Below are 262,500 nucleotides of genomic sequence, written 5' to 3' on the forward strand. Positions count from 1 at the left end.
CGAAGACGTCAGAGTCTGGCGATCTGCAGACAATGCAGAGCCACTCGCCCTCCGGGGTAGTCTTAAATCATGTGAAACCATTCCTCGCACAACTCGCACCGAACCATGTCGTCCAAACACTCGGGCCTTGAATAATGACAAAATAAATTAGTGTCACAAGTTTGTCTCCTATTGAATCTAGTGGTGTTCGACTATCGCGGAAAAGGTTCAAAACCGACCTCTCTCCAGACATCAAATTAACTCTTGGGCATTTTCCCTTGGTCAAAAGAAACATCCGACGGGATGCCAGTTCGTATACATTAACGATACGCATGTTTTGAATGAAAAACATACTTTAGTACGCACTGGAACGTAAAGTATCATCCATTTTTACTAGAACGTTGAGGACGATGTTTTCACTCAGTTTTGTTGGGGGTCCAAATCCGCGGAGGGGGTCCATATCCGCTAGCGGATTTGGACCGGGGGGGTCCGTATCCGCTAGCGGATTTGGACCGGGGGGTCCAAATCTAGGGGGGTCCAAATCCGCTGGGACACCGGGATTAAGCTGATGTTTAGGAAAAACACTATGTCACGGTAGAAATAGTTCATTTAATAGGATGAATCGGTAAATTCTAATTTTTTCTTTTTGTTATAACAGGTAAAATAACTTCCAGCCGTAACATCTCCATCTTTCCCCAGAATGCCAAATATTTCCTGGTAAAGGATTTGTTGAATTTCTTGATTTCTTGCAAGGTGGTACAATGCCCACAGAGTGGTGTAACTTGTCTAAAAAGGGAAAAATAATTCAGGGTGAGATAGAAAACCAAAAGAGCCCCAAAGATGTATCCAAATTTTGACAGGGGTGCTCCATTTCACTTACAACTAGGAGAGTACCCTTCATTTTTACCTGGTCATTTTTCCTTTATCACTTCCCTAATAAATATTCAAACCCCTGCCAACAGAACAGACGAGGTTTAGGTACGGAGTTTCAGCATCTTTTTGCCGGGATTTAACAAATGATGGCCATCCATCTCTGTTTTCTACACCTCCATGCCTGCCCTCCTTGCTCCAGATTGAATATCTCGTCCAAAATGGGCATCATTTTCCTGTTAATTCATCTATTTTTAGTTCAAGCACTTTGCATGTAATTATAAAAGTGTGCTTGTTTCAAGCAGCTAATTCATGGGAATTACACTCGCTCGATGCGCGTGTAAGTGTGCAGTTCACTTTAACGGCTCGGTTGTCGAGTTGAAGATTTCTTGCGTTGCTTACTTGATTTCCAGCTCACACTCACAGAGTTCAAAATAAAAGTCTGGTCACAGTTAATAGATTAATTGCTAACTCGTTATAACAGAAGCATATCGGTTTTATGCTTCTGTTTGTAAAGATAGCTTAAGCTATCTTTACAAACAGAAGCATGGTTGTGATGATCATTTTCTGTTGAGTTTAGTGATTACCCTGGCATAGCTCAGCAGACCAAACTCTCTCCTCACCTGTCGAAAAACATATTTCCTGATTCATGTTTGGGTTTTGTCACTGGCCATTATGTAACTATTTACAGTGGTTGGATTCAGTTTGTCAAAACATGCGGAATGATAAACCAACTTACTGTGTCAACACCTCCTGCAAACAGAGTAAAGGTGTTGGCATAAATTTCTTCCGGGGTCAAGTCCTCACGTGTTAGCAGGTAAGTTAACAATGAAACAGCTATGGAAAAATAAATAACAAACAGTTTTTAGTTCATTACTCTGTGCACTAACTCTGTACCTTATTTGTTGGTCCTAAAACCAGAGAACTGATACACTTTTGTTGACCTAACTGAATACAATTTAAGTCAAAGTAATTTTTTTGGGGAAGGGAACACTTGGAAAGACCCTTCTTTATCCCATGTTGTCGTAGACATGTAATGTTGCTCTTGTGACTTGTAGAAATGGGTTGGGAAGGGATCTACATTGTGGTGTGCTAAGAGCCTTTTAAAACACCACAGCATTTAGTGGAATCTGATGATTTAATCCATAGAAGTCAGGGAGACAGTGTGGTTAGGGAACTAGGCTTACAATCTGTTGGTCCCAGCTTCAAGCCCTCTGCCCTACTACCAGTAACCACCAATTTAATCTCCTGATTTTTCTCCCCGTTTTCATTTCATTGCAAATATAATGAAACAGGTATCATTCCTTAGGCAGAATCTTGCCCATCCAGATTTTACCTTCAGATTCTTGAGAATCATCTGATCCTTTATGAGCCATTTCTTCAAGATCTTTCATTTTCCTATCAATATATCCACGTGTAATTTCAAATGCAGTGTCCGATGCACGCTCAAGCTTGACAAAGTTTGGGGTTTTCATGTATTGAAATAAATTTTTCTCCACAATTCCAAAAACAAAGGCATGGAGGCTTTGAAAAATATCATGCATTGATCCAATGAACCTCAAGGCTTCCTCACTTGGTGGATCATTGTATAACCCAACTCTAGCATCAAAAGCCAATGTGCCCACACCTTAATTAAAACATATAAAACATAAAATGATGAAATTAGACAAAAAAAAAACAAAGACAAAAAGTTGAGAAAAATACAACCAACCTTGAATAGAAGACACTTATTTCTTAGGGAGTGAAATAAACTTGACTTGCCCCTCTCCCTGTTTCCCACATTCTCTTATGTGGGAGAGACTTGGCAGGCTGTTTGAGATGCCAAGAGATAAGCTCTGTAAACTTCAAAACTTTAAAGTTCAGCTGTTGCGTAGCAACGCTTTGTTTCTGTGCCGGCATGAAGATACGAGTTCGTTACGCTTATTTAGTGATGAGAGGTCGGAAAAAGAAAAATTCCTTATAATTTACCGATCCGACCTCTCATCACTAAATAAGCGTAACGAACTCGTATCTTCATGCCGGCACAGAAACAAAGCGTTGCTACGCAACAGCTGAACTTTAAAGTTTTTAAGTTTACCGCGTATTATGCAAATTTTCCTAGTATATAAACGATTGTCACATGAATATTCTTTCATTAAACCCCTGAAGAGTGAAGCGATTCACGAAACAGGCTTGTCGGGAAATGTAGTTACGTCCTTTTTTCCTCTCATAATATTTATATATATATATATATATATATATATATACACAGTTAGTTATATATATATATATATATATATATATATATATATATAGGAAGTTTGCGAGTCGATTTTCGCGTGGAACAGTGCTCAATACGTTGAAGTAGAGCAGAATAAATATTATGGGAGGAAAAAAGGACGTAACTACGTTTCCCGACAAGCCTGTTTCGTGAATCGCTTCACTCTTCAGGGGTTTAATGAAAGAATATTCATGTGACTATCGTTTATATACTAGGAAAATTTGCATAATACGCGGTAAACTTAAAAACTTTAAAGTTCAGCTGTTGCGTAGCAACGCTTTGTTTCTGTGCCGGCATGAAGATACGAGTTCGTTACGCTTATTTAGTGATGAGAGGTCGGGTCGGTAAATTATAATTTACCGACCCGACCTCTCATCACTAAATAAGCGTAACGAACTCGTATCTTCATGCCGGCATAGAAACAAAGCGTTGCTACGCAACAGCTGAACTTTAAAGTTTTTAAGTTTACCGCGTATTATGCAAATTTTCCTAGTATATAAACGATAGTCACATGAATATTCTTTCATTAAACCCCTGAAGAGTGAAGCGATTCACGAAACAGGCTTGTCGGGAAACGTAGTTACGTCCTTTTTTCCTCCCATAATATTTATATATATATATATATATATATATGGTTTATGGCCAGATCTCCTTTAGTTTCGGGAATAAATTCATAACTGTGATTGTACTTTTATGGGACTGAATGCATCAGTGTTGGTTTATGTATTTAATAAACCTTTAAATCGTGACAATCAGCTTTCCCCAATACAAATCTCACATCACTACTGAACACCCGTCGTCGCAAAAATTCACTCAAAACAAGAATCTAGTAGTTGTCTTTTTTAATTTTCCGCCCAATATAATTAGACATGTACGAACTTGAATCGGTCTCAGTAGATAAGAATATTCCACTGAAACAGCCCTGATTACACATATGAACCATACTAGTATCCTTAACGTGAACAACGATGAGGAAATCCGTCGAGTGCCTATCGATTTCTGCAAATGTTTTTTTGATGTAACTGATTCAGTAATTTCAACTTAAAAGCTGTTAACACACGACGCAAGGTCCTCAAATATAGGACTAATATACCCTAGTTTCAGACGTTTCTACCTTGAAGAAGGAAGATTGAGGAAACCATATCTGACAAGGTATATGCCAAAGGGTTAGTTACCCACAGTCCTAGAATAACTGCTCTCCTTTAGTTCCCTTGCTGACGACACACCTTCCTTTACGCTTGTGTGTCAACCATACACGTTTTTGCAGGCGAGGCTAACTTTTCTTCAAGTTCTTACTTGATTTATATTTATATTTATTAATCCAATCCTTAGGATGCTCCTTTCAGTGTAAAAACTGTTTGAAAAAAAAATAATGATCACTTAGAGAGAAAAAAAGTCTTTGAAATCTCTTAAGCCACACTGAATTAGTGAACTGAATAGTCTTGAAAATGTTAGAATGCACATGACACGATGTTTACCAGGCAGTAGGTTCGTATAAACGGAGTTTGCTTTTTTCCTTCCAAACTGGAATCTAGTTTTGTGTCCACAATCATGTCAGTAAGACCATGTGCCGTTTACAAACCATTTGTAATACTACAGCTATCCGCAACAAGCAATCCAGCGATATAAACACTGGGGCTTGTATCGCGGAACGTATTTGTTCCCAACTAATCGACTCTAGTTGCACTCAGGGTCATAATTAATGGGCGACACTATACTTGCTGTCTAAGGGGTTAAAGGAGTTTCAATTTATCAATATTATTTTCACGACGTTCTATTGCTAAATTCATACAGTGGAAACTTTACAAAGTGGACACCTAAACCACGCGGTAATATTTCAGCAACTATAGCTGACTGCTGATCAGTAATACAGTACATTGGAGTTCACTTCGTAAACGCGTAGTAAATTCATCAAAATCTACTTCGGACGATACTTCCTTCATATTACGAGTCCTCAATAAACTTAATGGCATTTTGCGTTACATTATTTTCAGAATATGATAATTTTGATAAATGGTCACCAATTGTCACCACTATGGGGCCAACGCAATTTAATTAAATCATTTGACAAATGAATAAATACATAAATAATATAAATTTAGGGAGATAGTTCAATTATACTTTATATTAAAAAAGAATTAAAACTCCAACAGATAATGGAGAAAGAATCTTCTCAAAAACACCAACACTGGTATAAATATTTTGAGAAACGTTCCTCGCGTGGGTATGAGAAAAGTAATGTCTGGTGTTCCAATCTAAATTCTGGCTAATGTCAGATAACCTTTAACTTAGTAGAGGCCAGAAGATGTTGTCAATGCTTTAATCTTAAATAACTTTCAACATAGTAGGATAAACTTTACAAATGTTGCATGTGAGGTTTAAACAAATAGCAATGTCTGCTGGATAGCCATTTGTTCAGAGGGATTTTGTTCCCTATCCAGTAGACCTTGATGTTCATCCTGTATCCATCACATGCAAATGCATTATGAACGATACAAGAATTACATACTAGAAATAAGCTCCTTTAAATTTTACCAATGCTTTGTCATTTCAGGAAGCGACACTTTTGTTGCGAGACATCCTCTATACCACTTCCAAATATAGTTACAATTTGTCTGTGAACTCTAGAAACCAATGAAAAATAGGTAAGGAATTTAAATTTAAAAAAATTTCTCCATTTTTTGGTGCACTGTTCTTTTTTTCCTACAGCCACAAAGTTGAATAGGCCTTGTGCATTTCGACCATTGAATGCCTAAATTCATTCAAGCTGGACTCAAGAGTACATGTAGCTTTGGAGAGTCTAGTTCACTTCAAGTAATGCTATGCAAAACAAAAAAAACCTGTTATGAGTTACACTGTTGGATACCTGAGTGATAGAGATGCCTGCCTGAGCACTTCACCATCTACATTCCATACACCAACTGGTTGCTCCTTTGGATTCCTCCTTCCTCTATAGCTACCACCATGCAAGAGACTATCCGTACCACTCACAGGGACACCACTCTTGTCACAAGCATGAATATGACATTCTTTGACACGGTGTGTTTCAATGAAGCCAAATGCAAACTGCAAAGAGAGTGGGTAAATAACAAAAGGGATGAAGACCAATGTGATGAATTAAACAGTATTTCAATAGAAATTTTAAATTTTTGTTGTAATTTTAATCAGAGCAAATGGATAAAAAGCGGGACTACTGTGTTTGAAGTGCGAGTAAAGGAATGCCTCTTCTGGTGTCCCTACTTTTCTTTTCTTTTTCCTCTTTCTCTGTTTTATGATCCCCATTTAAAGGATTGATTTTTACCGTTTTTCCTTAACCAATCTTCATTCTCGCAAGGAAAGTTACCTCATTTATTAAGCAGCAGATGCTATTAAGCCCATCACATATAATCATCATAACAAACAAACCTGGTCTTTGTAATTGAAGTTTCGCTGAATATGTGATTTCAATTGAAGTCTTGAGCAGTCTTTAATAATAACAAGGTCTGTAAAACCATCTCCCAAGTGACAGCAGGGTGACGGCCCCTCTGGGGATATCTCACACAGATTGGGAAGAGTGTAAAAGTTCACCCCATAAACACGAGAGTGAAATGACTTCCATTCTGTTCATAAAATAAGATAAATTGAGAAAATAAGCCAGAAAAATACAACTTTCCTTTCTTGAAAATGGAACCTACCTGCTAGCCCATCTTGGATCTGGTCATGTTTTTACTGATGTTATTTGCTACAGAGCCATTGCTACTGTCTTTTCAATGCTTTCCCAGCTTAGAGTCACTGAAGCTCAAGTTCTAATGGCTGGATCATTTCATTATTGCAAAATATTAAGTGAGTTAAATAACAGAAGGTTGCCAAAACTAGTCAGTTCTTTAGCTATGATGATTCATTACAATTCATTTCCTCATCATTTTAAATTCATCTGATATAGTATCATGTTTATTACATTTTCTCTCCTTTCATTTCTCTATTTTTCTATTTCATTTCCACATTATATTTGCAGAGAAAAATGATGAAAGACAGATGGTAAACCAGTATAACAACTACAAACCTATCATTTAAGTGAGCTAAAATTATTCATTTTGACCCTCACATAACACACTGGGACAATATTTGGCTCAATTCACATGTGTTGTACATACATGTATGAAACTTGAACAGGGGCCATGAATTACATGAAGTCTTTATCTCAGTAAGTACCTTGATTTTGCTCACTTTGCCAATCTTGATCATCTTCCTTACTACAAACCTCACACCTACACACGTACAAGTTAAAACACCTTGATAAATAATTTGATCACCAAAATTTAAAATTGCTTTTACAAGTAGTAGAAGCAGGTTTTCCTTTCATCCCTTCTATACAAGATATATCCTAGGAAACACAGTATAGCAAATGTGATGTCATTGTGAAAGAGATCTACACTAGTATAAGAGTAGGTTATTTTACTCCATGACTTACCCTATTCTACAGCGAGTGTTATCTCTTGGATGGTGTTCAGGATAAGGACTTAGAAGATACTTCACCTCAACATCATATGATCTACAAATTAATATATTCAAGATAACAGCTAGCTAACTTTTGAAAGTTTTACATATTGGGATAATCCCCTAAAATCAAAACCAAGATCGAAGAAAACTAGCCTACTCTGGCTTAAAATACAATAACAACTGAACAACAAACCCATTAAGGCCAGCTGATGATATTTGATAAAAGCACAAACAAAATAAAACAAAATTATATTGAAGATACGAAAATAAAAGATACATTTAGAGAAAAGCATTCAGCATAATAAAATATTGTTCTAAAATTGAAGTTTAATTAGTTCACCTGAGTTTCCAGAGCCTCCTCACAGCTCCCCATTTGTATCGTTTGGGACCCATCCAACGATGTTGCTCACTAGTTTTTAACACATCTCCGAGGAAGCCATAAGCCAGTGAAAATGTGAACCTGATGTGTTTGTTTTCACTCCACAGAGAACATATATCCAGTGATATTGTGTGACCTGAAGCAAATACATATAATATAAAGATGAATACCATTATTACATCTGCGCAGTTGTATATATTAAAACCAGTTTCCAAGGGATCTGTAAGATACTAGAGCAAAGCTCCTCTCATAAAGAGACTAAAAGGAAAAACTGATGAACATTAAGAAGTTTTTATATGGATTGGTGCCCAACAATCAACACAGTAATGGTGCTTGAATTTGATCTATTTTGCTCTCAAAATAGAATTCAAGGGAAACACGGACACATCTAGAAAGTTAATGGAGGGTGTGTGCATCTACACTACATATAGACATTGTAGTATGCAGGGTGTTGTAAAACATATTTGTGACAGTTTTTTGGCCTCTGTTTTATTTACTATCTTTCTCTTGCTTTCCACCATGTTTTTATACCAATCGATATCATCCAAAAAAATCATGAAATTAATTTTGCCGCTTGTCCTGAAAAGAGATTTCAGGTCAAAGAGTGAGTATTTTTTAACACAAATATGGGCTCAAATCAATTTCATGAGTGTTTTAACCTCAATTTTGTTCTATGTATAAAAGAGCAAAACCTATAATAAAAGCTATTTGTGGAGTAATTACCTAAAATTATATGTATAGCAGACGTGACAGGATCATTAGATCCCTGTGCTGAATAAACCACCACCTCTGTTGAACCTAAAAAAAGTAATTGAATGTATATTCCTTCATGATACTTGAAATCACAAAATTTTTTGTTTGACTGTTTAGATTATCATGCATAATTAGTATAAATAAAGTGTGTTCCCTGGAATAATAGAGTTCATTTTACATCCTTGCTTTAAAACAAAAGGAAAGCAAAATTAAGAGTATTAAATCGTTTATTGCTTCAAGTTGGTATGAGTGTCTTGAATTTAAACCTCATTTTCTGATCAATTTAGTTTCAGTTAGAGGAACAATAAAAGCCTTAAAGTAGGATGATAGTCTTGCTTTAAACTTGATCCTCACTTCAAAAAACTTTCAAGATTTGAGGATCAAGCCTTGAAGCCTCAGTTTTAAGTTTAGATTTTAAACAAGTTCTTTTCCAGAATCTTAAAGTGCAGATTTTTGGAAGAAAAATACTTCTTTTCTTTGTATAGACACTACATACTATAATCTCAATTACAGTATACCGCAAAAAAAAAAAAAAGAAAAAAAAAAAGAATATGTCCTGTGGCCAATCTTCAAACAATAGAAGCCTCTTTAATCACAGATGTTGCATTGAATTAGTAGTACCTGCAGGAATGATTCCAATTCGCATGCTGAGTGGCAGAGCACTGAACTTCTCAGGTAAGGTTCCATCAACCAGATCAATTCCAACATTTCCATGTGACTTCTCTAATAATCCATTAACAACTTCATGCACAATACCATCTCCTCCAACACAAACAACCCTGAAAATTTTTACATTCAACACTTAGTGCTGTAATTGTTTCTTATCACTGAGTATTGACAATAATAATGGTTGAGATGTCAGTTTAGGCAACATTCCCAAAATACATCTTCCAGTGATAACTGTTAAGGTGGCTGGATACAGTTTTGCTATTTTCTAACATATTTTCATCATTGGGTTAAATTAAGTTTATATCTTAAACATTACACTGAACAATAAATCAAGTCTAGTGGAGTTTACAATATTATTATTCATCACTGCTATGGTTTTGCTGAAACCTTAACCAAGCATTATTCTAATTATTTTTTTTAAGAAGAATGACTTTAATTCAACTGGTTAAACTCTAGTAAAAAATGTTATTATTTCCTTTAAAATCAAGGGATTTTACTTTAATACATTATCATTTAGCTTAGAATTTAAAGTAACTTCTTTTGGGCCCTGTAAATTATAATTTACATTGGAAATATATTTCCTTACCCATCATATGTGGAAAGCTCTGCAGTTTGGAAGAACTCCCAAGCATGTCCTGCCCACTGTGTCACTAAATAAGTTTTAAATCCAACTTATTAGAGATTATTTTAAAGCTGTTTATATCTGATTCAAATTTTATCCCTGTTGATCAAACTTCAAGATAATTAATTTGATAATGATAAAATTAAAGTTAAAGTCAAACCATGTAATGCTTGCACATGAACAAATCATGGTGAGCTCTGCAGAAACATTTTACAAAATGCATCTGAATCTATTTGCTTATCTCACTGCTACAGATTGTACTGTAAATGACTGTCAGTCAGTCAGTAAGTCAATCAGTCAGTCAGTCAGTAAGTCAATCTGTCAGTCAGTCAGTAAGTCAATCAGTCAGTCAGTCAGTCAGTAAGTCAATCAGTCAGTCAGTCAGTAAGTCAATCAGTCAGCCAGTCAGTCAGTCAGTCAGTCAGTAAGTCAATCAGTCAGCCAGTCAGTCAGTCAGTAAGTCAATCAGTCAGCCAGTCAGTCAGTCAGTAAGTCAATCAGTCAGTAAGTCAATCAGTCAGTCAGTCAGTAAGTCAGTCAGTAAGTCAATCAGTCAGTAAGTCAGTCATTAAGTCAATCAGTCAGTAAGTCAGTCAGTAAGTCAATCAGTCAGTAAGTCAGTCAGTAAGTCAATCAGTCAGTAAGTCAGTCAGTAAGTCAATCAGTCAGTCAGTCAGTCAGTAAGTCAATCAGTCAGCCAGTCAGTCAGTCAGTAAGTCAATCAGTCAGTAAGTCAATCAGTCAGTAAGTCAATCAGTCAGTCAGTCAATCAGTCAGTCAGTCAGTAAGTCAGTCAGTAAGTCAATCAGTCAGTAAGTCAGTCAGCAAGTCAATCAGTCAGTCAGTCAGTCAGTAAGTCAATCAGTCAGTCAGTCAGTCAGTCAGTCAGTAAGTCAATCAGTCAGTAAGTCAGTCAGTAAGTCAATCAGTCAGTCAGTCAGTCAGTCAGAAAGTGAGAGAGTAAGTGAGTAAGTAAGTAAACTCTTTGTTTATGTCAGAATGGTATCTGTGGTTTTGCCACATTTGGGCACCAGGATCTTTACAATCAACACACATTTAATTTAATAATTTGATAGCTTTGGTATTAATATTTATATTACCAAACCCTACATATCCAGGCTTGGAGCTACCTTGGTGAACTTGTTAAACACAACAGATATTGTCTCAACCATTAAACTACATGCCTAACTAACTTTGCTTTTCTTTTTAAATTCAGGACTTGAATAAAAAAAGAAAAAATTGATATATGTTTTAGAAAGTAAAGTGTTAAATTGTTAGTAATACATACTTTGTTATATGTGACTAATAAATTAAGGTGTTTTTAATTATCAATTTACACACAATTTGGCAGGGTTTATTATAACTGTCACATACAATACACGTGGACAAAACACATGCAACTAGTAACACACTTTTTCGAATTTGCACTAAAATTATGAGCAACTACTACAAATAACTTACTCATGAGATCTGCCCTGATGCCAGCCTTCTCAAATAAAGGTGCAACCTTTTTTAAGTACACAAGCCTTGCTTCACCTTTTTTACTTCTAGGATTTATTACTACTTTCAGCTTACGAGGTCTGCTAGGAATACCTAAACAGGAAAAAAAAAAAAAAGAAAAAAGAAAAAAAAGAAACTATGATTTATAAATGTTGTCTGAAATTTTGCGTGGAAGATCACAGAATCGTACGAATTCTTAAAGACGTGTATTGTAGTTAGCCTCTACAAATTTGTACTATACATTTGTGATAGTACGTATAAAAATAAAAAATTTAAATTAAAAATCCAAGATATAGCAATACTACAAAGAGTTGTTTAATATCGTTATAAGCCCTTGGCAAATTGTGAATTACAAGTAAGGTGGAGAAGACTGGAAACATTTTTGGTCACAGACTATGCTAAGTCAGAGACTTTGTTATGTCTGTAGCATACTTATCTTTATTAAATTGGATCAATGAATAATGCAACTCACGAGTTTTAATTGGCTTAGCCATCATGAGTTATCTGTAACTAATTCTGAGAATTAGATGCTGTCATCTAATGTCCTAGTGACTAATTTGTTTCATAAATTATTCCTTATTTTTGATCAACTACAATTTTTAAACATTCTACTTAAAGCTGTTTATAGGTATAAGGTTCATGAAAATTCTTCTTTTTTGTAGCTCCTTTTCTCAGCCCTGCCCCTAAGTTTTTTTTCAGCATTCCCTTTACAGAGCTAAACTAAAAGAAACCCTACCTAATTAACCATGTTAAAACTTACTCTTTAGAGTGTCGTTAATCTTAACAACCCACATGTCACAGACATTTTGGTCCTCACTCTCAAATGTTATCCTTGCTTCACACAGCTTCCTGTTTTCAGCTTTTTGGAAGGTAAAAATAGTAAATCCAACAAGTTCACCATCCCTGCTTTCATTCCTGGGTATGCGTCGTTTTGCTATCCATGCACCAATGATATCTGACAGTTTCACAGATCTTGTGGAAAGGTTGTAATTGCGTGTGCTGGAGGCTGTTTACATCAACAAGAGTTCATGTCAATATAAAAAAATATTCAATTTCTTATGCAAAATTTATAATATGTTAAATATTAAGATTAATTTGCACACATACACATATGTAAAAGTTTGCCTTGAGGGCTTGTCAATGTATCAGATTTTGGATCTTGAGGGAAAGCACCCTTGTTGAAATATATTTTGAGTCCCCTCTCCTCCAAGAAGCATCCTCACTTAAGCAACATTTCCAAACAGCCATCAGTGAGAATACTTTACTTGTTTGCTGCAGTTACATTTCAATTTCTTGTGGAAATTTTTTCCTGGGCTGACTGCAAATTTCTTTTATGTTGGGAAAAATAAAAAAATTCAGTTCAGCCATGTTATAATAATATTACTATTCAGTGTCTTTGGTGAAGGAAAAAAATGAGGAGAAAAATTCACCATTACTATACTATCGTTATCTAAGGTGCATAAAGGCAACATGATATAGAAGACCAACCACTCATATCTTAAAACAGATGGAAGCAACTTTCAAGCCTTTCAGATGAGCAGAACCGTAAAAAGGCTCGTATAAGAGCAATACTTAAAATGATCATATTCATATAAGGAATTAATGCAAAAAACACTCGTGCAATTTTCATTACATAAACTGTACATGTGAAACGACTTCCTAACTTTAAAGGTATCTCACACAATTAAAAGGTGTTTAATTGCATAAGGCTAGAAAACTTTCTCTTTCATGAGATGTTTTCTCTCTAAACATTTACTTTCGACGTGAAACTGCTGTTTCAGTTTCTGCCACTTTGTTCTGTCATTGTTACGCTTCACTCAATTGCATACTTAAAATTTAGCTTGAGGTATACACGATCGAGATAAATACAGAGCCGATTAGTTTAACGATTACTAGAACGTATAAAAACATATGAGGAAAGTGATATATACATTTAATTTATGAAACTGGATCGAACATTAACTTGGTGTTGACATGTCCTAATGGAATCAATTGATGTCAAACGGTTCACCAAAGCTTTTAAGTTCAATCGGAGAACGATTTTACTTGCAAAAAAGTCTCAAAAATAGACGAACGACGCTTCCGATATAAGCCAATGCTTTTGGCATGCTTAGTAAATACCTGAACTCAACTCGCCTTGTAAGGTCCACACGATTTCATTTTCATCAAGATAGACATCATACAGCTTCCCTTGTACCTTAAAAACGGCCTTCAATCCGCGTTCAGACTCGCTTATTTCGTTCATTTCTTCGCTGAGAGAACATGAGGCATTTCCACTTAAATAACTCAGGTGTTACAATTCCTTTTGTGCCTGGAAACTGTTGGAAAAGCCCGCGGCCCGGCCAGATGTTTACACAGCTTGTACTCGTAGATTACAAACATGGCGGTCTAACATGATCCCACTGTATTGTGGGATTACTCTTTTTTTATCAAGGGCACGGAGGGTAATGTTCAGGGGGGGGGGATTTTCTTTTTTCTTTATCTTTTTTTTTTTTCCACAATTGAGCCAAAAGATTTCTCAAAACTTATTTAAATGAAAAATCATTTTAATTAACTTGAAGAAAGCTGGATAAAAAAATCAACGTGAACACGGTAAAACTTTTACTACAGAGATGGAATCGATGAAATCTCTTTATCAGAGCTCCCCCCGCCCTGACAGGGAATCGAGCACAAGCAAGAGAGGATCTTAATTTGGAACAAAACAAACAGATGACGTATTGTGAAAGAGGTGAGATATCTGGAAATATGCTTCGTTCTGCGTTCCGTGGAAAGCAAGCCACTGATTCAACTAAGAATGAAAATCGAGGAAAAACTTCTCATGGAAGATCGCACTCCTTCTTTCACCGCGATGGAGGTCACGAAGATGCTAAAAATACGAATGGTGATCATGAAAATTTAAATGCACTTGTCGCAGAAACAGTTGGTTGCAGTACGCATGGTGAAGTGCTAACCACAGATTTCAGCCACGAGTTTCTCGAATCCCCCCACAGTAGCAGCTCCGATAAGGAAAGCCTGGATGAAGAAGATGGCTCGGCGAAACCTACGTTACACGAGATTCATGGAGGGAAGGGGAATTGCGATCAAAAGGTTACTCCGAATAGAGGGGAATTTTCAAGCTCCGAAAGAGAGATTTACGAAACCCAGCTGGCTCAACTTCAAGAACAGCTTGTTAACACCATGATTGATTATCAGGACATGAGTAAGTGAAAGATCACGGATTGAGGTTGATAGATCACTTAAACGTTAGAAATCTTAGAGAGAAAGACCCATGCAAAAGATGGGAATAAGGACGGGGGAAGGCGAGAGGGAGGGGGGGGGAGGTGTCGCATAGTTAACAAGGGGGTTTGTAGCCACAGAAGCTATTATGCACCCTTTGAACAACCAAGGCGTGGGATTTCTTGGTCCAATTTTTCAGTCTCTTTTATTGAGGATAATATGGTAGCTATGATCAATAATTTCCATGAGTTCCTTATGCTCACCACTTTCCACTTACAAAAAGAGATTTGCTTCTTGATGTGGAACAATTGTTATCATAACAAACATTTTTTGAATTGTGACATTTTTGTTTGGTATTTTTAATACAAAATCTGTCCATCAGCATCCCATGAAATTCTGATGGTTTCATTATGAGGTATTGACTATAACAACTTTTTGAAGCTTTATTGACTTAAATAATCGCATACTGTATAAATAGGGTCAATTGAAAAGTTAATGCCACTCTTTGTTTAATATAAGGTGTGCAACTGGAGAAACTGAAAGCTGTGGATGTTCAGAAACTTCAGAAGGAAATCCAAGAAGAAAGAGCTAAAAATAATGAACTAAGGGAGAAACTTAAACAGAAACAGAAATCATCCAGTTCAAAACTACATAGGTAAGATATTTGGAAGTTCATTTGATGCATATTGAACTTACACAAGAGACAGGAATAATCTTAGTTCCTGGTATCCAAGAAGTTCATGATGAAACAGTGCACCTCAAGATACAAGTATAGAGTGATAGAAATTTTGGGATGTCATCTGTTTTCAGTTTAGGGAACTAAGCCTTTATGAGAGCTTTATAATTTAATAATTATGGAGCAATTTCAAGGTATTTCTTTAATGTTTATTTATGTTTGGAAATGATCATGCAACTTGTGTTAAAATCCTTAATTCATTATCAGTCTGCCGATGTGTGGAATTATTTTTGAAAGAGTCGTTAATATACAGCTAAATCAAATTTACATTTTTTTTAAAAGGTATTTTTATTTCTTTTAGAAGAGATGTGTAGCATAACTGCAATATAAGCAAAAAAAGTTTTTTATTGACTGACAAAACATTTTGAAGTTAATTGATTGAAAAGTGCATCATATATAACTTGAACCTGCTTTTCTCTACTCATCTCTTTAGGTTCATGAGATATCTGAGAAAAGCTATATATGTAGAAAAGCAAAGTTGAGAGTTACTGTCAGTAGCATAATATTTTATTGTTTTAATTGTAACAACAAATTTCACTTGTAAGGAAAAATGCAAGTAGAATAGATCCCAGATCAAAAAGTGGTCATCAGGGAACTGACCCAGAAAGAGACCAAGGTGATGACTGGGTGTATCTAGGAGGAGAGGATGAGTCACATACCCTATCACATGTCACAAATGGCAGTCAAGGAACTCACCCAGAAGAAAATCAGGAATCATGTGAAGTGCTTGACAGCAGCCATGCAAGAGATCAGTTAGAGGAACAAGCAGCTGTTGAATCTGGTAAGGAGACCAAGCTCATGTCAGAAGAATCACTCAATGCTTTTGAAGAGTTTTTTTTAATTGTGTGAGTGTGTGCCAAAACTTTATATTGTATAAAATCTTAGATTTAAAGTGACTTACACATATTCATAAATATGAATAAAGAATCACTCATGCTTTTGAAGGGTATTTTTAATTGTGTGAGTGTGTGCCAAAACTTTATATTGTATAAAATCATAGATTTCAAGTGACTTACACATTTCGTAAATCATCTCTTCTTTTTTAAAGTTGATGGAGATGGTCAAAAAGTGCAACGATTTAAGACAAAACTGGAAATTTGGAAAGCAAAAGTCATTGACATTGTGAGTTGAAAGTGTATTATAATTTTGTCATGTATTTTTACATCAGCCTTGATAGTGGGTGAGGCATACTTAATGCATCTTCTTTCCTTCACACTGCTGATGACCCATACTTTGTTATCTTCTTAACTTTCTCTGCAGCCCTTATTCTTTCTTTCTAATTTCACTAGTTTGTGTTTGTGGAAGTTGCAGTGGCTTATAATTATTTAGTGACCAGTTTCAAGCCCTGTCAGACTCACCATGTTTTTCTGAGCAAGACATTGCCCCCTTACAGTACCTCTCTCTGCCCAGGGTACGAACAGAATTCTAAAGCAATTGCTTTAGGCCCTCTCTGTGATGGACTGACATCTTTTCTTCTTATGAAGGGGATCAAGTTGCAATTCCCCTAAACATTCAATTTACTCTCACTATTTTTTCTGATAATTAGTTGGGAGACAGACTGTGGGATTTCGTTAATGATGAACCTGAAGACACCGATGAGGAGGATGGTGAGGGTGATCCCTTGGCCATCAAAACGTAAGTTGCCCATAGATATGAGTTAATTGGTTGTTATTAAGTCCATACCCCATACATAAGAGTGACTAGCATCTAATTTCTCTGAACAGTATCACCCCTGAGTAACACATTAAGGTCATGAGATTAAAGGAAATGATTGCAAACTCTAGGAACTTTTAATTGATAGACAAATTCTCCTTGTAAGTACCATAGGAAAAGTATAGAGAACAGTAAGGAGAACTTGCATACTGATGTTATGGTTAAAAGAGTCAATCTTGTTTAGAGTGCTGTTGCAGAATTGATGATCGATTAGGGAACATTTTTTGTGTGACCCACATTATCCCTGACTCTCCAAGTTTTTTTTCTTTTCTAGGCTCAAGGAAAACATCAACAGATTCAGTAAGTATCCACTATTTATTAAGAGTGTTTGTTATTTGCCTTTACTGGAGTTACATACTTTTGATTTAACCCTTAAAATGCAAAGAATTCATTTGTTAATATTTATTAAACAATTCTCTCCGGAAATGACCAGCTATCTAGTATATTCCCTTAAAAGTTACATGAAGGCAGGAAAATTACTTGAAATATATTTTTTCCGCAAAGGTACTGGAATTAAACCTATAACAGGTTTTATCAAGTCTGTTGGGAAGGTGCTCACATGGTCAAATCCCACAGCATCTTTTTTGATATTTGTGGTAAGTATAGTTTTTGATTCCATCTAATGTCTTGAACAAGCTATGCATGAAATTCTGTACATGATATTATATGTTTGAGAAGTTTTGTTTTGTTTCATGTTACAGGTATACATGTATTCTGTTTGGTACGGATACCTTCTTTCTTTAATCCTTTTTACCATGATCTGGAAGCTATTTATGAATTATCTCCATGCCAAGTGAGTTTCACTTACAAAGTACATTTTCTGTATCAGTATTTACTTTGTACTTAAGTATTACATGTACATTGTGATGAAATCAGTTTTATTTTTACCAACTTCCCAGAAAATTGTGTGATGAATTGGATATGATGTTTTGCAATCTTTGTTGTCTTTCCACCAATTTTATTTTACTGACCTGTCAATGGTTATATTTTCAGAGGCATTGCCAGATATTTGGGATTCACAGATGAATCAAAAGAAGAGGTATATTTTTAATGGGATTGTGATATACAGTAGCTGACAGTGGTTAGGTCTAAATTTTCAGTTTTTCAGTGTAAAATGCAAAAGAGCTGTGGGTGATTTTGTGAAGTATGACTGAGGTTAAATGCAGAAATATTAGGAATAGCTGGCTAAAGTTTCTCTTAATTTAGAGTTAGTGACTATTTTTGCTTTTAGTGCTCAGTCGTGTTTAACTACTGACAATCACCTTAAATATTAATTTAGCAAACAAAATATTCTGATGGAGGAAGAGCAAGGTGGTTTAAAAGCCAATTTATTGGGCTGAATCTCATTTTTATTTTTTGTGAACCTGATTAATTGTCAGGCAGGTGCATCAGAAGATCACAGTTGGTCAGACAAATTTCAGCTGGTTTTGCAAGTGGCAAGGAAAGTACAAGTGAGTTTTACAATGGTTGCACTGATGGCTACTGACTTTTCATAACTGTATCTCCTCACCTTTTTTGCTTTGAGAGTTTACTTTTATATGCTAATGAAGTGACAGATTCTGTTGAAATTGGAACTCTAAACTTATTGGCTTTATGTCAGTGCATTTTAAACACTGAGGTGGTGAATGAGGTAGAGGAGGGTAATTAATTCAAGAAGTCTACCCTTGTAATGAAGTGAATGCAAGTTCACCTAAAAAATACTAACTGTATGGAAATTGGCGAACATTTTATAACAATTTAAAATTGAGAGTCAAAGGCAATCCAGGATTATAATCATTTCATTCACAATTAGTGCTCTTTGATTGATCAAGTAATCTGGCATCAAAAACTAAACAGTTGTTGCTTGGTTACTATGACTTTTCTTCCTTGTAAGCCACCTCAGAGTTTTCTACCCATGAGCCCCTTCTGATGCTCACTTTGTTCTGACTGGCTGTTGTGAAATGGGCTCAGTTCTGTATGTGGTTAGTTTCACTCTTGTTTCCTTCCAATCAGCATTTTTTAATTTTAAAAAGGTTCTACCTCTTCATCTTCACCCCCCTATCTTTTCCCATCATGCCTTTCACCTCCAACTGGTCAGCTCTGACACAGTGTTGAACATTACATGAAGTTTAAAGATTGATAAGTCTATTTGTCTCTCTTAGAACACACTCGGAAAAATGGCAAACTCTCTGGAAAAAATAAAGAAGTGAGTTATAATAAGTGTTGTTGCTACATCTGGTGATTTGTGAGTCCATTTCATATATAACTTTGTTATTGCCAATCTTTGATGACTGCATGACTTTTAAGCTCAGTTGCAAATTGACCTAGGATACCCAAATTTGTTGGGCTCATCAAAACTTGCTAGATACAGGTCTCATTTTCAAATAGCAGTAAAATTGACAGAGAACCAGCAGTGAGATGTGTGGTATTAATTTTTTTTGTAGCTTATTAACTTGGCAACATCCTTTGGCAACAAGGAAGCTCTTTACAGTACTCAATATCGCATTTGTGGCGTCTTTAGGGCTCAGGGGACCTACTTTGTTCACGTTGTTAGGTAACACGCTGTTTCGTAAATTTTGCTAACACCTTAGTTCATAGCTGCATACTTTCTCAGGTCTTTTTTCAGAATGATTTTCTTTCGATTTGCTGTAAAATCAAAACCAAAGTAATCACATAGACCAATCATTGGAAAGGAACTTCCACAATTTAGCTAAGGATAGCTCAAACAAAAGGACTTATTTTTATAGGCATTGTGAGAAGAAATTGTCTTGCATGACTTGTCCAGGGCTTGAACACAGCCAGTTTTGTCAACAGTAAGAAATGCAGGCATTTAGTACTTTTCACTTGTGATAAATTCATGAATTTGTTTCTATTGACTAAATTGATATTTTTTTAGGGTTGTCTTTTGGAGTAAAGCTGTTTATAGTGAATCCCATATATCATCGATTTCCAAAGGTAACATTTCGCTCTTTTCGTCGTTTCATCATCGACAATATACATACCTTAAACCTTTATACAGTTACATCAATAGATATATATTCGCCTTAAACCTTTATACAGTTACATCAATACATATATTCTCCTTAAACCTTTATACAGTTACATCAATACACATATTCACCTTAAACCTTTTTACAGTTACATCAATACATATATTCACCTTAAACCTTTATACAGTTACATCAATAGATATATTCACCTTAAACCTTTATACAGTTACATCAATACATATATTCACCTTAAACCTTTATACAGTTACATCAATACATATATTCACCTTAAACCTTTATAAGTTACATCAATACATATATTCACCTTAAACCTTTATACAGTTACATCAATACATATATTCACCTTAAACCTTTATACAGTTACATCAATACATATATTCTCCTTAAACCTTTATACAGTTACATCAATACATATATTCACCTTAAACCTTTATACAGTTACATCAATACATATATTCTCCTTAAACCTTTATACAGTTACATCAATACATATATTCACCTTAAACCTTTATACAGTTACATCAATACATATATTCACCTTCAACCTTTATACAGTTACATCAATACATATATTCACCTTAAACCTTTATACAGTTACATCAATACATATATTCACCTTAAACCTTTATACAGTTACATCAATACATATATTCACCTTAAACCTTTATACAGTTACATCAATACATATATTCACCTTAAACCTTTATACAGTTACATCAATACATATATTCACCTTAAACCTTTATACAGTTACATCAATACATATATTCACCTTAAACCTTTATACAGTTACATCAATACATATATTCACCTTAAACCTTTATACAGTTACATCAATAGATATATTCACCTTAAACCTTTATACAGTTACATCAATACATATATTCACCTTAAACCTTTATACAGTTACATCAATACATATATTCACCTTAAACCTTTATACAGTTACATCAATACATATATTCACCTTAAACCTTTATACAGTTACATCAATACATATATTCTCCTTAAACCTTTATACAGTTACATCAATACATATATTCACCTTAAACCTTTATACAGTTACATCAATACATATATTCTCCTTAAACCTTTATACAGTTACATCAATACACATATTCACCTTAAACCTTTATACAGTTACATCAATACATATATTCACCTTCAACCTTTATACAGTTACATCAATACATATATTCACCTTAAACTTTTATACAGTTACATCAATACATATATTCACCTTAAACCTTTATACAGTTACATCAATACATATATTCACCTTCAACCTTTATACAGTTACATCAATACATATATTCACCTTAAACCTTTATACAGTTACATCAATACATATATTCACCTTAAACCTTTATACAGTTACATCAATACATATATTCACCTTAAACTTTTATACAGTTACATCAATACATATATTCACCTTAAACCTTTATACAGTTACATCAATACATATATTCACCTTCAACCTTTATACAGTTACATCAATACATATATTCACCTTAAACCTTTATACAGTTACATCAATACATATATTCACCTTAAACCTTTATACAGTTACATCAATACATATATTCACCTTAAACCTTTATACAGTTACATCAATACATATATTCACCTTCAACCTTTATACAGTTACATCAATACATATATTCACCTTAAACCTTTCTACAGTTACATCAATACACATATTCACCTTCAACCTTTATACAGTAACATCAATACATATATTCACCTTCAACCTTTATACAGTTACATCAATACATATATTCACCTTCAACCTTCATACAGTTACATCAATACATATATTCACCTTAAACCTTTATACAGTTACATCAATACATATATTCACCTTCAACCTTTATACAGTTACATCAATACATATATTCACCTTAAACCTTTATACAGTTACATCAATACATATATTCACCTTCAACCTTTATACAGTTACATCAATACATATATTCACCTTAAACCTTTATACAGTTACATCAATACATATATTCACCTTAAACCTTTTTACAGTTACATCAATACACATATTCACCTTAAACCTTTATACAGTTACATCAATACATATATTCACCTTAAACCTTTATACAGTTACATCAATACATATATTCACCTTAAACCTTTATACAGTTACATCAATACACATATTCACCTTAAACCTTTATACAGTTACATCAATACATATATTCACCTTAAACCTTTTTACAGTTACATCAATACACATATTCACCTTAAACCTTTATACAGTTACATCAATACATATATTCACCTTAAACCTTTATACAGTTACATCAATACATATATTCACCTTAAACCTTTTTACAGTTACATCAATACACATATTCACCTTAAACCTTTATACAGTTACATCAATACATATATTCACCTTAAACCTTTATACAGTTACATCAATACATATATTCACCTTAAACCTTTATACAGTTACATCAATACACATATTCACCTTAAACCTTTATACAGTTACATCAATACATATATTCACCTTAAACCTTTTTACAGTTACATCAATACACATATTCACCTTAAACCTTTATACAGTTACATCAATACATATATTCACCTTAAACCTTTATACAGTTACATCAATACATATATTCACCTTAAACCTTTATACAGTTACATCAATACATATATTCTCCTTAAACCTTTATACAGTTACATCAATACATATATTCTCCATACTGTTCTCCACACATATCCTGAGGTGCTAAATATTAGGAGAATTTGTGTAACAATCAAGAGCTTCTTTATTTGGTGATCATTTCCTTTATCCTCGTAACCTTAATTTGTGATTCAGGGGCGATGTAGTGAGGAGAAATTTGATGCTAGTCACTCTTGGGGGTCCTTAAATTGAAGCAATAAGCTGATGGTAAGACTCACTTGCAAGCCATTTCTGTAACTCTGTGACTTGATATTTTGGAAACAGGTTAAGAGGCGATATGATGGTACTGCCAAGTTATGGGAAGAACTACCAACTGAGGCAGACCTGGTTGCGTCGCGATATTCAGTGGATGGAAATCAGGAGGTACTTATGATCAGTTTGATCTTTATGCATGTTACTCGTAGTCAACCCATTTTTTTTTTTTTGGTAATCTGAAAGGCTGGTGTAAGTTCAGTTCGTCTTCCGGTATATATATGTGCCACAAGAGATCCTAGATGGGATTGGCGGGATCCCGCCTAAAGCCCGGCTGCCTTTTTACCTGGGTATACTAGAAAAATGCGTTATCGGCCAAGCTTGAGCTCGGAATTCCTGGTTTTTGGCTGACTTATTTTTAGCATTTTTATGGACCAAAACCCTCTGGTATTTTGTGTTCAAGACTGAACATAGCGGAAAATCTCAGCCCGTTTTGCCCGCCTGGAAGCCAAGAAGAATGATGCTTTCCTGTTGTTAAGTCGCAGAGGCATCCACCTAACATGTCACCTTAAGTAATAGATCTAACTTGCTCAGATCTTAGGGCGCTCTACGTCGGCGACTTCTTCGTCATCGCCAAGTAGCAGTTCATCGCACCACCAAATAGGTCCTCATTCAAATCCAGTGGCCGAGAAATTTAGATTGCCATCAAGTGAAATCGTTTTGCCAGGTGAGGATCTTGTTTTTTGCTTTGTGCTATCAATTAGCTTAAAACTGGTCTTAAAATTTTTTATAAACGATTGTAAAGCAGTCCTTAAAAAAACAAAACGCGCTACCGTGTGGTGCGATCAAGAATACAAAGATTGGTCCTCCCCCCTTTTCAAAGTTGTTCCTGCAATTTTAGCCCAATGCTTTGTAACGGTAGCATCTTGAATTAGGGTGTAGGGGTAATCGAACTCATGATCAGGAGTTCATACAGGCACCATTTTAGCCCAGAGTGCCAGACCCCTGGCAAACCTTTTCCCAGCGTATGTCAAACCTCCCCGCAGGTGGAGAAACGTGCGTCCTTCAACGCCAATAACGAGGACGTGGTTGTAAACTACGTACTGCCATGCACAAATGAGATGAAGGGCTCAAGCCTTAGACTGAACTTCGACATAGGAGTTACCAGTTACGAAAATTGCGGTTCAGAGAATTTCTTTTGACAATTGCTCATGAATTTTTTTCTTTCTGCGTTTTTCTAGGTTGGGAAGAAGGTAAAAGATGTGCTTTGCTTGATAAAGACAAACCGTTCTCAAGTGTTAAACATGGAAAATTGTTTCTGACTCAAAGGTAAACAAATAAAAAAAATAGCTTGTGGATTGCCATGTCTTGTTGTATCATTATTATACAAGATTTACTGATGTGTTTCTAAACCCTTTCTCGTTACAGTTATTTATGCTTTGAGAAGACCAGATCATCAAGTGGAAAGCATATCGTTATTAAGCTGGATACTATCATCAGTTTAAGTAAAGTATGTGGGAGGTGGAGCAAGAAACAAATTTAATTATTAATTAACTGATCAGCAACTCATCCAATTAACTAATCAACGGGTGACTGTGAAATATAGGAAAGTGTTCGCTTGTAGATCACGTGGCTCCATGGTATGCTCACCTTTAAGGTGGGCGACCTTGTGTGCATCTAAATTCGACCCCTCCCCCCCCCCCCCCTTTTTCCGGCAAGGAAAATGCTAATGAAACGACCAGGTGCGCCTCCAAAGGCCTGCGAGATGCTGACTTCCTCCCTCCCCTCCCATGAAAAAACCCCTCCGACGCTCCCTGCGAATTCTGCGCAATACTCTTTGAAGACCAGTATCTGTTTAACCGCAGTTAATGTCGCTGACCGGCCGATGTAATGCCTAAGTAACTACAATAAATTTCTGATATTTCACTGTATGGCCTTTTACATGCACATCTGTGTATGGTTTACCCTCAGTCATGATATCATGTCACCTTCAATATGTTGTTGTTGTTATTCAGGCAAAGCCAATAGCAATTATGCCTGGAACAGGAATGGCCCTAGAAGTTAACGTTAGAGGTCTTGATAAAGTAAGTGGATATAAAGAAGAACTTTGCCTTATTAAATTTTATCAGTTTCAAGCTTTAAAGATTTTATTCAAAACTGGCCTAAATGCTTTTGAGTAGAATTTCCCTCCTGGCTACGTCAACGTGTACCGTCTATTTACCTCAGCTGAGTCGATTATGTTGGGACTGCTTTTTCACGTTCTTCATTCTTTTATCAAAGCGGCAAAGGTTTTATAACATTAGAGAGCGTAAGGAAAACTGCACCGTACATTTGCTAATTAATCTCAAGAAGACTGAAAACATCTTTTGTTATTTAATACCAGTATTTTTTTACTGATGGAAGCTGTTTTGATTTCTAGCCTTATATTTTCGGTGGAATCATTGGAAGAGATGATGTATTTGAAAGTATAAGAGCCACAGGAAGGACAGGAAATTTTCCCTGGGTGTAAATGGCGCCATCAACACTTTGACATGAAATCGAGAATAGATATGGCCCAGACTCTTGCATACGGCAGGTTCTTCTTCAGTTTCAAAAATTGGTGGGAAAAAATCTATCAATGGAGAAATACGAATATATATACAGTGTTAAAAGGAAATACTAAGTTTTACATGGTGACAATGATAAGATGAGCTTACAACAACTGATGCAAATATTGGGAATTATGTAGGTATCATTTAGCCATCAGGAGCACATGGCTTTGTATAAACTAAGGGAAAACTTTTTATCCACAAGTCTTTCTGAAAAGTAACATTGCTAACTATTTTGGTATCAGCGATCGAATCTTCTCTGTCATGAAGAAGTGTTATTGAATTATTGCATACCAAAATATGTACAATGGAAAATAAATTATGGTCAAATTTTTCTTGGTTCTAGCAAAAGAATGCTCAGTTTTGTAATGTATCGATATCTCTGTTTTTAACATAATTTTATAACGATTAAGATATTTTCTGAGTTCTTAGAGGGTTTACTAGACTATTACTGCGTACAATGATTAAATAGATGGTCAGTTTATATAACCGTTTGTGAACATTTTTAGAAGAACTGAGTATATTTCCAAAAGCTATTCAATAAAGCTAAGAATTTTGGGCTACGACTGCTTATATTCTATTACTTATTTGAGTAAATTTCAGCTTTTTCTTCCAGAAACCCCTAATATTTGGGCTGGTGGTGGTGTTCTCCATAACAAGTCCTTTACTGGCTCAGGATGTCATCTCGGAATATTCATATTTGTAAATTTTCTTTTTTTTTTTCTAATGCACCCTGGCTGACACGCCATATTCATCCCGCAAGCCGTATCCCGCAAAAGGGTTCTTCAGTTAACAACCGACAGCTGAGGGTCACTTGTCAGTGGCACGAGCGCTACCATACCATCAGTTCCCTTTTTTCTCCTTTTCCTTTTTTATTTATCTGTGCTTTCTGTTCACTGTCCTTGGTGCAGCTCTAAAGAAAAGAAGACGCTTGATGTCACACGTACCCACCTGAGACTTGTTCGTTAATTCGAGTCCGATGCGTCCCTACACCCGATAGTCACATTAAGATGATGTATATTCGTTCAAATGGAACTCAATAATTGTGAAAGAACGTACTATAAGTACACTCCATAGTCCAGGTTAGAGTCCGTGGTTCTAGTCATGATGTTCAAAGTTATAGCACATGCTTTCCACGGCTTCCAAAAATGACCAATCATCTTGCGCCTCACAATCATTTCTTGTATCTCCCCTCCCTGAGGACAGTACGCCATTGAATTGATCACCCGCCAATACGCCAAACCAGTGAAAATACTACATCAATTCATCGCAGGATTTCCTTCCAAGGATCTGAATATGTGGACTGTGAAAGCACTTAGAACAAATAGCCATGGAATATTGTCACGTAATTTGTTACCTTTGCAACGAAAATCTCTGTCAACTGGCAATGGAGAGCGAGTTATGGCGATTAGAAGAGAAGACATAAATGTATGGGAGAGACGAGCACCCATAGCACCTTCGCATGTCGCAGAACTTGCACATAAAGGAATCAAGGTTCTTGTACAGCCTTCGACAAGACGAGCATACACGATGGATGAATACGAGCGAGCAGGAGCAGTCATAACAGAAGATTTAAGTCCTGCCTCGCTGATTATCGGCGTGAAAGCTGTCCCCATTGATCTGTTAATTCCAGACAAGACTTACGCTTTCTTCTCTCATACGATCAAGGCCCAAGAGGCGAATATGCCACTACTCGATGCAATGCTTGAAAAGGTAAGAATATTTTCGTTTTCTAAGCTGTAATTGAAGTCTTATAGGGATTTATCACAGTTTTGATGAAATCTAATTGAGTTTGATTCGAACATGACTCGACCAAGCGTAACTTTCGATCGCCTACGTTTGTAACCCACGGATCAAATTCATCGTGATTTTAATGGAGCTGTACACACACAGTCATCGCAAAATCAAATTGAGAAATTTGCTTTTCAAATTTGTAAATTATTTGTCTTCTTAGATCGATCAATTGTTTTACCACCTTTGAAAGAGAGTCGTTTGTTGCTCTTCGCTTTCGCGCCACGTGTATAATGATTTTCACACCTCGCAGTTTTGTTGCATTTTTGTATGAAAATTTTCTCGATTGTCTGGATTAATCCCTTCTTTCTGGCAGAACATCCGAATAGTTGATTACGAAAAAATGGTGGATAGCAAAGGACAAAGAGTGTGTGCTTTTGGCAAGTTCGCCGGTGTTGGAGGTTTGTGTTTTGGTTGCCGACATAGTAAACGAACGTGGGGGCGTGTTCGGGGGCTTGGTCATATTTCAAGGTGGCTACAGTAAGGCAGTGTGGACAATCAATATCAAGTTGTTAAGTTTGGGGGATTCATTATCTTGGATTATTCTAGATGTGTTACAATATTATAGATGAAGCTCATTTTTTGTCAAAAATGTGTTGACACTGAAGTCAATTCTATTGTTTACTTACTAGTTTCTTGTGGGTTAAACTCTTAGAAGGTAAATCTCCAATGTCTTATAGGGCTGAAGCAAGGAAGGGTACTTTTGATTCTGTGTGATGTAAACTCGACTGGCAAAAAGGAATTTGCTCATCAGATAATGGGTTTACTGAGATGCTTTAGCAGAAAGCACAGTATGAGCATTTAATAAAACAGCTCTTTATTTTTTCTACCCATAGGTATGATAAATATTCTTCATGGTCTTGGGTTGAGGCTTCTTGCCCTTGGACATCACACACCTTTCATGGTAAGTAACATATTATTAGATTTACAATATTAAGCTTAAATTGTTTTACATAATTATGATGCTCTCTCTCTCTGTATAACATTGTAAATTCTACCACAATTTGTACTTGCATGGTGCTCAAATGTGTGTCATGCAAGTGATGTGAAAGGCAGTCAAGTGGGACTTCAACCAACCTTCTGTTACAGTAACCAAGTTGTAGCTTTTAAAATGTAAAGAAAAGGAAAAAATTTTAAAAAAACTTTAAGACAAAAAGAAGAGTCATAGCTTCACTCTTTAATCTCACGTCTAAGTGAAGGAAATGACATGGACCTAAGAGACTATTATTGGTGAGATAAGCTCTTCAAATGATTATAATATAGTTGTTGTGACTGATGTTGAGAAAAATCTGGAGCAAGTCTTCAGCAAAGAGGCAGCATCACTCCATAATATGCATATATATGGTCTCAAGACATTAGCTAATTAACACCCTACAACTTCAAATTGATGATATCAAAATTTTATATAATTTTTTTCTCAGTATTTAGGGGCAACTCATAACTACAAGAACAGCAGGGCAGCAAAACTTGCCATTTATGAACTTGGTGAGGACATAAAAGCTGGTAAATTACCAGCTCACTTTGGACCTTTGTCATTTGTGTTTACTGGCTCAGGAAATGTGTCTCAGGTATTCTGAACAAACTATATACTATTTTAAATCAAAAAAGTATTTCAAATATATTTTTAAAATCTGATTTGAGTTTGATTTTGATTAATGAACAAATAAACAAATAAAGGACTCCACTCATCAAGAGGCACATCTCTCCAATAAAAAAATCCACCACTTGTAAAGTTGCAATTCTTCATCTGGGTTTTATAGAATTGAAAAATCTCAGTTTTACAATATCTTTGATTTGATATCCTGAGGTACTTTACCTTTTACTTGAATTCGCCGTTTAGTAACAATGCATACATTTAAGAATTTGTTCCTCCCATGTAACTAGATCACCCTTTCCCCCACCCTCAAAGTTTTAGTTTTGCCTGGGCTATACTGTGGGACTCATTCACCCTTCCTACAATTTATTCTTTATTTGTTGATTATCCACAGGGTGCTCAAGAAATGTTTCAGGAACTTCCACATATTTATGTTGAGCCACATGAGCTGAGAAAAGCTATACAAAGCACAGGTGAGGTTACAGCATTTTGGTACAATAGAAGTTGAGTAGGGAACCTTGGGGTTATTATAAGAGCTTATGTTTACCCCTCTAAGAATAAGCCACACCATCCCGTTTGTGTGGTTGAAAGAGGCAAAAAAGACCACCAATGTAATGCATACACTCTGACGTGGAATAGAAAATTAATTTGAACAGTCTCCTGGCTGCTACTAAACATATTCCAATGTAATGGTGTTTTAATGTGACCATTAATTGTATTTTACGCTAATTTCGTGTAGCTGTTAGTAACAACTTAAATATTTTAGACCATTGACCCATTTTAACACCTTAACATCAGTTTGCATGTTCTCTAAACTTTTCACTATATGTTTTCCATGGTACTTACAAAGAGAATTTGCCTATCATTTTTTCAATATCACTCTTGAGGGTGAAAGGGTTTAGATATTTCAGTCTTTTAATATCAAATAATTCACACCTTGTTAATGTATATGCATGTAATAATCATTGTGATCCACTGCCAGACCACAGGAAGTTGATTGGAACAGTTGTAAGCCGTGAAGATTACCTTGTACCCAAGGCTGGTGGAGTGTTTGATGCAGAGGAATATGATGCTCATCCAGATAGATACAGATCAACATTTGCGGAAAAGGTTATTTGTTTAATATCTAGTTGTGACTTAAAATTGTTAGGAACAGAGAAGAACACAACAAACTCTCGTGTAAGGTCAACACTTTGCAGATGATTTTTCCAAAAACAAATGATCAACTTAAGTTGTATTTTTTAACTACAGTTTCAAAAGTACAGTTAACTTGACTGTATATGCTGAGAAATATGAGCCCAGTGCTATTGAAAAATAAACAAAAATAATACATAGAGGTATTAATTCAAATACTAGGCTTTGGTCTTTACAGAAAGTAACAGTCTTGGGTCAGGGTATTGAACCTACCTTTCAAAATTAGTGAATGATCAGCCGAGGTTGCATTTCTAAGAATGTCCCTCACCTGAGTGGAAAAATTATGGCACCTTGCAGCTGGTCAGCATCAGTGCCATTCTTAACTTTTTTACAGGTTCATTCATTCTTTTCATATGTAGGTTGCTCCTTACATGTCTGTCCTGGTGAATGGAACCTACTGGGCCCCCAGTGTGCCACGCCTTCTGACCTACGATGATGCTAGAAATATTCTTAAGACAATGCAGAGGTCAAGTGCATATGATGGCTGTCCAAGTCTGCCACATAGATTGTTGGCAATCTGTGATATCTCGGCTGACAATGAAGTGAGCTTGTAAATTAATTTGGCAGGTTCTTAATATTATAATTTTGTTTTACTGTTTTCATGTCTTTTAATACACTGTTACCATTTTTCCAGGGTTCCCTGGAATTCATGACAGAATGTACAACAATTGAGTATCCATTCCACTTGTACAATATCAAGACAGGAAACTCACAGATTGGGTAAATGATTCAAATAAATATAAAGTATATAAATCATAAATGAACAATGACTTAAAATATGAGTAATTAATAAACAGATAAAATACTAACAGTTATTAACAAACACTGCATTTAATAGTATGTTTGAGGTAAAAGCTAATTTGTTCTTTGGCCAAAAAGTCTTGGGGCCAAATTGCGTTTTACCAGATTAACTAATTGTGTGCAATTTCCTCTTATGCTGTATCTCTGTATAGAATGGCTGGAGATGGAGTTCTTATTTGCTCAATTGATAATCTTCCTGCTCAGTTGCCAAGAGAGGCCACTGATTATTTTGGTAAACTGCTGCTCCCATGGCTACAAGAAATGGTAACATACTTCTCTTTATTTTCTTTTCTGTCATACTTTTGCCCCATCAGTCAACTCAACAGAATTCCTTTTTAATGTATGAAAATATAAAAGGGTTTTTTTGTTTTTCAGATTGATTCTAATGCTACTGACTCCTTTGAAGAGCAGCATCACTTGTCTGACACAGTTAGAAATGTGAGTGTTTTAGACTAAGTACCTTTTAGCTGCCCTAGTCAAATGCAATTGTAGGTTTGGTGCCCTAGTCAAATGCAATTGTAGGTTTGGTGGACTTATTCTATTTTGCAAAATGAATCAAATGAAACTAGGCATGATATAACAAAACCAAAGGAATAATGCAGTTATATTTTATATTAAGGCAAAGATAACTTTCACAAGGATTTTGAGTAATCGTCAATTGATAAGAGGGATTTTTATTTATCACATTACTATTTTGCTAAATTGACTATTATCACCTTATGGTGACAACATGACCTCTTTCATGTCACAAAAATACATTTAAACATCACAAATTAGTATATCACCAAAGAGTTTGGCCTCCTCTTATTTCTTACATGGTATTAAAATATATACTTCACAAAATAGTAATTTTAGGAGAGATACTATTTTGTTAAATGGACTGCTAGTCGATTTTGCAAAATACTGACTCTTCTTAAATTTATGCTTTGCAGAATGAAAATCCTTCTTGTTAATTAACAATTACTCCAAAATCCTTGTGAAAGTTATCTCTACCTTATTACAAAGTATGTCTGCATTCTTCCTTCTATTAGTTTTGTTATATATTGCTTAGCTGGTTTTGTTTTTTTTTTGCTAAGTAGTATAAGCTGGACGGTGTGGTTAGGGAAGCTAAAACATGGGTAGATCACACTGCAGCTGTGGTTACTGGCAGCTTCCATGCTTGTGGACAAAAAGCTTGGATTTTCTTCATGCCAACTGAAGCCAGTGGCCACCAGTTTTTAACATTTTAATATTACTACAAAACCTAGCACTATGCTATTAAAATTCAATATCTGACATATTTTTAGGAAGAATTACATGCTATGAAATGTATGAGGAGACAAAAGCAGAGAATCGATGTTTGTTAGAAGTGAAAGAATATCAGTAATCAATGCTGTTTAATAGCTAAGTATTAAAATTATCTTTTCCACTGGCATTCCCAGGCAATCATCACTTCTAATGGATTGCTAACAGAAAACTACAAATACATAGCAGGTTTAAGGAAAAGGTAAACCCTGAAATTCAATCTACTGCAGAGTGAAATTTTGGTTAACACACCTCAGATGCTTTGGGTATATACCACTGGCATTACGATAATAATTTACAGCTGTTGCTGTTAAGTAATTGATATTATTCCTGACCAGTTGAATATATTTGATCACTTAAAATGGAAACTTGAAATCAGACTAGAAATGGTGAGCTGTCCAGTACTTTGCCTATATTTTTTTATCTCCAAGGTAACAATATGGTAATGTTTGTTTATAAATGTTTCATTAATTCTATTCCTTTGGTAATTATAGAATTAACTAAAATGTTTTAACAACCATGCGGTATGACACTAAGGAATCTTCTTGACCAGTCTTACTGCATCATTTATCTCAGCCAAGAAGAAGCAAAAGCCAGAGCATTAGGACCAAATGTTTCTGTGCCAATCAAGCAGAGAGTATTGTTGCTTGGCTCTGGGTTCACTGTGGCTCCATGCATTGAATATCTTACGAGAGATAAAAGCCTTGCAATCACAGTTGGTGAGTTCTTCTGTGATTGTCACAACACTGCACTGTAATAGTGATATTGCTTAGTGAAAAGTAATTCTTTTTCAGCCACTGTTTTATTTCCTATTGCTTATTCCAGATTTATATAACATCTATATACCAAACCCAAAAGATTTTTCAGTTGATGTTCTCCCTTACATGCACTTCCCTCTAGAAATTTCATTCAACATACATTTAAATTTTCATTTTCACCCCTTATACTCCCTTTGCCCCTCATGCAACTGTACTTCCTTTGCTCCACCCCTCCCATTGACATTCTCAGTGGGTAGTAATACCAGAAATAGCTCTTTCTGTCTTTTCTAAACTTTTGAACTCATAATCAGTAGATGTAATCATTAATTTTTTTTCTTGCTACCTATTTAAGTTTCCTTGGGTTCTTCAGGATGACAATAAAAATGACAATGAACAATTAGATTTAAAGATACTTATTTGATGGAAAGAGACAGGGTCAGGATATTGATCAATGTATAAACTAAGGGAGAAACTTATGAAAATCCTAAAATGATCTCACTGGCCAAAAGCTATGCATTTTATTTTATCACTCAAGCATTTAATTTAATTTTTTCCCTCACATAGTTCTGATATATATGTTACAATCTTTAGCATCAGACAAAATAAGTGAAGCAGAAGCAGTAGCAGCTATGTACAGAAACACCACTCCAACACTCCTTGATGTCACACAATCAGAGGAAAAGTTAAACAAATTGATCCAGCAACATGATGTTGTGATCAGGTGAGGATATGGCTATGTTGAATTTTCCATTGAATGAGGGGGGGGGGGGGGGGGGGGAATTCCTTTATTAGCATCTCACAGGCATTTGCCAGGTCACCATTCATCACTTTTTTTTCACAAAGCAGAGAATTACTGGCACCCGAGGACCAACCCTATAAGTTCAATAAATTAATTTAGCTCTCTTAATAAATATCCATTCATTCCCAGACCCCAGCAGGTATTGACCTGTAAAGGGGAATGTGACAGTAGTAATTAACCTTTACATGTCCAGTTTTGATAGAACTTGGCATCTCTTAACTATCCTTTCACACTGAATTTATTACTTTTTATTCAGATTTCACTTTCTTCATTTCTTTTTTCATTATAGAGTGCTTGAAATATTTTGACATGTACTTTAATTAATATGTGACTTTATCTTTAATATTTAATTGACTATATTGTATCCTTTTAATTTCAGTTTGCTTCCCTACTCTCTACATCATGTTGTAGCCAAGAGTTGCATCACACACAAAACGAATCTATTAACTGCCAGCTATGTACTGCCACCGATTGCAGAGCTACATCAAAGGTATTAGAGATATCTGTACACAAAATTTTATCAATTACTATAGGATCATAATATCTTTATAATTAGAAAGAACTTGCTTGCAGTTTGTTTAATTATTTTATATTTCACAACATCAGTCGGTGGATAAGAACTTTTTCTTTAAGATTGTTGGCTAAGGCTCGTGTTGCTCAAGCCTGCTTACTCTTACAGCATGTGTGCCAATTCATTTGGATCTAATGACATGGAAACATTTTTTTTTTCGCGTTGAGAATTGCCTTAATGTATTACCAGATATCAAGTAGCGGTATTCACAAGCGGCGATCTGAGCATGCTCGTTCACACTCTTCTTCATAATTTATTCTCTTTTGTTGGCCTTTTTCAGCGCAGTAGATGCTGGTATAGCTATCGTGAACGAGTTGGGTCTGGACCCTGGTATCGATCACTTGTTAGCTATGGAATGCTTTGATGATTCTAAAGCTGAGGGAGCTGTGGTCAGTAATAAACCAAGCTAAAAATATCAATCCCATTACTTATCACTAGATTAGTTCTTTGATGTACACGTGTAAGAATCTTGACGAGTTCTGGAGATTGATGAATATCGCATGCTTGCCTTCTTGCCATTATGAAGGTAAAACGAGAGAAGCAGAGAAGCGAAAGGAGAATTGCTCCTCCCCAAGGTGGGATGCTAATCCATTGTGGGTTACCCCCTTCCCCCTTCGAGCATTTGTCAGGCTTCCTTGGTTGTCCACTGTCATTCATTTGTACTCCTGTCTTTCCAAGAACGTAAAACAACGACCTAACCGACCTCACCCGACTTCTTGACCAGAATTCCAGTGTGTTAACCATTTGGCTATCGCATCGTCAACTATGGCAAGGTGTCGCCAATATTCTTTTCTGTAAGCAGAGCAAAAACATATTTAGTACGACGATTTCACGAACAACCCTTTGTCTTGTCCCATATACAGATCAAGTATTACCGCTCATTCTGTGGTGGCCTTCCAGCACCAGAACATGCTGACAACCCACTTAGATACAAGTTCAGGTAAATTATTACATTGTCTATCCAGAAATGCTTGATTAAGCTTTCACTTTTGCGATACATACTTTAGAATCAGCCTTTCCAACCAGGATTTGCACCCCTTGACCTTCCAATAACCGGTCGGAGCTATAAAGAATTTTTCCGAGATATTGAGGTTCGTATGTGTCCTGCGTCATGCATACAACATATGCCCGTACTGTCGTGTGTCTTGAAAGAGTAAGGAAGGTACCGTCAGATTCTTAGTTCGGCCGTCGAGTAAAGAACGGTGTAAAATTCATTTTTCCTGACAGTCGCATACAGTGCGTTTGTTGTTCGTAGAAATTAATTATCCTCGGCCATTGGGAGAAAAAGTTTTGTTTACACGAGGTTTTACTCGACAAACGTTCTACCACAATGTGTGCAATTTGATGAGCCACGCTACTCGCTACTTTTTCCCTGATGGGTGGTGCGAAAAGTGACTAGGCTAACATTGTGCAATAGCTACCAAAATACGATAATAACATTAGCTTATCTTTTTATTAAGTTTTAAACGACTGCGTGACAGCTGATTCGGGCTCTGCCCTCATCAGCTATCACTTAATAGAAATCTTGAGCTCACAATCTAACTGTTAACATTGCTTCTGATAGAACACAACTCATTTTGCGTCGTGAAAAAGTTCCTTGCAACAGATTCGGTCAACGATCTTTAAGAAGACATAAAACTCCTAGTAAAAATGCAGTAGAATGAAGTAGTTTTACAGGTAGTCTTACATTTGTGGTTGCAATTCTTTTAATTTAGTTGGAGTCCACGAGCTGGTCTGCTGAGTGTAATGAATAGTGCTAAATATCTGTGGTATGGAAAGGTAATACTGATTTTAATGTTTTCAATTTAATAACCTTTTATCCCGATCGGCAAGTTTGTGTCGTTACACCGCCTTTAGGCAGGCAAGTTTCCTTGGAAAATGTATTCTAGAAGAGATTTTTTCGTTTGTTTTCCGATCGTTATAAGTTACTCGTTACAACGAACTTAGATTCGGGTAACGGTCGACAGAATCCGAAGGACAATGTAAAACGTAAGTACCTATGACGACAGTTGCGTCGAAGAGAGCAAAAGTTCATGGAGCAGGCGCTGGCTAGTCTGTGATCAGGCCCTCATAATTAGCGCTTCGGGACGAGCGTTTCTTTGCCCGCGGGAAAGTACGACGCCTTGAACAACGTGAGCCGACATTGTTAGTACCAGACCCCCGCAAACCTCTCCCTGACTCGTGTTAAATCTTCCCGTGGGTGGAGAAACGCGCGTCTAGTAGAGCTAACACTAATTAATTATTGAATGAATAAATAATGACAGATTGCATTGCAATAACTTTTTCGAAGTAATGACGATTAAAAGTCGCAGTGCTGGAAGAATTTGTTTTCCTCTTATATGCTTTGTTGTTTTATTTGTGTTGAAGTGTGTTGAAGTTCAAGCAGGAGGGGCTCTTATAGAAGAAATAAAACCAACAGACATATTTCCTGGCTACAGACTGGAGTGTTATCCCAACAGAGACTCAACTAAATATGGAAAACTGTATGACATTACCACAGCCAACACAATACTCAGAGGAACACTGCGCTATGAGGTACAGAATAATGCTGGTGTAGTATGACGATAGTCTAAGGGCGAACGCTAATTGGTCAATGGGTGTAGACAGATTTTAGCAGAAGTTCGGCATATTTTATTGATATTCGCTGGTTTGATTGTCTCAGTCGTCGTAGGCAGCTGAGATATTTCAAGTAAGCGATATACTGATTTGTCACGAATGATACGAGCCTTTCGTTTTGTTAGCTTTGCCCGACAGACGGAGCCCATGCTGGTTGAAACAGCTGTGTATGCCTGCTAACTTGGAGGCTCGCTTTTTCGTCATTTCTATTCTTTTTGAGAGGATTGTCGGAAGGAATAGGAGTTTTGTTGGAGGATTTTTGAAGGCCCAGTTTCACTACCAGTGTCGCCTCGGAGCGCATTGTGTGAGCGTAAATACCACTTTTTAACTTTATCATCATTTTGTCGTCACAACTATACCACACAAGTGTAAAGTAGTGTTATTATGGGTGTGGTATGTTTCGAATATGTTGAAGCCAAATTGCAGAATTTCCATCTAAGTGATAACTAGACAGAGGAGACGCGAGGTTAAACGTTTTTTGTATGGCTTCTGTTCTCAGACAAATGCAAATCGAATTTAACAACACTTCCCTGAGATGATTTCTGCGATCTGCTCTTGTTTCATAGGGATATTCCACCGCTTGTTTAGCTTTGTATCAGCTTGGAATGTACAGTACGATAGAGCGGACAGACCTTGCTCTGGCTCATGAACTACCCTGGGTAAGAAATTAGATTTTGTTTGGATATTTTACCCCTAGCTTTCACATGTCAGTGTAATAGTTTCCAATAAATTGAGGTTAATGTTTTGAGGACAAATATTTACCCAAAAGACTGGCCTTAGTGTCTAAGTAGTTAAAAAAAAGACAGACGTCTTGTGGCAATTTCCTCGCCTCGTTTTTATTGTACCTGCTTCGTAACACTTGGAATGTTTATCGACGTATTCACTTTCATAGTCTTAATTTGTTCCAGTCATCTATTAATAAATGAGAATCGTATGCTACCGTAGATGATCAGTGGGACAATGACCCTGACCTCGACATTCTGTAAGAGAAGACAGACCCCGACAAAGTGGCACACGTTGTCTTTTAGGTACCAGTTGGGCGCCACCTTTGTTGAACTACGAAGCCTCAGGTTGGAAGCGAGGCAAACATAGTAGCCTTAATAGATTCCTTTTTGAAGTGTATATATAATAACCTACCCCTTACTATTCGTGTGGTTTGTTACATCTACAGAAACAAGTCCTGGCCAAACTTGTGGGTAAACCAGACGCAAGTGACTCTGAGCTTTATTCTGTTGTCTTCGAAAAAGTTGGCAAGGATCCTGCTCGTATGCAGGCGATCAAAGAGTAAGTGCACATTTTTAGTTTAATGCTTTTTAAAGACGCCCTTCTGTTTCGTCTGCGATAGTCTAAGGATAATCTGGTTTTTCGTGGCGTGGAAATTTTCTCTGTTATTTCACATTGCGCTTGGATAGCCAACCTTTCTTTCAATCTTCGTAATAAAAGGCGAAGCAGAGCCACTTAAATTCGCAAATTTGATAGGCAAATGACACCTTCATACAGAGACCACGCAGATAGGCAATAAGTACAAAGTTAATCATTCATTGAGTTAGATTGTCTTCACTAGTTAATTAGTTCATAGGTTAGATAGAAAATATATATATGAAATTCTCCCAAATTGCTTCCCTTTTTTCGTAATTGAGAATATGATATTATCCTTGCATTATCTTAACATGTCAAACTTGTATTAATCGTTTGATGTTGGTGCTGTTGCTATAGTCTTGGTCTTCTGTCTGAGGAACCTATTCTTCAACAAAAGTCACCATTGGACACCCTCTGTTTGTACTTAACAGATAAACTGGCTTATAGTGAGTTTTCCCAGTTTACTATTTTCACATCCAGTTTATGATTTATGATTCGTTTCGTTACTAAGTGAAATTAAGATTTATATTTAGAAAAGAAAAACGAATTTTTTTACAGAAGAGGGAGAGAGAGACATGGTGTTACTTCAACATGACATAGGTGTGGAACTGCCGGATAAAACACAGGTATGGCAATGACTTCTAGATTTACCACGTCGTCTTTATTTTGGTTCCTTGTAAAAGTAGTTAAAAATAATTGGAGGGAGTGAGACGGCAATCCTGAGAGCAAGATGGGACACAGGTTCTTCTACGTCTTGTCTGCGTGTGCAGCCAGTCATAGAGCAGAAGTGTTTTTTTTAACTCCAAACTTATTCTGATCATGCGTTTGATTATGAGCGATTATCAATGGATCTTCTCATCATCGACAGCAAAACCGTCGAATTGACATGATTTGTTATGGTGATCCGAATGGTCACTCAGCCATGGCGCGAACTGTTGGGCTTCCTGTGGCGATCGCTACAAAGATGGTGTTGGACGGTGAGTGACTTAATTTTCCCAGTGGCAGCAGAGAGCTCTAGGAGTGAATAAAAGAATGAGTAAATATAAACTTATAAAACTGACAATTAACATACAGAAGTGCCATTAGCCACGCGAGTACTTTAAGAGCTACTCAGGTCAGTAAATCAAATATAAGTTATAAAAGCAATAAATATGATCCAAAACCCTCAAATTCTAGGGGGCAAATCAGTTGAATATTTGCAGGCTCGGTAGAGAAGTTGAACTTGGGACCTGTGAGAACAAATCCAGTTTGAAGCCTTCCCTCCCCTTCTACATACCCATTCACTACCTTCAAATGACCACCCTTTTGCCGTTGGAAGTAAGAGTTGAGGCGTAACTGAACTATCCTACTCTTAACGATTTTACTCTGTACAAAAATGATTCTTAAATCATTTTTCGTAAATTTTCTTAGATATGCGATATCTTTCTGTGTTTCCTTTCAGGGGACTTAAAAGCCACTGGCGTTGTTCTTCCTCTCAGCCGGGAAATTTACAAACCACTACTTAAACGACTCAAAGCAGAGGGAATTCATAGCGAAATGACCACAACAGTATTGTAAGATGATATTTTATCACCAGACATCTTAATTGATTTGTTTATCGGCCTTGGTAAAGCCTGGGTTCTCAAACATTTTTTTTGTCTTGGTTTTGTTACGAGCTTTCAGTTTTTGTTGTATTATTGCACATAATACAAGGTGTTGGGTCTTCTAACCCTATATGGTGGATCTACGCATTTATTTCAGAATTTTTTTCTTCGTAAGATAAATAAATACTCGACAAACTTCGGACGGAAATTTTGGCCTGAGGAGATTCTATTTCAAGGAGAGTAAATTCTTTGGGACTGAATTTTTGCTGAAAATGCTGGATATTTATGTTACGAGGTCTAATAGTACACTGTGTATGGCAAACTTAAATTGTGCAATATACATATCATGAGAGTGGAGACTTAAATTGCTCGGCGAAGGAAAGTTACTTGAAGCCAATCATTTTTCTGAAAGTAAATGGGGAAAATGGTTTATGTTATTTACAAGGATTTCTTTTTTTGAAAATGCCATTCTTAGGAATTTTTGTTTATTTTAAGGACGTTAAATTATTCATTACCCATATTTATTCTGTTGAAGTGCAATTGCATCTTATATATTTCTGGTGTATTTTATTTACTGATACTTTCTGGCGTGTAGTTTTTAAACCTTTTTGAGCATAAAATGTTGACAAAGGACTTGTAAATGTATTTTCTAAACCTAAGAGAAGTAGTTAGATAAAAACTTAACACATGTTGAACTGAGTGAGTTACTCTAAAGTTGTGAAAACTTTTCTACGACAAAAACAATACAAGTTGATGCAGAAGAGAAGAATATTAGTGCAGTGTTTAAAATTCCTACTTTTATTACATGAAAATTTAAAAATTTACATTTTAGATGTATTCTGAAACACACGTCCTAAAAGTAATATAAGTGCTGTACTCATCTAACTGAAATATTTGTATTGTGTTGCCTCTGAACGCCCACGTGTGCAGGACACAATGAATTTGGTGTAATCAAAATAAAATAAAATTTGATAATTATGTGTATATTTATTAACGAAAGGAAAACACATTAATTAGAGAGGCTTTAGCTCATAAATCACTCTACTCCTAGGAAAACACCTTGGAAATTCTAAGAGAGGTCACATTCCCGGAATATCTCTTTTACAGGTTTCATTCTCTGAGGAGGTTCGTAAGGGGTATCCCATATATGTTTCATGCCTTACGGAATTCCTCTAAAATTTTGTTTAGATTACTTTACTGCTAAGAGATCCTAGAATCAGGCGTGAGTTTTTGCTCCCGTGCGAAGGTTTTAGTGAGCTCTCTGTTATCGAAGCGTCTCGATGGGTTTAACCGTCAGCCGTCGAACGTCCTAAACTTCAACCGTCAACCCTCTTAAAAGACGTTTTTTGACTGTCAACTGTCAGAAAGAAGCTTAGTGTTTACCCTCAAACGGTTTCGAGATCTCTTAGAAGTAATTATTTTAGCTGCTCACGAACACCTCTGATCGTGAACGAACTTCAGACTGGTAAGCCAGTCACCAGTTTTCTGATTGCACAGATCAAGGAGGGCATTGCTGTTTAGTAACTTGGTAGTAAACTGACATACTGATAAATTCGCCCTCAAATGTGGTGGAGTTGTTGATTGGTAAAGTTGTAGACAACTGGCTTTATACAAAACACGTGCAAAAGTTTCGATTGTAGCGGAGCGCATTGACGGAGGAAGACGGACAGAAAAGGGAGAAGAGAAAACGAAAGAAAAAGAAGCTGGAAGGAGTGACATTAAGATTTTGCTCCTGATGATATTTGCTCCGACCGTATTGGAACGAGACATTTCCATGCACAGACCTCAGTGAGGCCAGCGGTGTCGGAAGACCTTTTATGATACAATCTAGAGACCAGCCGTGTAAAGAACCCTCGCCAGGTTTTGTTTGACGAACAAAAGTCACTCGAAGGAAAGCCGTTTATTATTATTGAACACGATTGGCTAGTCGGGCATTACATTTTTGCAACTCCTATTTACCAATTGTGCGTTAATTACGTTTCTTCATTAGCAATTGCTCTGCGATACAAGCCTAAAACATTTTGCCACATGTATGGAGATAAGGAGATCCAAACCGTGGAATCGCTTATCGTTGCTGTGTCCCAGATACATTAAGGTCTGCCTCTCTGATTGACCACAATCGTTTGCATCCACATTTCATTCTTGAAGATTTTAAAAAAGAAAAAAAACCACACTCAAACAGTCACACTGAACAAATTAGTTAACATTTCTTAGTTTTTGTTTGCTGAGAAGAGATCTAGGGCGTATCAGCTATGGCATGTGTCAACGCTTTTGTCTCATTTAACAGCTCAGATGTAAGTAAAACGGTTTGAGTCCTGATGAAGACGAAAAATAATATTAGTTGCTAGATTATCATAATACATCACTTTGCACCGTGTTCACCCGCACACTTCAGATCCATTTTATGAAAAGTGACCTCGGGAAAACTGATTTAAAACAGCGTTTGCTTTTGATAACCAGTCATGACATACAAGTTTGTAACCTATCCATGCTGAGTTAAATCTGTTTTGCTGCTTCCACTAAACACCTCTGGATCTTGCTGTCTGTTTTTTTTTTTTTTTCTTCTCTGCTCTAGAGTCTGCTTTTCCTTGAGGTATCGCATGATTTCACTTCAACCAAGGTATAGTGCTTATACGCAAATAAAAAGCATCAAACATGCTTTAGCTTAAGGATCTTAAGGAGCCTTAGTTCAAGGATTTGTAAGATAACGTAGTAAGTTAAAGTTGCCAACTAGACAAACCTTTTCAATATTTTTGAGTATTTCCTTTTTTCTCTTTTTGAATAATGATAATATTTCCTCTGCTTGTATCAAATGAGTCGAATGATGACGAGCTCTAAATCAATTTGTATGAGCCGGTAACCATCAAGATTTTGGCTCCGTATACACACAGCCTCTGCAGGGTCAGGAAAAGCTGCTGTCAATGGAGCAGTCACCAAAAGCTGCGCCCTCACAGCTGCATGTCCCATCAGAATCAAAGTTAATAAAGCACTTTTCAAAAATTTGCTTTGAGAACTATCAAAACGGAAGAAAATGAAGCTACGAATACAATTTACTTTTCAAAAGAGTTGAACTTTCTGAACATGCTGAGAGGTTAATTTTTGAGCCAAAACCTATAAAATTCACACTTTTGCTGACTAGTGAACTTAAGCAGACACAATATAATTTCCCACACTTCAAAATGCAAGTGTCGGTGGTCAGTTTGATTGAAAAGGTCATACAACAGAAACAGCTGCAAGTGACCAATAATTATCAAGTCTTGCGACTGTGCGATTTTCATCCCCAAACCACAAATCTCATCTTGTGAAGATATTATTTCGTTTTCTGGGCTAGAGGCGTTATTTTAGCAAAATTTCACTGCAGGGTTTCCACGTGGTATTATTAAGAATCCTGCCGATCTGTTTGCAAACATGGCGGAAGGCTGCATAGCACTTATTTAGTGTTCTCAGTTGGGGTTAAATTAGCTAGAGCCCATATGGGAAAATTCGTTTGATCTTCAATTAGTTTTTAACTAAATTACCTTAAAGAGCCGCTGAGCTCTTAGTTTCACTGTAATTTAGATGCACTTTGCTCCTTGAGGCTAAAACTTCCGTTCTATCATACTGACTATTCCTTTTTTTGCGAACTACTTAACCTTGTTTTTAACAATGCATACAAAAGAACACAAAGCTGAAGACAAAAACTGGGTCGTGGGAACTAAATATAACTTCTTTTGTGGCGTCTAGGAGCCTTTAGAACAATGTGAAACTAGTTCAAATGATTGTAGATTAAGTTACGCAATAATGTGTGCTAAATTTTAATAGCTCATACCTGAGTTAACCTATCAGATTTTCCATTATTCTTTGGAATAGTATTTGATCACGTAAATTTAACCTTCCACTTTTTTCATTGTTGATAATATGACCCCAGTTTTCACTTTGTCATTCATATCCTTTCTTGTTTATACCGTTTATTTTCCTGATTTTACTTGTTGAGTAATTCTTCTGAAGAACTTATCTGTTTGATGCTATTTTCACTGAAAAAAAAACTGACTCATAGGAAAGTATTTGTGACGCTCTGTTAAACAGCGTTAAGGACAAAGGCATAGTAAACGTTGTCAAATTAATTAAAACTTCTGCAGCTGTGTTCAATGAATAACAAACTAAAGGCACATGTTGGTAACCTTAATGTACGACTGACCCAAGCCGCCATCTATTCATGTATAATTATAAACTGGACATAAACAAAAAGAAGCCTTTACTAGTCATTGCGAAATTTTTCCCTTTTTTTCATTTGAAAACAAGGGTGATGCAATAACACAGGTAGACACAGATTACTTAACTTGGTTCATTTAAAAAAGAGTTAAAGGAAATTGGGAACTTGTGAGTGATTTGAAATAAAGTTGTGTTCAAAATGTGCTGATTGGTGAAAAAGGATGTCCTACGGGGTTTTATTAACAATACATTACATTAGGTAGTTATTAAAGGTAGTATAAATCGACTTGAAATATGAAAACCGTCTCTCTTTAGTTTTAGTAGCGCAATTGCGCAACATTTCGGACGCTAAAGCAAAACTCTTCTACTTCTCATTCTACATCAGCAAGTCATTTTTGAATTACCTAAATCTTGTTTACTTCAAGTGATATATCACTTGACATTCCTTGTATTGGAAAATAAAATAAACATTGCACTTTGCGGTAGAAATTTAATATCTTCAGACAAGAAAATTGGGGAAGTGAAATCAACTCTGAAAGCGCCAGTTTTTTAACTGATCACTTCAGCTGATAGTTCAGCAGGAAGCAATGATTGATTGGCTATTTGGCTCATTGTTTCCATTTCAATTTCTGTGCTGGTTCTTTAATGGCGATTGCTGAAAGACTTAAAGGGTCAGAATGGTCCTATTTTGAATTACGTCTGGCGGAATGAAAACGAAGCCTTAAATCTGTGGGATGATCGCTTATTACGACTTTGTGACTATGATGTAAAGGGGAACATTGACCGTGGGAAAAGTTACTGTTTGACCAACAAAATTAGGGTTTTTACGCTTCACCGGGATCAGAAGCAAAACAATCGAAACATCTTGATAAGAAAGATAAGAATGAAAAAGAAAATCTCTTGATGAAGTCTTTACGGAGTTGTAATGCACGCACGTTCAGTGATCGCGCTTATTTATCCATTACATTACATGTAGACTGGTTACGAACAACTTAAACGAGCGCTTTTGAAGGCATTGTTTATTCACCGGATATGCGTAACACTTATTTATAATACATCTTGCTCGAAAATTATTTCAAAACGGTACAATGAGGAGATGGGAGGTCTTTTAGTGATATGATAAACATGTAAACGCTGTATTGGCAATATCTGGCACGATCTTAATTGTTTACTCAGCTTTTCGCTGCACCAAGTACTTCTATATAAATATTTTAATAACTTTGCACAAAAAGTTGACGATTTCAGCTGGTCAATTGGTACGTGGTAAACAAGAAGAATCAGTTTTTTACTTAAAAGTAAAATTGCAGGTGTAAAGAATCTTGACCGTGCATATTAACAGTAATAGCGTTTTGTGTAAATTGGTTTTTTGATTTTCAATTAATTTTTCGAAATGCTTATAGGAATTCTTATTTCTTCTTAGTTTTTTCTAGAATGTAATTTTAATCAGTTTGCAGATCTCATTTCGCGCGCAATTTTGTCATTTTTCCAAAGCGTTTGCATGAAAGGAAGCTTTGCCCAAGGCTACCAAGTCAATTAGGATCGCTATCTCTTTATCATCATCACTGAGATCTTCTATCTGTTGAAAAGATGAAACAATTATTAATCTCTAGATAACACATTACCCTTATCATCTACATAACACCCTTTCTTCGCGGAGCGCGTTTAAAAATTGACCTTGATTTATCATTTGTGCTCCGCGCTAGACGCACACAGACAGACTTGGGAAAAATCACGAAAAGCAAGCTCTTAGGTCGTGAGCATCGATCCGGTTGATCAGATCTGCGCGCAAATTAACTGCTCTAGACACTTAATATATTTACTTTTCTTTTGTTTTCGTCCAACCTGCTTAATTAAACAAAACAGCGTTTGTTTTCCTTACTCAGGAACACGTGTAATTACAGGATACCTAACGATTTCAAGGTATAGTGTCTTTGAAAAGTTTGTCGCACTTCTTTCAAAGTCGAAAATAATGCTTCACATTCTGTAACTCCAAGGCCATTTAAATCTGTCGTTGATATCCTATTAACAGTCTATTGGATAATATAAACAATAATATCACTTCCGAATTTAGTCTAAACTCCCTCAATTAATCTTCTTAGTGAGAAAGAGTCATTTTTATTGCTGGTCGTTTTACATAATAATATGTCTGCGGAAACAATAGATTGCCTCCAGTGTTTATTTTCATTTATTGAACCTCAAGCAATAGCTCTTAAGAAAAGGCGCATTGTTTTGTTCAGGTTTTCCATCGGTGCCGTCATTGTGTTGTGAGGCCGAGTGTTAAGTAATTATTAAAAACGGCAGTGTCAACATTACCATTCATATTGTAAACATGTAAACATTGCTGGGCTAGATCAAATCGACTGCAGTATTGATTTAAGATGTTATGGTTAGCCAACTTGTTTATAAACATGAAACATTGAAAGCCACGTTGAAATCGTGGCTGGAGGCGTTTTTTCCTCTGTGTTCTCGCCGCCCCATATCGATCACATCGATCACATCTAACAGACACTTGAAAGGCCACCTTTGACACTTGTAAAACACGATAATGGCTAGCCATACTAGATAATCGGAGCGCTTCAATCAAACTCAAGTGCTCCCCATTTTTGGTAAAGTGTTTATTTTTTATACAAATCATCACCTAGAGAACTAAACTGTTATAAAGCTAAACACATTGATCACCACATCGACATTTTGCGGAAGAAAAAAGGCGCAGTGAACGTTGTGATTTATAAACTTCTTATGGTTATTGAATGAGTCCGATGAAAAGTAAAACCCAGCACAAGTGGGTGATAACATGTTTATACAGATGACTGACACAAAATACTATGTACATAATGGGACGGCAAAAGATCTTAGTTTTGCGTTAAGGTTCTGTTCGATTTCGTAATGCTGATATAAAAGTGTTCTTCATTCTATCACTTGTTACTTAAATTGCTCATACCAAAGACGTTGTTAAGAAAATTTTTAAGCCCTATGAAATTGCTCTACTCAAATGGACCATTAAAAAAAACCCATTTGTTCTAGAAAGTGATGCTTTGTTCTGGAGTTGATGCTGACCTGGCTTCTTTTCTTCCAAATTTCGATAAATCTCTTTAACAGTACGTCCGAAAAACCTCTTAATCAAGAAAAATTATGTGATTGTGAGCGGAATTACGTTTGCCAGTTCAACATTCTTGTGATAAATGTAGCGAAACTTGTGTCTTTGCATAATCTGTGAAATATTTACAATCGCGTAAGCAAGTCTGATTTTCTACCAGAAAGCTACTCTATAGTCTAGTACTTGAACTCCAACAGTACTTAAGATGTATTCTAAATGTTTGCTAACTTTGTGGAAATCAATAAACTGAATGTTCTAAGAACTTAGTTCTTTAGTCACAGAATTTCACTAAGCGTAATTAATGCCTATTCCATTCTCTGACTGCGAAACAGGAGACATATACAAGTAAGGGTGAAACGAGGATGATTGGAAATGCGGGTTGTAGTTTCTGAATGCCGGGTTATCCTGCCAACTGAAGAGTCCATAAGGCGGGGGAGGTGTCGAAAAACCATGGTACTGATTCATTGGAAAGTGCGCGGTTTCTGCCGCCTCACGCGAGTAGTAGTCATACCTTGACGTTGGCAGCAATGGGCTTCTGTTTGGGGTGACTCCAAACGGGTGCGGGAACGGCTCTTTAGGAGGGTGCGGCTTGGTGAGCTCCAGACTATGAGAAGGCTTGTGATGATAAGGAAATAAGGTGGCAGAAAGAGGTAATCCAAGCATACTGCGATCTGTTCCACATCCCAAGGCATGACTGCATCTTGGTCTTCGAGGCTTTCTTGGTCGTCGAAAATTTCCTTTGGAAAACTCTGGTAGATCTTTCGGGTGGATCATCCAGTAATGCCCCTTTCCGTTTTCGGCTCTGCTCGCCTTCACAAAGCAGTCATTACTGGACAGATTATGTCTCACGCTATTTCTCCAGCCTGGTCCTTTCTCTTTGTCGAAGTGTGGAAAGGTTTTGGCGATGAAATTGTAGATTGAGCTAAGGGTCATACGCTTAGAAGGGACACTTAAGATTCCTTGAGCTATGACGGCCACAAACGTCTCAGTCAGATTTCGGCAATCTTTTGTCTCTGGTTCTTCGTTCTCATCTTCGTCTATGCTGTTTCTCATGGATTTGTCACTGTCTTTAGCCTTTTCTTGCAAATGATCAAGTTTATGGTCTTTGGACATGGTTTTGTTTAGCACTTTTGTCTGCGCTTCAAATTGTGACCGCGGCATTTGACCGAATTCTCTTTCTCCTTCGTTGAGGGTAAATCTAAACGCACTGGTATCAAAACCGTTACCTCCTTGCCTGTTTGTGTGGACGGTGAACATTCTAAAACTTTGAGAAGCTTTTAACGAACGCCTCGTGAAACTCAAAGGCTCATCGAGAGTGCAACTCGTGTGACTGTTGTCAACAAATAGTGAGCTATCTATATGCCGATGGCTATGTAGTTTGACCTTCTTTCTTATTAGGTTGTGCCGCATTGATAGTCTTAGCAGGGGGTTCGGAAACACCAAGCGGACAGATGCGTCGCTAATTTGTGTATGAAATAGCCGCCTTAAATATAGCTTTCTACCTCGCGGCGATAAAACTAGTCGATTAGTTTTCCCTCCAATTTTTTGAATCCTAAGCGCTGTGTTTTGTGCCACATCACTGGGTTGTGCTCCTGAGGAAGTTAATTGGCAGCCCGCTGATCCGTGCTAATTCAAGCTTTGATTTAAACAAGCGAGGAGTTATAAGAACTGTTTATGATGCACCGGCAGCTGGGTTCTACGTCACCAGCGTTTAACCACGCATGATCGATCAGTCAATTCCGCTCGCCAAGAAAAGGCGTAGTTAAGAAAAGGAAATTAGGATAGATAAGAATGTTTATGATTTGATCAATCATGTAAATACCTGAAAACAGTTTATGTCATTTCGTATTAACCAGATAGGAATTACACATCCGGGATTATGGCCGAATGTGTGGGTGGGCGGCTGGAGTGGGGCTAGTTCCATTTTACCGCAATTGTTTTGGGGCTTTTGCCAATTTTTTTTCAACGTTCATTATTCCCGCCTTTATTTTGTTATCTCCTCTAAATGTGCTGAAGGCATAATTAAAACGGACAGATTTTGATGATTGAGTAATTTCTCAATCTCATTTTCGATGGAGATGGCTTTTTTTTATCATACGCCTACGTTTTATTTCAAATTTTTAATTCTGTGTATCCTGTATTTAGTCAGTTCTCCTGTGAGAAGCGGGGGTGGACTGTATTCTCCTGAGCTGCCTGGGGCATTCTGCCTTGCCACTGTTAGGAGATTTTTAAAGTGAATCATTGTTTTACTGATTTCTGTCTCGTTCATGTCTTAATGCATCCAAAAGACGAGACTAATCCTTAATAGTGCGAGGCATACAGAGTTAATTTCTCTTCTCTGTGATTATGTCTCAACTACAGTGTTTAAACACTTAACGCAATAATAATTACTGTTAATGGTTTTTAAATTCACTTGCCATGATATACTTCATTTGGCATCCTATAAATAACTTGTTGAAAAGTTCCCACGAGAATTTCAACTACGCCGTGAAGTATATCAACTTGTAAACAAACTCTGCGTCATTTAGCAATTACTAATTGAGGTGTTTAAGCAAGTGAAAATTGTACTGAACAACTCTAACCTTGGAATACTGACAGTTAACCTTGAAATAGTCCCTTGGAATATTTACAAGCAATTATTTTAATAGTTCTCCCAATAATGCTAAAAGTCTCGAAATTAAATCGAGTTTTTCGCGGAAATGAATGAAGTATGACGTGTCTGAAATTATCTCAATTGCGGATAATCAAAACAAACTATGCAAAGATAGAACCTCAAAGTAATGATATAACCTAAGTTTCCTGACTTGACAAACGACTTAAATAGGGGGATAAAATGAAACATGACATAAAGCTTCGTGTGCAGGATCAAAAATTTTGATAATGCAAGGAAAAGCCGAGTGATTGCTTGATGGTTGCCAAGTTAAACGACAATAACAAACTCCTGTGAAAGTAAACATTACGATTGGTCAATCATTCATCCATATCCCTCATTTGGTATTTAATTTTTTATCGTTGAACTTGAATGTTACGGGCCACACTCCTTGGTTGGGAAGGACTGGGGTACTTGACGTGAGCCTCTTTTAACGAATTCCGTGATAACGAACGCAATTTCCCGGTGTTAGTGAGGCAATGTATGCGAAAGGATATATTCTTGTGTACTATTTTTAGTTAATGATTTTAGACTCGTTAGATAAATACCAACCACAAGTACATATGATCATTAGTATTTGTACAGGTCTTCATTAAATATAACTAAGGAACACAACTGAAAACAGATTTAACATCAAAGTTGACATAGGAACGAGGTGATATCTGGACTATGGGCAATTTGTTTCTCTGGCGATTATGAGCTCGAGTTTAAGGTGAGAGGAGATTGGGACGCGAAGAGATTGGGGTAAGACAGGAATGAGATGGAGTGTTTCGTTTTCCGCGGTTTCGACCAAACTAAAGCTTACCCGCACAAACGTTAATTATGTGTTTGCTAAGCCTCCGTGAATACTCGCTGGACGAGATATTTCTATCCCAACTCTAGGTACTTAGGAATCAGAGGAAACAACTCTGACTCATACGCTTTCTTACTAAAAGAAGACTACGAAAAATCCCTTTTCGGCAAAGTCCATCGCGCGAGTCAAAAGAAATCAGTAGAAATATAAATTGATGTGAGTGTACCGCATGGAACTCTGGGAGTAAAGCGCACGAAAATAAGCCTCACTCCCAGAGTTCCGCGCGGCGCGGTAACATCAATTTTAGAATTGTTTTTTACTCGCGGCCTAAAAAGAGGGACTGCTCTTAAACTAACGGAAAAGTCGGAAACAATAAGTTAATAATTTATCAAACATATTTAATGATTTAATAATACATATGAAAACATCTATGAAAACGCTCCATCTTTTTGTTAATGGTATCAATCATCACAGTGCAACAAGGAAATTTAATTTTCAATTGCACTCAATTTCGATTACAAAGAGGAAGTTTCTTTAAAACAAAAACTACGTGACACTGATAGTAATGAAAAAAATAGTAGCATTGGCGGTAGCTCCAGAATTAATAAATTAAGAAATGTCGATTTCCAAATTAGACTGGCTGTCTAACAGACTCAAGACTCACGTGGCATGGGGTCTGGACGCGACCCGAGCCGTACCCAGGTTTAACTTTAGTGCGACAGGAGTACCTTTGCATTACTTGTCACTCTCTTCTTTATAGTCTTAAAATGTCCCATGTTTTTACTCATTATTACCTCATTTAACACAAAAGCAGAAGGAGAGGGCAAGTCGGTGTGAAAACCAGAGATGTTATTCTCTCCTCAATCAATGGTATTTTTCAGGGGTTTACAGTTTTTACTTTTTTGTTTTTTTTTTGGTTTTTTGTTTTTCCTTTTTTTACATTCTTTTTGCCGAAGAAGCTCATTCACATGAATAAAAAAAATTCAAGTCTGTCCTGAAGCCAAGTGATCCACTCAGCTGGAGCTCATGAATAGCATGAAGTGACTAGGAATATCACAACCCCGCCAGATGGGATGCCAATCTATCGCAAGCTTCTCGTTTTATCAGAGTTCCCTGACAATTCGCTTTTCTCGGTGACAATTTACGTTCCTGGGTGGAGAGGGGTACCGTGAAAGTTAAGTCTTTTTCTCAAGAATACAACAGATCAACCCGGTCAGGTCTCGGACCCGTACCCAGTCTCTACCCAGAGTCCAGTGCACCGACCATTTAGCTGCCGCGTCTTCCACACCATGTAAGGTAAATAAATGAAAACCTTTTTTATTGTACTGCAGCAGTCTTACTTCACTCTCTCCCTCTGACCAACTGCCTAATATGGAACAGTATATGGAGGCAGCTAGTTAAGTAAACCTTTAACAAGTTCGTCACAGTTGGCTACAAGGTGATGCAAACCAGGCTCGTATATATATAAAAAAAAAAGGACTTACAGGTGTAAAACCTTTTGTCAAAGGAAGAGGTTTTTTGATCATTGCTCAACCTCTCTCTGCTCGATTATGCGTAAGAAGCTGAAGCTAGGAGATAATTAGATTGAAAAGAAGTTAACCAATTTCATAATAAAGGTCATAGAGTGAATAGAAAAGTCACTAGGTTATCTTTTTGTTGGACTTCGAAACAAAAGTTCCGATATTGCCAAAAGAAGCTATCTCCATCCCAGTTCCTCTTTCTTTTTTTCTCAAAAAGTTTCCTAGTATATTTATCTCAAAACTTCGTCCAAGAACAGCTTCCCTTTAGTTTGTCGTCATCATAACAATGCCTTATGTCGGTGCTTGTATTAGACTCATCAGGCTCTAAGGAAGTTTGCCAGCATCAATCAAATTTATTTCAAACGGTTTTATTGAAAAGCTCTTTACGATATTGCAATTACATGTCATTCTGCTGTCTAAAGAGCGATGTCACAGTTTCTTTTTTCCTTTGAATTTCAAAGGAAACATATGGCTGCTCTAGACACATCTCTGCTTTATGAGAGCTGTTGAGTGTAGCCTTTTATTGCCCGGAAATCATTTGTCAAAGGTAAAATCATAATTACTGATATAAAATAACACAGTATCTTCTCATTATCAAATAATTATTCAATTTTTTCGATGTAACATTCAGGGAAGTGTTCGAGGTTTGACGTTACTTTTTAAGAATCTCAACTGTTTCTACGGAACTATTGCTGATCACCTTTTTTACTTTTTGTTTTGTACCGTCTGTTTGAGTCAAACTGCGTATCCCATGCATTTGCAAAACACGCTTGAACAATTTCACACAAATGTTGAAATTTAAAGTTCCTTGATTGTTACGATCACTTTTCTATCCGAGTCATTGTATGATTTCGCTAGCAGTTATGCAGTATTCGAATCTGGAACGATACAGAACTACAAAAAAGTCTTCAAGTGCAACAGGTGGATAACAAACAAGTCAAGGCAGTGAAGAGGATTTCAAGGTATGTTCTGTGTTTTTACAACAGCATAAATTATAACAGAGACTAGTCAAGTTCCTTTCAAAAGGCTCTCTTTTTAACAGTGATAATTTACGATCTACGATCTAAATTCGGTTAACATTTTCCTTACCAATATCGTTACTTATGCAGCTTAGTTCATTAGGCGGTATTTGAAATATGTCAAAGAGCCTTTCATTGTGGTTTTGAAACGGCCTTCAACCATTGCGATAACTGCTAATATTTATGATGTAAGCTCCAGCCATTACGGTTAAAAAATGTCGCAATCTTCTAAGCCAAAATTTGTTTTCACCGCGAAGCAGATACATAACACAATTTTGATACGATTACATGAGAGTTTTGTTTCTTGAATATCCGTTTGCGGGTTTTCATATCGGTTCCGGTGACCGGCAGAAATCCCTGAAAACTTCCGTTGCCGATGGTTTTATGGTTTCAATTTCCGATAAATAACGTTACTGACACTGATGCTAAAGATAATTCCTGTTTTAAAAAGAGGCTCCGTTAAATGACCTGAAGTGTGGCAAGTTAATGAGCAAACTGTCGTGAGTATAAATGCCGCTCACCGGTTGATTCACGTCGAAGGCAGTTGCCTAGAAAGCCATTATTCTATTAGCAAGGCAAACAACTCCCTTCGATCTACTTAAGTTCTACAGAAAATTTTTATTGTCACTTAAGAAAAAGGAGTACACAAACATGTACTTCCTTAGGCTTTTTACCGCACCTTTTATCTTTTCCGTTAATGTAACAGTTGCTACTAATACGGTGAAAAGATGTTCACCATTTTCGTGTTGGATTCAGTGATTTCAAGCCTAGTTCAGTTTTCCAAAGTTTCCATTCTTATTTAGTATGTTGTTATTAGCCTCAGAAAAGCAATAATTAATAAAGAACTCTGGCCATAACCACTGTAAGTAAAACATACCGTCCAAGCCAAAACAAAACTCCTTCTTCTTTTGTGGTTTATACCGTGCGGTTCTTCTCCTTTTGTGTTTTAGTTTCATTTGTTTTTAAGACTCGCGCAAGCCTCTTTAAAGTTGCGTTTTGTCTCTTGTTTCAGTAAGAATGGAAAGCTTTGACCTCCAACTGCGAGAATATCACTGCCAAATTACCGCGTGTTTGAAAACGGCACCTGCTTCGGCATCTCGTCTCTACAAAGTGTAAAAGAAACCAAGTCGTGCTAGGTTTGTCATTTCATTAGTTCGTTAGTATCTAAGGACGCTATACTAACAGTAAATCAAGGGTCAAAACAAGCTTGTTTGCTCGGCTTTTATTAGCTTTTCGCTTCCAAAATAACGCTCACGCGAGAAAACAAGAGAGCAAAAACTCGCACTGTCCAAAAATTGCTTTGGCCTGCAAAAGCACAAAGCAACTTCCCGCTCATGCCAAGAAGTTTAATTTACGACTGTTTAAGCCAAAATGAGAAGTGATTTAGATCAAGTACTGCGTTTTGCCTTTTAACTAAGTTAACGATTTCGTTTAAGCATAAACGACGCGGCCATCATGTCTGATCTCCTAAATATTATAGGCAAACACATGGTTGCTTTGTGAAACATCTAATTCACACATTTGTGTTCTCATGCTGGTGTCTTGACGAAACTTCCCGCTTATGAAGAAAATGTTATACACCAAAAAAATAATAATAATCGGCTGGGATCTGAACATAGACTCCTTGAAAATTCAGTGAATATTCTAGAATATCCAGCCGTTTGAAACAAAATGACTGAGTTGTAAAATAAAGCTTTACCAAGTCTTCTTTTGTATGGAAACAATGCATCAACATACGTGCTTTTGTCAAAAAAAATAATCCTTTTTCAGATTGACTTTTGCATCCCTGGCCCTTTTTGATGATTTCCGTCTTTATATTTTTCGGCAACAGTTTTTGGTTGACATACATATTTAACACTGAAAAAGAAAGCTTGTAATTTATCTTTGACACCTAAGCTATTGATACTCCTGACATGCTTTAACGAAGACACATTTGGCACAGCGCGACCCTGCATAAAAAAGCATGTTTGTATTTTAAAATTTCCTCAACTTCAAAACACCATCGTATTTTTCTTTATTTTTTAAATTCTTTTTAAATCTCTTTCTTTGAATATGCGATTTTTTTTCATCAGACGCATAAATCAATAGAACAGGTACTGGTTAAACTTTCCATGTTTTCCTTTTTTCACAAAACACATGATCGCAAGCATAGATTCTATTGCTTGTAACTTTAAGCGTATTCTATTCTTTGATAAAGCTTCTTTTTCACAATTGTCGACACACATGTTGAGGGTATCGTGGGAGGCAAATAGAAAACTAAACCTCTTTAATTTTTAAACTTGGTACATCAGTTTTTCTTCGTCTTAAAGAGAAAGAGAAAAGAACCTTAAATCACCTTGTAAAATTAACATGTATTTTATTCTTCTTGCGGTTTCTTTCAAAAACAAAAAGAATTCTTTAGACCAATTGTTCGATGCTAAATAGGCTCATCTTTGCGGGTATTTGTTATTTTAACGCTTATTTCTTTTCAATGGCAAAGTCTTCAAGGCAACGCGGAGATATGTTTCACATCTAATTACTAACAAGTCACTGAAAATTGTTTTCCTTGCAGTAAAAAGAACCAATATATCACTTAAAATCGTGAAATACTCGATTTGTCTAATACAGCTTCATTCTGCTCGAGAGTTTACAATATTTCTGTTTTCTCGAAAATATTTCTCGGCAAGAAAGTCAATTAGGCTTTTGACTTTTGTGGGCATATCTTTGTTTTGAATCAGTGTGCAATTAGAGACAAGAATAGCCTTCAAAATTTAGTTTTTGGATTACAGTGGCGCGCTTCTGCAAATCACTTTTAATTCTTTTTTTGTCGATTTATCTTCGACGCTTAAAATATCCATGACTCTCCCGAATTCAGACTTAAAAGATGGAACCAGAGTAGTTTGTGAATACAAAATATTAACATTTATAGGGAATTCCTTAAAAAAAAGATGGTCTATTGTGCTAACTTTGATACAAAAATCTACCGCGACATTTGTTCTAAAGAAAAGGAATAACCCGATTTTTTTTATTGAACAATTACGATTTAATTACTAACGTTGACAAGCTTAAGGTTGCTAACCTACTATAGAACGTTCAGGGGAAACTCTGGCAAACTATAGACGCTTTATGTTGCTTGGTAAAGAAAACAATAGAGGCTGTGAGTAAACTAAACTCCCCTATCGCTCTAAATATAACGAACGAAATCAAGGCGTGGACGATAACGGTAAAATTGCTCTTTCAATACAAAAAGAAACGCAACTTACACAAGTAATTACATTTAATTTGGATGCAGGTTTTGCCCCGACGAGTTATGAATCCAGACGCTTTTCGAAAAAAAACAAAAAAAAAACAGCGGAGACAACAACTGGAGAACAGCTTTGAGAAAAGTATGTACCAAGAGATTTTTAGTAATTTGTGTAAAGCGAATATATATGTAAACAAATTGGAAAGTTTGAGGTCTATATTTAGCAGAATTTCTTCTCGATGATTCGTCTTGTGATTCTGAAAGCGTGTATAACATCATTTATTTTTATCGTGATAAACTTGATAAATTTTCAAACTCATTTTCGAAGTATAGCTTTTTGACGTCATAATATTATAACCTTTTCGCGATTTTTCCTGAACCCCACATAGAGCAGCTAATGAACCTAATTACACAAGACTTTACCCCGCAGCTGAAGAAAGAACTAAATTCAAAAGTGTTTTTGAGAAACACTTTCTTTTATATTTTTAGCAGTATCGGTTCGTCTTTAATGTTTAGCCTCTGTGTATTCCGCATGAGATTGGCTAGTAAAGAATCTGTGGTGTTGTATTAATTAAACCCAGTCTATGTGTTCCCCAGTAAACGTGTAAACTTTGCTTCTTCAACAAAGTATTTCTCTAACTTAAGCATCACCTGCCGTATTGAAGTGATAAAAGTTTCCCTATCTAATTGGCATGTCCTCGAAAGAAGCAATATTTGAATTGAGCACCATTAGGTACATTTTGCACAAGATAACTGATGTCTTTCTTGTGGGATGTTTTATCAAAACGGGCAGATATTGATTCATCTTTCATGGTGGTTCTTAGGGGCATTTTGGTAGTGTCAACAATGGCAATTATATAAAGAAATACATATGCTTCCTAGAGTACACATGACTTGCTTTGACTTGATCGCTTTCATACCGCAACAAACGGCTTTTATGAACCATATATCAAAATTGTTGCAAAACAAATTAAAAATTTAGACTATTGACTCAGTTGCTATATGTCTCCAAAACACTCGGGCTGACACACTGGCAATAATTTTTTATTACTTTTCATCGCGCCTTGAGAAAATCTTTAGCGCTTTGCCTTGAATTTGTAAATTGAAGCTATGATTTGCTCGTATTGTTCGCTTAATGACAAATGTAGGCTTGCAGTGAGTCGCGGCAGTGTTGTTTACGTAATTTTCATTGACACGTCACTGTAGGCATAGGCACCTGCGTGGCCGGAAAATTTGCAACCCCCCAGGAGGCGTCATACAATATCATGCCTCAATACACTCGACATATAAAGACTTACTCTACAGCTGTAATCAGTCACTTTCACACGCATTTCGTACCGTCAACACCTACTTATCGCCGGTGCGCGCGTTGACTTGAAAAGCTTGCGTAGACTTAGAGAAGCAGAACTCGCGCCCTCATGGAAAATATTTCTAGTTTGAGCAAGTATCTTCTACAGCCAGGTAGGATGTCACGCTTTAATTATCATGATTTTAAGACGTTCCATGAGAGGGATTTGAGTGACATGTACTCTGAAAAACTGCAAACTGACAAGAAAGACGAGAGTCCTCATGAATTTTTGGGAACAAGAATCACTGAAGTTCAAGAGCAAGAACAAGAAAATGAGGATAAAGAGCTTACAGAGGACGTCCGAGATACAACGACGCCTAAACATGACAGTGACGATGAAATAAAGAATGACCGCGGGAAATCAACGGATGAGGACAAAACCAAAGGCTCCAAAGAAGACGAACGTAACTCAGAGACGTTTGTTGCTGTCATCGCACAAGCAATTCTCAGCGTCCCCACAAAGCGAATGACTCTGAGTTCTATCTACAATTTTATCGCACGGAACTATCCGCATTTTGACAAAGAGAAGGGACCAGGCTGGAGAAATAGTGTGAGACATAATCTGTCCAGTAATGACTGCTTTGTAAAGGCTAGCAGAGCCGAAAACGGAAAGGGGCATTACTGGATGATCCACCCGAAAGATCTACCAGAGTTTGCTAAAGGGAATTTCAGACGACGCAGGAAACCTCGCCGTCCCAAGTGTAGCCATCCTCTCATGTTTAGAGAAACTCCATTCCTTTATCATTCATTTTCACCAAGCTTCTCGACATTCCCCTACACGGCGCATTTGAGATCAGCTCCTGGTGAAGTTCCCACTGAATTACCTGTACCTTTACCATACAGCTCTACGGAGCGCACATTATCGCCTGCTTTCCGTCCAAGACTTGGCCTTTTGCCGGGGTATGATGATGGCAGGGCTTTAGGCACCGGATCCCATGCGTTCACCTACTCGACATCTGCGCTGAGATTAGCCGAAGCATCGACCGCCAGGAGCTTTCCAACAGCCAGTGGATTGACAAACTTCCATGGCTGTTTTCATTATCCGTGTGCGTGTCATCGTTAAATGAACACAGCATAAAAATCTGGATTTATGGCGAACATTTTCCCTCCGGTTCGCATAATTTTCAAGAAAAGCGTTAACTTGTACATATTGCCACTTTCTCTGATGTCGCCAGAATGGCAATTATTCTAACGATAATCATAAAATTTATTAGATTAGAATTTATCTACACCGCATACAAATTATTCAGTCGACTGTTGAATTCAGATATTCTTGAGTCGAGGGAAAAGTTACTAGATCGCGCAAGTCCTATTTATTTCATAGCTTTTTATTGAACACATTTTATTGAAACACTATAGCCTGGCAAGTTTAAGAATTTGACTTAAAGATAAACTTAATTTAAACTGAAGTAGCTAACAAGATGAGACTCTGAGTGCTTTTCGCGTTTTAATGGTTCAAGGAATACTTCCGCTAATCTGTTGAAGTTTGTAAATACATTTGTGAAATTAGTGTTTGATCGGATCCGTTTATGTACAAAGAGGACCTTAGCTTATCACGACCAATAAAAATTCTAAATGAAACTGCAGTTTAATATTTACTTGCTTAAAAGAGAATATTACAAGAACAATGCTTTTTTTACCGTTAATACATACAATAGAAAAAAAAGAAATTAGATTTGCGGTGAGTCAAAAACGAACAGTGTGGCAGTCGGGTTCCGGCTGGTTAAGTTAGAGGGATCCGGACCACGAGAGAAATAACGTTTGTCATTCCTTAATTAAACTGTTTAAAACCTTGTCTTCTCAAAAGATTTTGAGTATCACTGGTGTTCCCCGATACTCAAGTTGAAGCTGAGAAATCTTTGAATCAACACTTCCAGAATGAGATGAATTTACAGAAACATTATAAAATCTGAATGTTTGAGTTTCCCACGCAAATACAAGTCAGTTTGGTACATAATTATCACTACGTAATTTCCGCCTTGGCTTTTCTCTTTTTTCTCTCTCAATACAAAGACCTAACATTGTGGTTGTGTTCGTAAAACAGCTGTAAACATCGGAAGGAAGACTTTTTCACCATTCTTAGCACTCAAAGAAACAAATAAGAGAAGTAAACGGAATTGATTTGCAAATGAAAAACTTAAAATTTTATAATTTGAATGTCAATGTAAAATTGAAATCGGTTTTGTATACTTGACAAGTCTTCGGGGATTTTTGGAAGTGAAATATTCAGTCTTTTAGGGTTTGATTTAAATCTCAATAGAATCAATATTTTTCTCTCATTTTGTTTGTTTAGGATGAATTTTGTGCTAATGCTAAATCTTTGTACACTCTGTTCATATGCAGTTCTTAACTTCGCGGTATAAAATGGTTTATCGGTAGTTGGCTTAGCCGAAACTTCAAATCTTAGTAGGCAATGATTTCTTTTTGACATATTTTAACCAAAACAATGTTATTTAGAACTTCCAATTAGTAGTTTAGATTACTTAATTTCCTTTAGTAAGCGGCGTCGCCGGCACAGTTTAAAGATTTGTTTTTCCTACTCAAACAAACATACAAATGAAAATCTTTCGCCTTTGCTTTCTGTAAGATAAGATAGAAGATAATGCACCGCACAGGAAATTCTTATGAATCAAAAATAAATCTTTTGAATTTCTGTTCCTGGAGACAGATCGTTGCGTTAAGTTGCTATAAACTTACGTAGTCCTGCCCCCAGGAGATAAAAATTGAAAAGATTAGCACCACAGTGGTCTTGGTTTTTTCTTTCATGAAGAAGCATGTTCATTAACTTACTTTTAATAAACCAGATGTCTCCTATTTCAACAAGCACCGAAATGAACACTTACTTTTTCATGTTACAAACGCCATATTATAGAATTCCTCAGTCAAGTTACCATAACTGAAGGGCTGATACGAATATAAAGTTTGATAATACAAATAACTTCGGTAAATAAAGGACGCAGAGATATCATTACAATAAAATACTTGGTTTACGTATTTGAATTATAAACCAAGTACTGCAAACAAGTCTAAACTAACCCATACTACCGGTGTTCAACTCTGCTGAGCTGAGCAGCACTTATCGTTTCATCAGTGAAAAGGGTATGAATTGATTAAGCCTGATAGCATGCAATAAGTTGGTGTAAAGACACAAATTATCAGGTACGGTATTATCATAGCAGGCTTTGACGTTATTGAAAAGCCTGACAAAGACAAAGAGCTGACTTTAAGATGAGCAATTCTAGTCAGCAAATGCAAACAAGCGATGCCTTTGTCTGTAGTATTGTCATTGTTCGTTGAAAATAGTTATTCAACAGAGATGACAATTATAAAAGTACTAGGAATTGCCTGCGGCGGACACACCTCCGTGCTTCTATAACCAGCATAACTTTGAAAATTTTAAAATAACACCATTTCGTATCACGATCTCGTCAGAAATCTTACACATAAAATAATGAAGCAATTTTGATTCTTTAGAGAGACTACAAGGGAGAGGTACTGGTCACGTTTCGGCTTCTTGTAATGCGTGCATTGCCTTCACTGATAAGGCTCTTTACCCTTTCAGACCCCATGCATGGGTTATTGTTGAACACTCTTTCTCTTTGTATAATTTAAATACGTTTATACCTGCTACAAAGACACTGCATATTGTTAGACGTTTATTTAGGAATATAGCTATGTGGTGGGCAGGGGTAGTTAACGTATATACATGTCAAAAAAACAACCGTTTTGTGGTTTGATTGAATTCTTTTGTTAACATCATGAACGATATTCCATGAAAGGAACTTGAGGCGGAAAAGGGCTGGAGCTAACGGAGTTCAGTCCAAGCTAAATTCTGTGAACAAAGCAAGGCCCTGTGGATAACATCCTGATGCGCAGATTAAGTTGAGAACCCAAGAGTTTATTTCTTATTTGCGCCTGGTTTTGCCGTCTCCCTGCGAGTAGCACAGAAGGGTTCCATTTCACAAAGATTTAATCAAATAGGAGGATACAATCGATAAAGGAACATCGCAGACACTCGGCAGGTAACATGATTTCATATCTCTACGAGTTGTTCTTTTTTTTTCAAAAAGAGATTTCGAGTTAAGTATATAACTCACGCAAAAAATTTTAATATTTTCTTGCTTGATAAATTCACTTTAGCCTTTGTATATTGCACCTTTCCTTTACTTAAATATTTCTAGAGTTACTTTTTTATGGCTTGTTTGGATGAAATTCGTGTCCAATCCTTGTTTAAATGTGAATAGGTTTGTTAGAGATCAGTAATTTTTCTCTTGAAGTATCATTGCCATCTTAAAGTAATTAGTTTCCGTTACTTATTTCTTGGACATTCCATTACGATGCTTATGCCATGTTATGCTAAAGCTTTGGTATCAAGGCAGACTTGTCTTGCCCTGTTTCCGCTTATAAACTGGTGACTGTGGCTCATCATTATCTGATGCCTCGCTGTGCTGTTGTCCTAAGACAGAGAGAACCATGAAGGTTACAACGTGGACCTCGTGGGTTGAAACTTAATCCTTAAACAGTTGAGCTTACATAAACATATATATTATTATCTGGGTAAAGCGAACCGACGCTGTTATGTGCAATAGTGGGATCTCCACACTTTGTAAGTCCGCTTAATAAATTCGATAGTGGGCATTCTGGCATTGCTCTCCTAAAAACGATTGTCATTACCTCGCTATAATTTGGAAGACCAACTCAGGTCTTTATCGTTACTTATCTTTACTTGCGTATATTTAAAGATCTAAGCTCATTCATTAGATAAATATAAAGAAAAATTCAACGAGAACTATAAACACGCAGTCTCTGACGGTAAGTCTGTGAAAAATATTTATGTGAATGAACGCCTCTTTTTGCGGCGTAATTGATGTATGACTACCACAGTAAATGAGATTAGATACAGGTTGAAAAATAAATCTAAAATCGTAACAAACAATATCCAAATTGAAAGCTTCTACATCATGAAGAATAAATTAGGGCACGTTGTATACTTTTGATTTGAATACATTAGTCCACAGAACAGGCGTAATTTGTTTGAAAGAAAAAAAATTATGCTCCCCCTTGGCGTCACCCGCACTTACCTCCGTCCGCTTGGAAAACGCGAAAGATTACGGCTATGAATACATTGATATGAGATACTCATGTGCTTTAACTTTTAATGTGCAAATGTCCTAAAACAAACAATATTGGAACTGCTACAAATTGACATAGATTGGTTGATAGGTAGTTGTGGGTCAGTCAGTCAATATATGAATCTTTCATGGACTTTCACTCATTGCTCAGTATCACGAATACTTAATGAAAGGTTCCTTCACTGTTTCGCAAACAGCAACGTTAGAAATTTGGAGAAAGTCAATGGGATGTTCTATGTTTGACTCTTTGCAGCTTAGCTTGGTTCATATCACATATTGCAATAACATTAGTACAATTTTGTCAATTCAGTTCAGTTCTAAACTTTACGTTGTCTAGTCAGTGTCGCTACTATAAGGGAAATTTCATATTTTTCGATAAACTGATTAATACTGAATCATCTCAAGAGTGCCCCGTTCAGCTTTGAAATCAGATGGAAACTCTTGTAACATATGACGTACTGTTCGCATCCTACAAACTAACTCTTGGATTTATGGGGCTTCGAGTCTCTTTGTCAGTCAACGACACCAAAACATCGCTTCCTTTGGCAAATTTTCGTTTAGCAATTTAATTCGTAAACTTTAACAGAGTTCCTGCCTTCTTTTGACAGTGAGCCACGAGTTACGTAAACCTTTCAGTTGAACATGACACTTTCGCAAACTTCCATGCTATTAGACTGTGTTCTTGCTCATTCCATACTAACACTTTTCAAATTGTTGTCGTAACTTTGTCATTGAGACTTGTCAACGATTAGACCACTTGTCGTTTCAGTACGATAGAAATTTGAAAGGCTTGCCACTCAAACTTAGTGGCGAAATTTTTATACCTGAAAGTGGCTGTGATTCAAAGGTAACGAAGTCGGTATGAAATCTTTATGGAAAGTGAACGGGTAAGTGTCAACACCGACCTGCAGGCCAGCATGTCCGCAGACTTAAATTAGTTGCTACTTTATCAAAATAACTGTGTACTCATCACTCACGTTTCTTAGACCTTCTTAATGAGAGCTTTACGATGTTCAATATACTCCCCGTGGTAACTGAAATTACGAGAAGACAAAACTTCATGAATAAAAACAATAATTCTCGCTTCAATTTATTTACACTTCATTCAAGCAAGCAGATATTTGAGACTCAGGGAAACACTTTTTAGATATCTTGCTAAGGGGCACAAAATTGTAGCTACTCTTGCGAAAGAATGGTGCTTTCCAACAGTGAAGATAATTTAAATTTAGAGTCAGAAAGTTCAAAGAGTGATCAACAGGAAACCAGATTGGAAACTTAGATTTTCGGGTGGTGCCGTGTATCTCAAGACAAGTAAACTAATCTCATGGTCTACTTCATGTATAGGAATTTAAAATCGTGTAATTATTCCAGAATCTGTTTAGAAATCCTAACCACTGGAAAATCGGGTTAATATGTATAGGTGATTGATCTTGGCAACTATGTCAGTTTAAGCGAGTAAAACTATTATTGATAACCATGACAGCGTGGAGAAACGGTCTAAATTCGCCGCTGTCTAAAATGACAGCTTCCTTTGAAAGACAATAAGAGTTGATATATGACTGGTTGATATGTGGGGGATAGTTACCTGTTGTGCTCAAACAAAACTCTCAAAGAATTCTTTGTCTCTTTCTCACGCAAATCAGCCCCTCGCCCGCCTCTGTGGTAAACAAGGTCGATTTGAACACAGCAGGAATAAACACTCCTGTTCAAAAATATCAACAGGCATTTGCTTATCAAATCTTTCGATAAATTTAATTTTTGAAGTTCAAGGAGATTACGGTTATTAGATATATTTTTGTCATGATGCGCAGGGGTGGTAATAATGTTTAATAATCGACTCTCTACGAGGTCCTGCCTACTTCGGAACAACTCGCGACCAACGGAGCTTGTACCCGTTTCCGGATTAACCGGCTTGACTCCATGTGCCCTTTTGTTGCCTTTCCGTTTTCTTTCTCTACTATGCTGAACACGCACGATTTTGACTTCACTGCCAAAGTGTTTTTTTGTTTTGGTTCCTGTTGAACCGCAGCCTAACTTTGCAGAGCAGAATTGAACCTTTAGGAAACCCTACTTTTCACGCTATTTTCAGGTTGCAAATTTGGGTCTCTGGTGGAAAACAAACAAACAAACAAACAAAATACAGGCAAAAAGGTAAGGGTTATGGAGACCAGTTGCATGCATGTTTGATCATTTTCAAACTGGGCTACCTTTTTCAAGATGCTTCAAATCGTAACGCTCCTCTTTTTAGCAAGTAGACCAATGGCAACTCCAGTGGAATGAAATAGAAAGAAAATTTTTTAGCCCTGTTGTCCATTTAAAAGAGATGTTCTCCTCGATTCGAGCCGTACAATGAAAAAGTTTCAGGTTCAAGACACTAGTTAAGGAAACCTTTTTTCCAACATTTCTACTGTATGGCGTTTTATGATAGCTAAACTAAGTTGATGTTCATGAAGTGCTTTTCAAAGAGGTCTCTCTATCCTTCGTCTGTTTTCTGTTCATGAGCTAGTCGTAAAAGCTCGTATTTTTTATTAAAGTGGATTTCAATGGGTTTGTGAGTTGGCATTTAGTAGCAATTCGCCATAACAGCTGTATATGATTAGTTCTGTAACATGTGCATGTGAAGTTCACATGCAGTATCTATTTTTCAGTGAGGCCAAATTATGATTGACTAGCGCTTGTCACTTGTGAAACAAGCATAAAGCTGGGGCTTGCCAACAAGTTCTCTGTCCTCTGCAACACATTTGATGACGCATGCGCATCTAACTTCACAATCGGAACTGGCTGCCATTGGAAATCTCATATTGGGATTTCTTTTGTTCCACGCTTCTGACAAATACAGCGGAATATCTTAGGGCCAATAGCATGCAAGAATGCTGGTAGCAGCTCTCTCGAAAGGAATCAAAGTGCTCTGTGAGCAAACTCGTGAATTGACATATGATTTTTTAGATTATGTTTAATGTTATCTGGTTTAGGGAATTTTGTGGTTGATTGTCATATCTAGAGTACGAGCAGTACTTCAGTGTTCGCTAATGTAGCATAGAAACAAAGTAACGTTGGGATAAGAAGGCATTACAATTGAAATGATCATGCTATTACATTTGACAAGGGTGGATGATGTCATGTGTTTTAAACGTCTATCATTTTTGTTTCTGGTTCAAAAGAAAAGGTTGGAAGTAAATGTGGGTGAAAAGTGAAATTTACTGTCTTTCATTGTAAATATTAGAAAATAAAGGCAATATTGTCTAATGAAAACATTAACGATTCCCTCTTTAACAAATGAGAAAAAAGGGGACGAGTTTTGAGTGATATAACTAAGCCAAGCCTGCCACCGTCATCTTGGATCTCCGCCTGGGTAGATTTAAGTCACGTGCTAGGCAACGTATCATCAATAACAAGATAGAATTTCATTTCAGGCCTATTTATCAATTTTGTGGTATGTAACTTTCGCATTTTAGTACGTTGTATGTATGTTGAATCTTCAAATTGTCTTGAAACTTAAGAGAAAATTGTTCTTTAAAAATTCACTGAAAATCGGTAGCTAAAAAATTGTTTGTTTAGGTGTTATTTGATTTTCGTGTTAACTTGTAATTTCGTCAGTCGTCGGCATCTTCTGTTGCTTCACACAGGAAAAATACACGCGACGAAGCGTAATGATCAATTTTGTCCTCAATCTCACAGAAAAAGCTTTTGAACATCTGTAAACTCCGAGCGCTTCGCAGTAAGTGATATTTTCAATGAATCTTCGGATTGTTTTCAAGTTCAAGGACTATAAATTAAATTATGAAAAACGAAGGTTGTTCTGTTATTTCAGTGTGAATCCTTGCATGCCTGCTAGTCGCTGGCGCCGCTTGTTGAAACTAAAACGAAAAAAAAAACTCTTTTAAGATTATCATTGGCTTCTTTTTCACCCCACCACTATTCTTAGCAACAAAGGTCGCCATTTCGTCTGTTTATTGCTCGCCAAAAACTATCAAATGCACTCAAAAGCCTAAAATCTAAAAAAAGTTTACAGGAATCGACCAATCGAGCGAATGCCATTCCCCACATCGTATCTATAACTCGCTCTTGCGCATGCGCGCAATTCACGAGTTAAAAAGGATACCTTCAAAGACTGGTAACGGTATAGAATGAGCAAGAACACAGTCTAATAGCATGAAAGTTTGCGAAAGTGTCATGTTCAACTGAAAGGTTTACGTAACTCGTGGCTCACTGTCAAAAGAAGGGCTTTCTTACAAATAAAGAAAAACCGTCCGTAAAGATAATTTAGCTTTCTAAGAAACTTTGAAGTATAACTTGAGAGAATGATCATAACTATTTAATCAATTAACTAGGGTAGTTCACACTAGGAATACCAACGTCTTGGAAACCTGATAGAGGAAGGGAATACCTGATTCAAATAGAGTACTCAATAGAGTTGAGAAAGTTTTACTAATTGCATAATCATTGAAAGTGAAAGAGCAAAGTGAATAAGCCAAAGACCTCGTTAAAATACTAATTGTTTAACCGTTCCTTCAATCCCAGCTGAAGAGTAAAGGACTGCAAAAAATCCTGCATCTGCTAATTTACACAAAATCTGAAGTAATCTTTGCGACCTCCTTGGCAATCAATATTAATCAAAACTTTTTCGTCAAATAGAAGTATGTCTCGTGTTTTGTTCTCACTACGTACAACTTCCGTTCATTTAATACTTCTTTTACTGCTTCAATGTTCTTTCTCAACTTTTTACTGCAATTTGTTGAATGCTTTCAAAGCACTTTTATCAGAAACACGTTAAATCAAAATGGGGATGTTTCCACTTTAAATAAGATATTCTTATCATGCTCTTATTTACAACGATTTTGATGACTTCTTTCAGAGTAAATAACGCCTCTCAGTGCTTCACTGCGCAGTCGCAGCAAGTTCAAGTTGTCCTCCGGTCACTGACAGTCGATGGTAGTTTGTTCCCATTCCGCACTCTGTTATCAACTTCTGGGCCTGGAAACAGTAAAGAAAAGAGAAGAAAAGTGTTAATGTGAAAGCAGAGGCCGTCTTAAGGATCCACCAACTAGCCTGTGGAATTCAACAGGAAACGCTTGAGTAATGAGACGGGTATTTGTTTTTGGAAGGAGTGCTTCTCCTTCGCAGTCAGCCTCAGACCACAAAAAATAGCAATTCTGGCCGATTTCTCAGTCGGTTGCCATAATTACTCATAATACTTGCGTCTATTGGTCAGCTTGTGTGAGTTATACAAGTTGTTGGTACCCTAAATGAACAATTTTTAAGTGTGTGCTAAAGGTATTTGAGAATTGTATCGTTTTGCTCTACCCCAATTCATGATTGAAAAATTGCGCCACCCTCTCGACCAATCAGATGTAAAACTAAAAGCAATTGAAAGTTTGTGTTAAAAGTTATGCTAGCCCGCGCTTCAGACAGTCTGTTTGTCTTTCTTTGATTCTAGTTTAATCACACTCTTTCGAAAAGATTGATTAATGATTGTCACCTGGGAGTCCCTCAATAAGCGGGACACTTCTTTCTAAACTTTCTATTTACTGGGAGCCCTCCTATTACTATCTACATCTTACCGCTGCCTAACTTCATCCTCCCTCACCCCAGTCTCCATTACGCTGTCCCCGTTCATTCCATTGGAATCGTAATGATCATCTCCAGAGTCAGCGTCGCCGTTCAGTGCTACGATTGGTCCGTCTTCTGGAGGCTCTAGCTTCACTTGTACTTGGGACTGAGACAATTGGCTACTGTAAAAAAATAAAATCAATCACTCAATCAAAAAAAGTAAAAAGATTTAGGAGAAAATTCGACATGAACTCCTCGTGCATTCCTTACTCCATAAGCACAACTAATGCATCTAATTTCTCAAAGCAATCGAATAGAATTGGATAAAATCAAGAAATTAATCTATAAAAGACATCTTAATAGGTTTGAAAGCCCACAAATGCTAACGTCCTGGTTTTATCAGCAAGGAGAGATTTTTCAGAATAATTGTTCTTAATCCCCGGCTTGACTATCGTTTATTAGCCTTTTAAAATCATTTGGAATTTCTCATTTACAATCCTGGCAGTAAAGGTCAACTAATAACCCCTTTGCAAGCAAATAGAAGATGACATGAGCGGCAGATTAAAGATGGGAAGTTTAAATTTTGCCAATTCAACACTTCTTCCCGGAAATCCCTACCTTTACCGATTTGAGGTCAACACAGCAAGCATTAACAGAAATACAACCATATCCTGGTTCTTACTTGATGTCTTTAGAGCAAAACTCTACGAGTTTTGTGATGCCACCGACCACGCCCTCCACTTCCTCTCCATCCCTTATATCCGCGCGTTTCTGAGGAGGCATTTCATCACCGGTGTCTGAATCCGATCCTCTTTTACGACTATCTTCTTGACTGGAGCCTTCATCCTCGCTGGCATTATTGGAACCAGATGGACCCACGGGAAGCAAGTTGACTTGTGTGGGGAGTCCCCCTAGGGCACCCTGTTGCATCATCCGGTCTCGCTCCTGTTTCATCATTCTGCTGTTGTGGGAAATGTTCAGTAAAATTGTTCAAGATTGTCATTAATAATCCGTTATTTTCTTTTCTATCCTCAACCATTCTTCATCGCGAGTTTATTCTTACAACTATCTTTATGGATCGCAAAATATTTTTTAAGCTTTCAGAATGAAATTTTGAGGGTAAAATTACCTTCAGAGTTGTTAAGTAGTTCCCTTAAAGTCAAGTACTCAAAAAGATAAATGTTATATAGTTGTTTATGACACACTGCGTTGTATGCCAAACAAAAATGTAGCTTTCTTTATAACATAAATAACAAAATCAACTACAATTTGCAGTCGTTTTGCAAGTTAAATTTAGCTGAAAACCTCATCTCATCTTCAGAAATGTGGACGACTTCAGAGTCTTTAGGGTAGTCAGAAACAACTCCGTGTGATATGTTAGTGAATTAGATGGATATATTGCCCTATGTTCATCGCTATTTATATCAAATCAATATAAAAAATACACTTACGAGGTGCTATGAATGACTTTGGACTGTGGCCGCCGTTTCATGTATTCATCTTCATCCACAATCCACACGGCTCCTTTTACGTTCTCTCTTCTCATGAAGCATTTGTGAAGGGACAAGTTATGACGGACTGCGTTCTGTTGATGTATCACGTGTCAGTTTGAGTAAGAAAACACGCCAATTTGCACAATTTTTAGCCTGCAGCTGGTATCAAATATCCCCATACAGTTTTCATAGAGTGTGAAGCATTGCAATAGAGAGTGAAAGTCACACCCCAAAATGTGGTTGTCAAAATGATGCAGCATTTTACGTTAACAAAGTATATTTCTGAAGCTTCGACGACTGAAAGAATTATTGAAGGCAGCAAGTCTACAGGAATTAAGGCATCGCCAGGTTTGGGAGGCAGCGGGGCTGAAAGGGGGCGACCGAGAAACTTTCGTCAAATATGTTGAGATCTTTCTCGCCAACGGACATGAATATTTTTGCACATTCTACTGAAATTAAGTAAAGGTTACAGCCTTCGTCAGGTTCTTGTGACAAGTCAAGTTTTTCCTTTTTTAAAGAAAACGTAAAAAAAAGGGTTTGAAGGTGAAACCTACCTTCCATGTAGCAGCGTTCCTCCGGAAGTAAGCAAACTTGTGAATGAACCAGGAGTAGATTTCATTCAATGTAAGTTGCTGTTCGGGAGCGTCTAAAATGGCCTATGGTAAGCAAAGTGAAGCGGTCAATATCTTAATTCTTCTTACAGCAGGGAACACTTTATTTATACAACTGTTACATGTAACTGCCAATATATGAAAGTAAATTTCCTCCATGTATATCGGTAATTTTTATTGGCTTCTCTTAAGGATTTGGTGTCAAATCCAAACAATAACGCACGACTGAACAGGATAATTCACAAATTCTCATTACCTGTCTGATTTGCTAAGCATTGAATTGAAGGGAAAATTTTTGTAATTATAGGCCCTTAATTAGACATTCGTAGCTGAAATAAATTCACAAAACAATCTAGGCATACCACTAGAGTCCAAAATTCACTTCATGAGAATTTGGGTTTAGTATTTTTTGTCTTAAATGTTGCTACTTATAGTTATCTCGTTGTGGCAATAGCTACAATTTACCTGTCTTATCAATGACGCATACGTGAACGGGGGTCTTACATCTGCCTTCTGATAGAAATCCGCTGATCGCTGAATATCTAGGAAACAAAAAGGTCAGCATACATTTCACGAACTCATGGACCATTGACGGTAGATTATGAGATTTTCAACCCTTTTTCTTAACAAAACAACTGTTTCCCTCGCTCTTTTACGACATGGAATATCAAAAGCCAGTTCGGCGCTAGGAAATTCGTTGACAAAGAATGACAGAACCCAGAAGTTACACAGAGCTTTCCTGACGACCAATGATTAGCAAACGGAGACTTTGCAAACGAACTTACCCAAGGCTATTCCGTCAGGATCTCCAGTTCTTTTCTTCATGCGAATTTGTTTATCTTCCAGCATGTGAATAGTTGGTGTCTGTACAACAGTGAGGTCACTTGGACTGGTCATTTCATGCACTGCTGCCATGTTGGGTGGCGGGCTCAGAGGATGACTTCCCATCGTTGGTGGGCTTTCCGGTGACATAGGAATCTCCTGTCTACCCTGAAGGGTAGGAGAATGCTCCGCCGGCGGAGTATCTTCTAGGGACGTCATGTGAGGATGCTGAGGAGGGGGTGGGTGAGTGACATGAAGCAGAGTTTGAGCTTGGGAGTGAGGCACTTGTTGGTGACTCTCTTCTTCCAGATCTGAGTTTGTGTTTGGAGTGTGTTGGGTGACCTATAATGGCATACGCATTTACTCAGTAAAGGGCTCGGCTGACGAGAGTCCGAGAGTGTATATGACCTCCTACACGCTTCTATCTGGTATGAAAGAGTGTGTTTATTTGCACAGATACATCACCCTGGCATTCTTCACATGACGCTAGTTAAAACTCCCATATATGTTTCAAATATTTTACCCTAGCTAATAAATCAGGACCTGCCACGAATTTCGAAAAACTGACGCTCGAGCTTCATTGCTCAGTTTTCGTCGGAGCAAAGTGTCCAAAGATTTATGCTCATTTGACCTTACCAACCTGAGTCAACTAAGTGTTTGAGTTGCTTGTTGACAGTGTACCAAAGTAACACTTTCAGTTTCTTTAGATTCTAAAAATAATACTTTCAGTATTTAGAATGACTATAAAAGGTTTCTAATAACAGTAACCGCTCTCTAAGGTCACTTCGTGTTTTGTCTTGCCTTGCAAACTTGACAGAAATTGAAGAAAATAAAGGAATTAAAGAAGAAGAAGAACAAAAAGAAGAACAACAACATCAACAAAAAGAAGAAGAACAACAACAACAACAAGAACGAAGAGAAGAAGAAGAAAAAGAAGAAGAAGAAGAAGAAAAAGAAGAAGAAAAAGAAGAAGGAAAAGAAGAAGAAGAAGAAAAAGAAGGAGAAGAAGAAGAAAAAGAAGAAAAAGGAAAAGAAGAACAAAAAGAAGAAGAAAAGAAGAATGAAAAGAAGAACGAAAGGAAGAAGAAGAAAAAGAAGAACAACAACAACAAGAGGATGAAGAACAAGAAGAAGAAGAAGAAAAAGAACAAAAAGAAGAATAAAAAGAAGAACAACAACAAAAAGAAAAGAACAAGAACAAGAAGAAGAAGAAGAAGAAGAAGAACGAAAAGAAGAAGAAGAAGAAGAAAAAAAAGAAGAAGAAGAAAAAGAAGATTTAAGAAATAACAAATGAATGTCTCTATCTCTTCAAGTCAAAACAATCTCTCTCAACCTTTGTTCATTGAGCCACCACGTATTAGGAAAACCATAAGCTAAATCTTTCGCAATCTAACTTTGCGGAATGACGTTAAGCCCTTTTTTAGTTTTGCTCCAAAGAAAAATAGAGCTAATAGTTGTACCTTGGGAGTATGTAAATGGTTCATCATCGCTGACAACCTCTCACGTTCTTTGTTCATCTGCAATAAACATTTGAAACTGCAGCTAAGTTTGCAATTGCCAGGCCAGACTACTGGGCAGTTGAAAAGCGTTTTTTAAAGGTAATAATAGGTCACATTCCTAACTTAGCTACCTACGTTTATATAAAGCAAGCGAAAAAAAGTCTCAGTGAATACAATCAGGTGCACTGCTTTAAATTTGATTTAAAAAAACACTAAATAACTGTGAACTGTTTGACCGTTAGTTTGATGTATGGCAGCATCATTGTTTGTTTAACAAGGTACAATTAATTTAACTTTGAACAAAGAGAATGCTGTTCATTTTCATTTTTTTGGCTTCCTAATGCTTAATCCTTAAATCACAAGTGACTGATGACGTAATTATCATTAGAGTGGTGTTGAATACCTGAAATTCCAGATGCATCACAACTTGCATCTGTACCCGAGCCTGAGCTGTGCTCCTTTCATCTAAGGCGTGGTCAGCATTAAGGTGACTGCAATTCATAAAAAAAAAACCTTCCGCGTCACTTTTTCTAACAAATGTTTCCTTTTTAATTGATTTTATTCGAATCACCAGATGGAATCAATATGTTATCATCTCTTGTGTATAAAAAATTGAAAAAAAATCATACTTTTTACCAACATGAAGATACATTTAAAAGATCATAAATAAATTAATTCAACAACAGATAGATAAGGCACATGTAAGATATTATTAACATGCAATGAAACCATCAGAAATATTAGACTTACTGCAAAAACTGTTGGAAATTCTCACAAAAAGCTTCACAACCTGGCCACTGGCAGATGTTGCGATTAAACAGTGGATGGTGCTGAGCTGTTAAATGAAACAATCAATACATTTATTTAAATGAAACTTTTCTGTATAAGAAAATAGCCCTTAAGTTGAACTGACCAATTCAAAGCTAAAAAAAGTGGCAGCAAATTGTATGTACAATGTATGACATCAAGTCTCCAGTTCCTGAATAGTAAAGCAGTAGATTACACTCTCTATCAGTTTATCAGGGTAATAACCCACTTGGGATGTTGGGAGAACAGTAAAAAGTTTGTTTTACAGTAACTTTATAAATCAGTTCACATGTTTTAAGTGAACTCAAAAGTTTTTTGAAGTCTTCTACTGGTTGTTGAATAAGACTAATATTCCTTTTCACTTTGAACGTTAACCATAACACTATCACGTAATGAGTCATATTTGATTATTTCAACTTTATTACTTATGATTTATTTGTAAACATAGTTTACCTGGTTGGGTTTCACCAATAAATGAGTTGGCACTTGCCCTGCATTGGGTAAAAGAGAAAGCAGATAAGTATCATTGGCCTTGCAGTAAGAGCCTTTAAAATATAATACTGTAATCTTTCTCTATGAAAGATAGTTAGTCTAATGGTATCATACATTTTTATGCATGCTAATAGCTTTTCTTTCTTTCTACCATGAAGTTTGAAATTAAAATTTTAGTGAGCAGTATGAAGGCAATTCTATAAAATTGTGATAATGAAATATTATAATCTCTAACTGCAATGTTATAATTGTACAGTACACATTGTCTTTCACTCAAAGGTCACTGATACTTACCATTAGTAACCTTTTAAATCCTGATACCAGTGTGTATATTCTCCACACTGTTCTCTACATGTTTTTGATGATAATGAAAAGGAGAATTTGCTCAACACTCAATAACTTCTCATGCAAATGATCATTTCCTCCCTTCTCATGACCTAACTGTTTGATTCAATGGCAAAAATGTGAGGAGAAATTAGACTATGGTAACCCTTAGGGGTTAAAGGGATGATTGTGAAATATTATAAAATATAAACTCACACAGATCCATCTGATGGTTGGGGTCGTCCACCTGTAGCAGGAGAAAGAAGTTACATAATTCTCAAGTATTCATTCACAATTCACTGCAAAGGGAGAGGGAAAGGGGTTGATCGGAATAGTGCCTGACAAATTGTGTTAAGGGAATGCTACACACTGAGGTCCATACTGCATCTATTACTCTTACCCTTGGGTCAATCAACCCATATCCTTTGCACTGAAAATGTACACACTACACAATACAGCATACATGTACATTAAATGTAGAATGTCAAAACTCTAACAGATAAAACCTCCAGTTGTAGTATAGATCATACAAAAGAAAAAAAGTTTCTAAAATTACACTTGATCTTGACCCTCTGAGTATTACTCAGTCATTCAACTGTAATAGATCCTCTTAATTTTACAAATGACAGAATTTCCTCATCCTTTTCTATAGGGTACCTGAAATCAGCTCAAGAAACCCTTCTTTAATCATACATGTACAACATGTTTGAAGAAGCATATGCACTTTCTTACCAACAGGACCACTCAAGAAAATATTTTTCTATAAGCTTTCTGTCAATACAATTTCGTGGGATGTGTTTGACATATAATACATATTACTACAACAATTAATTATTTGCACTAAATTCTAGATTGGTGTAATTGGGTTTTAGTGCTCTATTAAGTATAAGCAGATACTAAATTTCAAGAACAGAAATGGTAACTTACCAAAGTTTGACAAATGGGGATCTCCTAGACCTTTCCATTTCCCATCAAAATAGGGGCGGAGTTCCTGCTCAAGAATTGCCTAAAAAATGAAGGAGTTGTGTCCAATGAGTCATATAAACACCAAATTTTGGGTGACAAGTTAGATATTTCTGATATAAGTTGTCACCAGGTATAAGCCTATAACTGTACAATTTGTATTCTATAATGGCCTTGTTAACCATCAAGTTCACTTTAGCTCAGTGCTAGCACATTGCAGTATAAAATGCAAAGTTTTAGGTTCATCTCCTTGTGGAGATTCAAATTTATTCTTTTCCCCACACTTGCAAAAAAAAATTACACTCTCCTTTAACCCTTTCCACCCTAACGTCAGTATGCATATTCTCCATACTGTTCTTTATACATTTCTTGAAGGCGCTGATAAGGAGAATATGTTTTACAATCAGAAGCTTTTCAACTTGGTGATCTTGCATTCTCGTGACCTTAATGTTTGAATCAAGGCTGATACTATAAGGAGAAATTAGAAACTAGTCACTCTTAGGGGTCAGAGGGTTATGTAAGGAATTTATTCCATCCAAAATGCCAAACCACCTAAAGCTTTGTTTCTTCTCTCTGTGTGAAATATTAACTCTGAAAAAAAGCATTGTTGAAATTGGTTCTTTCTAAATGTAAACCTGATTTGTTACATGTAATTGGAAAAGTTCAAGATGATAATTTTGATCTAGCACTGGAATCTTAGTCTGTTCAAATCAAAAACCACAATTTTTAAAAATAAGCAAACTACAATTTAAATGAACATATAGAAGTAAATAAATCTGTAGATTTACCTGAATCTAATGAAATAAGTATTGTGATACCATGTTTACCTGATGTTGTTGCATATGCTGAGGCTGAACAGGTCTAAGCAGTAAAGGTGGTGGATGTGCCATGACTGTAACAGGTCTTGGTGGAGTCTGTTGATGAGGAAAATGAAAATGTCCATCAACATATCCTGGTTGACAGCCACAGTGAGCGTGATCCATGAATGGAGCCTGCTGGGGATGGCAATTGGCTGGTGAGTACACATGATGGGTATGTGGTCCAGGGGGACAGCTTGAGCAGTAGTGTACTCCTCCATGCTTGGGTGTGGCTTTGGTGTCTTGGGTTGGGGAACTGGATGCATCAATCATGACATTTGCTACAGCTGGCGTTACATGCTGGTAGACCATTCCTGGGACATGTACTTCACGGCTACAGCAGCAGTTTTGAGAAGAGCATGTAATGTGTTTGCTTTGTTGCGTGAGTTTGTGAGAAGTATGTGTTCCACATGCACAGTTGGATGTGCTGCAGGGTTCATGAGCTCCTTTACCATTAACATCCACATTTATAGTTTTTGTTGGACTTTTTACTGGTGATGATACTCTCACCTGTGAACCAAAAAAAATCTTAGCTGAAAATTTTTCTGCTCTCTTATGCTAAAAAGGAAAAATGACATAGCTTTGAATATTTTCAGTCAGAATTTACTGGACAAAGAATAGAGAAATATTGAGATTTGACAGTGACAAACATATCAATAGCAATCTTTACCAAAGCCAAAAGCTAAGGTAAAATAAGTCATTGATCCACAAGACCCTGACAAAACACCACAATTAGCAATTACCAAGTGAAATAGCAATTTTTGCCATGTCAATAAATAACTCAAATTTTCACATTTTTTTTTGGGTTTGAGATTGACTCTGTGACAAACTACCTTTTTCCACAAGAAAAAAATCAGCTGGGATGTAACCAAGCATAAACAGAATACCATTTATATCTTTAAAGGTAAGCAAAAATATTCTTTGCGGGGTGGTTATCTGCACACTGTAAAATCTTGGCAAATATAAAAGGAAAAAAAATCATTGAATGATGATGGACACTTATTGAACTTTGAGGAGATAATATATGACAGAGGGAATAAGGAAGTCATTGTAGGTAGGAAAACAAGAGATTCACAACTGGGGAGTTTATTCATCTCATTTGATAAAATTACTGCCTGTTTGCCTGGAGTAAAAGACTATTAATTTATTTGATATGAGCTTCATTTCAGTCAAAGTGTAACCAGCGTGAGCAGTTCTTTGAGACTCTCACTCTAGACTCGCGAGAGTTCGCGTGAGTCGTGTAATTTGACACTAGCGACAGGGGTAGGGACAGTGGCTTAGAACCTACAGCTTAAAAATCACGCACAAGGGCAGAAAAGAAATCGTACACTGTTTCAAAAATATGCCACACTCTTTGGAGTCATAAATGATTCCGTTCTTTGACAACGAAGCCTTTTTTTTATATTAACCTTGCCTTTTTAACAGGACAATCTTAAGAATTGTTCCGGTACGTACATGTGTTCACTGAAACGATTAATATCATGCCCTACACGTTTCAGGTTTATCATGTGAAATCTTACGCTCAATCGTATTATGTCGTTGAATGAAAGCTAGCAGTGAGTTTATTACGAAAAATATCTTACACTGACTCCCCTGGACGTGCTGGACGCAACAACAGTGCCGTCGTTTTCGTTTGATTTTGCTGCCATGGTTCAGTGAACCTTTAGAACACGGAAGGTGGATATTAATTAGAGTCCGCTTACTCTTTGATGCTTTGAAACGCAGACGAACTTCGCGGCTGTTAAAAAAAGCAGAAAGACAAGTTAACATATTTTCTAGCCTACGCGTGGTCAACATTTTTCTCAAACAAACCCGAAATTAGAATCAAATCTCAAGTAAAGTTTATCCATGAAGTATTCAGGCAGTCGAAAAGCGCGCGGCGACCCAAGCCGGAAATTTAATGCAGATTTCAATTTTATTACGGCTCCTGAAAAACTTGTCGAACTTTTCGCCATTGAGTATGATTCTAACTCCCAATAACGATAAGTTTTTCTTTACAACAAAAGCAGTCGAGTCCTCGAACTTGAGGAAAAGAAAACCGCGCTGATCGATTCATATGCCATATGGGCAAGATTTGAATAAATTTATTTGAGTCAATAACGAGAACAGTTCCGTGAATAGGAAAATATCTTTGGTAAAGTACAGAAAACTAGCGAAAGAGTTCAACAGAGATTTAAGGATAGTCTCCATGATTGATGTAACTTACGTTATCTGAGAAAATGTTCACCAAAACCTTACTATTCTCGAGTCGCCACGCCATAAACAACAACAAAAGAGTCCTTCGTGTAAACAACAATAAAAATGGCAATTTCACTTGCGATTGCGAGATATCAAACACCAGGAAATCGCTTAAAAGGTCTTCTAAATTCCATTTGAACATTTGCTGTTTTTGTCGAGATTCCAGTGCATTGTGATTTTTCTGAAATTAGAAATCTAACTAAGATAAACATTCAGTAGCTTGTTGATGGTGAGAAGCAAGCACGCGCTTACCTTTGTAATGCCGCGGCGACAGAAATATCAATGAATGAACGAAGTCACATCAGTTGTCTGACTGCCTGCAAGCACTCCAAGGTAACAAGGCCTTTTCCTTCAATTTTAAGTAAAATTAGATGAAATTCTCTCAGTGAGATCGCGTTAAATTACGGCGTAGTATATTGTTAATTTTAGCCTGCTAAACAATTCTGTCGCGTTTGTTGTTGATGAATTTACTTTTAGCCCAAACAAAGCCTCGCTTTGCAGCGTGACGTCACGTAATTGGCACCCGTAAATAAAAACAAAAATAAACAGAGAAATGGAAAACAATAGGACTCCCACGCTGGAAATCTACTTTTAGCCATCTAAACAATCCAGTTCTTTGTGAGAAGATGTAACTAGACTTGACTTAAAATAACCGCTGGTAACTAAATGATCGCAAACAGATTCTAAAAAATATGTTAAAATTAGCATTTGGTTTTGCATGTTAATCTTGTCAAATGAAAAAGGTGTTTTTGTTTCTAACCTGTAATGTTTTCGCTTGTATAGTTTCGATCGAGAAGCATTTTCTCCTAAGTCACCACGCAGACAACACACGACCTTGGGCAAAGAAATCGCTGTCAAGAAGGACAAGATATCTCATTTGAAACGATTGTGATTGGCTGGTTTTAAGACACTGACTGAAAGGCTCTAGTTTTAGCAAACATAGAGATTATTGTTTTTCCAGATTATCAAAACCTTCCAGCTGAATTTGCCATCAGCTCTAGCTATTTTGACATATGAAACAACACGTGTTCGCGATATAAAAGAATTCCCTTTGAATCCCCCGAGAAAAATCAACAGTTACAAAAGACGATAAAATTTTCTGGCGGCGCAAACATATGTACTGTAATAATTCGGAAGTGGCGCTGGACTATGTTACATGCGATCTAAATCAAATCTCGTAGCATATCGCGTCTTGTTTATCCAAGCTTGTCTGGCCAGTTTCTATAAGAAAGAGATGAATGCGCTACTATATTTATCAGATAGCTTTTGTTTTCTATAGTTTGTTTGTTATTCTCGACTACAGAATGCAAATTACACCGAAGGGCTGAGGCGTATTACTTTCTTTAGGCTCTCGGATGCAACTCGCTAACAACAATTTATGGAAATATTTTTGGCTGCTTCAATAGGTCAGAAATTTTTTTGCCACTTTCTGGTTAAAAATTTCGTTAAAAGGAAAACTGCAGTGTTAGAGTCATTACAGACACAAAAATCGAACAGACAAATAATTCACCGTGACCTTGAAGACAGATAGTATCACAATTGTTTTCTTCCCACACACAAACAAAGTAACACAGCATGTGGCATTTTGAAATCTTTAGACAATTTCCATAATTGTACGCCGACTAAATGTATTAAAGCTGTGTCCTGTCGCTTTCCCATTGTATGGGTACTTCTCTTTTTAAAATCGACCATCGTTCCCCCAAGAAGCTCCGTTTCGCACAATACGATAATCAATCAATTTCAACCACATATTTTTTAAGCCACCTCTCTTCGAGGGGACATGAATTATTTGTAATTTCTTTCAAGCGTTGTCAGTGTCTGTTGTTTATTTTTGGCTAGCCGACGCCCTGTGTTCCTGCCACGTTTGGCCTGAATTACATAACAAAATGTAACGAGGCGGCAAGACCCTTTTCATAAGACGGTAAAAATCCATTGAAACATGTACTTCCGGGTTTAAAATGCTTAGGACTTTTTGCACACAAAACAGGAACTTTAAATTCAAGATGTATAGCATTTTTCTTCCTACCATTATAAAGCGTGGTCGTTTCTTTCAGGGAGTTGTGACTAAAATTAATTTGTACATGGTAATATTTAGATCGGAAATAAAAAAATATTACAAGGTGGCGAAGTGTCACGCAGCTATTGGCCCAGAGAGTAGAATTAATGAACAAAATATATATTGCGTGCATAGCCAGCTAGATGTTGTTATATTCTAAGTATTGTTATGTTTTTAAGTGGGTTCAATGGCGCCGGAGGTCTAAATCAACCCTATTTTGTTATTTTCGATCACCACGTGTCAAGAATGGACTGAACACTTTGACTATTATTTTTATCCAATCAGAAAAAATAAACCACCTTTGGCTTCTTTGTTTATGATTCGTTTTCGCAATGGTTTGCTAACAAATATAACTGCGCGTGCGCCTCTATGTTACCTTGGATTGGTGACGACTGTCAATTATGAATTAAGTGGTTTTTTTTTGGTATGTCACGCGACAAGCTGCCAGGGTAATAAAACATTAGAAAATGAACAGGGTTGGGTAAGCATCGAGAAATCACCAAACTCGTCATTGCATATTTCTCCCACACCAAATAGACGCCAGAAATGATATTTCCGTGGAATATGAAGAATTCAATAAGATAGAAGTGGTTTAAATTTTTTTTGCTCAATTAATGAAACCGAAAAGTAGTTTCCCCCAAAAATTCTTGTATTACCCATTAAAAATTATTTAGTAGGTAAGTGTGTCTGAGTTGATCAGACATTTGATCACCTTTTAGAACTTAATGGTTTCGGTCAGGTGTCACATTTATTACGATGGTTGTGAAAAGCACGTGACTTTTACACAAGGAACAGTTCCGTTTTTTGTTGAATGCACCGAATTCGCGAAAACACACCAGAGGTCATTTGGATATTATGACTCAGAACACAAATAAAACTCCTATTTTAAATACGTTATGCTTCTCTGAATTGCAGCAAAAGTCAATAAAATGCCTTCCACCTGGATGCTTCACATTGCGAAGACATCCAAAGATTTTAATCTGATATTTTCCGCTTTCGCGTGTAGTGCAGTATACATTGCTCTACCCAATATACGTGGGTAGGACAGTATGCACTGCCCTACCCACTATGTTCATGAAAGAGTGAGTGAGTGAGTGAGTGACTGTTCGCAACACACAGGTCCGCAGCGCGTGCATAATTCATATTGTTGTAACGAGGACATGAAATAATCAGGCGTTTATTTACTTCTTTCAGTTAATGGTTTGAAAAGAAATATGGATCATTTATGTTAGAGTAATTGTTCTGCTACAGCCATATCTTCATTCTTTTCCTCGCCTTTCCCTGAATCCATCATGCTTTGAAGAAGTTCTTCCCAGTTTTCTTTCGATGCTTCTGTGGGGATAAAAAAGTGAGAATGATCATTAAAATATGTAAGTAACTCCTGAGTAACCCTCAGTAAAATACAACGTGGAACTATACACTTAGCTATTTGCTTCAGTTTAAAACACTACACCAGCTACTTCGCAGGCATGGAGTACGGTTTTCTGTAGCGTGCACGGAAAAGTTTGTCTCCGTTTACAAAAATTCTTATAGATAATAATTGAAATGTTGAAGTCCAGAATTATAATAAGGCAGAACTTTCCTTATCTATTCAGCTTTAACTAAATCACAGGGGTTTTCTCTGAACTTTGCTGCTACGTATCCATGACTTGTTGAGGGCGTGGTGCGAGTTTTCAGAACCAATCACAAAAAAAAATGAACCCAAAAAAAAAAAAAAAATGCAATCCCGGTTTGTTTTCGGTAGCCAAATGAAAATTAATAATACAGAATTGAAATCCTCAGTTGTCAAGTTTGGATTAACACTTCTCCTTTCGAGCAACTATAAACCTCTTTGCTATTATTAAAGAGAATTTGCGTCAAATTAATTTGGATAACACACTCTATCTGTTGCTGAATAATGAACTTGAAACGTATGATTCTTTTACATTAAATCATTAATTTAAGTTAGATTACACCCTACTTAAAAGCTTTTTCCCCCCTGATTTAATTCTCGTTTTAAATGATGATATCATTTTTATCTTACCGCTAATAAATTTCAACAGGCAGCCATATTCATGGATCACGTCTTTTTGCACTGAAGCTAATCTCAGGACCAACTGCTTTGGCCTGGCTCGAATTCCAAGTTTTTGGAGAAAGTCACAATCATCCTTGGTTAGTGGTTTGCCGAATAGTAACAGCTTTGAGTCACTTGTCAAAATCTGTTCAAACTGATGAAGGACATTATAAAGTTGGAGTCTGCAGTGGAAGCACGTTGCTATGACGGCAGCTCATCCCATTTCAGTCTATCGTCAGGTACTTCCCTCCCCTCCCCTTCCCTCCCCTCCCCTTCCCTCTCCGAAAATCGTCAATTTTTTCCTCAAATGAGACCTTCACTGTCAAGAAACGTTGTTAAAATATCCACACTTAAAAAAATCATCATTAGAGATAAAATTTGTTGGTATAGAAGTGATAAGGTATTTCGTAGCAGGAAAAATCCAGATAGATTCGGTTATTCTGAACCTGTAATTTTGTGTCACAGCTGCCACTATCATCTGCAAGACCCCGCGTCAGTTGAGTGGAAGAGTTGAGTGTCTTACTGAGTTGATTTTAATCACTCGGATAGTATGACGCAGATAGTATGGCACGTTATTTTAAGAGTTAGTAATGGAATGTAGGGCGTTATCAGAACTTACCCAATTTAAATACGTAAATATCTGTATTTTCAGCTGAGTACCATTTTCTGCAGTGATCAGAAGTTTTCTGACATCTTCTACTTTTTCATTATCTTTCTCTGTTAGGAAAATCCCACCTGAATTTGTGAAAATTAAATAATAAGAAAGACCTGAAAGAAATTGATGTATGTTCTGCTCGTTTAACCTAGAGATACTTAAGATTTTAGACTCTCGAGAATTCACTCTGGTTTATGCCCATCATTTAACAATTTAACCTCGAGCAACTCTTATACATCTTTCGTCCTCTCCAAACTTCCCGCGTGCTTCATATCTCGATGAAAGCACGCTGACGCATGAACCAATTGTTTTATAACATTTTCAACCCGATGGAAAATTTTTTTTCTGGAGGGATTTGTTTACTGACGTCATGAGCGTACACAATAGGAATATGAAGCACGCTCGCGCAATTGAATTTGATTAGACGAATTTACTAGCTATGTTATAAATCACCATCTTCCATTCTTGTAGTCTGCATAAACAACACATTCACAGGTTTAGTACTCTCACCTGCTCTGGCTGGTACTCTGTTACCCAGACTGTTAGGAGTAGATCATTTTGTAACTGACTTAAGTCTCTCATGGCCCTCCCGCGCGGGATTCTTCCCTAGATCCGCCATATGTTTATCAATTTCACGATTTCTTTCCAGTCTTATAAGAGAACTACATCACAAAGAAACATCACACAGAAAGTCTTAAATTAACCAAACCAGAACAATACCTGGACTTAAACTTTCTTCCATTTCTAAATGCAACGCTGCTTGTTCGTCTGATATGACATCTTCGCGTCCACCACCACTCCGAGAGGATTTGCCAACAAACACGCCATCTTGAATCTGTAACCTTTTCCCTTCCTTGTTATAGGCTACACGACAAAATTTAAAGAGAAAAGGCGCCCGAGACTTCCTTCGTACCATTGGCGGAAAGTAGGACTGGTTTGTAACGCTTCCTTTTACTAAGGAATCTTTCCCTAATAACCAGGCTAGCTTGGAGGGTGTGTGGACATCTCCTGAAATTGTTGCCTGAAAGAGGAAAATTTGAAATAATGCCAGGTAGAATGAGACCTCGATATCGCAATGTACTATTGAAATGAGTTTACATGCATCAGTAGTTTTTCTCATCTTTGTATTCGAGTGTATCCTGTCGTTCGTAACTGACCATCATAAACATAGTACTAGCAGTTTGTTGAATTCGTGAGTGGGCCGCTCGCTTTAATAAAGGTTTTTTTAGAGGCATTTGTACTCACTAAAATCAGCCACTTTCCACGAAGATTGTCCCACCTCGAACATCCTTAATCTAAGAGTAGATTCCTACCTTATTGGCTATATTCTGAGAATCCTTTTCAGATTACGTTGTTTTCTTTAAGTAAAATAAATTCTGCTTTTGAGTGCAATGCGTGGCCGCTAGCTAGAGCTTATCGAAGCAATTTGGGGTATTATTACAACCTCTGGGAGGCTTGCTGGTTATCCCCCCCTCTCCAAGAATTTCGTGACGTTTCACCGACGGTTTGTCGTCATCCACTTGTACTCGTGAGTGGAGAGTAGCAGTAGAAGAGAGAGTTAAGTCTGTTACTCAAGAACAGAATACAATGACTTACTCCGTACTCGAACCCAGACCTCTCGACGCAGGGTACAGCAAACTAACCATCAGGGCCACCCTGTATGCCATGTTTTACCTTTTGAAAAACCTCTAATAACCAACAAAAGCTTATGAACCGATTCTCTATTGAACGAGAACCTGCACTGATACGAAAAACTATACCTGATGCTTTCGGTTGCCTCTAAGAAAAAACTTGGCGCTATACATCACAGCTGTTACAAGACGCAAATGGTGACCCTCTAATGGTGTCATCTTATCAGGATCTAACACAGCGTGTGACAACAATTCGCGCAAATCTACGTCCACGTAATACTCTTCTGTAAGCTTGCCAAGCTCCAGGTCCCCCAGAATGTCGGTTAACTTTAGTTCCAGTCCCCCAGCGTCCAAGCTTTCAAGCGCGATATCAAGATTCCTGTCAATGTATCAGTTATTTTCAGTTCGATGAAAATTTCACTTAGTACTTAGTGGAGCTGTAAAAATCTTAAAATGTAAGCTTCATTGATCATTCTCAATTTTCTTTTTCGCTTTTCCTCACTCTTCAATCCTCATCATTTTTCCCTTTTCCAATTTCTTTCCCATTTCGCCATACTTATGTCTCATTTTCCATTCCGTAATCTTCACTCTTCATTCCCCATTTCCCACACTCCACACCATATTTTCCACATACCTCTTCCTATTCCACAGTACTTGGTCCTAGATCCCCAGTCCCCAATGACCATTCAAGCTTTACTCTAAACTCAGATTTGCGCGAAAGGGCTCGTAGTTTGTTGCATGACAAGGAATTTTTCCTAAAGGCAAACTTAACATTTTGAGGCGAGAGCAAAGATAAGGCTTGATTAACTGCGTGTCCCAATAACCGTTTATGGCCCCTGTTTAGCGGAAGTGCATAGCACAGTCGGAAACTGAACAAGCCGTATGGGGCATGAGCAGTACTTATAAAGAGTTTATTGAAAGAATGATAACTCTGACCTGCTGACATCACTCGTTTCTGTTTTTTCCAAATTCCTGTTTTCTTTCATAAGTTTTGACCGGCAGTAGTTTTTAAAGTGTTTCTCCTTCTCTTCAGTAAGATATCTGTGCAATCCACCAACAATGACCATTTCTCCTTTACCAAAGGGGCGCTTCCACAACGACCGCTTTCGTTTAACAATCAGCGCAAGTGGCGAGATAATGTTTGTATGGCCGTGATAGACTGGGAGGTAGTCCTTGCCGAAATTTTCTCGAACAAATGCCTTGATAGAATCCTGCGTCATCTACGAACAAAAATTATTGCAACCCTACATAATTTTTTGATATACTTTGATGATTCTCAAGAGGAATGGTGTAATATTTTCAACCAAAATGTTGCTGTGGGCTGAAAATAGGTCACCAGAATTGTCAGAATGATGACAAATAATGTATTATAACTCATGCATGACTTTTAAAGCGTTCTATTAACGTCCTTTGGGTTTAAGATCTCCCTATTAATTGGACTTGAACCCTGACTTTTAAGCTTCCTGTCCGAAAGGCCGTTAGCGATGTATTTAAGGGCAGAGGTAACTTTTTGCGTGGTGATATTTTCTCTGAGGCCAAATTTCATGATCACTCTACAGAGGTAAACAAATTACTAATATAAACCTTTGTAGCGACACTGACAAAAAAATACAAAATTTACACTTGTCGTGGATAAACGCATGATCGTAATTTCAAGACCATGGCCTGGTGGTTGGGAACTATTCTAAACAACTTGCAACATACAACTTAATTGATGTGAAACTGATCTATCCTCTGACTTTCACTGAACAGTATGACAGCACACCAACATCTACTCAGACAAGTCTTCCCTATTATGAGATTCATTCTACTATGAGATGACGTCATGCATCTTTTTTTCTGTAAGAAGCTCAATAAATTTGAATGAGTAAGGAAAAAAAATTGATCAAAGATCGCATACGTACCTTGTAACACCATGGGATAACAAACGGAAGAAAATGAACAGATAAATGATGCTTAGCCTTATTTCCGGCTACAACCAATGGCTGACACCCCGACAAAGAAACCACAAGACAATCTTTTGAATTTCACTTTCAGCGTCCTAAAGAATTAGTTTTGGACAGCTATACTCCAAAACAACTGTCTGCTAGGGTGAAAATAAACACCAAAACGGACATGGAAAAATAAAATGGAACGAAGATGAAAAGCCTTTTCAAGATGGACCAAGATAGATCCACAAACAGTGACAGAACTTCAATAATCTACGGTTTCGAACCTAGAAACCTTGAAAACAAAGATGACTCATCACATGATGTAATCAAAGAAAGTGAAAGGGTTTTTTGTCTTTTACTTTCTTCGTTCCCTCGGATAAAAAAGCACGAATAATTCCAAATCAATCGAAATGAGCGCTCGGTATTAATCATAAATCCCTTGTAACTCGTTTCCAGGGCTTTACCATTGAAAATTTGGTAAAGGAAAGGAAGAACCCTGGGAACGAGGTTGAACTTTTTGGTTGCCTAATTTGATACCAGGCTTTTTAAATTCACTGAATACTTTCAGGAATCGTGCCGGCGATTTTGCTTGAATAGGGCTGAATTCGTAACCACCTTACAGTCCTATGAAAGGCACCCCACGGAAGTTTGGGTGTGATTATGCCTACTCTAAGCGAGAAAAACTCCGTCTGTCTCGCTCACTTGTTGAAAACAAAAAAGTTGTGTAATTTAAGGCAAATCGACCTAAGGGGACCAACAATCAGACGTTATCCCTGAACGCTCAGTATCAGCGTGCATATCACCGCATACTGTTCTCTACACACCTCCTACAGATCTAGGAGGCGAAGTCTTCTTTTAAAGTAATCAATGGTTTCTTTGGCTGGCGGTCATTCCCTTTACACATATTCACGACACAATGCTTGATTTAGAGGTGACGCTGTAAGGAGAAATTAGATGCTTGTCACCCTTTGTAATGCTTTAGAAAACAATTGAGCTCCGACTCGGTAAACAAAACTCTGTCGGAAGCCATATGTGAAATTTATGTACTTGTAAAGGAATTTAATCCGAGATTCTCTTCCCGTTTTTTCAGTGTACAGTTTTTTTTAATGATAAACCGAAATTGCCCCTTCCCCCTACCAACCATTCATTTTTCTTAATTTCATCACAGAAGACAAGGGACCCCTTTGAAGCCCTCCAAGGAAGCCTAGGAAAAACAATATGCAAGTACTTTATTTTCTGGTCAGCTGAGTTTGAGACATTCCTCCCCTCAGGTAATGCCACCTTCAAGCCTCCATACTGTCGTCAAATTATTAATTCCATTACCTGAAGCTATCGTGAGCGCCCCTTATATCACCTAGCTAAGATAACAAGAGAGTGTCATGGTTTCCTTATAAGGTTTTTATATCAAGCTTTGAGTGGTTGCACTCTCTTTGTTTGTTATTCATTGTAAACCAGGGGGTATTTAGGCGTCAATTTATTCTGCCTTCTTCAAGCGCTCGAAACAATAAATTTTCAGCTTGACCCAGGCAATTGTGTTTTTAAAAAAATCCATTTTCGTGACCGACTTTGTTCTTTTGTTATTGTCGCGTGAAAGAGTCCACTTTGATCTCTCGATAATTGCGACGGCATTCGACTAACGTATTCACTACATGATGTTCTTGAAAAGTGAAGAGATTGATGAATATCATACGTGTTTTCAACAGCCAAGATATACCAATGAAGCGGTATTGAGTGCAAAACCTTCGGTTATTTAGGGAACTAAAATTTCGCAAGATGAAAATTTTAAAACTTGGAATGGGTTTAGACACGTCTCTCTTCAACAGAAAAAAAATTGCATTAATTACGAGAGGTCAACAGAAATGGTTGGCAAAGGAAGTTAATTCTTTCAACAGTCACTGAAAAACAACATGAGGAATTTGTATGCTGACGTGAGAACTTAGAGTTAGCAAATATCACATTCTTTCAACTACTGGAGTAAGAGGAGCAAGGGATTACTTCGAAGAGAATATACCTTTTGATCAAAGCTCGTCATGGAGGTATCACGTAAGTTTAGCAGTCAAGCCAACATAAATATGATTTTGGTAAAATCGGAAAACTTTCGTGCTATCACATATGACAAGTCATCCAAATTTTAGCGGGAACTTAACGACTCCCGTATTAAAACAAACCCTGCACTTTACGAAATTGCGAAATACTGAATCAGTTTAGCAATCTTCCTTCAATCCGACGAGGTATTATGAAATTTTAAAGTCTTCTTTCGCGTGCTAATGTCAAAGGGCAAGGGATTTGTTGACAAAATGCCCAACTTATACAGAGTATTTTTTACAGCTCCCGTCTCATTTCACAAATACAGAAGGTCTAAATCCCCAGGGATATATAAATCGTGGGACGGTTGATCTATTTGCCGAGTGTTGAAACGTTTATTTCCTGTTGAAGATTATAATTGCCACGTGCAGTATTCATACGGAATATAACGAAACACTAAGAAGAGTAGTTGTTTAGTTCAGCCAGCTATATTACTCTACCTTGCGGTCGCAACACACTCCTAGCTCAAGTTTTCTTTTCGGTGACTTATGTCAAGAGAAAAATAAACAACAGTGCGTTTGTTTGTTTACGGGCTTTGCAAAATACACGAGGAATTTGGGCAAACGTGAAAAACATCATGCAAATCCCGTTATTTTAGCCGTGAAATTTGAATTAGACTATGTCGTCGAATGAAATCTTACACTAAAGAACCAATTATCTGAAGAAGTGACTTGATTTTATAGTGTTAATGAAAAGAGGCTCACGCCAATCTGGCGTAAACTCTTCAACATTCTTTCATGGCTACGAATAGTTGGACACGAGACAAAAGCTTGGTAAACCATTGTATACAACAACACAGTGGATTTTCTCACCTCTTATTCGTTTTTCGCACCTATTGAACGCACAATGTTGTCATTTTTCATTAAGTCATTCCAAAACAATACGTGTGCTTGCTTGAACACAGATCTGGTCAGTGTTATCTATGGCTCTGTTTATATTTGGAAAAGAAACTTCTAAGCATTACCCTTTTCACACTGTCCTAAGACACGCTTCGGCAGGAAGGCAATAACAAAAGAATCAAATGCCCCCGAGGTCAAGGATCATCTATAAGTAACAAACTTGTGTACTTTTCGATTTGGTAGCAAAATTCCACGTTCTTGCGAATTTGAAGTCTGTGACCAATCACCACATCGGAAGTGAATTGTTTCTGTTAGATGCTTATCATCTTCGATTCTCGTTGATAGTTTTCTTAGCCAATAGGAGGGCTTCAATAGAGTTAACGACCGCAGGGTATTTAAACCCGTCAAGACCGTCTTATCAAACCATATGCGATAGCTTTAGGTAGAAGAAACTTTGAAGGCGGAAAAAGCATTCAAATTTTTATTTGCAGCGACATTCACGCTTCCTACCTGAGAAGAAAGACCTCAGCAAGTATGAATTCTGAATTTCTGTTGGAGGAGTTTATGGATGCCAGCGCGTTAGATTTTACCGAATTTGAAGAGCAGTATCCACTATGCGGATATTTACCGGACAACACAGATGGCCTGGTCGATCAACATATTGACTCGATGTCTTTATCATGCCCTGTTGACGTGTACCTGGATTATCTGTTCTCCAAAGGCATAGTAGACTCTATGGACGAGCACATTTACCTGGGAGCGGATTGCGACGAGGTAGGCGAGTTGAAAGAACATTTAATTTCCTCAGTGTTCAATTCTTACTACAAGCAAACCTTTGGACTTGAAATGGGTTCATGTGTTAAAGATAACCTCGTGTTGTCCGCCAGTTTATTACTCCCTGACGTCAATGATTCAAGCAGTGATTCTTCCTCTATGAGCGACTCAAGCAGTGATATTATTTCCGATAAGTTAGAGGGGCTCGCAACTCGATATCAATGTCCAGGGCCAGAAGGTCAAACAGCGCTGATGGGCCTCCCGCTTGCCAAACCAGGTGCAGCTAAACAGTCACCCGGACGAGCAGAACGCGCGAGACGTCGAGTATCCACGCGCGAATACAAATGCAACTTCCCCGGCTGCAGCAAAATGTACACAAAGAGCTCCCATCTTAAAGCGCACATACGTCGCCATACCGGAGAAAAACCGTTCGCTTGTACGTGGAAAGGGTGTAATTGGAGGTTCTCAAGATCGGATGAGCTGGCTCGCCATAAGAGATCCCACAGCGGGATAAAACCATTCATATGCGACTTATGCGACAAGAAGTTCTCCCGCTCGGATCACTTGGCTAAACACAGGAAAACTCACTATCGCACAAGGAAAAACTCTTCGTTTGTTGTCAAAATGTAAAAAGACCAAGAATTGACTTAAGATTGATCACAAGAGCGGTACTTTTGTCTTAAGAAGGTAAACATTTTATGTGAAGTTTGTCGTTGGAATCCAAACAAGGGCAGAGGTTGGCAAGAGCACGATCTTGTTATGATTGATATCCACTCTCGTTTATCTTGGTTCCTATGTAAATATGTTTTTCAAATTCACTTCCGCAGACCCCATTCACATTAATAAAATTTGTTTTTCATGATATATGTTTTAGCTTTATCCCAGCGTTTTCACCAAAGAGGATTTTATCGGCTCGACAACATACAGACGTGAAAAACAAACTAGTTTTTGTCATAGGTTATAAAAGAAACGGATGTATTTTTTCACTTTAAAGGATATTAAATTGCCTCAACAAGTTGTCAATATTGTAAACGACCCTGATACAAGCAATAAAAGTCCATATTTTCTCTTTAAACTATAATTTATTGTTATTATGACGACCAACATTGCACAGACCACCCTAAATCTCAGTCGCAAAAATACACGGGTTTGCCTATCTTCTGTCAACGATTATCTTTTGTAAATAAACGGATGCAAGAAAAACATTCTTGCTGATATTTAACAAGTTTATTTCCGGTGCATGTATTTACCTTGCGTTACGTAATTTGGGTTAGTAAGAAGGCTTTTCACTTCCGAGACCTCGCGGTGATTACGAGTTATTAATTGTCCTTCGCTGAATTAAGGGTAGACTCGAGCAATTTGCTTCTTAATCAAATAAAATTTTTCAAAAATATTGGGAATGAAGTTGGGATTTTTAAAAATAATCCCAAAAGTTCTCGGTACCGGTCGTTAATTTTTCTGCCAAATTTTGTTGCTTCAGGCCCCGAGCACCTTCAAATTAATTTCTACTTACCAAATGCCAATAAATATAAAATTGTACTAACACTTTTCTTAATGCGAGAGCAAACACAAAGTGAAAACCAAAAATATTCCTTTTCTAATCGGTTCAGATCATTTGATTACTTCGTAAATGAAAACTGATGTTTTTAGCATTATTTATTCCAGTAACAATCGATAATTTCTTCTGTCGGAAATTGAGGATCCCTGCCGTTTGCATGTCTAGGTCGCTCCGGTTACAAAAGCTTTTGTTCAGGTTCTTTCCCATCAAATTTTCAATGAAATATATCGCAATTGACCCGTGAACGACGAGGTCGATACTTTAAATATGCACACACACAGATTTCAGGCAATTTCACACGAGGATCAAATCTTCGGTCTCCTACTCGCGTCAAATATAAGTTGCATCTTCTATTACTTGCAATCGAATTTGTACAACAGGGTACTTGAAAACATATGGCCCAATACTTTTGATCTAGAGCATGGGTTATATCAAGCGAGAGAGCTGCTTATACCTATTAGCTTCAATCAACCGGGCAAGATTAGCTTCAAGGATTCTTTGAATACAACAACTTATTTCTTGAAATAACGTTATACAACTGTGATAATTAACGATGGGACTGACCTTAGGCTTAGCATTGTTTGTTCAAGACTATGAAATTTTTGCGATTGAGAATTTCCAAGGATCTCACAGGTTCAGTCAGCCGGGACATGACGGATAACAAACAACTTTACAAGATGCAGGTACTAAACCCATCTCAAAACAGCTAGGTAAACAACTGATCTCTGTGGTGAATTTTTAATTTTTTTCATGTGCTTAGAGGGAGAGTTTACTCAAGGTCACCATGATGAAAGATACCGGTTACTAAAAAATAATCTGAATGAAATGATTCATATTCTGGCTTGTGCGAAGCCACATGTTGCGAAAAGTCAAATTTTGAAGGGATCTGAACACAATAAAAACCGAAATCATATTTAGGGACATAGGGATGACCCCGTCGGAGCCTGATTAATTACAGGCTGCTTTTTCTGCTAAGTTTTCAATGGCAGTTCACAGGTAAAATCTTTTTGTGTGGTATTTGTTGTTGCTTTTACTTCATGTGGGGGGGGGAGGAGTGGGAGGAGGAATCAGAATGTCTCTAGGACTGGACTGGTCAAAAAACCAGTCTGAGCCAGAATAATTATTATTGGTAATAGGCTCCTGGTGAAAGCACAATACATGCCGAGATGAGCGCGTGGATAGACTTAAGTGACGTTATGTATCTTTCTTTTTTCTGTCGATTAAATTTTCGCGGTAACTGAATTTCGCGAAAAAATTTAAAATGCTAATGCATGAGCCATTGACAAACAAAAACCAGTGTTCGTTCCCAACAATGGTTGGCGATACAAATGGTTGAATACAGAGTTCAAACTTGTTGTAGATATTAAGGCTGTGCTCTCAGGCGGGGTTTTCCTCATCGTACTTCTTTCCATCCAGAGTGCAGAGAACTGTCGGGAACTTGATGAGTTGCTAGGATAGTTTGCAATGGACCAGCGTCCTGATTATGAAACATTAACTAGTACCCCTATCAGCCTCGTGTTACAACTCTGGCAGCCGTTTTGACTCTCGTCAAAGCACTTCACGTGGAAGACTCGATTCCGCTATTCGGGAGAGGAGCCAGCGCTTCTTCCCCGTCGATGACTGGAACCAAGAAACAGAGGACATCGAGCTGTCGTAGAGGCACAGATATACTACAGCCTCGGAAGTGTAGCAGTAATGACACGGATTTTATTTCTTCGAAGGAGCACAAGTCTTTGAGAAGCCGAGAAGTGTTTTTCTGCGAGCTCTAGCAAGATTGATGAAGAAAAAATGATTAAAAATGATCAAAAGTAGACAGGATTCCTTTCTATTGTAAAAATCAGGGTATCAAGTTTCCTGTTGACAGTGTTAGGCTCTTTTCTGTAATTTTCTCCAACCTTTCATGGGTGAAGTATCAGTGTGATTGTTTTGACAAGACTGAAAAAAAGTGGATATGGTACTATTCCCTTTAGGTAAACCAAAATCCTCTTGACACACGATTTTATTATTCGTTGATTAGTTATACTGTCAATTCTTGGAAGGCTCGGAGATGTCTCTTGACACAATGTGACAAGCTCAAGTTGTGAAGAGAAGGGGAAATGGCTCAACAAAGATTTACGATGTAATCTTTAGGAGATCTTTCTCAGATAACAATACCTGGCACGGTGATCTGATACGCCAACCTGAGGACCTTTTGCGATTAAGGAAAAAAAAACACGAGCATCAGATAACTATATAGAGTGGGTTTACGGCCTGTATCATTTGCCCTCATCAGTGTCAATAAAGACACTAACCAGGAGTCGGTGAAAGACCAATTAGATGGTCGTCAGTGTCAGTCTCTTCTCTAATGCGGGTGCAAGGGTCGTGCAAGCTTTCGTTGCAACAGTTATTAGGCCTTAGAGATGCGTTTAGTCTTCAAAAGTGCTTAAGTAGTCAGAAGTGGGGGAGGCCTCATCCTAAACCAGCATCTCATTGGCATTTGATGGCATAGCAGGTTGTTTCATCGTTGCTCGTTTAAACGATTTCACTTTTTTTCTATAAAAGCGTTCTCCCTACCCTCTCAACCCCTGTTCTCGTCTTTTCGCTTCGCGATTAAATTACATCCAGTTTCATCTTGCCTTGGTATTCAATGACTTAGTTTTCCGGGATATTTATCGGGAAGTTTTGCTAAAATTTATGAACTTCCTCAGATAACAATCGAAGCTCTACAGAAGGTTAATGAGAGAAGAAAAGCCTTATGAGATCAGAAACAACCTCGCGTGATCCTAAGGGGGCCCTGTTAACGAGGGTGACCGGCCTATCAACCGACCCATCTGACATTTGAGCCTTTTTTCAATTGTGCACGTGGATCAAAATAAGATTAGCAACTTCCGAGATCAAAGTTTGCCCTCAGTTCAGGTCATCTGTCAATTAATCATTTTCAGCACGAAATTATGTTCCTCAGGTGTCCTTGAACTTAGAATTACCGAGTCCTGTCCTAAATTATAAATAGGTGTATTTGTCCTTAGAGCACTGAACTTCTCTCGGTTTTTCTCAAAAGAACACAGAGAGTTAAGCCGGTAAGCAAAACTCTCCTTTTCGTATTGACTGGTCAATAGTTAAGGCGACAAAATCGCGAAAACGAGCGGTGAAGCATCGATTTGCCCCACTCTTCTCACTGATTTGCAGCTCGCTTTCATGGCACGATCCACTGCAATAGCCACATATGCAAGCCAACAGTGTAACTTACTAGGTCACCCTCAGCGCACGTGAATGTGCAGCGAGACGAACCTTTGTTCGGCTACCCGACCGAGCGCTTGGGGTGTTGGGATTGAATCTCTGATCTTGCAAAAAGAAAATATATCCATGTTCAAGAAATTGTGGCCGGTTTACTCATGTCATAACTGTGGTGATCCTCTTCTGTTACGGGAAAAGAGTTTCCGTCAGTTTTTTAAAACATGGAATCGCGAAATCCCTCATTTAATCAGCTTTTTCTCGATCAAAATTGCTGAATATAGCCTCGTTCTTTATTCTAGTTCCTAGTAAGCCAGTAACAATATCGTTTATACCTTGACTTCATCTCGAACCCTAAAACGTAACAAGACAAGAATGCGAAAAAACGAAGAAACAACCAAAAAATGGAGCCTTGCCAAACAAGCTTGGCCAATATGTTAACCCTAAAAGCTTCGTTGTCTGGGAAAAGATGAAGAGGAAAATCGCCTACAAAGACAATAGTAGAATACTAGAAACACTCTGATCTTAAATATTGTGTCAGAGTTTTCCTGATGAAATACACAGTTCTCAGTACAGCAGGTCTGATTTGCTGACTTGCTGCAACTTTTAAGTGTTCAGTGTATTCTTTCTTTGGCCCTGAAGAGTGACCAGCATCTGAGACTGAATCACACAGTAAGGTCATGAGAATAAAGGAAATGATCACCAACATAAGCAGCTCTTGATTGTTAAACAAATTCTCATTGACAGCACCTTGGGAAAAGTATAGAGACAAGTATGGAGAATATGCATATTGATGTTAGTGTGGAAAGGTTTAACTCTCATGAGTTGTTGACATCTTACTTCTCTTTTTCCAAACTTGCTCCAAGTCAGGATGCAGTGAGCATCAAACAACAAAGTTTCACACAAATTATACATTTGTATGAAATCATAACAGAGGAGAAGAGAGCAAGAAGCTAAAACTAGGGATCCTTCTGAGGATCGGAAGGAGTCTTTCTCTGTGACAATACCTTCAATCATTCCATTTCAGGATGTATTATTTCCATTGATCTTCTGTTTAAAAATTGATTTCTAGAGTCACTTTCCCCACTTTATTATCCATTGTCTCCATGTCATTGTCCTCTGTCTCTTCATAACAAGAGTCATCCAACAAATCTATTTCTTTTTGAGTGACTGGATATGAAGTTGGGAAGAGTTTTAAACTCCACTCCTTAAGTTTGAAATGGTGTCGACGACCACAGAGGTGCTTCACCTGAAGTTAAGGTAGAAGGTAAAAACTACTGTCATAATTTGTGATACACCCATCATACAGTACTTGAGACCTGTTTTCAGTATAGATTCTCTCATACAAGCATCTTGCTAATTAACACTTCCATGTGACTCCCTGGAGATTTTTTTACTCCTTCTTACTAAGTACTATTGCTTTCATTACCACTTGCATTTAAGGCTAATGTAACTCTTTAATGTCAATCATAACAAACTAAAGAGCATTAAGGAATAATAATATTTCTATGAGCAATTCAGGGTATCATGGTTCTAAAGGTCCAGAATAAAGTAAATTAAGATGCAATTCAGACAGCATACCACCAAATGCACTTGGAATATGCAGATTTTTATCTATGTAGGCTTTCATCATTAACTAGAGGAGAGCTATTACAAGTGGAGGAAAGTGTAACATCCTTCACATAAATACGTGTAAATTATACCTTGTAAACAAGGAGGAAGGGGGAGGGATACCACTGTTGGATCAAAACCCCACCCTAAGATAGGTATACACTAAAGTATTAATACTGTGGCAGATCCAAGGGCAGGTCATGGGCGCCTGGTCCTCTCCTTCCTACAGACATGTGGGTTTCTTTAGCATTTTTCTGACACCAAAATTCTTGCAGTTATAGGATAGCAAAATTAATACTCAAAAAATTCCCCTGCAGTACTCCTTGATGGTTCATACTGTAACCCCACAGGGTTTATAATGAATTCTTGATTATGAGAGGATTGTGCTTTAACACGGTCTCATCATAAACAGCTAATTTTTATTTCAATTCTTAACTCACCCATTCAGATTGAGAGGTCAGCACAAGCTCACAAGCCTGGCAAACCCACGCTCCCTCGGAATTGTTCTGTAATTTAACCTTTCTGTGCTTCTTGGACGCCATGTGGTCATCATACATCTTAAGAGAAGTGAATCTTTTGTTGGGACATAAATTACATCTCAGCTTTTTGGCAGCTGTAACCTAAAAGATAGAAAGGGGATTGTTTGAAAGGGTTTCGGTTGTCAAAGCTAAAGGCTACTCTAACCGCCAGGTTTACCACATATTTCATTTAAAATGTTAAATTTTAAAACAGATATTCTTATATTGACTTACCTGTAGTCTTCTGAGGCTCCGTTTTGATATTTTCTTTTTCAAACTTTCGGGACTGTCACGATCACAGCTGTCTTCGTCCGCCATTAATTTTAACTAATCTGACCCAATCTCTCGCGGTTTGACTTTCAACAGCCGCTGACAAATTATAAGCAGGCTCATTCAAATCCATCATGGCGGATGAAGTATGCGAAGGAGATTCAGGGGAACTTCTGGCATCAAAGCTCGGAACTAAAGAATTGTAAGATATTACAAAGGATGAATATAATTTCCAGTTACTCCACCTACATATGTTGTGCTTGAAACTTTTCTTGGTTCGAAATTTTTTACCCAGTTGGATAATCATAATCTGAAACAATTTAGGAACATCGAATTAGTAGCATTGCAGCCTCGTGGAGACTCTTTTGAAAATCGCAACTGTTTTGAAATTTTTATCAAACTCTATCTAGGAGGACAAGTCTCCTATGAAGTTTAACTGTTCCTGATCCCTGGCGTTTGTATCTTATCTGCTCTCAGGAGTGTTACATCAACTGACCAACACGCTCTTAATCCTTCTTGAATTGCGGTCGTTCCGCCCGACGAACAAACAGTGCATTAAATTACAAAGATTAAGCTGTTGTTCCATTCTTTTGATTTCTTTTAGTAATGTTTGTAGATATTTGTTGACCGTGTTATCAAAACAACAGCTCATTCAACCGCTGGGATATTGAACTTCTTCGGAACTTCTGCGATCAAAAGTCAGTATACAACTCAGCAAAAATATTAAATCATTCATGTTGTGTTTTGTTACAAAAACTCAGAAAACAGTAGTTTTATTTAAGATACATATTAAAGAACTCTACACAACGCATCGATAAGACGACAAATACATCAGGCGAAATGACTTCGAAGTTCGGGCGGAAAATTCCCGGGCGGTTCGACTCTCGGGCGGAATGACCGGATACCTCCTTCTTATACACATGTAATGTGGTGTTCTCTCTGTCTCTCAGCCAATGTTTGAGTTAGAGAACACAATCACTTAACTAGTTTATTTGCCATCTTTTAGCTGGGATGAAGCCTACTCTGCAGAATTGGATAATTTTCATGACACTGGTGACGTTGGAGAAGTCTGGTAAAGTGTTTCCCATTTAGAGTTGTGTTTTGGACTCTCAACAATCTTATCACAATGATGTTTACTCTAATTTACCTTGATTTTTACATTTTTCTGCTTGAGACTTCAGATATTTTAATATTTTAATGCTTGGAAATATTCTTGACCATAATATGCTTATACTTGTCACCCAGATGGCACCGTTATACCACATTTAAAGAAAGTGAAGACCTCCTGTTAGTTAATATCCATCTTTTTTGTTGTCAATTTTAGGTTTGGAGAAAGCAGTATGAACAGAATAATTAAATGGATCAAAAACTGTCCAAACATAAGAAAGACATCACTGTTTTTAGACTTAGGATGTGGAAATGGCATTCTTCTGGTGAATCTGGTAAGTTAGGTTTACCAAACACATCTACACTTTCTTTCACCCACTAACTGCAAGTGCGTTGCAGCCTCTGGTATGAAGGGCAACACCTTCATGATCACTGCCTCATAGTGTAGGGGTGGTTTTGGTTTCCCCCAGTCATGCCAGGTGGAGTGTTGTAGCCTTGATAGGGCAAGTTGTACTAATTAAGTCAAAGATAAAGGCTCATACAAAAACTTATCCTCTGGCTCTAGTAAAGGGGTCTGGCACAGGGAAACAACACTGTCCCTTCAAATGAGGAGGTGTATGCAGCTAGTCTCCCAGTTCAGTGTTTGAAAATGGGAAAACTGAAAAGACTTAGATGCAAAAAGGGTACATGTACTTTGAATTGAAATGCAATGTAATTGCACTGAAGTGGGGGGTGAGTAAATGAAGTGGCAGACAGTTTAGTGTGACAGGTTTGTACCACGTGGGCCACTTTGGCTTATACATGGAGTCCTGTACCTGTAACTATTTTTTTCAGGCTCGGCACGGCTACACAAGCTTGATTGGTGTGGATTACTCAGAAGGAGCAGTCAACTTAGCCAAATCAATTGCAGTAGCAGAACAAGTCAAAATTAAATTTCTGGTTTGTTTTTTCAAATTTGATGATATGAACTCCCAAAAATAATACTGACAGTATTAGAACTGTATAATACAGAGGGTTTTTTTGTATTGTCCCTCAAATTCATCAGGGGTGATCCTCTTGTGTACTTCTGTGGTGTACCCTTATATTTATGTACATTCATGCTCCTTTGATTTGGTCTAAGGAAGGTCTGGGGTTGAATAAAGCCCTCCTTTTGTTTGGTTATTTAATTTTGACTCACTCCCCCCATCTTGTACAGGTTTTGTTTATGAAGTTCTAGTATTTGGGTGCATAGATTCAATCAGCCATACTGGGTTCAATCCCTTTATTGCAAGCAAGGACTTTCCATAAGTCATCTTGTACATCATGGAACTATTACTGTTTGTCACTTCAGTGGTTAATTCATCATCCATCCCTTTCTTTCCAGAAATTTTCATCTCTAAACAAACACAAACAATAAGAAATGTAGTGTAAACTTATTTAGTCTCCTTGGTAGCCATTCCTTGGGATGTCTTGCAGGGCAGAAGCCATCCCCCCTAAAACTATCCTCTTTCCCTATCCATGAAAAAAAAACCAGACTCACAAAATAATGTTTGTGAATGACAGGTCTGTGACATCTTAAACACATCAGAGAGTAGTGCCTTGTGCACTGGCAAGAAATTTGATGTGTGCCTGGACAAAGGAACTTATGATGCAATCAGTCTCAATCCAGAAGATGCCAAGGGCTGCCGGGTAAAGTACATTGACAATGTTTTTAGTCTGCTGGCAGCTGGTGGACTCTTCATCATCTGCTCCTGTAACTGGACAAAGACTGAGCTACTTGAGCAGTTTAAAGACAGTAAGTGTCATGGGTTCAAATCCCGTACGGGCCTGAAATTTTTTTCAGGTCCTATTTACAACTACTTGTTTCAGTAGTGTTCTTAGCTGCGAGGATCTCTTAATTTCATCTCTCCACCACAGTGCAAATATGTGAATTTTCATATATCTAAAATCTTCATTCACTTGGATGTTTATTTGGACCCAATTCATTGACCAGCTCCCAGTTGGCTTGTTAGCTCAATTGGTAGAGCGCTGCACCGGCATCGCAGAGGTCATGGGTTCAAATCCCGTACGGGCCTGAAATTTTTTTTTTCAGGTCCTATTTACAACTACTCGTTTCAGTAGTGTTCTTAGCTGCGAGGATCTCTTAATTTCATCTCTCCACCGCAGTGCAAATATGTGAATTTTCATATATCTAAAATCTTCATAAACAGATCTTTTGGGCTCTTTTTTGATTTAGAGACATAAGACCAAAACCAAACTTTAAACAACTGTCCTCTCAGGTAATTTTTGGCTGCTTTACGACTCACCTTGTCATTCTCTTTGTATTTGCTTTTCAACAGAGTTTGAATTTTTAGAAGACCTCCCTGCACCTTCCTTGTCATTTGGCGGTCAGACAGGAAGCACAGTCACAACTCTGGTATTTAAAGCAAGAAACACGTGACAACATGGGCAGTCACACTAAAAGTTGTTACCACTGGCACATGGTACATAGTGTAACGTGTACTTAAAAACAAAGCCATTCTAAGGAACACGAGTTGTTGATCCCTTTTGTTACTTAACTGAAGGAGGTCTGGTAACGAGTTCGGTCTACCCTGATGATTTCACAGAAAATAAGGAATGAAGCCAACCTGGCTCGCCTGTAGTTACCAGTGCCTTCCATAGGAATGTGGGGTACAGTACTGGAAACTAGGATTATGTTGAATTCATGAGAAGGAGACCCAATGAACTGAAAAACATTGAAAAAAGACTCAGTGCATCAATTGTATTATCGTGATTGTTGAAAAGATATGTTTGGTCAATGGAAAGCTCTCGAACACAACGGAATGAATTTACTTCGTTTCATTTTTGCGAAAAAAGAGCTTTAGGGAATAGGTTATTTGCAACTGTTAAGTTGGCATTGGAATTGAAAGTATGAAAAAGAAACTACAATAGCTGTATGAGGTAATTTGAGTTATTTTTAGAATAAAGGAAAATCTTAATGTTTACAACAAAACTTCACTGTAATTACGGGCTTAAATATATATATATATATATATATGTTAAAATAACTTCTAAAGACGTAAAAAACGAAAAAAAAAAAGAAAGCAAAAGACTTTATTTTCGAGTGTTGAAAGCCAAAAAAAAGGGGCATCCTTGCCTCAGACTTTTTCTAAGGGCTCGACAGTTATTTGCACGTGTGCTCCACTATGTTAGTTTGTCATGATGGATATTGTTTGATCGTCTAATTTTGCGCGCGCTCGTTCGGGGCGCGTGCAGCAAAGTTCAACGTAATAAAAGAGTGTGAACCACAAATCGCGTCATAGGATGTAGCCGTTTCAGCCGCGTTTGGGTAAATCACTCAAGAAATTTAGCCATGATAACGTCATTACCACGCCTCAGAGACCATAAGGCAAACGTTGGAGATATCGTGCCTCGTCTCGCAGCAGACAGGAGAAAGAAGGTAAGATATATTGTTCCCTTTTGGGAAGAATGTTAGGCGCTAGGTCTTGGGATGAAATATACGTGTAAGTCCCCACTTCAAAATGCAAGTGGCGGTTGACTAAATCATCTTTTAAAGGTGAGACAGCAAACAAGAGAGCGAGTTAGACGATACATTATTTGGTGCAATGAAGGAAAATGTAGTCTGTAAATCTCCTAATTCTGATCTGTCTGGTGTGGCCCTCGTGAATCACTACTTATGATTCTGAAATAATAACTCGAAAGGAGGTATTCGCACCGTGCTGATCGTAATAAATGAAGAAATGTAAAATGGTTTCCGTGTTTACATAGCCTAATGTAAACACGCGGGAGGTTGGGAGAACACGAGATAAGCGTTGGAAATCACGACGCGAAGCGGAGTGGTTTCCAGCTTACGTAAACACGGAAACCATTTTACATTTCTTTTATAAAATAATTAATGAAAGAGGAACGAAAACCGTGTTTACATACGCTCATGTAAAATGGTTTTATGGCCAATCAGAGCGCGCGTACTATTTAAATTATTTTATAAATACATATATTGTATATTATTATAAAAGGATATTCAGTCCACCCAGTTGTTTTTTATCTTCTCATTCTCCTTTCTGTGGTCACATGAATAGAACGGGACATGAAAACTCTCTTCTTTGTAGATCTCACAGGTTGGAAAGGTATTCCCAAAAACTTTGGTTCAAGAACAAATCGACGAAAAACTTGATTTTCACTGCGTTAGTCTGGAGAAAGACAAAAATATTTTATTTCCCACTGTGGGGGTGGAGAGCGGTTCGAAGAGTCCTGGGATAGCGGGCAAAGTACCTACACCATCTGTGGAGACTGGGGACGGCACAGAGGTCACTGTAAGTAACAGCCGCGTGACCAGAGTGTCACAGTATTTTTACTGCTAAGCGATCTTTGTATTCAATGCTTACTCGTAAAAGAATCGTCTGTCATGTATAGGTTATATGTAATTGTCTTTGAAGTCGCGCGCACGCACCTCTATCCTCAAGAATGAGATCTTCATTACCAATTTGGATTTCAGTGACGATTAAAATCGGAATACTGCATCCTTTTTATTTAGATTTTTGTAGGAAAGAGACTTTTGTTGTTAAGGATGCTTCACTAAACACTGAAGGCTACCATCACTCATGAGTCTTAAGCGATATTTCCGTGTTTTCTAATCACAACATGACTTTCCAGTGATAATTGACAACTTCATCTGAAACAAGATGTACTCATAGCACACAATTTGCGCGATGTTATAAAAAATAGTTTGATTTGTGGTGGAAAAAGTTCGTTTCCTTTTTTTTCTGTTGGATCTAATTGAGGTTTAACAGAAAAATAAGCGATGCAAGAGTTGAATTTTGAAAGGTTGAAATGCAGTCTAGATCTATTTCTCTCTCTGATAAAAGTTGTGTCAAAAGATGGATTTTTTTATACTGCTTTAGCTTCCGGAGTTACCCAGTGTGCTTGGCGGGCGTCGCGTCTCCTCCTCGCCTGGTCCAGATAACACTGAACCGCTGGATCTGCTGGTCAAGGGTGAGGCTCACAAAAAATCTCAGACTGAAATTACCGCAGACACGGTTGAACCTGTCTCTGATATGGCGGTAGAAGAGGTAAACCTTTGAGTATAATTCCTACATATATTGTTCTACATGTTGATGGTGTTTGGATTCCAAAAGCCTACATGCAGCTGTGTCCCATTTCCTTCCTTGTTTCAAGCAAATTTTGGCTGGGGTTCCTGTGGATTTGGAGAAATACTTACCTTCTTACTTCGAGGACTAAGAGGTCTTGTTTGATAATACATTTTTTTTACGAAAAATAATTCCTACTTCTATAACAATTTCTATAAAAGCACCCAGAATTTGAGGGATTTCAGTCACAGAACATATTGGTGCATACTGGTCGTTCAAAAGAGGGAGCAGTACTTTTAGCTCCTAGAAATTGTTGGAACCTCAATCCGTGATGTGTCATTCATAACCCAAGGAAATCTTAAATCTCCTTCCTACGTTCCCACACCTGTTAAAATTGCTATCAGTGTCAGGAATAAGAACTACTATACTTCTTGTTCCGTTTAATTTTTTTTAGAAGCTGCCTCACTTTTCTTATTCTTCACCAGGTCATTATTTCCAAACTCGAACCAATCATTGACTCTCTGTTTGAAGACGATGAGCTTTTTGCACAGGAGTTTGAAGAAGATGGTCTAAACCGTGTCCTGTTCATAAAAAAGATAGGAATTTATGTTGAGGTTAGTCTTGCCTTGTTACATCGCCATCAGCCCTTTTAACGTATAAGCTTTGTTTAAACCCCTGTTCAACTTAGAAAACACTGATAAAAAGTTGGCAAAGTGTCTGTGGTATTTATTTTACTTTCAAAGCTGTAAGGGAGGGGTAACAAACTGGCGCAAAATAAAAAAAACCTTACAGATGTGCGAATTGGTAGGTCCATTTCCAGCGTGAAAGCTATAAAGGTTATGGTAGGCGATTGTTTTCCCATATTTCCCTTTTCACTGTGCATTCTCAAGGCGTCCTCTTTCGCGTTTCAAAGAGCACCTGATCTCAGCGCTCAACTCTTCAGAATACAATAGCAATTTTTCTTGAGGTACGGGAAACATTGCAACATTGTGATCTTGCATTCCTGGCACCTTTTTAGTTTTTATTATTATTGTTACTCTTGTCATGCAATGAAATTGTCGGGGGAAAAACAATCGCCGTAGTCAGCTCTTTTCAAGCTTTTCGTGTCGTTAAGTTCTGGTAACCCATATAACATACAAACCTAAGTATCTACAATCTATACAGAGGATCAAGATTCTCCTTAGCCACAAATACGATACTTTTTTATAAGATAAAAACCAAAGACTACATACCGGGAGTGTTTTGTACGCCATTGTTCCACTGTCCAAGATGTAAAGACCATTGGGCAGAATTTGGATCTGTGCCGGCAAACTGTCAGTTACCACAGCAACCAACTCGTGGGCCTGCAATACACCTGGCCAGTAATATAAAGCGGAGGTTCAATGACTGGAGGAGGAAGACCAAGAGAAGACTTGGGTTTGTAATTCTTCTCTTGTACTCTGTAAGTGCACTATTAATTCAATTTCCGGCCTAAAGGCAGCTGAATGCAGTCTTTCTTGTAGCAAAAAATAGCTTTAATTTTCAATGTGTGAATTCGCTGAATGGTAACACATGAGAAGTGGTACAAATTTTGATGATGTTTTATCTGATTTACAGAGACATAAAAGAAGGATACATTGTATCAGGAAGTGGGACAGTACTAAACCAAATCAACGGACAAGACACCAATACTACCCTTGGTAAGGACAGAAAATCACTTGACTATTTGTTGTCTAGTGAGGAAGCGCTTGAAGAGTTGAGTCTTGGTGTTATTGATTCTGGGACAAAGATAGAAGCGTTTAGAGTCCTTAGAGTGGATGAACAGACATTAGACGAGGATTATGTGAAAAAAGTCGTAGATGCACTTGGTTTTAGTCAAGAGCAATATGACGATTTTGCGCGAGTCAACTTAAACAAAGTGAGAATGGATTATGATGTTGAATCGGACGGAAAAACATCGTTTAAGTCGCGGCTAGATTTATCAATGTTGGATAATATATTAATAAAGGATTTGCCTGAGATCATCAAAGAAAAGTTGTTGTCGATACTGCGATTACAAAAACAAAGAATGAGAAGGAAAAAGAAGAAACAGATAGCGACGTCTATGAATGGTCCTGATTCTGTTGAAGGGAACTACGCCCAAAGTGAAAATACGTCTGAAAGCTTTTATATCCAAGGATTTGATGACGAGGATACAGAACATGATTCTAACTTAATTGAAAATGGAATAAGGGCTTCAGTGAAAATGAACAGAATGAGAAGAGAAAATAGTGGAAAGCAGGGAAGAGGGCAGAGAACCGGAGAGGGCCTGGGGAATATGAGTGAACAAGAAACTCGTAAGTACAATTTTTACTCCATGGTCGTCATTGGGAGACTGAGATTAAGGTTATCACTGGGAAATAACCACGGCAAATGGGAATAAGATTAAATGCGATAGAACTCTAAAATTTGAAAAGAATTCTACGAGAAAAGCTGGATTCCCCCCCACCCTCGAACCCAATAGACGACCCTGTATAGATAATCTGGCAACCAAATAACTTCATTTGCAAATTATTAAAAATTGTTCTCAAGGAGTGGTTTAATGGGTGAAAACGACATTCAATCCGACAATCCATTCAATTCATGTTATGCAAGCTTTTGTAAAGATCGTAGACGTGGCGACCTAGGGGTTACCCCCTTACCCTTCTGCCACACCCTTTCGACTCCAGAGCGTCCAGTCAAGTTTGGTGTCCTAGTAATTGCTTTGAAATGATCATTTTGTCAGGGTAGACAAACACCGAAACGATACAGGGATTGTTAAGGAAGTAGAATATTATCATTAACAAATAAAGATGAGTTCTAAAAGTTTCGGTTAGATTTTTTAAGTTGCTCAAATTTTGACATGATTCCTTTGAAATGAATCACTTGTGCTCATCCGTAGCTGGTAGAAAATCATCATTGGCTGGGGGACGTCATAGTGATACATCAGCCCGTGAAGGAAGATCATCTCGAGTGTCCACTGCTTTATCTGCACATTCAGATAGGAAAGAATTTTCAGCACCAAGATCACCAAGTAATGTCCTGGTCTACAAAGAGGTAAATGGCTTAGACTCAGATTTGTTCTTTGGCTTCACTGAGTACAGAGAAATATATTTATGGATTTAGTGTTACCGAGTTTTAAGTTCGTGTGTAATTGGACCGGTTTATCAGTACTTGCCTTAGGTTTAGAGCGATTTTGAAATAACTGTTCTCAGGCCCGGTCGACAGGTATTTATCAATGGTGCTATTGTTTACAGGAAATCGATTGGAATGATAAGGCTTGACTTGGAAAATGAAATGACAAACATTAATCAAAGTAGGTTTTAGACATTACCAATGACCAAAAACTTTTCTTGCTTCAGTTACAGAATCAGCGACGCGCTCGTAAAAAGAATACTAGCGTAAGTAACAGATCAGGTCAACCAGACACGCTTTTTCAGAGACTTGGGAAACATTCCATGACTGTGACCGCAAACAGCCCTTCATTTTTTGCTTACGATAATGTTGATTCTGATGAGGAGACCTGGGAACAAGGGAAGGCTTTTAGAATTGGTTCTAGTCGTGATGGTAGAAGAGATTCACTTACATCGCACATGTCCGAAATGTCACGTGGAGCTCACGAGACCGATTCAAATGCATACTTCGTGTCTGACCCGCCACGTAGTGTTAAAGGGACTGAGTCACGCTCCTCTATGTTGCAAAAGTACAGCAGGGCAGTTGGAAGTGCGCATGCTCGAAAGGATGCATCTTTCTCTAGTAAGCACGGCCTTTATCTAATTTCGGGTTATGATTTTTTTCTTAGTCTTTTTCTTTTTGTTGTTTTACTTTACCCCCCCCCCCCCTTCGATCCTCTTTCTACAGGCCTTTCTTTCACCTAATTAAGTCTGAAATATACCTACCAGTGCTGCGTTCTCAGATATCTTGATTCACCATAAGTAGGCTTCGCTCCTTACTAAAAACGTTGTTTCTTTGTTTTTATTCGATAGATTTAGATGATCAGGCCTCTTGGGGCACTAACGATGGAAGTATTTACAACATCGGAGACGACCCATCAGGCTCCAGATCAGACAGACCGCGCCGTTTTATAAGAAAAAAGGAAAAGGGAGATGCTGTCAAGAGGCCTGGAAACCACTACCATAGCAGAGTCATAGACGATATGCCCGTAGGCCAAGGAAGTCCGTCCCTGAGTCACGTGACACCATCATTTGTTGAAGCTAATGTGACGTATGGATCAAAAGCGAGGTTAAGCCAGGCGCATATTTCACTGATTGATGCCAATAGTCCTTCACTGTGTAGCACGATTACGGGAACCCAGGAACAGAGGGTCTCGTCAGCGCTCATAAAGCGATCCTTACGTTCTGCTTCAGCAAAAGAGCCGTCCCCGAGAAAGCAAGAAACAATCGAATTAGAATGCATGTCGCAGAAACAAGATAATTGCGCACCTCAAAACAACCAGGAAACTGTCATCCGCATAGAGAGTGATTCAACACATTTTGTGCAAGCTCAAGAAAACCAGACCAGTCCAAATGAGGAGCCCGCTAAAAAGCCCGGTGCAAAGGTCTCTAGACAGCCATTTGAAGAAGAGTACAAACCACTCATTTCATTGGAGGATTTAAACTTTATTCATAGACTTCCGGTATCAAGTGCGTTTACGTATTCGTTTTATGAGCTGCCCAGTCAGCATCGAGTTCACAATGATTCAATCAAGCAGGCCTTTGGCCGGATCGGTCGACGCAAAAAGAAGGGAACTGCCCAATTTCGGAGTAAAAGTGCTCCTTGAGATAATGCAATGCTTCAATAACATCGAAATATTTTGTTCAGTTTAGTCGAGGATATCGTGTCTGATGTTAAGTTCCACTGAATTTCGTCCACACACACTCCCTACATAGACCACGTTGTTTATTCTGGTAACTACCTGCTTCAGTGCGGTTTGAACTTGTTTAAGAATCAACACAACGAACCTGAAAGGCCAGGTAAAAAACCATGAAGTAACTTAAATTCAAGTGATCTCTGAGAATTTACTTTCTCTTTAATGATAGGTTGAATAGTAATAAATGAGTTAGCTTTTATTAATAAACTATATTGATTACCAATCTCAACTATATGCAAGTTTCTACCGTTTTTCGAATCCAATATCTGGGGTGAAACGTTGGCGAACAACGACTGGTAATTGAGCTTGTATTTTGGCTTATGCAAAGAAATCAAGAGTACCCCAATTCATCATATAACTGTCCCTTCTAAAACCAAGAATTCAACTCAATCAAAGATCATCTTAAAAAAAAAAAATTCAGAAAAATACGCTGAAAATCCTCGCACATGGGTTTGTGATTCACCTCTTGCGACAGCTTGCATCTGGCTACAAACACTTTACCACCTTAAATCCGTGAAATATCTTGGAAGGGATGTTATCGTATTGTTAGATTTTCATCCGGCGAGGAAAAGAACTGGGTCAATCTTGGTAAGCCTTTTTGCAATTTTAATGCATTGTAGAACTTATGCAGTTTTTCATTTACCTTGAACGCAACAAAATTATTTTTCAGGTTTTGTCACGCTTTGCAGTTGAATGTGGCCTTCTAAATCGGCTGACCACAGCGCTCTTTGTGAAAGAGAGATGCATAAGTTCGGAGAGCAGGGGCACTTAAGTTTAAAAGATTGTTGTGCGATAAAATGAAAATACGCAGACAATGAGCTTCAGTCTAAATTTGTGTAAACGATTTGTATTTAATTTATTTACACTAAAAATGATACTGGACAATTCTTTCACAATTTCACGAATATCACTCAGTGTAAAGGATTAATTACGTGAGCCTTCATACTACCACTGAAGTATCACGTTTTTTAAAAAAAAAAAACGAACGCACCCGTTCTAAACAACTCTACCGTTCTTATTTCAAAAAACGTAATGGAAATTTTGGAGTCTGCATAAGAAACAGCACAATCCATAAAATGACAAGATGTTGTCCTCTAACGTGGTTTAAAGAGGAGCAATATCTATTATAGCTCGCTCACTATGTCCCAATCAGTGGAAAACAGTAGTTTACATGAGCAAACTGCAATTGAGATTCAAACTAAAACTCACCAGGAGAAAAACTCCGTAGAAATTGCTTCATTCATACAATAGAAAAAATTAAAAGTTTTACACGTATTACATACTAAGAATGCTAGGGCCGAATTGAAGTTGAGTACAACTTGATGTCTTCTATGGGTGCACTATACGCTAGCTTTTTTTCTAAAACCGTTCCTTTCAATCATTATCCAAGGTAGCTCCGTAACTGGTCCTCTCTTTAGTCTGTAGGATGCCCCTTGACGCCAACCTCCAGCCCAGTCTCTTCAAAAGGCCCTTTCCCTGCGGCCATGGTCTCTTGAGTCGGTAAAGCTTCCTCCGGGCTATCTTTGCTTTCTGTCTCACACCTGGCGCTTGCTTTGAGCGGCTTTTCCTCAGAGCACTCGTCATCTTTGAGAAGTTCCGAGTCTTCGCCTTCTTCTTTCGCTTTATTAGGCCTCTGGGTTTCCTGGACAATGTGTTCAGGGCTCTGGTCTTTTGTTTCCTCACCAGATTGGTTTATCGTTTCTTGATAAACATGCCTGACAGGGTGACCCCTTGACTCGTCCTCCTTCTTTGGAGTTTCTTCACTTTCCTCCACAGCTGTTTCTTCCGAACGTTTCTCGTCTGCTAACTCTTGGATCGGCTTTTCTTTCATGATCTCCTCTTTGCTTGAACCAGGAGATAATTTTTCTGCTTCGGGTGACTCTTGCGTAGGTCTTCTCGCCTCTTTACCTGACGAATCAGAGATGGCGTTCTTTGATTCTTGTACCGGCCTTTCCTTCATGTTTTCAAACTCGAACGATTCGGGAGATTTTTGCACCTCTGGCGTTTCTTGCGTAGGTTTCCTAGCATCCTTATCAGACGGCAAGGATTCATCGCCAGAAACGGGAGGATTGATTGTGCTTTTTATAGGAAAACCTGATTCTTGTTCCGGTCTTTCTTTCATTTTTTCCATCTCACTTAGGGAAGCATGCTCTGCAGCAGGTGCCTCTTGGATGGGCAATCTTGCATCTTTATCAGACTCCACCCCTGGTACCTCATTTGGCCTGGAATCAACGACTACCGACTCATTCTTTTCAATTCCTTGTAGCGGCACACAGTTTGAATCAGCACCCATGTCACTTCTTTCCATACACAGTGGTGAAAACCCTGGCGAAGGTGAGGGCGACTTTGGATCATGAACTGGGGTTTTGCCAGACGGTGGAAGTGGTATTTCTAAAGGCCGTGGGGTTGCTGTCCCTGGAGGCGAATTCCCTAGAAACAAAAAAAAAAGAAAAAATTGTGACGTTACTTAAAAGCAGCGAATGAGTATACTGATACTCATTCGCCCTCGCGTCTGTTTTGCCCCATTTAAAACTTCAACGTTGTAAGTCTTAACCTATTAACTCCCAAGATCTCACTAGTAATTCTCCTTACCATACAGTTCTTGTGATGTTAGTTTGGATAAACTTATAATCCCCTACTTGATATTTTTCTTTATTCCCCTCACTTGTCTGCTTGATATTGTATTGATATTGTAAGGAGAAATTCTGTCTTGGTCACTCATAGGAGTTAAAGGGTTAAATTACTGAAGACGAGTTAATCTTATATTGTACTCAATTGGATAAAATTTTTCCAGAGAAATTGGTTTTATACTCTTAACACCTGTTTGTGGTACAATAAAATAACATTCTATGTAGAAGTTACAAATTAATCAGCTCTGAGAGTTGAAGGTTTAACACTAACCTCGACCAACATTCATTGTGTTCACGGAGCTGTCTCCTCCCCCCAAAAAGACATTTTCAGCGTGATGGATAGTTATGTTGCCGCCTGCACAATAAAAAGCAAGAGAGGTTACATCCAAAAGCAAAGGTATCATTCATAAGCCGAAGTTATGTTTTGTTTTAATCCAGTTCAATACGTTTTATGACCTTATTCATTTAATCAAAATCATGAATAGTTTGTTCGTTGGACGAGTATAAATAAGAGAGAGAAAACAAATTTTAGAGGGCAAAATGCAAAACAAATGGAGGGGTGTCTGTCGGGATGTCTGCCCCGTCGGGATGTCTGCCCCCGTTGGGTTCAATTGGCAACTTTCGAACAAACCGCACGCGCTTGTCGTACTTAATTCTTTACTGAGCCACCATGGTCTATATCTCTATCACGGTAGTGTACGTAACATGAAATATGCAGTTGCATTTCGCTGCAAAGTTTTCGTCCCTGGTAGTCGCGAGTTTCTATTTCTAAACTTTCCGAGAGTCAGATTGGCGAAAATAATTGTCACCAGCCCGCCCGAGTCTTCTCTTTTATCAATCAAACCCCTTGTTCGGCGCCTACTAAAACTTGAGTGTTTTGACTTTGTCTGTCTTCATTTTCCAAAACTTCCGCGCGCATGCATACCTCGATATACACACGCTAAGCATGAACCAATTCTTAAAGTAGTAAAATAGTATCGTGAAGTCATATAATGCAGTGGTTCCCTTCTTACCTCTCTCTCTACTTGGAAGGCTTCCTTGATACCCATCTCCTCTCTAGTTCAGTTAAGTACAAATAAATGGCGGTTATTTTAGGGCCGTCATGACATTGAAATACAACAAAAACTTAAATATATTTGTTTTTCAGGACTCACAGTTACAAATAGAACAAGAAAAGACAAGGATTGTAAGGGTGGCGAAAGTTGTATAAGTCGAGGCCAGCACTTTTAGCAAAAGATAAGTTTTCCATAAAAAAAAAATAAAATGCTAATGAGAGCATTACCCGGTCCTTGTGCAAGGGGGAAATTTTTCTATCTTTGTTAATATGACGAAAAACAATAAGTTGTTTTTCACGCAAGTTTTAATGACAAAATTAGAAAAGAAGGGAATAATCAAATGCATATACATCTAGTAAAATCAACAAGTCACTATACTTACAACATCGTCACCTGAGCAAAATGGAAAAACTCGACCCAAACATTGCTTCTTTCGCATAGATTCACTGACAACCTATAAAATGACAGAAAACTAAATTAAACTCGCCCGTCTGTAATTAGCAAATCTATCTTCTACATCGTGTAAGGAAACCAGGTTTGATAAGCTTCTAGCTTCTGCTGGGTTTCCTCGCCACACTATTTATAAATGACCCTAAATCATAATTTTATCTGGATTAAGTATAGATTGTTGTATATTGATATTATTATAGTTATTATTTTTGATTGTTGTATACAATTGTAATTTATTTTTGTATGTGTGTGTGTGTGTAAGTGGCAAATAAATAATAATAATAATAAATAAATGACAAGAACTCTTCAGAACAACGACTTCTTTTTTTTTTTGCAAATTTTTATATTCTACGTGGTGCTTAAAATATCAACGCTTCTAACAATAACAAAATAAAACTCACGTATAATTTCGCAACATTATCTGCAGTACCACTCAACTGATAGTGTCAACTTAGAAACTGCTCCTAACACTTTGAACCGACAGCGTGCTAATAGACTTACTGGCATTTTCTTTCCCTCACTAAAGAACTAATTTTTCTTTTAGTTTCATTAAGTTTAAAGGAATAAATATAATATTTCCTAATTCAGTGGTCTCCAGAGAGATTTATGATAGACTTAAAACGAAATAGCTTGCTTCCCTTAAACTTAAGTTCGACTTCATCTCTAAAGCTTAATTAGTAGAATGTTTAGCAACTTGTCTCAAAGGAAGAGCTCGCATAGAATACCATCATTATTTTAATTAACGTTAAAGTTATTATACTATACTCTTTTCCCAAATGGCAGCAGAAAACTCCTACCTTCCATCCTCTTTTAGATAACGTTGCCAGGTGTGCGTGATTACCAAACAAGTAAAGACCACAGCGAGCTCGAGAAATTGCCACACACAAACGATTCATTGACGATAGATATCCAATCGTGGATTTGTTGTTACTTCGGACCAAAGATATGAGAATTATATCATTCTCTTGCCCCTGGCCAGTAAGAAAAAAGTGAACAGTTTAATGGACTCGCTAAAAATCGCCTGTTATTATTTGTGTTGAGGGTAAGTTTTAGGAGACAGGTGGCTCAATAAGTATGGAGCTTATCCAAGTTCCATGGCATGAAGGAAAGAAAAGGATGCTTGCCTATCGCTGATTACCCCACACCAATTCATCTTTCGGAAATCAGTCCGATAGTCAGTTGGTCAGCTACCAGTCGGTCAGTCGTTAAATCAGTCAGTCAGTCAGTTAGTCGGTATGTCAGTCGGTTAGTCAGTCTGTCTGTCAATCAGTCAGTTGGTCAATCGATCAGTTTTTCAACCACTTGGTCCTTAGAATAAAGGGGGAAAGTTTCTAAAGAAACTGTAGTGGTTCGCCGGTAGGAGAGTATGACAAGATCATTTGGTTTTATCAACTGAGTTGATAATGTAAATTGGCCACCGTAAAGAGTTTAAAAGCAGACGTTTCGAGTGTTAGCCCCTTGTCAGAGCGAAACAGTTGGTTAGTCGGTCAGTCAGTCACTGGCAGTCAGTCAGTTGGTCAGCCGGTCCGGCAGTCATCAAGTCTGTCAATCGATCGGTCGGTAAATAAGTTGATCTGTCAGTCAGTGGGTCAGTAAGTCAGTGGTCGGTCAGTGAGCCAGTCAGTCAGTATTTAACTCAATGAAACCATCAATCAAATGAATAAAGGGGGTAACTTTCTTAAGAAACAGTGGTGTTGCGTTGGTGGGAGAGTATAACAGGGTAATTTGATATTATCAATTGAGTCGATAACGTAAATTGGCCACACTAAAGAGTTTAAAAGCTGACGTTTCGAGCGTTCGCTCTGACGAAGGGCTAACGCTCGAAACGTCAGCTTTTAAACTCTTTGTGGCGGCCAATTTACGTTATCAACTCAGTTGCTAAGACTGAGACAGAGAAATTAGCATAATCACTTGTTTTCGATAACTATTCAAGATCACTAAGTTTTCAGCGTCCAGTTTGCTTACCTGGAAACTATCGATTGTGGTAACCTTGATATCTGACAGTGGGGCGAATTTATCTGCCTGTTCGAAATGCTTCTTTATTTCGGTGACCTGAAGCGTCAACAGAAACGAATCAGTTTAAAAATTTTCGATTTTGACAGTGGGGCTGATTCTCTATTAGACGGCACATCAATAAGGTAATCATTGAGTATATAATGATATATTCCTCTTTTTCAGAAAAGTTTATCTTGGTGGAAATTGTGTCGGAGTTACACTTTGAAGGAGTCACAGGACATTTTCACTACCCAATGGATAAATTGAGTTTGCTTTTCCCTCCAAAATAGAGACTTCTCTTTGACGACCTCAATGGGTGAGCTGTCAGAAAACATTTCTGTTAGGAAGAAGCCTACCTTAAACAGTACCTCTATAAAAGACGTCTCTTACCCAACACATCCCTCTAAGGTTGATGGGAACTCAGTGAACGAGTTAAAAGAACAACAATTAAAGTACAAAATCAAAATTATTGACTGACCTGTCCTCGATATGAACAAAGAACTGTAATCTTTGATGGTGGGACTCCCCCCTTCTCACAAAATGTTTTTGCAACTTCTGTAATTTTTCTAGCCTCTGTAATATTTCTCTTGCTGTGAGAATTCTTCGATTCATCTTCCCAGTCCGTATGAGTCCAGAAATACATGCTCGACTCGACACAAGGTGGTAAAACGTTTCTTTGTACAAGCTAAAAACGAAGACATATAAGAAGAAGATTCACAACAAATGTAAACATTTCGTGACTTACAATGGTCCAGAACTACGTAGCCTGTATAGCTAGGACTCGATTGACATTGTGATTGACACGACCGCGCGAGTGATTGGCACGCGAGAGCGAGACTTCACGCGCACATCACGACAGAAGTTCTCTTTTATTTTTTTTAACTCTCGCTTTATTTTTCATCGTAAATAAGTGAAGAAAATTTTGTGTTTTATTTAGAGAACACCCTCCACCTGATAAGTTTCTTTTTCGCATCACCTGATTGGGTAATTTTATAGTATATAGTTCCGTCAGCAGATTATTTTAAGAGGCCATTTAAAAATTTTAAGAAGTATGCAGTCGAAACGTCGCGATCTACATCACACGTGAACACATCGTGAGACAAACGAAAAACTTAGCTTTTATTATTATTCACCACGATGAATAACCACAACCTTTTCTTCGAAAATATTTAAAAACTGTTCCAAATTCCCAGGAGTGAACAAATCAGATCGTTACCTCGTGTTTGGTCTGCAGATCGTCATAAATCTTAAGTTCTCGAAGCAAGTCGACAATTTCATCTCTCATTCTGCACTGAAATCCAAGCTGTATGTATGGCAGCTTGCAGTTGATAAGCCTCTCGAATAGGGAGAGATCAAGATGATGATGTTTTTTGAGTCGGTTGAAATGTACCACTGGCCTTAATTGTTTATGATCACCGATCATAATGAGGTGTTGCACAGAGGGTGGAATGACAGCTACAAGCTGTGCTTCGAGGATTTCGGCAGCTTCCTCCACTATCATGACAGACGGTTTAATGTCAGCTGTGTATAAAATTGTAAGTGATAAGATGTTAGATACAGCGCGCCTCTGTAATTTTCTGTTAGTGCCCGCGCAACCCTAACGTACGGTCCCGTCATGCAAGAGGCGCTTGGAGAGAGTTTGGCATGACGAGCCATAGCGACGGCTACGAGAGGAAAGAGGACAGAAATAACAAACGAAAAAGTAAAAAATGGATGAACAATTGAAAGAAAGAAAGGCATGCAGGAAGGTGGGGAGGGAGTATGTAAAGGAGGAATGAAGTGACAAAGAAGTCTATTTCGAGGATGCGCGAGTTTATGGCCAAAGTGTTGCTTTCCGTGACAGATCCAATCAACTTTATTTATTTGCTGTTGATCCCTGTTAAAGAACCAATCAAGATTTATACATGACAAAAAAAGGCAATAACAAAACAAAGAAATCAACCACCTGCGAGCGATCATAAAGCGCCGATCAGATCCACGAGGCTTTTTTCACAAAAGAAAGCCCATCCAAATTCATGGATTTTAATCGAGCTAAGATAAACAGCAGTGATAACAGTCCTCACCCAACAAATTCGCCCTCATAGTCGCTCCAGTCACTGTCATTCCAATAACGTGACATTTTTTCATCACTTCAATGTCACGTTGATTTTTCAGCTCTTTGAGTTGCTGATGTATCTGTTAGGTAACAAGAAAAATCTTTTTATTATCTACCATGCACCTATGTGTAAAGACCCGCTGAAACGGTCTTGATAGTTGATGATAGTTTCAACTATGACGCAAGTTTGAATAAGAACTATCATGCAGTATCAGCGACTATCATCAACTATCATGTAGTTTGGATATGTTCAAATTCGAAGTGATAACTGGTGATGGTTTTTGTCGTTTGAACGTGGACATGATAGTGAATGATAGTCTTTCGGTCAACAGTTTCGCCGAAAACGGGTGCAAATTGAAATGAAAAATGGTAAGATGACTAAAGAAGCCACCAACATTTCGTCTCGTAGTTCATTCTCATTTCCTCCTGGTAGGCTTCAGTATCTTCACCTCGCAACTTCTTGACCAAATATTTCAAATGTCATCGAAATTGCTGACCTCACCGTGCCCCATATTTGTTTACAACTTCGCGATCTCATGCATGATTTTGTCAACTATCATTAACCATCATGAACCATTTGAACGTTAACATGATAGTCAATAAAAGTTGAAATTATCGACTATCATCAACTACCATGAACCATTTGAACGTTAACATAATAGTAGTTCAAACAAGGGGGGGGGGGGAGAGGGGGGCGGGGGATTTTGAGGAAACGTAGTGGGGATGAGTCGTCGCCACCAAAGTATATAGAGGGACTGTGGAGAATTTACTGCTAATTGACTGCAAATGGCAGGGGATCTTAAGAATATTAAAGAGCCTTATAAGAGGTTATGTAGGTTTTCTCGTGACACAACCAAAATCCTTCAACACCCTCCCCCCTCCCAACTCCACAAAAAATGACTCATCTTTTACCTCTGTGTACAAGCTGCTCACTTCAGGGAACTCAGAACAAAAAATAACTCATCTTTTTACCTCTGTGTACAACCTGCTCGCTTCATGGAACTCAAAACAGGCTTTCGTGTAGAACTTGCTTTGCAAAACATACACAAGCTGGACTCTTTCCTCTTTCTTAAGATCCCACACTTTGACGTCATCCAAGAGATTTCTATAAGGTATCACCTCTAATTAAAAAAAAGGGTAAAATTCACTTTTACTTGTTTGGCTACTAAATGCTTCTTGTCTTAAATATGAGGCAATAACTGCCGCAGTTTGATCATAGCTTCGTATTCAAAGGTTAGATTGCGCTATCTATTTCCACATCAATTTGATTTGTTTTCATGTATGTAACAACAATATAATAATCCTGTCAAATAGCATTATCCACATCTGACTTGGTCGTGACGTTCCGTTGATACAACGAACAAGGACTTTCAACATCTGAAAGTTCTTAAACGGGAGCTATGTTTTTATTTGTTTGTTTGTTTGTCTTTATCATTCTGTAGGAAGAATATGCCTCTCTCTGCGATAGCAAATGTATTGCTTACTTCGAAACTGATACTAAAAACGTTGGAAACAGAATTACAAAGGTATCGCAACATTCTCTCAATATCCGGGTTTTAAAACATAACAGAAGCAATTTACTTGTTTCATTGACACAAACTAGCTTGCGCTCCCATGTTCCATAATGCGAATCTCTCCTTTCCTGGTCTTCATTGGCAACATCTTGGGCGATTGTTTCGTCTTCTTCATCGCAGATGTCCTTATCCAAAGCAAGAAGACGCTCCTTTTCCTCCACTGAAGGATCTCTAGCGTCGCTTGGATTCTCCTGCTCTGGATCTTCTTTACTTTTTTGCTTTGCACGAACAGCTGCTACTCTAGAGTCGTAGGAAAAATGAAAAACGCATCTGTGTTTTTAGTGGAACAATTCCTCAAAGCCAACAAGTGTTGACCTACTGCACCGTAATGTGTCTCGCGCGTGCTTACATCAGACAACGACCGAAAGCCTGAGCATACGGACATCCAATTTACTTTCCATGTGAGGAATGCGGATAAAAACTAAGGTTCAAAGATTTCAGTCGGCATACTTGTGATGATTTGTCCGACGTAAGGTTTTTTTTTACTGCAAGTAATCGTAAACGCAACAGATATATATGATTCTGTCAATCCCATGTAGCAAGGAAATTCTAAGAAAAGAGAAAACTTGCTGCGAACGGCCGTAATCCGGCCCGGAGCTTGTGGTTATCATATACACTTACTTGCTCTTTCGTTTAGACTCCTGTTCTTCACAAACAAACTTATCGAACTCTTCTTGGGCAGGCAACCACTCCTGCAGTGCATTTTTCACAAGTTCTGGATTAAAAAAAAAGTTTTAAACAAATTATCACGAACAGATCTACGGTGGCGGTCTCGCTAATAAGGTGCAACCACACCCTCAGTTGGCTGCTAGGGTTTGAGTGAATTGTAAAAAATTAACCACTTCGAAAAGTGTTTTCAGAGAAGTCCGTTTCCAGTGGAGAATCTGTGCGGTTAGGTGCAGAAGTTAGGCGTCATCGTAGGAATAACGTTTTGTGTTTATTAATCCAGCGTGGTGAAGACGGGGCCTAGAACAATCAAGTCATGGTTTTTATGTGAGAGAGTTAACAAGGCAAATTTACTTTTGTTGGCTAAGAATTAAATTTAGGGTTGAGTACCTAAAAGTCGAGCATTGCTCCTAAGGCCACCACGATCAGCTCCTTCGGTCACCTTCTTCAGAAAAATTTCCACTTCTTTTTCATCAACTGGCTCACGTTTGTTGTCCCGAAGAAGGGACCTAATCTGGTCTTCCGACGCTTCCTTGCAAAAACAATGGAATCGAATGTACATCAGATTTGATGATAAACTGAACTACAAAAGCCTTTTGATTGGTTCTCACCGATGATCAATTGGAGAACAGACGCATATCGGACGTCACCTTTAACAACATGTTGCTTCTTAACTATACAAAACAAACAGATCCCATGATGCCGTCCTCCCTGATAGCAATAGATCACTGAAGACATCAAAATGTGGTGAGAACATAAGTGACACACTGCGCCTGGTGCCTTTTTTTCTTTTTTTTGTCCTTACCACATTTAGAGGTCATCAGTGTTCTATCACTAAACAGACGGACGGCACTGAACATGGAATCTATTCGTTGATTTGATAATGAAGGAATCATTTTGAGGAATTACACAATTTTTCTAAATACCTAAAAAAAAAAAAAAAAAAAAAACCAAACAAACAAACAAACAAACAAACAAAAAACTATATATATATATAGCCGTAGGCTCTGGCCGAGTTTTTAACAACAGCTGTTTTAAACTCTATGCTATTAGCCATTTTGATTTGACGCCAGGTTTTAAAGTCAAGCACTCTAAATTCTGAACCACGATAGTATGATACGGTAACTCTATTTTCAAACTAAAAAGTATATTAATATCACCCAGATAATGTCAGGTAGTTACATACTTCCAAGAACATCCCTGCATTGAAATTACTGGAAAATGTTAACTTCTTGCAGGCACTTCTAACTCGAGGCTGCAGAGCCCAAAGTTTTCCAGTCAGGCTTCTTTTCCGTTCATACAATCCCTGAGGCCACTTTCGCCCAACCTAAATAAACAAACAAACAAATAAAAAATTAAAAAAGTAAATAAACCATTGCAGCGGCGTACCGTTATACCGTTGTTTTTTTCCTGAATATTCCGAACCTTTGCTGCTTCCCCGTGTATGGACTTTGGTTGGTGCTTAATTGTAATTTTATCCGAAAGCGTACTCTAGATACGCGGGAATACTTCAGTATGTGAACGCTCCACCAAGATGTGTACAACCAATCAGATGCCGCAAAACTAACCTGACACTGCTCGAATCAATTTCATTTCCACGCGCTTGTAGCTGATCACGTGTACTTGATTAAGATTCTTATTGGTTCATGCAGTGTTTAGTTTATTGCGATTAACCACCTCGTTTGCTTTCTTACTTAGTGGAAAATCTTCAAAATATCTTTTACAAACACTGTCACAATATCATTTGACGTAGTTGATTTACAGACAAACCTCTCTTAGCAAGAGTCTCTTCAATTTCTCGTCAGCATCTTCAGGCAAGTTTCCAACACGAACAATCTTCTCATCCGGGGATGAATTTTTGGCGAGAGCTTCCAAGAAATTGTTCAAGGCGTGATTCTTATAGGTCACAACCTGTGAACCAGGATATCAAGAATAAGACAGCACTAATGATAAAAACCTCAAAAAAAGGAAACAATGTGAAGCCACACAAAAATAGAGTAAATAGTGTCAAGGCTCTGTTCAAGTGTACTCGACACTTTCTTAAATTATCCTTAGTAGAAAGAGGTGAGTGGTTCTATAAAAGCATCACAAAGCTGTCCCTGTTTCTGAGCACTCAGGAATAAATCATGGATTGTTATTATTATTGTAGATTCTTTGAAGCGTGAAGGTAACCTCAATAAAATAATTTGAGCTGACCTTGTTAACCCCTTCACTACTTAATTCTGATTGTAAATTCCCCCTATAGATGCTACAGTTTTTCCTGTAGATTAGTAACAAGAATTTGCCGTTAGATCAAGATAACAACTTCTATCTGGTAACTTTGAGTATTCTCTTTACCTGGATAATGAATGAATATTATTGGGAGAAGTTACATGTTAATCACTTCTGGGAGTTAAAGAGTTAAGGAAACTTTTGGCAAAATTCCACTTCAATTTGAATCCTCAAAAACTCTGATCTGTGAGTCTGCAGGGGCAAAGCTCCTATTCCCTAGCAAGTTTGTTATGCAGACTGCAAGTACTTAACCACGCACTTATGACATAAAGACTGCTGGAGAGAGGGTTATTTTACCAGAATAGGTCCATGGCTTTGTGGCACCTGCATGGACAAAAGAAGGCGCACTATGGCCTCACCCACGAACGACTTTCCAGTTCCTGGAGGACCCTGTGGAAGAAAGGAATAGCAAGGATTTTTTATATGACCAAATAATTCAATCTGGATATTGGACGGATACAAGTTAAAACATTACCTGAATCAGCACGAGCTTGTTTTTTAGTGCCAGTTCCACTGCTGCAAGCTGTGTTGGATCTAGTTTGGAATTGAAGTTGCTGTTCATCCGCATTCTCTCGAGATCTTCCAGAGGCGAGGAAGAGGGCTGCTTTTCCTGACCTCTCAGAGACTCCTTATGAAAGATTATCTCCCAATCTGGGCGACTTTTTATGTCAGCTAAGTATTCAGCTGGCTCAAAGTTTGGTTTTGTGTCAACCAAGAATTCTTTAAATGGAACATGCTCTAAAGAAAAAATGGACAAACTAGTTCGTATATTTCATCTTTACTAATGCTACTATCTGACTATCAAATGCTTGTTCCTTAACAGTATGTCACTTATACGACAGCTAATTCTTAAATTTGAATTTGTTGTAAAGAGTATGCTAGGAACTTTAAAGAAAGTAAACAATGGGTGCAAAACATTGCTGCATTGTCCATTTTAATCCAATTAAGATCTAGGGTTGATGATAGGAAGAATAGTAAGGAGGCTTTAATAAGACTAGTAAGGAAGCTTTAATAAGACTAGTAAGGAGGCTTTAATAAGACTAGTAAGGAAGCTTTTAGGAAAGAAAAAAAAGTGTGAGCCATTTGATAATCTAATAGCTATTTCTCTGGGAATCAAAAATAGTTCTTCTGTTGCAGAAAAATCGGTTACATAAAAATATACATGTGCATTTACGTAGCCATTGAACAATAAAACTAAAAAAATTCATGCTTGAACAGAATTCCAACCTATAAATGCCTTTCAAAATCAGTTCAGTACTCTTACCAGTGAGCTGGGCTATCAAGCAATCTGAGAAAATGTAGCTGACTGTTTAAATGTGACTTTTTACTAACTCTGTTATGGATGCATGGTTTTATTGAAGGGAATATCATGAGAATCATTTAATAAAATGTCATCAAATAGAGAGAGGATCTTTATTCTAAAATCCAAATGTATAATTTCCTTTATCTCATTTAAATCAACATCATTGTCTATAACCTTTGCGTTGCAGTACTTCCATGGCTGAAGCATATGCCTGATAGAATGTTTGGCTCTGTGCCATGTATGCTCCATCATCTGAAGATCAATAGAAGGCTTGAATGAAACATTAACCATTTGACCTGGCCTACTCATCCCCTGCTTCAGCTCATTTAGCAATGCGCTCTCAATTGTCCCAATGAGTCTGAATCTATCCAAGGATTCCCAACCTCAAGTTTGCAAGTTTCATTATTCCAATAATAAATTAAAAACTGTGAAATACACATACAGCCTCTCATGATAGCATCAGGTTTCTTGCTATTATGATTTCTACTCAGACCCATCAGAACTTAAAAGCAATTTGCACTCAAAATCCATGTTCCAAATTCTAAATTCAAGATTTCTCAAATGAACCAAATTAAATCAATACAATGTCACACAACATTTCAATAAGTAACTATGAGAGCTGTTGTATTTGAAAAAACAGGCCTTTAATTTTTAAAACTAATAAACTAAATGTTTTATTCCCTTGACAAAGTTTAATGAACGATTGGTTAGAACAGCCTACAAACTTACTTTTGTTTGTAACCTCCTGCATCTGTGTAATAAACTCTGCTTCTGAAAGGTCATTTGCTTTGTCACAAAGAGTAATCTTTACAATGCTGCATTTCAAACAACAATATAAATCAATTAACTTTACTTACAGCAGGTTAAAAATTGAAAGTACAAGTAGTCACCTGATGTGGACCTTCATGGACTACATACAACATTATTCTATTAAAATTATGTGTGAATAAATATTTATCATAATTAAAAATTGAAAGTACAAGTAGTCACCTGATGTGGACCTTCATGTACTACATACAACATTATTCTATTAAAATTATGTATAAATAATTATCATAATTAAGAAGCTTGACCCTTTGAAATGATATGTTGACCATTTGAATTTGATACTTATTTCTTAGAGCATACTCGAAATAACTTATGGAGGGAGCCTTTTTTAGACTGATTGGTATTCAATTCCAGGCAAAAGGGCTACTATATATCTTAGAGAGGTTCTCCCTAAATTTAAGTTAAGGCATGGCAATTTGAAAGTTGAGTTACATAAATTATAATCAGAATCATTAGTGTATGGCAGTAACCCAGATGAAAATTGGAAGAATAACAACATTGCATGATTATATTAAGTACAATGTTCAGTAGAAATGCAAAATCTGCATTAATATTTTAATATTTTGATACATCAGAGGCCTCTGTCGATCCATGTATATACTGTCCAAGAAGTTTTTTCCCAGTTAATTCCTAATTTATAGATGTTTAATTTTTAATGTTAAAATTCTCTTAATCTCAACAGAATTTTGTGGGATTGGAAGAATCTTAACATTTGTGTATTTTTGATTCATCATTAAGAATTCAGACTTAAAGTTAATTAAAGTAATATTAATTACCTCTGGTTAGAAATATGACCTTCCACCAAACCCCAGATCGGTTTTTGAAAAGAGCTATCCAAGGAAATACACAGCAGATCTCCATACATGAGGAAATCTTGGCTGGCAAAGATACAGTAAAATAATGTACTAAGTTATAATGATGTCGAGCTAAAAGATGAATCTTCTCAAAAACAAGTGATCCAAAAATAAACCAATTATTTTAAACTTGATACAGTGCTCCATGCTGCAACTGTTTTGGTCCCCATGGCAACTTAACTCCTTTTTGTAGTTTGAAGTTAATTTGAGAATAATTAATAATTTCATGTAAAATTACTCAAGTTCTTTCTTTTTTTAGTAAAACTTTGCCTCTTTTCCATGGCTTCCTGAGTATTATGCCTCAACATGTCACATGAATCTCTAAAACTTAATGTCAGCCAAACTGCTATTATTTCCAAGAGGAAGTTAAGTGTGGTCAGTGGTTGAGTACATTAAACAGTTAAGTTAAGCTTTGGGCCTTCAATATGCAATCCTGAAATCAAAGGATATTTGTACAGGATGGACTTAATAAATAAACTACTCAAAGCTGGTTTAGTTACATATCAAAAGAGCAACAAGATAATTACTGAACTCTTTGATACATGTACTTACTCAAGCTGTTCATCACTTTTTTCAAATGACTCTGATTTCTTGTACTTCAGTGAAAGTAACATCATAGTTGGAGAATTTTCATGATCAAGGGAAGCTCCTCTCAGGAAAACTCTGAGAATATCAAATTGATTAAACACATTGAAAACAATAATGACAAGCACAAAAGTTTTGTGCATTCATCAGTACATGTAATGTAGTTTTAGAGACTTACCCTTGCGAAATGGCTTTTGGAATTCCTAGGAATTCCTAGGAATTCCCAACCATAACAACTCTGGTTCTAAAAACCTAGAAATTCCCAGAAATTCCCAGAAATTCCCAGAAATTCCAAGTTTGTAGCCAACAGGACTTGGAATTCCTAGGAATTCCTAGGAATTCCAACTCAGAGAACCAATGACTTTCCCTGAAAAGCTGTAAATCTAAAAAATTCCTAGGAATTTCTGGGAATTTCTGGGAATTTCTGGGAATTTTGGGGAATTTTTAGGAATGTTTAAGAATTACTGGGAATTTTAAGCGAAAATTTGAGGCTAATGATATAAAATAAATACTTTAAATTAAAAAACCCAGCTAAAATTCAAGTATTCAATGAAATTTATTTAGAATCTTAATTAAGGCTTACATGTAAAATATTTTTGATTAATTATTAACATCAATGTGTGGTAACATTAGGATGGAATTTGATTTATTTTTCTTTTCTTGAAAACTTCGTACGGATTAATCCTCAATTACAGCTATTCATATCAAATAGTTCTAATCAATCATTAAATTTGGTTTGACACAAATTGTGAATAAAATCTGTTGATTCTTTTCCATAAAATACAATATCTTAAGTTATATTTGTATAGTTATATTCTTGGGAGTGAAGGGGCTAATTACAGACAAATAAAATTGATTTTTTGATTAAAATCTTGTTGTAACTGTAACAATAAATTAGAATGAAGTTATCCTAAACTGCAAACTTAGCTGCTGTTTGTACTGTTTGTATTTTTTTTTCCTGGGCTCACAATGAGTTGGCCTTGAATGAGGTTGTCAACAAGAACCTTGACCATTTTGTATCTGGATTCCTTGACATCTAAATTTGAAAAAAAATAATATATTAAGATATGTATGTTTAAAGCTCAGACCAGGCTTTTAAGATGGCTATGAGGAAAAGGGCATTCATTGGATTCTCAAATTGAGAAATCTCTGTTATATTGAGTGACTTTTATATTGGAGTTAGTACATCTCTCTCATGGATTTTACTAAAAAAGGGCTAAATACATTATTTTGTTTTTACCAAGGAGGGCTTCTTTATGTACTAAGGTTTGTTATGAATCTTGAATGTTCCCAAACGTAACTAGAGGAATCTTGAAACCTTACTGATAGGTTTATTTCATTGTAAAGCATAAGCTTAAGAAACTGCGGCATGCAAGTGACCGATTAGATTCTCAGAATTATTCTAGTTTCAGTTGCGCCGAGCGTTATGTAAGCTTAATTCAACCCGCTACATCTATTCTTTTATAAGATTTTGATCACAACGAATATCGCAATTTTTACTCACCACAAACTTTCAAGATCGTAGCTTTAGAGATGGCCACTCGACCCTTGTTTGTACCGGTCCATATGTCAACTGTTGTCCCTTCTTTTAACTCCACGGCGCCAACGACTTTCTTCTCTTTTACAACACTCACGCTATTCTCGTTTTCCCATTGAACCACAATAAAAGCTATCTTTAGAAATGTTATATTAAGCAAAACAGTTGAGAAAAGCGATCAACTGATGAAAAGTACATTCAAAGATGAGCGCCAAATGGAGTCTTCTTTGTTTCCGATCACGGGCATGACCACGTGGATCTTTTAGGACTTGTCATTGGCTAGCAAAGTGAATCCGCTGGCTTGCCGATTGCAGTGTTAAGAGAAGCGCCCAACTTTATTCTGACTTCTCCGACCGGTTCTCTACTTCTAGAAGATGGATAGCTTGGTGATATAAATAAAGATGTGAGCTCACTCTATGTAGAAATAATCGACAAGAATCGATCGTATTACAAATGCACGATTTGTGGCCGAAAGTTGTCGAGGAAACAAAGACTCGAAACTCACTTGAGTTGTGTTAATGGCAAAGGTGAGAAATAACACAAGCCAATCACAGTTTTGAATGCGACTACAAATCGTCTTTTACTCATATTTATAAAAGAAGGATACCACATTCGGAAGTGTAACAGATACATAAATGATCCCAGTGTACCAGTACCTAAATCTACAAAGCTTGACCGTAGCAAGCGTTCAGCAACACGTTCCAACACCGCCGTCTCGATTCCTCAGTCAGTCGTTTCCACTGAACTTAAAGCAGTATTGAAAACAGAGTAGAGTGCGTCTTACAAAGGAGAAACATTTGTACAAGAGACAGGAGTAGCTATATGCGATTACAGAGGTGCGTTGGAACTCTGGTCAACAAATAGTTATGCACTGCCCGAAGTATAAAACAATTTTGTTGATAGCTGACAGACAGAGAAGAACAACAAGTAAACTTATGAGCTGTTATTATTGAAGTGTGACTAGCACTTTTCATTTTTATATAAAGAAGGACTTGTAATTTGCACCAAAAATAAAAAGATGTAATATTTTTTTGGGAGATCCAGTGATTGGGACATTTAAGAAATTAAGTTATGAAAGGAAACTTGGTTGGTACTTCTCACTACTAACAAGTCTTGTTGACAAATATTTTCAGATCAGAGTTTCAAATAAAGTAAATTGAAGACGTCATATAAAAGGTGTTTTTCCTCAAAGGGTACATTGACTACCTCTGTCTTGTCTGCATGCCAAATGTTTGCAAAGTGTGTGGATGATCCACAAGTATTGGAACTCTTACAAAAATGTTTTGTAAGAATTAAAACAGCAAAACAAATTACAGCAATTAGTCATGAAAATAGAGCAAAAAACTGAAAAAAAGCAGCAACAACAATCATGAAAAAAGAAAGATTAATTAGGTGTTGAATTTGTTTGTCTAAGGCATGAAATTTCTACTAAAAGTATTGTCAACAAAAAGTCTCTGACAGCGTTTGAGGCAACTGAGCTTGACTGTTCCAAGGTTTTCTAACAAAGGCAACCAGTAATGTAGGTTAGGGAAGTAAGATAACAATATAATTATTGTTAATTATTGTGGAAGTTGGCAATTTCCATTTAACATAACTGACAGCTGGTTCATGAGAAAATCCATATTAATGTAAAGATTTACTAAAACTAAGTTTGAGTAATAAATTTCATGATCTTTAAGTTATAAACATGTACATGTATGTATATCTCTTGGTAAGTTTTGTATAGCATACCTTTTATTGAGCCAAAGTTTTAAGCCTCTGAAATTACTCTTTTTCTTAAAACCTTCACATTCAAGGTATTGAGAATTTCTTAGAATTTATGTGGACCTCAGGGTATTAAAATTGCCTCAAATTCAATTCCCAGAAATTCCCAAGAGTTCCACACTTCTTAAATTATAGGTAGTTTGTAAAGCTGAGAATTCCTAGGAATTCCTAGGGATTCCAAGTCCTCACAAAACTGGAGTCTTCCTTTCCTAGAAATTCCCAGTAATTCCAAGCTTTTTAAATCAGAGTTAATTTGCATAGTTGGGAATTTTTGAGAATTCCTAGGAATTCCCAGGAATTCCCAGAAATTCCCAGAAAAATGGGAATTCAGTTTGCAAGGGTCATTTGCATAATTGGGAATTTTTGAGAATTCCTAGGAATTCCCAGAAAACTGGGAATTCAGTTCGCAAGGGTAACTACATGTATGATAACATTATCCATAAATTATCCTAGGAAAGCATTTATGACAATGTTATTGTCAGTGATACTTTTTTCTTGTACACGGATAAGATAAATCAGATGTTGTTCAGCAGAATTTAAGGTATCAGTGTTCACAACCTGTTCACATATTCTGATGATATCAGAAAGTGCCAAACCAGCCTAAATATCATCCCATGTGAGAGTAAAACAGCAATTTGTTTTATACCTGTACATTGTCATATCTTTTGAACTGCATTTGTCTCCATTTGTAACAAAATCATGGATTCCTTTGCGTAACTTATAGAAGCATTCCTCTCTTAGAAGTCTGAAGTATGTATTTAAGTATTCCTCCTCTGATTTGTATGGTTCTTTCTCTCTTATCACTGGCAAGTCATCTGTCTTCAATCCTAAATATAAAGACTGCATGAGTATTTGTAACACAACACCATCAATAAAGCCATTGCCAGCTTTCAAAAATAATTTTAACTCCCATGAGTGACCAAGATGGAGTTTTTCCTCACAGTATCTGACTATATCAAGTATGCAAGTGATGAGAATAAAGAAAAATATAAATTAGGGAATTATCGGTAATTGTGAAGAAGAGCTCCCCAAAAAAACTCAGACTTAGAGAATATTCACTTGCTGATATATTTCTTAATCAAAACTCTGATTCTATGATTGACATCTGATTTCAATAGCTTAGATTAAGCAGTTAATAATTATTATAACACATTGTAATACACTGAATAGGAGGGGTTCATCATCAACAGATGGCCCCAATAATAATTATAAAAATAAATTCAATTTTAAAACTCTTACTGGGTTCATGAATCTCTTTCCCAACTGGTATCAAGGGAAGATCTTTCCATCGCAAAGCCTGAACTTCTTCACGGCCTTGAGGCACCTCTAAGGCAATGATGGATGACAGCTTAGTTAGGAAAACTATAGCTGCTCGTCCATTCTTTTTGGCTGTCTCTAAGTCACTGGAGTTGTCTACTAACTTATCCATAAGCACTTTAGCCAGTGGTAAAACATGTGGGCCAGCAGCTGGAATAGCAGTGACAACATGTTCCAGAATCCACTGAACCAAGCTGAAATTTGACAATTGACAACTGATTGTAAAGGAAACATGTAATATTTGAATTAATTCACGGTCAGTTAAATTAAGTGAAATTAAATCACATTTTTTAACAAAGATCAAGAAAAAAAAGGGAGCAACCCAACTCAACTACCTTCCCTTTCTAACCTCACCACCAGCTCTTTGCCAGAAAAGGCTGAAAACTCATGATAAGCATAACCTGGCATGAACAATATGGTAGCATATAACAAAATGTCTGCAGCAACAACCACCAAAAGATTTCAAAAAAAAAAAAAGCAAAAAATACCAGAGGCTAATAGATTAGCAACAATTAATAATCACCCTATTTAAAACTCCCGAGATCTAAATAGTGATTCTCTACAATCTTTGCCATTCATCACTTATCATTTTAGTTCCAAGAATTGGGTGATCAATCAAATGGCTGTAATCCCTCTAGTTGACCATTTTTTTACTTATCATCACCTGTCTTCTTGATGGTTTATGGAAATTGTGAGGAGAAGTTCATGCTTGTTCACTCCTGGAGTGAAAGGGGTAAAAGAATAAAAAGAAGTACAATTTTCAGTTATGTTTATACTTACCTCCCATCTTCAATCGTCTCATTGACAAAATCTGGAAAGACTGATTTGAAGAAAGCACTCTCCTGAAACTTTTTCACAAGATTAGTGACTGTGTGTGACATATTTCTCTGGGCACTGGAGCAAATCTTGTCAACAATGGATAAAATTTGCATAGTCATTGGTGTTGTATACAGTGCTTTGGGAAGTTCCAGGATATATTCCCATAATGCAGTACATCTAAAAATGGCATGGCACAAAATCAGTAAGTCATGTCACAAAATTGGTATAAAGTCCCTCAACAAATTAATTAAGAACTTGTGATGCTTGCTTAACTCTCTATCTCCCAAGATCTGATTGTTAATTTGAGAATTCTTGTTGCCTATTTCTGTAGGTAATAACATGATTTTGAGTGCAATTTGGTCTTAATAATTGAGTGCAAGTAAATTTTTCAAAGACAATAAATTTACTTTCAGCACCCAAACCGGCAAGTGCAATTTGTAGTCTTTACAAAAATTTACATGAGAAATAATTTTTTTACTTATCAATGATGTAAATGACAAAACATTGCATTAGAAAGGTAAGACAGACATAAATTTGCACTCATGTTACAACTTTGCATTTGTATTACATGAGAATGCAGTTAGTTTATAAGTTGTCAGTAATATGAATAATATATGAAATGAATAATGTATGGATATTGTAGGTTGAAGTTATTTTTTAATCACTTCTGGTTAAAAACCAAAGTTCTAAGGAAAGTTGGCAATAAAGCTACAATATTTTGCTTATATTAAAAGTATAAGAGCACAATTCAATAAATAAAGTTTTGCCAAGCAACTGGCAAAAAATGTACCTCACAAGTTCAGTCACTGCAGCAGTTGAGCCTTCACTTGCAATCAAAAGGTTTAAAAATGACTCAATCTCAACATGATCACGATGGTAACACCTGGCAAAAAGACAGGAGAGAGATTTTTTGAAAAGTGGGAATGCATGGGGGGGGGATTCTCTAAGATGCAGCAGGAGGGTAGTTCTTGGAAATCTTCATGGAGATATGCAGCCTTGTTCTCCAAATCCTGGCCCTACTTGAAATGAATTAACACATACCATTTTCCACATCACTTTTAAGACATAGCATCTGAAAGCCGTGCTTGATAAAAAGCATGATGATTTTGCAAGTCAAAACCATCTAGTTCTCATTTGGAGAGTAAAGAAGAAAGTTTCTGGCAATTCTTATTCCAATCCATATGCTAAGGAATTATTAATAGGATAAATTAGTGAGCCAGTGGGTAATAATGCTACACTAACATAGAAGACTACTTGTTCATTTACACCCAAATGCAATTGCTGATTTTTTATCTTGAAGAGAAGAATGCTAAAACATGGTTAGTGTCACAGTCTACTGTCCTTCTTTCCCTGGATAAACTGATGATGCTTCTCGAAGTGATCTTTCCAATAATCCAATGGAAACCAGAGGTCATTTTTTCTCAAAAAGAAGGAATTTAGTTATCTAGTAATGAAGTTTATTTTGTATCCTGTACACTATGAATCAATTTTTCCAGGAAAATAAGATATCCCATATGGTGCTGCTCATTTCACAGTGATTATTGCACAGTGACATTTCATATACTTTTAGGATGAAATGTAATTAGAGTAATGTAATATTGTTATAGGTGCAGAGATCAATCTCTAACAAGTTGTTACAAGATATCATGGTAAGATTGAAATTTATAACTGATATGAACTATACTTACTTTATCACTTCTGGTTCCATTGCAACTCCTTCCTTTCTCCGGCATTGTGTTACTTCAACAATGTCCCCAACTTTAAGATCATATCCTCTTAGAGATTCGTTTTTAACATCAATGACATGCTCAATCAATTCTGAATGGCCATCTTGAGCCTTGCAAGGTACTTTTATCAGCACAGACACCTTACAATGGCCTGCATTGTATGTACATTTCCGTATCACAACACCATGAGGCTTTAAATTTTCTTCAAACAAGTCTATCAGGGCTGACCTTCTTGAGTCACAAAACTCAGAAAAACTGTCATTCTGTTCTTCTACCTTGACAAACTGTTTGAGTTGTTCAAAAAACACTTCTGGTGTTGTTTTTGTTACTGTTGAGCCTGCTGATTTCTGCTTTTCATCTTCTAATTTCTGCTTATCAATGAAATTTTCCAGCAGCCTTTTGTGGTATTTGTATGTGGGGTGTTCCTTGGACAGTCTGTATCCACAAGTTTCCCAGCCAGCTGGTACTGACACATGAGTTAGATATTCCACAAGTTTATCCTTAAACTTCCTGCGTTCAAAAAAATCAACACCTGGACATATTCTAGACACTACACTATCAATATCTCCATCTTGTTTGGTAGCCATCATTGAAAATTATCCTCTTCATTCTAGAAGAGTTAAATTATGAATGCTCAAGAATTAACTTCTGGGTGGGGTGGGTCACTTCCTGAGTATTCATAATATATTTCTTGTCTTTCATAGGCATTATGAATGAAAAATTTATCTCGTTTCCTGAAAATTAAAGGCTAAGCTTCTTCCTGGCGACTGATATGAAAGTAGTACAGTTTGTCAATGCCAAAACATGGCTAGTGTCAGAGTCTACTGTCCCTCTCTGCCCTGGATAAACTGACGTCACTTCTCGACGTGATCTTTCTGAGAATCCAACGGACACCAGAGGTCATTTTCTGAGAAGCGCGAGACCCGGTATCAGTCAATAGAGGTTTCATGAAAACCACAGTTATTTCTCTCGAAAAATATTGCCATAGCCTACTGAACCAAGGCTCCAAGTCGTTAAAAACCAAGGTGTGCGGTGCAAGTACATAAATCCATATTGCCGCCATTTTGTAAAACGACCACAACTTTTAAATCACCAGGGTAGAGAGGAGAAAAGAGTTTGCCTACCGCTGTAAACACAGGTATGCTGAGTACAAATGCGAGTGAAATTCATTACCTGAGTCATATTCTTTAGCCTAACTTCACTGTTTTAGGTGTGTTAGTGTACAGAGCCATCTAATTCTAGATGATAGAATTAGGTATTAAAGGGTAGAATAGCCTGAAAATGGACGTATTTATGGGGCGAAAGACTAGTCATGAAAGTATTTAGGTAAATGTCGTATGGCGTCGTTCGCGGAATTTCATCTCTGTCTCTTCCGAGAGACAATCTCAAATGCTCAAGGAACCAAGTAACCGATTAATGCAGGGAAAAATGACCTTTGACATTTCGCTGGAAGAAGTATGGTTGCCACTACGTGTAGGATGTAACATTTGACAAAAACAAAGCTTGTGAACGAAAAATTAAATAACCTTGCGTCACGCAAGGCTATTTAGGAATTACCCGGAAATGAAACCCGAAGGAGCTGTGCTTCATTCTCAGATAAAGTTGACAAACCAAGACTTCTTAAGACAAAGGAAAATTTTTCTTTTTTGACCCACCGACGATTATACTGGTAACCTCGACAGATATTTAATCTCCTCTATTAAGATGTTGAGTGCACGAAGACCTACAACCGTGACAAGGGTGATACCAATCCCCAAAGACAAAGTTGGACATGTCATAGGAAGGAGAGGATCAAGAATAAAGGAAATCAGGGAGCAAACCGGAGTCCAGATATCAATTAATAAAGAAAATCAAGCGCTTTTGAGAGGTACGGCAGAGCAATGTCAAAATGCGGAAAAGATAATAAAGGAAATCGTGACGGTAAGAGCTCATTAGTGGGTAAAAGGAGGCTGAGTGTCTGTATCTAACTCAGTGTCAATTGAACCATCAAATCGCTGAGCTGTTCTAGATTCAATACATTGGATGCTTAAACTTAAATCAAAGAAATAAGAGGGTTGTAAATCCCTCACAAAAAATATCGATATGTAAGTCGAGAGGTTTGACTGTAAAACTCTTAATGAGCTCCTCTTTTTTCTGTATTTAGATTTTTACTGCTTTGAAAGTAGTTCTTTTTATAAAATGTAAATGTAAGATTTGTATGGAATGAAGTGACTATCTTACTGCAATTTTTCTTCAGCCTGCTGCTTTTAAACTCTCTGGATCCGTCATTGAACTTCCCTTAATTTCATCAGCTACCCACCATTCGAACATTACTGATCACATATGTTATACATATGAATTCTCAAGAGTTTCAAAGCTTGTGTGTATTTTCTCTCCCTGGGTTTTTTTTAAGTCTAGATACGGTTATGTCTTTGTTCTGACCCGTAGGGTGCTCAAGACAACGAAAAAGGCGGGTTCAAGAAGCTCCACGTTGACATACCTGACAAATTCATGGGTGTTGTCATCGGAAAAGGATATGAGACGTTGAACAATATCTCAACTAAGACTGGTGTAACTCTAAAAGCCTTCAGGGGCAGCCCTGGCCTGTACTTTAAAGGATCAAGAGAGGGCGAAAAAAAAGCAATACGAGAAATAAAGGAAATTGTGGTGAGTGTGTACTGGTGTCCCTGTGTCATCATCCTTTCTTGGGATTGGTTGTTGTGATCATGTTGGTTTTGATTTTACGACACAGGATCCAAATCCACCCAGAAGACCTCTTTTATAACTGCAGGCATAATTATCAATCTTTCTGCGCAAGTGAAAAAAAGGACCGGAAGGGTCATACTCTTAACCTCCCCTTAGGGGAAAAATTCTATTGTTATTTTCCATATGTTGTCAAGGCCATGAAGGCTAATTTACATAAATGTAATAGAATACAAATGAGACTACCCCTTTTAAGAGAGACATCTTAAGTCCTCGTAACAAAGATAATCCCTCTTCAAATTCTCTTAAAATTTAAGATATGTTCCGGTGCTACTTGAATGTTTTGGTGAAGAACGATTGAGGATTTCAGCATGGGTTAACTTCGCGACATGACATCACACTTTCCTCTGGGATCTCCAAAAACGAAAGTGAGCTCAAGAAGGCTCTCGTTAAGAAAATTAGGGGTTCAGTGACCTGACAGCATTCTTGGTATTGTGCATAAGTCTGTCGTGATACAACATTAGCAATTAACGGTTTTCTTTTCATTTAAGAATCGTGCAATGAAACGTTCACAGAACGTTAGACCTCCAGCAAGGTTTGTTTATGTGGACACTGCTCAGCTGGAAGAAAACCACGAGTTTGAGCTGCAGGCGTTACAATCAGATCAAGTCACCGGCTATGAAAATAAGTCTTTCCAACTGAAGCCACTGGAACATCCTTTAGGAAAGGTCTGCCCGATTTTGCGCTTATCTTGTATGAAAACGACTGTCTAACCCCAAACTAACCCCTAAATAAAGAAAATTATCCATGCCTGCAGACATAATGTAAATGTTACTGCTCAGAAAATTAATCACTCAAAATCTCAGCAACACAGTTTAAACTACACCATTCACTATATATAAACATTACTAATTTCACACGATGAGTAGGTAACTGAAGGTTTCATATTGCAAGTTCGCCCTCCTACGTGTTCGCTGTAAACCCCCACATGAAAAAGAATTACAGCCCTAGAACAAGACACTAACTACAGAAATTCTCTATTTCTGTACTTGCTCTCATCATATTTTGTCTCGCCTTTGTCAAAACATTTCTATAAACCATTTCTTTTATTAAGAAAAAATTCATATTGCATGCTTATAACTTCGGAAAGCTTGATTTTTCAATAAGTCATATCGCACAACGACTTTTAAACTGAGAGGAATCGACCACAACGTCTAAACAAAGTGAACATCCCAAGCAATAAAACAACCAACAGTTATTACAAAAGACATTACAATCATCTTGTTTTTTAATAGGAAACAGATGATTTTGCGGACACGGACCGTCTGAAAGAAAAGATCCGCGGAGTTTTAAGGCAAATTCACAAAGACAAGGAGGAAGGGGGCAAGGTTAAGATAGACATGAAGAGTCGTTTCGGTCACGCCTATATAACCAAGATTGATGAAGGTGAGAAATGGGAAAAGGGGGGACAACATAGCAGAGGGACAAGGAGCGTATGAATTAATCAAAAAGTCTGATGAAGTATCTTGAATTTAAGTCGAAGATTAACGAAAATTCCTGGTTCTGTAACTAACATAAAAGTGTAATGTGGAGGTGTTAATCTAATATTTTCTTTCTTTTGTTTCTCTGTACTGCAGAAGAAGAGAAAGGTACTTTTACTCTGAAGGAGATCAAAGAAAGAGTTGAATCTACGTATGGCAAGAGTTGGAAGCCCTTCTTCGAGGCAGGCGTCTTGAGAATAGAAGTTGAGGAAATTGAGAAGGGCCTTGAATCTTTCACAGCAACTGAAGATATCAGATATGACTTCACATTCTACACTCCTTCTTGCCGAGATATTCGTGCTAAGGTAATTTAAATCTGTAAATTGAGTAAATAAGAACATCCATTTATATCGTAAGATTCTTTTCATCATCTGATGCTGGACTTGGATTGTCCTTTTCTGGTAAAAAGACTTTTCACTTCTGATCAAACACTTTCGAGTATCGCCAAAGAGGAATCGAAATGAAGAGGGGTATTCTGGTTTATATCTGCAAGGTTCAGTGAAAACGATACGGTCTTGAAGGAATCCGGACAGTTTGTTCTTAAGATCTCTTAAACTATATTCTAGCCTCTTAATTAAAGGAATAAGTCTCCAATAGCTGAGGAACTGAGACACCGAAAAACTGTCACTTGTTTTAGAGAAGCCTGTCTACTTCCCTGAATAAAGACTGATTGGAATTAGTTTTCAATTTACCAAATCTTCTTGTTTCTCTCTTTATGCCAGGTATGGCTGGTGGAGGAACATTCTGAGGACGAGGGTGCCACGGCTCCTTCGCTAATGTTCTCTCGCAATGCTCCTATTCCTGTCAAAAGCGTCTTGACTCGTGTGTCATCCGAAGACGAGACCGGAAGTACATCGAACGAACCATGTTTCCATATGTGTTCTCAGTTTCAGCAAAGAATGAGAGCAGACATTTTGATACCTTCCAAGGGATTTGACTGCCGTTTGTCAATAAGAACATGTGAGTCTGTGAAGTATGGCAAGAAAGACGTAATAAACAGCTTCTCACAGCTCTCAGCGGCATTAACTTTTAATTTCATGAGTTTTTTAATTGCGGATGGAAAACTTACCGCGAATGACATTAAAAGAGTAAGAAAAAAACAAAAACTGAAGAGCGAAACACTGGATGATATTTGCCATCAGTTTTACCGCCCAAAAATAATTAATGAATGGAGCTTACAGCACTAAATAGCATTTTTTACTCCATGATTTATTCTTCTGAACTTCAGAAGAAAAAATCATGAAGTTAAAAACGCTCAACTGTGTAAGGGACTAGTTTTCAAGGAGAGTAACACTGAAAAAAAATAACGGAAGGAATCAAGTATAGGCTTCTGTCTAACATTGTCGTATAATGATAAATAAACCTCACATTGTCTCAATTAAAAGTGTGTCCTTGTATTTCTGTCAAGATCCAAATATTCCGCAGACACCGGAGGCTGAAGAGGAAAACAGAATTCTTGAAAATTACTTGATGAACATGAAGATTGATCAAGGTCAATTGAAGTTACCACCGAACTCCGAGATTCCAGATGGATTTGACCTTTTTTACCAGCGTCGCAGTCTGAGAAGAACATACCAGTGCAGAACGACGGATGAAGAAAGGTTTGCTTTGACCGTTTGTAAAGACCAAGCTAAAGACGTAAATACTGATCACAGTGATGTAGGGAGCTTCGACGAAACAGAAGTAAAGGTATGTATCGCTACAATCAAGTTATGCTTTATCCTCGTCCATGTTAGTCATACACCGCTATTTGTGTTATGATCCGTGTCACTCGTCTGCAGTTGATACCAGACAGTCATTCAGTATGTCGATAAATTAAAACATCCGTAGAACTTCGGCCAGTCAGTCTGCTAGTCAGCCAGTGAAACAGTGGGTGTTCCAGTTAGGCTGTCAGCCAGTCTGCTGGTCAGCTAATTCGAAAGTTGGCCTGTCGGTTAGTTAGTCAGTCTGTTAATTAGCTACTCAGATAATCACGGTCTGCAAACCAATAAGTCAGGCAGCTTGTCAGTTAGTCAATTGGTCAGCCATATCAGTCCATCAGCTAGCCACTACGCCAGCCAGTCCGCCAGTCAGTCCGCCGGTCAGTCCGTTAGCAAGTCCGTCAGCCAGTCTGCCAGCCAGTCCTCCTGCAAAAAATTCAGCCAGTCAGCCAGTTGGTCAGTCAGTCACTCAATTCGTCAGTTAATCATTCAGAGAGTCAATTTGGTATCATCTTCAACTGAGATTATAACGTAAATTGACCGTTAAGAGTATCAAAGCAGACGTTTCGAGTGTTAGTCCTTCATTAGCCCTGACGAAAGTTTAATGCTTAAAACGTCAGCTTTGAAACCAGTTAGCTTGGTTGTTTCGTTAGCGATTGACTATCCTACATTTTAAGTCCTTTGGTCTTATGTTTTGAGTCAAAGGAAGTCTTAAGGGCTTTAATATTTTTTTGAACTGCTTATTTTGTTTCGATTTCGTATGAAAAAGACGGACATTCATCTGCATTGTAAAGAATGGGATGAAGCTTTTGATGAAGGAGCCTGGGAACCAGAGCAGATCGTTGCTAAGCTACCGAAGTTCTTAAAATTCCTGAGACAAGTTCAGTCACACGTGGCCCCACATGGAGAGGCTATAGGAGACTAAGTTTAGCCAAAAGCAATTTAAGAGCAAGATTAAATCTATGATACGTATAGAGATCAAGAACTAAAATGTGATAGATTAACTAAATGTGAATGCTCTTCAATCCACGGCTAAAGAAGACGTCATTACCATCCTACGCAACACGTGCTTGGTGCAAGGATGCAACAACACAACTTTGGGCGCCTCATGGACAGTGGAAAACATGTTCTTTAAATTTGTAAATACAAAAAAACAACTGAAATTAATAGCAAGAAAGGCTCTACTTTTTGAGATAGAGTATTTTTGTAAGAGAAGTCATCCAGTCACACACAGGAGAAAAAAACTCTGTTTATCTTTCCTGTAGTACTTACGCGCCGTTTCTAATTTGATTTTAGTGAATTTGTACATCCTAGAATGTAAAAATCCTAACAGCATTTAATTGCACCATCAAAGCTTGATGTTTTGAGAAAGAGTATAGATCATGTTTATATAAGGTGTGTGCCACCCTGACATGGTTTGTATAATGGCCCAGTTAAAAACTAAATACAATGAACTGAATAACAAAAAAAAAAAAAAGAAAAAAAACAGCATATGATAAAAACTTACATCAGAAGTATTGTCGGCTTCTTGCGACCAACTTTCGCGTGAGCAGATACGTTAATGAATTCACAATAGCACTCTCCATTAGGGAAGAGTAAACGTCCCACTTTGCATTCAAAGTCTCTTGGTTTTGATTAAAATTGCTTCATTGAAAAAGCTGTCTGAAGTTTTGGTAAAACTTTTTAGAGTTTGGTTTTTGATAATTTTAGTTTGAAGTAGAGTTTGTCATTGATCATCATATAAATGAGAACTAGTTTGGCAAGGACTATCACGACAATGTTTTCTTCAAAAACAGTCAATGATCTAACTGAAAGTATTATTCACTCTCATCGACGATTAATTCGTGTACGAAGATTTACCTCTGTTCATTACGTAAACGGCGAGGAAAAAAATTGTAAGTAAATTCAAATTTTTTATTTTGCAGTTGTAAGAGTTTGCTCGTTTGTTTGCTCGTTTGTTTGCTCGTTTGTTTGTCTTTCATCCACAAAAACTAAATTCGAATGATAGACTCCGACGCGACACAAGGGGATTTAATGCGGCCTTTTCCCACTAAATTCCTTCAGTTTCTGTTGTGCAATTTATGGCACAAATGTCCAACTGAAATTGAACGGACTTGGAAAGACTCACCTAGAGCGTATATTTAATGTGGAACTGAAATTAAAACTTCGCTTGCCCTTTCACTACGAACAAATTGTTTGAAAAAATTCAGATATTAAATGAATGAAAGTTCAATCGATTAGTTCAACTGTAACCATATACCTCACATTTTAACTTCCTAGGTACTTTTTGTTAACAGTTAAAATTGATTGCACACGGTTTTTAGGCCTCTTGTCAACCAACGTAACGACACTATTGTTTATAAAAATTCATTCTAAAACCAATATTTTTCTCTCAACCAAAGTGATTTGAGATTGAAAAAAGAGAGAGGATTTACAAGTCATTTATCGGCTTGATGTAGTGACCGATGTCTTTGTTTGAAAATACTGCCCAGCTGGAAAAACGAGATATATTTATGAAAAATGGTAATGAAAGTAGGGATATACTCGGCGACTCACGATAGCGTTACCGTTGCCCGTGGGAAGAGATAGGAAAATACTGATCGGGTAAAGAACCAATCAGATTGCAGGATTCGTTACCGTGCCCTCTGGAAAAAAAAAATATATATATATATATATACATATGTACAAATGTGGGGGTAGAGTCTACCTTGGCATAAAGTGCTCAATGCTGTGGTAGCAGAGCTGAGTATATATAAGTGAAAGAATCAAAGAGGACGCATCGATTCTTTAGCATTCTCGATGCGTCCTCTTTGATTTTTCTCAACGAAGGAGACTGGGAACCGGAAATAATCTGTGCCGAGTTGCCTGAGTTTCTTCAGTTCGTTCGTCAAGTTCAAGATTTTATTTCCTGTAACAGCAACAAAACCGCTGATCAAGAGTGAAGGTTAATACGCGGTCGGTACATATTTTAATATAACTTAATTAAAATTGTTGGCTGTATTCATAGCACTAAAAAATATTTAACTTAAAGTTAAATGACTGTTATGCTATAAAATAAAAATATGCAGACAATAAGCTTCACTCTAACTATGTGTAAACGACGTGTATTCGATTTATTTACACTAAAAATGATATCGGACAATTCTTCGACAATTTCACGAATATCACTCAGTGTAAAGGATTAATTACGTGAGCCTTCATAGGACCATCGAACTATCACCTTTTTAAGAAAAATACGAATGTACCCGTTCTAAATAACCTTACCGTTCTTATTTCAGAAAACGTAATGGAAGTTTTGGTGTCTGCATAAGAAACAGCACAATCTATAAAATGACAAGATGTAATCCTCTAACGTGGTTTACAGAGAAGCAATATCTATTATGGCTCGTTCACTATGTCCCAATCAGCGAAAAACAGTCGTTTACAAGAGCAAACTGCAATTGAGATTCAAACTAGAACTCACTAGGAGAAAAACTCCGTAGAAATTGCTTCATTCATACAATACCAAAAATTAAAAGTTTAACTCGTATTATATACTAAGAATGCTAGGGCCAAATTGAAGTTGAATGCAACTTGATATCTTCTATGGATGCACTGTAGGCTAGCTTTTGTTCCTAAAACCGTTCCTTTCAATCATTATCCAAGGTAGCTCCGTAACTAGTTCTCTCTTTAGTCCGTGGGATGCTCTTTTACGCCAACCTCTGGCCCATTCTCTTCAAAAGGCCCTTTCCCCGCGGCCATAGTCTCTTGAGTCGGTAAGGCTTCCTCTGGGCTACCTTTGCTTTCTGTCTCACGTCTGGTGCTTGCTTTGAGCGGTTTTTCGTCAGTGCACTCGTCATCTTTGAGAGGTCTAACATCTTCGCCTTCTTTCACTTGATGTTCAGGGCTCTGGTCTTCTGTTTCCTCACCAGATTGGTTTTCCTTCATGAGTTCTTTCAAGTCACCTTCTTGGTAAACATGCCTGACAGGGTGATCCCTTGACTCGTCCTCCTTCTTTGGAATTTCTTCGCTTTCCTGCACAGCTGTTTCCTCCGAACGTTTCTCGTCTGCTAACTCTTGGATCGGCTTTTCTTCCATGCTTTCCTCTTTACTTAAACCAGGAGATAATTTCTCCAGTGACTCTTGTGTAGGTCTTCTCGCCTCTTTACCTGACGAATCAGAGGTGACGTTCTTTGATTCTTGTACCGGCCTTTCCTTCATGTTTTCAAACTCGACCGATTCAGGAGATTTTTGCGCCTCTGGCGTTTCTTGCATAGGTCTCCTAGCATCCTTATCAGACGACAAGGATTCATCGCTAGCAACAGGAGGATGGCCTGTGCTTTTTTTAGGAAAACGTGATTCTTGTTGTGGTCTTTCTTTCATATTTTCCATCTCACTTAGGAGAGCATCCTCCGCAGCAGGTGCCTCTTGGACGGGCAGTCTTGCGTCTTTATCAGACTCCACCCCTGTTATCTCATTTGGCCTGGAATCAACGACTACCAACCCATCCTTTTCATTTCCTTGTAGCGGCACACCATTTGAATTAGCACCCATGTCACTTCTTTCCATACGCGGTGGTGGAAACCCCGGTGAAGGTAAGGGCGACTTTGGATCATGAACTGGGGTTTTTCCGGAGGTTGGAAGTGGCATTTCTAAACGCCGTGGGTTTGTTGTCCCCGAAGGGGAATTCCCTAGTAAAAATGGAAAAATTGTGACGTCACATAAAAGCAAAGAATGAATATCTGATAGTTGTTCGCAATGGCGGCTGTTTTGCTCCATTTAAAACTTCATCGATATAAGTCCTCACCTTTTAACTCCCAAGATCTCATTAGTAATTCTCCTTACTGTCTGCCATATAATTCTTGTGATGTTAGTTTGGAGAATTTGGTATTGGATCAACTTATAATCCCCTAATTAATATATATTAATATTAATATAATACTTTATTTTCATCAGTTGTCTGCTTGAAATTGTATTGATATTGTAAGGAGAAATTCTGTGTTGGTCACTCATGGGAGTTAAAGGGTTAAATTACTGAAGACGAGTTGTTCTTAAACTGTACACAGTTGGATACAAATTTTCCAAAAAGATAGGTTTTACTCTTAACACCTGTTTGCTGTACAATAAAATGTCATTCTATGTAGAAGTTAAAAATGAATCAGCTCTGGGAGTTGAAGGTTTACCACCAACCTCCACCAACATTCATTGTATTTACGGAGCCGTCTCCTCCAACAATAACGTTTTGAGCGTAAATAATTGTGTTGCCGCCTGCAGAATGAAAAACAAAAAAGATGACGTCCAAAAGCGAAGATATCATTCAGAACCCGAGGTTGTGTCTCACTTTTATCCACTAAGATCTTATCCCTTTGTTACAATTCATGAGTAAAAGTTTGGTCGTTGGACAATTAAATTAATTTAAAAAAAGAGAAAAGACAGAAAAAAAACAACAAAATGCAAACAAATGCAGAGGTACTGGGATGACTGCCTTATCAAAATCAAGGCAAATTTTTGTAACAGCGCGCGCGTATCATTTCTAGTTACTGGGATACCTGTGGTAGCCCAGTCATAAAATGCCTTTGTTTTTTTGTCGTCTTTTTTTTTTTTTTTCCCTCCGCCACAAAATGGAAAAATTGCGCAATAGTACCCAGAGGTCATTGGGCCCTCAACACCATGACAACTAACTGTGATCCAATGAGGTGTTCACATGCTGATCAAGCGTGTTATCCCTCAACACCATGACAACTAATTGTGATCCAATGAGGTGTTCACATGCTGATCACGCGTGTTATCTTGATGATGATTGACGTTGTCATGCACAGACAGGGCCGGGTCACATGACGAATCACGAGATTTTGCTTATAAAACTCTTTGGTGAGTTGTTTTGTATTTAAACGTATTTGGATTGCGATATCCTGTAGCACTATGGCGCAAACGCGCAAAATACTTACAGACGCATATACAAGTCGTATTAATCGCGGCTAATCCACATTGAAAGAAGTTATTGAGCGGTAATTTTGGAACGGATTGAGTCGCCAACGCTTGAAAGCCATGAAAGCCTTGAATGCCTTGTATGCTACGTATGCCAATGTCTTAATTGAAAAACGTTCACTTGTTGTAAAAAGCTAAATCTGAAATCTGAAACCAAACTGCACATACTCTATGCAATCTATTGAACAACACTACTACCGTGAGACTGAAGAACATAACTATAATGGATGCAAACTGCTTGTGAAGAAAGACGACATGTTGGATTCACTTGATGGCAAGTAACGTAGCTACGATAACAGTATGAATGGTCAGACATGGTTTGATGCTACACTGGTTTGCAAATTTAATGAATGTAACCGAAGAAGTTACAATTCATAGACCCAACGTTTCGACACTCCTGTCTAGTGCCTTCACCAGGGGTAATCTAAACGCTGCAACAAGAAGTCCTTTTATATGATCACTAATTAGCGGCCTTTTTTCTGACGAGGTGTAAATAGGTGTCAGGAAGTAAGAAGACTATATTGAAGGCTTGAAATAATATTGCGATCGATTTTCATCAAGAAATGGGCCAGGAATATTCCACAATAGTGCAAATAATCGTGAAGGCTGATCGCAGAAAAGCGATTGCGTGACGCTCGGTAAGCTGTAAGATGACATGTTATTATATATCAGACGTAAAAGCTCTTCAGATTCTTAGTCTGCATTTTGTACCCACTCTGCAGTCTGCAGTCTATATTTTGTATCCGGTCTGCAGTCTGCTGTCTGCATTTTGTACTAACAGGTATCCGTGACAACAATACAGTTTATTTTTGGTTACATTTATTTGCAAAACACACATAATCTACCACAAAATACCTGTGAGTGAGGTAATTCAACATTTTCGTTCTTTCCCACATTAATATTCTTCTCTCCTTTTGTAAGAATGTAGACATCACTCACAATGTTTCAAGTAATCCCTACAAAAAAGTAACTCTTGCATGCATAGCATGCCTATCTTTTGAAATAGGCGTATACCCTTGGCCAGACTTGAGCGCACTATTTCAGTATACTAGTCCGACACCCGTAGTATCACTACACTTGATTCCAAGGATCCAGTACCATCCAGGTATCCAAGTTACCCTGCTCACAGGGTCTAGTTCCTACTAAACCACGTAGGTCTATATCTCTATGCAGCGAACCAAACATGAAATGAGCAGTTGCATTTCGCTGAAAAGTTCTCGTCTAGGTTAGGACAACTTGTTCAAAGAAGCGAAGTCTCATTTACAGTTTGAGATAAACAAGATGACCCAATCTCGCTCAAACGAGACCACTGTATCCGCCATTATAAAAGAATAGGCTCATGTTTTATAGCTGTGCGTATATCGTATATAGGCTCATGTTTTATAGCTGTGCGTATATCGAGGGCTGGACGTATTTGGAAAGTTTGGAAAGCACTCAAGAAGCTAGAATTGCTTGGCTGCGCCTGAGCAACTGTTCCACTCTTCTCGCGCTTTCCACACTTCCCGTATCTACAACTCGATATACGCCTGCCTGCTTGGCATTGACCAATTCTGAATAACAGTGAAAAAAAAAATCGTGAATATAAAAGCAGTGGTTCCCTTCTTACCTCTGTTTTCATCTCTCTTTGGAGGGCTTCCGTGATACCCATCCCCTCTCTAGTTCAGTCAAGTACAAATAAATAGCAGTGATTTTAGGGCCATCATGGCATTGACAGTGAACATTAATCTAAATGTAGAAGCTTCTCAGGGAAAACAGCGAAGAAGAGATCAAGGAAAAACAAGGTCAATTCCTATAGGAAAAATACGCAATTTAAATGGGGACATTACCATGTCTAGGTCCAAGAAATAATTTTCTCTTTTACTAACATGACCAATAACAGTAAACTACTTTTCACGCGAGTTTTATTGAAAAATTGATATCATCAAAAAGGAAAAGAAGGGTGCAACCAAAGCCACACGCTTGTCGTAGAATAAGAAAATTGTCCTACTTACGAAATCTTCACTTGGGCGAAACGGGAATACTCTACCAAGAAGTTTCTTCTTCCGCATAAAATTACGAATAACCTGAAGAAGGTAAAGAACCCCCTCAAAGAGACAACTTATGACTTTTTGCAAATCTGTCTGTTCCACAAAGTGCTTCCAATACAAACGTTGCTAATAATAATTAACTCGCTCAAAATTTCGCAGAATTACCTGCAGTAATACTCAATTAATAGTAATAACTTAAAAACACCCTCTCACATTTTGATGTGACAGTGAGCTTAAACTAATTTTTATTTCTTTGTTTTGTTTCTTTTTTTTTTCATTTTGTTTCAACAGTCTCCAGGCAGATTTACTAGAGAATCAAAACGAAACAACTCGTCACCAGTAAACTGAATATCCACTTTAACTCCAAAGTTTAAAAGTATAACGCTTAGAAGATTGCCTGGCGGTTTTGTTTATTAAAAAAATGCAATGACTATTTTACCATGTTTACTAGACCTATATCGCACACGGCAGCTGGAAACGCCTACCTTCCAACCTTTACTAGAAGCGTTTGCCAGGTGCGTTTGATTCCCAAATAAGTAGAGACCACAGCGTGCTCGTGAAATTGCGACACACAAGCGATTCCTTGATGATAAGTAGCCTATGTTCCCTTCCTTATTACTTCGGACCAGAGATATGAGAATTATATCATTCTCTTGCCCCTGGTCAGTAAAAGAAAACATGAACAGTTATTCAACTCACTCCAAATCGCGTGAAATTATTTGTCTTGAGGTTAAGTTTTAAGAGTCTGGTCACTCATCAAGTTTGGAACTCATTCCAGTTACATGACAGGAAGCAACTCTGGGGATTGCTATTTCTACCGGAAACGATGTCTGTCAATCGCAGGTTACCCCGATGCAATCTGTCTTTCAAGTTTCTTTCGTTAATCAGTCGGTGAGTCAGTCAGTCAGTGTGTAAGTCATTCAGTCTGTCGGCTGGTCAGTCAGTCATTTACTCAGTTAGTCAGCCAGTCAGTCGGTCAGTCAGTCAGTTAATCAGTGTGTAGGTCATTCAGTCTGTCGGCTGGTCAGCCAGTCATTTACCCAGTCAGTCAGTCAGTTAGTCACTAAGTCAGTGTGTAGGTCAACCAGTCTTTCGGGTGGTAAGGTAGTCTGTTAGTCTATTGTAAGAACACAGATATTGAAGCAGTATCGGGTAAAATTAAGGTCAATCATGCTTGAACTGGCATTTACCGTTGCATGTAAGATGTGAAAACATCGGCTTCAGATAATATTGTGATAAAACATGAAATGACATATAAATTAGTAAATAATATATAGATCAATTAACATAATCATTTGTTTCCATCACTTTAAAATATCACTAAGTTTTCGGCAGACATGTCCACTTTACTCACCTGGAAACTATCGATTGTTGTAACCTTGATATCTGAAAGTAGGGCAAAATCATCTGCCTCTTTGAAACGCTTCACTATTTCGGCAACCTGAAGCGTGAATAGAAACGAATCAGTCAACGGTTTTTGGTGTGGGCTGTGGGGCTAATTCGTTACCAGACACAGCACATCAATAAAGTAATCAATAAGTAGAATATCGGCGTTTTCAATAGAAAATTTGTTCCCTTAGACAGGCGACTGTGTATCTTACAGAAGCAGAAAAGTCAAAATTAAATAGTTCCTCTTTTTCAGAACAGTTCATCCTTGAGGAAATTATTTTTGTTTAACTTTGAAGGAATTAGAGGACATTTTCATAACCCTGTGGATCAATTGAGTTTGCTTTTCCCTCCAAAACAGAGACGTCTCTTACCCTACGCACCCACCTCAGGTTGATGGGAACTTGGAGGAAAAGTTGATAGATAAAAAAACCATTAATACACAAAATTTAAAATTTTGACTGACCTGTCCTCGATATGAACAAAGAACTGTAATCTTTGATGGTGGGACTCCCCCCTTCTCACAAAATATTTTTGCAACTTCTGTAATTTTTTTAGCCTCTGTAACATTTGTCTTGCTGTGGGAATTTTTCGATTCATCTTCGTGGGATGTATGAGTCCAGAAATACATGCTAGATGAGACACAGGGTGGCGGAAGGTAGCTTTTTACAAGCTAAAAACAAAGAAACATAAGAATAGTATTTTAAATTTAAATATTTCGCGACTTTCGAGGGGTTGAACACTAGCCTGCACAGCAAGTACTCGATCCCGCGACCGACGAGACCACGCGAGTGACTGACTCGCGCGAACAATACATCACGCGTGCATCACAGAAGAAGCTCTCTCTCTTAGTCTCTTTAACCCTCCTGCTTCATATTTCATTGTTAATAGCATAATTGTGATAACTTTGTTTTTTCTCATCACCTGATTGCAGGGTAAAGTATCAGTGATGGAAGGAGAGTTTTTGCTTTGATCGTATGAGGGCGTTGAGGGGGTAAACGAAAGTATTGATGACAATAGTACATAATTCCATAGAATATTTTACCGTAAAATCTTCTAAGCCAGGAGTGGTCAAATCAGATCATTACCTTATCTTGTGTCTGTAGATTTTCATAAATCTTGAGCTCCCGGAGCAGATCGACAATCTCATCTCTCATTCTGCATTGAAATCCAAGCTGTATGTATGGCAGCTTGCAGTTGATAAGCCTCTCGAAAAGGGAGAGATCAAGATGATGTTTTTTGAGTCGGTTGAAATGCACCACTGGCTTTAATTGTTCATGATCACCGATCATAATGAGGTGTTGTACAGAGGGCGGAATGACAGCTACAAGCTGTGCTTCGAGGATTTCGGCAGCTTCCTCCACTATCATGACAGACGGTTTAATGTCAGCTATGTATAAAATTGTAAGTGGTAAGATGTTAGATAGAGCGCGCCTCTGTAATATTCTGTTAGTGCCCGTGCAACCCTAGCGTACGGTCTCGTCATGCAAGAGGCGCTTGGAGAGAGTTTAGCATGACGAGCCATAACGACGGCTACGAGAGGGCAGGGAAAAAAGAAAAGAAAGAAAGTAAGTAAACAATTCGGAAAAAAAGAAAGAAATAATAAACAAGCGAAGTAAAAATTAATAAATAAATGAATAAATGAAAGAAAAGCAGGCAGGCAGGAAGATTGGGAGGGAGTAAGTAAAGGAGGAATGAAGTGACAAAAGAGTCTATTTCAAGGATGCGCGAGTTTAGGGCCAAAATGTTGCTTTCGGTGAGAGATCCAATCAACTTTATTTATTTGCTGTTGACCTCTGTTAAAGAACCAATGACAGCAAAAAGGAAAACAAAACATAGAAACCAACCACCTGCGAGAGATTATAAAGCGACGATCAGATCCACGAGGTTTTTTTCACAAAAGAAAGCCCATCCAAATTCATGGATTTTAATCGAGCCAAGATAAACAGCTGTAATAATAGTCCTCACCCAACAGATTTGCCCTCATAGTCGCTCCAGTCACTGTCATTCCAATAACGTGACATTTTTTCATCACTTCAATGTCATGTTGATTTTTCAGCTCTTTGAGTTGATGATGTATCTGTTAGATAACAAGAAAAATCATTGTTAGCTACCATGCGCCTGTAGGTAAAGACCCGCTGAAACGGTCATGATAGTTGACGATAGTTTCAACTATCACGCAAGTTTGAAGAAGAATTATCATGCAGTACCAGCGACTATCATCAACTATCATGTAGTTTGGATATGTTTAAATTCGAAGTGATAACTGGTGATGGTTTTTGTCGTTTGAACGAGGACATGATAGTGAATGATAGTCTTTCGGTCAACAGTTTCGCCGAAAACGGGTGCAAATTGAAATGAAAAATGGTAAGATGACTAAAGAAGCCGCCAAAATTTCGTCTCAAAGTTCATTCTCATTTTCTCCTGGTAGGCTTCTGTATCTTCATCTCGCAACTGACCAAATATTTCAAATGCCACCGAAATTTCTGACCTCAGCGTGCCCCATATTTGTTTACAACTTCGCGATCTCATTGCGTGCTTTTGTCAACTATCATTAACCATCATGAACCATTTGAAAGTTAACATGATAGTCAATAAAAGTTGAAATTATCATCGACTATCATCAACTACCATGAACCATTTGAACGTTAACATAACAGAAGTTCAAACAAGGGGGGGAGGGGGGGGAGAGAGAGGGGGGCGGGGGATTTTGAGGAAACGTAGTGGGGATGAGTCGTCGCCACCAAAGTATATAGAGGGACTGTGGAAAATTTACTGCTAATTGACTGCAAATGGCAGGGGATCTTAAGAATATTAAAGAGCCCCATGAGAGGTTATGTAGGTTTACAACCAAAATCCGTCAACACCCTCCCCCCTCCCACCTCGACAAAAAAAAACTCATCTTTTTACCTCTGTGTACTAGCTGCTCACTTCATGGAACTCAGAACAAAAAATAACTCATCTTTTTACCTCTGTGTACAACCTGCTCGCTTCATGGAACTCAAAACAGGCTTTCTTGTAGAAATTGCTTTGCAAAACATACACAAGCTGGACTCTTTCCTCTTTCTTAAGATCCCACACTTTGACGTCATCCAAGAGATTTCTGTAAGGTATCACCTCTAATTAAAAAAAAAAGACAAAATTGCACTTTTACTTGTATGGCTACTAAATGCTTCTTGTCTGAAATACGAGGCAATAACTGTCGCAGTTTGATCACAGCTTCGTATTCAAAGGTTACATTGCGCTATCTATTTCCTCATTAATTTGATTTGTTTTCACGTACAACAATATAATAATCCTGTTAAATAGCATTATCCACATCTGACTTGGTCGTGACTTTCCGTTGATACAACGAACAAGGACTTTCAACATCTGAAAGTTCTTAAACGTTAAGGGGAGCTATGTTTTTATTTGTTTGTTTGTTTATCTTTATCATTCTGTAGAAAGAATATGCCTCTCTCTGCGATAGCAAATATATTGCTTACTTCGAAACTGATACTAAAAAAAGTTGGAAGCAGAATTACAGAGGTATCACAACATCCTCTCAATATCCGGGTTTTAAAACATAACAGAAGCAATTTACTTGTTTCATCGACACAAACTAGCTTGCGCTCCTTTGTTCCATAATGTGAATCTCTCCTTTCCTGGTCTTCATTGGCAACATCTTGGGCGATTGTTTTGTCTTCTTCATCGCAGATGTCTTTATCCAAAGCAAGAAGACGCTCCTTTTCCTCCACTGAAGGATCTCTAGCGTCGCTTGGATTCTCCTGCTCTGGATCTTCTTTACTTTTTTGCTTTGCACGAACAGCTGCTACTCTAGAGTCGTAGGAAAAATGAAAAACGCATCTGTGTTTTTAGTGGAACAATTCCTCAAAGCCAACAAGTGTTGACCTACTGCACCGTAATGTGTCTCGCGCGTGCTTACATCAGACAACGACCGACAGCCTGAGCATACGGACATCCAATTTACTTTCCATGTGAGGAATGCGGATAAAAACTAAGGTTCAAAGATTTCAGTCGGCATACGGTAAACGCAACAGATACATATGATTCTGTCAATCCCATGTTGCAAAGAAATTCTAAGAAAAGAGAAAACTTGCTGCGAGCGGCCGTAATCCGGCCTGGAACTTGCGACTATCATATACACTTACTTGCTCTTTGGTTTAGGCTCCTGTTCTTCACTAGCAAACTTATCGAACTCTTCTTGGGCAGGCAACCACTCCTGCAGTGCATTTTTCACAAGTTCTGGATTAAAAAAAAAACTTTTAAACAAATTATCACGAACAGATCTACGGTGGCGGTCTCGCTAATAAGGCGCAACCACACCCTCAGTTGGCCGCCAGGGTTTGAGTAAGTTGTGAAAGAATAACCGCTTCGAAAAGTGTTTTCAGAGAAGTCCGTTTCCAGTGGAGAATCTGTGCGGTTAGGTGCAGAAGTTAGGCGTCATCGTAGGAATAACGTTTTGTGTTTATTAATCCAGCGTGGTGAAGACGGGGCCTAGAACATCAAGTCATGGTTTTCATGTGGAAGAGTTAACAAGGCAAATTTACTTTTGTTGGCTAAGAATTAAATTTAGGGTTGAGTACCTAAAAGTCGAGCATTGCTCCTAAGGCCACCTCGATAAGCTCCTTTGGTCACCTTCTTCAGAAAAAATTCCACTTCTTTTTCATCAACTGGCTCACGTTTGTTGTCCCGAAGAAGGGACCTAATCTGGTCTTCCGACGCTTCCTTGCAAAAACAATGGAATCGAATGTACATCAGATTTGATGATAAACTGAACTAAAAAAGCCTTTTGATTGGTTCTCACCGATGATCAATTGGAGAACAGACGCATATCGGACGTCACCTTTAACAACATGTTGCTTCTTAACTATACAAAACAAACAGATCCCATGATGCCGTCCTCCCTGATAGCAATAGATCACTGAAGACATCAAAATGTGTTGAGAACATAAGTGACACACTGCGCCTGGTGCCTTTTTTTCTTTTTTTTTTGTTCTTACCACATTTAGAGGTCATCAGTGTTCTATCACTAAACAGACGGACGGCACTGAACATGGAATCTATTCGTTAATTTGATAATGAAGGAATCATTTTGAGGAATTACACAATTTTTCTAAATACCTCAAAAAAAAAAAAAAAAAAAAGACCAAACAAACAAAAAAAACTGTATATATATATATATATATATATATATATATATATATATATATATATATATATATATATATATAGGGAGTCTGCAAGTCGATTTTCGCGTGGAACAGTGCTCAATACATTGAAGCAGAGCGGAATAGATATTTTAAGAGGAAAAAAGGACGCAACTACATTTTTGCGTCCTTTTTTCCTCTTAAAATATATATATATATATATATATATATATATATATAAAGATTATGAGAGGAAAAAAGGACGCAACTACATTTCCCGACAAGCCTGTTTCGTGAATCGCTTCACTCTTCAGGGGTTTAATTCATTAAACCCCTGAAGAGTGAAGCGATTCACGAAACAGGCTTGTCGGGAAATGTAGTTGCGGCCTTTTTTCCTCTCATAATATTTATTCTGCTCTGCTTCAACGCATTGAGCACTGTTCCACGCGAAAATCGACTTGCAGACTTCCTATATATAAATATATATATATATATATATATATATATATATATATATATATATATATATAGCCGTAGGCTCTGGCCGGGTTTTTAATAACAGCTGTTTTAAACTCTATGCTATTAGCCATTTTAATTTGACGCCAGGTTTTAAAGTCAAGCACTCTAAATTCTGAACCAGGATAGTATGATGCCGTAACTCTATTTTCAAACTAAAAAGTATATTAATATCACCCAGATAATGTCAGGTAGTTACATACTTCCAAGAACATCCCTGCATTGAAATTACTGGAAAATGTCAACTTCTCGCAGGCACTTCTAATTCGAGGCTGCAGAGCCCAAAGTTTTCCAGTCAGGCTTCTTTTCCGTTCATACAATCCCTGAGGCCACTTTCGCCCAACCTAAATAAACAAACAAATAAAAAATTAAAAACGTAAATAAACCATTGCAGCGGCGTACCGTTATACCGTTGTTTTTTTCTGAATATTCCGAACCTTTGCTGCTTCCCCGTGTATGGACTTTGGTTGGTGCGTAATTGTAATTTTATCCGAAAGCGTACTCTAGATACACGGGAATACTTCAGTATGTGAACGCTCCACCAAGATGTGTACAACCAATCAGATGCCGCAAAACTAACCTGACACAGCTCGAATCAATTTCATTTCCACGCGCTTGTAGCTGATCACGTGTACTTGATTAAGATTCTTATTGGTTCATGCAGTGTTTAGTGTATTGCGATAAACCACCTCGTTTGCTTTCTTACTTAGTGGAAAATCTTCAAAATATCTTTTACAAACACTGTCACAGAATCATTTGACGTTGTTGATTTACCGACAAACCTCTCTTAGCAAGAGTCTCTTCAATTTCTCGTCAGCATCTTCAGGCAAGTTTCCAACACGAACAATCTTCTCATCCGGGGATGAATTTTTGGCGAGAGCTTCCAAGAAATTGTTCAAGGCGTGATTCTTATAGGTCACAACCTGTGAACCAGGATATCAAGAATAAGACAGCACTAATGATAAAAACCTCAAAAAAGGGAAACAATGTGAAGCCACACAAAAATAGAGTAAATGGAGTCAAGGCTCTGTTCAAGTGTACTCGACATTTTCTTAGATTATCCTTAGTAGAAAGAGGTGAGTGGTTCTATAAAAGCACCACAAAGCTGTCCCTGTTCCTGAGCACTTAGGAATAAATCATGGATTGTTATTATTATTGTAGATTCTTTGAAGCGTGAAGGTAACCACGATAAAATAAATTTGAGCTGACTTTGTTAACCCCTTCACTACTTAATTCTGATTGTAAATTCCCCCTATAGATGCTACAGTTTTTCCTGTAGATTAGTAACAAGAATTTGCCGTTAGATCAAGATAACAACTTCTATCTGGTAACTTTGAGTATTCTCTTTACCTGGATAATGAATGAATATTATTGGGAGAAGTTACATGTTAATCACTTCTGGGAGTTAAAGAGTTAAGGAAACTTTTGGCGAAATTCCACTTCAATTTGAATCCTCAAAAACTCTGATCTGTGAGTCTGCAGGGGCAGGGCTCCTATTCCCTTGCAAGTTTGTTATGCAGACTGCAAGTACTTAACCACGCACTTATGACATAAAGACTGCTGGAGAGAGGGTTATTTTACCAGAATAGGTCCATGGCTTTGTGGCACCTGCATGGACAAAAGAAGGCGCACTATGGCCTCACCCACGAACGACTTTCCAGTTCCTGGAGGACCCTGTGGAAGAAAGGAATAGCAAGGATTTTTTACATGACCAAATAATTCAATGTGGATATTGGACGGATACAAGTTAAGGCATTACCTGAATCAGCACGAGCTTGTTTTTTAGTGCCAGTTCCACTGCTGCAAGCTGTGTTGGATCTAGTTTGGAATTGAAGTTGCTGTTCATCCGCATTCTCTCGAGATCTTCCAGAGGCGAGGAAGAAGGCTGCTTTTCCTGACCTCTCAGAGACTCCTTATGAAAGATTATCTCCCAATCTGGGCGACTTTTTATGTCAGCTAAGTATTCAGCTGGCTCAAAGTTTGGTTTTGTGTCAACCAAGAATTCTTTAAATGGAACATGCTCTAAAGAAAAAATGGACAAACTAGTTCGTATATTTCATCTTTACTAATGCTACTATCTGACTATCAAATGCTTGTTCCTTAACAGTATGTCACTTATACAACAGCTAATTCTTAAATTTGAATTTGTTGTAAAGAGTATGCTAGGAACTTTAAAGAAAGTAAACAATGGGTGCAAAACATTGCTGCATTGTCCATTTTAATCCAATTAAGATCTAGGGTTGATGATAGGAAGACTAGTAAGGAAGCTTTAATAAGACTAGTAAGGAAGCTTTTAGGAAAGAAAAAAAAAGTGCGAGCCATTTGATAACCTAATAGCTATTTCTCTGGAGATAGAGAGAGGATCTTTATTCTAAAATCCAAATGTATAATTTCCTTTATCTCGTTTAAATCAACATCATTGTCTATAACCTTTGCGTTGCAGTACTTCCATGGCTGAAGCATATGCCTGATAGAATGTTTGGCTCTGTGCCATGTATGCTCCATCATCTGAAGATCAATAGAAGGCTTGAATGAAACATTAACCATTTGACCTGGCCTACTCATCCCTTGCTTCAGCTCATTTAGCAATGCGCTCTCAATTGTCCCAATGAGTCTGAATCTATCCAAGGATTCCCAACCTCAAGTTTGCAAGTTTCATTATTCCAATAATAAATTAAAAACTGTGAAATACACATACAGCCTCTCATGATAGCATCAGGTTTCTTGCTATTATGATTTCTACTCAGACCCATCAGAACCTAAAAGCAATTTGCACTCAAAATCCATGTTCCAAATTCTAAATTCAAGATTTCTCAAATGAACCAAATTAAATCAATACAATGCCACACAACATTTCAATAAGTAACTATGAAAGCTGTTGTATTTGAAAAAACAGGCCTTTATTTTTAAAAGTAATAAACTAAATGTTTTATTCCCTTGACAAAGTTTAATGAATGATTGGTTAGAACAGCCTACAAACTTACTTTTGTTTGTAACCTCCTGCATCTGTGTAATAAACTCTGCTTCTGAAAGGTCATTTGCTTTGTCACAAAGAGTAATCTTTACAATGCTGCATTTCAAACAACAATATAAATCAATTAACTTTACTTACAGCAGGTTAAAAATTGAAAGTACAATTAGTCACCTGATGTGGACCTTCATGTACTACATACAACATTATTCTATTAAAATTATGTGTGAATAAATATTTATCATAATAAACGAAATATTGGTTTTTATTCAAGATTGTTGAGAAGCTTCCCTTTGAAATGATATGTTGACCATTTGAATTTGATACTTATTTCTTAGAGCATACTCAAAATAACTTATGGAGGGAGCCGTTTTTAGACTGATTGGTATTCGATTCCAGGCAAAAGGGCTACTATATCTTAGAGAGGTTCTCCCTAAATTTAAGTTAAGGCATGGCAATTTGAAAGTTGAGTTACATAAATTATAATCAGAATCATTAGTGTATGGCAGTAACCCAGATGAAAATTGGAAGAATAACAACATTGCATGATTATATTAAGTACAATGTTCAGCAGAAATGCAAAATCTGCATTAATATTTTAGTATTTTGATACATCAGAGGCCTCATCCATGTATATACTGTCCAAGAAGTTTTTTCCCAGTTAATTCCTAATTTATAGATGTTTAATTTTTAATGTTAACATTCTCTTAATCTCAACAGAATTTTGTGGGATTGGAAGAATCTTAACATTTGTGTATTTTTGATTCATCATTAAGAATTCAGACTTAAAGTTAATTAAAGTAATATTAATTACCTCTGGTTAGAAATATGACCTTCCACCAAACCCCAGATCGGTTTTTGAAAAGAGCTATCCAAGGAAATACACAGCAGATCTCCATACATGAGGAAATCTTGGCTGGCAAAGATACAGTAAAATAATGTACTAAGTTATAATGATGTCGAGCTAAAAGATGAATCTTCTCAAAAACAAGTGATCCAAAAATAAACCAATTATATTAAACTTGATACAGTGCTCCATGCTGCAACTGTTTTGGTCCCCATGGCAACTTAACTCCAATTAACTGCTATTATTTCTAAGAGGAAGTTAAGTGTGGTCAGTGGTTGAGTACATTAAACAGTTAAGTTAAGCTTTGGGCCTTCAATATGCAATCCTGAAATCAAAGGATATTTGTACCAGGATGGACTTAATAAATAAACTACTCAAAGCTGGTTTAGTTACATAACAAAAGAGCAACAAGATAATTACTGAACTCTTTGATACATGTACTTACTCAAGCTGTTCCTCACTATTTTCAGATGACCCTGATTTCTTGTACTGCAGTGAAAGTAACATCATAGTTGGAGAATTTTCATGATCAAGGGAAGTTCCTCTCAGGAAAACTCTGAGAATATCAAATTGATCACACACATTAAAAGCAATACTGACAATTAAGCATAAATGTTTTGTGCATTTACCAGTACATGTAATGTAGTCTAAGAGACTACTACATGTATGATAACATTATCCATAAATGATCCTAGGAAAGCATTTATGACAATGTTATTGTCAGTGATACTTGTTTCTTGTAGACGGATAAGATAAATGAGATGTTGTTCAGCAGAATTTAAGGTATCAGTATTCACAACCTGTTCACATACTCCTGATGATATCAGAAAGTGCCAAACCAGCCTAAATATCATCCCATGTGAGAGTAAAACAGCAATTTGTTTTATACCTGTACATTGTCATATCTTTTGAACTGCATTTGAATCCATTTGTAACAAAATCATGGATTCCTTTGCGTAACTTATAGAAGCATTCCTCTCTGAGAAGTCTGAAGTATGTATTTAAGTATTCCTCCTCTGATTTGTATGGTTCTTTCTCTCTTATCTCTGGCAAGTCATCTGTCTTCAATCCTAAATATAAAGACTGCATGAGTATTTGTAACACAACACCATCAACAAAGCCATTGCCAGCTTTCAAAAATAATTTTAACTCCCATGAGTGACCAAGATGGAGTTTTTCCTCACAGTATCTGACTATATCAAGTATGCAAGTGATGAGAATAAAGAAAAATATAAATTAGGGAATTATCAGGCGATCCAATACCAGATTCTCTTACTAACATGACATGAATTTTGTGGCACACAATAAGGTGAATTACTAATGAGATCTTGGGAGTGAAAGGGTTAATTCTACACTGAATTCCTCTAATACTCCATTTTACAGTTGTTCACAAACTCTATTACACCATGCCAATTATAGCCTCTTCGATCTTTATCACAACTAGGTCTCACTTGTCGCTATTTTCTAACTCTTTGTTCAGAGCTACACACACAGCTGTGCGATGCACAATTATAGAGTTGAAAGTCAATTAAACAGTTTCTTCTATTCCGTCACTATGTAAAATTCTACCCCTGAAATATTTTTCTAAGTACTCAGACTTAGAGAATATTCACTTGCTGATATATTTCTTAATCAAAACTCTGATTCTATGATTGACATCTGATTTCAATAGCTTAGATTAAGCAGTTAATAATTATTATAACACATTGTAATACACTGAATAGGAGGGGTTCATCATCAACAGATGGCCCCAATAATAATTATAAAAATAAATTCAATTTTAAAACTCTTACTGGGTTCATGAATCTCTTTCCCAACTGGTATCAAGGGAAGATCTTTCCATCGCAAAGCCTGAACTTCTTCACGGCCTTGAGGCACCTCTAAGGCAATGATGGATGACAGCTTAGTTAGGAAAACTATAGCTGCTCGTCCATTCTTTTTGGCTGTCTCTAAGTCACTGGAGTTGTCTACTAACTTATCCATAAGCACTTTAGCCAGTGGTAAAACATGTGGGCCAGCAGCTGGAATAGCAGTGACAACATGTTCCAGAATCCGCTGAACCAAGCTGAAATTTGACAATTGACAACTGATTGTAAAGGAAACATGTAATATTTGAATTAATTCACGGTCAGTTAAATTAAGTGAAATTAAATCACATTTTTTAACAAAGATCAAGAAAAAAAAAGGGAGCAACCCAACTCAACTACCTTCCCTTTCTAACCTCACCACCAGCTCTTTGCCAGAAAAGGCTGAAAACTCATGATAAGCATAACCTGGCATGAACAATATGGTAGCATATAACAAAATGTCTGCAGCAACAACCACCAAAAGATTTCAAAAAAAAAAAAGCAAAAAATACCAGAGGCTAATAGATTAGCAACAATTAATAATCACCCTATTTAAAACTCCCGAGGTCTAAATAGTGATTCTCTACAATCTTTGCCATTCATCACTTATCATTTTAGTTCCAAGAATTTGGTGATCAATCAAATGGCTGTCATCCCTCTAGTTGACCATTTTTTTACTTATCATCACCTGTCTTCTTGATGGTTTATGGAAATTGTGAGGAGAAGTTCATGCTTGTTCACTCCTGGAGTGAAAGGGATAAAAGAATAAAAAGAAGTACAATTTTCAGTTATGTTTATACTTACCTCCCATCTTCAATCGTCTCATTGACAAAATCTGGAAAGACTGATTTGAAGAAAGCACTCCCCTGAAACTTTTTCACAAGATTAGTGACTGTGTGTGACATATTTCTCTGGGCACTGGAGCAAATCTTGTCAACAATGGATAAAATTTGCATAGTCATTGGTGTTGTATACAGTGCTTTGGGAAGTTCCAGGATATATTCCCATAATGCAGTACATCTAAAAATGGCATGGCACAAAATCAGTAAGTCATGTCACAAAATTGGTATAAAGTCCCTCAACAAATTAATTAAGAACTTGTGATGCTTGCTTTAAACTCTCTATCTCCCAAGATCTGATTGTTAATTTGAGAATTCTTGTTGCCTAAATGAGTGCAATTTGGTCTTAATAATTGAGTGCAAGTAAATTTTTCAAAGACAATAAATTTACTTTCAGCACCCAAACCGGCAAGTGCAATTTGTAGTCTTTACAAAAATTTACATGAGAAATAATTTTTTTACTTATCAATGATGTACATGACAAAACATTGCATTAGAAAGGTAAGACAGACATAAATTTGCACTCATGTTACAACTTTGCATTTGTATTACATGAGAATGCAGTTAGTTTATAAGTTGTCAGTAATATGAATAATATATGAAATGAATAATGTATGGATATTGTAGGTTGAAGTTATTTTTTAATCACTTCTGGTTAAAAACCAAAGTTCTAAGGAAAGTTGGCAATAAAGCTACAATATTTTGCTAATATTAAAAGTATAAGAGCACAATTCAATAAATAAAGTTTTGCCAAGCAAAAAATGTACCTCACAAGTTCAGTCACTGCAGCAGTTGAGCCTTCACTTGCAATCAAAAGGTTTAAAAATGACTCAATCTCAACATGATCACGATGGTAACACCTGGCAAAAAGACAGGAAAGAGATTTTTTGAAAAGTGGGAATGCATGGGGGGGGGGGGGGATTCTCTAAGATGCAGCAGGAGGGTAGTTCTTGGAAATCTTCATGGAGATATGCAGCCTTGTTCTCCAAATCCTGGCCCTACTTGAAATGAATTAACACATACCATTTTCCACATCACTTTTAAGACATGGCATCTGAAAGCCGTGCATGATAAAAAGCATGATGATTTTGCAAGTCAAAACCATCTAGTTCTCATTTGGAGAGTAAAGAAGAAAGTTTCTGGCAATTCTTATTCCAATCCATATGCTAAGGAATTATAGGATAAATTAGTGAGCCAGTGGGTAATAATGCTACACTTACATAGAAGACTCCTTGTTTATTTACACCCAAATGCAATTACTGATTTTTTATCTCGAAGAGAAGAAAGCTAAAACATGGTTAGTGTCACAGTCTACTGTCCTTCTTTCCCTGGATAAACTGATGACGCTTCTCGAAGTGATCTTTCCAATAATCCAATGGAAACCAGAGGTCATTTTTTCTCAAAAAGAAGAAATTTAGTTATCTAGTAATGAAGTCTATTTTGTATAATGTACACTATGAATCAATTTTTCCAGAAAATAAGATATCCCATATGGTGCTGCTCATTTCACAGTGACTATTGCACAGTGACATTCATATACTTTTAGGATGAAATGTAATTAGAGTAATGTAATATTGTTATAGGTGCAGAGATCAATCTCTAACAAGTTGTTACAAGATATAGTAAGATTGAAATTTATAACTGACATGAACTATACTTACTTTATCACTTCTGGTTCCATTGCAACTCCTTCCTTTCTCCGGCATTGTGTTACTTCAACAATGTCCCCAACTTTAAGATCATATCCTCTTAGAGATTCGTTTTTAACATCAATGGCATGCTCAATCAATTCTGAATGGCCATCTTGAGCCTTGTGAGGTACCTTTATTAGCACAGACAGCTTACAATGGCCTGCATTGTATGTACATTTCCGTATCACAACACCACGAAGCTTTAAATTTTCTTCAAACAAATCTATCAGGGCTGACCTTCTTGAGTCACAAAACTCAGAAAAACTGTCATTCTGTTCTTCTACCTTGACAAACTGTTTGAGTTGTTCAAAAAACACTTCTGGTGTTGTTTTTGTTACTGTTGAGCCTGCTAATTTCTGCTTTTCATCTTCTAATTTCTGCTTATCAATGAAATTTTCCAGCAGCCTTTTGTGGTATTTGTATGTGGGGTGTTTCTTGGACAGTCTATATCCATTAGTTTCCCAGCCAGCTGGTACTGACACATGAGTTAGATATTCCACAAGTTTATCCTTAAACTTCCTGCGTTCAAAAAAATCAACACCTGGACATATTCTAGACACTAAACTATCAATATCTCCATCTTGTTCGGTAGCCATCATTGAAAATTATCCTCTTCATTCTAGAAGAGTTAAATTATGAATGCTCAAGAATTAACTTCTGGGTGGGGTGGGTCACTTCCAGAGTATTCATAATATATTTCTTGTCTCTCATAGGCGTTATGAATGAAAAATTTATCTCGTTTCCTGAAAATTAAAGGCTAAGCTTCTTCCTGGCGACTGAAATGAAAGTAGTACAGTTTGTCAATGCCAAAACATGGCTAGTGTCACAGTCTACTGTCCCTCTCTCCCTTGGATAGAATGACGTCACTTCCCTATGTGATCTTTCCAAGAATCCAACGGAAACCAGAGGTCATATTCTGAGAAGTGCGAGACCCAATATCAGTCAGTAGAGGTTTCAGGGAAAACGCAGTTGTTTCTCTCGAAAAAACATCGCCATAGCGTACTGAACCAAGGCCCCAAGTCGTTAAAAACCAAGGTGTATGGTGCAAGCAAATACATCCAAATAGCCGCCATTTTGTAAAACGACCACAACTTTTTAATCACCAGGGTAGAGAGGGGAACAGAATTTGGCTACTACTGTAAATACAGGTATGGTGAGTGAAACTCCGCGCGAAATTCTTTACCCAGTCGTATTCTTAAGCCTAACTTCACTGTTTTAGTGCGTCATTGTACAGAACCATCTAATTCCAGATGATAGGACTAGGTATTGAAGGGTAGAATAGCCTGAAAATGGACATATATGTAGGGCGAAAGACTTGACATGCAAGTATTGAAGTAAATGTCGTGTTGCTTCGTTCGTGGTATTTCATCGCTGTCTCTTCCAAGATACGATCTTAAAATGTTCAGCGAACAAGGGAACTGATTAAAGCAGGGACAAATGACCGTTTACATTTCGCTGGAAAGAAGTATGGCTTCCACCGTGCGTAGCATATCGTATTTGACAAGAACAGAGCTTGTGGACGAAAAATTAAAATTTAGTGTGACCTCAAACTTCCCCGATTTAGTCGCGTCACGCAAAGCTATTTAAGGAAATACCTGGAAGTGAAACCCGAAATAATTAATAGCATTTATCTGGGAATGAAGCTATGCAAATTTGACCAACCAAGATTTTTTAAGACAAAGCTAAAAGGAAAAATTTTCTTCTTGACCCACCTACGATAATAATACTAGTAACCTCGAAGCAGGTTTTGATCTCACCTGTCAGGATGTCGAATACACAAAGACGCACAGTCGTGACAAGGGTGATTCCAATCCCCAAAGACAAAGTTGGACTTGTCATAGGAAGGAAAGGATCAAGAATACAGGAAATCAGAGAGCAAACCGGAGTCCAGCTATCAATTAATAAAGAAAATCAAGCGCTCTTGAGAGGTACGGCAGAACAATGTCAAAATGCGGAAAAGATAATAAAGGAAATCGTGACGGTAAGAGCTCATTAGTGGGTAAAAGGAGGCTGAGTGTCTGTATCTAACTCAGTGTCAATTGAACCATCAAATCTCTGTTCTAGATACTGTACATAGTATGCTTTTGTTTTCATATTAAAAAGCAAACTTAAATCAAACAAATAAGAGGGTAGTAAATCCCTCTAAGAAGATATCGATATCTACGTAGAGAGGTTTGACTGTAAAACTCTAATAGAGCCACTCTTTTTTCGGTACTTAGATTTTTACTGCTTTGAAAGTAGGTATTTTGATTAAATATAAATGTTAAATTGGTATGGAATGAGGTGGCCATCTTACCGCAAGTTTTCCTCAGCCTGCTGCTTTTAAACTCTCTTGATCCGCCGCTTTGAACTTCCCTTAATTTCATATTTAATTTCATTCCCTTATTTGCTTAAATATATCATTTTAAACACTTTTATAAAGTTGTAAGTTTAAAGACCTTATTCGCAGTTTAACCTAGTTTTATAAGTTTAATAGTTCTATAATTTTATGCAGTTCCACAATACCACATAATTTTAAACACTTTTATATAACTACTTGGTTTATTTATTTATCTTTTCTTTCGTGACTGACCTGTAAACTAGCTCTATATAGCTAAGTGTTAGCCACGTTCATAAAGTATGTATGTATGTATTCATTAGTTACCCACCATTCAAATATCACAGATTACATATGTTAAATATATGAATTCTCAAGAATTTCAAAGCTTGTGTGTATTCTCTCCCTAGGTTTCTTTTTAAATCTAAATACGGTTATGTCTTTGTTCTGATCCGCAGGGTGCTCAAGACAGCGAAAAAGGCGGGTTTAAGAAACTCCAAGTTGACATACCTGACAAATTCATGGGCGTCGTCATCGGAAAAGGGTATGAGAAGTTGAACAATATCTCAACAAGGACTGGCGTAACTCTAAAAGCCTTCAGGGGCAGCCCTGGCCTGTACTTCAAAGGATCAAGAGAGGGCGAAAAAAAAGCAATAAGAGAAATAAAGGCCATTGTGGTGAGTGTGAATTGGTTTCCCTGTGTCATCATTCTTTCTTCTGATTGGCTGTTGTGACTATGTTAGTTTTGGTTTTACGACACAGGATCCAAATCCACCCAGAAGACCTCTAGTCTTTGGTGCGCAAGTAAAAAAAGGGTCAGAACATAATTTTAACCTCCCCCTAGAGAAAAAATTCTATCGATGTTTTTCACATGTTGTCAAGGTCATGGAGGCTAATTTTCATAAATGTAATAGAATAAATAGGAGACTACCCCTTTTATGAAAGACATCTTTAGGCCTCGTAACAAAGGTAATGCCTCTTCAAATTATCTTGAAACTTAAGGTATGCTCACCTCTTGTGCTACTTGAATGTCTTGGTGAAGAATGAGTGAGGATTTCAGCATGGGGGTTACCTTTACGATATGACATCACACCTTCCTCTGGGATTTCTAAAAACGACAGTGAGCTCAAGAAGGCTCTTGTTAGGAAATTAGGGATTCAGTGTCCTGACGGCTTTCTTGGTATTGGACGTAAGTCTGTTGCAATGCACCATTGGCAATTAACGGTTTTCTTTTCATTTAAGAATCTTGCAATCAAACGTTCACAGAGTGTTGAACCTCCAGCAAGGTTTGTTTACGTAGACACTGCTCAGCTGGAAGAAAACCACGAGTTTGAGCTGCAGAAGTTACAATCAGATCAAGTCCCCGGCTCTGGAAATAATTACTTCCAACTAAAGCTACTGGAACATCCTCAAGGAAAGGTCTGCCCGATTTTGCCCTGATCTTGTATGAAAAACGACTGTCCAACGCCAAGCTGACCTTAAATGAAGAAAATGATCCATGTATACAGACATATTGTGAATGTTACTGCTTAGACAATTAATCATTCAATCTCAGCAACACAGTTTAATTTACACCATTCACTACATATAAACATTACTAATTTCACACTATAAGTAGGTAACTGAAGGTTTCGACCTATCATATTGCAAGTTCGCCTTCCTACGTGTTCGCTGTAAACCTCCACATGAAAAAGAACTACAGCCCCAGAACAAGATGCTAACTACATAAATCCTCTATTTTAGTACTTGCTCTCATCACATTTTGTCTCGCCTTTGTCAAAACATTTCTAGAAACAGGCTTATGATGAAATTTTCTGAACCTCCTCGCCGAAAGTCGATCCAGCCGTTGCGTTTAAAACGGTTCCTTTAATTTGGGCAAAATTATATTTTGCATGCTTATTACTTCGAAGACTTAGTTTTCAATTAAGTCTTAACGTACAACGACTTTTAAACTGAGGGGAATCGACTACAACGTCCGAACAAAGTGACCCTCCCAAGCAATAAAACTAGCAACAACTAACAGTAATCACAAAAGACATCACACTCGTCTCGTTTCTTCACAGGAAACAGATGATTTTTCTGACACGGACAGTCTGAAAGAAAAGATCCGCGGAGTTTTAAGGCAAATTCACAAAGAGAATGAGGAAGGGGGTATGGTTAAGATAGACATGTGGAGTCATTTCGGCCACGCCTATATAACCAAGATTGATGAAGGTGAGAAGTGGGGAAAGAGGGGGAGGGACGACACCGTAGAAGAACAATAAGCGTATGAACGAAACATTTTTTAGAAGGTATCATCAATCTTATTCGAAGATTTACGAAAACGCCTGGTTCTGTTTCTTACATAAAAGTGTAATGTGGAGGTGATAAGCTAAGACTTTATTGCCTGTTTTTTCTGTACTGCAGGTGAAGAGGAAGATACTTTTACTCTGAAGGAGATCAAAGAAAGAATTGAATCCACGGATGACAAGAGCTGGAGGCCGTTCTTCAAGGAAGGCGTCGAGAGAATTGAAGTCGAGGCAATTGAGAAGGGCCTTGAATCTTACACAGCAACTGAAGATATCAGATATGACTTCACATTCTACACTCCTTCTTGCCGAGATATTCGTGTAAAGGTATTTTAAATCTGTAAATAGTGTAAATAAGGACATCCATTTGTATCGTAGGATTCTTTTCATCATCTGACGCTGAACTTGAATTGTCCATCCTCGAACAAAGACTTTTTACTTTTAGTCAAACACTTTCGTGTATCACCAAATAGGAAATGAAGAGGGGTATTCTCGTTTACATCTGCAAGGTTCAGTGAAAACGATACGGTCTTGAAGGAGTCCGGACAGTTTGTCCTTATTAGGGACGTTAAATGCATGATGTTAAAATCTCTTAAGTCATATTTTAGCCTCTTAATTAAAGGAATAAGTTTCCCATAGCTGAGGAACTGAGACACTGAAAAACTGTCTCTTGTTTTAGTCAGGCCTGTCTCCTTCACTGAATAAAGACTGATTGGAATTGGTTTTCAGTTTACCAAATTTTCTTGCTTCTCTCTTCCTGCCAGGCATGGCTGGTGGAGGAACATTCTGAGGACGAGGGTGCTACAGCTCCTTCGCTGATGTTCTCTCGCAGTGCTCCTATCCCCGTCAAAAACGTCTTGACTCGTGTGTTATCCGAAGACGAGGCCGGAAGTACATCGAACGAACCCTGTTTCCATATGTGCTCTCAGTTTCAGCAAAGAATGAGAGCAGATATTTTGATACCTTCCAAGGGATTTGACTGCCGTTTGTTGATACGAACATGTGAGTCTGTAAAGTATAACAAGAAGGACGTAACAAACAGCTTCTCACGGCTCTGAACGGCATTAACTTTTAATTGCTGATGGAAAACTTTCCGCGAATGACATTAAAAAAGGAAGGAAAAAAGCTAAAAGAGCGAAATATTGGATGATATTTGCCATTTGTTTTACCGACCAAAAAATAATTAATGAAAGCAGCTTACAGCACTGAGTAGCATTTTTTACTCCATGATTTATTCTTCTGAACCTCAGAAGAAAAAATCATGAAGTCAAAAACACCCGACTCTGTAAGGGACTAATTTTCACCGAGACTAATATTGAAAAAAAAAAATAACGGAAGAAACGAACTACGGGCTTCTGTCTAACATTGTCGCATAATGATAAATAAACCTCACATTGTCTCAGTTAAAAGCGTGTCCTTGTATTTTTGTTTAGGTCCAAATATTCCGCAGACACCAGAAGCTGAAGAAGAAGACAGAATTCTAGAAACTTACTTGATGAACATGAAAATTGATGAAGGTAAACTGAAGTTACCACCAAACTCGGAGCTTCCGGATGGGTTTGAACTTTTCTACCGACGTCGTAGTTTGAGAAGAACATACCAATGTCCAGCAACGGATGGAGAACAGTTTGCTTTGACTATTTGTAAAGACCAAGCTATAAACGTAAATACTGATCAACGTGATGAAGGGAGCTTCGACGAAACAGAAGTAAAGGTACGTATCACTACAATCAAGTTATTCATTCTCTCCGTTTTTGTTAGTTCTTTGACGTTGTTCGTGTTGTGATCCATGTCAATCGTCTGCAGTTGATACCGAACAGTCATTCCGTATGTCTGTAGATTAAAACGTCTGTAGAACGCTGATTCGGCCAGTCAGTCCGCTAGTCAGCCAGTGAAACAGTTAGTCCGTAAGCCAGTCCGCTGGTCAGCTAATTCGAAAGTTGGCCAGTCGGTCACTCAGTCTGTCTTTTAATCAGCTGCTCAGAAAATTACGGTCTGTCAACCGATGAGTCAGGCAGCGTGTCAGCTAGTCAATTATTGAGCAATATCAGTCAGTCAGTAAGCCAGCTTACCAGGCAGTCTACCAGCCAGTCTACCAGCCTGTTCGACAACCAGTCAGTCAGCCATCCGCCAGCCAGTCCAGCAGCCAGTCTGCCAGCCAGTCAGCTATCCAGTTTGCCAGCCAGTCCGCCAGCCAGTCCGCCAGCCAATCCAGCAGCTAGTCTGCCAGCTAGTCAGCTAGCCAGTCCGCTAACCAGTCCTCCAGCCAGTCATCTAGCCTTTCTGCCAAACACTCCGCCAGCCAGTCAGATATCTCATCTGCCAGCCAGTCAGCTAGCTATTCAGCTAGCCAGTCTACCAGCCGGTCCTCCAGCTAGTCAGCCAGCCAGTCCGCCAGCTAATCGGTCAGCCAATCTGCCTGCAAGTCTGCCAGCCTGTCCAGCAGCCGGTCAGCCAGTCAGTCAGCCAGCCAATCCACCAGCCAGTCAGCCAGTCAGCCAGCCAATCTGCCAGCCTGTCAGCTAGCTATTCGGCTAGCCAGTCTGCCAGCCAGTCCACCAACCAGTCCGCCAGCCAGTCTGCCAGCCAGTCCGCCAGCTAGTCCGCCAGCCGGTCCTCCGGCCAGTCTGCCAGCCAGTCAGCTAGCCAGTCCTCCAGCCAGTCAGCTAACCAGTCCTCCAGCCAGTCTGCCAGCCAGCCAGTCCGCCAGCCAGTCCGCCGGTCAGTGCACCAGCTAGTCAGTTAGCCAGCCCTCCAACCAGTCCGCCAGCCAGCTCACCAGCTAGTCCGCCAGCCAGCCCACTAGCCAATCCGTCAGCCAGTCCCTCAGGCAGTCCGCCAGCCAGTCTGCCAGCCAGTCCTCCAGCCAGTCAGCTAACCAGTCCTCCATCCAGTCAGTTAGCCAATCCGCTAGCCAGTCCGCCAGCCAATCCACCAGCCAGTCCACCAGCCAGTTCACCAGCCAGTCTGCCAGCCAGTCCGCCAGCCAGTCCGCTAGTCAGTCACTCAAATCTTCAGTCAGTCATTCAGACAGTCAATTTGGTATCATCATCAACTAAGCTGGTAATGTTAATTGGCCACCGTTAAGGGTTCAAAGCTGACGTTTCGAGTGTTAGTCCTTCGTTAGCCCTGACGAAAGGCTAACGCTTAAAATGTCAGCTTTGAAACCAGTTAGCTGTCCTACATTTTTAGTTCTTTGGTCATCTGTTTTGAGTCAATGGGAGTCTTACAGGCTTTAATTTCTTTTCCTAATTGTCTAATTTGTTTCGATTTCTTATGAAAAAAGACGGACATTCATCTGCATTGTAAAGAATGGGATGAAGCTTTTGATGAAGGAGCCTGGGAACCAGAGCAGATCGTTGCTAAGCTACCGTCGTTCCTAAATTTTCTGAGAAGAGTTCAGTCAGACGTGGCCCCACATGAAGAGGCTATTGGAGACTAAGTTTAGCCAAAAGCCAATGAAGAGCAGGATCAAATATATGACACGCATATAGATCAAGAACAATCTTTTTGGAAGCGCTTGTATTTTTTAAAATCAATTGCTTACAAGAATTACAAGTTTTTTTTTTAATTAATGTACTCTTACACATTTCGCATTTGCGAAAAACTATTGGCTTTGACCATAACATATTCACAGATGTCTTTCATTGTTTTATTCAAGAATAATTGTTCAAAACTTTAAGTCAACTTTGCATTGTTCATCGTCCATATTGTTATAATTGTTTTTCCTTTCTACGTCCATTAGTCAAGTAGTGAGAATCATACGGACAGTACACTGAAGAACCAGCAGTAATTGTTATGTACGATCCCTTGCTTAACAAACACTTTGTCATTCAACGGATCCATTTGTCAAGTTTATGACACTTTCCTTTTAAACTCTAATGGAAAGAGAAAAATACCTATGTATTTGATATTATGCACTTTGAGCCTTTTTCGCAATTCGCAACCTGTAACTTCGCGAGCAAATTCAGTACTGAGTCATCGAAAAAAACTCGCCACCAAAAGGTAAATGGATACTCTAGAGATTTTTTTTCTTGATGACTGTATGGTGATGGTGTGGATATTTATATAGTCTGCTACTGTTGATAAATGTTACTCTGAATTTGTATTTTTGAAAGATAAAAATTGGCTTTAAGAATGCTTTTCCCTCATCACAGTGACAACGCACCATGTATGTATATTCCTTATCATAGGAACATTTAGGCCCTTTTTTGTTATTTTGGTAGCAGCTATTGTACTTTCCTTTTTTCTTAACTCTCTCTTTTAAATCATTTGCTCGCATAATGTTTGACCGTTCTGTGCGGGAGGACTGGAGCCAAACTAATAAAGCGAAAGCGGAAGTACTTCCGGTTTAGGAATAATAGACATTCGAATATGGTGTAAGTTTCTAGTTTGCCAAGTTGTATTTGTCAGTACAAGAATAATTTTAATGACACCATGGAAAAAAGGAGTGACAACCGCAAGAAATCGACGAATGGCGGCAAACCGAGGTAAACCAAGTGAATTTCGAATTGTCGATTTAAATGGGCAAGGATTATTAATATTCACGAGTAGTGCTCGTCATAAGAATTTCACAGAGATTTCGTCAACCTTAATTCACATCAAGCGAGAAACATTAATTTTTTACAAAATTACCTTGTGAGGGAGTCGATGGGAGGCGCCTGTTATTCCAAGTTAAATTATAGTTTACTCTTAGTTTCGATTTATTTGGTTTGTCGTTCGAAGGAACGAATCGCACGAATTTTATTACACTTTATCCTGATATTAAACATTGGCAGGAACTTATTTCGTGTGATCAGTTAGTTAGGAATAATAAAAATAAATTCGCTCTCTAGACTTGAAGAAATTTTGTTAGCGATCTTAAGGTAAATTGCTAATGGGAGCGATGATAAGAATATTACAGAGCCTTATAGGCGATCAAGAAAATTTTATCGTGACCCCTTCCACGGCGATAAATAATTACCAGTTCCTTTAGGGTGACAGATACATTATTAATGACTTATTACTCAATATATCTCATGCTAACGTTTTGTTGTGTCCGCAATAAAGTTTCAATTACATATTCGCACATTTTTTTTGAAATGCCGTGTCTAATGTGACTTGTTTTTGCATTTCCTTATAATCTCTGTGTGATGGCAAGCTCCTCACCTTATTATGTAAATATCCTGGGTGAAACTAGGAGAGAGCGCCAAACACTAAGGGGTGCTCCAGGGGGAGGCTCGGAGTCGAGCCCCATCGAAGCCTGGACGTTTCTCCTCTTTATTTTGCAATTTTGAGAATTATTTCTTGTTTCTTTTTTTTCATTGTGTTATTTTTGATTAAGACATTATTTTTAGAGGGGTATTAGCAAATGACATGAGGATAAAAACATTTTCCCATGATGGCTCTTCTGAACAGAAATACAAGTAACGATCTTAAAAGGAGCACTCAGGAGGAAGGTTATGAATTTCTGCCAGTAGCTGAAAACCGCATTGGCTTCATAATCGGCAAGAAAGGAAGTACAATAAAACAAATACAAGAAATTTCAGGGGCGAAGATCAGTGATCAGTCACAAAGAGGTCGCAAAGGATTCACTATTCGTGGTAATGAGAGGCAAAGGGCCCGTGCAAAAGAGTTAATCAATGAGAAATTGGTAAGTAGCTACTAAAGGAAGTAAAACAATTTCTGTAGTCGTAAGTCCCTTAGATTTTCCTATTATCTGTTATCTGTATTCATTCTGATTGTCAGTTAGTCAGTTTATCATTCATTTGTTCAGTTAGTCAGACACACAGTCAGCCAGTCACTCAGTCAGTCAAACGCTTAGTCAATCAATCAATCAATCAGTCATTCAGTAAGTTAGTCATTCTGTCAGCCACTCAGCAATTCAATTATTCAGTCAGTCAGCAAGTCCGACAGTCTGTTATTCAGTCAGTCAATCAGACATTAAGCTAGTCATTAAGTCAGTATACAGTAGGTCATTTAGTCAAACGGTCGGTCAGTCAACAGTCAGTCATTCTGTCAGCTTGTCAGTCATTCAGTCGGCCAGTCTGTCAGTCATTCAGCCAGCCAATCAGTCAGTCACTAAGTAGGTCACTTGGTAATTACTTCTATCAGTCCCTCAGTCCGACATGAAGTCAGTCATGATCTCAGCCAGAGTCAGTCAATCAATTTGCTTGGTAGCCAATTAAATAGGCAGTCGTGATCATGCGTGGTTGTCAATTATCGCTGATTCTGTTTGTCTTCGTGTCTGTCTGTCCGCCTCTGTTTTTCTTGTATATCTGAGAATCTGCACTTCCTTCTCCCCGTAAACATTGTACATTCTTGCGAACTTTCGATTCCAAAGGAAACTCTATCAAGAAATCAAAGCGTCCCTGGTCGACCGATTGTGATTCCAAAAAAGTTTGAGAAACTAGTAAGAGGACCAGATGGAGACCATCTTCTACATGTTAGCACTATGACTGGAGCTGCAGTAAGTTCAATAGGACCCGATCATCGGCTGTATGTAAGTGGATCCAAGAGAAACACAAAGCATGCCGAGTATGTGATAAAAAGCAGAATGGTGAGTTTAACACTGACATTATTTCATGTCAAAGAAAATAAGATTTTGGATACCCTGCCAAATGTGAGATGTCTCTTTTATTTATAGCACAGTGGGGGGCTCTTTTTTTCAGTTAGGTCAACAATTTTCCTGCATTGATTGTAAACCCTAGTTCCATAGAAATCCATGGCAGATTAGTTTTTTTTTTTCGCTCTGTTTTAGGCCGCGGGAAGAGTCATGGCTAACAGAATTTGCGTCTTTATAGACGAGAAAAATCTCCCAGAAGATTGTGAATTACAGCTTGTCCCTGTTGAGGAAATGGAGCGCTTAATACTTTCAGCGGGAAGTTCATCACAGTATCGCTTGAAACCTTGTGAAGAATACGATATGGATGTACAGGTTTGTGCAAAAAGTGGCTAATGGTGAAAGGTGTTTATGGCTGAACACTTCGCAATAATTCTGTCTCAGTGCAGATATATCGTTGCCAAAAAAAAACCGTTCAGGGTTAAATAATAGACGCAGATAAGGTTAATGACCAAGCTAATTGACTGCTGATGCTTAGTTAGTTTTATTTTCAAGATTAAGGAGGTAATGAGCGTCGAGACTTTAGATATAATCCTAAGGCAAAGCAACTGGAAAAAACAAAAACAAAACAAAAACAATAACCCAACGGAAGAAATGCTTCCCTATCTGACAAGATCGCTTTTAATTATAGGGAGCTTATGCGCTCAATCAAGCTGTCGCAAAATATGATGCATCCATAAACGAAACAGTTTTAACATCCTTAAGGAAATTGAAAATGGAAATTGGGTCCGGAAATTTTCACAAAGCTGACCTATGGTGTCATTTCGGGAAAATCGTCATTCGGGAACCAGACGAAGGTAAGGCTTAAGTAATTTATAATTGATAGATGAGTAGATTACTGGGATGTAAAACACAGGTACCTTTACCTTTGACAGCCTATCGTCCATTGACACAAGTATCCTCCATCACAGTTTAGTGTTTAGCATACATTAGTTATCGTCCTATCACAAATTCCTTATTCTGATTGGCTATTGTACTCGCTAGATAAAGGGGGTAAGTTTCTAAAGAAGCTCTGGTTTTGCGTCGGAGGGGGGGGGGGTTGGAAGGTATTTAAAGAGAACTTGGTTTTATTAACTGGGTTGATAACATAAATTGGGTCACAATAAAGGGTTTCTAAAGATGACGTTTCGAGTGTAAACCTTTCGTTACTCGCTATCTTTTCCGGGATGGTGAGTAACGTGAGTTACCTAACATTGTATGGTTGTTATCAAAATAAAATAAAAACTTGTGCCTGTCTTGTTGTTAAGTTTTGGGTAATTAGTAGATTTATGCTGAAGGAAATTAGATTATTCGCTTTCAATTTCTATGCGAGATAGTTTCTTCGAGCTTCACCCTTACTAACTATCACGGGATAGAAATCGCGGGCGAAAAATCTTGTCGATGATTGGTTAATTTTAAAGGAATTGGGCCTGGTCTGCATAGCTAAAAAAGACACTATTTTGACAATGTGAGCCATCAAGTAATTATAAAACTACATGTGTCAACAGCCGACCTCGAGGAGAGGTGGAGCATTGCTGATTCACTCAACAAGCTTCAAAGAACAGAACAGAAAAAAAACGAATGGCTTGTTGCATTTAAAGAGGGCGTGAACCTTGCTGACAAAGTGGTGAGCGATACATTTGGTGATCAGATAGGGGAGGACTTCATGGCAAGATATGACTTGACGTTTTTGTCCCCGAAAAGCCAAGCAATGCGATGTAAGGCAAGTTTATTACTTTCAACATTTTAAATGACATGAACCAGTTTCCGTTTCGAAGTCATATACACATTCACGTACAAGAGATAAAGTGTACCCATAATGCAATGTAGTTTCCCTTAATGAATGCTTGTCCATAATACATGTATACAAGAACAGAGGCATAATAAAAATGCAAAAATAATGATAGGATAGCTAAATGGGGATTACTGAGCATATCAACTTCCTTCTTATATAGGTTCAGAACAGTTCAGGAAAACACGCTTTCGAAACTGATAGATGTTGAGTTTTATTGATTCAAAACTTTCTCATTCACCATTTTTTGTTATGTTGGACATCTACAATACCTTATATGTATTAAGAAAATTTGCGTTCTCTCGATTATTCATGTTTGACTTTTTTTAATTTTTAAGTAGCCTTTTCTCATGACAACTTAGGTATGGGTAGCAAATAAAGATGTGGGAAAGAAACTTGAAGAAATACCGATTCCTTTCCATGACCTGAAAAATGTTGTTGAAGAACTGCGGTTTGAGGATGAGTCCACAAGGGCGAGGTGTCGAGGGTGGCTGGTTTTACAGTCCAAGAAATTTCTCCAGGTTAACATCATTTTTCCAAGTTCAGACGTTGATTGCAGGATAAGCTTGCGTGCACTTACGGGTGAGTCTACGAAAGGTCATATCTCTAGTGGTCTGCGTGTGTCATATCACATATGCATTACTTAGTGAACGAGTCATTCAGTGACTGAACAATGGACTGACCTCCTGACTACTGACCTGCCTACCCCACTGACGTAGCACCACAGTTACTTTGGAAACTCACCCCCTTTGATTTACCGACTGACTGAGCGGGCAAAACGAGAAAGTGAGTGAGTAAGAGGTGAATTGATATTTCCCTCCCTTGTTGCAAATGTGATAAGTATGAAATTATTCCTATGTTAATATTTTGGTCGATTTTTTGGGTCAACAGTCCAGTTTCATTTGCAAGAGCCAAGTTTCTGCTGGAATAAATTTTGGCCACGCAAGATGGCCTCTTTATAGCCTAAAACTCACGCAAAACATACTTTAAATCCTGAAACTATTAGCAAAGTGGGAAAGTTGATTAAATAATGGGCCAGTGAGTGAGTTTATGAATGCGAAACCAACATAAATACTAATGTTTGATCTAACGGCTTTTTTTTTCCTCAGATGATTTAGTTGCTAACAACAGCCTTGTACGCGAGAAAGAAGCGACACACCTCATATCAAATTATCTTTCTAAGTTGACATTCTCCGATGCCGACGGGTTACGCCTTCCAGAAGACGAGAAATTACCCCAGGGATTTAACTTTACTCATCGGAGATGTTCCCACCGGACTCTGTTCACCCCCCGGCCTGGATTTACCATGATTGTCTCTGATGAAAGATCCTGGTGCAGTGATCTCAGAGATGAGGAAAACAGAGTGACGGTAGGAAATTTGTCGTTAACAACACCATGATATTACGACTTATTTTAGTGCAAATTTAGCGTTTTATCTCGAATGGTGCAATCTGGATGGTTGCGCTTCCCGTTATTTATATCCACGATAGTCATAGAGCACAGGGGGTGACCCAACAATGTACAGTTCCTAACAAAGTACAATAAAAGAAAGAGCCTGTCTAGATGTTACGTTTTCAACGAGTAGTAGATTTATAGTGAAAGGATTAAATTACTTGCTTTCGATTTCTGCCCTCACTCGATATCACGTGAAAGAAATCGAGAGCGAATAATCTAATCGTTAAAAAGAAAAATTTTTTTCCTCACCAATTTACCCGAATTTATTTAAAAATATCGTATCAATTAGTTTGAATCGTTGTCAGCTTTAATAGTGGTGTCGTTAATTAGGAGGTTCATTTATTTTTGAACTAGCTTCTCTTTTTCCCCTATTCACTTCTTTTTAATCATTCATTCCCTTAGACGGATATTCACCTTCATTGTGAAAAATGGGATCAGCTCCTCAACGAAGAAGACTGGGAACCAGAAATGATCTGTGCCGAGTTGCCCGAGTTTCTTCAGTTCGTTCGTCAAGTTCAAGAATTTATTTCTTGTAACGGCAACAAAACAGCTGATCAAGAATGAAGGCGGATAATACGCGGTCGGTAAATTTAATATAACTTAATTAAAATTGTTGGTTATATTCATAGCACTCAAAAATTTTTTAACTTTAAGTTAAAATGACTGTTATGCTATAAAATAAAAATATGCAGACAATAAGCTTCAGTCTAAATTTGTGTAAACGACGTGTATTCAATTTATTTACACTAAAAATGATATCGGACAATTCTTTGACAATTTCACGAATATCACTCTGTGTAAAGGATTAATTACGTGAGCCTTCATAGGACCATCGAACTATCACCTTTTTAAGAAAAATACGAACGCACTCGTTCTAAATGACCCTACCGTTCTTATTTCAGAAAACGTAATGGAAGTTTTGGTATCTGCAAAAGAAACAGCACAATCTATAGAATGACAAGATGTATTCCTCTAAAGTGGTTTACAGAGAAGCAATATCTATTATGGCTCGTTCACTATGTCCCAATCAGTGGAAAACAGTAGTTTACAAGAGCAAACTGCGATTGAGATTCAAACTAGAACTCACTAGGAGAAAAACTCCGTAGAAATTGCTTCATTCATACAATAAAAATTAAAAGTTTTACTCGTATTACATACTAAGAATGCTAGATGCACTATAGCTAGCTTTTGTTCCTAAAACCGTTCCTTTCAATCATTATCCAAGGTAGCTACGTATCTGGTTCTCTATTTAGTCTGTGGGATGCCCTTTGACGTCAACCTCCGGCCCAGTCTCTTCAAAAGGCCCTTTCCCCGCGGTCATGGTCTCTTGAGTCGGTAAGGCTTCCTCTGGGCTACCTTTGCTTTCTGTCTCACGTCTGGTGCTTGTTTTGAGCGGTTTTTCGTCAGAGCACTCGTCATCTTCAAGAGGTCTTAAGTCTTCGCCTTCTTCTTTCAGTTTAGATAACCCCTGGGTTTTCTGAACAATATGTTCAGGGCTCTGGTCTTCTGTTTCCACACCAGATTGGTTTATCGTTTCTTCAGCGAGGGTTTCCTTCATGAGTTCTTTGAAGTCACCTTCTTGGTAAACATGCCTGACAGGGTGACCCCTTGACTCGTCCTCCTTCTTTGGAGTTTCTTCACTTTCCTTCACAGCTGTTTCTTCCGAACGTTTCTCGTCTGCTAACTCTTGGATTGGCTTTTCTTTCATGATCTTCTCTTTGCTTGAACCAGGAGATAATTTCTCTGCTTCCGGTGACTCTTGTGTAGGTCTTCTCGCCTCTTTACCTGACGAATCAGAGGTGGCGTTCTTTGATTCTTGTACCGGCCTTTCCTTCATATTTTTAAACTCGACAGATTCGGGAGATTTTTGCGCCTCTGGCGTTTCTTGCGTAGGTCTCCTAGCATCCTTATCAGACGGCAAGGATTCATTACCAGCAACAGGAGGATTAATATTGCCTGTGCTTTTTCTAGGAATACCTGATTCTTGTTTCGGTCGGTCTTTCATGTTTTCCATCTCACTTAGGGAAGCATGCTCTGCAGCAGGTGTCTCTTGGACGGGCAATCTTGCATCTTTATCAGACTCCACCCCTGGTATCTCATTTGACCTGGAATATACGACTACTGACTCATCATGTCCATTTCCTAGTAGCGGCACACCATTTGAATCAGCACCCATGTCACTTCTTTCCATAAGCGGTGGTGAAAACCCCGGCGAAGGTGAGGGTGACTTTGGATCATGAACTGGGGTTTTTCCAGAAGATGGAGGTGGAATTTCTAAACGCCGTGGGGTTGTTGTCCCCGAAGGCCAATTTTCTAGGAAAACAAAAAAAAAAAAAAAAGAAAAAAAAAAGTGACGTCACGTATAAGCAGCGAATGAGTATACTAATAGTCGTTCGCCCTTGCGTCTGTTTTGCAGCATTTAAAACCTCAATGATGTAAGTCTTAACCTTTTTACTCCCAAGATCTCATTAGTTATTCTCCTTACTGTCTGCCATATAGTTCTTGTGATGTTAGTTTGGAGAATTTGGTATTGGATCAACTTATAATCTCTTAATTGATATTTTTCTTTATTCGCACCACTTCATTGTATTGATATTGTGAGGAGAAATTCTCTCTTGGTTACTCATGGGAGTTGAAGGGTTAAACTACTGAAGACGAGTTGTTCTTATATTGTACTTAGTTGGATACAAATTTTCCAAAGAGATAGGTTTTTTTTAACCTTTACACCTGTTTGCGGAACAATAAAATGACATTCTATGTAGAAGTTACAAATGAATCAGCTCTGGGAGTTTAAGGTTTATCACCAACCTCGACCAACATTAATTGTATTTACGGAGCCGTCTCCTCCCGAAACAATTACGTGTTGAGCGTGGATAGTTATGTTGCTGCCTGCAGAATAAAAAGTTAAAAAAAAAACAAAATGACGTCCAAAAGCGAAAATATCATTCAGAACTCGAGGTTATTTCTCACTTTTACTCCACTTAAGATCTAATCCCTTTGATAAAATTTATGAATAAAAGTTTGGTCGTTGGACAATTAAATTAATTAAAAAAAGAAAAAAAGAGAGAAAACACAGAAATCAGACAACAAAATGAAAAAAAATGCAGAGGTGCTGGGATGTCTGCCCTGCCAAGATCAAGGCAAATTTTATAACATAGCGCGCGTATCATTTCTAATTCCTACTAAACCACCTTGGCCTATATCTCTCTGCAGCGAACAAGACATAAAATGTGCAGTTGCATTTTGCTGAAAAGTTCTTGTGTAGGTTAGGCGCGAGTTCCTGTGCCTCAATTCTCCGACAGGCAATGGAAGAACTAACAAAAAAATTATCACTGGCACACCTGAGTCTTCTTTCTGTAATCAAACCACCTCTACATGTCTTTCATTTTAATCAGCCTCAAGTTTCAACCACAATATGTATATTTTGAGTTTGCTGGCCTTCACTTTCATTCCCTAATTTAAAGAAGGGTGTTTTCCATGGACAACTTGTTCTAAGAAGCGAGTTTTCACTTACAATTTGAGATACACAAGATGACCCAATCTCGCTCAAACGAGACCACTGTATCCGCTATTATAAAAGAATAGGCTCATGCTTTTAGCTGTGCGTATGTCGAGGGCTGGACGCACTTGGAAAGTTCGCAGAGCACTCAAGAAGCTAGAATTGTTCGGTTGCGCCTGGAGCAACTGTTACACTCCTATCTACAACTCGATATACGCCTGCCTGCTAGGCACTGACCAATTCTTAATTACAGTGAAAAAAGTGTCGTGAATATAAAAGCAGTGGTTCCCCTCTTACCTCTGTTTTCATCTTTCGTTGGTGGGCTTCCGTGATACTCATCCCCTCTCTGGTTCAGTCAAGTAAAAATAAATAGCAGTGATTTTAGGACCATCATGACATTGAAAGTGAACATTAAGCTAAATATAGTAGTTTCTCAGGGAAAACAGCAAAGAATAGATCAAGGAAAAACAAGGATGATGAGTACGCACATTAACAGCTTTAAAAATCAAGGTTAACTCTTATAAGAAAAGGTGGTTACCTCTCCATAAAGTATAGAATTTTAATGGGGATATTACCCATAATTCTACAATTTATTATTGTATATATTATTGTATATTACGACAGAATAGCCTCGTATAGGGGAGCCGTAATAATAAAGTGTATTGTATTGTGTATTGTATATTGTATACCCGGTCTAGGTCCAAGAGATAATTTTCTCCTTTACCAACACGACCAATAACAGTAAACTACTTTTCATGCGAGTTTTAATGAAAAATTGATATCATCAAAAAGGAGAAGTAGGGTGCAACCAAAGCCACACGCTTGTGGTAAGATTAAAAAATTGTCCTACTTACGAAATCTCCACTTAGGCAAAACGGGAATGCTTCACCTAGTAGTTTCTTCTTCCGCATAAAATCACAAATAACCTAAAGAAGGTAAAGAACCCCACTAAGAGAGACAACCAATAACTTTTTGAAAATCTGTCTGTTCCACAAAGTGCTTCCAATACAAACGTTGCCAATAATAGTTAACTCGCTCAAAATGTCGCAGAATTACCTGCAGTAATACACAGTTAATAGTAATACTTTAAAAACACCTTCTCATATTTTGATATGACAGTGAGCTTAAACTAATTTTCATTTTTTGTTTTTTTTCATTTTTTGTTTCAACGGTCTCCAGGTAGATTTACTAGAGAATCAAAACGAAACAATTCTTCACCACTAAACTGAATATCCACTTTAACTCCAAAAGTTTGAAAGTACAACGTTTAGCAGATTACCTGGAGGTTTTGTTAATTAAATAAATGTTATGACCATTATACCATGTTTATTGGACCCAGATCCCACACGGAAGCAGGAAACGCCTACCTTCCAACCGTTCTTAGAATGCTTTGCCAGGTGCAATTGATTCCCAAATAAGTAGAGACCACAACGTGCTCGTGAAATTGCCACACACAAGCGATTCATTGATGATAAGTAGCCTATCTTCTTGCCATTACTTCGAACCAAAGATATGAGAATTATATCATTCTCTTGCCCCTGGTCAGTAAAAGAAAACATGAACAGTTTATTCAACTCACTCCAAATCACGTGAAATTATTTGTCTTGGGGTTCAGTTTTAAGAGTCGGGTCGCTCATCAAGTCTGGACATCATTCCAGTTACATAACATGACACGACGCTGAGGATTGCTATTTCTACCGGAAACGATGTCTGTCAATCGCAGGTTACCCCGATGCAATCCGTCGGTCGGTCAGTCAGTCAGAGTGTTGGTCATTCAATCTATCGGCTGATCATTCAGTCATTTACCCATTTAGTCGGTGTGTAGGTCATTCAGTCTGTCGACTGGTCAGTCAGTCATTTACACAGTCAGTCAATCAGTGTGTAAGTCAAGCAGTCAGTCAGTTAGTCAGTCGGGCAGTCAGTCTGTTTTAAGAACACAGATATTGAAGCAGTATCGTGTAAAATAAAGGTCAATCATGCTTGAACTTAATTTACCGTAGCATGTGAGATGTAAGAACATCGGCTTCAGATGATATTGTGTCAAAATATGAAATGACAAATAAATTAGTGAATAATCCATAGACCAATTGGCATAAAATATCGCAAGGTTTTCGGCAGACATGTTTACTTTGCTCACCTGGAAACCATCGATTGTGGTAACCTTGATATCTGAAAGTAGGGCGAATTTATCTGCCTGTTTGAAAAGCTTCATTATTTCGGCGACCTGAACCGTGAATGGAAACGAATCAGTCAACAATTTTTGGTGTTGGCTTTAGGGCTAATCGATAAAGCACACCAATAAAGTAATTATTAAGTAGAATATCGGCGTTTTCCATGGAAAATTGGTTCTCTAAGAGAAGCGACAGTACGTCTTACAGAAGCAGCAAAGTCAAAATTAAATACGTCCTTTTTTTCAGAATAGTTCATCCTAAAGAGAATTGTCTCTATTTAACTTTGAAGGAATTAAAGGACGAGGAAAATTAAAGGAAAAGTTAAAAAAAAAAAAAAAGAAACCATTAATACACAAAATTAAAAATTTTGACTGACCTGTCCTCGATATGAACAAAGAACTGTAATCTTTGATGGTGGGACTCCCCCCTTCTCACAAAATGTTTTCGCAACTTCAGTTATTTTTTCAGCCTCTACTACATTTCTCATGCTGTGGAAATTCTTCGATTCATCTTCGGGGGATATATGAGTCCAGAAATACATGCTAGACGAGACACAGGGTGGTAGAAGGTTGCTTTTTACACGCTAAAAGCAGAGAAAATTAAGAAGAGGATTTTAAATTTAAATATTTCGCGACTTTTAAGGGTTGAACAATAGCCTGCAGAGTAAGTGCTCGATCCCGCGAGTGACTGACACGCGCGAACGAGACTTCACACGTGCATCAGGAAGAAGCTCCCTCTCTTACTTTCTTCAACTCCCCTGCTTCATATTTCATTGTGTGATAACTTTGTTTTTTCTCATCACCTGATGGCAGGGTTAAGTATCAGTTATAAAAGGAGACCTTATGCATTGATCGTATGAGGGTGTTGAGGGGGTAAACGAAAGTATTTATGACAATAGTGCATAATTTCATAGAATATTTTATTGTAGAATCTTCTGAGAGGCTATTGTTATTCTCTAAATAACCAGGAGTGGTCAAATCAGATCGTTACCTCGTCTTTTGTCTGTAGATTGTCATAAATCTTGAGCTCTCGGAGCAGGTCGACAATCTCATCTCTCATTCTGCACTGAAATCCTAGCTGTATGTATGGCAGCTTGCAGTTGATAAGCCTCTCGAAAAGGGAGAGATCAAGATTATGTTTTTTGAGTCGGTGGAAATTTACCACTGGCCTTAGTTGTTTATGATCACCGATCATAATGAGGTGTTGTACAGAGGGCGGAATGACAGCTACAAGCTGTGCTTCAAGGATTTCGGCAGCTTCCTCCACTATCATGACAGACGGTTTAATGTCAGCTGTGTATAAAATTGTAAGTGATAAGACGTTAGATAAAGCGCGCCCCTGTAATATTCTGTTAGTACCCGTGCAACTTAAACGCACGGTCCCGTCATGCAAGAGGCGCTTGGAGAGAGTTTAGCATGACGAGCCATAACGACGGCTACGAGAGGGCAGGGCAAAAAGAAAAGAAAGTAAGTCAACAATTTGAAAAGAAAGAAATAGTAAACGAGAAAACTAAAATGAATGAATGAATGAATGAATGAAAGAAAAGCAAGCAGACAGGAACGTGGTGAGGGAGTAAGTAAAGGAGGAATGAAGTAACAAAGAAGTCTATTTCGAGGACGTTTATGGCCAAAATGTTGCTTTCTGTGAGAGAACCAATCAACTTTATTTATTTGCTTTTGACCGCGATTAAAGAAACAACCAGAATTTATGCATGACAAGACAACCTACAACGTTTTGGAAATCTATCTGTTCCACAAAGTGCTTTCACTACAAACGTTGCTAAAAAAAAAACCAACTCGCTCAAAATTTCGCAGTATTACCTACGGTAATACTCAGTTAAGAGTATTAACTTAAAATCACCTTCTCACATTTCGATATGACAGTGAGCTTAAACTAATTTTCAATTTTCGCTGTTTCATTTTTGTTTCAACGATTAAAGAACCACTCAGAATTTACACATAACAAACAGACAACAACAACAAAGAGACCAACCACCCGCGGGCGATCATAAAGCGCCAATCAGATCCACGAGTCTTTTTTTCAAAAGACCCCGGAAAGCAAGCCAACCCAAATTCACTGAGCCATGATCAACTTTATGTAGCAATAACAGTTCTTACCCAACAAATTTGCCCTCATAGTCGCTCCAGTCACTGTCATTCCAATAACGTGACATTTTTTCATCACTTCAGTGTCATGTTGATTTTTCAGTTCTTTGAGTTGATGATGTCTCTGTTAGGTAACAAGAATACTCTTTTGGTTAGCTACCTCGTACCCTGTATTTAAAGCATGACAGTTTCGCCCATACTTGCTTAGTGACAATCACAAAAAATACTACAATTCTGCTCTCGTCGTAACAGGCTGCCTCATCTAAGGAGCAGTCATTAATTATCACCTGACCTGTTTTTTTTTTTTTTTTTTTTTTTTTTTTTTAGGGGCGGCGGAGAGGGAAAGAGGGTTTGGAGGACTTTGGTTGTCACAATAAAATTTACCTGATCCCCTTTAAGGTTCTTTAATATTCTTATGGCACACCCCCCCCCCCCCCCTCATTGGGAGTTAACGTTCCGTAGTCCCCAACGTTCCATACGTGTTTTCACGTATGTAACAACAATATAATAATCCTTACTAATCTGTTCCCCCTGTAAATTTTGCGATCCTAAAAAATCCTCCATCTCCTCCCTTGCGATAGCAGGGTCCCTAACTCATCTTTTTACCTCTGTGTACAACCTGCTCACTTCAAGGAACTCAGAACAGGCTTTCTTGTAGAACTTGCTTTGCAAAACATACACAAGCTGGACTCTTTCCTCTTTCTCAAGATCCCACACTTTGACGTCATCCAAGAGATTTATATAAGGTATCACCTCTGATTAAAAAAAAAAGGTAAATTGCAGTTTTACTTGAATAGTTACGAAATGCTTCATGTCTTAAATACGAGGCAATAACTACCGCAGTTTGATCTCAGCTGCGTATTCAAAGGTTAGATCGCACTATATATTTCATGATTAATTTGATGTGTTTTCATGCATGTAACAACAATATAATAATCCAGTTAAATAGCATCATCCACATCTGAATTGGTCGCGATGTTCCGTTGATACAACCAACAAGGACTTTCTTGAACGTCAAGAGGTATTATGTTTTGGTTTCTTTGTCCTTACTATTCTGTAAGAAGAATATGCCTCTCTCTGTGACAGCAAACGTGTTGCTTATTACGAAACAGATACTGAATAAAGTTGGAAACAGAATTACAGAGGTATTACAACATCCTCTCAATATCCGGGTTTTAAAACATAACAGCAATTTACTTGATTCATCGACACAAACTAGCTTGCGCTCCTGTGTTCCACAATATGAATCTTTCTTTTCCTGGTCTTCATTGGCAACATTTCGGGCGATTGTTTCGTCTTCTTCATCGCAGATGTCTTTATCTAAAGCGAGAAGACGCTCCTTTTCCTCCACTAAAGGATCTCTGAACTCGCTTGGATTCTCCTGCTCTGGATCTTCTTTGCTTTTTTTCTTCGCAAGAGTAACTGCTACACTAGAGTCGTTGGAAAAATGAAAAATGCATCTGTGTTTTTAGTGGAACAATTTCTCAAAGCCAACAAGTGTTGATCTGCTGCACCGTAAAGCGTCTCGCGGTCGTCTCGTGCGTATTTACAACAGAGAACGGCCTACAGTCTGAGAATACGCACATCCAATTTACTTTCCACGAGAGGAATGCTGATGAAAAACGATTTCAGACGGCATAATCGTGATGGTTTGTCCGACTTAAGGTTTTTTTTGCTGCAAGTTATCGTGAACGCAACAGACGTTAATGATTCCATCAATCAGATATAGTAAGGAACTTATAGGAGAAAACTTGCTGCGAACGGCCGTAAACCGCGCATCTTGTGGCTAAAATATTCTCTTACTTGCTCTTTGGTTTGATCTCCTGTTTGTCACTGACAAACTTATCGAACTCTTCTTGGGCTGGCAACCAATGCTGCAGTGCATTTTCCACTAGTTCTGGTTAAAAAAAAAAAAAGAACTTTAAAACAAATTTATCATCACGGACGCATCAACACCCTTAGTTGGCCTCTAGGGTTTGAGTGGGTTATACAAAGTTAACCACTTCGAAGAGCGTTTTCAAAGAAGTCCGTTCCAGCGGACAATCTGTCTAGTTAAGAACAGACGTTGGGCGTCATCGTAAAAATAACGTTTTGCTTTAATCAATCCGTCTTGGTAAAGACGGAGCCTTGAACAATCTAGTCATGGATTATGACTATTTTATGTCGGAGAGTTTGGAGGCAAATTTACTTTTGTTGGCTGAAAATTAAATTTAGGGTTACGTACCTAGAAGTCGAGCATTGCTCCTGCGGCCACCTCGATCAACTCCTCCGGTCACCTCCTTCAGAAGGGTTTTCATTTCTTCATCATCAACTGGCTCGCGCTCGTTTTCCTGAAGAAGGGAACTAATCTGGTCGAGCGACGCTTCCTTGTAACAACAATTGAATCAAATGTACATCAGATTTGACGATGAGGTAAACTATATGAACTATTGGAATACAGAAGCATATCGGACGTCACCTTTAACAACATGTTTCTTCTTGGCTACACTTAAACAAATAGATCCCATGTTGTGGTCCTCTCTGATAGCAATAGATCACATAAGACATCAAAATGTGGTGAGAACATAGGTGACACACTGCGCCTGGTGTGCCTCTTTTTTTGTTGTTTGTTTGGTTTTTTTTTTGCTCTTACCACATTTTGAGGTCATCGGTGATCTATTACTAAACTTACTAGAAATGGAATCTGTTCGTAGATTCGAAAATGGAGGAATCATTTTGAAGAATTACACCATGCGTATCTAAATACCTTATAAAAATAAATAGAAATAGCTGTAGGCTCTGGCCGGGTTTTTAACAACAGCTGTTTTAAACACTATAATGCTATTAGCCATTTTGATTTGACGCCAGGTTTTAAAGTCAAGCACTCTAAATTCTGAACCTGGATAGTATGATGCAGTAACTTTGTTGAGCGAATGTATGCTGCAATATTTTCAAACTAAAAGATATATTAACATCACCCAGATAAAGTCAGGTAGTTACATACTCCTAAGAACATATCTGCATTGAAAGTACTGGAAAATGCCAACTTCTGGTAGGCACATCTAACTCGAGGCTGCAGAGCCCAAAGTTTTCCTGTCAGGCTTCTTTTCCGCTCATACAATTCCTGAGGCCAATTTCGCCCAACCTACACAAACAAACAAACAAATAAACAGAAATGTAAATAAACCATTTCCGCGGCGTACCGTCATCCCAGATATTGTTCTTTTCCCCCCCCTAAATATTGCGAACCTTTGCCGCGTCCCCGTGTATGGACTTTGGTCAGTGTGTTATTGTAATTTCATCCGAAAGCCTACTCCAGATACGCGGGAATAAGTGGATTAAAGGTGCACAACCAATCAGATGCCGCAAAACTAACTTGACGCAGCTCAAATCAATTTCATTTCCCGGTGCTTGTAGCTGACTTATATTCGATGAAGATTCTTATTGGTCCCTACAAGTGTTTAGTTTACTGCGATTGACCACCTCGTTTGCTTTCTTACTTAGTGGAAAATCTTTCAAATATCTTTTACGAACACTGGCACAGAATCATTTGACGTTATTGATTTTCAGACAAACCTCTCTTAGCAAGAGCCTCTTCAATTTCTTGTCAGCATCTTCGGGCAAGTTTCCAACACGAACAATCTTCTCATCCGGGGATGACTTTTTTGCGAGAGCTTCCAAGAAATTGTTCAAGGCGTGATTCTTATAGGTCACAACCTGTGAACCAGGATATCAAAAATAAGGCAGCGTTGATGATGGAAACTTTAAAAAAAGGAAACAATGTGAAGCCACACAAAAAGAGAGTAAATGGTGCCAAGGCTCTGCTCAATTGTACTCGACACTTTCTTAAATTATCCTTAGTAGAAAAAGCTGAGTGGTGCTGTAAAAGCTTCAAGAAGCTGTCACCGTTTCTGAGCACTCAGGAAGAAATCATGGATTGTTATTATTATTGCCGATCGTTTGAAGTGGGAAGGTAACTGCACTAAAATAAATTTGAGCTGACCTTGTTAACTCCTTCTCTACGTTAATCTGATTGTAAATTCCTCCCTATAGTTGCTAGACTTTTTCTTGTAAATCAGTTATGAGAATTTACCTTTTAGATCAAGATAACAACTTCTACCTGATAAGTTTGAGTATTCTCTTTACCTGTTTGCTGGATAATGTATAGATACTAAAGGGGGGAAGTTACATTTAAATCACTTCTGGGAGTTGAGGAGTTAAGGAAACTTTTGGCAAAATTCCACTCAAATTTGAATCCTCTGATCTGTGATTCTGCATGGGCAAGATTCCCATTTCCTAGCAATTTTTTTATGCAAAAAAAAAATAGTTTGTTATGCAGACTGCATGTACTTAACAATACACTTATGATATATAGACTGCTGGACAGTGGGTTATTTTACCAGAATAGGTCCATGGCTTTGTGGCACCTTCATGGACAAAAGAAGGCGCACTATGGCCACACCCACAAATGACTTCCCAGTTCCTGGCGGACCCTGTGGAAGAAAGGAATGGCAAAAATTTTACATTTGACCAAATAATTTAATGTGGATATTGGGCGGATAAAAGTTAAAGCATTACCTGAATCAGCACGAGCTTGTTTTTTAGTGCCAGTTCCACTGCTGCAAGCTGTGTTGGATCAAGTTTGGATTTGAAGTTGCTGTTCATACGCATTAACTCGAGATCTTTCAGAGGTGAGTAAGAAGATTGTTTTCCCTGACTTTTCAGAGACTCCTTATCAAAGATTATCTCCCAGTCTGGGGGACTTTTTATGTCGGTTAAGTATTCAGCTGGCTCAAAGTAGTGTGGTTTTGGGTAAACCAAGAATTCTTTAAATGGAACATGATCTAAAGAAAAAATGGGAAAACAAATATATGTATTTCATCGGTCCTTGTGTTTATGACTGACTATCAAATTCTTGTTCCTCAACAGTAAGATGGCCAGTTGTGACACTTGAATGTGTAGTAAAGAGTATGTTGGGAACTTTAATGAAAGTAAACAATGAATGTAAAGCATTGCTGCGTTGACCATTTTAATCCAAATTAAGATCTCGCGCTGATGATTGAAAGACTAGTAGGGAAGCTTTAGTGAAGTGTCCCTAGGCGATATCTCTTAGAAAGAAAAAATGTGCGAACCATTTAATAATGTAATAGTTATTTCTCTGGGAATCGTAAATAGTTCTTCCTTCAGAGAGAAAAATCAATTACATAGAAAAAATTAATGCACGCAACTGGCTAGGACAATAACAAGCAAAAAAAATTCATGCTTGAACAGGATTTCAACCTACCGTACCGCTCACGTATACTTTAACCGCAGAACGCGAATTAAACGCGCCAAAAATCGCATGCAATTGCGAATAAAAAAATTCGTGCGCGTTAAAAAATCGCACGTGCGCGCGCGACTTTGAGACATCAGCCTCATTAGTATGTATGAGGTGGTTCTTTTGTTTTTCTATTGTTGGCGGTTTAATGTTTTAAAGAATAGGCTTCAATTCAATATAGCGTTAAAATACTACACGGCTACCAATGACAAGCAAACTTGTTGTTTGCAATCGCCGTTCGAACCGACCTTCCCACTTAAGAATGTGTTCATGCTTAGCGTGCGTATATCGAGTTATGGATGCACTTGGGGAGTTTGGAGAGCACGAAAAATGCGTAAGAGAAGCTCGAGGCGCAGCCGAGAGCAACTCTAGCTTTTTGAGTGCTCTCCAAACTTCCCAAGTGCATCTATAACTCGATATACGTACAGCTAAAAGATTGAGCAAATTCTTTTATAGCAGAGCGACAAGAAGGATCTGCGCGAAGAAGCCTTTTATTGTGATAGAGTGCAAAATTCTCACAACGCACAAAAAAGTAAACAAACGTCCCTGTTGGTTGGTCAAAAACACGCCACATTTTATACTTTAGTTTGAGCGAGAACATTTGATCCAGTTAACCGACAACCATGAATGAAAAGCTCAAAATTTACGGGGGAAATGGAGAAAATCAAAGCCAAATGAACTCATGGATGGATTCCCAGTGAATGTCTTTCGGCCAAAACTTGTTGCTGCTGGTCTTCCGACAAATTTGCAAAGCGTGCAACTTGCGAGTTTTTTTCGGCTTTATTTTTATCGCTTGTTGTGTCAGGACCTAAAACTAAGAGGTCAATTCCGATTGAAAAATTGGGCAGTTCTTCGCTGGTTTCTTCCATATTTCAAAGCACTACAGCTCAACAGAACGGAAACTCTGAAGCCAGGTTTAAAAAAATGCTCATGTCATCTTAAAAGATTTTGTTCATAGCGGTTCAATAGGACTTGTTATAATATGCTATTACCAATGCGACTTCGTAATCGGAATATATAAATGATTTATCATTTTCCAACGGAATTCATTTATCAAAATAGCTATTTCTCACTTCGCATAAAGAGACATCCGTCCCAACGGCTTGGGAATTTGTTCGAAATAAATTTATTCTCAGTGTATTGTAATTCGGTAGAAAAAGCTAAGGCGCCCGTTTGTAAGCAGTTGTCGCGTTCTGAAAGCAAACCCACGCACGAAATGTAATTTCTGACGTTTGAGTGACATGGAAACGAATTAGTCATTAAATTAACATTCTGATGGCACGTTGAAGAGGTTCATGGCATCACAGTAGTTTCGGATTATTTAAGCGTTTCGCAGAGAAATTAGGTCATTCTAAGTCGGTCAGTCTTAGGTTTGGCCACTTTCTTTTTTTATCTATTTATTTTTTTTAATTTAATGTAATTTTGCTTAACAACTCTCTGTAAAATATCACTGCTTTCATCGAATTTTCTGTGTGATTAGTAGTGTAACTAGGTTTACTTTAGTTACCCTTTCCTCGGGGTATAGTGCTGCTGCATTAGATGAAGAATACGTTTCCACATATTTCTTGGCCACTTCTAAAGAGTGGTTTTTTAGTGGTTTTTCGTATCTGTCGTAGCACAGCCTATTTTTGTATAACCCTTCATTTTCAGTGAATACTTGCAGTACATTGCAGATTGTAGTAGGATGTGTAGACTACAAGACTGGCTGACTCCTCCTAAATAAACTTTCACATTGAATATCTCGCCTGAGTGTAGTCAGAATTGCTTATTTCATAGCTTTTGTCATCGGTGAAGATGTTGTGCTCAGAAACTGGTTCATTCATATCGCCATTTATACAAAAACTAATAAGTGCTACTCGCTTATTTCAATGGTGTTGTGTTACAGTATGATTACTTGTCACGACTACGTCTTGTTCTGACTCGTAAGCAAATTTTTTATGAGAAACCGGATTCACTTTTTGTTTCGATATTTGTAGAATCATCGATCGATGTTCACCATGTATGAATGCCCTGCAAAACCATGTACTGCACTCTTATCATCAAGGCTATCAAGCTATCTGAGAAAATGGAGCCCCATGATTATTTAAATGAGACTTTGTACCAAACCTGTGATGGATGATTACATAGGAGAGAATCAGTGTAATGAGAATCGTTTATTTAACCTCCTGTATAAAACTTAATTAGAGAGAGGATCTTCCCATCGCTATTCCAAAATCCAAATGTATGATTTCCTTATTTCATTTATATCAACATCATTGTCTAACCTTTGCGTTGCAGAACTTCCATGGCTGAAGCAAATGCCTGATAGAATGTGTGGCTCTGTGCCATGTATGCTCCATCATCTGGAGATCAATAAAAGGCTCGAATGAAATATTAACCTTTTGATCCCTACTCGTGACCCCCTGCTTCAACTCATGAAATGTGCTCTCAATTGTCCCAATGAGTCTGAATCTATCCAAGAAAGATTCCCAACCTCAAGTTCACAAGTTACATTCCAATTAAATACATGTACAGCTACTCATGATAGCATCAGATTTCTTGCTAGTTTAGTGCTCACTTAGACCCATCAGAACTTTAAAGCAATTTGCACTTAAAATCCCTTGAGTCAAGATTTCTCAAAAGAACCAAAATAAATATGACATCACACAACAACTCATACATAAATATGAAAGCTATTGTATAACCAAATGTTTTATTCCCTTGATAAAGTTAAAATAAACAATTGGTTAGAACAGCCTACAAACTTACTTCTGTTTGTAACCTCCTGCATCTGTGTAATAAACTCTGCTTCTGAAAGGTCATTTGCTTTGTCACAAAGAGTAATCTTTACAATGCTAGATTTTAAACAACATCAATCAACTTTACTTACAGTACAAGTTGTAGGTTAAAAATTGAAAGCAGCAAACCTAACGTGCACCTTCATGTACTATATACAACAGTATTCTAGTAACTAAAATTTTTAGTGTAAATTAAAATGTATGAATTAATATTTATCATAATAAATGAAATATTGGTTTTTATTCAAGATTATAGTGGCTTCCTCTTGAATTAATAAATTGTTGACCATTAAAATTTGGTACTTATTTCTTAGAGAATACTTGAAGTAACTTATGGAGGGAACCTGTTTTAGACTGATTGGTATATAATTCCAGACCAAAGGGCTTCTATATCTTAGAGAGGTTCTCCTTAAATCTAAGTTAAAATTTGGCGCTTAAAAGTTGGGCTACGTAAATTACAATCAGAATCATCACTGTATGACAGTAACCCAGATGAAAATTGTAAGAATTACTGACAACATTGATTACATTGAGTACAACAGTCTAGAAATGCAGAACTATTAAGAGGACATCCGTGCAAAAATCAAAAAATGAAATTTTTATGGCAAGGGTCAAAAATTCAAATTGTCTCAATTTTTGCACACAAGTAGACCCTAGTAAGACAAGAAAGGCTGTGTATTTTTTTTCATCAAATATGTTTTTATTTTCGAGAAAAACGAACTTTTCGCTTTCACCCTCTAGAATCGATGGATCGGGTCATAACGAAAATTGAACACTTTCGCTCACTTCGCATTTCAAAGATATTACATCAAGGGAAATCTAACCGACGTTAGCTCTTTCATAGACTCTTCGTCTTTTATAAAATGTAAGTTATGTAGGAATTGGTTGCTTAGAAGCTTTTGGCCATGCGAAAAAGCAATGTGCTCTCTTCCGTTACAAAAAAATGTCGGTGAAGAAAACCTCTTTTTTCACCATGTACCATTATTCAGAATTCCACAAAATTACTTATGTAAATTGCTGAAGGAATGATTTTCAAAATGACGTTCATTTTTCTTTGGGTAAATGTTTTCTCGCGACGCAGGTAACTCTTCTAAGTAGCACACAGAAGACATAAAATCACGCAATATGTTGATTGCGTGACCAAAGAGTTAAGGAGCATTCCTGCCTTCGAAATGACTTCGGATCGAACAGTAGAACTTTTTCAGAAACAAATGACATAGCTATGACCAGTTTTATTAAATTAATTTGCCTTTTATCATTTGAAGTTTGTTTCTGCAGAGATATTCTGCCATCATTCTGTCCAATACGATTATGCACCAGTGCCAGTAACAGTATACGATTAAAAACTTTGCTGTTATCTTGCATACGAATTTCTGCCCATTGTTTAACTTTTTCTATGCGCTTACCCGTGCCTTTTAACTAGCACTCGATAAAAACCAACAGAGTTTTCAAAGGGAGGTTTTTGCAGGAGTTAAGCGGACTCAGTAAGGGCTTGCATGACTCAATTAGCATAATTGCAATTATGGTCGCTCGACGGTCATTATTTAATTTAAGCACAATTACGTAAAAAAGAAAAAGCAAGTCTAAATATCCATTTGGTTCTGATTTTGCCCTTATTTTTACCCAAGTTGATTTTTTCTGCTGGAGTGTAAACACTTTTTAATTACCGCAATGTCTGTTCGCTTTGTGACGTATGGGCAAGACAATTAAATTTACAAAACTTAACTAACCGCGAAAGAGTCAATATCACTTGTCTTAACTGTCACCGCTCTAAACAGCAAATAACCTTTTCGGCGCTTCTAACAAATTTCAGCTTCTTTGTTCGGTAAAAATACAGTTGCGAAACTGTGTCAGCAGGACTGTAAACCAAAAAATTTACAACTAACAGCAGCTGCAGGGACCATTAAACATTGTCATTCATTCCCCATTTGCCTGACATTGGCAGTCCATGACAAGGCTTGTTAGAATATCGACAAACGGCTTCTTCCTCTTAACGTTGACCTGGGAATTATCGAGTCCGAAAGAAGTACAATGTCATTTAACACTTTGATTGAAAAGTTTGAAAGCTTAGAATTCTTGACTAGTTCACAAATGTTGTAATCGTTGTACAAGATTGGATGTGCGTGCTGAATAGAAATTTCAGACATCACCTTTTTACTCATTGCTTGAAGCTGGCTCTCCTTTTCCGCTCTGATTTGCTCAGCGTCATCGCTCTGGTTGACCTCTTGGTGCTCGAGACTTGGCTTTGAGGCCAGACGAGAAAAAAACTAGAAATTTGCCTGCTTGTAAGAAACTCAGAGCAGTCAAATAGCTGCTCGCCGTTTTCGTATTTCTCACACCTCATTAATCTTGAGACACTTGCAGCATCTGCCTTTTGTCCCGTTTGTTCTCCAGTTTCAAACTTGGCTATCAAGTAGTCCTTTTGCTTATCAGTGAAACGAGTATTGCGAGAACAACTCTGCTTTAGGGCCCATCCCATTTCAAGAGAAGCTACAGACGATGACGGGTAGATTTCGGTTCCAGCAGTTGCGGCACAGCACTCGGTCCCTTTTCCAGTCTAGAGGTATACCCTAGCACGGCGCGGTCATAAAGAGTTTCATATTCAAGAACATATTTGTGTCTCCCACATTCGAGATGCTTCTGTAGTGACGAATGGCGTTGATAGGACTTAATGCAACCCTCTTCCGAGCAGAAAAAATATTTCAGTTGTGGAATCGCGCGATTCTTCACTTGAATCATCGGTACCTTTATCAGTGTTGTCTTGGTGCTTTTGGGATGTTTTAGCAAACTCAGCTCGTCTCGGCTTGATAGGAACAAATTAGCTTTTATGTTTTCGCTTGCTGCACTGCATTCCAGTGTTGGAACTTTGTCCTGGTCAGGAACATGAAACTTGCTCCGAGGAATGAAATTGCCTCTTCCAATTTCGTAGCCGGATCTCCATAGTCTCACACCTTCCTCGCCATACTGAACGTTGTTGACAAAGCTCACAACATCCCATTTCACTGGCTTTTTGATGGAAAACAAAGGAGGCCTGCACAACACTGCTTTAACTCCAGGGACACCTCCAAATGATTATATTGCCTTCTGCACTTGAGATACCGACTATATATCGTGGCCTGAATTCAAATGAATGGCCATATAGGATTTGATCGTTGCAGCTTTCCGATCGCAAGATCCCTTCCCTCCTTGGGGATCTGAAAATCTATTCTGCGTAGGAAGAGATTTTTTAGCTCTGCTACTTTGCTGGCTGTAACCAGGGTTAAAGCGCAGTGGTAATACCCGGCGTTGTCTTGTCTAAGATAAATGGATTGTAAATGAAGCATGACATCCTTCAGTCGACGAAAGACGTCGTTAAGTATGGCAAGAACTGCAGAACTGTCCTGGTTACACGTCTCAAATAAGTGTACAAATGTTATTATCTCAATCTTGCCATCATTCCCTTTCTTAAGTTTTGTTAATTTAATTAATTGTCTCGCTTTTAAGTAGAAAATTCAACAAACATCATAGTTTTATTCACGCAGAAAAAAAATAACACGAGTACAAATTTAGGAAAACTCAGAGCTAAATGGATATCTAGACACATTATTTCTTTTCCTCGTATTTGTGCCTCTTCAAATGACGTCGACCGACCCCACTCGTAAGTCAAAATTATTCTGTCACACGAGCACGACGACTCGTACCGCAATTATGCAAATTAGGTCATGCAAGCCCTCACTTAACTCCTGCAAGGGCCTCTGTAAGGTAACATTTTGTGGATTTTCATTTGCCATAGGCTAGTTAAAAGGCACGGGTTAGCAAGTCAAACAAGAGGCAGAAACTTAAGATTCGTATGCAAGAGAACAGCAAAGTTTTTTAATCGTATACCGTTGCTAGCACTAGTGCATAATCGTACTAGACAGAACGATGGCAGAATATCTCTGCAGAAACAAACTTCAAAGGATAAAAGAAAAAATAATTTAACAAAACTGAATATTAATTTGTTATTTGTTTCTGAAAACGTTCTCCTGTACGATTTTGAGTAATTTCAAATGCAGGAATGCTCCTTCACTCTTTGGTCACGCAATCAACATATGGCGTGATTTTATGTCTTCTGTGTGCTACTTTGAAGAGTTTCCTGCGTCGCGAGAAAACATTTGCTCAAAGAAAACTTTATGTCATCTTGAAGATCATTCCTTCGGCAATTTACATACGTGATTTTGTGGAATTCTGAATAATGGCACATGGTGAAAAAAGAGGTTTTCTTCACCGACATTTTTTTGTAAAGGAAGAGAGCACATTGTTTTTTTGCATGGCTAAAAGCTTCTAAGCAACCAATTCCTACACAACTTACATTTCACAGAAGACAAAGTCTATGAAAGAGTACACGGTGATAAAATTTCCCTAGACGTAATATCTTTGAAATGCGAAGCGAGCGAAAGTGTTCAATTTTCGACCTGTTATGACCCGATCCATGGATTCTAGAGGGTGAAAGCGAAAAGTTCGTTTTTCTCGAAAATAAAAACATATTTGATGAAAAAAAATACACAGCATTTCTTGTCTTACTAGGGTCTACTTGTGTGAAAAAATTGAGACAATTTGAATTTTTGACCCTTGCCATAAAAATTTCATTTTTGTTTGATTTTTGCACGGATGTCCTCTTAATATTTGATACATATGAGGCCTCATAAATGATTGTATATACTGCCCAGGAAGTTTTTTCCCAATTAGTTCTTGATTCATAGACAACTAATTTTTAATGTTAAAATTCTTCCAATCTCTACAAAATTTGGTGAAATTGGAAGAATTTTTAACACTAAATAAAAGTATTTTTGATTCATCATTAAGAATTTAGACTTAAAGTTGATTGAATTAATTTACCTCTGGTTAAAAATATGACCTTCCACCAGACCCCAGATTGGTTTTTGAAAAGAGCCATCCAGGGAAATACACAGCAGATCTCCATACAGGAGAAAATCTTGGCTGGCAAAGATACAATAAAATGATGTACCAAGTTACAATGATGTCAAGCTGAAAGAGGAATTCCCTCAAGAACAAGTGATCCAAAAATAAACCATATTATGAGCTTAATACAGTATTCCCCCTTGTGAACTGAATTCCCAGTTTTCTGGGAATTCCTAAGAATTCTCAAGAATTCCCAACTATGCAAATAAGCTCTGATTTGAAAACCTTTGAATTACAGGGAATTTCTGGGAAAGGAAGATTCCAGTTTTGTGAGGAATTGGAATTTCTAGGAATTCTTAGCAATACAAACTACCTATAATTTAAGAAGGGAATTCTCAATACCTTGAATGTGAAGGTTTTAAGACAAAGAGTAATTTTAGAGGCTTAAAACTTTAGCTCAATAAAAGGTATGCTTTACAAAATTTACCAAGAGATACACATACATGTATATGTTTATAACTTAAAGATCATGAAATTTACTATTCAAACTAAATTTTAGTAAATCTTTACATTAATATGGATTTTCTCATGAACCAGCAGTCAATTATACTTGATGCAAATTGCCAATTAATCCAATGTACTCAAATCACAGATTTGCTTTCTAACTTCAAAGCACTCTTGAATTCCATGATCATTAAAGTTTTCATTGTGATGCAAATATCTCATGTTCACAGGTGTGCCAAAATCATCAAACATTCGTTAGCTGTTGCTTGAGACACAACTTCCACATGTGTAACAATTACATTGTTAGCTACACTTAAAGAACTTTAATTTGTTAGATATGAATACAAGTTATTTCCCTAATCTACATTATTGGTTGCCTTTGTTAGAAACCTTAGAACGGTCAATCTCAGTTGCCTCAAACACAGTGTCAGAGACTTTTTGTTCAGATTAATTTCAGTAGAAATTTCATGCCTTAGACAAACAAATCCAACACCAAATTATCTTTATTTTTTCTTGATTGTTGTTGCTGGTTTTTTTTTTTTTTTCCTTTCAGTTTTTATGACTGATGGCTGTTATTTGTTTTGCTGTTTTAACTCTTACAAGACATTTTTGTAAGAGTTCCAATACTTATGGATCATCCACACACTCCAAAAACATTTGGCATGTGGACAAGACAGAGGTGGTCACTGTTCCCTTCGAGAAAAAAAAACATATTTTAAATGACTTCTTCAATTTGCTTTATTTGAAACTCTGATGTGAAAATATTTTTTAAAACAAGACTTGCTGGTAGTGAGAAGTACAAACCGAGTTTCCTTTCATAACTTAATTTCTTAAATGTCCCAGTCACTGGACCTCCTGGAAAATATTACCTTTTTTTATTTTTGGTGCAAAATACAAGTCCTTCTTTGTAAACAAATGATAATTGCAAGTCACACTTAAGTAATAACAGCTCTAAAGTTTACTTGTTCTTCTCTGAGTCAGCTACCAAAGTGTTTTATACTTTGTAGGTCTGTTATAAAATTTTACTTCTAGTATAAAATGACAACCTTGTATCCTAGTTCTCTACACCCCTTTCCAAACTCGGGAACGCTTCAGACAGTACCATTTGTGGACCAGAATTCCAACGCACCTCTGTAATCGCATATAGTTGCTTCAGTCTCTTTCACAAATGTTTCTCCTTTAGGAGACGCACTTGACTATGTTAGCACCGCTGCTTTAAGTTCAGTGGAAACTACAGACTAAGGAATCGAGATGGCTGTGTTGGAACGTGTTACTGAACGCTTGTTAATGTCAAGCTTTGTTGATTTTGGTACTGGTACACTGGGATCATCTTGGTATCTCTTATACTTCCTAATGTGTTATCCTTCTTTTATAAAAAGGAGGGTAAATCACGATTTGTGATCGCATTCAAAATTGTGATCGGCTTGTGTTATTTCTCACCTTCGCCATGAACACAACTCAAGTGGGTTTCGAGTCTTTGTTTCCTCGATAACTTTCGGCCAAAAATCGTGCATTAGTAATACGTTTGATTCTTGTCGATTATTTCTACATAGAGTGAGCTCACATCATTATTTATATCATCGTCAGAACGTGGATCCCAGTCATCCATTGTCCAAACGGAGAGAACCGGTTAGAAAAGTCAGAATAAACTTGTGCGCTTCTCCTGAGACTGCAACCGGGCAAGCCAGCAGATTCTCTGTTGCTAGCCAATAACCACGTGATCATACCCGTGTTGGGAAACAAAGAAGACTCCATTTGGCGCTCATCTCTGAATATACTTTTCAACGGTTGAGCGCTCGTGCGTTAAGTTATTTCTTTTCTCAACTGTTTAGCTTAAGATAACATTCCTAAAGATGGCTTTTATTGTGGTTCAGTAGGAAAACGAGAACAGCGTGAGTGTTGTAAATGAAAAGAAAGTCATTGGCGCCGTGGAGTTAAAAGAAGGGACAACAGCTGACATATTGACTGGTACAAACAAGGGTCGAGTGGCCATTTATAGAGCTACGATTTTGAAAGTTTGTGGTGAGTAAAAATTGCGATATTGATTACGTGATCAAAATCTTACCAAAGAATAGATATAATGGCGTGGATTAAGCTTACATTGTCGGGGCAACCGAAACTCGAATAATTCCGAGGATCGAAACGGTCACTTGCATGCCGCAGTTTGTTAAGCTTACACTTTACAATGAAATAAATCTATCAGTAAGGTTTCAAGATTACTTTAGTCACGTTTGGGAATATTCTAGATTAATAATACAAACTGTGATTAAACAAACAAAGAAGTCCTCCTTGATAAAAGTAATAATAATAATAATAGTTTACATTTCTAAAGTGCTAAAATTATAAAAATATTCTAAGCGCTTTACAAAATATTTTATAAAAATATTTAAACGATTAAACGATAAAACATGAAAAATATTAAAATGTTAAAACTAATAAAAATGTTAAATCAAATTGTAAGCTAGCTTGAACAAATGTGTTTAAGCTTGGACTTAAAAATGGCTACACTCTGACTGTTTCGAATTTCAAGCAGCAGTTTGTTCCACAGAACTGGCTCGGAACGGGCGAAGGCGCGATCACCAAAGGTCTTAAAATTAGTTCTTGGGATCTTAAGAAGGCCCTGATCACAGGAACGTAGGTCATGACCAGAAATGGAGTGTGGCTGCAGATATTCTTGAATGTATTGTGGGCTTTGATTGTTAAGAGATTTGTAAACTACGAGTAACAACTTGAAATGAACGCGATAAGTCACAGGAAAAGCCAGTGAAGATGAGATAAGGCGGACGAAATGTATTCAGCCCTTTTTTAGTAAATCTATGGAAGAGATGTACTAACTCTAATATAAAAGTCATTCAATATAACAGAGATTTCCCAATCCCAGCGCACTTTGTTAAATTAGGATTCGAATGAATACCCTTTTTCTTATGGCTATATAAGGCCTTGTCTGAGCTCATAATATATAAATATATATTTTTCTTCAAATTCAGATCTCATGGAATCCAGATACAAAATGGACAGGCTTCTCGTACACAACCTCAATCAAGGCAAACAGAGAAAGCTATGAGCTCAGGAAAAAAGACAAACAGCAGCTGAGTCTGCAGCTTGGGATAACTTCATTTTAATTGTTACATTTACAACAAGATTTTAATTCAGAAATCAATTTTATTTAACTGTAATTAACCCCTTCACTTCCAAGAGTGCTAGGTCAAAATTGAGAAGAAATCTTTGAATTCCAATGTGCAGAATCAACAAAAACAAAGAGTAAAACATGAAAGTACTGCTTGACAGCTTACATTTGAATGTTCACACACAAGAGCTTTATCCAAAGAAGTTACAACCACATAAAATCAACTCAATGCTTGACTCTGGGAGCAAAAGGGTTAAATACCATTTGTATCATCATCCAAAATTAAATGATTCATTTAAAGACTATTTTTTGACTGATAGTATTTTATTGCAATAAATATAATTCAAGTTATTGTATTTTATGGAAAAGAATGAACAGATTTTATACACAATGTGTGTCAAACCAAATTTAATGATTGATTAGGACTATTTCTATATGAATAGCTGTAATTGAAGAAAATTCTTATAAAGTTTTCAAGAAAAGAAAAATAAATCAAATTCCATCCTAATATTACTGAATGTTGATGTTAATATACAATCAAAAATATTTTACATGTAAACCTGAGTTAAGCATGTAAATAAATTTCACTGAATACTTGAATTTTTAGTTAGGATTTTTGAATTTTTAGTATTCATTTCATGTTAGTTGCCTCAAATTTTTGCTTAAGATTCCCAGTTATTCTTAAACATTCCTAGAAATTCCTTGAAATTTCTGGCTAGTTTTTAGATTTACAGCCTTTTGGGTAAAGTCATTGATGCTCTGAGTTAGAATTCCTAGGAATTCTTAGTCCTGTTGGCTATTACTTGGAATTTCTCAAAGTTGTTACAATTGGGAATTCCTTGGTCCGAATTTACTGTGAAAATTTACACCTCTTATTCCTAGGAATTCCAAAATCCATTTGCAAGGGCCATGCCACAACTGTTTGGTCCCAATGGCAACTAATACTTTTTGTAGGTTTAAGTTAATTTTAGAATAATTAACATTTTCATATAAAATTACTAAAGTTCTGTCCTTTTCTTTTTAATTGTCCCTTTTCCATGGCTTCCCAAGCATTGGCAGTATGTCTTAACATGTCACATGAATCCTTAAAACTTGATGTCAGCCAAACTGCTTATTTCCAGGAGAAAGTTAAGTGTGGTCAGTGATTTAGTATATTAAACAGATAGGTTAAGCTTTGGGTCTGTGAATTGCAATCCTAAAATCAAAGGATATTTGTACCAGGATGGACTTAGTAAATAAACCACTAAAAGCTGTGTTTGTTGGTCCAAAAGTATGAGGATTCAAGAGGATAAACTCAGTTTGGGGAAATACAGAAATTTTTACTTATGAAAGGCGATCGTGTTGCAGTTATAACTAAGTTAGCCCCAAATGGGTCTTTGGTGTCAGGGATAACATCTTCAAAGTTACTAAATAACTATTCAGATTCAGGTGTTTTAGTTCACCATATAGCAGTAGCCGAAAGGTCAAATACTTCTTTTTGTACACCACTATGTCATATTAAAAGATTGTGCATTGTGGTAAGTATTTCTGGAGATAATATGCTGACATTAAGTACATTTCCAAATTTGGTGGAGCACAACTGACTAGAAGTTAAATATATTCTCAATTATACAATAAAAGGGTACTGTAGCCATTTGGATATTGTTTTTGGTCCTTTTTGTAATGCTCTGTTTGGTAATATGCATATTTTGTATCATACTATTACTCCTATGTAGATTTGTGGAATTAAAACAGATAATATTATTTAAATACACTTTATGAGGCTTACAACAAATGTGTTCTTTTGCAGTCACTCATTACAGTGACGTTCTGTAGTACATTTACTGGGAACAGCATCTTAGAATTTGTTGTTCCTATCTGTATAAGCTTCATCTGATTGATTACTGCCTGAATGACATGTGGAATGTTTGAAATGGATAAATTTGGGTGGCAAATCCAATCCCTGAGAATGGAGTTACAAGTTCTATGGTTATGTCATACATGTCCATAAGATGCACCACTTCTTTGCATGGATCCTTCCCAAGATCACGAGTGAAAGTATTTTTCTAGGTGAGATAAAGGATCCCAGATGGGATATGTAAATCCTGACTAGGATCCCGCGTGGAATGCAGAAGTCCCACCTGAACTCCGGGGTGGAATGCAGAAATCCCACTAAGATCCCATGTGGGATGCTGGAATCTTGCATTTAATGCAGGATCCTGGGTGGGATCAAATTTTAATCCCAGGTAGGAAATGTGGGATCCCACCACCTAAGGCAGGATCCCACCATTCCCACCTGGGATCCTGCACGGGATTAGCGGGATCCTGCCCATATCCTGCCTGACATTTTACTTAGGAGTTACATATCAAAAGAACAACAAAGTAACTCTTTGATACATGTACTTACTCAAGCTGTTCATCATTTTTTTTAGATGACTCTGAATTCTTGTACTCCAGTGAAAGTAACATCATAGTTGGAGAATTTTCATGATGAAGGGAAGCTCCTCTCAGGAAAACTCTGAGAATATCAAATTAATAACACACATTGAAAGCAATACTAGACAAGCACACAAGTTTTGTGCACTTACCAGTACATTCAATGTACTCTAAGACTACTATAATAATATTATCCATAAATTATCCTTGGAGAGTATTTATAACAGTATTATAATTGTAATATTTGTTTCTTGTAGAAGGATAAGATAAATCAGATGTTGTTCAGCAGAATTTAGGGTATCAGTATTCACAACCTATTCACACACTCCTGATGATATCAGAAAGTGCCACACCAGCCTAAATATCATCCCATGTGAGAGTAAAACAGCAATTTGTTTATACCTGTACATTGTCATATCTTTTGAGCTGCATTTGTATCAATTTTTAACAAAATCATGAATTCCTTTGCGTAACTTATAGAAGCATTCCTCTCTGAGAAGTCTGAAGTATGTATTTAAGTATTCCTCCTCTGATTTGTATGGTCCTCGCTGTCTTATCACTGGCAAGTCGCCTGTCTTCAATCCTAAATATAAAGACTGCATGAGTATTTGTAACACAACACCATCAGCAAAGCCACTGCCAGCTTTCATAAATATTCTTAACCATTTAACTCCCATGAGTAACCAGGATAGAATTTTTCCTTATCTGACAATATCAAGTATGCATTTGTGATGAGAAGAAAGAAATTAAAATACAAATTAAGGGATTATCAAGAGATCCAATACCAAATTCTCCAAACTAACATCACATAAATTTTATATGGCAGACAGTAAGGAGAATTACTAATGAGATCATGGGAGTGAAAGGGTCAATTCTGCAATTTCCTTAATACTCCACTTTACAGTTGTTCAAACTCTATTGTCATGCCAACTGCATGTAGCCTTATGTCTCTGTCACAACTAGGTCTCCCCTTGTCCCTGTCCTAGCTCTTTGTTCAGAGCTATGCACACAGCTTCTCTTCAGTCACTATGAAAAATTCTACCCTTAAGCTATTTTCTAAGTACTCATACTTTGAGAATATTCTCCTGTTGGTACACTTAATCAAAATTCTGATTCTACAAGTGATCTTCTATTTCATTAGCTTACGTTAAACAGTTGGTAATAATACACTGAATAAGAGGGGTTCCTCATCAACAGATGGCTCTAACTATAATTATAAAAATAAACTCAATTAACTCTTACTGGGTTCATGGATCTCTTTCACAACTGGTATCAAGGGAACATCTTTCCATTGCAAAGCCTGAACTTCTTCACGGCCTTGAGGCACCTCTAAGGCAATAATGGATGACAGCTTTGTTAAGAAATCTATAGCTGCTTGTCCATTCTCTTTGGCTGTCTCCAAGTCACTGGAGTTGTCTACCAACTTATATACAAGCACTTTAGCCATTGGTAAAACATGTGGGCCAGCAGCTGGAAAGGCAGTGATGACATGTTCCAGAATCCGCTGAACCAGGCTGAAAATTGACAATTGATCATGAAGGAAATGTAACACATTTAATTCACAGTCAGTAATTAAATTAAACTAAATCACATTTTTTAGCAAAGATTAAGAAAAAAGGGAGCAACCCCACTCCAGCTCTTCATCAGAAAAGGCTGAAAACCCATGGGGAGGGGGTTAGTATAACCTGACATGATCAATATGTTAGCATACAACAAAATGTCTACGGCAACAACCATAGAAAAATTTAAAATGTAAAAAAAAAAAAGCCAGACAAAAAGACACCAGAAGGTAATAAATAGGTAACAATTAATAATCACGCTTTCACTCCCAGGATCTAAATAGTGATTCTCTGCACTGTTGGTCATTCATCATGGATCATTTTTTTACTTCTCATCACCTTTCTTCTTGATGGTGTATGGAAATTATGAGGAGAAGTTCATGCTTGGTCACTCCTGGAGTGAAAGGGATAAAAGAATAAAAAGAAGTACAATTTTCAGTTATGTTTACTTACCTCATATCTTCAGTCTTGTGGACAAAATCTGGAAAGAATGATTTGAAGAAAGCACTCCCCTGAAACTTTTTCACAAGATTAGTGACTGTGTGTGACATATTTCTCTGGGCACGGGAGCAAATCTTGTCAACAATGGATAAAATTTGCATAGCCATTGATGTTGTATACTGTGCTTTGGGAAGTTCCAGGACGTATTCCCATAATGCAGCACATCTAAAAATGGCACAACATAAAATCAGTAAATCACTGCAGAAAATTGCCATTAAGTCCCTCAACAAATTAATTACAAATAAGAACTTGTGATTCTTGCCTAACTCTTCAGTTAACTCCCAAGATCTAATTGTTAGCTTGAGTATTCTCGTGGCCTGTTTCTATAGGTAAATAACATGATTTTGAGTGCAATTTTAAATTTTTCAAGGACAACAAACTCTAGTCTTTCTAAAAATTCTAAAGTGCTTATTATACCAAATTGCATGAGAAATCATTTTGTTACTTGTCAATAATGTACATAACAAAACAGCAGAAAGTCAAATCAGATATAAACTTGCACTCATGTTACAACTTTGCACTTGTATAACAATAGAATGCACTTGTTCTCAGCCAATCACATGTGTGTAGGTTTTTCATGACATTATTAGCTGGATAGTGTATGGATATTATGGGTAAAAGTTATTTGTTAGTCACTTCTGGTTAAAAAACAAAGTTCTAAGGAAAGTTGGCAATAAAAGCTACAACATCCAACCAATATAACAAGACTATTCAGTTAATTAAGTTACATGCAACTGGTATAAAACATACCTTACAAGTTCAGTCAAAGCAGTAGTTGAGCCTTCAGTTGCTACCAAAAAAATCAAAAATGACTCAATCTCAGTCTGATCACGATGGTAACACCTGGCAAAAAGACAGGAAAGAGATTGTTAGAAAAGTGGGAATGCATGGGGGGATCCTCAGAGATGCAAGGGGGGGGAGGCTTTACTTCTTGGAGATCTTCATAGAGATGTGTAGCCTTGTTCTTCACATCCTGGCCCTACTTGAAATGAATTAAAACTTACCATTTTCTACATCACTTTTGAGACATGGTATCTGAAAGCTGTGCTTGATAAAAGCATGATGATTTTGGAAGTCAAAACCGTGTTGTAATAAACCAAGGACACGAATATTGTAGATCTACATGCTTTTTAATGAGGTTGAAGAAGAGAACTGAAATCATACATTGCACAACAGGGATATCCGATTACTGATTACATGATTCTGCACTTGACTAGATTATAACATTCCTACCCCTTAAGACTTTTGCTAAACTTAAACAAAAAAAAGTACACATACAAAAAGTAAACAATGCTGAACTGAAGCGTAATAAAACCAATCATTAATGTTTTTCACACAATGTACATCATGCAACAATTCTCGTCGATTGCCAATCAATGTTTGTGAGTAATGTCACATAATTTTTTTTTTCTAAAGTTCATAGTCCTTGAAACGTTCTGGCAAACGACGGTTGCGGACTGGGCGTGATAGTTTAGCCTCTTGTGTGTCAGGCGAACTCACGACCCGTTCGGCTGGACCACTCGGTTGCGTTGTGTCTGTTTTGCAATCGGGGAGCACTCCTGGTTCTAAGATCTCAGGATTTGATATTGTTGGGTCTTGGTTGTAGTTCTTCCACACATGGTCCTGATGTCATCAAACAACTGGACCATCCGGTAATTCAACTAGGGCTGAGACTGAGCCTGTTGTCTGCACCACAGTTCCTTTCTGCCAGGACTTGGGGGAACTGAAGTCTTTTATGAACACAGGATCACTGGCTTCAAAATCTCTGTGTTTGGCATGGTGGTTGTGGGTCTGTTTTTGACGTTCTTGCTTCTGTCTCACCAGACTTGCAGTGTTGGGAACTATAAGATCAAGCTTAGTTTTCAGCTTTCTTTTCATCAGTAGCTCTGCTGGGGGAACCCCTGTGGTCGTGTGTGGCGTTGTTCTGTATTTAAGCAGAAAACGTGACAACTTGTCTTGCATGGTTCCCTCTTCCATTTTCTCTACCCCTTCTTTGAAGGCTCTAACTGCCCGCTCTGCCTGACCATTCGAAGCTGGATGGTATTGCGAGACTTTGGTGTGTTTGACGCCGTTTTTTGAGAGGAAATTCTCAAATTCTGCACTTGTGAAGTTGGGACCATTGTCACTGACTATGGTCTCTGGAAGGCCATGGGTCGCGAAGATTTCCTTTAACTTCACTATTGTGGCAGCTGACGTTGTACTTCGCATTATGTGGACCTCCATCCATTTGGAATGAGCATCAATCACCACTAAATACATGTGACCTTTGTAAGGCCCTGCATAATCAATATGCACTCTTGACCAAGGTTGACCAGGCCACTCCCATGGGTGGAGAAGTGCTTCTGCTGGGGCCTTCTGGTGTAGTTGGCACTGCTGACACTTCTTCACTGTATCTTCTAATTCACGATCCATGTTTGGCCACCACACATAATCACGTGCAAGGGCTTTCATTCTTGATATGCCTGGATGGGCTTCGTGAAGCTCGGCTATGACTTGTGCTTGTCCTTGAGGTGGTACTATCACCCTGTTTCCCCATAGAACGCATCCACCTTCTATGGTTAATTCTACTTTCCGGCTCAAATATGGGTGTAGCTGCACCTCCTGGCAGTGGTGTAGCAGTGGCAGTGTAAACTGGTGCACTTTTGAGAGAACAGGATCACACCTTGTCCATTCTCGGATATGTTGTGAGTTGATTGGGGTGTGGTCCAGATGTTCTAAGAGCAAAATTGTCTCTCCCGGTACAGGAACAGACTCTGGCATATTGAATAAGGGAAGTCGACTTAATGAATCCGCATTGGCATTTGTGGTCCCAGCTTTATAGGCAATCTTGTACTCGTATGCTGCCAAGGTAAGGGCCCACCGCTGCACTCTTGGAGAGGCTTGTTGGGGTACTCCTTTCTTCTCGTTAAAGAGCCCCTCCAGCGGCTTGTGATCAGTCTGTATGGTGAACTTCTGACTGTACAAGAACTGATTAAACTTCTTCACACTGAAGATAATTGCCTCTTTTTCAATAGTGGAATAACCACGCTCAGCTTTGTTCAACGATCTTGAGACGTAACCAATTGGGTGCTCCGCTCCATCTGCCATCTGGTGGGAGAGTACTGCCCCTACTCCATAATCGGAGGCATCACTCGCCAAGATCAGTTCCAAATCTGGCTGGAAGTGCACTAGGAGGCTTGCAGACTGAAGTAGTTTCTTGGATTTATCGAAGGCCATCTGCTGCTCAGTCTTCCAACACCACTTTGTACCTTGTCTAAGAAGCTTGTGGAGTGGTTCAAGTACTGTGGCGATGTCTGGTAGGAAACGATGATAATAATTCAGCATTCCAAGAAATGCACGCAGCTGTGTAACATTCTCAGGCACAGGGGCATTCTGTATGGCGTCCACCTCAGCTTCTACTGGCTTGATACCACGACCATTGATCACATAACCACAATAGGTGACTTCCGGCACCATGAAGAAACACTTTTCTTTTGGCAACCGCAGTCCAGCTTCTGAGAGCTTCTTCAGTACTGCTTCTAGATTGGCCATGTGATGGTCGTCGTCCTTCCCGCTGATGAGGATGTCGTCCATTCGCACAATGACATTAGGAATGCCTTGTAATAGGTTTTCCATAGTCCTCTGGAAAATTCTAGGCGCTGAGGAGACTCAGAAAGGCAGTCTATTGTACTGAAATAGGCCTTTATGAGTGTTTACGGTGGTAAACTTCCGCGACTCCTCATCTAAGGTCATCTGTTGATACGCCTGCGACATGTCTAGCTTGGTAAATTTCTCACCACCTCGCAGCGTTGCCAAAAGATCTTCTGTCTTCGGTATTGGATAGTTGTCAAGTTTGGATACTTGATTGACTGTGAGTTTATAATCGCCACAGATCCTAACAGTCCCATTTGGCTTAGCCACAGGCACAATGGGTGCTGCCCATTCTGAAAATTCCACCGGCGATATAATTCCTTCACGCTCTAATCGTTCGAGTTCAAGTTCGACATTAGTTTTCAATGCGTAAGGCACTGATCTTGCTTTGATATATTTGAGTTTGGCGCCTTGATCAACGTAGATCTTCGCTTTTACACCTTTTAGGGTGCCCAATCCCTCCATGGATACATCAGGGTATTTAGCAAGTACGCTTTGAAGTGCCGATGGGGGGTTTATCTCGCTTGCCATGTGCATGTGGAAGATTGTGCTCCAATCTAATCGGATTTGTTCGAGCCAGTCTCGACCAAGCAAGTTTGGTCCGTTGCCTGCGATAATTAGCGCGTTCAAATTCTTTTTCTTGCCTTCGTATTCTACTGGAACCATGACTGCTCCGAGTACTGGAATCCTTTCTCCTGTGTACGTGCGTAGAGCCGCTTTTGTTGTCTGAAGTGGACCCAATGCGTCACGCAATCTTCCGTACGTTGCTTCATTTAATATCGTCTTCGACGCACCTGTGTCGATTTCCATCGTTTTTTTTCCGTCCACAAAGTTCCAGATCCACTTTGAGCGATTTCTTTCGATCGCTGGACAAATGATACATGGCATAGACATCATCTTGATCGGCGCTTTCTTCGACAAAATGCGTTCTTTGTTTACCATCCGGCCGGCGCCCATGTCTTCCTTGCTTTTGTGGTTTCTTCTTTCCTTTACATACTTTTGCCATGTGGCCTTTCTTTTGACATTTGTAACACACTTCATTCTTGTATTTGCAGCTCGAGGGATCGTGGTTTCCACCGCAGCGATAGCACTCTCGTTTTGGCTGAAACTTTGGAGGTGCAATTTCTTCTTCGACCTTGTTGACATTGTTGTCGCTGCTGGGCGTCTTCCCGCCTAAATCCATTACATTCCTAGAGGCCATTTCGGTTGCTGTAGCGATTTCCACCGCCTTTTCGAATGTGAGCTCCCGTTCGCCCAACAATCTTCGTTGAATGCTATCATCGCTGATTCCACAGACGAGTCGATCCCGCAGCATGTCTTCTAGCGTTGTTCCAAACTTGCAATGCTCTGAAAGCCTTCTGAGTCCTGCGACGAACTCTGCAACATTTCCCCTTCGAGGCGACTCCTGCTATGGAATTTAAATCGCTCGACGATAACACTTGGCTTCGGCGAGAAGTGGTTTTCTAGCTTTTCCAAGATCTATTTTAACTCCACATCGCCCGGTTTCTGAGGTTGTAACAAATCGCGAATTAACCCGTACGTTTTGCTCCCACAAACACTTAACAGGATAGCTCTTTGTTTCTTCGCGTCTTTAATTTCATTTGCGGCGAAGTACTGCTCGAGTCTCTCCGCGTATTCAGTCCACGATTCCTCCGACTCCTTAAATTCCCCAACGTTCCCGTAGGTTGCCATGTTTATCCTCGTCGCCAATGTAATTAACCAAGGACACGAATATTGTAGATCTACATGCTTTTTAATGAGGTCGAAGAAGAGAACTGAAATCATACATTGCACAACAGGGATATCCGATTACTGGTTACATGATTCTGCACGTGACTAGATTATAACACATGTAGTTCTCATTTGGAGAGTAAAAAAGAAAGTTTCCGGCAATTCTTATTTCAATCCATATGCTAAGGAATTATAGGATAAATAAGTGAGCCAGTGGGTTAATGCTATACTCACATAGAAGACTCCTTGTTCATTTACACCCCAATGCAATCACTGATTTTTTATCTCAAGAGAAGCCAAAACATGGCTAGTGTTACAGTCTACTGTCCTTCTCTCCCCCGGATAAACTTACGACACTTCTCAAAGTGATCTTTCCAATAATCCAATGGAAACCAGAAGTCATTTTCATCTCAAAGAGAAGAAATGTAGTTATCTGGAAATGAAGTTTATTTTGTATCCTGTACACTATGAATCAATTTTTTCCAGAAAATAAGATATCCCTTATGGTGCTGCTCATTTCTCTGCTTATTGCACAGTGATTCATTTCATATACTTTTAGGATGAAATGTGTTTAGAGTAATGTAATATTGTTATAGATGCAGAGATCAATCTCTAACAAGTTTTTACATGTACAAGATATCATGGTAAGATTGAAATTTATAACTGATATGAACTATACTTACTTTATTACTTCTGGTTCCATTGCAACTCCTTCCTTTCTCCGGCATTGTGTTACTTCAACAATGTCCCCAACTTCAAGATCATATCCTCTTAGAGATTTGTTTTTAACATCAATGACATGCTCAATCAATCCTGAATGGCCATCTTGAGCCTTGTAAGGTACTTTTATTAGCACAGACACCTTACAATCACCTGCATTGGATGTACATTTCCATATCACAACACCACTCAGCTTTAAATTTTCCTCAAACAAATCTATCAGGACTGACTTCCTTTGCTCACAAAACTCAGGAAAACTGCCATTTTGTTTTGCTTCCTTGACAAACTGTTTGAATTGTTCAAAAAACACTTCTGGTGTTGTTTTTATTACTGTTGAGCCCGCTGATTTCTGCTTTTCATCTTCTAATTTCTGCTTATCAATGAAGTTTTCCAGCAGCCTTCTGTGGTATTTGTATGTGGGGTGTTCTTCAGACAGCCTATATCCACAAGTTTCCCAGCCATCTGGTACTGACACATGAGTTAGATGTTCCACAAGTTTATCCTTAAACTTACTGTGTTTTAAACGATCAATATCTGGACATATTCTAGACACTAAACTATCAATATCTCCATCTTGTACGGTAGCCATCATTGAAAATTATTCTCCTCGTTCTAGAAGAATTAAAGTATGCATGCTCAAGAATACTCCTGGGTGGGGTGGGTCACTTCCAGAGTATTCATAATAAATACCTTGTCTCTTATAGGTGTTATGAATGAAAAATTTATCTCGTTTCCTGAAAATAAAAGGCTAAGCTTCTTCCTGGCGACTGAAATGAAAGTAGTTCAGTTTGCCAATGCCAAGATATGGCTAGTGTCACAGTCTGCTGTCCCTCTCTCCCTTAGATGAAATGACGTCACTTTCCTGTGTGATCTTTCCAATAATCCAACGGAGAACAGAGGTCATTTTCTGAGAAGCGCGAGACCTAATGTCAGTCAATAGAGGTTTCATGGAAAACACAGTTGTTTCTCTCGAAAAATATCGTCATAGCCTACTGAACCAAGGCCCCAAGTCGTTAAAAACCAAGGTGTATGGTGCAAGCACGTACATCCAAATTGCCGCCATTTTGTAAAACGACCACAACTTTTTAATCACCAGGGTAGAGAGGGGAAAGAATTTGCCTCCTGATGTAAACACAGGTATACTGAGTACAAATGCGCGTGAAATTCTTTACCTGAGTCGTACTTTTAAGCCTAATAACACTGTTTTGGTGTGAAGTGTACAGAACCATCTAATTCCAGATGATAGGATTAGGTATTGAAGGGTAGAATAGCCTGAAAATGGCCATATATATAGAGCAAAAGACTTGACATGCAAGTATTGAAGTACATGACGTAGTGCTTCGTTCGCGGTATTTCATCGCTGTCTCTTCTGAGAAACAATCTTAAATGCTCAACGAACCATGGAACTGAATAAAGGGGTAAGTTTCTAAAGAAACTGTGGTGCTGCGTCGGTGGGAGAGTATAGCAGGTAATTTAGTGTTAACAACTGGGTTGAAAACGTAAATTAGCCACCGTAAAGGGTAAAAAAGCTGACGTTTCGAGCGTTAGCCCTTCGTCAGAGCGATTAGAGGAATTGTGGGTTGTGTGTGGATTTATATGTAGAAAGTGGAGCTACGCCATTGGTGGGAATATGGTGACGAGAAAACAGGAAATTAGAATTTTTCTATCTACAGATCTCACAGTAACGGACCATGCCAAGCTTGAAGAAACTTACCAAGGAGCTACGCCAGGAAATCGTAAGTTATCTTTTTCCTTTTCCCCCCTATTAGTAAAGATCTAGCATTCCGTTTAGCCGTTCTCATTTTCGCCAAAACTAGGTTTTGTAGTCACATCCATTTCATCGGCCGTTGCCTTCATTCCAAAGTTATTCCTAAGGGTTTTCGCTCCAATTTTCACACATCTTCTTTTTCTCATTCGAATCAATATCGTCACCAAATTCAGTGCGCCCACAATTCTTTTTCACGTAATATTATGAGAATCACAATCAGAGCTATGTGCCAAAAACGTAACAAACTCACCGAACAAATTCTACATTGCCGCTCTGAGCTTTCCAAAATCTGTCAACCTGTTTTAGTACAATCCATTCGTGCCAAAATTCAGGATGCCAATTCTAAACTTTTTAAACATTTGCACCAAATTAAGGCCCAAAAACTCGACCAACTTATCGGCCCTCAAGTTACTAACGACTCATCGCCTGAAAACCTCAAAACTGTAGTTACCATTCCAGAAAATTTACTACTTTCCGATTCAGAAAAACCAGTTCTCAGCAAGGGCTTAAATTTTGTTCCCATATCACAAAAAACCGACGAATTTTCAGTTAAGCAAGACGTTGAAAAATTCCTTCGCCGCGTTCAATTGAAAGCCTTTTTTCATGACAAAGAGGATGATTCTAACACCTCGAACAAAGATATCACTGTTCACCAGTATTCCACTTCAATTGGCTCTACAGTGTACTGAAACCGCCATCCAACAGTCTACTGATGCACTACCATTACCGACAGAAGACATTATGGACCTACTTAACCTCTGCCTTACATCGACTTACTTTCAGTACAACGGGAAACACTACAAGCAGTTGCACGGAACAGCTATGGGGTCGCCGGTCTCCGTTGTTGTCGCAGAAATTGTGATGCAAAACATCGAGGAACGCGCCCTTGCAACTTACCGACAAACCATACCGCTTTGGTTACGCTACGTTGACGACACATTTACCGCCGTACACAAAGACGAAATTGACGCTTTTCACAATCACCTTAACGAACAAAACACCGACATTCAGTTTACCAAGGAGATCGAAGAAGACGGCAAGCTTCCTTTTCTCGACTGTTTGGTAGGCCGAAACAACAACGAACTACGAACAACAATATACAGAAAACCGACGCATACCGACAAACTTCTTGACGAATCATCCTACAACCCGACTTCCCACAAAGCTACGACTATCAAGACATTGACAAGACGAGCGCAACTTGTTTGCAACACACCGGACAGTTTATCTGACGAAAACAAGTACCTTGACCGTGTTTTTGACAAAAACAACTACAACACTGACTTCATTAGACGAAACACTCACAGAGTGACCGACACTACAGAAACTAGCAGGGACTCCACATCTATCACGACTACAGCTGCTATCCTACATCAAAGGCACTTCTGAGGCTATCGCGCGGATCCTACAACCTTACAACATTCGCGTAGCTCACAGGCCTATTACTACTTTACGACATTTGCTGACCAACGTTAAAGACAAAGACGAACCCAACAACAGACAGGGAGCGATTTATAAGATCGAATGCTCCGACTGCCAGGCCTCCTACATTGATGAGACTGGTAGAAACCTTAACACGCGACTAACTGAACACAAACGAGCAACTAGAAATGGCGATGTAAACAATCACATTTCTGAACATCACCGACAAACTAATCACAGAATCGAGTGGGACTCTGCTAAATGCTTAACCTACAGTACAAACTATTTTCAACGACTGACTCTGGAAAGCTGGTTCACTAACTTAGAACAGACGCCTCTCAACAGATGTCAACAATTACCAGCACCTTACAAACGACTCATTAACGACGTGAACAAACCGACAAACAGACCGACAAACAACAGACGGATCGAAACCGACCAATGACTGTTAACAAACTCTACACGAGTCTTCCAGCCAATCACATCACGGCTAAACAGACCAATCACGTTCAACAGACCAGACTTTATAACATCATCGACTGACAACTACTCCTCACTTGACTCTGAAGATGACTATCGCACAGTTAGTCGAAACGTCAGTCATCAACAACAGTTCTTTTCAGAACTACACTCACCCGGACGATCACACTACACGAACTAAAGATACTTTCGAAACACTCCAGATTCGAAAGTCTAAATGGACTCCCCCAGAGGGCCAGTTCTCATCTTTAGATTTTTTCCTCAAAAAATGTCGCCACGATATCAACAAACTCAAATTCAATCGTATCACCAAATTTTCCAATCTTTCTTCGGAAGAGTGGTCGGCACTAAAAAGTCTAAAAAAACGCAAAGACATTGTCATTAAGGCGGCCGACAAAGGCGGTGCAGTTGTTGTTTGGCGGGCCGACCTCTATCAAAAAGAAGCTTTGCGGCAACTTTCTGACACCTCCTTTTATGCTAAAGTCGACAAAGATCTCACTTTAATTAACCAAAACATTGTCAAAAATACCATTAACGATCTTTTGCTAAACAAGAATTGCCGGCCACTGCTAAAAATCTCATCATTACTACTCCTAGAACTTCATGTATTTACTTTTTACCTAAAATCCACAAACCTAACAACCCAGGTCGACCCATCGTTTCTGCCTGCAGTTGTCCCACTGAACTTATTTCCAGCTATTTAGACAAAATTATGGCACCTATCGTCAAAACTCTACCGTCTTACAGCCAACACGCACTTGAAATTTTTCGTGACTTTAGTTTCCTCGACCAAAACAAACTTATTTTCACCATGGATATAACATCTCTTTACACTGTCATTCCCAATGACGAAGGTCTCCGGGCCCTCAAACATTTTTTCGATCAACGCACTGTTAAGGAACCTAGCTCTGAAACACTACTCCGTCTGGCCGAACTAGTACTCACACTCAATTGCTTTTCATTCGGTGGTAACTACTACAAACAAACTAATGGCGTGGCCATGGGTACTAAAATGGGACCCAGCTACGCCAATCTTTTTGTAGGTTTTATCGAACATCAATTTTTTAGCCAATTGACAATATCTTCACAAGTAACCTGACGAATAATATTTCTAGTGGCAATATCGTCACCGACACAACCGATCATTTTTCGCAAGTCTGTATTGTTAACGTAAACAAGCAAAAATTACCACATACAAAAAAGACTAAATTTAGGGATTATTCCAGCTTTAATGCTAATGAATTCATGAATGACCTAAGTGCAATTAATTGGGAAGAGGTTTCTGGTAATTGCGACGTAAACAAGTCGTTCTCTCACCTTTATAAAACCATAAATCATGTAGTTAATAAACATGCACCGCTCAGGGATGCTTCAGTGAGAAAATTAAAAATGCTAACTAAACCTTGGCTAACTGCTGGACTAAGGAAATCTATAAAGGTGAAGAATAAATTGTTCTTTGAATCAAACTGGCCGAAATATAAAATATATAGAAATAAGTTAACAACCCTTATTCGATTGAGTAAACAACGTCACTATCAAAGGTTTTTTGACTCTAACATAAAAAATACGCGATCGACATGGAAAGGTATTAACGAAATATTAGGAGATGCGAATAAAAGGAAAAAATCCAAAAGAATTAACTTCATTCGTTCTAACGAGCATAGCGTTTTATCAGATGATCCTAAAACGATTGGTAACACACTCAACAGATACTTCTCGTCAATAGGGCATCAACTTGTAACCAATATTCCTAAGGTTAACACTACTTTTTCTGATTATCTTGATCCGCCCTTGCAGAACAGTTTTTATTTTGATCCAATTATACCGCAAGAAATTGAAACAGAAATTAGCTTGTTGCCATACAATAAAGCCCTGGGGCTTTATTCTACCCCTGTTAAACTGTTAAAACTTGCTAAATAAGTCATATCCATACCATTAACCAAAATTTTTAACCACTCTGTACTAACTGGGGTTTACCCTGCAAAACTTAAATATGCAAAAGTAATTCCAGTTTATAAGGGTGAAGACGAGACGTTACCTGAAAACTATCGGCCAATTTCTTTGTTATCAATTTATAATCGTTTATTTGAGAAAATTTTATATCGTAGACTGATAAAGTTTATAGACAATAATGATATTCTTTATGATTTACAATATGGCTTTCGCAATAAACATAGTACCCAGCACGCGATTCTTGATATTGTGAACACCATACATTCTAATATGAACAATAGAAAGTACTCATGTGGAATTTTTATAGATCTTAAGAAAGCATTTGATACTATTAACCATGAGATTCTTTTGACAAAATTTGAACACTATAGAATAAGAGGAGTTATAAATTCTTGGTTTAGATCATATCTTTCAGATCGCCGACAGTCTATTGAAATAGACAAATGCATATCTGAAACTGAAACGATCGTATGTGGAGTGCCTCAAGGCTCTGTACTTGGACCCTTGTTATTTTTGTTATATATTAATGACATCCATAAATCTTCCAAGGAATTTACTTTTTATCTTTTCGCAGACGATACAAGTCTAACTTATGCAAATGACAACTTACGTACTCTTGAACTAACTGTCAATAATGAACTTGAGAAAGTAAGCGAATGGCTTAATGCTAACAAACTAACACTCAACGTCAAAAAGTCTAATTATGTCATTTTTCGTCCCCACCAAAAAAGAATGCCTTTCATTCCTCAAATTAAGATTTTTAATCCAACTTTAAATACTAGAGTAACTCTAGAGATGAAGGACTTTGTTAAATATTTGGGTATAATGATTGATTCTGAACTATCATGGAAGCATCATATTGACTTTATCCGCCAAAAAATTAGTAGATCGGTTGGAATAATTGCTAAAATGAGGCATTACATTCCACGGCGTCTTCTTTTGAATTTATATCATGCACTTATTTCTCCTTATTAAATTATGGTATCTGTGCATGGGGCAACTGTCCACAGACCTACCTCAATAAGATACTTGTTCTGCAAAAATGTGCTCTGCCTTTGATTTATTTTTCTAAACCCAGAGACCATGCAATCCCTTTTTTTATTGAATCAAAATGCCTTCCATTGCAGTCTTTGTTCTTTCAACAGTTAAGCTATTTAATGTATGACGTTCATGCTAAGACAGCTCCTAAAAGTCTTCTCGATAAGTTTGCGAAAATCAATACAGAACATCATTATAATACGCGTTTATCTGCAAAAGAATGCTTCTCTGTCAAATTCTCTAGAACTGAAAAAATGAAAAAATCTTTTACTAGAATCGGTGTGTCTATTTGGAATTCTATTCCACTTTCTGTTAAGACTCTCAACGTTTCTAATTTTCGTAAAAAAATTAAATCACTACTCCTTAATGTTCTAGGTAATGAAGATAATTATTTGAATGTTAATTTTTTAATAGAATATTTTGTGAAGTTAACCTGATATATTGTATATACCTCTAGTTGTAATTTTAGTCTTTTTCAAATAACAAAATCCCTTGTAGTTGAATTTCTATGTAAGGTGTTTCTTTCTGTATGTTTTTGTATTTCTTCTTTTCTTTTTTCTTATGTAATTTAATAACGCCTTTAGTTAAAGTCTTGTCCTGCCTAGATTAGCATTGTAGCTATTTGCAGGACATGAAGTTTTGTAAACTTTATATTTCTTTAAATAAATACGTTGTTGTTGTTGTTGTTGTTATCGACAGGCAGCACTACAAACGGCCGAGAAGGAGAACACTGACCGCATTTCATTTACTCTTACATTTCACCCTCACAACCACGCAGTTAAATCTATCATTCTTAAAAATTTTAAATTACTCCAAAACGATTCAGAGACTGGCACTATCTTTTCGCAACCCCCACTTATTTCATTCAAACGTGACAAAAACATAGGCAACTTTTTAGTCAGGAGTTCATTTCTAACCAATGACCAATCTGGAACTTTTAAATGCGCTCGCTCACGATGCAAAACTTGTCCTTTCATTCATAACGTAGAGAAAATATCGGGACCCAAAAGATCCATTAAGATCATTGATCACTTTACGTGTACCTCCGCCAATGTTATTTACTGCATAACTTGCACTTATTGCAATAAGTTATACATCGGCGAAACAGGAAGACGACTGGGTGACCGATTCCGAGAACACCTTCGCGATGTGGAAAGAAATGACAAGGACGCATCCAAACCAGTCGCTAGACACTTTAATCTTCCTTATCACTCTAAACAGCATATGGCAGTTTGCGGCCTTTCCTTACATCTAGGCAGTTCGGAAAGCCGTAAAACACTAGAACAAAAATTTATATTCCAAATCGGCACTCTTAATCCCCACGGAATCAACAAGCGCTTTTCATTCAACTAATTTATTCCTGTTTTCTCGTCACCATATTCCCACCAATGGCGTAGCTCCACTTTCTACATATAAATACACACACAACCCACAATTCCTCTGATCGCTCTGACGAAGGGCTAACGCTCGAAACGTCAGCTTTTTTACCCTTTACGGTGGCTAACTTACGTTTTCAACCCAGTTGTTAACACTAAATTACGAACCATGGAACTGATTAATGCAGAGACAAATGACCGATTACATTTCGCTGGAAAGAAGGATGGCTTCCATTATGTGTAGCATATCGCATTTGACAAAAACAGAGCTTGTGAACAAAAAATTAAAAATTTAATTTAGTGTGACCTCAAACTTCCCCGATTTAGTCGCGTCACGCAAGGCTACTGTAGGAAATACCTGGAAGCAAAACCCGAAATAATTAATTGCGATTATCTGGGAATGAAGCTGTGCAAATTTGACAAACCAAGATTTTTTAAGATAAAGGAAAAAGGAGGACTGGAGGACTGGCTAGCAAACTGACTGGTGGACTAGCTGGCGGACTGATAATAAAGTCACAGGACTAGATGGAATCGGAATTAAACCCTTTTGAGTCTTACTGATGACAACTGGCTTAAAGCTATGGACTCGAAAGAACTTGTCGGCGCAGTATTCTTGAAAGTTCCTTGATGAACATGAAGATTGATCAAGGTGACCTGAAGTTACCACCAAACTCCGAGCCTCCAGATGGGTTTGAACTTTTTTACCAACGTCGCAGTTTTAGAAGAGCGTACCAGTATCCAGCAACGGATGGAGAACAGTTTGCTTTGACTGTTTGTAAAGACCAAGCTATAAACGTAAATACTGATCAACATGATGAAGGGAGCTTCGACGAAACAGAAGTAAAGGTACGTATCACTACAATCAAGTTGTGCATTCTCTTCGTCATTCTTGTGAGTTCTTTACCGTTGCTCGTGTTGTGATCCATGTCAACTGTCTGCAGTTGATACCGAAAAGTCATTCAGTATGTCTGTAGATTAAAACATCTGTAGAACACTGATTCGGCCAGTCAGTCCGCTAGTCAGCTAGTGAAACGGTGGATATTCCAGCTAACCCGTAAGCCAGTCCACTGGTCAGCTAATTCGAAAGTTGGCCAATCGGTCAGTCAGTTAGTCTTTTAATCAGGTGCTCAGACAATTACGGTCTGTCAACCGATAAGTTAGGCAGCTTGTCAGTTAGTCAATTAGTCAGCACTATCAGTCAGTCAGTAGGCCAGCCTGCCAGCCGGTCAGCCAGCCATCTGCCAGCCAGTCCGCCAGCCAGTCTTCCAGCCAGTCAGCTAGCCAATTTGCCGGACAGTCTGCCAGCCAGTCTGCCAGCCAGTCCAGCTGCCAGTCTGCCAACCAACCAGCTAACCAGTCCGCTAACCAGTCCTCTAGCCAGTCAGCTAGTTAGTCTGCCAACCAGTCCTTCAGCGAGTCAGCTAGTCTGCCATCCAGTCTGCCAGCCAATTTGCCATACAGTCCTCCAGCCAGTCTGCTTGACAGTCAGCTAGCCAATCTGCCAGCCTGTCAGCTAGCTATTCGGCTAGCCAGTCTGCCAGCCGGTCCGCTAGCCAGTCCTTCAGCGAGTCAGCTAGTCTGCCAGCCAGTCTGCCCGCTAATCCACCATACAGTCCGCCAGCCAGTCTGCCAGGCAATCAGCTAGCCAGTCTGCTAACCAGTCCTCCAGCCAGTCAGCTAATCAGTGTGCCAACCAGTCCTTCAGTGAGTCAGCCAGTCTACCAGCCAGTCAGTTAGCTATTCGGCTAGCCAGTCTGCCAGCCAGTCCACCAGCCGGTCCACCAGCTAGTCTGCCAGCCAGTCTGCTAGCCAGTCCTTCAGCCAGTCTGTTAGCCAGTCAGCTAGCCAGTCCTCCAGCCAGTCAGCTAACCAGTCCTCCGACCGGTCTGCCAGCCAGTCCACCAGCCAGTCTGCCAGCTAGTCCGCCAGCCAGTCTACTAGCCAATCTTCCAGCCAGTCAGCTAGCCAGTCCTCCAGCCAGTCAGGTAGCCAATCTGCTAGCAAGTGCGTCAGCCAATCCGCCAGTCTGCCAGCCAGTCCGCCAGCTTGTCCGCCAGCCAGTCCTTCAGCCAGTCTGTTAGCCAGTCAGCTAGCCAGTCCTCCAGCCAGTCAGCGAGCCAGTCTTCTAACTAGTCCGTCAGCCAGTCCACCAGCCAGTCCGCCGGCTAGTCTATCAGCCAGTCCACTAGCCTATCTGCTAGCTAGTCAGCTAGCCTGTCCTCCAGCCAGTCAGGTAGGCAATCTGCTAGCAAGTGCGTCAGCCAATCCGCCAGCCAGTCCACCAGTCAGTCTGCCAGCCAGTCCGCCAGCCAGTTAGATAGCCAATTCACCGATAAAGTGTGAAATCTCCAAGCCAGTCCGCCAGCCAGTCTGCCAGCCAGTCCTCCAGCCAGTAAGTTAGCTAGTCTTCCAGCCAGTCAGCTAGCCAATCCGCTAGCCAGTTCGCTAGCCAATCCGCGATCTAGTCCAACAGTCAGTCTGCCAGCCAGTCCACCAGCCAGCTAGCTTACCAATCCGCCAGTCAGTCACTCAAATCGTCAGTCAGTCATTCAGACAGTCAATTTGATATCATCATCAACTGAGCTGATTATGTTAATTGGCCACCGTTAAGAGTTCAAAGCTGACGTTTCGAGTGATAGTCCTTCGTTAGCGCTGACGAAAGGCTAACGCTTAAAATGTCAGCTTTTAAACCAGTTAGCTGTCCTACATTTTTATTTCTTTGGTCATCTGTTCTGAGTCAATGGGAGTCTTACAAACTTTCATTTCTTTTCTAATTGTCTAATTTTGTTTCGATTTCGTATGAAAAAAGACGGATATTCATCTGCCTTGTAAAGAATGGGATGAAGCTTTTGATGAAGGAGACTGGGAACAAGAGCAGATCGTTGCTAAGCTACCGAAGTTTCTAAATTTTCTGAGAAAAGTTCAGTCACACGTGGCCCCACATGAAGAGGCTATTGGAGACTAGGTTCAGCCAAAAGCCAATGAAGAGCAGGATTAAATATATGATACGTACAGAGATCAAGAACTAAAATGTGATAGATTAACTAAATGTGAATGCTGTTCAATCCACGGCTCAATTGAGAAGACGTCATTACCATCCTGACAACACGCGCTTGGTGCAAGGATGCAACAGCACAACTTTGGACGCCTGATGAACGGTGGAAAACCCATTTTCTTTAAATTTGTAAATACAAAAAAATTAATAGCAAGAAAGGCTGTGTTTTTGGGATAGAGTATTTATTGTAAGAGAAGTCATCCGGTCACAGGACTGGTCTTGAGACAAAAAGCTTTGTTTACTTTCCTGTAATACGTGCGCCGCCCTTTGTAATTTGATTTTCGTGAATTTACACATATTATTTTAGAAAGTGAAAGTCTTAACAGCATTTAATTGCACCATCGAAGAATGTCTTGATAGAGAGTATAGATAATGTTTATACAAGTGCCACCCTGACGTGGTTTGTATAACGGCCTTGTTAAAAACTAAATACAGTGAACTAAATAACAAAAAAAATAAAAAATAATAACAAAAAAAAAACAACAACAACAACAACAGCGTATGATAAAAACCTGCATCGGAAGTATTGTCGGCTCCTTGCGACCAACTCACGTGAGCAGATACGTTAATGAATTCACATGCATGATCACAATGGCACTCTCCATTAGGGAAGAGTAGACTTCGGCTTTTTACACGATGCATGTATATTCCTCATCATGGGAACATTTAGGCCCTTTTTTGTTATTCTGGTAGCAGTTATTGTACTTTCCTTTTTTCTTAGCTCTCCTTTTTAAATCATTTGCTCGCATAATGTTTGACTTTTCTGTGCGGGAGGACTAGGGTCTAGATAATTAAGCGAAAGCGGAAGTACTTCCGGTTTATGAATGATAGAAATTCGATATTGGTGTAAGTTTCTAGTTTGCCAAGTTTTATTTGTCAGTACAAGAATAATTTTGATGACACTATGGACAAAAGGAGTGACAATCGAAAGGAATCGACGAATGGCGGCGAAAAGAGGTAAAACAAGCGAATTTGGAAATGACGTTTTAAATGGGCAAGGAGTATTAAGACGCAGTGACTAAATGCCCGGCAGCCGGGCACGGTCTTAAATAGGCTAAATGTTTGGCAGTCAAAACTTTTCACGCAATTTCCACCGGAAGGTTCTTTCAAAGTTCCTAAGAATATTAAATGTCTTTTAAGGAATATCAGGCAATTCCAAAAGTTTATTTGGTTTTTAAGTGGAAAAATTCTCCGAGCTTGTGCACACTCGGTTGTCGAGCGATATGCACAATCTCAGAGACTGTTTGTCCACTAAAAAACCAAACCAATTTTTGCAATCACTTGACATTTCTTAATAAACATCTGATACTCTTCAGTAGTTTGAAGGAACCTTTCGGTGGAAGTTGCGTGAACATTTTTGACTGCCGGGAATTTAGTCTATTTGTGACCGTGCCCGGCTGCCGGACATTTAGTCACACCCATATTAATATCCACGACTAGTTCCTCGTCAGGAGAATTTTCATTCACAGAGATCTCGTCAACCTTAACTCATCAAGCGAGAAACTTTTTTTTTTTTTAAATTACCTTGTAGAGGCAGCCGCTGTGAGGCATTTGTTATTCTTATTCTTGTTATTCTGTTTACTCCTATTTCCGATTCATTTGGTCTGTCGTTCGAAGGAACGAATCGAACGAATCGGACGAATTTTGCAACACCTCCTGATATTAGACGTTGGCAGAAACTTACCTAGTGTGATCAGTTTGTGACAAACAATAAAAATAAATTCGCGCTCTAGACTTGAAGAAATTTTGTTAGCGACCTTGAGGCAAATTGTTTGCTTGAACGATGATGTCATTTTCAGTTATTTCTGGTCACGCACGGTCACACAATTACATCTCTTTGTCACGCAAGTCGGCTTTCCGCATTCGCGTCTCATTATGTTTCCGGAAGCATTCACCGCTATAAATTTTTAACACTAAGGGCGGGGGGGGGGGGGGGAGGTTGGTGGTTTGATGGTGGTGAAGTGAGGGTCAGAGGGTTGGGGCGGGGATAACAGAGGTGAGGGGGGAACTGAGGGGGATCGTCAGTGGAAAGGGGATCAGTAAAAAATTGGCTGCTGATTAATTGCTAATGGGAGCGATGATAAGAATATTAAAGAGCCTTACAGGAGATCGTGAAAATTTTATCGTGACCCCTCCCCCTTCCCCTGGCGATAAATAGTGACCAATCCCTAGAGAGTGGTAGATCAATGATTAATGACTGATTACCTCATTGTATCTCAGCTTAAGGTTTTTCTGTGTCAGCGACAAAGTTTAAATTGCATATTCGTACAAATTTTTCAAATACCGTATCTATATGGCTTGTTTTTGCATTTCTTTATAATTTCTGTGTGATTGGCAAGCTCTACACCTTATTATGTAAATATACAGGGTGAAACTGGGAGAGAGAGCCAAACACTAAAGGGGGCTCTAGGGAGGGGGGTGGGGCTTGGAGTCGAGCCCCGTCGAAAGTTTTTTCTTTTTTTGAAATTTGGAAGATTATTTCTTGTTTCTTTTATACATTATGTTATATTTATGAATTCATTGTTTTTAGAGGGGTATTAGAAAATGACATGAGGATAAAAACGTTTTTCCATAATGGCTCTTCTGAACAGAAATACAAATGACGATCTTAGAAGGAGCACTCAAGAGAACACCTATGAATTTCTGCCAGTACCTGAAAACCAAATTGGTTTAATAATCGGCAGGAAAGGAAGAACAATAATTCAAATACAAGAAACGTCAGGGGCGAAGCTTAGTGATCAGTCACAAAGAGGTCGCAGTGGATTCGCTATTCGTGGTAATGAGAGGCAAAGGGCCCGTGCAAGAGAGCTAATTCATGAGAAATTGGTAAGTAAGTGGAACTATTTCTGTCGTCGTAACTCCTCAGATTTTCCTATTTACTTAGATTGGAATTCATTTGAATGCAGTGAATCTGATTGTCAGTCGGTTACTTAGTTATTAATTTAGTCAGTTAATCAGTCATACAGTCAGCCAGTCACTCAGTCAATCAGACGCTAAGTTAATTAATCAGTCAATCAGTCAAATGAATAAAGGGGTAAGTTTCTAAAGAAACTGTGGTACTGCGTCGGTGGGAGAGTATAGCAGGTAGTTTAGTGTTAACAACTGGGTTGAAAACGTAAATTAGTCACCGTAAAGGGTAAAAAAGCTGATCCAATCGCTCTGACGAAGGGCTAACGCTCGAAACGTCAGCATTTTTACCCTTTACGGTGGCTAATTTACGTTTTCAACCCCGTTGTTAACACTAAACTACCAGTCAATCAGTCAGTTTGTTAGTCATTCTGTTAGCTTGTCGGTAACTCAGTCAGTAAGTCAGTGAGTAAGTCAGTCAGCCACTCAGCCATTCAGTTATTCAGTCAGTCGGCAAGTCCTTCAGTCTGTTATTCAGTCAGTCAGTCAGACATTAAGCCAATCATTAAGTCAGTATTCAGGAGGTCATTTAGTCTAACAGTGTTTCAGTCAGCACTCAGTCATTCGGTCAGCTTTTCAGTCACCCAGTCGGTCAGTCGGTCAGTCTGTCAGTCATTCAGCCAGTCACTAAATAGGTGCCTCACTAACTAATTCTGTGAGTCCCTTAGTCCGACATGAAGTCAGTCGTGATCTCAGCCAGAGTCAGATAATCAGTTTGCTTGGCACCCAATTAAATAGGCAGTTGTGATCATGCATGGTTGTCAATTATCGCTGATTCTGTTTGTCTTCATGTCTGTCTGTCTGTCTGCCTGCCTCTGTTTTTTGTGTATATCTGAGAATCTACTTTTCCTACTCTCCGTAAACATTGTACATTCTTGTGAACTTTCGTTTCCGAAGGAAACTCGCTTCCGAATAATTGAGATTCCAAAAAAGTTTGAGTACCTAGTAAAAGGAACAGATGGAGACGAACTTCGACGTGTTTCTATTATGACTGGAGCTGTAGTGAAATCAAAAGGACACGATTCTCGAGTGTATGTGAGTGGACCCGAGAGAAACGCAAAGCATGCCGAGTATGTGATAAAAAGCAGAATGGTGAGTTTAACACTGAAATCATTTCATGTTAAAGAAAATAAATAATATAAACCCTACCAAATGTGAGGTGTCTCTTATTTAAAACAGAGGGGAGGTCTTTTTCTCACTTAGGTCAACGATTTTCCTGTACTGACTGTAAACCTTTGTTCCATAGAAATGCTTGGCAGATAAGCTTTTTTTCGCTCTGTTTTAGGCCGCGGCAAGAGTCGGAGTTAACTCAGTCTGCGTCTGTATAGACGACAAATATCTCCCGGAAGATTGTGAATTACAACTTGTAGAGGAAATGGAGCACTCAATACTTTTGGGAAGTTCATCTCAGTATCGTTTGAAACCTTGTGAAGAATACGATATGGATGCAAAGGTTTGTGCCAAAAGTGGCTTATGGTGAAAGGCGTTTATGGGTCAACACTCTGCAATCATTCTGTCTGTCTGCAGGTATATCGGTGCAAAGTTAGCGAAAAACGACCGTTCAGGGTTAAATAATAGACGCACGTGAACGTAATGACTAAGCTAATAAACTGCTGATGTTTAGCTAGTTTTATTTAAATGATTAAGTAGGTAGTGGGTGTCGAATTTTATGATATAATTCCAATGCAAAGCAACTGAAAAAATACAATAATCCAACGGAAGAAATGCCTCCCTACCTGACAGGATCGATTTTAATGATAGGGAGCTGATGCGCTCGATCAAGCTGTTGCAAAATGTGATGACTGCATAGAGAAAAGGGTTTTAACATCCCTGAGGAGCTTGAAAATGGAAATTGGGTCCGGAAATTATCAAAAAGCTAACCTGTGGTGTCATTTCGGAAAAATCGTCATCAAGGAACCAGACGAAGGTGAGGCTTAACTAATTTATAATTAATAGGTGAGTAGATTATTGGGATGTAAAACACAGGTATCTCTACCTTTGCCCTCCTTTCTTTGTCATAAGAACGCTGCGGTGTAATGTTTGTTCTCCATAAACAAGGCGTTACCTGACTTTCCTATACTAATCAACTGGAGAATTCTCAGTTCTACTTCGAAATTTTAAGGGAAAGGAAGAAAATTTCGACAGCCTATCATCCATTAACGCACTATCATCCATTGCAGTTTAGTGTTAAACATAAATCGATTATCGTCCTATTACAAATGCTTCGTTCTGATTGGCTATTGTACTCGCTGGATAAAGGGGGTAAGTTTCTAAAGAATCTCTTGATTTGCGTCGGTGAGGGGGGATGGGGGGTTGGAAGGTATTTAAAGAGAACTTGGTTTTATTAACTGGGTTGATAACATAAATTGGGTCACAATAAAGGGTTTCTAAGGATGACGTTTCGAGTTTAAGCCTTTCGTTACTCGCTATCTTTTCCGGGATGGTGAGTAACGTGAGTTACCTAACATTGTATGGTTGTTATCAAAATAAAATAAAAACTTGAGTCTGTTCTGTTGTTAGGCTTCGGGCAATTAGTAGATCTATGGTAAAGGAAATTAGATTATTCGCTTTCGATTTCTATACGAGATAGTTTCTTTGAGCTTCGCCCTTACTAACTATCACGTGATAGAAATCGAGAGCGAAAGATCTTGTCGTTGATTGATTAATTTTAAAGGAATTGGACCTAGTCTGCATAGATAAAAAAGAAACCATTTTGAAGATGTAAGCCCTCAAGCAATTGAAATACCACATTTGTCATCAGCTGACCTCGAGGAGACATGGAGCATTGATAATTCAATCAAGAAGTTTCAAAGAACAGAAGAGAATAAAAACGCATGGCGTGCTACATTTAAAGAGGGCGTGAACCTTGCTGACAAGGTGGTGAGCGATACATTTGGTGATCAGATAGGGGAGGACTTCATGGCAAGATATGACTTGACGTTTTTGTCCCCGAAAAGCCAAACAATGCGATTTAAGGCAAGTTTACCACTTTCAACATTTGAAATGACATGAACCGGTTTCCGTTTCGAAGTTATACACAAATTTATGCACCGGAGGTTAACTGTACCCATAATGCAATGCAACTTCCCTTAATGAATGCTTGTCCATGGTGGATGCAAAAAAGAGCAGAGGCATAATAATATGCGAAAATAATAATAGGATAGCTAAATGGGGATTGCTGAGCACATTAATTTCCTTCTTATATAGGTTCAGAACAGTTCAGGAACACACTCTTTCAAAACTGATTGATGCTGATTTTCATTGATTAAAAACTTTCTCATTCGCTATTTTTTGTAACTTGTTGGACATCTACAATACCTTATATGTATTATGAAAATATTGCGTTGTCTCAATTATTCGTGTTTGGCTTTTTTTCAAATTTTTAAGTGGCTTTTTTTTCATGACAACTTAGGTATGGGTAGCAAATAAAGATGTGGGAAAGAAACTTGAAGAAATACCGATTCCTTTCGATGACCTGAAAAATGTTGTTGAAGAACTGCGGTTTGAAGATGAGTCTACAAAGGCGAGGTGTCGAGGGTGGCTGGTTTTACACTCCAAGAAATTTCTCGATGTTAACATCATTTTTCCTGGTTCAGATGTTGATTGCAGGATAAGCTTGCGTGCAGTTATGGGTGAGTCTCCCAAAGGTCTTATACCTCCAGTTGTCTGTGTGTGTCATACCGTATATGCATTACTTGGTGCATGAGTCATTCAGTGACTGACTGAGTGATCGATGGACTGACTACCTGACTACCTGACTACCTGCCTACCCCACTGACGTAGCACCATAGTTACTTTAGAAACTCACCGCCTTTGATTCACTGACTGACTGAGCGGGCAAAACGAGAAAGTGAGCGAGTAAGAGGTGAATGGGTGAGTAACTTAATGCATACTAATTTATATCTCCCTCCCTTGTTGCGAATGTGATAAGTATGAACTTATTCTTATGTTGATATTCTGGTCGATTTTTTGGGTCAACAGTCCAGTTTCGTTTACAAGAGCTAAGTTTCTGTTGGAATAAATTTTGGCCAGACGAGACGGCCGCTTTGTAGCCTAAAACTCACGCAAAATATGCTTTAAATCCTTAAACTATTAGCAAAGGTGGAAAGGTGAGTAAATAATAGACGAGTGAGTTAATGAATGCGAAACCCACATAAATATTAATGTTTGATCTATCTGTTTTTTTCCTCAGATGATTTAGTTGCTAACAACAGCCTTGTGCGCGAGGAAGAAGAGACACACCTCATATCAAATTATCTTTCTAAGGTGACATTTTCCGACGCCGACGGGTTACGCCTTCCAGAGGACGAGAAATTACCCCGGGGATTTAACTTCGTTCATCAGAGATGTTCCCGCCGGACTCTCTTCACCCCCCGGCCTGGATTTACCATGATTGTCTCTAATGAAAGATCCTGGTACAGTAATCTCAGAGACGAGGAAAACAAAGTGACGGTAGAAAAATTTGTCGTTAACAACACAGTTATAATACAACTTATTTTAGTACAAATTTAGCATTCAATCACAAATGGTGCAATCTGAGTAGCTACGCTTCCCGTTATTTATTTCCGCGATAGTCACAGAGTACAGGAGGTTGATCCAACAATGTACAGTTCCAAACGATATAAAATGAGAAAAGAGCCTGTCTCGATGTTACGTTGCCAACGAGTAGTAGATTTATAGTGAAAGGATTAAATTATTCGCTATCGATTTCTGCCCTCACTCAATATCACGTGAAAGAAATCGAGAGCGAATAATCTAATCGTTAAAAAGAAAATTTTTCCTCATCAGATTACCCGATTTTTTTTTAAATATGGTGTTCATTAGTTTGAATCGCTGTCATCTTTCATTAACAGCGGTGTCGTTAACTAGGAGGTTCATTAATTTTCGAACTAATTTCTCTCTTTTCCTTTAGACGGATATTCACCTTCATTGTGAAAAATGGGATCAGCTTCTCAACGAAGAAGACTGGGAACCAGAAACAATCTGTGCCGAGTTGTCCGAGTTTCTTTATTTCGTTCGTCAAGTTCAAGATTTTATTTGCTGTAAAAGCAACAAAACAGCTGACCAAGAGTGAAGGATAATACGTGGTCGGTACATATTTTGATATAACTCAATTAAAATTGTTGACTTTTTTCATAAATATTCAAAATTCAAATTTGAATCTGTTGCGACCGATGTTGGTGTTTTTTCTGCCTTTGGTGTAGTTGGTAGTCGCTTGTTGGATTTTCATTTCTGTCTCATCCTAGACTTGCCGTTATTACTTCAAAGAACTGGACCAAAAGTGGAGCAAAGAAGGCTTACTTAAGGATCTCAAGCAATGAACTTTGAAGTGAAAAAGCTTTTTTTTTGTTTGTCATAAGGGACATAAAATTTGAGTTGTTTTCGTCTCAAGCGCACGCCCGACGCGATTGGTGCGATCCTCAAATAACGCCGTAGGATGTATTTCAAGAAGTCACAATGGTGGGAAAAGAAACATTAAGGAATAAAAAAATCCGTTATTCGACGGATCAAAATGTAAAATGAGTGGACACTTACCTCGGCACTTTAATTATCAATTTAACCATGCATCGAATAAAGTATATCTGTTAGGCCAAGTATGTAAGGGTTTTCCTCTCTCGTGCTTCTTAACGCGTTGAAACTCCTGATTAAAACTTAAGAAAAATGTGTGGGGAAGTCAAAAGAAACCATTCAAACAAATATTATCTGCTTTTTTATTTGCCCTAGTTTATCCGGTATAATTTACTGGTAAGCCTCGATTTGATGTACTCGACCCCCTTGAGGCGCAAAAATTTGCTTCAGTAAGAGGCAACAAATCGCCAATCTGCAAGACTAGGAATTTCAGCACGTTTTTTATGCTTTAATTTGCATGAAGCACTAATGAAACACCCTACATTTGTTATCTTATTCTGTCTATTAAACTATTTCATCACATCCGTTTGATTGTAATGTTTTGAAAATCAATTCTTTAAGGGCATCGAAGATATTTCGGACAATGCCAAACTAAAATGATAACAAAAAAGGAAACCACAAGTGAGATGTATAAACCAGCTACATATCCCAATGCCTCTGTTAGGACTCCTGCTATGAACAACGACAACTGTTTACCAAGAATTTCCAAAGTACCAAGGAAAGAGTAACAAGTCGTTTGCACGGATGGGGGTGCATTCTGGGAACATCGCAACATGAGTGTATAGACAGGAGTGGCCTGGGACCCATGAACTACACTGAGCATCAGGTATACTGTAAGTTAAAAACATAGAAACTTAGATAAACAATTAGTGATCAAGATGTCAGGCTGCTTAGTTGTTTCCACGTAAGCACAAGCCAGACGTTTGACAATTGAATTGCTCAGCTATGGAGTTTTCGGTGTACTCACGAAACTGTCCACAAGGAAAATGGAGGCACCTTGACACATTGCGTGATTGACACGTCAAGTAAATTTCTAAAGAGCAGAACATTGCGAGTAATTGGAAAGTAGCTAAAGTAATGTATCACCGCACATGACTCCTAATCAGACCCTCTCAGGAGTTAACACTTACCAAGGGCTATAAACTTCGTGTCATTCAACCAGACAACACAAAGCTGAGCGAAAACTGAACAAACAGATAACAAGGACGTCAGTAAGAAAAGCTGCGTAGGAAGTATCCTAGAATTGGACAAAAATGAAAACAACGGGTATTAACTTTATTACCATACCATAAATCTAAAAGTGTCAAATTTAAAGAAAGCAGGTTTACGTATGTGTACCCTCCCCATCCTTAAAAAATTTGTTGCCGTTTGGTAAATTGTGCTGTGCGGTACTTTAAATTTTGTGCGACTGGAGTATGGCACTACGTTCATTCCTAAACATATCCGAATATTTTTAAGTAAAATTATATCTTCTAAGATAAAAAAAACCACCCAGCTCGTGTACAGTGACCTCCACCCCTAGAAAATTGGAAAATTGGGTTCCGTTGCCGATTTTTCTTAACCTTCCAACTCCCATGAGTGACCAAGACAGAATTTCTCCTTACAATAATAGTACAATATCAACCAGATAAGTGATGAGAATAAAGAGATATAGCAATTTGGGGATAATTAGTTGATCCAATGCTAAATTCTCTGAGCTAACATTATAAGAATTGTATTGTTGACAGTAAGGAGAATTGCAAATGTGATGTGGGAGTTAAAAGGTTAGGGGAAGGTCGCAACTTTGCACGGGTTAAAGGCTCAGCGACAAATGATGAAGTAAACTTTGGTAAGATTGCCGAAAGAAAGGCTACTTTTAATTTTCAGTCTTCATTTACGAGCAGATTCTATCTTAAAAACGAAAAAAAAAAAAAAAAGCTATGAAAAATTTACAAATCCCCTTCATCTCACCTTTTTGCTGTCAGAGCCACTCCCCACATAGAAGCAACAGCAATTGAGATACCTTGACCCACCATTCCAGACAAGAAGCCAATACGGCCTAGGCTCTCTCCGGTATCTACCAGGAACATGGTGAATATTGACTGCGAAGAATGCGACGCATATTTATACACACACGCGCACGCTATCATCCATTGCAACCCTGGTGTGCGCGAGAACCCACTCATCCGTGTGGTCTCTGAGTAACGCAATATTTCAGGTTTAGGACAAACGTCGGGCGTCACGTAGCTTTTCGTGACAAAAAGTGTCACCATCAGGGAGAAATAAGAGATAGCTAGGGCAAAGAATATTTCTTTTCTCATTAAGGAATACTCCGCAGCTAATAGAGTCAGACCTCCTCCTATTAAAAAGCCAATTTTGTAGCCAATGATCTGAAGTGAACTTGCCCTTGATAATTGGTCTCCATGAAATTTTGACAGCAGTATTTTTCCAAGCGTCAAATCAACCGTGGCAGAAAATAGATTAAGTAATACCAATGAGGTTATGAAAATAATTCTGTCGTCAACCCTTGCAAGTAAAAGTGCAAGCGCAGTTCCTGCATAACTTGTCGAGAGCCAAAAGGTTTTGTTACCGTAGATATCGATGATCGGTGCCCACAGAGATTTTAAAAGCCAAGGAAACGTCAGCAGATTCAGAGATCCCACGAGAAGAAGCGACGATCCAGATTTGCGCAGAATTATGGGAAGATATCTTAGTTGAAGTCCGTATAGTATACCTTGCAAAGCATATTGTGAGGCCAAGAAAAATTGATACCACATACGAGGACCTTGCATGGTTGGATGTTACATAAGAATTTTTCCTTTCGTGTCTATCAGGACTCAACGGTAGCCACGTGACCGATCATTTCCGTTTGCGTGGCCATCTGCGAGATGCCGGAAATCCAGCTCACGTCCTACGTCCCACGTCCGAGTAAAATCTTCTTAATCTCAAGTTATTCCTTACCGAGGTCAGAGATTTACCCTTAGAGAACATTCCCTTCAGAAAAATTATGACCAATTCAAAATTTGATCTGTCGGAGAACTATTTCTTACCGATCATTAACTGTAATTTTACCCTTGTGCATACCTCCTTTGGCAGTTTTTAAGTAAAAACAGTGATTTGCAAGATAAAAATTACCGAAAATAATTAAACATAGAGGCTCTTTTTTATTATTTCGTTGAGAGATCTAGCAATCTGGGCCCAGTTGTATAAAAGACGGATAACGCTATCCAACGGATAAATTGCCATCCGGCGAATAAGTGATAGCAAAACGTATAGCGTTATCCACCGGATAGAGTTTTATCCAGTGGATAGCGTTATCCAACCTTCGAACAACTGGGGCCTGTCGTGTTTGGTTATTTGCGCTATGAATAGCAACGTCTTATGTCTTTTGGGATAAGGAGAATCTCGTCCACGTTGAGCTCAGGTCATTGAAGTGATTTTCAACCCCTAGCCATTTTGTATTGCTATTCTCCTATCAAATAAGCTTTCCATTTGACAAAATCCCAGGGTTTGAGGTTTTAGAAATTTGGGTGGTCAAATAAAACGGGTTTAAGGACTTTGAAATCACGTGCAGGAGGTCGACGAGTGAAGTGGATGGATTGTAGTCGTTTCACGACAGTGGTCGTATAAACATCTAAGTAACTTTCGACAGAATGCTCAAAACAAATTTACCAAACTTTAAACTTACTACATAAAGGATGACGACATGGATATCATTTTATAATCTATTGATGGATATTCAAAAGTCATGCATGGATAAAAGAGTATCTGTACGTACGACTTAAGCTGAAAGAAATCGCATATGGAACAGGAAATTTCCGAAATTTCCAAATTTCCGGATATTTCGAGGCAGTTTATGTAGTGAGTTTTAAGTTTGATAAATTTGTTTTGATTAATTTCGAATACAAAATGCTCGCGAGGGAAACGGGAGTGTGGAGGTGGTAGTTCAGAAAGGTTCTTCGGCGACGCTGTCGGAGCTTGTGTAGCTGCCCTATTTGTGCAGTAAAAACGAGAGGCGATGGCTACAAGCAAGCCGGTTTACCACAACATTTTGGGGTCAATAATTAGAGTTGCGCAGGAACACATACGGGACCGCTGAGTAAGTTCTGATTCAGCTTTCGCTTTGTCAGTCCTGGAGAAATTATTTTAGGTGAATGAAGAGTTTTAAACCAGGACTCGTCTTAATTCTTTTACCCCTAAGAGTGACTGACATCTAATTTCTCCTTTGCAATATCACCACTGAAGCACGCGTTAATGTCATGAGAATAAAGGAAATGATCACCAGTTTAAGAACCTCTTAATTGTAAGGTAGTTTTCCTTGTCAGCACATTAGTAATGTAAAGAAACCACTTCCTCAACTGTCAATTTTTGTCACACACTCAAACAAGAAGGATAACAGGCTTTACAACAAGCAATCATATCCTAATCAATTCGTAGTATCACATGAAATTTTACAGATCGTTTTCGTTCTCTTGACTTGGAGCCATGAAGAATGGGTTCATCTCTCATCATTTTACCGAAAATTACAACATTTCTACTCCAACGTCACAAAACAGACGGTTGATTACTGAGGCATGTTACTTTCAACTTTGTAGTAATACGGGTCCTCTTGATCAGCGGTATCTTCTCTTTTGCTATGCTCTCCAACCAGTACCAGGTACCCTTGGTCATATTCGGCTACTTGCTCAGACTGTGAGGAAGTAGTAATAAGAAAATGCATGTGAGTTTTGTGACATCAACGGCATATCGCTATTTTTGTCTTCGACTGCGGAAAGGAGGTATTGCACTTTACTATAAGCAATTACAAACGAGATTGATTCGGTAGGTACATTTTTTCTCGTTGCATGATGACGTCCTCCTATTTTTAACAAGCACTGAAACAATATTTATTGCTCTGATGGTTTTGGAGCAATAGCCATAAGAAGACCTAATTGCTTTTTCCAAAAGAAATGAAAGACGACTTCTGCTCTGCCCCACTTTGCGTTCCTGTCTTAAAAAGAGAACCACCTCTTTCTGGGTTAAGGCCAGGGTAGGAAATGTATGGGATTAAAATGCATACCTTGGACTGGAGCTGTTTCATAAGAGGATGATAAGCCGCTAAATAATCGTTTTCAGCGGTGATATTAGACTTGTCAAGTTGTTGATACACTGTAGGACTGGTATAAACTTCTCCCTCTCCCAAGTCTTTCGCAGTTGAACCCTTGACGAGGCCCTCATAGGCCGGTTGTTCCCATTGAGCCTGATCTTTTGATTTCCCGTCATACTTTAGTAGTTGATAGGCATTCTCATGTGTGTTGTGGACGTGATCTTCTGGTTTATCGACTATAATGGTGACAATGATATGAATAAATGTAAGGTATTCTATACTTAGACACATGAGAAGTAGTAACCACTAACTAACTTGGCAGATACAAAAATCTAAATAGAGAAAACTAAAGAAACTATTTAAAAAACTAAAGGAAACTAGATCCATCAATTGCAAAGGTCTTTAGAAACTGAAGAAAGATATTTGTCATCATTTCACAAGCAGAGGAAAAAGAGGAAGTCCTAGTCCCTTAAAAAAAAATGGAACCCAGACCTTCGGATTCCGCGTTCTGATGCGATACATGCAAAGTACCAGAAAAATGACACAAAAGACCTTTGCATTGCAGTCTCTTGATGCCTCTCCTTTGTCGTAATTTTCTTTTGGCTTTCTGATCCTAACGGTCCAAACCTGTAGTTTGGACCTTTACTTGCAGCAATTGAGAGGAGGGTTTTACGGTGTTCTTCAATATCGTGGTGAGGTAAAATACTCAGGTTAACCATTCACTTACACTGATTGGTACTTTGCTGATCGCTTCTTGAGTAACTTTTTCTGTCAAGATAAAAACAAGTTATATGTATATATATATTCTCTTATACAGCTTGTAGTTAGTGTTCTTGCTAACTTAAAATTAAAATTATTTTGAGTGGATGCTCGTAATAAAGTACTTGTGGCGATGATGTACATCAGGAAAATAGAAAATACGGGAAAAATAACTTAAAATATAGATCATATCATAAAAACCAACTCACGCCGTTTGCCGTTTTCTCCAAAGCCAAGCTGATAAGAAAAACATGGCGATGACTGCCACAAGTGAACATAACACAGACACAACTATAACTATTCTTCTGCTGCTACTGTTTAGGTCAGTTGACTTGTTTATTATCTTGTCTTTACCAGGACTGCTTCTTTCTGTTGTCATGAAGATAACAGTGGGAGTCTCTTTAGGTGTGGTGTCTGTGGCGCTTGAGGAAGTCGGCGGAGTCTCGGATGATTTCGTCGATAACTCGGTCTGGCTGATGGGGGTCGTTCCTGTGCTGTGCTTTTTTGTGGATTGGACCTCTGCAGTTGATTTTATTGTTGTTCCTCTTCCTGTTGTTACCGCTGCTTGTGTTGTTGGTGGCAGAGTCTCTTTTGATGTACCAGTATCTGTTGTTGATAATTTTGTTGAGGTGTTTTTTGTTGTCATTGGTTTCGCTGTCGCTGGTTTTGTTGTGGATGGTTCAATACATTTTTCTGTGGCTAAAGATGATCGAGCGAATAAATTAGTACAATGAGGACTTGAGTAAATGAATCTGTATCCCGTCGCTCTGTGACTGGTTAAGAAAACTAGTACCTCTCTCTCAACCAATCAGCTACGAAACTTAAAACAATCGAGTCCTTTGCGCTTTCCGCGCCTCAGGAGGTTTGCTCGTTTTTACTTGGAGTTCTCATTTTTTCCCAGTCATTTTTTTTCTCAAAATTATTTCGGTTTTGGTTTCACGTTGCACAATCCAAATGCACTCCAGAGGGATTCAGTCGGTTAGATTGATTCATCCTACCTTTTTTTATGACTGACTAGAGTCTCTACCGACCTGTAAATGTCCCAGCTGTCTTGAACATGAAGCAGGAAGCAAAATCTTTTCCTTTGCCTTTCTGTTTACACTTTACGTTGATGACAACAAGATTCCCTGTGAAATTCGTTACCAATGATCTGTTCCACTAGATACAGATTAAAACACAATAAAACAGAAAACCAAAATTACATTGGCTCTTTCCCTTTCATTCTCAATGTATTGTTGTGGAAGAGATGCTTTTTCGAAAATGATCTGCTTTTGAAGGGAAAAAAGGACTTTGCCGAGAGCAGGAGGGATGAAAGTTCTGTAAGCAAGGCAGAGAAAGAAAAAGGGAAAATTGCTATGTCGCGACAGTTTATTTGCAGCCCCCTTCGCACCCCTTCCCTCAGAAATATTTATGGTGACGGCAAACGGCTAAGGCTAAGACAGATTGCGGGGAAGGGATGTGTTTGTCAATAGTCAATCCCTTAGCGACTAAAGCCAGATTATTGTTTACGACATCTTCTTTCTTTAAAAGTTGATGGGTACACAACTTTAGCGGAGTTTCCGACAGCTTAACTGTAAAACTCATTGAAATGTCTCTGGTTCGACTCCTCCGAACGGTTTTTTTATCGCTAAAGTGGACCCCCTACAGATGTGAGTTCTGGTGTAAAGAACGTTAATCCTCTGGTGATCTCACAGTTTGGAGCGCCCAACAGTATATCCTAGCTGACTCGTATGGCTTTATTTACCTCTAGGTAGATATCTTTCTTGTTTTTCTTGGTCCAAAACCTTCGCTGAAAGTCAGTAAAGTTCGTCCATTGACCATCACCAACATAGCGAGCGGCTTGGACATCACAGGACTCGGTATCTTTAGGTTTTGCTCGGCAGAATTTTATCTTAACATCTGATTTAGTTTGAAAGTTGATAAGAGGTGGAACCCAGGAGCTGGCTTTGCAAACGTCTTTACCTCTATCGTTTTTTCTATCGTCATCATCATCATCATCATCATCATCGTCATCACCACCAGCTTTCACTTCGAGGCGTGCACCACATCCTAACAAAATACAACCAAGATCAGGTTTTTCTCTTGATGATTTAACTAAACGCGTGGGGAGGGGAGGGGGGAGATCTACCTGATCCGCTAATAAGGTTCTGTAATAATGTTATGACCTCCTCCCACCCCCCACCCCCTCCTCCCCTTCTCATTAGCGGTTGATTGGTAGTCAAATGTCCCTCCTTTGCAAACTGTTGGGTAGACCCATTCCCCCTCTGTTCCCAATGAAAACCCTGTGAGACCCTAATATCATGAGCTATAGCTTTGTTATCTCTCTTATCCCACGGTATCTCATATTCACTGTCACTCGATCGTAGAAATAAACAATGTTATAGATCATCTATCATCGACTAAAAGCGGCATGAACGCGTCTCATCTTATCTCTCCTTCACTTTAAACATATGAAAGGAATAAACAATAACTATTCTGAAGCCTGAATATATTTACAGCAGCCAGAGCTCGACAGGAAAAAACTGAAAAAAAAAATATGACCTACCAATTGACCCTGGACCAAAATTATCCGTGTTCAGCTCCTGCAGATTCACACACTTTCCCAAGTGAAACAAATAAATTGGGTGATCACTTTTACATTGACACCACTGACAGCAAGGTTTTGAATTGGAACAATTTCCTCTCGTGTCGACCGAACGAAAATTCTTACAGGAGTCGAAATAAGAAGATTGGCCACCCGCAATACAGTTTGACACAGCTGTACGATTTGGATTTGTGAATTTGTCATTCTTCTCCAGCCTTGTCACATTAACAATCAAGCAGTCCACGTTTTCCGATAAAACCAAGATTATCAAAGCTAACAGTGCCATGCTCGCCTAGACGATGCTCTTTCCAAATTTTTGCATCTTTACTCGCAAATGACTTCAAGTTATGAGAGCAATCATATGAAAGCTTAATTTTATAACAAAAACAGCCGTGACATGACCTTTAAACTTAACGTGAAACGCCCTCACAGAGTTCTTGCCTTGTCATGCTCGGGATGATTTCCTAACATGGGTGTAAAAATGCTAACTTGCTCTCGAATTAAAAATTGACGTACATAGCAATTTAATTAATGAGTAAAAGAAGTTTTGGAGGAGATGAGCCAGTTTCCTATTTTCTGATATGATCCCTATTTTTTTCGACGTTCACATTTCGCATCTCCTTAGGTTCTTTAGAGGTTTGCCATTCTCAGAGACTAGAGCTGCAATTTTGAGAAGGACGCTACTCTGGTGGGGAAGGGGGAGGGGGGTGGGGATACCTTAGGGATAAACTGTTTCGGGTGTAGGTCCAAGAATCTCTTTTTCTATGAGACTAAATGGAGAGAATATACATCTCTTTTTTCCACTGTTTAAGGGTGAAGACCGCGACAGCCATTTCTTGTCTGACGGCACTTGCGTCTGTTCCTCCTGTAACTCTAGTTGGGTCCCAATCCTCTTACGGTCACTAATTAGCTTTGCGCAGCAAAAAGACCGTCGAGGTTGATTGAAGAGTAAGTTATGACCAAATATGTATTTTTAGAATAAACTATTACCCTTTACAAACGTTTGTTTAGAAAATAGGGGCCGTACAGGAACTGAGAGATTCATCAAGGCGGGTTTCATTGGAGGCTTTCAAGTTGCTTTTAGTCAAGTGGAACCTCTTCATCACAGTAAAGCTTTTCCTACAACCATTATTGGAACGGGGATTTAATTATTGTATGAGTGATTTAAAAATCCTCATGGAAAAAAATGAGGAAAATGAGGTATTTGCCTCATCCAAAGCAGCCATGGAATCACAAATCGACTAAATCGTATTAAGTCGTTTTGATTGCTGAATTGCCGATAAGGCCGAATTATTTTCACACTGAAAAAGAATTCGAACTCACAACGAATTTGTGAAAAGCTTGCCAGAACCGAGAGTTTATTATCAGTAAAGAAAAGGAAAGTTGTCAAAAGAGCATTAGTAGACTTGATTACAATGGTAATCTGACCTTTTAATCCTACCTGATCGGTGATTTGAAAGCCATAAAGGGGAAAGTAGCGTGACGCGTTACGAGACCAAGGAAACTTCTGCGAAGGAGACTAGTTTTAATTTTTCTATTCTGGCGCTGGTCAAAGCAGCGACCAGTCGGGGAAAAAACTGCCTTAACCCTAAATTTCAAGGTAACTTGGCATTCGTAATTGATCTAGCACGAGGGAAGGGGGGGGGGGAGTCATAGACACCCATGCCCTCCCCACGCCCCTCTGAACTATATTTATTAATTCACTGAGTTGATAAATTTTCGAGATTGAAGCTCTTCATTTATTTCTGAGGAACCAAATTACTATTTGCATAAACACGAGGAATATATTTTGTTGACAAAAAATTACAATCGTTTCCAACTACCATCCTTACTACTAACGTTAACGTTCAATTCAAATTTCAACAGTTTGATTTATAATTAAATTAGTAATTAATACAAGACTAAAGGTTGCTTAGCCGAATTCTCTTGAAATCACAAAAAATTTGTACAAATTGAAAACAGTGTCCTAAAGTACATATGCATTTGCCGCTGATAAATATTGAAGAAACATTTTTAGGTTTAATTTTTTGAGCTGCTCAAAGGAGGTATTAATAGCACAAGTCCGTCGTTTAAATGTGTAATTCTTAGCAATAATAGTTATTGTTTTAAAGCTTTGGCTCTAACCTTTACAGTCACGGTGTGCAGGACGAAAGAAAAAGATGCTTATCTTTTCCAAAGCAAAACTTAGGAAAAAAAAGAAGGTTGGGAAGAGTTCCTGAGACCATCAGACGATTGTTAACGACGCAGACGATCGTTACGGTTTCGGCAATTCGTATAGAACTCAGGGCGATTTCTGTGATCATCTGGAAGCACCGCGTTCATGTTCTAACAACCTTGATAATCCAGAGGCTACCCTGCTTCGTCAGTGGCTTTCTGAAAAAAATTTTCATAAAAATGTTCTCCATCGTTTTTCTTTGTTCTTGTTTAGCTTTTGTTTTGAAACAAATGGAACAGTCTTTGAGTCCAGAGAGTAAATCTCCACTTCACTTCTCGATCAATTCGACTTCAATCAAACCTCCTTGGATTCCACATGCTCAAGTCTCTTTTGCATCACAGTGTGAATACTTTTCGCCCATTAATTGAAAAAGCTATGAAATGTTAAATTCTGGTTTAAATTTTGATGGTATATTAATTTAAGCTTACTATCAAAACATCGTTAAAACATACACCCAAACGAGGCTAAAACATTGACGTTAAAAATTCACAATTTATAAACAATGGGTAAAAGTATTTCATCGACACAGTTCAAACTGTTATCAGACCTTGTAACAAATACGAAACAGTCAACCATCTGGTAGTCAAAGTTTTCATAACGAGTATCGAAAAGAAATTAAAGTTCTACAAAAAAATGGCGTCTAGTTTTAATAGCTTATTCTTTTACTGATGTTTCCTTTACTGATTCTTTCCATTTACTTTTAAATGATAGTGCTGCTTATTAAAAAAAATTGTTAACTATATGTGCGATTTCTATGACACCCAGAAATCCAACAATTTCTTGTCCTTCCCCCTCAGGCAATTTGAATGGTGGGGGTATCTGGCGGTATGTTTGCATTCTCTTCCATCGGTGGTTTTGTATCTGTATCAAAGGTGGATGGTTCAGTAGGTCTGATGTCCTGTGGTCTCTGTTTCTCCAGGTGACCACTAAGCACAGGAGCCTCACCGTCTGTAATATGGAGTTCAAGGAGCGGGATGGACTCTTCAGGGTCATGTTTGAGGAAACTCAACCTGTTATCATCCTTCTTCTTTTCTGTATGAGGCTTTGGTTCTTCTGTTTTGATCGCTCTCAGTGCGGCGGCTTTTTCTCTTGCCACTGAAAGAAATCAGAAAATGTAATATGACCTAAAATATATTTGAACAAAAATAAGGGTTAAGGCAAAAGGTGTAATGACAATTCGGCCTTGCTACGAAAGGTTTTAGATTCACCATTGGTTGTTGCCGATAAAAGTGCTTAAAGAAGCATATTGGCAAGCTCCGATGTCCTGAGCTTATCCCAGTTCGGGATACGGCAGTATAGTTGTTCAGTTTCCTTTTCATAAAGTGAGATGGCAGGGAACTGCGGGTAGCCTTGTCCTCTAGAATACTTTTCAGTCAGGTTTCCGCCCTCAAATTACTGGTATGTATGTGGACTTTAAAGTGAAGAGAGGTTCTTTGAGAAGCAAGGGTCTTTCCCAGGATCAAGAATGACTCCCGGCCAGGAATCGAACTCAGACCTCTAGAGGCGAAGTTCATCCTCAAGATTAATTTCTGGTGAACGTATAAAGTAGTAAAAAACTTTCAGTCTTTTCACTGAAATACGTAATGTTATTATATTTTCCTTTTAACATGTAAAGCTGTGCAGGACATTAACTTACACTCGCGTTTGCGTTTACGCTGACTCTCTCGTAATCTGACGTGTCTGCAAATAGAAAAAAGAACAAATTGCACAGTTTAGGTTTAATAATGCATTCAATTGTTTAAGTATCAAACAAAATTAATGATTCTAAGATAACATATTTCCACTCATACCACGGATGTTGTGGGATTGCGAGGACGAGGGTGAGGGGGAGGGATAAGGGGGAGGGGGTAGGGGAAGGGATAAGGGGGAGAGGGTAGGGGAAGTGGGAGCACCCTGTAAGTTCTTAGCCGCTCATGGCATGGCTCCTAGATTTCCACATAATTAACATCACGTTACAATTAAGCATAGATGAGATGATCTGAAACCGCATGCACTGGAACATAACTTTTAAGTACCAAAATTAAATGGAAAAATTTGACTTATCGAAAAGTTTGGCAAGTCTTCCTTGTTGCTCTCCAAAACTCACTAAAGCTTCAAATGAACTTCATTCATCTTTTGACTCAAGCATACTTCACTCCAAGCACCTTGTAGGGCCACTTTAAAGACAGTGGGAGGGGAGGGTGGTGAGGTCAGAGGTTTTAGAGCTCTTAATTTAAAAAATGCGGGTCTTACGATAAAATCCTTTCATTTGCCTCTCATTTACTTGATAGTCCTGAGTAAAGCTTCCCTTCCCTGCTATGCTTTGTGAAAAGCTGGCAGGTCTCGTAGTTTCCATAATCAACCAGGATTTTAAACCAGTTTGTTAGTAATTGTACTCTATTAGGTTATAGATTTCTTTCGCACGTGTTAGAATCGAGTTTCTACTCATATCTATCAAAATTTACTGTTAGATCAGGGTCATTGGATATGAATTAATTATTACATTAATATTAAATATTAAACATCGCAAACCAACCTCATCTGGCGATTGCTTTTGACCACCATAACTATTACAAATGCAATAATCCCACTTATAAGAGAAACCACAATGTAAATAGAAATCTGCCAGCCCTCATTAACTTTATTCCCTTCAGTCAAAGCGTCTGCATCAGAAGGCTCGTGAGGATGACCCATTTTGCCATGCGGGCCGGTGTGATCACTATCATTTTTATGCGTGTCATTTGACTCTCCATGGTGAGTGGGATTGCTGTGGTGGGTGGATTCATTGTGGTGAATGGTTGGGTGTTCTGTTACTGGTTTAGTCTTCATTGACTCTCCATGGTGAGTGGGCTTGCTGTGGTGGGTGGATTCATTGTGGTGAATGGTTGGGTGTTCTGTTACTGGTTTAGTCTTCATTTGTGTTGTTTGCGGTTCTGGAAGCGATGTTGTTTGTTTGACTGGTTTTGTGACAGGGACATTCGCTTCCGGCGTCGGACTATTCTCAGTTGAGGACTGCGAACTCGCCTTTGCCGCCTCCCCTTCAGGTGTGGATGGTAATAGAACTCCGACGGTCATAGGGAGAGAGGAAGTAACCAAATCTGCAAACAGAAAGGGAAGTAAGGTTAAAAAAGATTTTCCACTTGTAATAATTTTTTTTTAAGAGTGACTAGTCTTCATACACCCTTAATTAAAAGTTAAGGAACAAGAGTTGATGTGAATTTTTTCGTAAATTTAAAAGTATCATCACATTAACCATTAAAAATGACTTATATCGATTTGCAGTGGAAGGGAATTGTGGTAAAGATAGAGGTTGCTTACTATCCATATTGGAAGACAGCGTAGTCTCCCTCCATGGAGAAGAGATGATTTGGGAGGACATGATAGTACTCTTAGGTTTCAGTGATGTCATCATGTCGTCTTGTAACTGTAGCAATGAAGATGATGTATTTTGCCTTGACGCTTGAGGTGACAGTTTCCATGGCGATGGTTCTACTGTTACATACGTGGTAGCTCCTATCATGTTAGCAGTAGTGAATTTTTTTAGGTGTGAAGGCGTAACAGTTTCCACTGCTTGATATGATTTCGTACCTTCTTTTGTTTGAGAATACATTGACTCCTGGCTCTGGTTTAGGGATTTATTAATGCTTACGTTTTGAGAAATTGCCACAGTGGAAACTAAGGTCGTTATTTCTGTAACTAAAGGTGAAGACGTGCTTATATTTGCTGGAGAGAACAAAGTTAGTCTTGAAGAAGACATTAATATCTTTGAAGTTGAAGGAGCTCGTTCCTTGAGGTTAGAAGATGTCTTTAAATTTATTACTTTCGATGGGGTAAATTCGTCTTTGACTTGTGAGGACATCGGCATTTTTATTGAAGACGAAAATGGTAAAGAGGAGTTTAATTTTTCAAGAACAAAAAGAGTGGTATTGATTTCCATATTACGTGAAAGCCTCACGACTGAGGATGCAGAAGGAACTGAATCGCTTCGAGATATTTTTACCAGCGAAGATTTACGGTAAGACGAAGCTTGTTTACTCGAAAATGAGGAAGGTTCGTTTCTCAAAGTTGACAGAGATGCCCTTTGCTGCATGCTTTGAGTTGAGGGTGATGGAGGGGAGCTAACTTGTTTCTTCAGGCTTGAGGAAACCATTATTTCAAACACCGGAGAAACTGGTATTTCCTTCTTGACCGGAGTAAGCCAACTGATTTGTTTTGACAGACCTGAGCTAGCCGTAGAAGAACCTTTGTGTTCACCAGCTTTTGATGACTTTATTCCCAAACCCTCGAATGAACTCATAACTCGCTTGGGTGAAGATGATGCTTTCCATTCGTTTTGAGATGTCCCTCCTTTTTCTTTTTTCGGGGTTACGTAATCAACAACTGTAGACTTTGAAGTAATCTGCAGTTTTACCACCGATGACGTGCTAACGAAATATGACGTCACGATAGGTATTGTTACCGTTAGGTCTTTGTTACTTGGCTCGACGGACGTTGTTCCAGAGCTTCCTGTAGATGCAGGTAGAGGTGTGGTATCGACTTTTGCTGGAACTGTGGACATAGTTATTGCTGTTGTTGTTGTTGAAGCTTGGGTAACTGGAGTGGATTTCAATATTTCGTAAATACCATGGGTTTCCTCTACGATTTCACCAGCCTTCATTCTATCAGCTTGAGTGTCTTTGCTTCTCACAAGCTGTGCATGTGAAGCTGATGGTTTCGTGCTTAGGGAAGGTTGAGTCGTCGCCAGTTCAACGCTTAAAAAGTGACAAGAAGCTAAAATATAAATTGCAGCAGTCCTCCTGCTCCAAACCACCTTACAAAGTCCTTCTGGCATCGCTGAAGTTACCAATCAACTTTCACGTGTTCGAGAGATGTCCCACTTTGAAATTCTGAGAATGAGTCTCACCCGCTTTCTGTACTTTGGCCAGTCGTATTGCTGTTGTTGATGAATCTGGCCAAGTGCTTAATTCTTATTGTTTACTCTGGTTAAACTTCAAATAAAGCAAACGGCATCTTGGGAAGTTTCTCACAGATGTACATTACTGTGAATGCTAGAATTAATTTTCCCACTGCACTTTTTATAGCAGGATTTTACTCTTGGACTCTTAGAATAAATATAAACAGATTCGTAGTATTATTGATTTATAAACTGTCTGATATATTACATTGACGAAAACGGGCGCCGTCTCTCTTCAGGAGAGACATAAATATTGTATGTTTAACTGGAGTCATTTGTCATATTTTTTTTGTTGCTTCGTTAGACCCTAGAAATGAGGTACTCAAGTTATAAAACCATGGAGAATTCAACTAATTTAGAAAATTGCATGTTGATAATGTTGAGTCATGCTAGAATATTGATATAGGATCTTACACGTGGGCATGAGAATCATCGGATAATGATTGGCTTCCTTCAAATGGCCGGCTATTGGTCAATGATAATTTATCACACGATAGCTATTCCCCCAAGGAAAATTTCTGCAGTGCCTCTGTCGCAAAGGAGAAATAAGCGAAAGAGGAAAACTTCCAAATCGATTTTCAAAGAGAGAATCTTCACACCAATTTGCGAAAATTGGCAATCATTATTTGGAATATTTTTGACAATTCGATATCAAGAGACCATCTATTGTCTATTAGATTTCGTCACTCTATTAACGCCACTTGTCTGATGTATTCATATTGTGACAATCAAGGAGAAAGTAGACTTTGAACAGACACGTCACAAAGATTTTACAACTAATTCTGGGTTTGCTTTTCATATGACAGAGTACTCAAAACGAATTTTTCATTATGTAGAACATATATTGATTAATAGAAGACTTTCTCTGAAAAATTGTACATGCGTAAAATCAGTAATTTGCTCATTTTACTTAAGTTTATTTGACAATAGGCCTTGCGTACAAAAAGAAATTTTCCACTGATTTTAACGGTCAGAATTTGAATTGATCTGTTTTCGCTTAATTGTTTTTGTCTTTTTATAGTCTCTCTGTTGACTAGCAGTTTTGAATACAATTACTAAGACCGTACTCAATATAAATATTGCTTGCAATCTTTCGGGATTCTCTCAAAGAAGAGTTGGGTCGGATTTCGGTTTTTGTTTTTGTTTCTTGCTTAATACGCATTGTTCATTGCATTTTTTTTCCGTATCTACATTCTGATAGGTATTCAGTGACAGACGACGTTATTCGAACCTTTGATCGTTTTAGCTTTAGTTAATGACTCACTTTCCGGCTTTTAAATATATTACAATAACCAACGTCACGCTTGATTTGAAATTATGAATATTGGAAAAGAGCGGAGTATTGATCCTCGAGTCAATACTTCAATAGCTCGGGATAAAGTTCTTTTTAAGTCCTTTGGTCAATATTCCAAATGACAAAATAGTTTTATGGAAGCCAAATGCATGGTGGGTTACATTAATTTCTCAAAACAATCCGACTTCTGCCTCATGATGTAAAACGTTAAAGATTTTATTAAGTTAATTAAAGTTGTCATTATATACATAAGGTGCTAGCGCATTTATAGTGTTACAGTTGTTATGGTAAAGCTTTTTGCCCTGATTTGGACCTTGCAATTATACAAATGAAGATCATCTATGCAGGGTTTAGCGAGACGAACATAAAACAGCGTGAATAACAAATACCGCAAACATGTTAAAACTGACAACACTTTTTACTGATTTGACCAGGTCGAAACTGTGCCGCTCATTGGCCTTACAAAAAGTTTTACTCACCTTCAGCGCTCATAGTCGGTGTAGTTGCATTTTCACTTGAAACGACTAAAGCTTGAATCAAAAATACAACAAAGAAAGAGCTCACTTTTGTCTTGGAAAAAGCCATGACCTAACTTGTTGTTAGATTTGTTGATTACTTCCACACTTAAGCACCGAGGTTTTCAGATTTTTTTTCCGTTCGTTCAGCTCTTCCACGAAACAGGCTCTGTCGAGGTGCCCACAAGGTGCGATATGAGAAAGTAAGTGCGCATAAGTTATATTTTCCGTGAGATTGTTGTAGACTGTAATAAGCACAGACCAAGTTTGACGCGACGAATAACAATGATGTTGTAATATCACCTGGATGATTGAAAAACTGCAATATGACGTTTTTTTTTATTCATTTTGTTTCGTTTCGGACCATCCCATTTCCCAGCTTAAAACAAAACATTAAGGAACGAAGAAGAGTAAAATGAATAAAAGACGAAAAAAAAATTCCAGATTAGAAGTTTCTGATTTTGCCAAGAATATTCAATGTGATAGTGCTCTACTGAAAAAAAAATAGTAATTTTTGTTCCATATTGAGTAGTGTTCGCATATTTGACCTCGCTTTTCAGGAACCAACATTGCTTTCCAATAAGCAAAACTTCAAGTAGCCTCTTTTTATTGTATCCTGCTAATTATAGACAATTGACACTAGATTGCGCCGCCAGAAACATAAAGCTTAAAGAGTTTCGCGACTTATCCACAACAAATTGCGTAAGTTCTTGTGTCATTCTAACTTCCCCCAAAGTGTTTTCATAATTGAATCTGTATTATAAATGTTGTTTGAGTATAGCATGTCCCTTGTGATAATTTTTACGACCTCGTGATCAACATTACCAAAGGATTTGATATTAATCTGAGAGGTTGACGTCAAAATTGATCAACGGACTTTGGAAAACATTTTGTGCTTGTTATGTTATATCTCATTACATTAACCTTATTGAGAGGACTTTGCTTTCAATACATTTTTAAGCTTCTGAAAGTTTAAGAGATGGCACATGTGTCATGTCTCTTATTAATGACTCTTCAGGTTAGCCTTCACTTTGCGCGAATGTTACAACTATTAAGGAGAGTAAAATGATCAGTCTTCGTTAAAAATATTTGCCAGAATAGAATTCTTCGTTTAATTTGAATCTTAATTACTTATCTCACAAGGGTTATCAAAGTTATCGTATATACGAATATAGATTCGATATCCCTAAAGCAGTCTTCCTTCAAACATCTAAAACGATGTCTGTCTTAAGAAAGCAAAGTAAATCTCTTCCATCTCGAAAGAAAAGATGACAGAAAGTTTTGCCATCGCAATAATTTTCCATTTTCCATTAAATACATCTCGTTAGTCTTAGTATAGACAACAAAATAAATTTCGGTATAAGTTAGAGGGGGGTAGGATAAGTCGTATCCCTTTGTGTCTAATTCAGAAGAATTTGTCATTAAGTCTTTTCTCATATCCTCAATCGCCCTTAAAACCGCATCCCTCACATGTCCTCTATTGAAGAGTTAACGTCATTGACAAGGGCTATTCTTTTTGTAAACAAGGACGTTGGAGCTGTTGGGAGAACCACTAGTACCGAAGATCTTCAGATTGTCGCTGGCCAATCTGAAACCACAAGAATGCAGCAGATCTGTTCTTGCCGGCAATTTCTGCTACTAAACATACACGATAAAAATTGAACTGTAGTTAACTTCGAGCAAGTTTGTAGTTTTTCTCAATCCTCGATTTACTTTTACGACGACTGTAGACTGGGTTATTTAAAAAAAATGACAATGGCAAATGACAAAACATCTTGATAGCAAACAGACAGAGTTCTGCTGTAATTTTTTTCATGAACAATGCTGGCGAAGTTGATGACAATTTCCAAACTTCACTAAGATGAATCCTGTTGTTAACTACTGTCAGTCGCACTCTCGGATACCACGATGTTTTAAAATGCCTAACCTCCCTCTAGACATTTTAAAAAGTACGTGACTTTCGTTACTCGTCAGGATCGGCATAGTCATGATAGCACGAAGAATCTTCATCGGGTACCACGTGACAGTTCTTGTTATCCACCTCATCATCGTCATCGTCCAGGTCAGCGTAATCGTGATAGTTAACATCGTCTGTTATTGCCTGCTCGGGATTATCATCCAGGTCGGCATAATCGTGGAAGTCAGTATTGTCTTTGATTGCCTGTTCATGATTATCCTCATTATCTGATAGAACAATAATACCCTCTGGTTCATCATAATCATGAAAGTCTGAAGACAAACCATTTACGGGTTGTTTTGTTGTTGCAGGATATTTTATTTTCCTCAGAATCGTGTCCGCTGGAGGTTCTTCATGATCCGAGTAGGAATCCACAGAATGGTGAGGAGACGTTTCAAATGAATCTGAAATATAAAATAACAATAAAAATAATGATAACCAAGTAAAAGAGAGAATAATGGTCTCTTAACATCGTAGATAAATTGGTATTTACCCACTCTCGAGCCACGTCGTCCATCCAGCCGGAGATTATCCCGGTCCCTCCAGCATGAAGTGACTAGGAGTGTTATTACACCCCCCTGGATGGGATGTTAGTCCATCGAAGGTGGTACCCCCCTCCCCCCCGTGAGGCATTCGTCAGTTTTCCCTAACAGTTCACTTGAACTCATTTATGCTCCTGTGTGGAGAGAGGCACTGTGAAGATAAATTTTTTTTTTCCCAAGAATACAACACAATGACCCGGTAAGCTCTCGAACTCAGACCTCTCAACTCGGAGTCCAGCGCGCTAACCGTTAAGCCACCGCGTCTGCTGACATGAATTGGACCTTCACCCAATGAAAAGGAAGACAAGTTCACACACCTTCACTGTCAGTTCTCTCTTCTAGTTCTTGGTAGTCCGGAATCTTTTCTTCATCAACGGTCTCCAGTTTCTAAAGAATAAAGTTAAGAAGTTAAGTGTCATGTCTGACATGAAGAGTGACACTTTGAGTTCGTCTTCATAATTTATCGTTTTAACGAGTGTGGGGCGACAAACCTAAATGTAAAACCTCTCAGAACCGAAAATGCACCGACGACTGAATTCTCAAAACTAGGATTAAAGAAATAAATGGCAATTATTTTGGAGAAGTTACATTTAACAATTAAAGTTAAGCTTTGGCTAACCTGTGGATTGGCGTTGTCAACCAGCGTTTGATAGTCTCTTTCATCTTGAGGTTCATCCTGTATCAAACTGAGGTAATTGGACGAACGAATCCCTGGATTGTTACCGTTAGCGGGTCTCTGACCAACAGACAGCGATCTGTATCCCGGTAGACTGTCTGAGCGCTCAGCTGGCTTGGTGTTCTCCACCAGTGGCTGATATTCTAGTCCTTCCTCGACTTCTTCGCCACTTCTAACCGAAAGTTTCGCCATTTTTAACGTGTCCGAAGCCCCTCGCTCGTAAACAGGGTTACTTGCTGATAGGAAGAGTTAAAATTGGTTAGCTTCCTTACCTCAAACTTCAAAAATCATGTCATAGTACCCTCTAAGAGTTCCAAAACCCGAGGAAGTCTTGACAGGTTTTATTGGATGTTTCAAAGGTAAAAAAAAAATCTGTTGCACTGGTCGTAACATATTTGAAAAGGACTGGAGTTGTGCGAGGATATGATGAAAACAAGGGGGGGGGGGGACAGATAAACAACGGAAGTCTGCATACGTGAACACACTTGCATAACTCAAGCGATGAACTATTGGTATTGTTATCCCTCCTGGAGGGTATGTGGGTCTATCGCGGGTATTTCCCCTTCCCCCCCCCCCCCGAAAAAATTTCAGATACCATTTGCACTCCTAAGTAAAGAGATGCACTTTGATAGTGAAGCCACCTGCCTGAGGACAAAGCAAAATTACCCTGGTCAAGCCTTGAACCCAACACTGGATTAAGATTTCAGGAAGTTCACAATAAAGCCAATGTTCTGGTTAACAAAGTCTATATCACGATATAACAGTGTTTTTTTTTTATCTTTTTAACGTCTAAAATAGAATCTTACCAGGTTTGGCTCTTTTCGCTATTGCAAAACGTCTGCAAAAAAATGACACAAAATTCACATCATGAAATTGGTTTGCTGAACTTCTGTTTAGCACACCATTAACTTCAGATTAATTCACATAACTATGAGAAGATAGGATTTTTAACACCTAGCATCAAAACTTTGGACAAAGTTTGAAAAAGAGAGGGTTGTTCGAAGTTTTAAAAAATTATAAACATTTATTCCAAGACATTAACGATTGCATTGCAAGTCAACACAACTTAAGTAAATATATGTTATTCAACAGACGGGAGATCCGTATTGGGAAAAACTGTGCCCGAGGTCTTAGGTACACAAGACAGAGGACACAGTTTTTCCCAATACGGACTGACCTTGGCTGGTGAATGACATTTTTATTTTTTCTAAAACCTAACAAATGGTTGCGAAAAGAACCTGAATGATAAAGGACTGTAATTACGGCTAGATTCTCCATAAACGGAGATTTAAAAGGCTTCCAAGAAAACTTAGAAACATTTTTTCGGATACCGCCCGCTGTGGGGAGAATACTGCCCGCTCTCGGAACCAATCAGATTGCAGGATTTGTAGAATACCGCCCGCTCGCGAAATGAGAAAAAAATAATGTGAATTATTATGCCTAATGTAGTCGAAGGAGCATTAAAGCGTATTTCATGGTTTAACTCTTTACAACCTAACATCAACATTTATATTCTCCACACTGTTCTCTATACACTTAATAAGGTGCTGACAAGAAGAATTTGTCTAATGAACAATCAAGAGTTTCTTTAGTAGGTGATCATTTCCTTTATTCTCATGACATGAATGCGTAAGGAGAAATTAGATGCTAGTCACTCTTTGAGGTTAAAGGTTTACCAAAAAAAGCGAGTCCTATAAATATGGATTTTCTCTCGCTCTAGGGAGCGGAAGGAGGGGAAGCCTTGGGAACGAGGTTGATGATTACCCAGCATACCTTTTTCGTTTCCACACGATGCAAATTACGACCAAGCAGGTTAGTACAACAATCAACGCAGAACCCAGAGCCACCAAGGCAATGAAAATTATGTTGAACTTCTGTTGGTGGCTCTTGAGTGACGTTACAATAATAATCTGAGTGCGCACGGTTGACGAAACCAAATTGATTTCTGTCGAGGCTGATGACGTCTCTGCACCTGTTGTAGTGTTCCGCTGGACAGGAGTACTTGTGACACGGATGCTTTTAACCGATGGCTTTGAGACACGGGTGCTTTTTACCGATGGCTTTGAGACACGCGTGCTTTTAACCGATGGCTTTGAGGTTGGTATGATGTCAGTAACTATAGGACGCGAAAAATATGCATAATTACATTACAAACCAAGAAAGATTAAGTTTTACGGAGACTCGCTCTAGGCCAATGTTATAATCATGGTTATAGAGATCAGTTAATTGGTTTAAAAACTGTTTCCAATCAATTGATTGCTATATAGCTCTGCGACATTGGAGATATGAAGAGCATCATACTTACGAGATCCATTCTTCTTGAAAAACAAACAAGAATTTGAAACGTTTCCTTCGTCTCCATGACACCGCAACTTGAGCGAGAAAATGCGTCCATCGTACTGCTTTCCAATGTCATTAGTCCACTTCACAAATGTCAAATAAAAAAAGATGTTGAGATAGGTAAGATTGTCGTGGCAAAGTACATTAACATCCTAAACCTACAGCAATTCTCTCTCGCTAACGACTGAACGACAAAAGGTTGTTCTACCATCACGAAGCGGCCACTTATCATTTCGACCAATCCACAAGAACAAGGACATAGAAATGCAATGGAAAAGAACAAAACCGTCAACCATCCCTTGATGGATGCTTTTCTTAGATTCAATTTTTTCTCATGGTTAGGGAGAAGGTTTGCTGTCAAGCATATTGAACTGTTCTTCCGCAAAATACCAACGACTCTCTCAGTCTTCCTTTTCTCACAACAGGAACATAGCAGCCTATTAAACAACAAAACTACTATCCTAAGCACTTTTTCGAACCTGATAAACGTAGCACGTTCACCTTTTCTGACAGAAAATAAAGGGGTTTTCAAAATTCCCTATGGCATTAATATAGCGTGAAAAGTTGCATTGAACTTACTTTGAGAAATAGCTTGTTCTCATCATAGTTAGGATCTGGATGAATTTCGACAGATAGTGTCGAAAGAGGTTTGTCATTAGATAAAAAGTTTTCCCAGCTACCATCAAGATAAAGCGATTCCTTCGGTAGTATCTCGCATCTCGACAACTCCTTGGTAAGTTTAAAATGTATAAGGGCAACAGTAGGTTTCTGGCTCCATGGACACAAATAAACGCTTCTGTTCCCAGGATGTCTTGTGTTAAGAGTTGCGAGAAGTTCACGGTGACATTGGCGATAACTGTCGCCCACAACAGCACGGTATTCACAACCTAACAGGCAAAGGTATTATAGATTAATTCCTCATACTGGTCATGCTTCGATCAGCGCCAAACTCTCTAAGGCGCTCTCAAGCTTTAAAACAGTCTTTAACTGCGCCCCTATCGCATTGGAGACGAATGAACAAAAATACTCCAGCTAGGCACGAGCGAAGGTCCAGTCAGTGCTGAGCTTTATTAAAACGTTCCCTAACTTTAAAACAGTTTTTTTATGCGTCCCTATCACGTTTGAGACGAATGATCAAAACTCTCCAAGGAAAGGTAAGGCAAGGCAAGGCAAGGCAAAGCAAGGCTAGGCAAGGCAACTTATAAAAAGGGGTGTTTGATCCACACTACGCTATGGCACCAGAATGCATAGGAAACGTCTTAACAAACTCTTTCCCAAAGTGCTTTCTCTTCCTCCCCTAATAAAATAACTTTCTCGAGAGCTTTCAAAGTAGAGAAAGAAAGAGAGGAGCCTGGGAAAGAGGTTTTTTCCGGACCACTTTTCTATTGCATTCCGAAAACAAAAATCACATTTCTACAGCAAAGGACTCAGTTCTTCACCCAAATATGTAAAATCTTTAACATTTCCCATTGTATCCCGCATTTCCGACGCAACGAATTACAAGGAGATTACGACTTGCACATAAACCGTAAATAATGAGAATACTGGTATATCAATTTTCCGCCAGCGTTTCCGCAGTATGATATCCTACAACCGGCTTAATCAATTGAAGATTCGATTTTTCCGAAAACCTACAAAACAGCTCCACGTTTTGATGAATCACACAATTCCTTCTGCCTTTTTAAGCTAAACTTTTATAAAACTTGTCAATCAAACCCCAATAGCGATAAAAATCTGTGGTTGAGTAAATAGACTTGATAAATGACCTTGGAGCGACGTCTCCAGCCATCAAAGTTTCATTCATTTCCCTCCCATAGTCCATCACGAAAACGTTGTCGAAGTTTCGATCGAATATGCGCTGTGCATAGTTGTATATTACCTTGATACCAGTTTAACTTTCACTATTGTTCTCTAGAGTAAACTTTTCGATTTCCTCGCTATAAGCAACAGAGTTAAATAAGTAACCCGTAGTAGCGTTATAAGAAGCTTTATAACTATACGGACTTACTACGACAAATCTGATCGCTTGCCAAAACAATTGATAGCAAAATCTTGTCTTAAGCGCTCCTAATACAAAACATGGGTCAAAAAACACTCCAAGTGCTTTTTTAAGCAAAACAGATAAAAACACAATTAGGCGTTGCTGATTTCGACGTGTAACAAATATTTGCAATCAGCTGTTTGAGACATTAGCGAAAAAATTCGCCATGATCGGAAAACCAGCGTAGACTATGAACAGCGATGTGGCAACTGAAAATGTGATCATGACTTTTATCGGATCCTATCATCGCCTCTTAACGTCTCAGTCTGTCGTGTTTGTCGCCATGTGTGCTCCATATGTATAGAGCAAAATAGAGACTGTGGTTGAATGCAAATACTGGTACTTCGAAGAAGCAAATCACAGATCAGACGAAATAAAAACAAAGGTCTTTAAAAATAATACCAGGCGAATGCAGCAGGATCCACGGAACCGAGCGAAGGAGTCGAACCGCTCGAGATTCCGACAACACTGACAACATGACCCGCTCGTGCCGTGTCGATAAAATACAACTTGTCGAGACTTAAAATAGATTCTCCACGTACACTGATGACTTACCTTGAATAACACTTTGAGCTTTCAAAATAGACATTAGTTGCTCGTCAGAGCGACACGTCCCATTGCTTTGAAGATAGGTTGGTTTCTCTCTCTCGCAGTTACAATAACAACAATTGAACCCGCAAAATGGCGAGTTTTCTCCATCGAGGACGCATCTTGCACCACTCTCATTACAAGATCTGGAAGAGTTTATGTTCTGAAAAAGATCACCTTCTGTGTATCGTGTAATATTGAAAGTACTTCTTCTGCTTTCCACCACAAGAATGAGTGCAAATACAAGTAATCTCAGCGAGAGATTAACGAATTTCTGTGACATTTTGATCGGGTAGAGGACAAGTGAAGACTGGAGCACCATTGTAAGAAAACCGGTTGTAAAATCCGTCAGAAACCGCACATGATTCCCACACCATTGGCCGTGCCCATTAATCCGGTTTTGTCTGTTGAGTTCCGCGGCTACTGTCAGGAAATCGTGTGCAAACGCCTTTCATTTTCCTATCTCCAACTGATATTTGAGAACAGTTTTCGTTTCCAGTCGCCCCACCTTGTGAAAATGGAAGCAGAAAATTTTTCACATTTCTAGATGTCTAACGTCTTCAAAAATAATCAAACCACTTTGAGTATCTCAATAATAAATAGGATTAGTTACTTCGATGAAAACACAAAAAATCTACTGATAATTATCAATGAAATTCTTTTAGGACACCACAACTTACAAAATGGCAAGTTGGGGGAATTTCCGGTCTCTGGTGACAAACAGAAGAGCGTGACCTGTCCAAGAACTTGCTATAAGCGGAGGTTACCAAAGTATAACGTAACGCCACCAGCTGTGTATTCTACAGGAGACCAACATTTCTGCTAAGAATGAAAGGTATATAATTTATTTAATGTTCCAGAAGACCAAAACGTCTCAAAACGAGGCCATGCAGGTCATATCGTCATCGAAAAGGGCGAATTCCTCAAAATCCAATTTCCTGTTTTCTCTAATAATTTCAACATTTGTTCTATGAACCACTCATTTGACATTTTTTGTCAAAATGTTTTAGATAAATCAAGGATTGGTAAAGAAAATTGCACTGTAAACAAATGGTGAGATCATCCCAGTCATGAATGCTAATCACGTTAGTCACCCATGACTTGCTCAACATGAGATAGTAAAATGACGTGAGCATGGAGTCGGTGGCCTTCATGTACATGTTTTTGTAATTGGCACAACTCATGATTCAGTTAAGGGGAAAAGCAAAACGCCTTCATTCGCAGTACGCCTATAAAGTATCTATTTCTCTCCAACGCACTATTAAAAAGAATGTTTTCTCTCGTGGGTGACATAAAGCTGTTCGTAAGCCAGAAATAATAATGACCTTACTTCCTATTAGGGTGAATCTTTGACTAGCGCTCAGCTCCAAGAACTGCGTAGATATATAAATCAAACCTTCTGGATTATTTAAAAGCTGGGAAGGTGAACGTTACAGATGTCGAGTACCCAGTTTTCACGCTCTCATTTCAGTATTACTGTCTAGTTTTGGCTCGATTTAGGTGCAGTGGGTATAAACAACATTAATTCAAGTCTGTAAATAACATCAAATTGGAGAAGAAAACAAGACGACTTGTTCCATATTTTCCTCAAGCATTAAAAACGTCAGCTGTCTCACTTTCCAGCGTGAATAAGTTATCACGGACATGCGGAGGTTCACTTCTAAACAACATCACAGACTTCTATTCCTGACTTTAATTTTTTTACAATATTTTCAGCGCGTTAATTGGTGAAAGAGCGAACAATTAATTAAGTAGAGCCCACATGTTGAACTAATACCACAAAGGGCGTGTGCTTGTCTGACCGCAAATTAGACAGCCAATAAATTTATCTCTTCAAATTGCCCCTAATGATTCAAAGACACTTCATCTCCTCTTAAAGGAAGTTATGACCTAATTTTAAAAGTTTTCTACGTTCAGGTAAGTGTAACCAACTTAAAGCGTGAATACTACGTCCCAGTCTCCAAGCAAATGTTAGTTTTAAGTCAAGACACATGTATGCTTTCGTGACATTACCACGGCCACGGTCACACAGCGAATGTTGACCCATGCGTGGAATCAATGAAATCACGATTTTCTTAGATTTTCAAGTAAAATATTGTTGGTAGGGTAATTTGTTGCCACAGTCACTCAATACACTACACAGTATTAAGTTCGAAGAAGAAATGTGCCCAATTTGCCATCGGGTTTCCCATTTTCAGACGTTCGGAAAATCAGGCCATTTCGGGATATCGTATTGCACAGAACGGCCACAAAAAGTTCAAAGTTTTAAAATACAGGTGCTCAGTTATTGTTCAGTTTATTAAATGTATTGTTCCACCACCATCTCGTTACCATAGGCATTCTTTGTTTTGTTTTTTTTTCGTTCAGAAACTGCGGCTTGTCTTCGTAAGACATTCGGGTCTAATGAACCTCTTTCCAGCTCGAGAAATTATAAAGTTGTCACTTGAAAAAGTAGGCTTTGTTGGAGCTCCTATTATTTTTCCCTTATTGAGAAATAAAAAAAACTTTTTTCAGCAATCCTTTGAGGATTACGCTAATGTATGATCTACAGTAGTAAAAAACGTTCACAATTTTCAATACTGCAGGATTAAAAAAATTATCTGATAATGCCAAACGACCAATTGCAATAATGCTAAACGACCAATTGTACACCGTCGCTTAGCGACAGTGTGCAATTTCAAAAAGGAAAAGATGATGAAAATTGATTTTCATTCAGATGACAGCGTCGAAACAGGCTGTTTTCATTATCAACACATTAGCTTGAAACTCGCCTTCAAAGAAAAGTGATCTGATGAAAAATACTCATTAGGAAAACCTCTGTACGCAGCGATTGCTGACGCAGGTAAGGTTTCCAGAACTGATGTAACTTGCAAATTTTCGGAATCAAACCAAATGTAGTCAAGAGTCCACAAGCGACTCGCATCATCCTCAAAACCTGTGCATTCAGGCTCAGAACCCTAAAAAATAAAGGAATTATTACGGATATTACAATCAATTTTACGAAATGCTTAAAATAACGTTTAGGAAAAACGAATTGGAATTAAAATATTTCCTTTTCTTGCGATCATAACATTCTTGACAACCTTATAACCCTGGTGTTAATTCGACCTTTGTTAATTCAAGCTGACCATAAAAGAGATTTCATAATGGCTAGTGCTGGGCTGTTCGAGATGTTCAGTCAGTAGACTGGGCACTATGATAACCCAGACTTTACGCTTTGAGCTTCGTCCGAAGCCTCGTCCACCAATTAAAAGTTTAGCAAAGGCTCAAACTCCTCTAATATATTCATTTGATAAGACTGATACCAAAAAAAGAAAAATTCTCAAGAAAGTATGACCAGAGACCAAGACCCCCTACGTACCAACACCACCTTGTAGGCACTCTGGAGAGGTGTCAGTGGACAATGGAGATGGTTCTTGGCTTTGTTTAAAAGTGTAATCTGTTCAGGAAGAACCTAGAGATGGAAGCAGAACGTAACAGAAATCTTTCTTTATCTGATTCATTACACAAAATTGTCCAATGATGGAAAATTTCACCTGACTGCCCACCACTTAACATCTTCATATCATTTAAGGCATAAAGAATGGTACCTGCTCTGGCTTTGGAATATCTGCCGAGAATCGCAAGTAATCAACAGTTTGGAGTTTGCAGAATTCATTTTTGCTGAGATGACCAGTGGTTAGGAGACTGTAAGGAGGACAGTGAGGTTCAATATTAAAATCTCCACACAGGATATAGGCCACACGCTTTCCTTGTGACCTCAGTGACGTAACCATATCATGAAGGGCTTGTGTAACAAGTGACACTTCACAGATTTGCGTGACAGGTTCAAGGAGATCTTTCCATAAAATGTGAGTGGTAGCTTGAACAGGAAGAAAATAAACCTATTAACATAATTACCATGTAACTACTCTTACAATATCCATGAGAATACTAAAACTTATCGATTAGAAGTTGTTATCTTGATCTAACACTAAATTTTTGTAACCAATTTTACAATGAAATGGGTAGCAGCAAGAGGGGAGAATTAACAATCAGATCTTGGGAGTTGCAGGGTTAACTTGGGAGACCATCCACTGTACAGTGTGACCTCATGCATATGGCAGGTGATGTAACATTGGCCAGCACATCTTCTTGAGCATCTCCTAGTTTCTGGAGCCTGAGAAAGTGTGAATAATGTTTCTAGTCTTCGGTAGGTACCTAGTCTATTTCAGGTTGATCCCTAGCATTTTGTCAGGTTTCTTTGAAAATTTGCCATTACACATTTACACTCCCTGTTGGATAGACAGAGGCACTGTGAAAGTAAAGTGTTTGGCCTATGAACAAAATGCAATTGTCCCAAAAAGATATTTCCTGCAAGTCTTACTAAATCAACTTGAATAAATGAGCCCTTTCACTCTCAAAATCTCACTAGAAATTCTCCTTACTGTCTGCCATACAATTCTTATTGTGTCAATTCAGAGAATTTGGTTTTGGATCAGTTGATAATCCCTATTTGATATTTTCCTTTAATCTTGTCACTTGTCTGCTTGCCAATGTGCTAATATTATAAGGAGAAATTCTGTTATGGTCACTCATGGGAATCAAAGTATTGAGAGAGAAGTCCACATCTTTAAAACCAACAACGCTCAATATCTTACCTGTCACTAGCACCACATTGGTAATTTTATGCCTTACTGCTGCAAATATCACAACTTCTCCAAATTTTTGACACTCCGCCTCTAAAGAGGCATCTGATGCAATGTCATTGATAACTAATGTTTTTGACTGTTCTAGTTCAAACTTGTCCTTTTTAAAGAACAGTGCTACTCCCTCCTGTCGACCTGTGCAGGGAGACTTCTGCATAAACAGTCCCTTATACCCTAAGGACAACATAACTTCTTCAAGGATTCCTGCAAAGTAGGCTGGGTCCACTTCTTGTAAACAGACAATGTCTCCATTTAACCACTGAAGCTGAAAAACATGAAAAAAATAATGTAAATAATCCAATATTCTTTATTAACCCTTTTACTGTCATGAGTGACCAAGACAGAATTTCTCCTAACAACACCAATAAAATATCAACCAGATAAGTGATGAGAATAAAGAAAAATATCAATTTGGGGATAATTCGTTGATCCAATACTAAATTCTCTGAACTAACATCATAAGAACTGTATGGCTGACAGTGAGGAGAATAACAAATTTGATCTGGGAGTCAAAAGGGTTAATAAACCTTTTAACCTTTAGGGCTGACTAGCATCTAATTTTTTTCCTCAATGATGAATCAAACATTTAGGTCATGAGAGTAAAGGAATTGATCACCTATCAAAGAAGTTCTTGGCTGATTTGATCAATTACGCAAACTTTCTGGTGATGGAATAAATTTCTTTTACCTCAGGCTTGCTAAGTATCATACTTAAAAATTATCTTCCCCCTCCCTTCCCCCCCTCCCCCTCCATTACCATTTTTCTGGTAAAGATCAAGCACAACTTACCTGTGGAGACCTAAGGCTGATATTTTACTATTACAGCCCTCATACTTTGTTGACAAGATAGATGCATAATGCATCTGATAAACAGCTTCTCAAGCTTCTCACACTGCCTGTACGAACTTTTTTCATACCTCTCTCATAAGTAGCTTGTGTCGTGGACAGCTCCTGTCTTGTTTTGGTGTAACATATTCTTCAGGGCAATTCTTATACCTGCCCTTTTTCAATGCACTTTGAACGTAAAAATCTGCAAGAATGTTGTATGTGACAACAGAAATGTCCTCTTCCCCACAATTATCCTGATCACTGATATAGGTGGTTTTTCGACTATCCAGAGTTGGCAAAGTGCTCATTTTATACTCCAAAACTGTACAATTTTTTGGAAACTGGACAAGGTAATGTTAAAGTTTCTATGAAAAAAAGTTGACAATCAGTGTGAGACAACAAAATTCACTCAGCTTTAAGAGTAAGAATATGTTGAGCAGGACTTCCACATGCATGACCCCATTTTGTATATATCAGGTGAAGGAAAAATTTCCGCACAGCCCCATCCTTCGTTATACATGCAAATCTTATTGGTGATACATTGAATAATAAAGCCCCATAATATGGATGCGTAATGATGGGGCTGTGTGGAAACTTTGCCCAGGTGAATAGTGCTTTTTATACATCATAAATTTAATTTCCGACCATATTTTGGTATATTGACAAAAATAATCTAATTTTTTTGGCTTCTGTGTGGTATACGAAACGAAATAATTATTCATCTAAGGGTGGATATTTACCACGCCGCTTCCCGACTTGGTAAATATCCACCAATATTCACCACCACTTCGATGAGCAATTGTTGACGATACAGCTTTAGGTGAACTAGTAAAGTACACAAACATAACCCTAAGAAAAAACATGGATTTATATTACTCAACTCTCTTCGCTTCAATGATCTGGTTTGAGTTTGATGTATTCAGGTGATTTGTCCAACTTTAGTGATAATACTTATATTCAGCAGACGTGAGAGGCTGCAACCTCCATGGTTAAAGAATTTTCGATCAAAAGCGTGTCACATTAAGTATTACGAGATCCAGGAATACTCTCGGATCATGCAGTCGCCATCTTGGATCAAAAATGGTGTGGGTAGGCTGGGTAAGACAAAGGCAAGAGGCCGCGTGACGTCAGTTACTGTCGATATGATCGATATGACAGCGAGGAATGTTCCTTACATAACATAACATAATAATAACATGACAATATCTTTAAAAACTCTGTTT

The 262,500-nt window shown here is 38.0% G+C and overlaps 24 protein-coding genes, 2 long non-coding RNA genes and 1 other non-coding gene across 44 annotated transcripts in view; 12 read left to right on the forward strand and 15 right to left on the reverse strand.

Annotated features, from left to right (window-relative positions):
* LOC113684080 (ceramide kinase) overlaps positions 1-13,922 on the reverse strand; it is a 14,386-nt gene extending 464 nt beyond the window's left edge. Inside the window, exons 1-12 of one of the 4 annotated variants that reach the window (XM_089207647.1) lie at positions 13,648-13,922; positions 12,272-12,517; positions 11,473-11,604; positions 9,976-10,039; positions 9,342-9,499; positions 8,691-8,765; positions 7,929-8,103; positions 7,560-7,640; positions 7,301-7,356; positions 6,515-6,708; positions 5,976-6,175; positions 1-126 (exon numbers count right to left, since the gene is read on the reverse strand). The exon at positions 1-126 is cut by the window's left edge and continues 464 nt beyond it. In XM_089207647.1, the coding sequence (XP_089063773.1) occupies positions 63-126; positions 5,976-6,175; positions 6,515-6,708; positions 7,301-7,356; positions 7,560-7,640; positions 7,929-8,103; positions 8,691-8,765; positions 9,342-9,499; positions 9,976-10,039; positions 11,473-11,604; positions 12,272-12,517; positions 13,648-13,756 (1,554 nt within the window). In that variant the 5' untranslated portion in view covers positions 13,757-13,922 and the 3' untranslated portion in view covers positions 1-62. Of the gene's footprint in view, positions 127-4,870; positions 5,734-5,975; positions 6,176-6,514; positions 6,709-7,300; positions 7,357-7,559; positions 7,641-7,928; positions 8,104-8,690; positions 8,766-9,341; positions 9,500-9,975; positions 10,040-11,472; positions 11,605-12,271; positions 12,518-13,632 lie in introns of those variants that run through there. The other 3 variants (XM_089207646.1, XM_027201388.2, XM_027201386.2) reach the window with 3 other exon arrangements.
* On the reverse strand, positions 459-5,052 carry LOC149044633 (cytochrome P450 27C1-like). The gene is made up of 4 exons (XM_089206577.1): positions 4,986-5,052; positions 2,186-2,476; positions 1,589-1,686; positions 459-765 (listed from the first exon to the last, which is right to left on the reverse strand). Exons 1-4 carry the CDS (start codon positions 5,050-5,052, stop codon positions 589-591), a joined length of 633 nt encoding a protein of 210 aa, XP_089062703.1. The 3' UTR covers positions 459-588.
* A 49-nt stretch (positions 13,923-13,971) lies between the features above and the next one.
* LOC113684035 (GRAM domain-containing protein 4) lies at positions 13,972-26,216 on the forward strand. The gene is made up of 19 exons (XM_089207645.1): positions 13,972-14,710; positions 15,247-15,382; positions 16,009-16,244; positions 16,512-16,585; positions 17,010-17,098; positions 17,451-17,476; positions 17,681-17,772; positions 17,878-17,969; positions 18,170-18,215; positions 18,556-18,627; positions 19,318-19,361; positions 19,600-19,709; positions 20,052-20,110; positions 23,138-23,236; positions 23,660-23,792; positions 24,307-24,394; positions 24,494-24,575; positions 25,081-25,149; positions 25,485-26,216. Exons 1-19 carry the CDS (start codon positions 14,221-14,223, stop codon positions 25,572-25,574), a joined length of 2,127 nt encoding a protein of 708 aa, XP_089063771.1. The 5' UTR covers positions 13,972-14,220; the 3' UTR covers positions 25,575-26,216.
* A 632-nt stretch (positions 26,217-26,848) lies between these two features.
* Positions 26,849-40,978, forward strand: LOC113684100 (alpha-aminoadipic semialdehyde synthase, mitochondrial). Its single transcript, XM_027201424.2, has 24 exons — positions 26,849-27,366; positions 27,761-27,845; positions 28,281-28,348; positions 28,866-29,012; positions 29,433-29,511; positions 30,021-30,148; positions 30,592-30,774; positions 30,867-30,952; positions 31,186-31,297; positions 31,409-31,471; positions 32,455-32,519; positions 32,894-33,036; positions 33,667-33,796; positions 34,254-34,364; positions 34,726-34,834; positions 35,309-35,385; positions 36,161-36,224; positions 36,813-36,980; positions 37,628-37,720; positions 38,233-38,345; positions 38,778-38,866; positions 38,979-39,046; positions 39,289-39,397; positions 39,862-40,978. Exons 1-24 carry the CDS (start codon positions 26,950-26,952, stop codon positions 39,975-39,977), a joined length of 2,823 nt encoding a protein of 940 aa, XP_027057225.2. The 5' UTR covers positions 26,849-26,949; the 3' UTR covers positions 39,978-40,978.
* A 5,816-nt stretch (positions 40,979-46,794) lies between these two features.
* LOC113684104 (uncharacterized) lies at positions 46,795-49,889 on the reverse strand. The gene has a single exon (XM_027201430.2). The coding sequence runs from the start codon at positions 48,699-48,701 to the stop codon at positions 47,580-47,582; it is 1,122 nt and encodes a 373-aa protein (XP_027057231.2). The 5' UTR covers positions 48,702-49,889; the 3' UTR covers positions 46,795-47,579.
* Positions 49,890-57,805: 7,916 nt separating this feature from the next.
* Positions 57,806-59,425, forward strand: LOC113684034 (uncharacterized). Its single transcript, XM_027201334.2, has one exon. The coding sequence runs from the start codon at positions 57,915-57,917 to the stop codon at positions 58,905-58,907; it is 993 nt and encodes a 330-aa protein (XP_027057135.2). The 5' UTR covers positions 57,806-57,914; the 3' UTR covers positions 58,908-59,425.
* A 6,447-nt stretch (positions 59,426-65,872) lies between these two features.
* Positions 65,873-68,388, forward strand: LOC113684077 (uncharacterized). The gene is made up of 2 exons (XR_016186961.1): positions 65,873-67,090; positions 67,832-68,388. It is a non-coding gene; the product is annotated as an uncharacterized LOC113684077 (long non-coding RNA).
* Positions 67,125-79,291, reverse strand: LOC113684076 (uncharacterized). Of its 2 annotated transcripts, none has more exons than XM_027201384.2 (16): positions 78,885-79,291; positions 77,978-78,132; positions 76,365-76,904; positions 75,502-75,580; positions 74,791-74,821; positions 74,212-74,249; positions 73,702-73,786; positions 73,355-73,442; positions 72,913-72,969; positions 71,416-71,794; positions 71,096-71,172; positions 70,574-70,675; positions 69,978-70,111; positions 69,209-69,487; positions 68,538-68,708; positions 67,125-67,950 (listed from the first exon to the last, which is right to left on the reverse strand). In XM_027201384.2, the coding sequence occupies exons 2-16, from the start codon at positions 78,041-78,043 to the stop codon at positions 67,938-67,940; spliced, it is 2,139 nt and encodes a 712-aa protein (XP_027057185.2). In that variant the 5' UTR covers positions 78,044-78,132; positions 78,885-79,291; the 3' UTR covers positions 67,125-67,937. The 2 variants fall into 2 exon arrangements, with proteins under 2 accessions (XP_027057185.2, XP_027057184.2); XM_027201383.2 differs by having other exon boundaries at positions 68,564-68,708; positions 78,885-79,247.
* Positions 79,292-81,849: 2,558 nt separating this feature from the next.
* LOC113684094 (uncharacterized) lies at positions 81,850-90,036 on the reverse strand. 3 transcript variants are annotated; one of them, XM_027201411.2, is made up of 8 exons: positions 89,856-90,036; positions 86,932-87,895; positions 85,964-86,247; positions 85,157-85,406; positions 84,117-84,417; positions 83,361-83,476; positions 82,712-82,895; positions 81,850-82,020 (listed from the first exon to the last, which is right to left on the reverse strand). In XM_027201411.2, exons 3-8 carry the CDS (start codon positions 86,245-86,247, stop codon positions 81,917-81,919), a joined length of 1,239 nt encoding a protein of 412 aa, XP_027057212.2. In that variant the 5' UTR covers positions 86,932-87,895; positions 89,856-90,036; the 3' UTR covers positions 81,850-81,916. The 3 variants fall into 3 exon arrangements, with proteins under 3 accessions (XP_027057212.2, XP_089063781.1, XP_089063782.1); XM_089207655.1 differs by having other exon boundaries at positions 87,783-87,895; positions 89,856-90,024; XM_089207656.1 differs by lacking the exon at positions 82,712-82,895.
* Positions 88,527-91,731, forward strand: LOC113684095 (uncharacterized). Of its 2 annotated transcripts, none has more exons than XM_089207657.1 (2): positions 88,527-88,994; positions 90,374-91,731. In XM_089207657.1, the coding sequence occupies exon 2, from the start codon at positions 90,417-90,419 to the stop codon at positions 91,284-91,286; it is 870 nt and encodes a 289-aa protein (XP_089063783.1). In that variant the 5' UTR covers positions 88,527-88,994; positions 90,374-90,416; the 3' UTR covers positions 91,287-91,731. The 2 variants fall into 2 exon arrangements, with proteins under 2 accessions (XP_089063783.1, XP_027057214.1); XM_027201413.2 differs by having other exon boundaries at positions 88,566-89,001.
* Positions 91,732-92,949: 1,218 nt separating this feature from the next.
* LOC113684090 (uncharacterized) lies at positions 92,950-97,901 on the reverse strand. Of its 3 annotated transcripts, XR_003447443.2 has the most exons (5): positions 97,788-97,901; positions 97,476-97,655; positions 96,432-96,673; positions 94,369-94,402; positions 92,950-93,979 (listed from the first exon to the last, which is right to left on the reverse strand). XR_003447443.2 is itself a non-coding variant. In XM_089207659.1 (4 exons), the coding sequence occupies exons 1-3, from the start codon at positions 97,869-97,871 to the stop codon at positions 96,479-96,481; spliced, it is 459 nt and encodes a 152-aa protein (XP_089063785.1). In that variant the 5' UTR covers positions 97,872-97,901; the 3' UTR covers positions 93,394-94,402; positions 96,432-96,478. The 3 variants fall into 3 exon arrangements, 2 of the variants coding, with proteins under 2 accessions (XP_089063785.1, XP_027057209.2); XM_089207659.1 differs by having other exon boundaries at positions 93,394-94,402; XM_027201408.2 differs by lacking the exons at positions 92,950-93,979; positions 94,369-94,402 and having other exon boundaries at positions 95,698-96,673.
* An 18-nt stretch (positions 97,902-97,919) lies between these two features.
* LOC113684092 (EEF1A lysine methyltransferase 2) lies at positions 97,920-101,901 on the forward strand. Of its 2 annotated transcripts, XM_027201410.2 has the most exons (6): positions 97,939-98,025; positions 98,830-98,895; positions 99,148-99,265; positions 99,765-99,869; positions 100,473-100,704; positions 101,249-101,901. In XM_027201410.2, the coding sequence occupies exons 1-6, from the start codon at positions 97,958-97,960 to the stop codon at positions 101,347-101,349; spliced, it is 690 nt and encodes a 229-aa protein (XP_027057211.2). In that variant the 5' UTR covers positions 97,939-97,957; the 3' UTR covers positions 101,350-101,901. The 2 variants fall into 2 exon arrangements, with proteins under 2 accessions (XP_089063784.1, XP_027057211.2); XM_089207658.1 differs by lacking the exon at positions 99,765-99,869 and having other exon boundaries at positions 97,920-98,025.
* Positions 100,912-100,984, forward strand: Trnaa-ggc (transfer RNA alanine (anticodon GGC)). Its single transcript has one exon. It is a non-coding gene; the product is annotated as a tRNA-Ala (tRNA).
* A 227-nt stretch (positions 101,902-102,128) lies between the features above and the next one.
* LOC113684082 (uncharacterized) lies at positions 102,129-109,094 on the forward strand. Its single transcript, XM_027201395.2, has 9 exons — positions 102,129-102,348; positions 103,019-103,222; positions 103,811-103,978; positions 104,482-104,610; positions 105,207-105,412; positions 105,593-106,311; positions 106,896-107,050; positions 107,356-107,749; positions 107,980-109,094. Exons 1-9 carry the CDS (start codon positions 102,262-102,264, stop codon positions 108,771-108,773), a joined length of 2,856 nt encoding a protein of 951 aa, XP_027057196.2. The 5' UTR covers positions 102,129-102,261; the 3' UTR covers positions 108,774-109,094.
* Positions 109,095-109,694: 600 nt separating this feature from the next.
* LOC149044635 (NFX1-type zinc finger-containing protein 1-like) lies at positions 109,695-133,412 on the reverse strand. Its single transcript, XM_089207650.1, has 26 exons — positions 132,295-133,412; positions 131,397-131,489; positions 130,568-130,783; positions 129,710-129,981; positions 129,117-129,297; positions 125,137-125,247; positions 124,507-124,608; positions 123,632-123,717; positions 123,077-123,154; positions 122,075-122,337; positions 121,897-121,989; positions 121,099-121,239; positions 120,515-120,655; positions 119,719-119,860; positions 119,284-119,377; positions 118,670-118,902; positions 118,061-118,209; positions 117,057-117,168; positions 116,210-116,514; positions 115,472-115,678; positions 114,964-115,050; positions 113,796-113,969; positions 112,931-113,002; positions 112,507-112,549; positions 111,765-111,848; positions 109,695-111,293 (listed from the first exon to the last, which is right to left on the reverse strand). The coding sequence occupies exons 1-26, from the start codon at positions 132,921-132,923 to the stop codon at positions 110,278-110,280; spliced, it is 5,124 nt and encodes a 1,707-aa protein (XP_089063776.1). The 5' UTR covers positions 132,924-133,412; the 3' UTR covers positions 109,695-110,277.
* On the reverse strand, positions 125,707-129,081 carry LOC149044636 (uncharacterized). Its single transcript, XR_016186986.1, has 3 exons — positions 129,067-129,081; positions 126,674-126,842; positions 125,707-126,205 (listed from the first exon to the last, which is right to left on the reverse strand). It is a non-coding gene; the product is annotated as an uncharacterized LOC149044636 (long non-coding RNA).
* LOC113684087 (uncharacterized) lies at positions 133,237-139,913 on the forward strand. Of its 3 annotated transcripts, none has more exons than XM_027201403.2 (9): positions 133,237-133,471; positions 134,016-134,253; positions 134,761-134,979; positions 135,567-135,743; positions 136,311-136,461; positions 136,653-136,861; positions 137,279-137,516; positions 137,965-138,245; positions 139,026-139,913. In XM_027201403.2, exons 2-9 carry the CDS (start codon positions 134,038-134,040, stop codon positions 139,179-139,181), a joined length of 1,647 nt encoding a protein of 548 aa, XP_027057204.2. In that variant the 5' UTR covers positions 133,237-133,471; positions 134,016-134,037; the 3' UTR covers positions 139,182-139,913. The 3 variants fall into 3 exon arrangements, with proteins under 3 accessions (XP_027057204.2, XP_027057206.2, XP_089063780.1); XM_027201405.2 differs by having other exon boundaries at positions 133,246-133,471; positions 134,038-134,253; XM_089207654.1 differs by lacking the exon at positions 133,237-133,471 and having other exon boundaries at positions 134,066-134,200.
* A 1,226-nt stretch (positions 139,914-141,139) lies between these two features.
* On the reverse strand, positions 141,140-162,586 carry LOC149044637 (NFX1-type zinc finger-containing protein 1-like). Its single transcript, XM_089207651.1, has 26 exons — positions 161,468-162,586; positions 160,574-160,666; positions 159,772-159,987; positions 158,914-159,185; positions 158,010-158,190; positions 157,566-157,676; positions 157,088-157,189; positions 156,287-156,372; positions 155,733-155,810; positions 155,062-155,324; positions 154,884-154,976; positions 154,085-154,225; positions 153,506-153,646; positions 152,223-152,364; positions 151,788-151,881; positions 151,220-151,452; positions 150,607-150,755; positions 149,605-149,716; positions 148,725-149,026; positions 148,103-148,309; positions 147,605-147,691; positions 146,736-146,909; positions 146,215-146,286; positions 145,830-145,878; positions 143,426-143,503; positions 141,140-142,926 (listed from the first exon to the last, which is right to left on the reverse strand). Exons 1-26 carry the CDS (start codon positions 162,094-162,096, stop codon positions 141,926-141,928), a joined length of 5,106 nt encoding a protein of 1,701 aa, XP_089063777.1. The 5' UTR covers positions 162,097-162,586; the 3' UTR covers positions 141,140-141,925.
* Positions 162,415-170,936, forward strand: LOC113684085 (uncharacterized). 2 transcript variants are annotated; one of them, XM_089207652.1, is made up of 9 exons: positions 162,415-162,645; positions 163,242-163,478; positions 164,273-164,491; positions 165,057-165,233; positions 165,878-166,028; positions 166,221-166,429; positions 166,867-167,104; positions 167,536-167,816; positions 169,389-170,936. In XM_089207652.1, the coding sequence occupies exons 2-9, from the start codon at positions 163,263-163,265 to the stop codon at positions 169,542-169,544; spliced, it is 1,647 nt and encodes a 548-aa protein (XP_089063778.1). In that variant the 5' UTR covers positions 162,415-162,645; positions 163,242-163,262; the 3' UTR covers positions 169,545-170,936. The 2 variants fall into 2 exon arrangements, with proteins under 2 accessions (XP_089063778.1, XP_089063779.1); XM_089207653.1 differs by having other exon boundaries at positions 162,438-162,645; positions 163,262-163,478.
* Positions 170,540-177,061, forward strand: LOC113684086 (uncharacterized). The gene is made up of 10 exons (XM_027201402.2): positions 170,540-170,592; positions 171,500-171,734; positions 172,425-172,640; positions 172,842-173,018; positions 173,335-173,500; positions 174,191-174,405; positions 174,837-175,056; positions 175,584-175,843; positions 176,332-176,509; positions 176,832-177,061. The coding sequence occupies exons 1-9, from the start codon at positions 170,540-170,542 to the stop codon at positions 176,491-176,493; spliced, it is 1,704 nt and encodes a 567-aa protein (XP_027057203.2). The 3' UTR covers positions 176,494-176,509; positions 176,832-177,061.
* On the reverse strand, positions 176,642-203,255 carry LOC113684081 (NFX1-type zinc finger-containing protein 1). Of its 2 annotated transcripts, XM_089207649.1 has the most exons (22): positions 203,107-203,255; positions 202,676-202,786; positions 196,635-196,736; positions 191,749-191,834; positions 191,265-191,342; positions 188,262-188,527; positions 188,084-188,176; positions 187,260-187,400; positions 186,688-186,828; positions 185,929-186,070; positions 185,508-185,601; positions 184,902-185,134; positions 184,311-184,459; positions 183,717-183,828; positions 182,590-182,891; positions 181,976-182,182; positions 181,566-181,652; positions 180,796-180,966; positions 180,283-180,354; positions 179,726-179,774; positions 178,738-178,818; positions 176,642-178,242 (listed from the first exon to the last, which is right to left on the reverse strand). In XM_089207649.1, the coding sequence occupies exons 1-22, from the start codon at positions 203,118-203,120 to the stop codon at positions 177,179-177,181; spliced, it is 3,795 nt and encodes a 1,264-aa protein (XP_089063775.1). In that variant the 5' UTR covers positions 203,121-203,255; the 3' UTR covers positions 176,642-177,178. The 2 variants fall into 2 exon arrangements, with proteins under 2 accessions (XP_089063775.1, XP_089063774.1); XM_089207648.1 differs by lacking the exon at positions 203,107-203,255.
* Positions 203,256-222,751: 19,496 nt separating this feature from the next.
* On the forward strand, positions 222,752-230,022 carry LOC149044638 (uncharacterized). The gene is made up of 9 exons (XM_089207660.1): positions 222,752-222,894; positions 224,529-224,763; positions 225,742-225,936; positions 226,130-226,297; positions 226,606-226,771; positions 227,606-227,820; positions 228,257-228,476; positions 229,037-229,296; positions 229,757-230,022. The coding sequence occupies exons 1-9, from the start codon at positions 222,842-222,844 to the stop codon at positions 229,916-229,918; spliced, it is 1,674 nt and encodes a 557-aa protein (XP_089063786.1). The 5' UTR covers positions 222,752-222,841; the 3' UTR covers positions 229,919-230,022.
* A 520-nt stretch (positions 230,023-230,542) lies between these two features.
* LOC113684089 (solute carrier family 33 member 2) lies at positions 230,543-233,084 on the reverse strand. The gene is made up of 3 exons (XM_027201407.2): positions 232,204-233,084; positions 231,384-231,490; positions 230,543-231,084 (listed from the first exon to the last, which is right to left on the reverse strand). The coding sequence occupies exons 1-3, from the start codon at positions 233,022-233,024 to the stop codon at positions 230,810-230,812; spliced, it is 1,203 nt and encodes a 400-aa protein (XP_027057208.2). The 5' UTR covers positions 233,025-233,084; the 3' UTR covers positions 230,543-230,809.
* A 1,587-nt stretch (positions 233,085-234,671) lies between these two features.
* On the reverse strand, positions 234,672-238,953 carry LOC113684079 (uncharacterized). Its single transcript, XM_089207845.1, has 6 exons — positions 238,623-238,953; positions 237,822-238,126; positions 237,109-237,235; positions 236,289-236,776; positions 235,292-235,624; positions 234,672-234,922 (listed from the first exon to the last, which is right to left on the reverse strand). Exons 1-6 carry the CDS (start codon positions 238,945-238,947, stop codon positions 234,797-234,799), a joined length of 1,704 nt encoding a protein of 567 aa, XP_089063971.1. The 5' UTR covers positions 238,948-238,953; the 3' UTR covers positions 234,672-234,796.
* A 1,424-nt stretch (positions 238,954-240,377) lies between these two features.
* LOC113684083 (uncharacterized) lies at positions 240,378-247,909 on the reverse strand. 3 transcript variants are annotated; one of them, XM_089207661.1, is made up of 5 exons: positions 244,174-246,154; positions 243,770-243,953; positions 243,392-243,667; positions 242,513-242,556; positions 240,378-241,971 (listed from the first exon to the last, which is right to left on the reverse strand). In XM_089207661.1, exons 1-5 carry the CDS (start codon positions 245,684-245,686, stop codon positions 241,670-241,672), a joined length of 2,319 nt encoding a protein of 772 aa, XP_089063787.1. In that variant the 5' UTR covers positions 245,687-246,154; the 3' UTR covers positions 240,378-241,669. The 3 variants fall into 3 exon arrangements, with proteins under 3 accessions (XP_089063787.1, XP_089063788.1, XP_027057197.2); XM_089207662.1 differs by lacking the exon at positions 244,174-246,154 and adding an exon at positions 247,583-247,909 and having other exon boundaries at positions 243,392-243,953; XM_027201396.2 differs by having other exon boundaries at positions 243,392-243,953.
* A 797-nt stretch (positions 247,910-248,706) lies between these two features.
* Positions 248,707-256,516, reverse strand: LOC113684112 (uncharacterized). The gene is made up of 8 exons (XM_089207663.1): positions 255,730-256,516; positions 253,713-254,020; positions 253,099-253,216; positions 252,567-252,909; positions 251,600-251,631; positions 250,737-251,029; positions 250,435-250,504; positions 248,707-249,979 (listed from the first exon to the last, which is right to left on the reverse strand). Exons 1-8 carry the CDS (start codon positions 256,082-256,084, stop codon positions 249,582-249,584), a joined length of 1,917 nt encoding a protein of 638 aa, XP_089063789.1. The 5' UTR covers positions 256,085-256,516; the 3' UTR covers positions 248,707-249,581.
* A 924-nt stretch (positions 256,517-257,440) lies between these two features.
* Positions 257,441-262,393, reverse strand: LOC113684117 (uncharacterized). Of its 2 annotated transcripts, XM_027201454.2 has the most exons (6): positions 262,159-262,393; positions 261,367-261,642; positions 260,403-260,715; positions 259,353-259,624; positions 259,124-259,216; positions 257,441-258,719 (listed from the first exon to the last, which is right to left on the reverse strand). In XM_027201454.2, the coding sequence occupies exons 2-6, from the start codon at positions 261,583-261,585 to the stop codon at positions 258,510-258,512; spliced, it is 1,107 nt and encodes a 368-aa protein (XP_027057255.2). In that variant the 5' UTR covers positions 261,586-261,642; positions 262,159-262,393; the 3' UTR covers positions 257,441-258,509. The 2 variants fall into 2 exon arrangements, with proteins under 2 accessions (XP_027057255.2, XP_027057254.2); XM_027201453.2 differs by lacking the exon at positions 262,159-262,393 and having other exon boundaries at positions 261,367-261,724.
* Between the last annotated feature and the right edge of the window lie 107 nt (positions 262,394-262,500).

The sequence above is a fragment of the Pocillopora damicornis genome, chromosome 5 (assembly GCF_964200805.1).
Source record: "Pocillopora damicornis chromosome 5, jaPocDami1.2, whole genome shotgun sequence".
NCBI lineage: Eukaryota > Metazoa > Cnidaria > Anthozoa > Scleractinia > Pocilloporidae > Pocillopora > Pocillopora damicornis.

What these genes read in the sequence shown, in the direction of transcription:
- LOC149044633 (XM_089206577.1), bottom strand. Translation starts at nt 5,052, where the DNA reads ATGAAGGAAGTATCGTCCGAAGTAGATTTTGATGAATTTACTACGCGT. An exon ending in TTTACGAAGTGAACTCCAAT is followed by an intron (nt 2,477 to 4,985) that starts GTACTGTATTAC and finishes GTTTTAATTAAG; the next exon opens with GTGTGGGCACATTGGCTTTT. An exon ending in TTGCAGGAGGTGTTGACACA is followed by an intron (nt 766 to 1,588) that starts GTAAGTTGGTTT and finishes TTCCCTTTTTAG; the next exon opens with ACAAGTTACACCACTCTGTG.
- LOC113684035 (XM_089207645.1), top strand. Translation starts at nt 14,221, where the DNA reads ATGACGTATTGTGAAAGAGGTGAGATATCTGGAAATATGCTTCGTTCT. An exon ending in GATTGATTATCAGGACATGA is followed by an intron (nt 14,711 to 15,246) that starts GTAAGTGAAAGA and finishes GTTTAATATAAG; the next exon opens with GTGTGCAACTGGAGAAACTG. An exon ending in GGAAAACATCAACAGATTCA is followed by an intron (nt 17,477 to 17,680) that starts GTAAGTATCCAC and finishes TTTTCCGCAAAG; the next exon opens with GTACTGGAATTAAACCTATA.
- LOC113684100 (XM_027201424.2), top strand. Translation starts at nt 26,950, where the DNA reads ATGTGGACTGTGAAAGCACTTAGAACAAATAGCCATGGAATATTGTCA. An exon ending in CAAGTTCGCCGGTGTTGGAG is followed by an intron (nt 27,846 to 28,280) that starts GTTTGTGTTTTG and finishes TTCTACCCATAG; the next exon opens with GTATGATAAATATTCTTCAT. An exon ending in TGGCTCATGAACTACCCTGG is followed by an intron (nt 37,721 to 38,232) that starts GTAAGAAATTAG and finishes TTACATCTACAG; the next exon opens with AAACAAGTCCTGGCCAAACT.
- LOC113684104 (XM_027201430.2), bottom strand. Translation starts at nt 48,701, where the DNA reads ATGCGGCACAACCTAATAAGAAAGAAGGTCAAACTACATAGCCATCGG.
- LOC113684034 (XM_027201334.2), top strand. Translation starts at nt 57,915, where the DNA reads ATGGAAAATATTTCTAGTTTGAGCAAGTATCTTCTACAGCCAGGTAGG.
- LOC113684076 (XM_027201383.2), bottom strand. Translation starts at nt 78,043, where the DNA reads ATGGCAGCAAAATCAAACGAAAACGACGGCACTGTTGTTGCGTCCAGC. An exon ending in TATTGGTGAAACCCAACCAG is followed by an intron (nt 73,787 to 74,211) that starts GTAAACTATGTT and finishes TTCATTTAACAG; the next exon opens with CTCAGCACCATCCACTGTTT. An exon ending in ACAGCGTAATGGAGACTGGG is followed by an intron (nt 67,951 to 68,563) that starts GTGAGGGAGGAT and finishes TACTGTTTCCAG; the next exon opens with GCCCAGAAGTTGATAACAGA.
- LOC113684094 (XM_027201411.2), bottom strand. Translation starts at nt 86,247, where the DNA reads ATGACGCAGGATTCTATCAAGGCATTTGTTCGAGAAAATTTCGGCAAG. An exon ending in GAGGCAACCGAAAGCATCAG is followed by an intron (nt 84,418 to 85,156) that starts GTATAGTTTTTC and finishes TTCCTCTTTCAG; the next exon opens with GCAACAATTTCAGGAGATGT. An exon ending in CCTGTTGAAATTTATTAGCG is followed by an intron (nt 82,021 to 82,711) that starts GTAAGATAAAAA and finishes TTATCCCCACAG; the next exon opens with AAGCATCGAAAGAAAACTGG.
- LOC113684095 (XM_089207657.1), top strand. Translation starts at nt 90,417, where the DNA reads ATGAATTCTGAATTTCTGTTGGAGGAGTTTATGGATGCCAGCGCGTTA.
- LOC113684090 (XM_089207659.1), bottom strand. Translation starts at nt 97,871, where the DNA reads ATGGCGGACGAAGACAGCTGTGATCGTGACAGTCCCGAAAGTTTGAAA. An exon ending in GGAGCCTCAGAAGACTACAG is followed by an intron (nt 97,656 to 97,787) that starts GTAAGTCAATAT and finishes TCTATCTTTTAG; the next exon opens with GTTACAGCTGCCAAAAAGCT. An exon ending in TGACCTCTCAATCTGAATGG is followed by an intron (nt 96,674 to 97,475) that starts GTGAGTTAAGAA and finishes CCTTAACTTCAG; the next exon opens with GTGAAGCACCTCTGTGGTCG.
- LOC113684092 (XM_027201410.2), top strand. Translation starts at nt 97,958, where the DNA reads ATGGCGGATGAAGTATGCGAAGGAGATTCAGGGGAACTTCTGGCATCA. An exon ending in GGTGACGTTGGAGAAGTCTG is followed by an intron (nt 98,896 to 99,147) that starts GTAAAGTGTTTC and finishes TGTCAATTTTAG; the next exon opens with GTTTGGAGAAAGCAGTATGA. An exon ending in AAGTCAAAATTAAATTTCTG is followed by an intron (nt 99,870 to 100,472) that starts GTTTGTTTTTTC and finishes TGTGAATGACAG; the next exon opens with GTCTGTGACATCTTAAACAC.
- LOC113684082 (XM_027201395.2), top strand. Translation starts at nt 102,262, where the DNA reads ATGATAACGTCATTACCACGCCTCAGAGACCATAAGGCAAACGTTGGA. An exon ending in AGATAGGAATTTATGTTGAG is followed by an intron (nt 104,611 to 105,206) that starts GTTAGTCTTGCC and finishes CTTTTTTATAAG; the next exon opens with ATAAAAACCAAAGACTACAT. An exon ending in AAGACCAAGAGAAGACTTGG is followed by an intron (nt 105,413 to 105,592) that starts GTTTGTAATTCT and finishes TCTGATTTACAG; the next exon opens with AGACATAAAAGAAGGATACA.
- LOC149044635 (XM_089207650.1), bottom strand. Translation starts at nt 132,923, where the DNA reads ATGATGGCTACCAAACAAGATGGAGATATTGATAGTGTAGTGTCTAGA. An exon ending in ACAAGCTCGTGCTGATTCAG is followed by an intron (nt 121,990 to 122,074) that starts GTAATGTTTTAA and finishes TTTCTTCCACAG; the next exon opens with GGTCCTCCAGGAACTGGAAA. An exon ending in AGAGACTCTTGCTAAGAGAG is followed by an intron (nt 120,656 to 121,098) that starts GTTTGTCTGTAA and finishes TTGTTTATTTAG; the next exon opens with GTTGGGCGAAAGTGGCCTCA.
- LOC113684087 (XM_027201403.2), top strand. Translation starts at nt 134,038, where the DNA reads ATGTTGAGTGCACGAAGACCTACAACCGTGACAAGGGTGATACCAATC. An exon ending in TGGAACATCCTTTAGGAAAG is followed by an intron (nt 135,744 to 136,310) that starts GTCTGCCCGATT and finishes GTTTTTTAATAG; the next exon opens with GAAACAGATGATTTTGCGGA. An exon ending in CCGTTTGTCAATAAGAACAT is followed by an intron (nt 137,517 to 137,964) that starts GTGAGTCTGTGA and finishes ATTTCTGTCAAG; the next exon opens with ATCCAAATATTCCGCAGACA.
- LOC149044637 (XM_089207651.1), bottom strand. Translation starts at nt 162,096, where the DNA reads ATGATGGCTACCGAACAAGATGGAGATATTGATAGTTTAGTGTCTAGA. An exon ending in AAAGCCATGGACCTATTCTG is followed by an intron (nt 154,226 to 154,883) that starts GTAAAATAACCC and finishes CCTGGTTCACAG; the next exon opens with GTTGTGACCTATAAGAATCA. An exon ending in TATGAGGGCAAATCTGTTGG is followed by an intron (nt 149,027 to 149,604) that starts GTGAGGACTATT and finishes TTTTATACATAG; the next exon opens with CTGACATTAAACCGTCTGTC.
- LOC113684085 (XM_089207652.1), top strand. Translation starts at nt 163,263, where the DNA reads ATGTCGAATACACAAAGACGCACAGTCGTGACAAGGGTGATTCCAATC. An exon ending in GAGAAATAAAGGCCATTGTG is followed by an intron (nt 164,492 to 165,056) that starts GTGAGTGTGAAT and finishes TTTTCATTTAAG; the next exon opens with AATCTTGCAATCAAACGTTC. An exon ending in GCCGAGATATTCGTGTAAAG is followed by an intron (nt 166,430 to 166,866) that starts GTATTTTAAATC and finishes TCTTCCTGCCAG; the next exon opens with GCATGGCTGGTGGAGGAACA.
- LOC113684086 (XM_027201402.2), top strand. Translation starts at nt 170,540, where the DNA reads ATGGAAAAAAGGAGTGACAACCGCAAGAAATCGACGAATGGCGGCAAA. An exon ending in CATTCGGGAACCAGACGAAG is followed by an intron (nt 173,501 to 174,190) that starts GTAAGGCTTAAG and finishes ATGTGTCAACAG; the next exon opens with CCGACCTCGAGGAGAGGTGG. An exon ending in AAGCTTGCGTGCACTTACGG is followed by an intron (nt 175,057 to 175,583) that starts GTGAGTCTACGA and finishes TTTTTTCCTCAG; the next exon opens with ATGATTTAGTTGCTAACAAC.
- LOC113684081 (XM_089207649.1), bottom strand. An exon ending in GAGATCAAACCAAAGAGCAA is followed by an intron (nt 185,135 to 185,507) that starts GTAAGAGAATAT and finishes CAACGACTCTAG; the next exon opens with TGTAGCAGTTACTCTTGCGA. An exon ending in AACGAAAGATGAAAACAGAG is followed by an intron (nt 178,819 to 179,725) that starts GTAAGAGGGGAA and finishes TTTATTCTGCAG; the next exon opens with GCAGCAACATAACTATCCAC.
- LOC149044638 (XM_089207660.1), top strand. Translation starts at nt 222,842, where the DNA reads ATGGACAAAAGGAGTGACAATCGAAAGGAATCGACGAATGGCGGCGAA. An exon ending in ATGTGATAAAAAGCAGAATG is followed by an intron (nt 225,937 to 226,129) that starts GTGAGTTTAACA and finishes GCTCTGTTTTAG; the next exon opens with GCCGCGGCAAGAGTCGGAGT. An exon ending in AAGCTTGCGTGCAGTTATGG is followed by an intron (nt 228,477 to 229,036) that starts GTGAGTCTCCCA and finishes TTTTTTCCTCAG; the next exon opens with ATGATTTAGTTGCTAACAAC.
- LOC113684089 (XM_027201407.2), bottom strand. Translation starts at nt 233,024, where the DNA reads ATGCAAGGTCCTCGTATGTGGTATCAATTTTTCTTGGCCTCACAATAT. An exon ending in GTGGCTCTGACAGCAAAAAG is followed by an intron (nt 231,491 to 232,203) that starts GTGAGATGAAGG and finishes GTCCAATTCTAG; the next exon opens with GATACTTCCTACGCAGCTTT. An exon ending in CACGAAGTTTATAGCCCTTG is followed by an intron (nt 231,085 to 231,383) that starts GTAAGTGTTAAC and finishes TTTAACTTACAG; the next exon opens with TATACCTGATGCTCAGTGTA.
- LOC113684079 (XM_089207845.1), bottom strand. Translation starts at nt 238,947, where the DNA reads ATGGCACTGTTAGCTTTGATAATCTTGGTTTTATCGGAAAACGTGGAC. An exon ending in GACAGCTGGGACATTTACAG is followed by an intron (nt 236,777 to 237,108) that starts GTCGGTAGAGAC and finishes GATCATCTTTAG; the next exon opens with CCACAGAAAAATGTATTGAA. An exon ending in TTTGGAGAAAACGGCAAACG is followed by an intron (nt 235,625 to 236,288) that starts GCGTGAGTTGGT and finishes CAAGTTAGTTAG; the next exon opens with TGGTTACTACTTCTCATGTG.
- LOC113684083 (XM_027201396.2), bottom strand. Translation starts at nt 245,686, where the DNA reads ATGCCAGAAGGACTTTGTAAGGTGGTTTGGAGCAGGAGGACTGCTGCA. An exon ending in GCTGTCTTCCAATATGGATA is followed by an intron (nt 243,954 to 244,173) that starts GTAAGCAACCTC and finishes TTCTGTTTGCAG; the next exon opens with ATTTGGTTACTTCCTCTCTC. An exon ending in AAAAGCAATCGCCAGATGAG is followed by an intron (nt 242,557 to 243,391) that starts GTTGGTTTGCGA and finishes TTCTATTTGCAG; the next exon opens with ACACGTCAGATTACGAGAGA.
- LOC113684112 (XM_089207663.1), bottom strand. Translation starts at nt 256,084, where the DNA reads ATGGTGCTCCAGTCTTCACTTGTCCTCTACCCGATCAAAATGTCACAG. An exon ending in ATCGTGTGGAAACGAAAAAG is followed by an intron (nt 251,632 to 252,566) that starts GTATGCTGGGTA and finishes ATTTTTTTGCAG; the next exon opens with ACGTTTTGCAATAGCGAAAA. An exon ending in TTGACAACGCCAATCCACAG is followed by an intron (nt 250,505 to 250,736) that starts GTTAGCCAAAGC and finishes TTTATTCTTTAG; the next exon opens with AAACTGGAGACCGTTGATGA.
- LOC113684117 (XM_027201454.2), bottom strand. Translation starts at nt 261,585, where the DNA reads ATGAGCACTTTGCCAACTCTGGATAGTCGAAAAACCACCTATATCAGT. An exon ending in ACAAGCTACTTATGAGAGAG is followed by an intron (nt 260,716 to 261,366) that starts GTATGAAAAAAG and finishes CATGTTTTTCAG; the next exon opens with CTTCAGTGGTTAAATGGAGA. An exon ending in GTGCCTACAAGGTGGTGTTG is followed by an intron (nt 258,720 to 259,123) that starts GTACGTAGGGGG and finishes TTTATTTTTTAG; the next exon opens with GGTTCTGAGCCTGAATGCAC.